The sequence below is a fragment of the Humulus lupulus genome, chromosome 1, assembly GCF_963169125.1.
Source record: "Humulus lupulus chromosome 1, drHumLupu1.1, whole genome shotgun sequence".
Taxonomy (NCBI): Eukaryota; Viridiplantae; Streptophyta; class Magnoliopsida; order Rosales; family Cannabaceae; genus Humulus; species Humulus lupulus.
The window spans coordinates 2534685-2823042 of record NC_084793.1 but is presented as its reverse complement, the minus strand read 5'-3'; positions in this window follow the sequence as shown (position 1 = coordinate 2823042).

The window sequence follows — 288358 nt, the reverse complement described above, 5'->3', positions numbered from 1 at the left end:
TTGGTGAATAGGAGATTTCACTAATTTCTCCGAAATGTATTACCCTCGTGTTCAACTCGTTCGATATTTTTCCCCAAGAGATCTCATGGGTAAATGAATATATTGGAGTCGAAACGGAAACTTAAGTCAACATTTCAAAAAAAATTCCCCTTTTTGAGGGCAATTTTCGCAAGTTTTTTCCTTATGTTCGTACATCTCTCAGAAATTTGACTGTATCGCCCTCTACACACCTCGGATGTGCACGAAATTTTATACATAGAACCCTAAGACATAGGGCTAAAAAATTTGTGCCCATGACCCTCGCATATTCTTTAGTATTCACTATCAAAATATTGCTCGAATCCATATTAGAAAAATCGAAGATTTCTGAAAGGGGTACCCCTTTGGTGAATAGGAGATTTCACTAATTTCTCCGAAATTTATTACCCTCGTGTTCAACTCGTTCGATATTTTCCCCCAAGAGATCTCATGGGTAAATGAATATATTGGAGTCGAAACGGAGCCTTAAGTCAACATTTCAAAAAAAATTCCCCTTTTTCAAGGCAATTTTCGCAAGTTTTTTCCTTATGTTCGTACATCTCTCAGTATTTTGACTGTATCGCCCTCTACACACCTGGAATGTGCACGAAATTTTATACATAGAACCCTAAGACATAGGGCTAAAAAATTTGTGCCAATTACCCTCGCATATTCTTTAGTATTCACTATCAAAACATTGCTCGAAACCATATAAGAGAAATCGAAGATCTCTGATAGGGGTACCCCTTTGGTGAATAGGAGATTTCACTAATTTCTCCGAAATGTATTACCCTCGTGTTCAACTCGTTCGATATTTTTCCCCAAGAGATCTCATGGGTAAATGAATATATTGGAGTCGAAACGGAGCCTTAAGTCAACATTTCAAAAAAAATTCCCCTTTTTCAAGGCAATTTTCGCAAGTTTTTTCCTTATGTTCGTACATCTCTCAGTATTTTGACTGTATCGCCCTCTACACACCTGGAATGTGCACGAAATTTTATACATAGAACCCTAAGACATAGGGCTAAAAAATTTGTGCCCAAAACCCTCGCATATTCTTTAGAATTCACTATCAAAACATTGCTCGAAACCATATTAGAGAAATCGAAGATCTCTGATAGGGGTACCCCTTTGGTGAATAGGAGATTTCACTAATTTCTCCGAAATTTATTACCCTCGTCTTCAACTCGTTCGATATTTTTCCCCAAGAGATCTCATGGGTAAATGAATATATTGGAGTCGAAACGGAGCCTTAAGTCAACATTTCAAAAAAAATGCCCAAAACCCTCGCATATTCTTTAGTATTCACTATCAAAACATTGCTCGAAACCATATTAGAGAAATCGAAGATTTCTGAAAGGGGTACCCCTTTGGTGAATTGGAGATTTCACTAATTTCTCCGAAATGTATTACCCTCGTGTTCAACTCGTTCGATATTTTCCCCCAAGAGATCTCATGGGTAAATGAATATATTGGAGTCGAAACGGAGCCTTAAGTCAACTTTTCAAAAAAAATTCCCCTTTTTGAGGGCAATTTTCGCAAGTTTTTTCCTTATGTTCGTTCATGTCTCAGTATTTTGACTGTATCGCCCTCTACACACCTCGGATGTGCACGAAATTTTATACATAGAACCCTAAAACATAGGGCTACAAATTTCGTGCCCATTACCCTCGCATATTCTTTAGTATTCACTATCAAAACATTGCTCGAAACCATATAAGAGAAATCGAAGATTTCTGAAAGGGGTACCCCTTTGGTGAATTGGAGATTTCACTAATTTCTCCGAAATGTATTACCCTCGTGTTCAACTAGTTCGATATTTTTCCCCAAGAGATCTCATGGGTAAATGAATATATTGGAGTCGAAACGGAGCCTTAAGTCAACATTTCAAAAAAAATTCCCCTTTTTGAGGGCAATTTTCGCAAGTATTTTCCTTATGTTCGTTCATCTCTCAGTATTTTGACTGTATCGCCCTCTACACACCTCGGATGTGCACGAAATTTTATACATAGAACCCTAAGACATAGGGCTACAAATTTTGTGCCCATGACCCTCGCATATTCTTTAGTATTCACTATCAAAACATTGCTCGAAACCATATAAGAGAAATCGAAGATTTCTGAAAGGGGTACCCCTTTGGTGAATTGGAGATTTCACTAATTTCTCCGAAATGTATTACCCTCGTGTTCAACTCGTTCGATATTTTTCCCCAAGAGATCTCATGGGTAAATGAATATATTGGAGTGGAAACAGAGCCTTAAGACAACATTTCAAAAAAAATTCCCCTTTTTGAGGGCAATTTTCGCAAGTTTTTTCCTTATGTTCGTTCATGTCTCAGTATTTTGACTGTATCGCCCTCTACACACCTCGGATGTGCACGAAATTTTATACATAGAACCGTAAGACATAGGGCTACAAATTTTGTGCCCATGACCCTCGCATATTCTTTAGTATTCACTATCAAAACATTGCTCGAAACCATATAAGAGAAATCGAAGATTTCTGATAGGGGTACCCCTTTGGTGAATTGGAGATTTCACTAATTTCTCAAAAATGTATTACCCTCGTGTTCAACTAGTTCGATATTTTTCCCCAAGAGATCTCATGGGTAAATGAATATATTGGAGTCGAAACGGAGCCTTAAGTCAACATTTCAAAAAAAATTCCCCTTTTTGAAGGCAATTTTCGCAAGTTTTTTCCTTATGTTCGTACTTCTCTCAGTATTTTGACTGTATCGCCCTCTACACACCTCGCATGTCCACGAAATTTTATACCTAGAACCCTAAGACATAGGGATACAAATTTTGTGCCCATGACCCTCCCATATTCTTTAGTATTCACTATCAAAACATTGCTCGAAACCATATTAGAGAAATCGAAGATTTCTGATAGGGGTACCCCTTTGGTGAATTGGAGATTTCACTAATTTCTCCGAAATGTATTACCCTCGTGTTCAACTAGTTCGATATTTTTCCCCAAGAGATCTCATGGGTAAATGAATATATTGGAGTCGAAACGGTGCCTTAAGTCAACATTTCAAAAAAAATTCCCCTTTTTGAGGGCAATTTTCGCAAGTTTTTTCCTTATGTTCGTTCATCTCTCAGTATTTTGACTGTATCGTCCTCTACACACCTCGCATGTGCACGAAATTTTATACATAGAACCCTAAGACATAGGGCTACAAATTTTGTGCCAATTACCCTCGCATATTCTTTAGTATTCACTATCAAAACATTGCTCGAAACCATATAAGAGAAATCGAAGATTTCTGATAGGGGTACCCCTTTGGTGAATTGGAGATTTTACTAATTTCTCCGAAATTTATTACCCTCGTGTTCAACTCGTTCGATATTTTTCCCCAAGAGATCTCATGGGTAAATTAATATATTGGAGTCGAAACGGTGCCTTAAGTCAACATTTCAAAAAAAATTCCCCTTTTTGAGGGCAATTTTCGCAAGTTTTTTCCTTATGTTCGTTCATGTCTCAGTATTTTGACTGTATCGCCCTCTACACACCTCGGATGTGCACGAAATTTTATACATAGAACCCTAAGACATAGGGCTACAAATTTTGTGCCCATTACCCTCGCATATTCTTTATTATTCACTATCAAAACATTGCTCGAAACCATATAAGAGAAATCGAAGATTTCTGAAAGGGGTACCCCTTTGGTGAATTGGAGATTTCACTAATTTCTCCGAAATGTATTACCCTCGTGTTCAACTCGTTCGATATTTTTCCCCAAGAGATCTCATGGGTAAATGAATATATTGGAGTCGAAACAGAGCCTTAAGACAACATTTCAAAAAAAATTCCCCTTTTTGAGGGCAATTTTCGCAAGTTTTTTCCTTATGTTCGTTCATGTCTCAGTATTTTGACTGTATCGCCCTCTACACACCTCGGATGTGCACGAAATTTTATACATAGAACCCTAAGACATAGGGCTACAAATTTTGTGCCCATGACCCTCGCATATTCTTTAGTATTCACTATCAAAACATTGCTCGAAACCATATAAGAGAAATCGAAGATTTCTGATAGGGGTACCCCTTTGGTGAATTGGAGATTTCACTAATTTCTCCGAAATGTATTACCCTCGTGTTCAACTAGTCCGATATTTTTCCCCAAGAGATCTCATGGGTAAATGAATATATTGGAGTCGAAACGGAGCCTTAAGTCAACATTTGAAAAAAAATTCCCCTTTTTGAAGGCAATTTTCGCAAGTTTTTTCCTTATGTTCGTACTTCTCTCAGTATTTTGACTGTATCGCCCTCTACACACCTCGCATGTCCACGAAATTTTATACCTAGAACCCTAAGACATAGGGCTACAAATTTTGTGCCCATGACCCTCGCATATTCTTTAGTATTCACTATCAAAACATTGCTCGAAACCATATTAGAGAAGTCGAAGATTTCTGATAGGGGTACCCCTTTGGTGAATTGGAGATTTCACTAATTTCTCCGAAATGTATTACCCTCGTGTTCAACTAGTTCGATATTTTTCCCCAAGAGATCTCATGGGTAAATGAATATATTGGAGTGGAAACGGAAACTTAAGTCAACATTTCAAAAAAAATTCCCCTTTTTGAGGGCAATTTTCGCAAGTTTTTTCCTTATGTTCGTTCATCTCTCAGAAATTTGACTGTATCGCCCTCTACACACCTCGGATGTGCACGAAATTTTATACATAGAACCCTAAGACATAGGGCTAAAAAATTTGTGCCCATGACCCTCGCATATTCTTTAGTATTCACTATCAAAATATTGCTCGAATCCATATTAGAAAAATCGAAGATTTCTGAAAGGGGTACCCCTTTGGTGAATAGGAGATTTCACTAATTTCTCCGAAATGTATTACCCTCGTGTTCAACTCGTTCGATATTTTTCCCCAAGAGATCTCATGGGTAAATGAATATATTGGAGTCGAAACGGAGCCTTAAGTCAACATTTCAAAAAAAATTCCCCTTTTTCAAGGCAATTTTCGCAAGTTTTTTCCTTATGTTCGTACATCTCTCAGTATTTTGACTGTATCGCCCTCTACACACCTGGAATGTGCACGAAATTTTATACATAGAACCCTAAGACATAGGGCTAAAAAATTTGTGCCCATGACCCTCGCATATTCTTTAGTATTCACTATCAAAACATTGCTCGAAACCATATTAGAGAAATCGAAGATCTCTGATAGGGGTACCCCTTTGGTGAATAGGAGATTTCACTAATTTCTCCGAAATTTATTACCCTCGTGTTCAACTCGTTCGATATTTTCCCCCAAGAGATCTCATGGGTAAATGAATATATTGGAGTCGAAACGGAGCCTTAAGTCAACATTTCAAAAAAAATTCCTTTTTTTGAGAGCAATTTTCGCAAGTTTTTTCCTTATGTTCGTTCATCTCTCAGTATTTTGACTGTATCGTCCTCTACACACCTCGCATGTGCACGAAATTTTATACATAGAACCCTAAGACATAGGGCTACAAATTTTGTGCCAATTACCCTCGCATATTCTTTAGAATTCACTATCAAAACATTGCTCGAAACCATATAAGAGAAATCGAAGATTTCTGAAAGGGGTACCCCTTTGGTGAATAGGAGATTTCACTAATTTCTCCGAAATGTATTACCCTCGTGTTCAACTCGTTCGATATTTTTCCCCAAGAGATCTCATGGGTAAATGAATATATTGGAGTCGAAACGGAGCCTTAAGTCAACATTTCAAAAAAAATTCCCCTTTTTCAAGGCAATTTTCGCAAGTTTTTTCCTTATGTTCGTACATCTCTCAGTATTTTGACTGTATCGCCCTCTACACACCTGGAATGTGCACGAAATTTTATACATAGAACCCTAAGACATAGGGCTAAAAAATTTGTGCCCAAAACCCTCGCATATTCTTTAGTATTCACTATCAAAACATTGCTCGAAACCATATTAGAGAAATCGAAGATTTCTGAAAGGGGTACCCCTTTGGTGAATAGGAGATTTCACTAATTTCTCCGAAATTTATTACCCTCGTGTTCAACTCGTTCGATATTTTCCCCCAAGAGATCTCATGGGTAAATGAATATATTGGAGTCGAAACGGAGCCTTAAGTCAACTTTTCAAAAAAAATTCCCCTTTTTGAGGGCAATTTTCGCAAGTTTTTTCCTTATGTTCGTTCATGTCTCAGTATTTTGACTGTATCGCCCTCTACACACCTCGGATGTGCACGAAATTTTATACATAGAACCCTAAGACATAGGGCTACAAATTTCGTGCCCATTACCCTCGCATATTCTTTAGTATTCACTATCAAAACATTGCTCGAAACCATATAAGAGAAATCGAAGATTTCTGAAAGGGGTACCCCTTTGGTGAATTGGAGATTTCACTAATTTCTCCGAAATGTATTACCCTCGTGTTCAACTAGTTCGATATTTTTCCCCAAGAGATCTCATGGGTAAATGAATATATTGGAGTCGAAACGGAGCCTTAAGTCAACATTTCAAAAAAAATTCCCCTTTTTGAGGGCAATTTTCGCAAGTATTTTCCTTATGTTCGTTCATCTCTCAGTATTTTGACTGTATCGCCCTCTACACACCTCGGATGTGCACGAAATTTTATACATAGAACCCTAAGACATAGGGCTACAAATTTTGTGCCCATTACCCTCGCATATTCTTTAGTATTCACTATCAAAACATTGCTCGAAACCATATAAGAGAAATCGAAGATTTCTGAAAGGGGTACCCCTTTGGTGAATTGGAGATTTCACTAATTTCTCCGAAATGTATTACCCTCGTGTTCAACTCGTTCGATATTTTTCCCCAAGAGATCTCATGGGTAAATGAATATATTGGAGTCGAAACAGAGCCTTAAGACAACATTTCAAAAAAAATTCCCCTTTTTGAGGGCAATTTTCGTAAGTTTTTTCCTTATGTTCGTTCTTGTCTCAGTATTTTGACTGTATCGCCCTCTACACACCTCGGATGTGCACGAAATATTATACATAGAACCGTAAGACATAGGGCTACAAATTTTGTGCCCATGACCCTCGCATATTCTTTAGTATTCACTATCAAAACATTGCTCGAAACCATATAAGAGAAATCGAAGATTTCTGATAGGGGTACCCCTTTGGTGAATTGGAGATTTCACTAATTTCTCCGAAATGTATTACCCTCGTGTTCAACTAGTTCGATATTTTTCCCCAAGAGATCTCATGGGTAAATGAATATATTGGAGTCGAAACGGAGCCTTAAGTCAACATTTCAAAAAAAATTCCCCTTTTTGAAGGCAATTTTCGCAAGTCTTTTCCTTATGTTCGTACTTCTCTCAGTATTTTGACTGTATCGCCCTCTACACACCTCGCATGTCCACGAAATTTTATACCTAGAACCCTAAGACATAGGGATACAAATTTTGTGCCCATGACCCTCCCATATTCTTTAGTATTCACTATCAAAACATTGCTCGAAACCATATTAGAGAAATCGAAGATTTCTGATAGGGGTACCCCTTTGGTGAATTGGAGATTTCACTAATTTCTCCGAAATGTATTACCCTCGTGTTCAACTAGTTCGATATTTTTCCCCAAGAGATCTCATGGGTAAATGAATATATTGGAGTCGAAACGGTGCCTTAAGTCAACATTTCAAAAAAAATTCCCCTTTTTGAGGGCAATTTTCGCAAGTTTTTTCCTTATGTTCGTTCATGTCTCAGTATTTTGACTGTATCACCCTCTACACACGTCGGATGTGCACGAAATTTTATACATAGAACCCTAAGACATAGGGCTACAAATTTTGTGCCCATGACCCTTGCATATTCTTTAGTATTCACTATCAAAACATTGCTCGAAACCATATAAGAGAAATCGAAGATTTCTGATAGGGGTACCCCTTTGGTGAATTGGAGATTTTACTAATTTCTCCGAAATTTATTACCCTCGTGTTCAACTCGTTCGATATTTTTCCCCAAGAGATCTCATGGGTAAATTAATATATTGGAGTCGAAACGGTGCCTTAAGTCAACATTTCAAAAAAAATTCCCCTTTTTGAGGGCAATTTTCGCAAGTTTTTTCCTTATGTTCGTTCATGTCTCAGTATTTTGACTGTATCACCCTCTACACACGTCGGATGTGCACGAAATTTTATACATAGAACCCTAAGACATAGGGCTACAAATTTTGTGCCCATGACCCTTGCATATTCTTTAGTATTCACTATCAAAACATTGCTCGAAACCATATAAGAGAAATCGAAGATTTCTGATAGGGGTACCCCTTTGGTGAATTGGAGATTTTACTAATTTCTCCGAAATTTATTACCCTCGTGTTCAACTCGTTCGATATTTTTCCCCAAGAGATCTCATGGGTAAATTAATATATTGGAGTCGAAACGGTGCCTTAAGTCAACATTTCAAAAAAAATTCCCCTTTTTGAGGGCAATTTTCGCAAGTTTTTTCCTTATGTTCGTTCATGTCTCAGTATTTTGACTGTATCGCCCTCTACACACCTCGGATGTGCACGAAATTTTATACATAGAACCCTAAGACATAGGGCTACAAATTTTGTGCCCATTACCCTCGCATATTCTTTAGTATTCACTATCAAAACATTGCTCGAAACCATATAAGAGAAATCGAAGATTTCTGAAAGGGGTACCCCTTTGGTGAATTGGAGATTTCACTAATTTCTCCGAAATGTATTACCCTCGTGTTCAACTCGTTCGATATTTTTCCCCAAGAGATCTCATGGGTAAATGAATATATTGGAGTCGAAACAGAGCCTTAAGACAACATTTCAAAAAAAATTCCCCTTTTTGAGGGCAATTTTCGCAAGTTTTTTCCTTATGTTCGTTCATGTCTCAGTATTTTGACTGTATCGCCCTCTACACACCTCGGATGTGCACGAAATTTTATACATAGAACCCTAAGACATAGGGCTACAAATTTTGTGCCCATGACCCTCGCATATTCTTTAGTATTCACTATCAAAACATTGCTCGAAACCATATAAGAGAAATCGAAGATTTCTGATAGGTGTACCCCTTTGGTGAATTGGAGATTTCACTAATTTCTCCGAAATGTATTACCCTCGTGTTAAACTAGTCCGATATTTTTCCCCAAGAGATCTCATGGGTAAATGAATATATTGGAGTCGAAACGGAGCCTTAAGTCAACATTTGAAAAAAAATTCCCCTTTTTGAAGGCAATTTTCGCAAGTTTTTTCCTTATGTTCGTACTTCTCTCAGTATTTTGACTGTATCGCCCTCTACACACCTCGCATGTCCACGAAATTTTATACCTAGAACCCTAAGACATAGGGCTACAAATTTTGTGCCCATGACCCTCGCATATTCTTTAGTATTCACTATCAAAACATTGCTCGAAACCATATTAGAGAAATCGAAGATTTCTGATAGGGGTACCCCTTTGGTGAATTGGAGATTTCACTAATTTCTCCGAAATGTATTACCCTCGTGTTCAACTAGTTCGATATTTTTCCCCAAGAGATCTCATGGGTAAATGAATATATTGGAGTGGAAACGGAAACTTAAGTCAACATTTCAAAAAAAATTCCCCTTTTTGAGGGCAATTTTCGCAAGTTTTTTCCTTATGTTCGTTCATCTCTCAGAAATTTGACTGTATCGCCCTCTACACACCTCGGATGTGCACGAAATTTTATACATAGAACCCTAAGACATAGGGCTAAAAAATTTGTGCCCATGACCCTCGCATATTCTTTAGTATTCACTATCAAAATATTGCTCGAATCCATATTAGAAAAATCGAAGATTTCTGAAAGGGGTACCCCTTTGGTGAATAGGAGATTTCACTAATTTCTCCGAAATGTATTACCCTCGTGTTCAACTCGTTCGATATTTTTCCCCAAGAGATCTCATGGGTAAATGAATATATTGGAGTCGAAACGGAGCCTTAAGTCAACATTTCAAAAAAAATTCCCCTTTTTCAAGGCAATTTTCGCAAGTTTTTTCCTTATGTTCGTACATCTCTCAGTATTTTGACTGTATCGCCCTCTACACACCTGGAATGTGCACGAAATTTTATACATAGAACCCTAAGACATAGGGCTAAAAAATTTGTGCCCATGACCCTCGCATATTCTTTAGTATTCACTATCAAAACATTGCTCGAAACCATATTAGAGAAATCGAAGATCTCTGATAGGGGTACCCCTTTGGTGAATAGGAGATTTCACTAATTTCTCCGAAATTTATTACCCTCGTGTTCAACTCGTTCGATATTTTCCCCCAAGAGATCTCATGGGTAAATGAATATATTGGAGTCGAAACGGAGCCTTAAGTCAACATTTCAAAAAAAATTCCCCTTTTTGAGAGCAATTTTCGCAAGTTTTTTCCTTATGTTCGTTCATCTCTCAGTATTTTGACTGTATCGTCCTCTACACACCTCGCATGTGTACGAAATTTTATACATAGAACCCTAAGACATAGGGCTACAAATTTTGTGCCAATTACCCTCGCATATTCTTTAGAATTCACTATCAAAACATTGCTCGAAACCATATAAGAGAAATCGAAGATTTCTGAAAGGGCTACCCCTTTGGTGAATAGGAGATTTCACTAATTTCTCCGAAATGTATTACCCTCGTGTTCAACTCGTTCGATATTTTTCCCCAAGAGATCTCATGGGTAAATGAATATATTGGAGTCGAAACGGAGCCTTAAGTCAACATTTCAAAAAAAATTCCCCTTTTTCAAGGCAATTTTCGCAAGTTTTTTCCTTATGTTCGTACATCTCTCAGTATTTTGACTGTATCGCGCTCTACACACCTGGAATGTGCACGAAATTTTATACATAGAACCCTAAGACATAGGGCTAAAAAATTTGTGCCCAAAACCCTCGCATATTCTTTAGTATTCACTATCAAAACATTGCTCGAAACCATATTAGAGAAATCGAAGATCTCTGATAGGGGTACCCCTTTGGTGAATAGGAGATTTCACTAATTTCTCCGAAATTTATTACCCTCGTGTTCAACTCGTTCGATATTTTCCCCCAAGAGATCTCATGGGTAAATGAATATATTGGAGTCGAAACGGAGCCTTAAGTCAACATTTCAAAAAAAATTCCCCTTTTTGAGAGCAATTTTCGCAAGTTTTTTCCTTATGTTCGTTCATCTCTCAGTATTTTGACTGTATCGTCCTCTACACACCTCGCATGTGCACGAAATTTTATACATAGAACCCTAAGACATAGGGCTACAAATTTTGTGCCAATTACCCTCGCATATTCTTTAGAATTCACTATCAAAACATTGCTCGAAACCATATAAGAGAAATCGAAGATTTCTGAAAGGGGTACCCCTTTGGTGAATTGGAGATTTCACTAATTTCTCCGAAATGTATTACCCTCGTGTTCAACTCGTTCGATATTTTTCCCCAAGAGATCTCATGGGTAAATGAATATATTGGAGTCGAAACAGAGCCTTAAGACAACATTTCAAAAAAAATTCCCCTTTTTGAGGGCAATTTTCGCAAGTTTTTTCCTTATGTTCGTTCATGTCTCAGTATTTTGACTGTATCGCCCTCTACACACCTCGCATGTGCACGAAATTTTATACATAGAACCCTAAGACATAGGGCTACAAATTTTGTGCCCATGACCCTCGCATATTATTTAGTATTCACTATCAAAACATTGCTCGAAACCATATAAGAGAAATCGAAGATTTCTGATAGGGGTACCCCTTTGGTGAATTGGAGATTTCACTAATTTCTCCGAAATGTATTACCCTCGTGTTCAACTAGTTCGATATTTTTCCCCAAGAGATCTCATTGGTAAATGAATATATTGGAGTCGAAACGGAGCCTTAAGTCAACATTTCAAAAAAAATTCCCCTTTTTGAAGGCAATTTTCGCAAGTTTTTTCCTTATGTTCGTACTTCTCTCAGTATTTTGACTGTATCGCCCTCTACACACCTCGCATGTCCACGAAATTTTATACCTAGAACCCTAAGACATAGGGCTACAAATTTTGTGCCCATGACCCTCGCATATTCTTTAGTATTCACTATCAAAACATTGCTCGAAACCATATTAGAGAAATCGAAGATTTCTGATAGGGGTACCCCTTTGGTGAATTGGAGATTTCACTAATTTCTCCGAAATGTATTACCCTCGTGTTCAACTAGTTCGATATTTTTCCCCAAGAGATCTCATGGGTAAATGAATATATTGGAGTGGAAACGGAAACTTAAGTCAACATTTCAAAAAAAATTCCCCTTTTTGAGGGCAATTTTCGCAAGTTTTTTCCTTATGTTCGTTCATCTCTCAGAAATTTGACTGTATCGCCCTCTACACACCTCGGATGTACACGAAATTTTATACATAGAACCCTAAGACATAGGGCTAAAAAATTTGTGCCCATGACCCTCGCATATTCTTTAGTATTCACTATCAAAATATTGCTCGAATCCATATTAGAAAAATCGAAGATTTCTGAAAGGGGTACCCCTTTGGTGAATAGGAGATTTCACTAATTTCTCCGAAATGTATTACCCTCGTGTTCAACTCGTTCGATATTGTTCCCCAAGAGATCTCATGGGTAAATGAATATATTGGAGTCGAAACGGAGCCTTAAGTCAACATTTCAAAAAAAATTCCCCTTTTTCAAGGCAATTTTCGCAAGTTTTTTCCTTATGTTCGTACAGCTCTCAGTATTTTGACTGTATCGCCCTCTACACACCTGGAATGTGCACGAAATTTTATACATAGAACCCTAAGACATAGGGCTAAAAAATTTGTGCCCATGACCCTCGCATATTCTTTAGTATTCACTATCAAAACATTGCTCGAAACCATATTAGAGAAATCGAAGATCTCTGATAGGGGTACCCCTTTGGTGAATAGGAGATTTCACTAATTTCTCCGAAATTTATTACCCTCGTGTTCAACTCGTTCGATATTTTCCCCCAAGAGATCTCATGGGTAAATGAATATATTGGAGTCGAAACGGAGCGTTAAGTCAACATTTCAAAAAAAATTCCCCTTTTTGAGAGCAATTTTCGCAAGTTTTTTCCTTATGTTCGTTCATCTCTCAGTATTTTGACTGTATCGTCCTCTACACAACTCGCATGTGCACGAAATTTTATACATAGAACCCTAAGACATAGGGCTACAAATTTTGTGCCAATTACCCTCGCATATTCTTTAGTATTCACTATCAAAACATTGCTCGAAACCATATAAGAGAAATCGAAGATTTCTGAAAGGGGTACCCCTTTGGTGAATTGGAGATTTCACTAATTTCTCCGAAATGTATTACCCTCGTGTTCAACTTGTTCGATATTTTTCCCCAAGAGATCTCATGGGTAAATGAATATATTGGAGTCGAAACAGAGCCTTAAGACAACATTTCAAAAAAAATTCCCCTTTTTGAGGGCAATTTTCGCAAGTTTTTTCCTTATGTTCGTTCATGTCTCAGTATTTTGACTGTATCGCCCTCTACACACCTCGCATGTGCACGAAATTTTATACATAGAACCCTAAGACATAGGGCTACAAATTTTGTGCCCATGACCCTCGCATATTATTTAGTATTCACTATCAAAACATTGCTCGAAACCATATAAGAGAAATCGAAGATTTCTGATAGGGGTACCCCTTTGGTGAATTGGAGATTTCACTAATTTCTCCGAAATGTATTACCCTCGTGTTCAACTAGTTCGATATTTTTCCCCAAGAGATCTCATGGGTAAATGAATATATTGGAGTGGAAACGGAAACTTAAGTCAACATTTCAAAAAAAATTCCCCTTTTTGAGGGCAATTTTCGCAAGTTTTTTCCTTATGTTCGTTCATCTCTCAGAAATTTGACTGTATCGCCCTCTACACACCTCGGATGTGCACGAAATTTTATACATAGAACCCTAAGACATAGGGCTAAAAAATTTGTGCCCATGACCCTCGCATATTCTTTAGTATTCACTATCAAAATATTGCTCGAATCCATATTAGAAAAATCGAAGATTTCTGAAAGGGGTACCCCTTTGGTGAATAGGAGATTTCACTAATTTCTCCGAAATGTATTACCCTCGTGTTCAACTCGTTCGATATTGTTCCCCAAGAGATCTCATGGGTAAATGAATATATTGGAGTCGAAACGGAGCCTTAAGTCAACATTTCAAAAAAAATTCCCCTTTTTCAAGGCAATTTTCGCAAGTTTTTTCCTTATGTTCGTACAGCTCTCAGTATTTTGACTGTATCGCCCTCTACACACCTGGAATGTGCACGAAATTTTATACATAGAACCCTAAGACATAGGGCTAAAAAATTTGTGCCCATGACCCTCGCATATTCTTTAGTATTCACTATCAAAACATTGCTCGAAACCATATTAGAGAAATCGAAGATCTCTGATAGGGGTACCCCTTTGGTGTATAGGAGATTTCACTAATTTCTCCGAAATTTATTACCCTCGTGTTCAACTCGTTCGATATTTTCCCCCAAGAGATCTCATGGGTAAATGAATATATTGGAGTCGAAACGGAGCGTTAAGTCAACATTTCAAAAAAAATTCCCCTTTTTGAGAGCAATTTTCGCAAGTTTTTTCCTTATGTTCGTTCATCTCTCAGAAATTTGACTGTATCGCTCTCTACACACCTCGGATGTGCACGAAATTTTATACATAGAACCCTAAGACATAGGGCTAAAAAATTTGTGCCCATGACCCTCGCATATTCTTTATTTTTCAATATCAAAATATTGCTCGAATCCATATTAGAAAAATCGAAGATTTCTGAAAGGGGTACCCCTTTGGTGAATAGGAGATTTCACTAATTTCTCCGAAATTTATTACCCTCGTGTTCAACTCGTTCGATATTTTCCCCCAAGAGATCTCATGGGTAAATGAATATATTGGAGTCGAAACGGAGCCTTAAGTCAACTTTTCAAAAAAAATTCCCCTTTTTGAGGGCAATTTTCGCAAGTTTTTTCCTTATGTTCGTTCATGTCTCAGTATTTTGACTGTATCGCCCTCTACACACCTCGGATGTGCACGAAATTTTATACATAGAACCCTAAGACATAGGGCTACATATTTTGTGCCCATGACCCTCGCATATTCTTTAGTATTCACTATCAAAACATTGCTCGAAACCATATAAGAGAAATCGAAGATTTCTCATAGGGGTACCCCTTTGGTGAATTGGAGATTTCACTAATTTCTCCGAAATGTATTACCCTCGTGTTCAACTAGTTCGATATTTTTCCCCAAGAGATCTCATGGGTAAATGAATATATTGGAGTCGAAACGGAGCCTTAAGTCAACATTTCAAAAAAAATTCCCCTTTTTGAAGGCAATTTTCGCAAGTTTTTTCCTTATGTTCGTACTTCTCTAAGTATTTTGACTGTATCGCCCTCTACACACCTCGCATGTCCACGAAATTTTATACCTAGAACCCTAATACATAGGGCTACAAATTTTGTGCCCATGACCCTCGCATATTCTTTAGTATTCACTATCAAAACATTGCTCGAAACCATATTAGAGAAATCGAAGATTTCTGATAGGGGTACCCCTTTGGTGAATTGGAGATTTCACTAATTTCTCCGAAATGTATTACCCTCGTGTTCAACTAGTTCGATATTTTTCCCCAAGAGATCTCATGGGTAAATGAATATATTGGAGTGGAAACGGAAACTTAAGTCAACATTTCAAAAAAAATTCCCCTTTTTGAGGGCAATTTTCGCAAGTTTTTTCCTTATGTTCGTTCATCTCTCAGAAATTTGACTGTATCGCCCTCTACACACCTTGGATGTGCACGAAATTTTATACATAGAACCCTAAGACATAGGGCTAAAAAATTTGTGCCCATGACCCTCGCATATTCTTTAGTATTCACTATCAAAATATTGCTCGAATCCATATTAGAAAAATCGAAGATTTCTGAAAGGGGTACCCCTTTGGTGAATAGGAGATTTCACTAATTTCTCCGAAATGTATTACCCTCGTGTTCAACTCGTTCGATATTGTTCCCCAAGAGATCTCATGGGTAAATGAATATATTGGAGTCGAAACGGAGCCTTAAGTCAACATTTCAAAAAAAATTCCCCTTTTTCAAGGCAATTTTCGCAAGTTTTTTCCTTATGTTCGTACAGCTCTCAGTATTTTGACTGTATCGCCCTCTACACACCTGGAATGTGCACGAAATTTTATACATAGAACCCTAAGACATAGGGCTAAAAAATTTGTGCCCATGACCCTCGCATATTCTTTAGTATTCACTATCAAAACATTGCTCGAAACCATATTAGAGAAATCGAAGATCTCTGATAGGGGTACCCCTTTGGTGAATAGGAGATTTCACTAATTTCTCCGAAATTTATTACCCTCGTGTTCAACTCGTTCGATATTTTCCCCCAAGAGATCTCATGGGTAAATGAATATATTGGAGTCGAAACGGAGCCTTAAGTCAACATTTCAAAAAAAATTCCCCTTTTTGAGAGCAATTTTCGCAAGTTTTTTCCTTATGTTCGTTCATCTCTCAGTATTTTGACTGTATCGTCCTCTACACACCTCGCATGTGCACGAAATTTTATACATAGAACCCTAAGACATAGGGCTACAAATTTTGTGCCAATTACCCTCGCATATTCTTTAGAATTCACTATCAAAACATTGCTCGAAACCATATAAGAGAAATCGAAGATTTCTGAAAGGGGTACCCCTTTGGTGAATTGGAGATTTCACTAATTTCTCCGAAATGTATTACCCTCGTGTTCAACTCGTTCGATATTTTTCCCCAAGAGATCTCATGGGTAAATGAATATATTGGAGTCGAAACAGAGCCTTAAGACAACATTTCAAAAAAAATTCCCCTTTTTGAGGGCAATTTTCGCAAGTTTTTTCCTTATGTTCGTTCATGTCTCAGTATTTTGACTGTATCGCCCTCTACACACCTCGCATGTGCACGAAATTTTATACATAGAACCCTAAGACATAGGGCTACAAATTTTGTGCCCATGACCCTCGCATATTATTTAGTATTCACTATCAAAACATTGCTCGAAACCATATAAGAGAAATCGAAGATTTCTGATAGGGGTACCCCTTTGGTGAATTGGAGATTTCACTAATTTCTCCGAAATGTATTACCCTCGTGTTCAACTAGTTCGATATTTTTCCCCAAGAGATCTCATTGGTAAATGAATATATTGGAGTCGAAACGGAGCCTTAAGTCAACATTTCAAAAAAAATTCCCCTTTTTGAGAGCAATTTTCGCAAGTTTTTTCCTTATGTTCGTTCATCTCTCAGAAATTTGACTGTATCGCTCTCTACACACCTCGGATGTGCACGAAATTTTATACATAGAACCCTAAGACATAGGGCTAAAAAATTTGTGCCCATGACCCTCGCATATTCTTTATTTTTCAATATCAAAATATTGCTCGAATCCATATTTGAAAAATCGAAGATTTCTGAAAGGGGTACCCCTTTGGTGAATAGGAGATTTCACTAATTTCTCCGAAATTTATTACCCTCGTGTTCAACTCGTTCGATATTTTCCCCCAAGAGATCTCATGGGTAAATGAATATATTGGAGTCGAAACGGAGCCTTAAGTCAACTTTTCAAAAAAAATTCCCCTTTTTGAGGGCAATTTTCGCAAGTTTTTTCCTTATGTTCGTTCATGTCTCAGTATTTTGACTGTATCGCCCTCTACACACCTGGAATGTGCACGAAATTTTATACATAGAACCCTAAGACATAGGGCTAAAAAATTTGTGCCCATGACCCTCGCATATTCTTTAGTATTCACTATCAAAACATTGCTCGAAACCATATTAGAGAAATCGAAGATCTCTGATAGGGGTACCCCTTTGGTGAATAGGAGATTTCACTAATTTCTCCGAAATTTATTACCCTCGTGTTCAACTCGTTCGATATTTTCCCCCAAGAGATCTCATGGGTAAATGAATATATTGGAGTCGAAACGGAGCCTTAAGTCAACATTTCAAAAAAAATTCCCCTTTTTGAGAGCAATTTTCGCAAGTTTTTTCCTTATGTTCGTTCATCTCTCAGTATTTTGACTGTATCGTCCTCTACACACCTCGCATGTGCACGAAATTTTATACATAGAACCCTAAGACATAGGGCTACAAATTTTGTGCCAATTACCCTCGCATATTCTTTAGAATTCACTATCAAAACATTGCTCGAAACCATATAAGAGAAATCGAAGATTTCTGAAAGGGGTACCCCTTTGGTGAATTGGAGATTTCACTAATTTCTCCGAAATGTATTACCCTCGTGTTCAACTCGTTAGATATTTTTCCCCAAGAGATCTCATGGGTAAATGAATATATTGGAGTCGAAACAGAGCCTTAAGACAACATTTCAAAAAAAATTCCCCTTTTTGAGGGCAATTTTCGCAAGTTTTTTCCTTATGTTCGTTCATGTCTCAGTATTTTGACTGTATCGCCCTCTACACACCTCGCATGTGCACGAAATTTTATACATAGAACCCTAAGACATAGGGCTACAAATTTTGTGCCCATGACCCTCGCATATTATTTAGTATTCACTATCAAAACATTGCTCGAAACCATATAAGAGAAATCGAAGATTTCTGATAGGGGTACCCCTTTGGTGAATTGGAGATTTTACTAATTTCTCCGAAATTTATTACCCTCGTGTTCAACTCGTTCGATATTTTTCCCCAAGAGATCTCATGGGTAAATGAATATATTGGAGTCGAAACGGTGCCTTAAGTGAACATTTCAAAAAAAATTCCCCTTTTTGAGGGCAATTTTCGCAAGTTTTTTCCTTATGTTCGTTCATGTCTCAGTATTTTGACTGTATCGCCCTCTACACACCTCGCATGTGCACGGAATTTTATACATAGAACCCTAAGACATAGGGCTACAAATTTTGTGCCCATGACCCTCGCATATTATTTAGTATTCACTATCAAAACATTGCTCGAAACCATATAAGAGAAATCGAAGATTTCTGATAGGGGTACCCCTTTGGTGAATTGGAGATTTCACTAATTTCTCCGAAATGTATTACCCTCGTGTTCAACTAGTTCGATATTTTTCCCCAAGAGATCTCATTGGTAAATGAATATATTGGAGTCGAAACGGAGCCTTAAGTCAACATTTCAAAAAAAATTCCCCTTTTTGAGAGCAATTTTCGCAAGTTTTTTCCTTATGTTCGTTCATCTCTCAGAAATTTGACTGTATCGCTCTCTACACACCTCGGATGTGCACGAAATTTTATACATAGAACCCTAAGACATAGGGCTAAAAAATTTGTGCCCATGACCCTCGCATATTCTTTATTTTTCAATATCAAAATATTGCTCGAATCCATATTTGAAAAATCGAAGATTTCTGAAAGGGGTACCCCTTTGGTGAATAGGAGATTTCACTAATTTCTCCGAAATTTATTACCCTCGTGTTCAACTCGTTCGATATTTTCCCCCAAGAGATCTCATGGGTAAATGAATATATTGGAGTCGAAACGGAGCCTTAAGTGAACTTTTCAAAAAAAATTCCCCTTTTTGAGGGCAATTTTCGCAAGTTTTTTCCTTATGTTCGTTCATGTCTCAGTATTTTGACTGTATCGCCCTCTACACACCTCGGATGTGCACGAAATTTTATACATAGAACCCTAAGACATAGGGCTACATATTTTGTGCCCATGACCCTCGCATATTCTTTAGTATTCACTATCAAAACATTGCTCGAAACCATATAAGAGAAATCGAAGATTTCTGATAGGGGTACCCCTTTGGTGAATTGGAGATTTCACTAATTTCTCCGAAATGTATTACCCTCGTGTTCAACTAGTTCGATATTTTTCCCCAAGAGATCTCATGGGTAAATGAATATATTGGAGTCGAAACGGAGCCTTAAGTCAACATTTCAAAAAAAATTCCCCTTTTTGAAGGCAATTTTCGCAAGTTTTTTCCTTATGTTCGTACTTCTCTCAGTATTTTGACTGTATCGCCCTCTACACACCTCGCATGTCCACGAAATTTTATACCTAGAACCCTAAGACATAGGGATACAAATTTTGTGCCCATGACCCTCTCATATTCTATAGTATTCACTATCAAAACATTGCTCGAAACCATATTAGAGAAATCGAAGATTTCTGATAGGGGTACCCCTTTGGTGAATTGGAGATTTCACTAATTTCTCCGAAATGTATTACCCTCGTGTTCAACTAGTTCGATATTTTACCCCAAGAGATCTCATGGGTAAATGAATATATTGGAGTCGAAACAGAGCCTTAAGACAACATTTCAAAAAAAATTCCCCTTTTTGAGGGCAATTTTCGCAAGTTTTTTCCTTATGTTCGTTCATGTCTCAGTATTTTGACTGTATCGCCCTCTACACACCTCGGATGTGCACGAAATTTTATACATAGAACCCTAAGACATAGGGCTACATATTTTGTGCCCATGACCCTCGCATATTCTTTAGTATTCACTATCAAAACATTGCTCGAAACCATATAAGAGAAATCGAAGATTTCTGATAGGGGTACCCCTTTGGTGAATTGGAGATTTCACTAATTTCTCCGAAATGTATTACCCTCGTGTTCAACTAGTTCGATATTTTTCCCCAAGAGATCTCATGGGTAAATGAATATATTGGAGTCGAAACGGAGCCTTAAGTCAACATTTCAAAAAAAATTCCCCTTTTTGAAGGCAATTTTCGCAAGTTTTTTCCTTATGTTCGTACTTCTCTCAGTATTTTGACTGTATCGCCCTCTACACACCTCGCATGTCCACGAAATTTTATACCTAGAACCCTAAGACATAGGGATACAAATTTTGTGCCCATGACCCTCGCATATTCTTTAGTATTCACTATCAAAACATTGCTCGAAACCATATTAGAGAAATCGAAGATTTCTGATAGGGGTACCCCTTTGGTGAATTGGAGATTTCACTAATTTCTCCGAAATGTATTACCCTCGTGTTCAACTAGTTCGATATTTTTCCCCAAGAGATCTCATGGGTAAATGAATATATTGGAGTCGAAACGGTGCCTTAAGTCAACATTTCAAAAAAAATTCCCCTTTTTGAGGGCAATTTTCGCAAGTTTTTTCCTTATGTTCGTTCATGTCTCAGTATTTTGACTGTATCACCCTCTACACACGTCGGATGTGCACGAAATTTTATACATAGAACCCTAAGACATAGGGCTACAAATTTTGTGCCCATGACCCTTGCATATTCTTTAGTATTCACTATCAAAACATTGCTCGAAACCATATAAGAGAAATCGAAGATTTCTGATAGGGGTACCCCTTTGGTGAATTGGAGATTTTACTAATTTCTCCGAAATTTATTACCCTCGTGTTCAACTCGTTCGATATTTTTCCCCAAGAGATCTCATGGGTAAATGAATATATTGGAGTCGAAACGGTGCCTTAAGTCAACATTTCAAAAAAAATTCCCCTTTTTGAGGGCAAGTTTCGCAAGTTTTTTCCTTATGTTCGTTCATGTCTCAGTATTTTGACTGTATCGCCCTCTACACACCTCGGATGTGCACGAAATTTTATACATAGAACCCTAAGACATAGGGCTACATATTTTGTGCCCATGACCCTCGCATATTCTTTAGTATTCACTATCAAAACATTGCTCAAAACCATATAAGAGAAATCGAAGATTTCTGATAGGGGTACCCCTTTGGTGAATTGGAGATTTCACTAATTTCTCCGAAATGTATTACCCTCGTGTTCAACTAGTTCGATATTTTTCCCCAAGAGATCTCATGGGTAAATGAATATATTGGAGTCGAAACGGAGCCTTAAGTCAAAATTTCAAAAAAAATTCCCCTTTTTGAAGGCAATTTTCGCAAGTTTTTTCCTTATGTTCGTACTTCTCTCAGTATTTTGACTGTATCGCCCTCTACACACCTCGCATGTCCACGAAATTTTATACCTAGAACCCTAAGACATAGGGATACAAATTTTGTGCCCATGACCCTCGCATATTCTTTAGTATTCACTATCAAAACATTGCTCGAAACCATATTAGAGAAATCGAAGATTTCTGATAGGGGTACCCCTTTGGTGAATTGGAGATTTCACTAATTTCTCTGAAATGTATTACCCTCGTGTTCAACTAGTTCGATATTTTTCCCCAAGAGATCTCATGGGTAAATGAATATATTGGAGTCGAAACGGTGCCTTAAGTCAACATTTCAAAAAAAATTCCCCTTTTTGAGGGCAATTTTCGCAAGTTTTTTCCTTATGTTCGTTCATGTCTCAGTATTTTGACTGTATCACCCTCTACACACGTCGGATGTGCACGAAATTTTATACATAGAACCCTAAGACATAGGGTTACAAATTTTGTGCCCATGACCCTTGCATATTCTTTAGTATTCACTATCAAAACATTGCTCGAAACCATATAAGAGAAATCGAAGATTTCTGATAGGGGTACCCCTTTGGTGAATTGGAGATTTTACTAATTTCTCCGAAATTTATTACCCTCGTGTTCAACTCGTTCGATATTTTTCCCCAAGAGATCTCATGGGTAAATGAATATATTGGAGTCGAAACGGTGCCTTAAGTCAACATTTCAAAAAAAATTCCCCTTTTTGAGGGCAATTTTCGCAAGTTTTTTCCTTATGTTCGTTCATCTCTCAGTATTTTGACTGTATCGCCCTCTTCACACCTCGGATGTGCACGAAATTTTATACATAGAACCCTAAGACATAGGGCTACAAATTTTGTGCCCATTACCCTCGCATATTCTTCAGTATTCACTATCAAAACATTGCTCGAAACCATATAAGAGAAATCGAAGATTTCTGAAAGGGGTACCCCTTTGGTGAATTGGAGATTTCACTAATTTCTCCGAAATGTATTACCCTCGTGTTCAACTCGTTCGATATTTTTCCCCAAGAGATCTCATGGGTAAATGAATATATTGGAGTCGAAACAGAGCCTTAAGACAACATTTCAAAAAAAATTCCCATTTTAGAGGGCAATTTTCGCAAGTTTTTTCCTTATGTTCGTTCATGTCTCAGTATTTTGACTGTATCGCCCTCTACACACCTCGGATGTGCACGAAATTTTATACATAGAACCCTAAGACATAGGGCTACAAATTTTGTGCCCATGACCCTCGCATATTCTTTAGTATTCACTATCAAAACATTGCTCGAAACCATATAAGAGAAATCGAAGATTTCTGATAGGGGTACCCCTTTGGTGAATTGGAGATTTCACTAATTTCTCCGAAATGTATTACCCTCGTGTTCAACTAGTTCGATATTTTTCCCCAAGAGATCTCATGGGTAAATGAATATATTGGAGTCGAAACGGAGCCTTAAGTCAACATTTCAAAAAAAATTCCCCTTTTTGAAGGCAATTTTCGCAAGTTTTTTCCTTATGTTCGTACTTCTCTCAGTATTTTGACTGTATCGCCCCCTACACACCTCGCATGTCCACGAAATTTTATACCTAGAACCCTAAGACATAGGGATACAAATTTTGTGCCCATGACCCTCGCATATTCTTTAGTATTCACTATCAAAACATTGCTCGAAACCATATTAGAGAAATCGAAGATTTCTGATAGGGGTACCCCTTTGGTGAATTGGAGATTTCACTAATTTCTCTGAAATGTATTACCCTCGTGTTCAACTAGTTCGATATTTTTCCCCAAGAGATCTCATGGGTAAATGAATATATTGGAGTCGAAACGGTGCCTTAAGTCAACATTTCAAAAAAAATTCCCCTTTTTGAGGGCAATTTTCGCAAGTTTTTTCCTTATGTTCGTTCATGTCTCAGTATTTTGACTGTATCGCCCTCTACACACCTCGCATGTGCACGGAATTTTATACATAGAACCCTAAGACATAGGGCTACAAATTTTGTGCCCATGACCCTCGCATATTATTTAGTATTCACTATCAAAACATTGCTCGAAACCATATAAGAGAAATCGAAGATTTCTGATAGGGGTACCCCTTTGGTGAATTGGAGATTTCACTAATTTCTCCGAAATGTATTACCCTCGTGTTCAACTAGTTCGATATTTTTCCCCAAGAGATCTCATTGGTAAATGAATATATTGGAGTCGAAACGGAGCCTTAAGTCAACATTTCAAAAAAAATTCCCCTTTTTGAGAGCAATTTTCGCAAGTTTTTTCCTTATGTTCGTTCATCTCTCAGAAATTTGACTGTATCGCTCTCTACACACCTCGGATGTGCACGAAATTTTATACATAGAACCCTAAGACATAGGGCTAAAAAATTTGTGCCCATGACCCTCGCATATTCTTTATTTTTCAATATCAAAATATTGCTCGAATCCATATTTGAAAAATCGAAGATTTCTGAAAGGGGTACCCCTTTGGTGAATAGGAGATTTCACTAATTTCTCCGAAATTTATTACCCTCGTGTTCAACTCGTTCGATATTTTCCCCCAAGAGATCTCATGGGTAAATGAATATATTGGAGTCGAAACGGAGCCTTAAGTGAACTTTTCAAAAAAAATTCCCCTTTTTGAGGGCAATTTTCGCAAGTTTTTTCCTTATGTTCGTTCATGTCTCAGTATTTTGACTGTATCGCCCTCTACACACCTCGGATGTGCACGAAATTTTATACATAGAACCCTAAGACATAGGGCTACATATTTTGTGCCCATGACCCTCGCATATTCTTTAGTATTCACTATCAAAACATTGCTCGAAACCATATAAGAGAAATCGAAGATTTCTGATAGGGGTACCCCTTTGGTGAATTGGAGATTTCACTAATTTCTCCGAAATGTATTACCCTCGTGTTCAACTAGTTCGATATTTTTCCCCAAGAGATCTCATGGGTAAATGAATATATTGGAGTCGAAACGGAGCCTTAAGTCAACATTTCAAAAAAAATTCCCCTTTTTGAAGGCAATTTTCGCAAGTTTTTTCCTTATGTTCGTACTTCTCTCAGTATTTTGACTGTATCGCCCTCTACACACCTCGCATGTCCACGAAATTTTATACCTAGAACCCTAAGACATAGGGATACAAATTTTGTGCCCATGACCCTCTCATATTCTATAGTATTCACTATCAAAACATTGCTCGAAACCATATTAGAGAAATCGAAGATTTCTGATAGGGGTACCCCTTTGGTGAATTGGAGATTTCACTAATTTCTCCGAAATGTATTACCCTCGTGTTCAACTAGTTCGATATTTTACCCCAAGAGATCTCATGGGTAAATGAATATATTGGAGTCGAAACAGAGCCTTAAGACAACATTTCAAAAAAAATTCCCCTTTTTGAGGGCAATTTTCGCAAGTTTTTTCCTTATGTTCGTTCATGTCTCAGTATTTTGACTGTATCGCCCTCTACACACCTCGGATGTGCACGAAATTTTATACATAGAACCCTAAGACATAGGGCTACATATTTTGTGCCCATGACCCTCGCATATTCTTTAGTATTCACTATCAAAACATTGCTCGAAACCATATAAGAGAAATCGAAGATTTCTGATAGGGGTACCCCTTTGGTGAATTGGAGATTTCACTAATTTCTCCGAAATGTATTACCCTCGTGTTCAACTAGTTCGATATTTTTCCCCAAGAGATCTCATGGGTAAATGAATATATTGGAGTCGAAACGGAGCCTTAAGTCAACATTTCAAAAAAAATTCCCCTTTTTGAAGGCAATTTTCGCAAGTTTTTTCCTTATGTTCGTACTTCTCTCAGTATTTTGACTGTATCGCCCTCTACACACCTCGCATGTCCACGAAATTTTATACCTAGAACCCTAAGACATAGGGATACAAATTTTGTGCCCATGACCCTCGCATATTCTTTAGTATTCACTATAAAAACATTGCTCGAAACCATATTAGAGAAATCGAAGATTTCTGATAGGGGTACCCCTTTGGTGAATTGGAGATTTCACTAATTTCTCCGAAATGTATTACCCTCGTGTTCAACTAGTTCGATATTTTTCCCCAAGAGATCTCATGGGTAAATGAATATATTGGAGTCGAAACGGTGCCTTAAGTCAACATTTCAAAAAAAATTCCCCTTTTTGAGGGCAATTTTCGCAAGTTTTTTCCTTATGTTCGTTCATGTCTCAGTATTTTGACTGTATCACCCTCTACACACGTCGGATGTGCACGAAATTTTATACATAGAACCCTAAGACATAGGGCTACAAATTTTGTGCCCATGACCCTTGCATATTCTTTAGTATTCACTATCAAAAGATTGCTCGAAACCATATAAGAGAAATCGAAGATTTCTGATAGGGGTACCCCTTTGGTGAATTGGAGATTTTACTAATTTCTCCGAAATTTATTACCCTCGTGTTCAACTCGTTCGATATTTTTCCCCAAGAGATCTCATGGGTAAATGAATATATTGGAGTCGAAACGGTGCCTTAAGTCAACATTTCAAAAAAAATTCCCCTTTTTGAGGGCAATTTTCGCAAGTTTTTTCCTTATGTTCGTTCATGTCTCAGTATTTTGACTGTATCGCCCTCTACACACCTCGGATGTGCACGAAATTTTATACATAGAACCCTAAGACATAGGGCTACATATTTTGTGCCCATGACCCTCGCATATTCTTTAGTATTCACTATCAAAACATTGCTCGAAACCATATAAGAGAAATCGAAGATTTCTGATAGGGGTACCCCTTTGGTGAATTGGAGATTTCACTAATTTCTCCGAAATGTATTACCCTCGTGTTCAACTAGTTCGATATTTTTCCCCAAGAGATCTCATGGGTAAATGAATATATTGGAGTCGAAACGGAGCCTTAAGTCAAAATTTCAAAAAAAATTCCCCTTTTTGAAGGCAATTTTCGCAAGTTTTTTCCTTATGTTCGTACTTCTCTCAGTATTTTGACTGTATCGCCCTCTACACACCTCGCATGTCCACGAAATTTTATACCTAGAACCCTAAGACATAGGGATACAAATTTTGTGCCCATGACCCTCGCATATTCTTTAGTATTCACTATCAAAACATTGCTCGAAACCATATTAGAGAAATCGAAGATTTCTGATAGGGGTACCCCTTTGGTGAATTGGAGATTTCACTAATTTCTCTGAAATGTATTACCCTCGTGTTCAACTAGTTCGATATTTTTCCCCAAGAGATCTCATGGGTAAATGAATATATTGGAGTCGAAACGGTGCCTTAAGTCAACATTTCAAAAAAAATTCCCCTTTTTGAGGGCAATTTTCGCAAGTTTTTTCCTTATGTTCGTTCATGTCTCAGTATTTTGACTGTATCACCCTCTACACACGTCGGATGTGCACGAAATTTTATACATAGAACCCTAAGACATAGGGTTACAAATTTTGTGCCCATGACCCTTGCATATTCTTTAGTATTCACTATCAAAACATTGCTCGAAACCATATAAGAGAAATCGAAGATTTCTGATAGGGGTACCCCTTTGGTGAATTGGAGATTTTACTAATTTCTCCGAAATTTATTACCCTCGTGTTCAACTCGTTCGATATTTTTCCCCAAGAGATCTCATGGGTAAATGAATATATTGGAGTCGAAACGGTGCCTTAAGTCAACATTTCAAAAAAAATTCCCCTTTTTTAGGGCAATTTTCGCAAGTTTTTTCCTTATGTTCGTTCATCTCTCAGTATTTTGACTGTATCGCCCTCTTCACACCTCGGATGTGCACGAAATTTTATACATAGAACCCTAAGACATAGGGCTACAAATTTTGTGCCCATTACCCTCGCATATTCTTTAGTATTCACTATCAAAACATTGCTCGAAACCATATAAGAGAAATCGAAGATTTCTGAAAGGGGTACCCCTTTGGTGAATTGGAGATTTCACTAATTTCTCCGAAATGTATTACCCTCGTGTTCAACTCGTTCGATATTTTTCCCCAAGAGATCTCATGGGTAAATGAATATATTGGAGTCGAAACAGAGCCTTAAGACAACATTTCAAAAAAAATTCCCATTTTAGAGGGCAATTTTCGCAAGTTTTTTCCTTATGTTCGTTCATGTCTCAGTATTTTGACTGTATCGCCCTCTACACACCTCGGATGTGCACGAAATTTTATACATAGAACCCTAAGACATAGGGCTACAAATTTTGTGCCCATGACCCTCGCATATTCTTTAGTATTCACTATCAAAACATTGCTCGAAACCATATAAGAGAAATCGAAGATTTCTGATAGGGGTACCCCTTTGGTGAATTGGAGATTTCACTAATTTCTCCGAAATGTATTACCCTCGTGTTCAACTAGTTCGATATTTTTCCCCAAGAGATCTCATGGGTAAATGAATATATTGGAGTCGAAACGGAGCCTTAAGTCAACATTTCAAAAAAAATTCCCCTTTTTGAAGGCAATTTTCGCAAGTTTTTTCCTTATGTTCGTACTTCTCTCAGTATTTTGACTGTATCGCCCCCTACACACCTCGCATGTCCACGAAATTTTATACCTAGAACCCTAAGACATAGGGATACAAATTTTGTGCCCATGACCCTCGCATATTCTTTAGTATTCACTATCAAAACATTGCTCGAAACCATATTAGAGAAATCGAAGATTTCTGATAGGGGTACCCCTTTGGTGAATTGGAGATTTCACTAATTTCTCTGAAATGTATTACCCTCGTGTTCAACTAGTTCGATATTTTTCCCCAAGAGATCTCATGGGTAAATGAATATATTGGAGTCGAAACGGTGCCTTAAGTCAACATTTCAAAAAAAATTCCCCTTTTTGAGGGCAATTTTCGCAAGTTTTTTCCTTATGTTCGTTCATGTCTCAGTATTTTGACTGTATCACCCTCTACACACGTCGGATGTGCACGAAATTTTATACATAGAACCCTAAGACATAGGGCTACAAATTTTGTGCCCATGACCCTTGCATATTCTTTAGTATTCACTATCAAAACATTGCTCGAAACCATATAAGAGAAATCGAAGATTTCTGATAGGGGTACCCCTTTGGTGAATTGGAGATTTTACTAATTTCTCCGAAATTTATTACCCTCGTGTTCAACTCGTTCGATATTTTTCCCCAAGAGATCTCATGGGTAAATGAATATATTGGAGTCGAAACGGTGCCTTAAGTCAACATTTCAAAAAAAATTCCCCTTTTTGAGGGCAATTTTCGCAAGTTTTTTCCTTATGTTCGTTCATGTCTCAGTATTTTGACTGTATCGCCCTCTACACACCTCGGATGTGCACGAAATTTTATACATAGAACCCTAAGACATAGGGCTACATATTTTGTGCCCATGACCCTCGCATATTCTTTAGTATTCACTATCAAAACATTGCTCGAAACCATATAAGAGAAATCGAAGATTTCTGATAGGGGTACCCCTTTGGTGAATTGGAGATTTCACTAATTTCTCCGAAATGTATTACCCTCGTGTTCAACTAGTTCGATATTTTTCCCCAAGAGATCTCATGGGTAAATGAATATATTGGAGTCGAAACGGAGCCTTAAGTCAAAATTTCAAAAAAAATTCCCCTTTTTGAAGGCAATTTTCGCAAGTTTTTTCCTTATGTTCGTACTTCTCTCAGTATTTTGACTGTATCGCCCTCTACACACCTCGCATGTCCACGAAATTTTATACCTAGAACCCTAAGACATAGGGATACAAATTTTGTGCCCATGACCCTCGCATATTCTTTAGTATTCACTATCAAAACATTGCTCGAAACCATATTAGAGAAATCGAAGATTTCTGATAGGGGTACCCCTTTGGTGAATTGGAGATTTCACTAATTTCTCTGAAATGTATTACCCTCGTGTTCAACTAGTTCGATATTTTTCCCCAAGAGATCTCATGGGTAAATGAATATATTGGAGTCGAAACGGTGCCTTAAGTCAACATTTCAAAAAAAATTCCCCTTTTTGAGGGCAATTTTCGCAAGTTTTTTCCTTATGTTCGTTCATGTCTCAGTATTTTGACTGTATCACCCTCTACACACGTCGGATGTGCACGAAATTTTATACATAGAACCCTAAGACATAGGGTTACAAATTTTGTGCCCATGACCCTTGCATATTCTTTAGTATTCACTATCAAAACATTGCTCGAAACCATATAAGAGAAATCGAAGATTTCTGATAGGGGTACCCCTTTGGTGAATTGGAGATTTTACTAATTTCTCCGAAATTTATTACCCTCGTGTTCAACTCGTTCGATATTTTTCCCCAAGAGATCTCATGGGTAAATGAATATATTGGAGTCGAAACGGTGCCTTAAGTCAACATTTCAAAAAAAATTCCCCTTTTTGAGGGCAATTTTCGCAAGTTTTTTCCTTATGTTCGTTCATCTCTCAGTATTTTGACTGTATCGCCCTCTTCACACCTCGGATGTGCACGAAATTTTATACATAGAACCCTAAGACATAGGGCTACAAATTTTGTGCCCATTACCCTCGCATATTCTTTAGTATTCACTATCAAAACATTGCTCGAAACCATATAAGAGAAATCGAAGATTTCTGAAAGGGGTACCCCTTTGGTGAATTGGAGATTTCACTAATTTCTCCGAAATGTATTACCCTCGTGTTCAACTCGTTCGATATTTTTCCCCAAGAGATCTCATGGGTAAATGAATATATTGGAGTCGAAACAGAGCCTTAAGACAACATTTCAAAAAAAATTCCCATTTTAGAGGGCAATTTTCGCAAGTTTTTTCCTTATGTTCGTTCATGTCTCAGTATTTTGACTGTATCGCCCTCTACACACCTCGGATGTGCACGAAATTTTATACATAGAACCCTAAGACATAGGGCTACAAATTTTGTGCCCATGACCCTCGCATATTCTTTAGTATTCACTATCAAAACATTGCTCGAAACCATATAAGAGAAATCGAAGATTTCTGATAGGGGTACCCCTTTGGTGAATTGGAGATTTCACTAATTTCTCCGAAATGTATTACCCTCGTGTTCAACTAGTTCGATATTTTTCCCCAAGAGATCTCATGGGTAAATGAATATATTGGAGTCGAAACGGAGCCTTAAGTCAACATTTCAAAAAAAATTCCCCTTTTTGAAGGCAATTTTCGCAAGTTTTTTCCTTATGTTCGTACTTCTCTCAGTATTTTGACTGTATCGCCCCCTACACACCTCGCATGTCCACGAAATTTTATACCTAGAACCCTAAGACATAGGGATACAAATTTTGTGCCCATGACCCTCGCATATTCTTTAGTATTCACTATCAAAACATTGCTCGAAACCATATTAGAGAAATCGAAGATTTCTGATAGGGGTACCCCTTTGGTGAATTGGAGATTTCACTAATTTCTCTGAAATGTATTACCCTCGTGTTCAACTAGTTCGATATTTTTCCCCAAGAGATCTCATGGGTAAATGAATATATTGGAGTCGAAACGGTGCCTTAAGTCAACATTTCAAAAAAAATTCCCCTTTTTGAGGGCAATTTTCGCAAGTTTTTTCCTTATGTTCGTTCATGTCTCAGTATTTTGACTGTATCACCCTCTACACACGTCGGATGTGCACGAAATTTTATACATAGAACCCTAAGACATAGGGTTACAAATTTTGTGCCCATGACCCTTGCATATTCTTTAGTATTCACTATCAAAACATTGCTCGAAACCATATAAGAGAAATCGAAGATTTCTGATAGGGGTACCCCTTTGGTGAATTGGAGATTTTACTAATTTCTCCGAAATTTATTACCCTCGTGTTCAACTCGTTCGATATTTTTCCCCAAGAGATCTCATGGGTAAATGAATATATTGGAGTCGAAACGGTGCCTTAAGTCAACATTTCAAAAAAAATTCCCCTTTTTGAGGGCAATTTTCGCAAGTTTTTTCCTTATGTTCGTTCATCTCTCAGTATTTTGACTGTATCGCCCTCTTCACACCTCGGATGTGCACGAAATTTTATACATAGAACCCTAAGACATAGGGCTACAAATTTTGTGCCCATTACCCTCGCATATTCTTTAGTATTCACTATCAAAACATTGCTCGAAACCATATAAGAGAAATCGAAGATTTCTGAAAGGGGTACCCCTTTGGTGAATTGGAGATTTCACTAATTTCTCCGAAATGTATTACCCTCGTGTTCAACTCGTTCGATATTTTTCCCCAAGAGATCTCATGGGTAAATGAATATATTGGAGTCGAAACAGAGCCTTAAGACAACATTTCAAAAAAAATTCCCATTTTAGAGGGCAATTTTCGCAAGTTTTTTCCTTATGTTCGTTCATGTCTCAGTATTTTGACTGTATCGCCCTCTACACACCTCGGATGTGCACGAAATTTTATACATAGAACCCTAAGACATAGGGCTACAAATTTTGTGCCCATGACCCTCGCATATTCTTTAGTATTCACTATCAAAACATTGCTCGAAACCATATAAGAGAAATCGAAGATTTCTGATAGGGGTACCCCTTTGGTGAATTGGAGATTTTACTAATTTCTCCGAAATTTATTACCCTCGTGTTCAACTCGTTCGATATTTTTCCCCAAGAGATCTCATGGGTAAATTAATATATTGGAGTCGAAACGATGCCTTAAGTCAACATTTCAAAAAAAATTCCCCTTTTTGAGGGCAATTTTCGCAAGTTTTTTCCTTATGTTCGTTCATCTCTCAGTATTTTGACTGTATCGCCCTCTACACACCTCGGATGTGCACGAAATTTTATACATAGAACCCTAAGACATAGGGCTACAAATTTTGTGCCCATTACCCTCGCATATTCTTTAGTATTCACTATCAAAACATTGCTCGAAACCATATAAGAGAAATCGAAGATTTCTGAAAGGGGTACCCCTTTGGTGAATTGGAGATTTCACTAATTTCTCCGAAATGTATTACCCTCGTGTTCAACTCGTTCGATATTTTTCCCCAAGAGATCTCATGGGTAAATGAATATATTGGAGTCGAAACAGAGCCTTAAGACAACATTTCAAAAAAAATTCCCCTTTTTGAGGGCAATTTTCGCAAGTTTTTTCCTTATGTTCGTTCATGTCTCAGTATTTTAACTGTATCGCCCTCTACACACCTCGGATGTGCACGAAATTTTATACATAGAACCGTAAGACATAGGGCTACAAATTTTGTGCCCATGACCCTCGCATATTCTTTAGTATTCGCTATCAAAACATTGCTCGAAACCATATAAGAGAAATCGAAGATTTCTGATAGGGGTACCCCTTTGGTGAATTGGAGATTTCACTAATTTCTCCGAAATGTATTACCCTCGTGTTCAACTAGTTCGATATTTTTCCCCAAGAGATCTCATGGGTAAATGAATATATTGGAGTCGAAACGGAGCCTTAAGTCAAAATTTCAAAAAAAATTCCCCTTTTTGAAGGCAATTTTCGCAAGTTTTTTCCTTATGTTCGTACTTCTCTCAGTATTTTGACTGTATCGCCCTCTACACACCTCGCATGTCCACGAAATTTTATACCTAGAACCCTAAGACATAGGGATACAAATTTTGTGCCCATGACCCTCGCATATTCTTTAGTATTCACTATCAAAACATTGCTCGAAACCATATTAGAGAAATCGAAGATTTCTGATAGGGGTACCCCTTTGGTGAATTGGAGATTTCACTAATTTCTCTGAAATGTATTACCCTCGTGTTCAACTAGTTCGATATTTTTCCCCAAGAGATCTCATGGGTAAATGAATATATTGGAGTCGAAACGGTGCCTTAAGTCAACATTTCAAAAAAAATTCCCCTTTTTGAGGGCAATTTTCGCAAGTTTTTTCCTTATGTTCGTTCATGTCTCAGTATTTTGACTGTATCACCCTCTACACACGTCGGATGTGCACGAAATTTTATACATAGAACCCTAAGACATAGGGTTACAAATTTTGTGCCCATGACCCTTGCATATTCTTTAGTATTCACTATCAAAACATTGCTCGAAACCATATAAGAGAAATCGAAGATTTCTGATAGGGGTACCCCTTTGGTGAATTGGAGATTTTACTAATTTCTCCGAAATTTATTACCCTCATGTTCAACTCGTTCGATATTTTTCCCCAAGAGATCTCATGGGTAAATGAATATATTGGAGTCGAAACGGTGCCTTAAGTCAACATTTCAAAAAAAATTCCCCTTTTTGAGGGCAATTTTCGCAAGTTTTTTCCTTATGTTCGTTCATCTCTCAGTATTTTGACTGTATCGCACTCTTCACACCTCGGATGTGCACGAAATTTTATACATAGAACCCTAAGACATAGGGCTACAAATTTTGTGCCCATTACCCTCGCATATTCTTTAGTATTCACTATCAAAACATTGCTCGAAACCATATAAGAGAAATCGAAGATTTCTGAAAGGGGTACCCCTTTGGTGAATTGGAGATTTCACTAATTTCTCCGAAATGTATTACCCTCGTGTTCAACTCGTTCGATATTTTTCCCCAAGAGATCTCATGGGTAAATGAATATATTGGAGTCGAAACAGAGCCTTAAGACAACATTTCAAAAAAAATTCCCATTTTAGAGGGCAATTTTCGCAAGTTTTTTCCTTATGTTCGTTCATGTCTCAGTATTTTGACTGTATCGCCCTCTACACACCTCGGATGTGCACGAAATTTTATACATAGAACCCTAAGACATAGGGCTACAAATTTTGTGCCCATGACCCTCGCATATTCTTTAGTATTCACTATCAAAACATTGCTCGAAACCATATAAGAGAAATCGAAGATTTCTGATAGGGGTACCCCTTTGGTGAATTGGAGATTTCACTAATTTCTCCGAAATGTATTACCCTCGTGTTCAACTAGTTCGATATTTTTCCCCAAGAGATCTCATGGGTAAATGAATATATTGGAGTCGAAACGGAGCCTTAAGTCAACATTTCAAAAAAAATTCCCCTTTTTGAAGGCAATTTTCGCAAGTTTTTTCCTTATGTTCGTACTTCTCTCAGTATTTTGACTGTATCGCCCTCTACACACCTCGCATGTCCACGAAATTTTATACCTAGAACCCTAAGACATAGGGATACAAATTTTGTGCCCATGACCCTCGCATATTCTTTAGTATTCACTATCAAAACATTGCTCGAAACCATATTAGAGAAATCGAAGATTTCTGATAGGGGTACCCCTTTGGTGAATTGGAGATTTCACTAATTTCTCCGAAATGTATTACCCTCGTGTTCAACTAGTTCGATATTTTTCCCCAAGAGATCTCATGGGTAAATGAATATATTGGAGTCGAAACGGTGCCTTAAGTCAACATTTCAAAAAAAATTCCCCTTTTTGAGGGCAATTTTCGCAAGTTTTTTCCTTATGTTCGTTCATGTCTCAGTATTTTGACTGTATCACCCTCTCCACACGTCGGATGTGCACGAAATTTTATACATAGAACCCTAAGACATAGGGCTACAAATTTTGTGCCCATGACCCTTGCATATTCTTTAGTATTCACTATCAAAACATTGCTCGAAACCATATAAGAGAAATCGAAGATTTCTGATAGGGGTACCCCTTTGGTGAATTGGAGATTTTACTAATTTCTCCGAAATTTATTACCCTCGTGTTCAACTCGTTCGATATTTTTCCCCAAGAGATCTCATGGGTAAATTAATATATTGGAGTCGAAACGATGCCTTAAGTCAACATTTCAAAAAAAATTCCCCTTTTTGAGGGCAATTTTCGCAAGTTTTTTCCTTATGTTCGTTCATGTCTCAGTATTTTAACTGTATCGCCCTCTACACACCTCGGATGTGCACGAAATTTTATACATAGAACCCTAAGACATAGGGCTACAAATTTTGTGCCCATGACCCTCGCATATTCTTTAGTATTCACTATCAAAACATTGCTCGAAACCATATAAGAGAAATCGAAGATTTCTGATAGGGGTACCCCTTTGGTGAATTGGAGATTTCACTAATTTCTCCGAAATGTATTACCCTCGTGTTCAACTAGTTCGATATTTTTCCCCAAGAGATCTCATGGGTAAATGAATATATTGGTGTCGAAACGGAGCCTTAAGTCAACATTTCAAAAAAAATTCCCCTTTTTGAAGGCAATTTTCGCAAGTTTTTTCCTTATGTTCGTACTTCTCTCAGTATTTTGACTGTATCGCCCTCTACACACCTCGCATGTCCACGAAATTTTATACCTAGAACCCTAAGACATAGGGATACAAATTTTGTGCCCATGACCCTCGCATATTCTTTAGTATTCACTATCAAAACATTGCTCGAAACCATATTAGAGAAATCGAAGATTTCTGATAGGGGTACCCCTTTGGTGAATTGGAGATTTCACTAATTTCTCCGAAATGTATTACCCTCGTGTTCAACTAGTTCGATATTTTTCCCCAAGAGATCTCATGGGTAAATGAATATATTGGAGTCGAAACGGTGCCTTAAGTCAACATTTCAAAAAAAATTCCCCTTTTTGAGGGCAATTTTCGCAAGTTTTTTCCTTATGTTCGTTCATGTCTCAGTATTTTGACTGTATCACCCTCTACACACGTCGGATGTGCACGAAATTTTATACATAGAACCCTAAGACATAGGGCTACAAATTTTGTGCCCATGACCCTTGCATATTCTTTAGTATTCACTATCAAAACATTGCTCGAAACCATATAAGAGAAATCGAAGATTTCTGATAGGGGTACCCCTTTGGTGAATTGGAGATTTTACTAATTTCTCCGAAATTTATTACCCTCGTGTTCAACTCGTTCGATATTTTTCCCCAAGAGATCTCATGGGTAAATTAATATATTGGAGTCGAAACGGTGCCTTAAGTCAACATTTCAAAAAAAATTCCCCTTTTTGAGGGCAATTTTCGCAAGTTTTTTCCTTATGTTCGTTCATGTCTCAGTATTTTGACTGTATCGCGCTCTACACACCTCGGATGTGCACGAAATTTTATACATAGAACCCTAAGACATAGGGCTACAAATTTTGTGCCCATTACCCTCGCATATTCTTTAGTATTCACTATCAAAACATTGCTCGAAACCATATAAGAGAAATCGAAGATTTCTGAAAGGGGTACCCCTTTGGTGAATTGGAGATTTCACTAATTTCTCCGAAATGTATTACCCTCGTGTTCAACTCGTTCGATATTTTTCCCCAAGAGATCTCATGGGTAAATGAATATATTGGAGTCGAAACAGAGCCTTAAGACAACATTTCAAAAAAAATTCCCCTTTTTGAGGGCAATTTTCGCAAGCTTTTTCCTTATGTTCGTTCATGTCTCAGTATTTTGACTGTATCACCCTCTACACACGTCGGATGTGCACGAAATTTTATACATAGAACCCTAAGACATAGGGCTACAAATTTTGTGCCCATGACCCTTGCATATTCTTTAGTATTCACTATCAAAACATTGCTCGAAACCATATAAGAGAAATCGAAGATTTCTGATAGGGGTACCCCTTTGGTGAATTGGAGATTTTACTAATTTCTCCGAAATTTATTACCCTCGTGTTCAACTCGTTCGATATTTTTCCCCAAGAGATCTCATGGGTAAATTAATATATTGGAGTCGAAACGGTGCCTTAAGTCAACATTTCAAAAAAAATTCCCCTTTTTGAGGGCAATTTTCGCAAGTTTTTTCCTTATGTTCGTTCATGTCTCAGTATTTTGACTGTATCGCCCTCTACACACCTCGGATGTGCACGAAATTTTATACATAGAACCCTAAGACATAGGGCTACAAATTTTGTGCCCATTACCCTCGCATATTCTTTAGTATTCACTATCAAAACATTGCTCGAAACCATATAAGAGAAATCGAAGATTTCTGAAAGGGGTACCCCTTTGGTGAATTGGAGATTTCACTAATTTCTCCGAAATGTATTACCCTCGTGTTCAACTCGTTCGATATTTTTCCCCAAGAGATCTCATGGGTAAATGAATATATTGGAGTCGAAACAGAGCCTTAAGACAACATTTCAAAAAAAATTCCCCTTTTTGAGGGCAATTTTCGCAAGCTTTTTCCTTATGTTCGTTCATGTCTCAGTATTTTGACTGTATCGCCCTCTACACACCTCGGATGTGCACGAAATTTTATACATAGAACCCTAAGACATAGGGCTACAAATTTTGTGCCCATGACCCTCGCATATTCTTTAGTATTCACTATCAAAACATTGCTCGAAACCATATAAGAGAAATCGAAGATTTCTGATAGGGGTACCCCTTTGGTGAATTGGAGATTTCACTAATTTCTCCGAAATGTATTACCCTCGTGTTCAACTAGTCCGATATTTTTCCCCAAGAGATCTCATGGGTAAATGAATATATTGGAGTCGAAACGGAGCCTTAAGTCAACATTTGAAAAAAAATTCCCCTTTTTGAAGGCAATTTTCGCAAGTTTTTTCCTTATGTTCGTACTTCTCTCAGTATTTTGACTGTATCGCCCTCTACACACCTCGCATGTCCACGAAATTTTATACCTAGAACCCTAAGACATAGGGCTACAAATTTTGTGCCCATGACCCTCGCATATTCTTTAGTATTCACTATCAAAACATTGCTCGAAACCATATTAGAGAAATCGAAGATTTCTGATAGGGGTACCCCTTTGGTGAATTGGAGATTTCACTAATTTCTCCGAAATGTATTACCCTCGTGTTCAACTAGTTCGATATTTTTCCCCAAGAGATCTCATGGGTAAATGAATATATTGGAGTGGAAACGGAAACTTAAGTCAACATTTCAAAAAAAATTCCTCTTTTTGAGGGCAATTTTCGCAAGTTTTTTCCTTATGTTCGTTCATCTCTCAGAAATTTGACTGTATCGCCCTCTACACACCTCGGATGTGCACGAAATTTTATACATAGAACCCTAAGACATAGGGCTAAAAAATTTGTGCCCATGACCCTCGCATATTCTTTAGTATTCACTATCAAAATATTGCTCGAATCCATATTAGAAAAATCGAAGATTTCTGAAAGGGGTACCCCTTTGGTGAATAGGAGATTTCACTAATTTCTCCGAAATGTATTACCCTCGTGTTCAACTCGTTCGATATTTTTCCCCAAGAGATCTCATGGGTAAATGAATATATTGGAGTCGAAACGGAGCCTTAAGTCAACATTTCAAAAAAAATTCCCCTTTTTCAAGGCAATTTTCGCAAGTTTTTTCCTTATGTTCGTACATCTCTCAGTATTTTGACTGTATCGCCCTCTACACACCTGGTATGTGCACGAAATTTTATACATAGAACCCTAAGACATAGGGCTAAAAAATTTGTGCCCATGACCCTCGCATATTCTTTAGTATTCACTATCAAAACATTGCTCGAAACCATATTAGAGAAATCGAAGATCTCTGATAGGGGTACCCCTTTGGTGAATAGGAGATTTCACTAATTTCTCCGAAATTTATTACCCTCGTGTTCAACTCGTTCGATATTTTCCCCCAAGAGATCTCATGGGTAAATGAATATATTGGAGTCGAAACGGAGCCTTAAGTCAACATTTCAAAAAAAATTCCCCTTTTTGAGAGCAATTTTCGCAAGTTTTTTCCTTATGTTCGTTCATCTCTCAGTATTTTGACTGTATCGTCCTCTACACACCTCGCATGTGCACGAAATTTTATACATAGAACCCTAAGACATAGGGCTACAAATTTTGTGCCAATTACCCTCGCATATTCTTCAGAATTCACTATCAAAACATTGCTCGAAACCATATAAGAGAAATCGAAGATTTCTGAAAGGGGTACCCCTTTGGTGAATAGGAGATTTCACTAATTTCTCCGAAATGTATTACCCTCGTGTTCAACTCGTTCGATATTTTTCCCCAAGAGATCTCATGGGTAAATGAATATATTGGAGTCGAAACGGAGCCTTAAGTCAACATTTCAAAAAAAATTCCCCTTTTTCAAGGCAATTTTCGCAAGTTTTTTCCTTATGTTCGTACATCTCTCAGTATTTTGACTGTATCGCCCTCTACACACCTGGAATGTGCACGAAATTTTATACATAGAACCCTAAGACATAGGGCTAAAAAATTTGTGCCCATGACCCTCGCATATTCTTTAGTATTCACTATCAAAACATTGCTCGAAACCATATTAGAGAAATCGAAGATCTCTGATAGGGGTACCCCTTTGGTGAATAGGAGATTTCACTAATTTCTCCGAAATTTATTACCCTCGTGTTCAACTCGTTCGATATTTTCCCCCAAGAGATCTCATGGGTAAATGAATATATTGGAGTCGAAACGGAGCCTTAAGTCAACATTTCAAAAAAAATTCCCCTTTTTGAGAGCAATTTTCGCAAGTTTTTTCCTTATGTTCGTTCATCTCTCAGTATTTTGACTGTATCGTCCTCTACACACCTCGCATGTGCACGAAATTTTATACATAGAACCCTAAGACATAGGGCTACAAATTTTGTGCCAATTACCCTCGCATATTCTTCAGAATTCACTATCAAAACATTGCTCGAAACCATATAAGAGAAATCGAAGATTTCTGAAAGGGGTACCCCTTTGGTGAATAGGAGATTTCACTAATTTCTCCGAAATGTATTACCCTCGTGTTCAACTCGTTCGATATTTTTCCCCAAGAGATCTCATGGGTAAATGAATATATTGGAGTCGAAACGGAGCCTTAAGTCAACATTTCAAAAAAAATTCCCCTTTTTCAAGGCAATTTTCGCAAGTTTTTTCCTTATGTTCGTACATCTCTCAGTATTTTGACTGTATCGCCCTCTACACACCTGGAATGTGCACGAAATTTTATACATAGAACCCTAAGACATAGGGCTAAAAAATTTGTGCCCATGACCCTCGCATATTCTTTAGTATTCACTATCAAAACATTGCTCGAAACCATATTAGAGAAATCGAAGATCTCTGATAGGGGTACCCCTTTGGTGAATAGGAGATTTCACTAATTTCTCCGAAATTTATTACCCTCGTGTTCAACTCGTTCGATATTTTCCCCCAAGAGATCTCATGGGTAAATGAATATATTGGAGTCGAAACGGAGCCTTAAGTCAACATTTCAAAAAAAATTCCCCTTTTTGAGAGCAATTTTCGCAAGTTTTTTCCTTATGTTCGTTCATCTCTCAGTATTTTGACTGTATCGTCCTCTACACACCTCGCATGTGCACGAAATTTTATACATAGAACCCTAAGACATAGGGCTACAAATTTTGTGCCAATTACCCTCGCATATTCTTTAGAATTCACTATCAAAACATTGCTCGAAACCATATAAGAGAAATCGAAGATTTCTGAAAGGGGTACCCCTTTGGTGAATTGGAGATTTCACTAATTTCTCCGAAATGTATTACCCTCGTGTTCAACTCGTTCGATATTTTTCCCCAAGAGATCTCATGGGTAAATGAATATATTGGAGTCGAAACAGAGCCTTAAGACAACATTTCAAAAAAAATTCCCCTTTTTGAGGGCAATTTTCGCAAGTTTTTTCCTTTTGTTCGTTCATGTCTCAGTATTTTGACTGTATCGCCCTCTACACACCTCGCATGTGCACGAAATTTTATACATAGTACCCTAAGACATAGGGCTACAAATTTTGTGCCCATGACCCTCGCATATTATTTAGTATTCACTATCAAAACATTGCTCGAAACCATATAAGAGAAATCGAAGATTTCTGATAGGGGTACCCCTTTGGTGAATTGGAGATTTCACTAATTTCTCCGAAATTTATTACCCTCGTGTTCAACTCGTTCGATATTTTCCCCCAAGAGATCTCATGGGTAAATGAATATATTGGAGTCGAAACGGAGCCTTAAGTCAACATTTCAAAAAAAATTCCCCTTTTTGAGAGCAATTTTCGCAAGTTTTTTCCTTATGTTCGTTCATCTCTCAGTATTTTGACTGTATCGTCCTCTACACACCTCGCATGTGCACGAAATTTTATACATAGAACCCTAAGACATAGGGCTACAAATTTTGTGCCAATTACCCTCGCATATTCTTCAGAATTCACTATCAAAACATTGCTCGAAACCATATAAGAGAAATCGAAGATTTCTGAAAGGGGTACCCCTTTGGTGAATAGGAGATTTCACTAATTTCTCCGAAATGTATTACCCTCGTGTTCAACTCGTTCGATATTTTTCCCCAAGAGATCTCATGGGTAAATGAATATATTGGAGTCGAAACGGAGCCTTAAGTCAACATTTCAAAAAAAATTCCCCTTTTTCAAGGCAATTTTCGCAAGTTTTTTCCTTATGTTCGTACATCTCTCAGTATTTTGACTGTATCGCCCTCTACACACCTGGAATGTGCACGAAATTTTATACATAGAACCCTAAGACATAGGGCTAAAAAATTTGTGCCCATGACCCTCGCATATTCTTTAGTATTCACTATCAAAACATTGCTCGAAACCATATTAGAGAAATCGAAGATCTCTGATAGGGGTACCCCTTTGGTGAATAGGAGATTTCACTAATTTCTCCGAAATTTATTACCCTCGTGTTCAACTCGTTCGATATTTTCCCCCAAGAGATCTCATGGGTAAATGAATATATTGGAGTCGAAACGGAGCCTTAAGTCAACATTTCAAAAAAAATTCCCCTTTTTGAGAGCAATTTTTGCAAGTTTTTTCCTTATGTTCGTTCATCTCTCAGTATTTTGACTGTATCGTCCTCTACACACCTCGCATGTGCACGAAATTTTATACATAGAACCCTAAGACATAGGGCTACAAATTTTGTGCCAATTACCCTCGCATATTCTTTAGAATTCACTATCAAAACATTGCTCGAAACCATATAAGAGAAATCGAAGATTTCTGAAAGGGGTACCCCTTTGGTGAATTGGAGATTTCACTAATTTCTCCGAAATGTATTACCCTCGTGTTCAACTCGTTCGATATTTTTCCCCAAGAGATCTCATGGGTAAATGAATATATTGGAGTCGAAACAGAGCCTTAAGACAACATTTCAAAAAAAATTCCCCTTTTTGAGGGCAATTTTCGCAAGTTTTTTCCTTATGTTCGTTCATGTCTCAGTATTTTGACTGTATCGCCCTCTACACACCTCGCATGTGCACGAAATTTTATACATAGAACCCTAAGACATAGGGCTACAAATTTTGTGCCCATGACCCTCGCATATTATTTAGTATTCACTATCAAAACATTGCTCGAAACCATATAAGAGAAATCGAAGATTTCTGATAGGGGTACCCCTTTGGTGAATTGGAGATTTCACTAATTTCTCCGAAATGTATTACCCTCGTGTTCAACTAGTTCGATATTTTTCCCCAAGAGATCTCATTGGTAAATGAATATATTGGAGTCGAAACGGAGCCTTAAGTCAACATTTCAAAAAAAATTCCCCTTTTTGAAGGCAATTTTCGCAAGTTTTTTCCTTATGTTCGTACTTCTCTCAGTATTTTGACTGTATCGCCCTCTACACACCTCGCATGTCCACGAAATTTTATACCTAGAACCCTAAGACATAGGGCTACAAATTTTGTGCCCATGACCCTCGCATATTCTTTAGTATTCACTATCAAAACATTGCTCGAAACCATATTAGAGAAATCGAAGATTTCTGATAGGGGTACCCCTTTGGTGAATTGGAGATTTCACTAATTTCTCCGAAATGTATTACCCTCGTGTTCAACTAGTTCGATATTTTCCCCCAAGAGATCTCATGGGTAAATGAATATATTGGAGTCGAAACGGAGCCTTAAGTCAACATTTCAAAAAAAATTCCCCTTTTTGAGAGCAATTTTCGCAAGTTTTTTCCTTATGTTCGTTCATCTCTCAGTATTTTGACTGTATCGTCCTCTACACACCTCGCATGTGCACGAAATTTTATACATAGAACCCTAAGACATTGGGCTACAAATTTTGTGCCAATTACCCTCGCATATTCTTTAGAATTCACTATCAAAACAATGCTCGAAACCATATAAGAGAAATCGAAGATTTCTGAAAGGGGTATCCCTTTGGTGAATAGGAGATTTCACTAATTTCTCCGAAATGTATTACCCTCGTGTTCAACTCGTTCGATATTTTTCCCCAAGAGATCTCATGGGTAAATGAATATATTGGAGTCGAAAAGGAGCCTTAAGTCAACATTTCAAAAAAAATTCCCCTTTTTCAAGGCAATTTTCGCAAGTTTTTTCCTTATGTTCGTACATCTCTCAGTATTTTGACTGTATCGCCCTCTACACACCTGGAATGTGCACGAAATTTTATACATAGAACCCTAAGACATAGGGCTAAAAAATTTGTGCCCATGACCCTCACATATTCTTTAGTATTCACTATCAAAACATTGCTCGAAACCATATTAGAGAAATCGAAGATCTCTGATAGGGGTACCCCTTTGGTGAATAGGAGATTTCACTAATTTCTCCGAAATTTATTACCCTCGTGTTCAACTCGTTCGATATTTTCCCCCAAGAGATCTCATGGGTAAATGAATATATTGGAGTCGAAACGGAGCCTTAAGTCAACATTTCAAAAAAAATTCCCCTTTTTGAGAGCAATTTTCGCAAGTTTTTTCCTTATGTTCGTTCATCTCTCAGTATTTTGACTGTATCGTCCTCTACACACCTCGCATGTGCACGAAATTTTATACATAGAACCCTAAGACATAGGGCTACAAATTTTGTGCCAATTACCCTCGCATATTCTTTAGAATTCACTATCAAAACATTGCTCGAAACCATATAAGAGAAATCGAAGATTTCTGAAAGGAGTACCCCTTTGGTGAATTGGAGATTTCACTAATTTCTCCGAAATGTATTACCCTTGTGTTCAACTCGTTCGATATTTTTCCCCAAGAGATCTCATGGGTAAATGAATATATTGGAGTCGAAACAGAGCCTTAAGACAACATTTCAAAAAAAATTCCCCTTTTTGAGGGCAATTTTCGCAAGTTTTTTCCTTATGTTCGTTCATCTCTCAGTATTTTGATTGTATCGCCCTCTACACACCTCGCATGTGCACGAAATTTTATACATAGAACCCTAAGACATAGGGCTACAAATTTTGTGCCCATGACCCTCGCATATTATTTAGTATTCACTATCAAAACATTGCTCGAAACCATATAAGAGAAATCGAAGATTTCTGATAGGGGTACCCCTTTGGTGAATTGGAGATTTCACTAATTTCTCCGAAATGTATTACCCTCGTGTTCAACTAGTTCGATATTTTTCCCCAAGAGATCTCATTGGTAAATGAATATATTGGAGTCGAAACGGAGCCTTAAGTCAACATTTCAAAAAAAATTCCCCTTTTTGAAGGCAATTTTCGCAAGTTTTTTCCTTATGTTCGTACTTCTCTCAGTATTTTGACTGTATCGCCCTCTACACACCTCGCATGTCCACGAAATTTTATACCTAGAACCCTAAGACATAGGGCTACAAATTTTGTGCCCATGACCCTCGCATATTCTTTAGTATTCACTATCAAATCATTGCTCGAAACCATATTAGAGAAATCGAAGATTTCTGATAGGGGTACCCCTTTGGTGAATTGGAGATTTCACTAATTTCTCCGAAATGTATTACCCTCGTGTTCAACTAGTTCGATATTTTTCCCCAAGAGATCTCATGGGTAAATGAATATATTGGAGTGGAAACGGAAACTTAAGTCAACATTTCAAAAAAAATTCCCCTTTTTGAGGGCAATTTTCGCAAGTTTTTTCCTTATGTTCGTTCATCTCTCAGAAATTTGACTGTATCGCCCTCTACACACCTCGGATGTGCACGAAATTTTATACATAGAACCCTAAGACATAGGGCTAAAAAATTTGTGCCCATGACCCTCGCATATTCTTTAGTATTCACTATCAAAATATTGCTCGAATCCATATTAGAAAAATCGAAGATTTCTGAAAGGGGTACCCCTTTGGTGAATAGGAGATTTCACTAATTTCTCCGAAATGTATTACCCTCGTGTTCAACTCGTTCGATATTGTTCCCCAAGAGATCTCATGGGTAAATGAATATATTGGAGTCGAAACGGAGCCTTAAGTCAACATTTCAAAAAAAATTCCCCTTTTTCAAGGCAATTTTCGCAAGTTTTTTCCTTATGTTCGTACAGCTCTCAGTATTTTGACTGTATCGCCCTCTACACACCTGGAATGTGCACGAAATTTTATACATAGAACCCTAAGACATAGGGCTAAAAAATTTGTGCCCATGACCCTCGCATATTCTTTAGTATTCACTATCAAAACATTGCTCGAAACCATATTAGAGAAATCGAAGATCTCTGATAGGGGTACCCCTTTGGTGAATAGGAGATTTCACTAATTTCTCCGAAATTTATTACCCTCGTGTTCAACTCGTTCGATATTTTCCCCCAAGAGATCTCATGGGTAAATGAATATATTGGAGTCGAAACGGAGCCTTAAGTCAACATTTCAAAAAAAATTCCCCTTTTTGAGAGCAATTTTCGCAAGTTTTTTCCTTATGTTCGTTCGTCTCTCAGTATTTTGACTGTATCGTCCTCTACACACCTCGCATGTGCACGAAATTTTATACATAGAACCCTAAGACATAGGGCTACAAATTTTGTGCCAATTACCCTCGCATATTCTTTAGAATTCACTATCAAAACATTGCTCGAAACCATATAAGAGAAATCGAAGATTTCTGAAAGGGGTACCCCTTTGGTGAATTGGAGATTTCACTAATTTCTCCGAAATGTATTACCCTCGTGTTCAACTCGTTCGATATTTTTCCCCAAGAGATCTCATGGGTAAATGAATATATTGGAGTCGAAACAGAGCCTTAAGACAACATTTCAAAAAAAATTCCCCTTTTTGAGGGCAATTTTCGCAAGTTTTTTCCTTATGTTCGTTCATGTCTCAGTATTTTGACTGTATCGCCCTCTACACACCTCGCATGTGCACGAAATTTTATACATAGAACCCTAAGACATAGGGCTACAAATTTTGTGCCCATGACCCTCGCATATTATTTAGTATTCACTATCAAAACATTGCTCGAAACCATATAAGAGAAATCGAAGATTTCTGATAGGGGTACCCCTTTGGTGAATTGGAGATTTCACTAATTTCTCCGAAATGTATTACCCTCGTGTTCAACTAGTTCGATATTTTTCCCCAAGAGATCTCATTGGTAAATGAATATATTGGAGTCGAAACGGAGCCTTAAGTCAACATTTCAAAAAAAATTCCCCTTTTTGAAGGCAATTTTCGCAAGTTTTTTCCTTATGTTCGTACTTCTCTCAGTATTTTGACTGTATCGCCCTCTACACACCTCGCATGTCCACGAAATTTTATACTTAGAACCCTAAGACATAGGGCTACAAATTTTGTGCCCATGACCCTCGCATATTCTTTAGAATTCACTATCAAAACATTGCTCGAAACCATATAAGAGAAATCGAAGATTTCTGAAAGGGGTACCCCTTTGGTGAATTGGAGATTTCACTAATTTCTCCGAAATGTATTACCCTCGTGTTCAACTAGTACGATATTTTTCCCCAAGAGATCTCATGGGTAAATGAATATATTGGAGTCGAAACGGAGCCTTAAGTCAACATTTCAAAAAAAATTCCCTTTTTTGAAGGCAATTTTCGCAAGTTTTTTCCTTATGTTCGTACATCTCTCAGTATTTTAACTGTATCGCCCTCTACACACCTGGAATGTGCACGAAATTTTATACATAGAACCCTAAGACATAGGGCTACAAATTTTGTGCCCATGACCCTCGCATATTCTTTAGTATTCACTATCAAAACATTGCTCGAAACCATATAAGAGAAATCGAAGATTTCTGATAGGGGTACCCCTTTGGTGAATTGGAGATTTCACTAATTTCTCCGAAATTTATTACCCTCGTGTTCAACTCGTTCGATATTTTCCCCCAAGAGATCTCATGGGTAAATGAATATATTGGAGTCGAAACGGAGCCTTAAGTCAACATTTCAAAAAAAATTCCCCTTTTTGAGAGCAATTTTCGCAAGTTTTTTCCTTATGTTCGTTCATGTCTCAGTATTTTGACTGTATCGCCCTCTACACACCTCGGATGTGCCCGAGATTTTATACATAGAACCCTAAGACATAGGGATACAAATTTTGTGCCCATGACCCTCGCATATTCTTTAGTATTAACTATCAAAACATTGCTCGAAACCATATAAGAGAAATCGAAGATTTCTGATTGGGGTACCCCTTTGGTGAATTGGAGATTTCACTAATTTCTCCGAAATGTATTACCCTCGTGTTCAACTAGTTCGATATTTTTCCCCAAGAGATCTCATGGGTAAATGAATATATTGGAGTCGAAACGGAGCCTTAAGTCAACATTTCAAAATAAATTCCCCTTTTTGAGGGCAATTTTCGCAAGTTTTTTCCTTATGTTCGTACTTCTCTCAGTATTTTGACTGTATCGCCCTCTACACACCTCGCATGTCCCCGAAATTTTATACATAGAACCCTAAGACATAGGGCTACAAATTTTGTGCTCATGACCCTCGCATATTCTTTAGAATTCACTATCAAAACATTGCTCGAAACCATATAAGAGAAATCAAAGATTTCTGAAAGGGGTACCCCTTTGGTGAATTGGAGATTTCACTAATTTCTCCGAAATGTATTACCCTCGTGTTCAACTAGTTCGATATTTTTCCCCAAGAGATCTCATGGGTAAATGAATATATTGGAGTCGAAACGGTGCCTTAAGTCAACATTTCAAAAAAAATTCCCCTTTTTGAGGGCAATTTTCGCAAGTTTTTTCCTTATGTTCGTTCATGTCTCAGTATTTTGACTGTATCGCCCTCTACACACCTCGGATGTGCACGAAATTTTATACATAGAACCCTAAGACATAGGGCTACAAATTTTGTGCCCATTACCCTCGCATATTTTTTAGTATTCACTATCAAAACATTGCTCGAAACCATATAAGAGAAATCAAAGATTTCTGATAGGGGTACCCCTTTGGTGAATTGGAGATTTCACTAATTTCTCCGAAATTTATTACCCTCGTGTTCAACTCGTTCGATAATTTTCCCCAAGAGATCTCATGGGTAAATGAATATATTGGAGTCGAAACGGAGCCTTAAGTCAACATTTCAAAAAAAATTCCCCTTTTTGAGAGCAATTTTCGCAAGTTTTTCCTTATGTTCGTTCATCTCTCATTATTTTGACTGTATCGCCCTCTACACACCTCGCATGTGCACGAAATTTTATACATAGAACCCTAAGACATAGGGCTACAAATTTTCTTTAGTATTAACTATATAGGGCTACAAAACATTGCTCGAAACCATATAAGAGAAATCGAAGATTTCTGAAAGGGGTACCCCTTTGGTGAATTGGAGATTTCACTAATTTCTCCGAAATTTATTACCCTCGTGTTCAACTCGTTCGATATTTTTCCCCAAGAGATCTCATGGGTAAATGAATATATTGGAGTCGAAACGGAGCCTTAAGTCAACATTTCAAAAAAAATTCCCCTTTTTGAGAGCAATTTTCGCAAGTTTTTTCCTTATGTTCGTTCATGTCTCAGTATTTTGACTGTATCGCCCTCTACACACCTCAGATGTGCACGAAATTTTATACATAGAACCCTAAGACATAGGGCTACAAATTTTGTGCCCATGACCCTCGCATATTCTTTAGTATTCACTATCAAAACATTGCTCGAAACCATATAAGAGAAATCGAAGATTTCTGATAGGGGTACCCCTTTGGTGAATTGGAGATTTCACTAATTTCTCCGAAATTTATTAACCTCGTGTTCAACTCGTTCGATATTTTTCCCCAAGAGATCTCATGGGTAAATGAATATATTGGAGTCGAAACGGTGCCTTAAGTCAACATTTCAAAAAAAATTCCCCTTTTTGAGGGCAATTTTCGCAAGTTTTTTCCTTATGTTCGTTCATCTCTCAGTATTTTGACTGTATCGCCCTCTACACACCTCGGATGTGCACGAAATTTTATACATAGAACCCTAAGACATAGGGCTACAAATTTTGTGCCCATTACCCTCGCATATTCTTTAGTATTCACTATCAAAACATTGCTCGAAACCATATAAGAGAAATCGAAGATTTCTGATTGGGGTACCCCTTTGGTGAATTGGAGATTTCACTAATTTCTCCGAAATTTATTACACTCGTGTTCAACTCGTTCGATATTTTTCCCCAAGAGATCTCATGGGTAAATGAATATATTGGAGTCGAAACGGAGCCTTAAGTCAACATTTCAAAAAAAATTCCCCTTTTTGAGGGCAATTTTCGCAAGTTTTTTCCTTATGTTCGATCATCTCTCAGTATTTTGACTGTATCGCCCTCTACACACCTCGGATGTGCACGAAATTTTATACATAGAACCCTAAGACATAGGGCTAAAAATTTTGTGCCCATTACCCTCGCATATTATTTAGTATTCACTATCAAAACATTGCTCGAAACCATATAAGAGATATCGAAGATTTCTGATAGGGGTACCCCTTTGGTGAATTGGAGATTTCACTAATTTCTCCGAAATTTATTACCCTCGTGTTCAACTCGTTCGATATTTTTCCCCAAGAGATCTCATGGGTAAATGAATATATTGGAGTCGAAACGGAGCCTTAAGTCAACATTTCAAAAAAAATTCCCCTTTTTGAGAGCAATTTTCGCAAGTTTTTCCTTATGTTCGTTCATCTCTCATTATTTTGACTGTATCGCCCTCTACACACCTCGCATGTGCACGAAATTTTATACATAGAACCCTAAGACATAGGGCTACAAATTTTGTGCCCATGACCCTCGCATATTCTTTAGAATTCACTATCAAAACATTGCTCGAAACCATATAAGAGAAATCGAAGATTTCTGACAGGGGTACCCCTTTGGTGAATTGGAGATTTCACTAATTTCTCCGAAATGTATTACCCTCGTGTTCAACTCGTTCGATATTTTTCCCCAAGAGATCTCATGGGTAAATGAATATATTGGAGTCGAAACAGAGCCTTAAGACAACATTTCAAAAAATATTCCCCTTTTTTAGGGCAATTTTCGCAAGTTTTTTCCTTATGTTCGTTCATGTCTCAGTATTTTGACTATATCGCCCTCTACACACCTCGCATGTGCACGAAATTTTATACATAGAACCCTAAGACATAGGGCTACAAATTTTGTGCCCATGACCCTCGCATATTCTTTAGTATTCACTATCAAAACATTGCTCGAAACCATATTAGAGAAATCGAAGATTTCTGATAGGGGTACCGCTTTGGTGAATTGGAGATTTCACTAATTTCTCCGAAATGTATTACCCTCGTGTTCAACTAGTTCGATATTTTTCCCCAAGAGATCTCATGGGTAAATGAATATATTGGAGTGGAAACGGAGACTTAAGTCAACATTTCAAAAATAATTCCCCTTTTTGAGGGCAATTTTCGCAAGTTTTTTCCTTATGTTCGTTCATCTCTCAGAAATTTGACTGTATCGCCCTCTACACACCTCGGATGTGCACGAAATTTTATACATAGAACCCTAAGACATAGGGCTAAAAAATTTGTGCCCATGACCCTCGCATATTCTTTAGTATTCAATATCAAAATATTGCTCGAATCCATATTAGAAAAATCGAAGATTTCTGAAAGGGGTACCCCTTTGGTGAATAGGAGATTTCACTAATTTCTCCGAAATGTATTACCCTCGTGTTCAACTCGTTCGATATTTTTCCCCAAGAGATCTCATGGGTAAATGAATATATTGGAGTCGAAACGGAGCCTTAAGTCAACATTTCAAAAAAAATTCCCCTTTTTGAGGGCAATTTTCGCAAGTTTTTTCCTTATGTTCGTTCATCTCTCAGTATTTTGACTGTATCGCCCTCTACACACCTCGGATGTGCACGAAATTTTATACATAGAACCCTAAGACATAGGGCTACAAATTTTGTGCCCATTACCCTCGCATATTATTTAGTATTCACTATCAAAACATTGCTCGAAACCATATAAGAGATATCGAAGATTTCTGATAGGGGTACCCCTTTGGTGAATTGGAGATTTCACTAATTTCTCCGAAATTTATTACCCTCGTGTTCAACTCGTTCGATATTTTTCCCCAAGAGATCTCATGGGTAAATGGATATATTGGAGTCGAAACGGAGCCTTAAGTCAACGTTTCAAAAAAAATTCCCCTTTTTGAGGGCAATTTTCGCAAGTATTTTCCTTATGTTCGTTCATCTCTCAGTATTTTGACTGTATCGCCCTCTACACACCTCGGATGTGCACGAAATTTTATACATAGAACCCTAAGACATAGGGCTACAAATTTTGTGCCCATTACCCTCTCATATTCTTTAGTATTCACTATCAAAACATTGCTCGAAACCATATAAGAGAAATCGAAGATTTCTGAAAGGGGTACCCCTTTGGTGAATTGGAGATTTCACTAATTTCTCCGAAATGTATTACCCTCGTGTTCAACTCGTTCGATATTTTTCCCCAAGAGATCTCATGGGTAAATGAATATATTGGAGTCGAAACAGAGCCTTAAGACAACATTTCAAAAAAAATTCCCCTTTTTGAGTGCAATTTTCGCAAGTTTTTTCCTTATGTTCGTTCATGTCTCAGTATTTTGACTGTATCGCCCTCTACACACCTCGCATGTGCACGAAATTTTATACATAGAACCCTAAGACATAGGGCTACAAATTTTGTGCCCATGACCCTCGCATATTCTTTAGTATTCACTATCAAAACATTGCTCGAAACCATATTAGAGAAATCGAAGATTTCTGATAGGGGTACCCCTTTGGTGAATTGGAGATTTCACTAATTTCTCCGAAATGTATTACCCTCGTGTTCAACTAGTTCGATATTTTTCCCCAAGAGATCTCATGGGTAAATGAATATATTGGAGTGGAAACGGAGACTTAAGTCAACATTTCAAAAATAATTCCCCTTTTTGAGGGCAATTTTCGCAAGTTTTTTCCTTATGTTCGTTCATCTCTCAGAAATTTGACTGTATCGCCCTCTACACACCTCGGATGTGCACGAAATTTTATACATAGAACCCTAAGACATAGGGCTAAAAAATTTGTGCCCATGACCCTCGCATATTCTTTAGTATTCAATATCAAAATATTGCTCGAATCCATATTAGAAAAATCGAAGATTTCTGAAAGGGGTACCACTTTGGTGAATAGGAGATTTCACTAATTTCTCCGAAATGTATTACCCTCGTGTTCAACTCGTTCGATATTTTTCCCCAAGAGATCTCATGGGTAAATGAATATATTGGAGTCGAAACGGAGAATTAAGTCAACATTTCAAAAAAAATTCCCCTTTTTGAGGGCAATTTTCGCAAGTATTTTCCTTATGTTCGTTCATCTCTCAGTATTTTGACTGTATCGCCCTCTACACACCTCGGATGTGCACGAAATTTTATACATAGAACCCTAAGACATAGGGCTACAAATTTTGTGCCCATTACCCTCTCATATTCTTTAGTATTCACTATCAAAACATTGCTCGATACCATATAAGAGAAATCGAAGATTTCTGAAAGGGGTACCCCTTTGGTGAATTGGAGATTTCACTAATTTCTCCGAAATGTATTACCCTCGTGTTCAACTCGTTCGATATTTTTCCCCAAGAGATCTCATGGGTAAATGAATATATGGAGTCGAAACAGAGCCTTAAGACAACATTTCAAAAAAAATTCCCCTTTTTGAGGGCAATTTTCGCAAGTTTTTTCCTTATGTTCGTTCATGTCTCAGTATTTTGACTGTATCGCCCTCTACACACCTCGCATGTGCACGAAATTTTATACATAGAACCCTAAGACATAGGGCTACAAATTTTGTGCCCATGACCCTCGCATATTCTTTATTATTCACTATCAAAACATTGCTCGAAACCATATTAGAGAAATCGAAGATTTCTGATAGGGGTACCCCTTTGGTGAATTGGAGATTTCACTAATTTCTCCGAAATGTATTACCCTCGTGTTCAACTAGTTCGATATTTTTCCCCAAGAGATCTCATGGGTAAATGAATATATTGGAGTGGAAACGGAGACTTAAGTCAACATTTCAAAAATAATTCCCCTTTTTGAGGGCAATTTTCGCAAGTTTTTTCCTTATGTTCGTTCATCTCTCAGTATTTTGACTGTATCGCCCTCTACACACCTCGTATGTGCACGAAATTTTATACATAGAACCCTAAGACATAGGGCTACAAATTTTGTGCTCATTACCCTCGCATATTCTTTAGTATTCACTATCAAAACATTGCTCGAAACCATATAAGAGAAATCGAAGATTTCTGATTGGGGTACCCCTTTGGTGAATTGGAGATTTCACTAATTTCTCCGAAATTTATTACACTCGTGTTCAACTCGTTCGATATTTTTCCCCAAGAGATCTCATGGGTAAATGAATATATTGGAGTCGAAACGGAGCCTTAAGTCAACATTTCAAAAAAAATTCCCCTTTTTGAGGGCAATTTTCGCAAGTTTTTTCCTTATGTTCGATCATCTCTCAGTATTTTGACTGTATCGCCCTCTACACACCTCGGATGTGCACGAAATTTTATACATAGAACCCTAAGACATAGGGCTACAAATTTTGTGCCCATTACCCTCGCATATTATTTAGTATTCACTATCAAAACATTGCTCGAAACCATATAAGAGATATCGAAGATTTCTGATAGGGGTACCCCTTTGGTGAATTGGAGATTTCACTAATTTCTCCGAAATTTATTACCCTCGTGTTCAACTCGTTCGATATTTTTCCCCAAGAGATCTCATGGGTAAATGAATATATTGGAGTCAAAACGGAGCCTTAAGTCAACATTTCAAAAAAAATTCCCCTTTTTGAGAGCAATTTTCGCAAGTTTTTCCTTATGTTCGTTCATCTCTCATTATTTTGACTGTATCGCCCTCTACACACCTCGCATGTGCACGAAATTTTATACATAGAACCCTAAGACATAGGGCTACAAATTTTGTGCCCATGACCCTCGCATATTCTTTAGAATTCACTATCAAAACATTGCTCGAAACCATATAAGAGAAATCGAAGATTTCTGACAAGGGTACCCCTTTGGTGAATTGGAGATTTCACTAATTTCTCCGAAATGTATTACCCTCGTGTTCAACTCGTTCGATATTTTTCCCCAAGAGATCTCATGGGTAAATGAATATATTGGAGTCGAAACAGAGCCTTAAGACAACATTTCAAAAAATATTCCCCTTTTTGAGGGCAATTTTCGCAAGTTTTTTCCTTATGTTCGTTCATGTCTCAGTATTTTGACTGTATCGCCCTCTACACACCTCGCATGTGCACGAAATTTTATACATAGAACCCTAAGACATAGGGCTACAAATTTTGTGCCCATGACCCTCGCATATTCTTTAGTATTCACTATCAAAACATTGCTCGAAACCATATTAGAGAAATCGAAGATTTCTGATAGGGGTACCCCTTTGGTGAATTGGAGATTTCACTAATTTCTCCGAAATGTATTACCCTCGTGTTCAACTAGTTCGATATTTTTCCCCAAGAGATCTCATGGGTAAATGAATATATTGGAGTGGAAACGGAGACTTAAGTCAACATTTCAAAAATAATTCCCCTTTTTGAGGGCAATTTTCGCAAGTTTTTTCCTTATGTTCGTTCATCTCTCAGAAATTTGACTGTATCGCCCTCTACACACCTCGGATGTGCACGAAATTTTATACATAGAACCCTAAGACATAGGGCTAAAAAATTTGTGCCCATGACCCTCGCATATTCTTTAGTATTCAATATCAAAATATTGCTCGAATCCATATTAGAAAAATCGAAGATTTCTGAAAGGGGTACCCCTTTGTTGAATAGGAGATTTCACTAATTTCTCCGAAATGTATTACCCTCGTGTTCAACTCGTTCGATATTTTTCCCCAAGAGATCTCATGGGTAAATGAATATATTGGAGTCGAAACGGAGCCTTAAGTCAACATTTCAAAAAAAATTCCCCTTTTTGAGAGCAATTTTCGCAAGTTTTTCCTTATGTTCGTTCATCTCTCATTATTTTGACTGTATCGCCCTCTACACACCTCGCATGTGCACGAAATTTTATACATAGAACCCTAAGACATAGGGCTACAAATTTTGTGCCCATTACCCTCGCATATTATTTAGTATTCACTATCAAAACATTGCTCGAAACCATATAAGAGATATCGAAGATTTCTGATAGGGGTACCCCTTTGGTGAATTGGAGATTTCACTAATTTCTCCGAAATTTATTACCCTCGTGTTCAACTCGTTCGATATTTTTCCCCAAGAGATCTCATGGGTAAATGAATATATTGGAGTCGAAACGGAGCCTTAAGTCAACATTTCAAAAAAAATTCCCCTTTTTGAGAGCAATTTTCGCAAGTTTTTCCTTATGTTCGTTCATCTCTCATTATTTTGACTGTATCGCCCTCTACACACCTCGCATGTGCACGAAATTTTATACATAGAACCCTAAGACATAGGGCTACAAATTTTGTGCCCATGACCCTCGCATATTCTTTAGAATTCACTATCAAAACATTGCTCGAAACCATATAAGAGAAATCGAAGATTTCTGACAAGGGTACCCCTTTGGTGAATTGGAGATTTCACTAATTTCTCCGAAATGTATTACCCTCGTGTTCAACTCGTTCGATATTTTTCCCCAAGAGATCTCATGGGTAAATGAATATATTGGAGTCGAAACAGAGCCTTAAGACAACATTTCAAAAAATATTCCCCTTTTTGAGGGCAATTTTCGCAAGTTTTTTCCTTATGTTCGTTCATGTCTCAGTATTTTGACTGTATCGCCCTCTACACACCTCGCATGTGCACGAAATTTTATACATAGAACCCTAAGACATAGGGCTACAAATTTTGTGCCCATGACCCTCGCATATTCTTTAGAATTCACTATCAAAACATTGCTCGAAACCATATAAGAGAAATCGAAGATTTCTGACAAGGGTACCCCTTTGGTGAATTGGAGATTTCACTAATTTCTCCGAAATGTATTACCCTCGTGTTCAACTCGTTCGATATTTTTCCCCAAGAGATCTCATGGGTAAATGAATATATTGGAGTCGAAACAGAGCCTTAAGACAACATTTCAAAAAATATTCCCCTTTTTGAGGGCAATTTTCGCAAGTTTTTTCCTTATGTTCGTTCATGTCTCAGTATTTTGACTGTATCGCCCTCTACACACCTCGCATGTGCACGAAATTTTATACATAGAACCCTAAGACATAGGGCTACAAATTTTGTGCCCATGACCCTCGCATATTCTTTAGTATTCACTATCAAAACATTGCTCGAAACCATATTAGAGAAATCGAAGATTTCTGATAGGGGTACCCCTTTGGTGAATTGGAGATTTCACTAATTTCTCCGAAATGTATTACCCTCGTGTTCAACTAGTTCGATATTTTTCCCCAAGAGATCTCATGGGTAAATGAATATATTGGAGTGGAAACGGAGACTTAAGTCAACATTTCAAAAATAATTCCCCTTTTTGAGGGCAATTTTCGCAAGTTTTTTCCTTATGTTCGTTCATCTCTCAGAAATTTGACTGTATCGCCCTCTACACACCTCGGATGTGCACGAAATTTTATACATAGAACCCTAAGACATAGGGCTAAAAAATTTGTGCCCATGACCCTCGCATATTCTTTAGTATTCAATATCAAAATATTGCTCGAATCCATATTAGAAAAATCGAAGATTTCTGAAAGGGGTACCCCTTTGTTGAATAGGAGATTTCACTAATTTCTCCGAAATGTATTACCCTCGTGTTCAACTCGTTCGATATTTTTCCCCAAGAGATCTCATGGGTAAATGAATATATTGGAGTCGAAACGGAGCCTTAAGTCAACATTTCAAAAAAAATTCCCCTTTTTGAGGGCAATTTTCGCAAGTTTTTTCCTTATGTTCGTTCATCTCTCAGTATTTTGACTGTATCGCCCTCTACACACCTCGGATGTGCACGAAATTTTATACATAGAACCCTAAGACATAGGGCTACAAATTTTGTGCCCATTACCCTCGCATATTATTTAGTATTCACTATCAAAACATTGCTCGAAACCATATAAGAGATATCGAAGATTTCTGATAGGGGTACCCCTTTGGTGAATTGGAGATTTCACTAATTTCTCCGAAATTTATTACCCTCGTGTTCAACTCGTTCGATATTTTTCCCCAAGAGATCTCATGGGTAAATGGATATATTGGAGTCGAAACGGAGCCTTAAGTCAACATTTCAAAAAAAATTCCCCTTTTTGAGGGCAATTTTCGCATGTATTTTCCTTATGTTCGTTCATCTCTCAGTATTTTGACTGTATCGCCCTCTACACACCTCGGATGTGCACGAAATTTTATACATAGAACCCTAAGACATAGGGCTACAAATTTTGTGCCCATTACCCTCTCATATTCTTTAGTATTCACTATCAAAACATTGCTCGAAACCATATAAGAGAAATCGAAGATTTCTGAAAGGGGTACCCCTTTGGTGAATTGGAGATTTCACTAATTTCTCCGAAATGTATTACCCTCGTGTTCAACTCGTTCGATATTTTTCCCCAAGAGATCTCATGGGTAAATGAATATATTGGAGTCGAAACAGAGCCTTAAGACAACATTTCAAAAAAAATTCCCCTTTTTGAGTGCAATTTTCGCAAGTTTTTTCCTTATGTTCGTTCATGTCTCAGTATTTTGACTGTATCGCCCTCTACACACCTCGCATGTGCACGGAATTTTATACATAGAACCCTAAGACATAGGGCTACAAATTTTGTGCCCATGACCCTCGCATATTCTTTAGTATTCACTATCAAAACATTGCTCGAAACCATATTAGAGAAATCGAAGATTTCTGAAAGGGGTACCCCTTTGGTGAATAGGAGATTTCACTAATTTCTCCGAAATGTATTACCCTCGTGTTCAACTCGTTCGATATTTTTCCCCAAGAGATCTCATGGGTAAATGAATATATTGGAGTCGAAACAGAGCCTTAAGACAACATTTCAAAAAATATTCCCCTTTTTGAGGGCAATTTTCGCAAGTTTTTTCCTTATGTTCGTTCATGTCTCAGTATTTTGACTGTATCGCCCTCTACACACCTCGCATGTGCACGAAATTTTATACATAGAACCCTAAGACATAGGGCTACAAATTTTGTGCCCATGACCCTCGCATATTCTTTAGTATTCACTATCAAAACATTGCTCGAAACCATATTAGAGAAATCGAAGATTTCTGATAGGGGTACCCCTTTGGTGAATTGGAGATTTCACTAATTTCTCCGAAATGTATTACCCTCGTGTTCAACTAGTTCGATATTTTTCCCCAAGAGATCTCATGGGTAAATGAATATATTGGAGTGGAAACGGAGACTTAAGTCAACATTTCAAAAATAATTCCCCTTTTTGAGGGCAATTTTCGCAAGTTTTTTCCTTATGTTCGTTCATCTCTCAGAAATTTGACTGTATCGCCCTCTACACACCTCGGATGTGCACGAAATTTTATACATAGAACCCTAAGACATAGGGCTAAAAAATTTGTGCCCATGACCCTCGCATATTCTTTAGTATTCAATATCAAAATATTGCTCGAATCCATATTAGAAAAATCGAAGATTTCTGAAAGGGGTACCCCTTTGTTGAATAGGAGATTTCACTAATTTCTCCGAAATGTATTACCCTCGTGTTCAACTCGTTCGATATTTTTCCCCAAGAGATCTCATGGGTAAATGAATATATTGGAGTCGAAACGGAGCCTTAAGTCAACATTTCAAAAAAAATTCCCCTTTTTGAGGGCAATTTTCGCAAGTTTTTTCCTTATGTTCGTTCATCTCTCAGTATTTTGACTGTATCGCCCTCTACACACCTCGGATGTGCACGAAATTTTATACATAGAACCCTAAGACAAAGGGCTACAAATTTTGTGCCCATTACCCTCGCATATTATTTAGTATTCACTATCAAAACATTGCTCGAAACCATATAAGAGATATCGAAGATTTCTGATAGGGGTACCCCTTTGGTGAATTGGAGATTTCACTAATTTCTCCGAAATTTATTACCCTCGTGTTCAACTCGTTCGATATTTTTCCCCAAGAGATCTCATGGGTAAATGGATATATTGGAGTCGAAACGGAGCCTTAAGTCAACATTTCAAAAAAAATTCCCCTTTTTGAGGGCAATTTTCGCATGTATTTTCCTTATGTTCGTTCATCTCTCAGTATTTTGACTGTATCGCCCTCTACACACCTCGGATGTGCACGAAATTTTATACATAGAACCCTAAGACATAGGGCTACAAATTTTGTGCCCATTACCCTCTCATATTCTTTAGTATTCACTATCAAAACATTGCTCGAAACCATATAAGAGAAATCGAAGATTTCTGAAAGGGGTACCCCTTTGGTGAATTGGAGATTTCACTAATTTCTCCGAAATGTATTACCCTCGTGTTCAACTCGTTCGATATTTTTCCCCAAGAGATCTCATGGGTAAATGAATATATTGGAGTCGAAACAGAGCCTTAAGACAACATTTCAAAAAAAATTCCCCTTTTTGAGTGCAATTTTCGCAAGTTTTTTCCTTATGTTCGTTCATGTCTCAGTATTTTGACTGTATCGCCCTCTACACACCTCGCATGTGCACGGAATTTTATACATAGAACCCTAAGACATAGGGCTACAAATTTTGTGCCCATGACCCTCGCATATTCTTTAGTATTCACTATCAAAACATTGCTCGAAACCATATTAGAGAAATCGAAGATTTCTGAAAGGGGTACCCCTTTGGTGAATAGGAGATTTCACTAATTTCTCCGAAATGTATTACCCTCGTGTTCAACTCGTTCGATATTTTTCCCCAAGAGATCTCATGGGTAAATGAATATATTGGAGTCGAAACGGAGCCTTAAGTCAACATTTCAAAAAAAATTCCCCTTTTTGAGGGCAATTTTCGCAAGTTTTTTCCTTATGTTCGTTCATCTCTCAGTATTTTGACTGTATCGCCCTCTACACACCTCGGATGTGCACGAAATTTTATACATAGAACCCTAAGACATAGGGCTACAAATTTTGTGCCCATTACCCTCGCATATTATTTAGTATTCACTATCAAAACATTGCTCGAAACCATATAAGAGATATCGAAGATTTCTGATAGGGGTACCCCTTTGGTGAATTGGAGATTTCACTAATTTCTCCGAAATTTATTACCCTCGTGTTCAACTCGTTCGATATTTTTCCCCAAGAGATCTCATGGGTAAATGAATATATTGGAGTCGAAACGGAGCCTTAAGTCAACATTTCAAAAAAAATTCCCCTTTTTGAGGGCAATTTTCGCAAGTATTTTCCTTATGTTCGTTCATCTCTCAGTATTTTGACTGTATCGCCCTCTACACACCTCGGATGTGCACGAAATTTTATACATAGAACCCTAAGACATAGGGCTACAAATTTTGTGCCCATTACCCTCTCATATTCTTTAGTATTCACTATCAAAACATTGCTCGAAACCATATAAGAGAAATCGAAGATTTCTGAAAGGGGTACCCCTTTGGTGAATTGGAGATTTCACTAATTTCTCCGAAATGTATTACCCTCGTGTTCAACTCGTTCGATATTTTTCCCCAAGAGATCTCATGGGTAAATGAATATATTGGAGTCGAAACAGAGCCTTAAGACAACATTTCAAAAAAAATTCCCCTTTTTGAGTGCAATTTTCGCAAGTTTTTTCCTTATGTTCGTTCATGTCTCAGTATTTTGACTGTATCGCCCTCTACACACCTCGCATGTGCACGAAATTTTATACATAGAACCCTAAGACATAGGGCTACAAATTTTGTGCCCATGACCCTCGCATATTCTTTAGTATTCACTATCAAAACATTGCTCGAAACCATATTAGAGAAATCGAAGATTTCTGAAAGGGGTACCCCTTTGGTGAATAGGAGATTTCACTAATTTCTCCGAAATGTATTACCCTCGTGTTCAACTCGTTCGATATTTTTCCCCAAGAGATCTCATGGGTAAATGAATATATTGGAGTCGAAACGGAGCCTTAAGTCAACATTTCAAAAAAAATTCCCCTTTTTGAGGGCAATTTTCGCAAGTTTTTTCCTTATGTTCGTTCATCTCTCAGTATTTTGACTGTATCGCCCTCTACACACCTCGGATGTGCACGAAATTTTATACATAGAACCCTAAGACATAGGGCTACAAATTTTGTGCCCATTACCCTCGCATATTATTTAGTATTCACTATCAAAACATTGCTCGAAACCATATAAGAGATATCGAAGATTTCTGATAGGGGTACCCCTTTGGTGAATTGGAGATTTCACTAATTTCTCCGAAATTTATTACCCTCGTGTTCAACTCGTTCGATATTTTTCCCCAAGAGATCTCATGGGTAAATGAATATATTGGAGTCGAAACGGAGCCTTAAGTCAACATTTCAAAAAAAATTCCCCTTTTTGAGGGCAATTTTCGCAAGTATTTTCCTTATGTTCGTTCATCTCTCAGTATTTTGACTGTATCGCCCTCTACACACCTCGGATGTGCACGAAATTTTATACATAGAACCCTAAGACATAGGGCTACAAATTTTGTGCCCATTACCCTCGCATATTCTTTAGTATTCACTATCAAAACATTGCTCGAAACCATATAAGAGAAATCGAAGATTTCTGATTGGGGTACCCCTTTGGTGAATTGGAGATTTCACTAATTTCTCCGAAATTTATTACACTCGTGTTCAACTCGTTCGATATTTTTCCCCAAGAGATCTCATGGGTAAATGAATATATTGGAGTCGAAACGGAGCCTTAAGTCAACATTTCAAAAAAAATTCCCCTTTTTGAGGGCAATTTTCGCAAGTTTTTTCCTTATGTTCGATCATCTCTCAGTATTTTGACTGTATCGCCCTCTACACACCTCGGATGTGCACGAAATTTTATACATAGAACCCTAAGACATAGGGCTACAAATTTTGTGCCCATTACCCTCGCATATTCTTTAGTATTCACTATCAAAACATTGCTCGAAACCATATAAGAGAAATCGAAGATTTCTGATTGGGGTACCCCTTTGGTGAATTGGAGATTTCACTAATTTCTCCGAAATTTATTACACTCGTGTTCAACTCGTTCGATATTTTTCCCCAAGAGATCTCATGGGTAAATGAATATATTGGAGTCGAAACGGAGCCTTAAGTCAACATTTCAAAAAAAATTCCCCTTTTTGAGGGCAATTTTCGCAAGTTTTTTCCTTATGTTCGATCATCTCTCAGTATTTTGACTGTATCGCCCTCTACACACCTCGGATGTGCACGAAATTTTATACATAGAACCCTAAGACATAGGGCTACAAATTTTGTGCCCATTACCCTCGCATATTATTTAGTATTCACTATCAAAACATTGCTCGAAACCATATAAGAGATATCGAAGATTTCTGATAGGGGTACCCCTTTGGTGAATTGGAGATTTCACTAATTTCTCCGAAATTTATTACCCTCGTGTTCAACTCGTTCGATATTTTTCCCCAAGAGATCTCATGGGTAAATGAATATATTGGAGTCGAAACAGAGCCTTAAGACAACATTTCAAAAAATATTCCCCTTTTTGAGGGCAATTTTCGCAAGTTTTTTCCTTATGTTCGTTCATGTCTCAGTATTTTGACTGTATCGCCCTCTACACACCTCGCATGTGCACGAAATTTTATACATAGAACCCTAAGACATAGGGCTACAAATTTTGTGCCCATGACCCTCGCATATTCTTTAGTATTCACTATCAAAACATTGCTCGAAACCATATTAGAGAAATCGAAGATTTCTGATAGGGGTACCCCTTTGGTGAATTGGAGATTTCACTAATTTCTCCGAAATGTATTACCCTCGTGTTCAACTAGTTCGATATTTTTCCCCAAGAGATCTCATGGGTAAATGAATATATTGGAGTGGAAACGGAGACTTAAGTCAACATTTCAAAAATAATTCCCCTTTTTGAGGGCAATTTTCGCAAGTTTTTTCCTTATGTTCGTTCATCTCTCAGAAATTTGACTGTATCGCCCTCTACACACCTCGGATGTGCACGAAATTTTATACATAGAACCCTAAGACATAGGGCTAAAAAATTTGTGCCCATGACCCTCGCATATTCTTTAGTATTCAATATCAAAATATTGCTCGAATCCATATTAGAAAAATCGAAGATTTCTGAAAGGGGTACCCCTTTGGTGAATAGGAGATTTCACTAATTTCTCCGAAATGTATTACCCTCGTGTTCAACTCGTTCGATATTTTTCCCCAAGAGATCTCATGGGTAAATGAATATATTGGAGTCGAAACGGAGCCTTAAGTCAACATTTCAAAAAAAATTCCCCTTTTTGAGGGCAATTTTCGCAAGTTTTTTCCTTATGTTCGTTCATCTCTCAGTATTTTGACTGTATCGCCCTCTACACACCTCGGATGTGCACGAAATTTTATACATAGAACCCTAAGACATAGGGCTACAAATTTTGTGCCCATTACCCTCGCATATTATTTAGTATTCACTATCAAAACATTGCTCGAAACCATATAAGAGATATCGAAGATTTCTGATAGGGGTACCCCTTTGGTGAATTGGAGATTTCACTAATTTCTCCGAAATGTATTACCCTCGTGTTCAACTCGTTCGATATTTTTCCCCAAGAGATCTCATGGGTAAATGAATATATTGGAGTCGAAACGGAGCCTTAAGTCAACATTTCAAAAAAAATTCCCCTTTTTGAGGGCAATTTTCGCAAGTTTTTTCCTTATGTTCGTTCATCTCTCAGTATTTTGACTGTATCGCCCTCTACACACCTCGGATGTGCACGAAATTTTATACATAGAACCCTAAGACATAGGGCTACAAATTTTGTGCCCATTACCCTCGCATATTATTTAGTATTCACTATCAAAACATTGCTCGAAACCATATAAGAGATATCGAAGATTTCTGATAGGGGTACCCCTTTGGTGAATTGGAGATTTCACTAATTTCTCCGAAATTTATTACCCTCGTGTTCAACTCGTTCGATATTTTTCCCCAAGAGATCTCATGGGTAAATGAATATATTGGAGTCGAAACGGAGCCTTAAGTCAACATTTCAAAAAAAATTCCCCTTTTTGAGGGCAATTTTCGCAAGTATTTTCCTTATGTTCGTTCATCTCTCAGTATTTTGACTGTATCGCCCTCTACACACCTCGGATGTGCACGAAATTTTATACATAGAACCCTAAGACATAGGGCTACAAATTTTGTGCCCATTACCCTCTCATATTCTTTAGTATTCACTATCAAAACATTGCTCGAAACCATATAAGAGATATCGAAGATTTCTGATAGGGGTACCCCTTTGGTGAATTGGAGATTTCACTAATTTCTCCGAAATGTATTACCCTCGTGTTCAACTCGTTCGATATTTTTCCCCAAGAGATCTCATGGGTAAATGGATATATTGGAGTCGAAACGGAGCCTTAAGTCAACATTTCAAAAAAAATTCCCCTTTTTGAGGGCAATTTTCGCAAGTATTTTCCTTATGTTCGTTCATCTCTCAGTATTTTGACTGTATCGCCCTCTACACACCTCGGATGTGCACGAAATTTTATACATAGAACCCTAAGACATAGGGCTACAAATTTTGTGCCCTTTACCCTCTCATATTCTTTAGTATTCACTATCAAAACATTGCTCGAAACCATATAAGAGAAATCGAAGATTTCTGAAAGGGGTACCCCTTTGGTGAATTGGAGATTTCACTAATTTCTCCGAAATGTATTACCCTCGTGTTCAACTCGTTCGATATTTTTCCCCAAGAGATCTCATGGGTAAATGAATATATTGGAGTCGAAACAGAGCCTTAAGACAACATTTCAAAAAAAATTCCCCTTTTTGAGGGCAATTTTCGCAAGTTTTTTCCTTATGTTCGTTCATGTCTCAGTATTTTGACTGTATCGCCCTCTACACACCTCGCATGTGCACGAAATTTTATACATAGAACCCTAAGACATAGGGCTACAAATTTTGTGCCCATGACCCTCGCATATTCTTTAGTATTCACTATCAAAACATTGCTCGAAACCATATTAGAGAAATCGAAAATTTCTGATAGGGGTACCCCTTTGGTGAATTGGAGATTTCACTAATTTCTCCGAAATGTATTACCCTCGTGTTCAACTAGTTCGATATTTTTCCCCAAGAGATCTCATGGGTAAATGAATATATTGGAGTGGAAACGGAGACTTAAGTCAACATTTCAAAAATAATTCCCCTTTTTGAGGGCAATTTTCGCAAGTTTTTTCCTTATGTTCGTTCATCTCTCAGAAATTTGACTGTATCGCCCTCTACACACCTCGGATGTGCACGAAATTTTATACATAGAACCCTAAGACATAGGGCTAAAAAATTTGTGCCCATGACCCTCGCATATTCTTTAGTATTCAATATCAAAATATTGCTCGAATCCATATTAGAAAAATCGAAGATTTCTGAAAGGGGTACCCCTTTGGTGAATAGGAGATTTCACTAATTTCTCCGAAATGTATTACCCTCGTGTTCAACTCGTTCGATATTTTTCCCCAAGAGATCTCATGGGTAAATGAATATATTGGAGTCGAAACGGAGCCTTAAGTCAACATTTCAAAAAAAATTCCCCTTTTTGAGGGCAATTTTCGCAAGTTTTTTCCTTATGTTCGTTCATCTCTCAGTATTTTGACTGTATCGCCCTCTACACACCTCGGATGTGCACGAAATTTTATACATAGAACCCTAAGACATAGGGCTACAAATTTTGTGCCCATTACCCTCGCATATTATTTAGTATTTACTATCAAAACATTGCTCGAAACCATATAAGAGATATCGAAGATTTCTGATAGGGGTACCCCTTTGGTGAATTGGAGATTTCACTAATTTCTCCGAAATTTATTACCCTCGTGTTCAACTCGTTCGATATTTTTCCCCAAGAGATCTCATGGGTAAATGGATATATTGGAGTCGAAACGGAGCCTTAAGTCAACATTTCAAAAAAAATTCCCCTTTTTGAGGGCAATTTTCGCAAGTATTTTCCTTATGTTCGTTCATCTCTCAGTATTTTGACTGTATCGCCCTCTACACACCTCGGATGTGCACGAAATTTTATACATAGAACCCTAAGACATAGGGCTACAAATTTTGTGCCCATTACCCTCTCATATTCTTTAGTATTCTCTATCAAAACATTGCTCGAAACCATATAAGAGAAATCGAAGATTTCTGAAAGGGGTACCCCTTTGGTGAATTGGAGATTTCACTAATTTCTCCGAAATGTATTACCCTCGTGTTCAACTCGTTCGATATTTTTCCCCAAGAGATCTCATGGGTAAATGAATATATTGGAGTCGAAACAGAGCCTTAAGACAACATTTCAAAAAAAATTCCCCTTTTTGAGGGCAATTTTCGCAAGTTTTTTCCTTATGTTCGTTCATGTCTCAGTATTTTGACTGTATCGCCCTCTACACACCTCGCATGTGCACGAAATTTTATACATAGAACCCTAAGACATAGGGCTACAAATTTTGTGCCCATGACCCTCGCATATTCTTTAGTATTCACTATCAAAACATTGCTCGAAACCATATTAGAGAAATCGAAGATTTCTGATAGGGGTACCCCTTTGGTGAATTGGAGATTTCACTAATTTCTCCGAAATGTATTACCCTCGTGTTCAACTAGTTCGATATTTTTCCCCAAGAGATCTCATGGGTAAATGAAAATATTGGAGTGGAAACGGAGACTTAAGTCAACATTTCAAAAATAATTCCCCTTTTTGAGGGCAATTTTCGCAAGTTTTTTCCTTATGTTCGTTCATCTCTCAGAAATTTGACTGTATCGCCCTCTACACACCTCGGATGTGCACGAAATTTTATACATAGAACCCTAAGACATAGGGCTAAAAAATTTGTGCCCATGACCCTCGCATATTCTTTAGTATTCAATATCAAAATATTGCTCGAATCCATATTAGAAAAATCGAAGATTTCTGAAAGGGGTACCCCTTTGGTGAATAGGAGATTTCACTAATTTCTCCGAAATGTATTACCCTCGTGTTCAACTCGTTCGATATTTTTCCCCAAGAGATCTCATGGGTAAATGAATATATTGGAGTCGAAACGGAGCCTTAAGTCAACATTTCAAAAAAAATTCCCCTTTTTGAGGGCAATTTTCGCAAGTTTTTTCCTTATGTTCGTTCATCTCTCAGTATTTTGACTGTATCGCCCTCTACACACCTCGGATGTGCACGAAATTTTATACATAGAACCCTAAGACATAGGGCTACAAATTTTGTGCCCATTACCCTCGCATATTATTTAGTATTCACTATCAAAACATTGCTCGAAACCATATAAGAGATATCGAAGATTTCTGATAGGGGTACCCCTTTGGTGAATTGGAGATTTCACTAATTTCTCCGAAATTTATTACCCTCGTGTTCAACTCGTTCGATATTTTTCCCCAAGAGATCTCATGGGTAAATGAATATATTGGAGTCGAAACGGAGCCTTAAGTCAACATTTCAAAAAAAATTCCCCTTTTTGAGGGCAATTTTCGCAAGTATTTTCCTTATGTTCGTTCATCTCTCAGTATTTTGACTGTATCGCCCTCTACACACCTCGGATGTGCACGAAATTTTATACATAGAACCCTAAGACATAGGGCTACAAATTTTGTGCCCATTACCCTCTCATATTCTTTAGTATTCACTATCAAAACATTGCTCGAAACCATATAAGAGAAATCGAAGATTTCTGAAAGGGGTACCCCTTTGGTGAATTGGAGATTTCACTAATTTCTCCGAAATGTATTACCCTCGTGTTCAACTCGTTCGATATTTTTCCCCAAGAGATCTCATGGGTAAATGGATATATTGGAGTCGAAACGGAGCCTTAAGTCAACATTTCAAAAAAAATTCCCCTTTTTGAGGGCAATTTTCGCAAGTATTTTCCTTATGTTCGTTCATCTCTCAGTATTTTGACTGTATCGCCCTCTACACACCTCGGATGTGCACGAAATTTTATACATAGAACCCTAAGACATAGGGCTACAAATTTTGTGCCCATTACCCTCTCATATTCTTTAGTATTCACTATCAAAACATTGCTCGAAACCATATAAGAGAAATCGAAGATTTCTGAAAGGGGTACCCCTTTGGTGAATTGGAGATTTCACTAATTTCTCCGAAATGTATTACCCTCGTGTTCAACTCGTTCGATATTTTTCCCCAAGAGATCTCATGGGTAAATGAATATATTGGAGTCGAAACAGAGCCTTAAGACAACATTTCAAAAAAAATTCCCCTTTTTGAGGGCAATTTTCGCAAGTTTTTTCCTTATGTTCGTTCATGTCTCAGTATTTTGACTGTATCGCCCTCTACACACCTCGCATGTGCACGAAATTTTATACATAGAACCCTAAGACATAGGGCTACAAATTTTGTGCCCATGACCCTCGCATATTCTTTAGTATTCACTATCAAAACATTGCTCGAAACCATATTAGAGAAATCGAAGATTTCTGATAGGGGTACCCCTTTGGTGAATTGGAGATTTCACTAATTTCTCCGAAATGTATTACCCTCGTGTTCAACTAGTTCGATATTTTTCCCCAAGAGATCTCATGGGTAAATGAATATATTGGAGTGGAAACGGAGACTTAAGTCAACATTTCAAAAATAATTCCCCTTTTTGAGGGCAATTTTCGCAAGTTTTTTCCTTATGTTCGTTCATCTCTCAGAAATTTGACTGTATCGCCCTCTACACACCTCGGATGTGCACGAAATTTTATACATAGAACCCTAAGACATAGGGCTAAAAAATTTGTGCCCATGACCCTTGCATATTCTTTAGTATTCAATATCAAAATATTGCTCGAATCCATATTAGAAAAATCGAAGATTTCTGAAAGGGGTACCCCTTTGGTGAATAGGAGATTTCACTAATTTCTCCGAAATGTATTACCCTCGTGTTCAACTCGTTCGATATTTTTCCCCAAGAGATCTCATGGGTAAATGAATATATTGGAGTCGAAACGGAGCCTTAAGTCAACATTTCAAAAAAAATTCCCCTTTTTGAGGGCAATTTTCGCAAGTTTTTTCCTTATGTTCGTTCATCTCTCAGTATTTTGACTGTATCGCCCTCTACACACCTCGGATGTGCACGAAATTTTATACATAGAACCCTAAGACATAGGGCTACAAATTTTGTGCCCATTACCCTCGCATATTATTTAGTATTCACTATCAAAACATTGCTCGAAACCATATAAGAGATATCGAAGATTTCTGATAGGGGTACCCCTTTGGTGAATTGGAGATTTCACTAATTTCTCCGAAATTTATTACCCTCGTGTTCAACTCGTTCGATATTTTTCCCCAAGAGATCTCATGGGTAAATGAATATATTGGAGTCGAAACGGAGCCTTAAGTCAACATTTCAAAAAAAATTCCCCTTTTTGAGGGCAATTTTCGCAAGTATTTTCCTTATGTTCGTTCATCTCTCAGTATTTTGACTGTATCGCCCTCTACACACCTCGGATGTGCACGAAATTTTATACATAGAACCCTAAGACATAGGGCTACAAATTTTGTGCCCATTACCCTCTCATATTCTTTAGTATTCACTATCAAAACATTGCTCGAAACCATATAAGAGAAATCGAAGATTTCTGAAAGGGGTACCCCTTTGGTGAATTGGAGATTTCACTAATTTCTCCGAAATGTATTACCCTCGTGTTCAACTCGTTCGATATTTTTCCCCAAGAGATCTCATGGGTAAATGAATATATTGGAGTCGAAACAGAGCCTTAAGACAACATTTCAAAAAAAATTCCCCTTTTTGAGGGCAATTTTCGCAAGTTTTTTCCTTATGTTCGTTCATGTCTCAGTATTTTGACTGTATCGCCCTCTACACACCTCGCATGTGCACGAAATTTTATACATAGAACCCTAAGACATAGGGCTACAAATTTTGTGCCCATGACCCTCTCATATTCTTTAGTATTCTCTATCAAAACATTGCTCGAAACCATATTAGAGAAATCGAAGATTTCTGAAAGGGGTACCCCTTTGGTGAATTGGAGATTTCACTAATTTCTCCGAAATGTATTACCCTCGTGTTCAAATCGTTCGATATTTTTCCCCAAGAGATCTCATGGGTAAATGAATATATTGGAGTCGAAACAGAGCCTTAAGACAACATTTCAAAAATAATTCCCCTTTTTGAGTGCAATTTTCGCAAGTTTTTTCCTTATGTTCGTTCATGTCTCAGAAATTTGACTGTATCGCCCTCTACACACCTCGGATGTGCACGAAATTTTATACATAGAACCCTAAGACATAGGGCTACAAATTTTGTGCCCATGACCCTCGCATATTCTTTAGTATTCACTATCAAAACATTGCTCGAATCCATATTCGAAAAATCAAAGATTTCTGAAAGGGGTACCCCTTTGGTGAATAGGAGATTTCACTAATTTCTCCGAAATGTATTACCCTCGTGTTCAACTCGTTCGATATTTTTCCCCAAGAGATCTCATGGGTAAATGGATATATTGGAGTCGAAACGGAGCCTTAAGTCAACATTTCAAAAAAAATTCCCCTTTTTGAGGGCAATTTTCGCAAGTATTTTCCTTATGTTCGTTCATCTCTCAGTATTTTGACTGTATCGCCCTCTACACACCTCGGATGTGCACGAAATTTTATACATAGAACCCTAAGACATAGGGCTACAAATTTTGTGCCCATTACCCTCTCATATTCTTTAGTATTCACTATCAAAACATTGCTCGAAACCATATAAGAGAAATCGAAGATTTCTGAAAGGGGTACCCCTTTGGTGAATTGGAGATTTCACTAATTTCTCCGAAATGTATTACCCTCGTGTTCAACTCGTTCGATATTTTTCCCCAAGAGATCTCATGGGTAAATGAATATATTGGAGTCGAAACAGAGCCTTAAGACAACATTTCAAAAAAAATTCCCCTTTTTGAGGGCAATTTTCGCAAGTTTTTTCCTTATGTTCGTTCATGTCTCAGTATTTTGACTGTATCGCCCTCTACACACCTCGCATGTGCACGAAATTTTATACATAGAACCCTAAGACATAGGGCTACAAATTTTGTGCCCATGACCCTCGCATATTCTTTAGTATTCACTATCAAAACATTGCTCGAAACCATATTAGAGAAATCGAAGATTTCTGATAGGGGTACCCCTTTGGTGAATTGGAGATTTCACTAATTTCTCCGAAATGTATTACCCTCGTGTTCAACTAGTTCGATATTTTTCCCCAAGAGATCTCATGGGTAAATGAATATATTGGAGTGGAAACGGAGACTTAAGTCAACATTTCAAAAATAATTCCCCTTTTTGAGGGCAATTTTCGCAAGTTTTTTCCTTATGTTCGTTCATCTCTCAGAAATTTGACTGTATCGCCCTCTACACACCTCGGATGTGCACGAAATTTTATACATAGAACCCTAAGACATAGGGCTAAAAAATTTGTGCCCATGACCCTTGCATATTCTTTAGTATTCAATATCAAAATATTGCTCGAATCCATATTAGAAAAATCGAAGATTTCTGAAAGGGGTACCCCTTTGGTGAATAGGAGATTTCACTAATTTCTCCGAAATGTATTACCCTCGTGTTCAACTCGTTCGATATTTTTCCCCAAGAGATCTCATGGGTAAATGAATATATTGGAGTCGAAACGGAGCCTTAAGTCAACATTTCAAAAAAAATTCCCCTTTTTGAGGGCAATTTTCGCAAGTTTTTTCCTTATGTTCGTTCATCTCTCAGTATTTTGACTGTATCGCCCTCTACACACCTCGGATGTGCACGAAATTTTATACATAGAACCCTAAGACATAGGGCTACAAATTTTGTGCCCATTACCCTCGCATATTATTTAGTATTCACTATCAAAACATTGCTCGAAACCATATAAGAGATATCGAAGATTTCTGATAGGGGTACCCCTTTGGTGAATTGGAGATTTCACTAATTTCTCCGAAATTTATTACCCTCGTGTTCAACTCGTTCGATATTTTTCCCCAAGAGATCTCATGGGTAAATGAATATATTGGAGTCGAAACGGAGCCTTAAGTCAACATTTCAAAAAAAATTCCCCTTTTTGAGGGCAATTTTCGCAAGTATTTTCCTTATGTTCGTTCATCTCTCAGTATTTTGACTGTATCGCCCTCTACACACCTCGGATGTGCACGAAATTTTATACATAGAACCCTAAGACATAGGGCTACAAATTTTGTGCCCATTACCCTCTCATATTCTTTAGTATTCACTATCAAAACATTGCTCGAAACCATATAAGAGAAATCGAAGATTTCTGAAAGGGGTACCCCTTTGGTGAATTGGAGATTTCACTAATTTCTCCGAAATGTATTACCCTCGTGTTCAACTCGTTCGATATTTTTCCCCAAGAGATCTCATGGGTAAATGAATATATTGGAGTCGAAACAGAGCCTTAAGACAACATTTCAAAAAAAATTCCCCTTTTTGAGGGCAATTTTCGCAAGTTTTTTCCTTATGTTCGTTCATGTCTCAGTATTTTGACTGTATCGCCCTCTACACACCTCGCATGTGCACGAAATTTTATACATAGAACCCTAAGACATAGGGCTACAAATTTTGTGCCCATGACCCTCTCATATTCTTTAGTATTCTCTATCAAAACATTGCTCGAAACCATATTAGAGAAATCGAAGATTTCTGAAAGGGGTACCCCTTTGGTGAATTGGAGATTTCACTAATTTCTCCGAAATGTATTACCCTCGTGTTCAAATCGTTCGATATTTTTCCCCAAGAGATCTCATGGGTAAATGAATATATTGGAGTCGAAACAGAGCCTTAAGACAACATTTCAAAAATAATTCCCCTTTTTGAGTGCAATTTTCGCAAGTTTTTTCCTTATGTTCGTTCATGTCTCAGAAATTTGACTGTATCGCCCTCTACACACCTCGGATGTGCACGAAATTTTATACATAGAACCCTAAGACATAGGGCTACAAATTTTGTGCCCATGACCCTCGCATATTCTTTAGTATTCACTATCAAAACATTGCTCGAATCCATATTCGAAAAATCAAAGATTTCTGAAAGGGGTACCCCTTTGGTGAATAGGAGATTTCACTAATTTCTCCGAAATGTATTACCCTCGTGTTCAACTCGTTCGATATTTTTCCCCAAGAGATCTCATGGGTAAATGAATATATTGGAGTGGAAACGGAGCCTTAAGTCAACATTTCAAAAAAAATTCCCCTTTTTGAGGGCAATTTTCGCAAGTTTTTTCCTTATGTTCGTTCATCTCTCAGTATTTTGACTGTCTCGCCCTCTACACACCTCGGATGTGCACGAAATTTTATACATAGAACCCTAAGACATAGGGCTAAAAAATTTGTTCCCATGACCCTCGCATATTCTTTAGTATTCACTATCAAAATATTGCTCGAATCCATATTAGAGATATCGAAGATTTCTGAAAGGGGTACCCCTTTGGTGAATAGGAGATTTCACTAATTTCTCCGAAATGTATTACCCTCGTGTTCAACTCGTTCGATATTTTTCCCCAAGAGATCTCATGGGTAAATGAATATATTGGAGTCGAAACGGAGCCTTAAGTCAACATTTCAAAAAAAATTCCCCTTTTTGAGGGCAATTTTCGCAAGTTTTTTCCTTATGTTCGTTCATCTCTCAGTATTTTGACTGTATCGCCCTCTACACACCTCGGATGTGCACGAAATTTTATACATAGAACCCTAAGACATAGGGCTACAAATTTTGTGCCCATTACCCTCGCATATTATTTAGTATTCACTATCAAAACATTGCTCGAAACCATATAAGAGATATCGAAGATTTCTGATAGGGGTACCCCTTTGGTGAATTGGAGATTTCACTAATTTCTCCGAAATTTATTACCCTCGTGTTCAACTCGTTCGATATTTTTCCCCAAGAGATCTCATGGGTAAATGAATATATTGGAGTCGAAACGGAGCCTTAAGTCAACATTTCAAAAAAAATTCCCCTTTTTGAGGGCAATTTTCGCAAGTATTTTCCTTATGTTCGTTCATCTCTCAGTATTTTGACTGTATCGCCCTCTACACACCTCGGATGTGCACGAAATTTTATACATAGAACCCTAAGACATAGGGCTACAAATTTTGTGCCCATTACCCTCTCATATTCTTTAGTATTCACTATCAAAACATTGCTCGAAACCATATAAGAGAAATCGAAGATTTCTGAAAGGGGTACCCCTTTGGTGAATTGGAGATTTCACTAATTTCTCCGAAATGTATTACCCTCGTGTTCAACTCGTTCGATATTTTTCCCCAAGAGATCTCATGGGTAAATGAATATATTGGAGTCGAAACAGAGCCTTAAGACAACATTTCAAAAATAATTCCCCTTTTTGAGTGCAATTTTCGCAAGTTTTTTCCTTATGTTCGTTCATGTCTCAGAAATTTGACTGTATCGCCCTCTACACACCTCGGATGTGCACGAAATTTTATACATAGAACCCTAAGACATAGGGCTACAAATTTTGTGCCCATGACCCTCGCATATTCTTTAGTATTCACTATCAAAACATTGCTCGAATCCATATTCGAAAAATCGAAGATTTCTGAAAGGGGTACCCCTTTGGTGAATAGGAGATTTCACTAATTTCTCCGAAATGTATTACCCTCGTGTTCAACTCGTTCGATATTTTTCCCCAAGAGATCTCATGGGTAAATGAATATATTGGAGTGGAAACGGAGCCTTAAGTCAACATTTCAAAAAAAATTCCCCTTTTTGAGGGCAATTTTCGCAAGTTTTTTCCTTATGTTCGTTCATCTCTCAGTATTTTGACTGTATCGCCCTCTACACACCTCGGATGTGCACGAAATTTTATACATAGAACCCTAAGACATAGGGCTAAAAAATTTGTTCCCATGACCCTCGCATATTCTTTAGTATTCACTATCAAAATATTGCTCGAATCCATATTAGAGATATCGAAGATTTCTGAAAGGGGTACCCCTTTGGTGAATAGGAGATTTCACTAATTTCTCCGAAATGTATTACCCTCGTGTTCAACTCGTTCGATATTTTTCCCCAAGAGATCTCATGGGTAAATGAATATATTGGAGTCGAAACGGAGCCTTAAGTCAACATTTCAAAAAAAATTCCCCTTTTTGAGGGCAATTTTCGCAAGTTTTTTCCTTATGTTCGTTCATCTCTCAGTATTTTGACTGTATCGCCCTCTACACACCTCGGATGTGCACGAAATTTTATACATAGAACCCTAAGACATAGGGCTACAAATTTTGTGCCCATTACCCTCGCATATTATTTAGTATTCACTATCAAAACATTGCTCGAAACCATATAAGAGATATCGAAGATTTCTGATAGGGGTACCCCTTTGGTGAATTGGAGATTTCACTAATTTCTCCGAAATTTATTACCCTCGTGTTCAACTCGTTCGATATTTTTCCCCAAGAGATCTCATGGGTAAATGAATATATTGGAGTCGAAACGGAGCCTTAAGTCAACATTTCAAAAAAAATTCCCCTTTTTGAGGGCAATTTTCGCAAGTATTTTCCTTATGTTCGTTCATCTCTCAGTATTTTGACTGTATCGCCCTCTACACACCTCGGATGTGCACGAAATTTTATACATAGAACCCTAAGACATAGGGCTACAAATTTTGTGCCCATTACCCTCTCATATTCTTTAGTATTCACTATCAAAACATTGCTCGAAACCATATAAGAGAAATCGAAGATTTCTGAAAGGGGTACCCCTTTGGTGAATTGGAGATTTCACTAATTTCTCCGAAATGTATTACCCTCGTGTTCAACTCGTTCGATATTTTTCCCCAAGAGATCTCATGGGTAAATGAATATATTGGAGTCGAAACAGAGCCTTAAGACAACATTTCAAAAAAAATTCCCCTTTTTGAGGGCAATTTTCGCAAGTTTTTTCCTTATGTTCGTTCATGTCTCAGTATTTTGACTGTATCGCCCTCTACACACCTCGCATGTGCACGAAATTTTATACATAGAACCCTAAGACATAGGGCTACAAATTTTGTGCCCATGACCCTCTCATATTCTTTAGTATTCTCTATCAAAACATTGCTCGAAACCATATTAGAGAAATCGAAGATTTCTGAAAGGGGTACCCCTTTGGTGAATTGGAGATTTCACTAATTTCTCCGAAATGTATTACCCTCGTGTTCAAATCGTTCGATATTTTTCCCCAAGAGATCTCATGGGTAAATGAATATATTGGAGTCGAAACAGAGCCTTAAGACAACATTTCAAAAATAATTCCCCTTTTTGAGTGCAATTTTCGCAAGTTTTTTCCTTATGTTCGTTCATGTCTCAGAAATTTGACTGTATCGCCCTCTACACACCTCGGATGTGCACGAAATTTTATACATAGAACCCTAAGACATAGGGCTACAAATTTTGTGCCCATGACCCTCGCATATTCTTTAGTATTCACTATCAAAACATTGCTCGAATCCATATTCGAAAAATCAAAGATTTCTGAAAGGGGTACCCCTTTGGTGAATAGGAGATTTCACTAATTTCTCCGAAATGTATTACCCTCGTGTTCAACTCGTTCGATATTTTTCCCCAAGAGATCTCATGGGTAAATGAATATATTGGAGTGGAAACGGAGCCTTAAGTCAACATTTCAAAAAAAATTCCCCTTTTTGAGGGCAATTTTCGCAAGTTTTTTCCTTATGTTCGTTCATCTCTCAGTATTTTGACTGTCTCGCCCTCTACACACCTCGGATGTGCACGAAATTTTATACATAGAACCCTAAGACATAGGGCTAAAAAATTTGTTCCCATGACCCTCGCATATTCTTTAGTATTCACTATCAAAATATTGCTCGAATCCATATTAGAGATATCGAAGATTTCTGAAAGGGGTACCCCTTTGGTGAATAGGAGATTTCACTAATTTCTCCGAAATGTATTACCCTCGTGTTCAACTCGTTCGATATTTTTCCCCAAGAGATCTCATGGGTAAATGAATATATTGGAGTCGAAACGGAGCCTTAAGTCAACATTTCAAAAAAAATTCCCCTTTTTGAGGGCAATTTTCGCAAGTTTTTTCCTTATGTTCGTTCATCTCTCAGTATTTTGACTGTATCGCCCTCTACACACCTCGGATGTGCACGAAATTTTATACATAGAACCCTAAGACATAGGGCTACAAATTTTGTGCCCATTACCCTCGCATATTATTTAGTATTCACTATCAAAACATTGCTCGAAACCATATAAGAGATATCGAAGATTTCTGATAGGGGTACCCCTTTGGTGAATTGGAGATTTCACTAATTTCTCCGAAATTTATTACCCTCGTGTTCAACTCGTTCGATATTTTTCCCCAAGAGATCTCATGGGTAAATGAATATATTGGAGTCGAAACGGAGCCTTAAGTCAACATTTCAAAAAAAATTCCCCTTTTTGAGGGCAATTTTCGCAAGTATTTTCCTTATGTTCGTTCATCTCTCAGTATTTTGACTGTATCGCCCTCTACACACCTCGGATGTGCACGAAATTTTATACATAGAACCCTAAGACATAGGGCTACAAATTTTGTGCCCATTACCCTCTCATATTCTTTAGTATTCACTATCAAAACATTGCTCGAAACCATATAAGAGAAATCGAAGATTTCTGAAAGGGGTACCCCTTTGGTGAATTGGAGATTTCACTAATTTCTCCGAAATGTATTACCCTCGTGTTCAACTCGTTCGATATTTTTCCCCAAGAGATCTCATGGGTAAATGAATATATTGGAGTCGAAACAGAGCCTTAAGACAACATTTCAAAAATAATTCCCCTTTTTGAGTGCAATTTTCGCAAGTTTTTTCCTTATGTTCGTTCATGTCTCAGAAATTTGACTGTATCGCCCTCTACACACCTCGGATGTGCACGAAATTTTATACATAGAACCCTAAGACATAGGGCTACAAATTTTGTGCCCATGACCCTCGCATATTCTTTAGTATTCACTATCAAAACATTGCTCGAATCCATATTCGAAAAATCGAAGATTTCTGAAAGGGGTACCCCTTTGGTGAATAGGAGATTTCACTAATTTCTCCGAAATGTATTACCCTCGTGTTCAACTCGTTCGATATTTTTCCCCAAGAGATCTCATGGGTAAATGAATATATTGGAGTGGAAACGGAGCCTTAAGTCAACATTTCAAAAAAAATTCCCCTTTTTGAGGGCAATTTTCGCAAGTTTTTTCCTTATGTTCGTTCATCTCTCAGTATTTTGACTGTATCGCCCTCTACACACCTCGGATGTGCACGAAATTTTATACATAGAACCCTAAGACATAGGGCTAAAAAATTTGTTCCCATGACCCTCGCATATTCTTTAGTATTCACTATCAAAATATTGCTCGAATCCATATTAGAGATATCGAAGATTTCTGAAAGGGGTACCCCTTTGGTGAATAGGAGATTTCACTAATTTCTCCGAAATGTATTACCCTCGTGTTCAACTCGTTCGATATTTTTCCCCAAGAGATCTCATGGGTAAATGAATATATTGGAGTCGAAACGGAGCCTTAAGTCAACATTTCAAAAAAAATTCCCCTTTTTGAGGGCAATTTTCGCAAGTTTTTTCCTTATGTTCGTTCATCTCTCAGTATTTTGACTGTATCGCCCTCTACACACCTCGGATGTGCACGAAATTTTATACATAGAACCCTAAGACATAGGGCTACAAATTTTGTGCCCATTACCCTCGCATATTATTTAGTATTCACTATCAAAACATTGCTCGAAACCATATAAGAGATATCGAAGATTTCTGATAGGGGTACCCCTTTGGTGAATTGGAGATTTCACTAATTTCTCCGAAATTTATTACCCTCGTGTTCAACTCGTTCGATATTTTTCCCCAAGAGATCTCATGGGTAAATGAATATATTGGAGTCGAAACGGAGCCTTAAGTCAACATTTCAAAAAAAATTCCCCTTTTTGAGGGCAATTTTCGCAAGTATTTTCCTTATGTTCGTTCATCTCTCAGTATTTTGACTGTATCGCCCTCTACACACCTCGGATGTGCACGAAATTTTATACATAGAACCCTAAGACATAGGGCTACAAATTTTGTGCCCATTACCCTCTCATATTCTTTAGTATTCACTATCAAAACATTGCTCGAAACCATATAAGAGAAATCGAAGATTTCTGAAAGGGGTACCCCTTTGGTGAATTGGAGATTTCACTAATTTCTCCGAAATGTATTACCCTCGTGTTCAACTCGTTCGATATTTTTCCCCAAGAGATCTCATGGGTAAATGAATATATTGGAGTCGAAACAGAGCCTTAAGACAACATTTCAAAAAAAATTCCCCTTTTTGAGGGCAATTTTCGCAAGTTTTTTCCTTATGTTCGTTCATGTCTCAGTATTTTGACTGTATCGCCCTCTACACACCTCGCATGTGCACGAAATTTTATACATAGAACCCTAAGACATAGGGCTAAAAAATTTGTTCCCATGACCCTCGCATATTCTTTAGTATTCACTATCAAAATATTGCTCGAATCCATATTAGAGATATCGAAGATTTCTGAAAGGGGTACCCCTTTGGTGAATAGGAGATTTCACTAATTTCTCCGAAATGTATTACCCTCGTGTTCAACTCGTTCGATATTTTTCCCCAAGAGATCTCATGGGTAAATGAATATATTGGAGTCGAAACGGAGCCTTAAGTCAACATTTCAAAAAAAATTCCCCTTTTTGAGGGCAATTTTCGCAAGTTTTTTCCTTATGTTCGTTCATCTCTCAGTATTTTGACTGTATCGCCCTCTACACACCTCGGATGTGCACGAAATTTTATACATAGAACCCTAAGACATAGGGCTACAAATTTTGTGCCCATTACCCTCGCATATTATTTAGTATTCACTATCAAAACATTGCTCGAAACCATATAAGAGATATCGAAGATTTCTGATAGGGGTACCCCTTTGGTGAATTGGAGATTTCACTAATTTCTCCGAAATTTATTACCCTCGTGTTCAACTCGTTCGATATTTTTCCCCAAGAGATCTCATGGGTAAATGAATATATTGGAGTCGAAACGGAGCCTTAAGTCAACATTTCAAAAAAAATTCCCCTTTTTGAGGGCAATTTTCGCAAGTATTTTCCTTATGTTCGTTCATCTCTCAGTATTTTGACTGTATCGCCCTCTACACACCTCGGATGTGCACGAAATTTTATACATAGAACCCTAAGACATAGGGCTACAAATTTTGTGCCCATTACCCTCTCATATTCTTTAGTATTCACTATCAAAACATTGCTCGAAACCATATAAGAGAAATCGAAGATTTCTGAAAGGGGTACCCCTTTGGTGAATTGGAGATTTCACTAATTTCTCCGAAATGTATTACCCTCGTGTTCAACTCGTTCGATATTTTTCCCCAAGAGATCTCATGGGTAAATGAATATATTGGAGTCGAAACAGAGCCTTAAGACAACATTTCAAAAAAAATTCCCCTTTTTGAGGGCAATTTTCGCAAGTTTTTTCCTTATGTTCGTTCATGTCTCAGTATTTTGACTGTATCGCCCTCTACACACCTCGCATGTGCACGAAATTTTATACATAGAACCCTAAGACATAGGGCTACAAATTTTGTGCCCATGACCCTCTCATATTCTTTAGTATTCTCTATCAAAACATTGCTCGAAACCATATTAGAGAAATCGAAGATTTCTGAAAGGGGTACCCCTTTGGTGAATTGGAGATTTCACTAATTTCTCCGAAATGTATTACCCTCGTGTTCAACTCGTTCGATATTTTTCCCCAAGAGATCTCATGGGTAAATGAATATATTGGAGTCGAAACAGAGCCTTAAGACAACATTTCAAAAATAATTCCCCTTTTTGAGTGCAATTTTCGCAAGTTTTTTCCTTATGTTCGTTCATGTCTCAGAAATTTGACTGTATCGCCCTCTACACACCTCGGATGTGCACGAAATTTTATACATAGAACCCTAAGACATAGGGCTACAAATTTTGTGCCCATGACCCTCGCATATTCTTTAGTATTCACTATCAAAACATTGCTCGAATCCATATTAGAAAAATCGAAGATTTCTGAAAGGGGTACCCCTTTGGTGAATAGGAGATTTCACTAATTTCTCCGAAATGTATTACCCTCGTGTTCAACTCGTTCGATATTTTTCCCCAAGAGATCTCATGGGTAAATGAATATATTGGAGTGGAAACGGAGCCTTAAGTCAACATTTCAAAAAAAATTCCCCTTTTTGAGGGCAATTTTCGCAAGTTTTTTCCTTATGTTCGTTCATCTCTCAGTATTTTGACTGTATCACCCTCTACACACCTCGGATGTGCACGAAATTTTATACATAGAACCCTAAGACATAGGGCTACAAATTTTGTGCCCATTACCCTCGCATATTATTTAGTATTCACTATCAAAACATTGCTCGAAACCATATAAGAGATATCGAAGATTTCTGATAGGGGTACCCCTTTGGTGAATAGGAGATTTCACTAATTTCTCCGAAATGTATTACCCTCGTGTTCAACTCGTTCGATATTTTTCCCCAAGAGATCTCATGGGTAAATGAATATATTGGAGTCGAAACGGAGCCTTAAGTCAACATTTCAAAAAAAATTCCCCTTTTTGAGGGCAATTTTCGCAAGTTTTTTCCTTATGTTCGTTCATCTCTCAGTATTTTGACTGTATCGCCCTCTACACACCTCGGATGTGCACGAAATTTTATACATAGAACCCTAAGACATAGGGCTAAAAAATTTGTGCCCATGACCCTCGCATATTCTTTAGTATTCACTATCAAAATATTGCTCGAATCCATATTAGAGATATCGAAGATTTCTGAAAGGGGTACCCCTTTGGTGAATAGGAGATTTCACTAATTTCTCCGAAATGTATTACCCTCGTGTTCAACTCGTTCGATATTTTTCCCCAAGAGATCTCATGGGTAAATGAATATATTGGAGTCGAAACGGAGCCTTAAGTCAACATTTCAAAAAAAATTCCCCTTTTTGAGGGCAATTTTCGCAAGTTTTTTCCTTATGTTCGTTCATCTCTCAGTATTTTGACTGTATCACCCTCTACACACCTCGGATGTGCACGAAATTTTATACATAGAACCCTAAGACATAGGGCTACAAATTTTGTGCCCATTACCCTCGCATATTATTTAGTATTCACTATCAAAACATTGCTCGAAACCATATAAGAGATATCGAAGATTTCTGATAGGGGTACCCCTTTGGTGAATAGGAGATTTCACTAATTTCTCCGAAATGTATTACCCTCGTGTTCAACTCGTTCGATATTTTTCCCCAAGAGATCTCATGGGTAAATGAATATATTGGAGTCGAAACGGAGCCTTAAGTCAACATTTCAAAAAAAATTCCCCTTTTTGAGGGCAATTTTCGCAAGTTTTTTCCTTATGTTCGTTCATCTCTCAGTATTTTGACTGTATCGCCCTCTACACACCTCGGATGTGCACGAAATTTTATACATAGAACCCTAAGACATAGGGCTAAAAAATTTGTGCCCATGACCCTCGCATATTCTTTAGTATTCACTATCAAAATATTGCTCGAATCCATATTAGAGATATCGAAGATTTCTGAAAGGGGTACCCCTTTGGTGAATAGGAGATTTCACTAATTTCTCCGAAATGTATTACCCTCGTGTTCAACTCGTTCGATATTTTTCCCCAAGAGATCTCATGGGTAAATGAATATATTGGAGTCGAAACGGAGCCTTAAGTCAACATTTCAAAAAAAATTCCCCTTTTTGAGGGCAATTTTCGCAAGTTTTTTCCTTATGTTCGTTCATCTCTCAGTATTTTGACTGTATCGCCCTCTACACACCTCGGATGTGCACGAAATTTTATACATAGAACCCTAAGACATAGGGCTACAAATTTTGTGCCCATTACCCTCGCATATTATTTAGGATTCACTATCAAAACATTGCTCGAAACCATATAAGAGATATCGAAGATTTCTGATAGGGGTACCCCTTTGGTGAATTGGAGATTTCACTAATTTCTCCGAAATTTATTACCCTCGTGTTCAACTCGTTCGATATTTTTCCCCAAGAGATCTCATGGGTAAATGAATATATTGGATTCGAAACGGAGCCTTAAGTCAACATTTCAAAAAAAATTCCCCTTTTTGAGGGCAATTTTCGCAAGTATTTTCCTTATGTTCGTTCATCTCTCAGTATTTTGACTGTATCGCCCTCTACACACCTCGGATGTGCACGAAATTTTATACATAGAACCCTAAGACATAGGGCTACAAATTTTGTGCCCATTACCCTCGCATATTATTTAGTATTCACTATCAAAACATTGCTCGAAACCATATAAGAGATATCGAAGATTTCTGATAGGGGTACCCCTTTGGTGAATTGGAGATTTCACTAATTTCTCCGAAATTTATTACCCTCGTGTTCAACTCGTTCGATATTTTTCCCCAAGAGATCTCATGGGTAAATGAATATATTGGAGTCGAAACGGAGCCTTAAGTCAACATTTCAAAAAAAATTCCCCTTTTTGAGGGCAATTTTCGCAAGTATTTTCCTTATGTTCGTTCATCTCTCAGTATTTTGACTGTATCGCCCTCTACACACCTCGGATGTGCACGAAATTTTATACATAGAACCCTAAGACATAGGGCTACAAATTTTGTGCCCATTACCCTCTCATATTCTTTAGTATTCACTATCAAAACATTGCTCGAAACCATATAAGAGAAATCGAAGATTTCTGAAAGGGGTACCCCTTTGGTGAATTGGAGATTTCACTAATTTCTCCGAAATGTATTACCCTCGTGTTCAACTCGTTCGATATTTTTCCCCAAGAGATCTCATGGGTAAATGAATATATTGGAGTCGAAACAGAGCCTTAAGACAACATTTCAAAAAAAATTCCCCTTTTTGAGGGCAATTTTCGCAAGTTTTTTCCTTATGTTCGTTCATGTCTCAGTATTTTGACTGTATCGCCCTCTACACACCTCGCATGTGCACGAAATTTTATACATAGAACCCTAAGACATAGGGCTACAAATTTTGTGCCCATGACCCTCTCATATTCTTTAGTATTCTCTATCAAAACATTGCTCGAAACCATATTAGAGAAATCGAAGATTTCTGAAAGGGGTACCCCTTTGGTGAATTGGAGATTTCACTAATTTCTCCGAAATGTATTACCCTCGTGTTCAACTCGTTCGATATTTTTCCCCAAGAGATCTCATGGGTAAATGAATATATTGGAGTCGAAACAGAGCCTTAAGACAACATTTCAAAAATAATTCCCCTTTTTGAGTGCAATTTTCGCAAGTTTTTTCCTTATGTTCGTTCATGTCTCAGAAATTTGACTGTATCGCCCTCTACACACCTCGGATGTGCACGAAATTTTATACATAGAACCCTAAGACATAGGGCTACAAATTTTGTGCCCATGACCCTCGCATATTCTTTAGTATTCACTATCAAAACATTGCTCGAATCCATATTAGAAAAATCGAAGATTTCCGAAAGGGGTACCCCTTTGGTGAATAGGAGATTTCACTAATTTCTCCGAAATGTATTACCCTCGTGTTCAACTCGTTCGATATTTTTCCCCAAGAGATCTCATGGGTAAATGAATATATTGGAGTGGAAACGGAGCCTTAAGTCAACATTTCAAAAAAAATTCCCCTTTTTGAGGGCAATTTTCGCAAGTTTTTTCCTTATGTTCGTTCATCTCTCAGTATTTTGACTGTATCGCCCTCTACACACCTCGGATGTGCACGAAATTTTATACATAGAACCCTAAGACATAGGGCTAAAAAATTTGTGCCCATGACCCTCGCATATTCTTTAGTATTCACTATCAAAATATTGCTCGAATCCATATTAGAGATATCGAAGATTTCTGAAAGGGGTACCCCTTTGGTGAATAGGAGATTTCACTAATTTCTCCGAAATGTATTACCCTCGTGTTCAACTCGTTCGATATTTTTCCCCAAGAGATCTCATGGGTAAATGAATATATTGGAGTCGAAACGGAGCCTTAAGTCAACATTTCAAAAAAAATTCCCCTTTTTGAGGGCAATTTTCGCAAGTTTTTTCCTTATGTTCGTTCATCTCTCAGTATTTTGACTGTATCGCCCTCTACACACCTCGGATGTGCACGAAATTTTATACATAGAACCCTAAGACATAGGGCTACAAATTTTGTGCCCATTACCCTCGCATATTATTTAGGATTCACTATCAAAACATTGCTCGAAACCATATAAGAGATATCGAAGATTTCTGATAGGGGTACCCCTTTGGTGAATTGGAGATTTCACTAATTTCTCCGAAATTTATTACCCTCGTGTTCAACTCGTTCGATATTTTTCCCCAAGAGATCTCATGGGTAAATGAATATATTGGAGTCGAAACGGAGCCTTAAGTCAACATTTCAAAAAAAATTCCCCTTTTTGAGGGCAATTTTCGCAAGTATTTTCCTTATGTTCGTTCATCTCTCAGTATTTTGACTGTATCGCCCTCTACACACCTCGGATGTGCACGAAATTTTATACATAGAACCCTAAGACATAGGGCTACAAATTTTGTGCCCATTACCCTCTCATATTCTTTAGTATTCACTATCAAAACATTGCTCGAAACCATATAAGAGAAATCGAAGATTTCTGAAAGGGGTACCCCTTTGGTGAATTGGAGATTTCACTAATTTCTCCGAAATGTATTACCCTCGTGTTCAACTCGTTCGATATTTTTCCCCAAGAGATCTCATGGGTAAATGAATATATTGGAGTCGAAACAGAGCCTTAAGACAACATTTCAAAAAAAATTCCCCTTTTTGAGGGCAATTTTCGCAAGTTTTTTCCTTATGTTCGTTCATGTCTCAGTATTTTGACTGTATCGCCCTCTACACACCTCGCATGTGCACGAAATTTTATACATAGAACCCTAAGACATAGGGCTACAAATTTTGTGCCCATGACCCTCTCATATTCTTTAGTATTCTCTATCAAAACATTGCTCGAAACCATATTAGAGAAATCGAAGATTTCTGAAAGGGGTACCCCTTTGGTGAATTGGAGATTTCACTAATTTCTCCGAAATGTATTACCCTCGTGTTCAACTCGTTCGATATTTTTCCCCAAGAGATCTCATGGGTAAATGAATATATTGGAGTCGAAACAGAGCCTTAAGACAACATTTCAAAAATAATTCCCCTTTTTGAGTGCAATTTTCGCAAGTTTTTTCCTTATGTTCGTTCATGTCTCAGAAATTTGACTGTATCGCCCTCTACACACCTCGGATGTGCACGAAATTTTATACATAGAACCCTAAGACATAGGGCTACAAATTTTGTGCCCATGACCCTCGCATATTCTTTAGTATTCACTATCAAAACATTGCTCGAATCCATATTAGAAAAATCGAAGATTTCTGAAAGGGGTACCCCTTTGGTGAATAGGAGATTTCACTAATTTCTCCGAAATGTATTACCCTCGTGTTCAACTCGTTCGATATTTTTCCCCAAGAGATCTCATGGGTAAATGAATATATTGGAGTGGAAACGGAGCCTTAAGTCAACATTTCAAAAAAAATTCCCCTTTTTGAGGGCAATTTTCGCAAGTTTTTTCCTTATGTTCGTTCATCTCTCAGTATTTTGACTGTATCGCCCTCTACACACCTCGGATGTGCACGAAATTTTATACATAGAACCCTAAGACATAGGGCTAAAAAATTTGTGCCCATGACCCTCGCATATTCTTTAGTATTCACTATCAAAATATTGCTCGAATCCATATTAGAGATATCGAAGATTTCTGAAAGGGGTACCCCTTTGGTGAATAGGAGATTTCACTAATTTCTCCGAAATGTATTACCCTCGTGTTCAACTCGTTCGATATTTTTCCCCAAGAGATCTCATGGGTAAATGAATATATTGGAGTCGAAACGGAGCCTTAAGTCAACATTTCAAAAAAAATTCCCCTTTTTGAGGGCAATTTTCGCAAGTTTTTTCCTTATGTTCGTTCATCTCTCAGTATTTTGACTGTATCGCCCTCTACACACCTCGGATGTGCACGAAATTTTATACATAGAACCCTAAGACATAGGGCTACAAATTTTGTGCCCATTACCCTCGCATATTATTTAGGATTCACTATCAAAACATTGCTCGAAACCATATAAGAGATATCGAAGATTTCTGATAGGGGTACCCCTTTGGTGAATTGGAGATTTCACTAATTTCTCCGAAATTTATTACCCTCGTGTTCAACTCGTTCGATATTTTTCCCCAAGAGATCTCATGGGTAAATGAATATATTGGATTCGAAACGGAGCCTTAAGTCAACATTTCAAAAAAAATTCCCCTTTTTGAGGGCAATTTTCGCAAGTATTTTCCTTATGTTCGTTCATCTCTCAGTATTTTGACTGTATCGCCCTCTACACACCTCGGATGTGCACGAAATTTTATACATAGAACCCTAAGACATAGGGCTACAAATTTTGTGCCCATTACCCTCGCATATTATTTAGTATTCACTATCAAAACATTGCTCGAAACCATATAAGAGATATCGAAGATTTCTGATAGGGGTACCCCTTTGGTGAATTGGAGATTTCACTAATTTCTCCGAAATTTATTACCCTCGTGTTCAACTCGTTCGATATTTTTCCCCAAGAGATCTCATGGGTAAATGAATATATTGGAGTCGAAACGGAGCCTTAAGTCAACATTTCAAAAAAAATTCCCCTTTTTGAGGGCAATTTTCGCAAGTATTTTCCTTATGTTCGTTCATCTCTCAGTATTTTGACTGTATCGCCCTCTACACACCTCGGATGTGCACGAAATTTTATACATAGAACCCTAAGACATAGGGCTAAAAATTTTGTGCCCATTACCCTCTCATATTCTTTAGTATTCACTATCAAAACATTGCTCGAAACCATATAAGAGAAATCGAAGATTTCTGAAAGGGGTACCCCTTTGGTGAATTGGAGATTTCACTAATTTCTCCGAAATGTATTACCCTCGTGTTCAACTCGTTCGATATTTTTCCCCAAGAGATCTCATGGGTAAATGAATATATTGGAGTCGAAACAGAGCCTTAAGACAACATTTCAAAAAAAATTCCCCTTTTTGAGGGCAATTTTCGCAAGTTTTTTCCTTATGTTCGTTCATGTCTCAGTATTTTGACTGTATCGCCCTCTACACACCTCGCATGTGCACGAAATTTTATACATAGAACCCTAAGACATAGGGCTACAAATTTTGTGCCCATGACCCTCTCATATTCTTTAGTATTCTCTATCAAAACATTGCTCGAAACCATATTAGAGAAATCGAAGATTTCTGAAAGGGGTACCCCTTTGGTGAATTGGAGATTTCACTAATTTCTCCGAAATGTATTACCCTCGTGTTCAACTCGTTCGATATTTTTCCCCAAGAGATCTCATGGGTAAATGAATATATTGGAGTCGAAACAGAGCCTTAAGACAACATTTCAAAAATAATTCCCCTTTTTGAGTGCAATTTTCGCAAGTTTTTTCCTTATGTTCGTTCATGTCTCAGAAATTTGACTGTATCGCCCTCTACACACCTCGGATGTGCACGAAATTTTATACATAGAACCCTAAGACATAGGGCTACAAATTTTGTGCCCATGACCCTCGCATATTCTTTAGTATTCACTATCAAAACATTGCTCGAATCCATATTAGAAAAATCGAAGATTTCTGAAAGGGGTACCCCTTTGGTGAATAGGAGATTTCACTAATTTCTCCGAAATGTATTACCCTCGTGTTCAACTCGTTCGATATTTTTCCCCAAGAGATCTCATGGGTAAATGAATATATTGGAGTGGAAACGGAGCCTTAAGTCAACATTTCAAAAAAAATTCCCCTTTTTGAGGGCAATTTTCGCAAGTTTTTTCCTTATGTTCGTTCATCTCTCAGTATTTTGACTGTATCGCCCTCTACACACCTCGGATGTGCACGAAATTTTATACATAGAACCCTAAGACATAGGGCTAAAAAATTTGTGCCCATGACCCTCGCATATTCTTTAGTATTCACTATCAAAATATTGCTCGAATCCATATTAGAGATATCGAAGATTTCTGAAAGGGGTACCCCTTTGGTGAATAGGAGATTTCACTAATTTCTCCGAAATGTATTACCCTCGTGTTCAACTCGTTCGATATTTTTCCCCAAGAGATCTCATGGGTAAATGAATATATTGGAGTCGAAACGGAGCCTTAAGTCAACATTTCAAAAAAAATTCCCCTTTTTGAGGGCAATTTTCGCAAGTTTTTTCCTTATGTTCGTTCATCTCTCAGTATTTTGACTGTATCGCCCTCTACACACCTCGGATGTGCACGAAATTTTATACATAGAACCCTAAGACATAGGGCTACAAATTTTGTGCCCATTACCCTCGCATATTATTTAGGATTCACTATCAAAACATTGCTCGAAACCATATAAGAGATATCGAAGATTTCTGATAGGGGTACCCCTTTGGTGAATTGGAGATTTCACTAATTTCTCCGAAATTTATTACCCTCGTGTTCAACTAGTTCGATATTTTTCCCCAAGAGATCTCATGGGTAAATGAATATATTGGAGTCGAAACGGAGCCTTAAGTCAACATTTCAAAAAAAATTCCCCTTTTTGAGGGCAATTTTCGCAAGTTTTTTCCTTATGTTCGTTCATCTCTCAGTATTTTGACTGTATCACCCTCTACACACCTCGGATGTGCACGAAATTTTATACATAGAACCCTAAGACATAGGGCTACAAATTTTGTGCCCATTACCCTCGCATATTATTTAGTATTCACTATCAAAACATTGCTCGAAACCATATAAGAGATATCGAAGATTTCTGATAGGGGTACCCCTTTGGTGAATAGGAGATTTCACTAATTTCTCCGAAATGTATTACCCTCGTGTTCAAATCGTTCGATATTTTTCCCCAAGAGATCTCATGGGTAAATGAATATATTGGAGTCGAAACGGAGCCTTAAGTCAACATTTCAAAAAAAATTCCCCTTTTTGAGGGCAATTTTCGCAAGTTTTTTCCTTATGTTCGTTCATCTCTCAGTATTTTGACTGTATCGCCCTCTACACACCTCGGATGTGCACGAAATTTTATACATAGAACCCTAAGACATAGGGCTAAAAAATTTGTGCCCATGACCCTCGCATATTCTTTAGTATTCACTATCAAAATATTGCTCGAATCCATATTAGAGATATCGAAGATTTCTGAAAGGGGTACCCCTTTGGTGAATAGGAGATTTCACTAATTTCTCCGAAATGTATTACCCTCGTGTTCAACTCGTTCGATATTTTTCCCCAAGAGATCTCATGGGTAAATGAATATATTGGAGTCGAAACGGAGCCTTAAGTCAACATTTCAAAAAAAATTCCCCTTTTTGAGGGCAATTTTCGCAAGTTTTTTCCTTATGTTCGTTCATCTCTCAGTATTTTGACTGTATCGCCCTCTACACACCTCGGATGTGCACGAAATTTTATACATAGAACCCTAAGACATAGGGCTACAAATTTTGTGCCCATTACCCTCGCATATTATTTAGGATTCACTATCAAAACATTGCTCGAAACCATATAAGAGATATCGAAGATTTCTGATAGGGGTACCCCTTTGGTGAATTGGAGATTTCACTAATTTCTCCGAAATTTATTACCCTCGTGTTCAACTCGTTCGATATTTTTCCCCAAGAGATCTCATGGGTAAATGAATATATTGGAGTCGAAACGGAGCCTTAAGTCAACATTTCAAAAATAATTCCCCTTTTTGAGGGCAATTTTCGCAAGTTTTTTCCTTATGTTCGTTCATCTCTCAGAAATTTAACTGTATCGCCCTCTACACACCTCGGATGTGCACGAAATTTTATACATAGAACCCTAAGACATAGGGCTAAAAAATTTGTGCCCATGACCCTCGCATATTCTTTAGTATTCAATATCAAAATATTGCTCGAATCCATATTAGAAAAATCAAAGATTTCTGAAAGGGGTACCCCTTTGGTGAATAGGAGATTTCACTAATTTCTCCGAAATTTATTACCCTCGTGTTCAACTCGTTCGATATTTTTCCCCAAGAGATCTCATGGGTAAATGAATATATTGGAGTCGAAACGGAGCCTTAAGTCAACATTTCAAAAAAAATTCCCCTTTTTGAGGGCAATTTTCGCAAGTTTTTTCCTTATGTTCGTTCATCTCTCAGTATTTTGACTGTATCTCCCTCTACACACCTCGGATGTGCACGAAATTTTATACATAGAACCCTAAGACATAGGGCTACAAATTTTGTGCCCATTACCCTCGCATATTATTTAGTATTCACTATCAAAACATTGCTCGAAACCATATAAGAGATATCGAAGATTTCTGATAGGGGTACCCCTTTGGTGAATTGGAGATTTCACTAATTTCTCCGAAATTTATTACCCTCGTGTTCAACTCGTTCGATATTTTTCCCCAAGAGATCTCATGGGTAAATGAATATATTGGATTCGAAACGGAGCCTTAAGTCAACATTTCAAAAAAAATTCCCCTTTTTGAGGGCAATTTTCGCAAGTATTTTCCTTATGTTCGTTCATCTCTCAGTATTTTGACTGTATCGCCCTCTACACACCTCGGATGTGCACGAAATTTTATACATAGAACCCTAAGACATAGGGCTACAAATTTTGTGCCCATTACCCTCTCATATTCTTTAGTATTCACTATCAAAACATTGCTCGAAACCATATAAGAGAAATCGAAGATTTCTGAAAGGGGTACCCCTTTGGTGAATTGGAGATTTCACTAATTTCTCCGAAATGTATTACCCTCGTGTTCAACTCGTTCGATATTTTTCCCCAAGAGATCTCATGGGTAAATGAATATATTGGAGTCGAAACAGAGCCTTAAGACAACATTTCAAAAAAAATTCCCCTTTTTGAGGTCAATTTTCGCAAGTTTTTTCCTTATGTTCGTTCATGTCTCAGTATTTCGACTGTATCGCCCTTTACACACCTCGCATGTGCACGAAATTTTATACATAGAACCCTAAGACATAGGGCTACAAATTTTGTGCCCATGACCCTCGCATATTCTTTAGTATTCACTATCAAAACATTGCTCGAAACCATATTAGAGAAATCGAAGATTTCTGATAGGGGTACCCCTTTGGTGAATTGGAGATTTCACTAATTTCTCCGAAATGTATTACCCTCGTGTTCAACTAGTTCGATATTTTTCCCCAAGAGATCTCATGGGTAAATGAATATATTGGAGTGGAAACGGAGACTTAAGTCAACATTTCAAAAATAATTCCCCTTTTTGAGGGCAATTTTCGCAAGTTTTTTCCTTATGTTCGTTCATCTCTCAGAAATTTGACTGTATCGCCCTCTACACACCTCGGATGTGCACGAAATTTTATACATAGAACCCTAAGACATAGGGCTAAAAAATTTGTGCCCATGACCCTCGCATATTCTTTAGTATTCAATATCAAAATATTGCTCGAATCCATTTTAGAAAAATCGAAGATTTCTGAAAGGGGTACCCCTTTGGTGAATAGGAGATTTCACTAATTTCTCCGAAATGTATTACCCTCGTGTTCAACTCGTTCGATATTTTTCCACAAGAGATCTCATGGGTAAATGAATATATTGGAGTCGAAACGGAGCCTTAAGTCAACATTTCAAAAAAAATTCCCCTTTTTGAGGGCAATTTTCGCAAGTTTTTTCCTTATGTTCGTTCATCTCTCAGAAATTTGACTGTATCGCCCTCTACACACCTCGGATGTGCACGAAATTTTATACATAGAACCCTAAGACATAGGGCTAAAAAATTTGTGCCCATGACCCTCGCATATTCTTTAGTATTCAATATCAAAATATTGCTCGAATCCATATTAGAAAAATCGAAGATTTCTGAAAGGGGTACCCCTTTGGTGAATAGGAGATTTCACTAATTTCTCCGAAATTTATAACCCTCGTGTTCAACTCGTTCCATATTTTTCCCCAAGAGATCTCATGGGTAAATGAATATATTGGAGTCGAAACGGAGCCTTAAGTCAACATTTCAAAAAAAATTCCCCTTTTTGAGGGCAATTTTCGCAAGTTTTTTCCTTATGTTCGTTCATCTCTCAGTATTTTGACTGTATCGCCCTCTACACACCTCGGATGTGCACGAAATTTTATACATAGAACCCTAAGACATAGGGCTACAAATTTTGTGCCCATTACCCTCGCATATTCTTTAGTATTCACTATCAAAACATTGCTCGAAACCATATAAGAGATATCGAAGATTTCTGATAGGGGTACCCCTTTGGTGAATTGGAGATTTCACTAATTTCTCCGAAATTTATTACCCTCGTGTTCAACTCGTTCGATATTTTTCCCCAAGAGATCTCATGGGTAAATGAATATATTGGAGTCGAAACAGAGCCTTAAGACAACATTTCAAAAAAAATTCCCCTTTTTGAGGTCAATTTTCGCAAGTTTTTTCCTTATGTTCGTTCATGTCTCAGTATTTCGACTGTATCGCCCTCTACACACCTCGCATGTGCACAAAATTTTATACATAGAACCCTAAGACATAGGGCTACAAATTTTGTGCCCATGACCCTCGCATATTCTTTAGTATTCACTATCAAAACATTGCTCGAAACCATATTAGAGAAATCGAAGATTTCTGATAGGGGTACCCCTTTGGTGAATTGGAGATTTCACTAATTTCTCCGAAATGTATTACCCTCGTGTTCAACTAGTTCGATATTTTTCCCCAAGAGATCTCATGGGTAAATGAATATATTGGAGTGGAAACGGAGACTTAAGTCAACATTTCAAAAATAATTCCCCTTTTTGAGGGCAATTTTCGCAAGTTTTTTCCTTATGTTCGTTCATCTCTCAGAAATTTGACTGTATCGCCCTCTACACACCTCGGATGTGCACGAAATTTTATACATAGAACCCTAAGACATAGGGCTAAAAAATTTGTGCCCATGACCCTCGCATATTCTTTAGTATTCAATATCAAAATATTGCTCGAATCCATTTTAGAAAAATCGAAGATTTCTGAAAGGGGTACCCCTTTGGTGAATAGGAGATTTCACTAATTTCTCCGAAATGTATTACCCTCGTGTTCAACTCGTTCGATATTTTTCCACAAGAGATCTCATGGGTAAATGAATATATTGGAGTCGAAACGGAGCCTTAAGTCAACATTTCAAAAAAAATTCCCCTTTTTGAGGGCAATTTTCGCAAGTTTTTTCCTTATATTCGTTCATCTCTCAGTATTTTGACTGTATCGCCCTCTACACACCTCGGATGTGCACGAAATTTTATACATAGAACCCTAAGACATAGGGCTAAAAAATTTGTGCCCATGACCCTCGCATATTCTTTAGTATTCACTATCAAAATATTGCTCGAATCCATATTAGAGATATCGAAGATTTCTGAAAGGGGTACCCCTTTGGTGAATAGGAGATTTCACTAATTTCTCCGAAATTTATTACCCTTGTGTTCAACTCGTTCGATATTTTTCCCCAAGAGATCTCATGGGTAAATGAATATATTGGAGTCGAAACGGAGCCTTAAGTCAACATTTCAAAAAAAATTCCCCTTTTTGAGGGCAATTTTCGCAAGTTTTTTCCTTATGTTCGTTCATCTCTCAGTATTTTGACTGTATCGCCCTCTACACACCTCGGATGTGCACGAAATTTTATACATAGAACCCTAAGACATAGGGCTACAAATTTTGTGCCCATTACCCTCGCATATTATTTAGCATTCACTATCAAAACATTGCTCGAAACCATATAAGAGATATCGAAGATTTCTGATAGGGGTACCCCTTTGGTGAATTGGAGATTTCACTAATTTCTCCGAAATTTATTACCCTCGTGTTCAACTCGTTCGATATTTTTCCCCAAGAGATCTCATGGGTAAATGAATATATTGGAGTCGAAACGGAGCCTTAAGTCAACATTTCAAAAATAATTCCCCTTTTTGAGGGCAATTTTCGCAAGTTTTTTCCTTATGTTCGTTCATCTCTCAGAAATTTGACTGTATCGCCCTCTACACACCTCGGATGTGCACGAAATTTTATACATAGAACCCTAAGACATAGGGCTAAAAAATTTGTGCCCATGACCCTCGCATATTCTTTAGTATTCAATATCAAAATATTGCTCGAATCCATATTAGAAAAATCGAAGATTTCTGAAAGGGGTACCCCTTTGGTGAATAGGAGATTTCACTAATTTCTCCGAAATTTATTACCCTCGTGTTCAACTCGTTCGATATTTTTCCCCAAGAGATCTCATGGGTAAATGAATATATTGGAGTCGAAACGGAGCCTTAAGTCAACATTTCAAAAAAAATTCCCCTTTTTGAGGGCAATTTTCGCAAGTTTTTTCCTTATGTTCGTTCATCTCTCAGTATTTTGACTGTATCGCCCTCTACACACCTCGGATGTGCACGAAATTTTATACATAGAACCCTAAGACATAGGGCTACAAATTTTGTGCCCATTACCCTCGCATATTATTTAGTATTCACTATCAAAACATTGCTCGAAACCATATAAGAGATATCGAAGATTTCTGATAGGGGTACCCCTTTGGTGAATTGGAGATTTCACTAATTTCTCCGAAATTTATTACCCTCGTGTTCAACTCGTTCGATATTTTTCCCCAAGAGATCTCATGGGTAAATGAATATATTGGATTCGAAACGGAGCCTTAAGTCAACATTTCAAAAAAAATTCCCCTTTTTGAGGGCAATTTTCGCAAGTATTTTCCTTATGTTCGTTCATCTCTCAGTATTTTGACTGTATCGCCCTCTACACACCTCGGATGTGCACGAAATTTTATACATAGAACCCTAAGACATAGGGCTACAAATTTTGTGCCCATTACCCTCTCATATTCTTTAGTATTCACTATCAAAACATTGCTCGAAACCATATAAGAGAAATCGAAGATTTCTGAAAGGGGTACCCCTTTGGTGAATTGGAGATTTCACTAATTTCTCCGAAATGTATTACCCTCGTGTTCAACTCGTTCGATATTTTTCCCCAAGAGATCTCATGGGTAAATGAATATATTGGAGTCGAAACAGAGCCTTAAGACAACATTTCAAAAAAAATTCCCCTTTTTGAGGTCAATTTTCGCAAGTTTTTTCCTTATGTTCGTTCATGTCTCAGTATTTCGACTGTATCGCCCTCTACACACCTCGCATGTGCACGAAATTTTATACATAGAACCCTAAGACATAGGGCTACAAATTTTGTGCCCATGACCCTCGCATATTCTTTAGTATTCACTATCAAAACATTGCTCGAAACCATATTAGAGAAATCGAAGATTTCTGATAGGGGTACCCCTTTGGTGAATTGGAGATTTCACTAATTTCTCCGAAATGTATTACCCTCGTGTTCAACTAGTTCGATATTTTTCCCCAAGAGATCTCATGGGTAAATGAATATATTGGAGTGGAAACGGAGACTTAAGTCAACATTTCAAAAAAAATTCCCCTTTTTGAGGGCAATTTTCGCAAGTTTTTTCCTTATGTTCGTTCATCTCTCAGAAATTTGACGGTATCGCCCTCTACACACCTCGGATGTGCACGAAATTTTATACATAGAACCCTAAGACATAGGGCTAAAAAATTTGTGCCCATGACCCTCGCATATTCTTTAGTATTCAATATCAAAATATTGCTCGAATCCATTTTAGAAAAATCGAAGATTTCTGAAAGGGGTACCCCTTTGGTGAATAGGAGATTTCACTAATTTCTCCGAAATGTATTACCCTCGTGTTCAACTCGTTCGATATTTTTCCACAAGAGATCTCATGGGTAAATGAATATATTGGAGTCGAAACGGAGCCTTAAGTCAACATTTCAAAAAAAATTCCCCTTTTTGAGGGCAATTTTCGCAAGTTTTTTCCTTATATTCGTTCATCTCTCAGTATTTTGACTGTATCGCCCTCTACACACCTCGGATGTGCACGAAATTTTATACATAGAACCCTAAGACATAGGGCTAAAAAATTTGTGCCCATGACCCTCGCATATTCTTTAGTATTCACTATCAAAATATTGCTCGAATCCATATTAGAGATATCGAAGATTTCTGAAAGGGGTACCCCTTTGGTGAATAGGAGATTTCACTAATTTCTCCGAAATTTATTACCCTTGTGTTCAACTCGTTCGATATTTTTCCCCAAGAGATCTCATGGGTAAATGAATATATTGGAGTCGAAACGGAGCCTTAAGTCAACATTTCAAAAAAAATTCCCCTTTTTGAGGGCAATTTTCGCAAGTTTTTTCCTTATGTTCGTTCATCTCTCAGTATTTTGACTGTATCGCCCTCTACACACCTCGGATGTGCACGAAATTTTATACATAGAACCCTAAGACATAGGGCTACAAATTTTGTGCCCATTACCCTCGCATATAATTTAGCATTCACTATCAAAACATTGCTCGAAACCATATAAGAGATATCGAAGATTTCTGATAGGGGTACCCCTTTGGTGAATTGGAGATTTCACTAATTTCTCCGAAATTTATTACCCTCGTGTTCAACTCGTTCGATATTTTTCCCCAAGAGATCTCATGGGTAAATGAATATATTGGAGTCGAAACGGAGCCTTAAGTCAACATTTCAAAAATAATTCCCCTTTTTGAGGGCAATTTTCGCAAGTTTTTTCCTTATGTTCGTTCATCTCTCAGAAATTTGACTGTATCGCCCTCTACACACCTCGGATGTGCACGAAATTTTATACATAGAACCCTAAGACATAGGGCTAAAAAATTTGTGCCCATGACCCTCGCATATTCTTTAGTATTCAATATCAAAATATTGCTCGAATCCATATTAGAAAAATCGAAGATTTCTGAAAGGGGTACCCCTTTGGTGAATAGGAGATTTCACTAATTTCTCCGAAATTTATTACCCTCGTGTTCAACTCGTTCGATATTTTTCCCCAAGAGATCTCATGGGTAAATGAATATATTGGAGTCGAAACGGAGCCTTAAGTCAACATTTCAAAAAAAATTCCCCTTTTTGAGGGCAATTTTCGCAAGTTTTTTCCTTATGTTCGTTCATCTCTCAGTATTTTGACTGTATCGCCCTCTACACACCTCGGATGTGCACGAAATTTTATACATAGAACCCTAAGACATAGGGCTACAAATTTTGTGCCCATTACCCTCGCATATTATTTAGTATTCACTATCAAAACATTGCTCGAAACCATATAAGAGATATCGAAGATTTCTGATAGGGGTACCCCTTTGGTGAATTGGAGATTTCACTAATTTCTCCGAAATGTATTACCCTCGTGTTCAACTAGTTCGATATTTTTCCCCAAGAGATCTCATGGGTAAATGAATATATTGGATTCGAAACGGAGCCTTAAGACAACATTTCAAAAAAAATTCCCCTTTTTGAGGGCAATTTTCGCAAGTTTTTTCCTTATGTTCGTTCATCTCTCAGTATTTTCACTGTATCGCCCTCTACACACCTCGCATGTCCACGAAATTTTATACTTAGAACCCTAAGACATAGGGCTACAAATTTTGTGCCCATGACCTTCGCATATTCTTTAGAATTCACTATCATAACATTGCTCGAAACCATATAAGAGAAATCAAAGATTTCTGAAAGGGGTACCCCTTTGGTGAATTGGAGATTTCACTAATTTCTCCGAAATGTATTACCCTCGTGTTCAACTAGTTCGATATTTTTCCCCAAGAGATCTCATGGGTAAATGAATATATTGGAGTCGAAACGGAGCCTTAAGACAACATTTCGAAAAAAATTCCCCTTTTTGAGGTCAATTTTCGCAAGTTTTTTCCTTATGTTCGTTCATGTCTCAGTATTTCGACTGTATCGCCCTCTACACACCTCGCATGTGCACGAAATTTTATACATAGAACCCTAAGACATAGGGCTACAAATTTTGTGCCCATGACCCTCGCATATTCTTTAGTATTCACTATCAAAACATTGCTCGAAACCATATTAGAGAAATCGAAGATTTCTGATAGGGGTACCCCTTTGGTGAATTGGAGATTTCACTAATTTCTCCGAAATGTATTACCCTCGTGTTCAACTAGTTCGATATTTTTCCCCAAGAGATCTCATGGGTAAATGAATATATTGGAGTGGAAACGGAGACTTAAGTCAACATTTCAAAAAAAATTCCCCTTTTTGAGGGCAATTTTCGCAAGTTTTTTCCTTATGTTCGTTCATCTCTCAGAAATTTGACGGTATCGCCCTCTACACACCTCGGATGTGCACGAAATTTTATACATAGAACCCTAAGACATAGGGCTAAAAAATTTGTGCCCATGACCCTCGCATATTCTTTAGTATTCAATATCAAAATATTGCTCGAATCCATTTTAGAAAAATCGAAGATTTCTGAAAGGGGTACCCCTTTGGTGAATAGTTGATTTCACTAATTTCTCTGAAATGTATTACCCTCGTGTTCAACTCGTTCGATATTTTTCCACAAGAGATCTCATGGGTAAATGAATATATTGGAGTCGAAACGGAGCCTTAAGTCAACATTTCAAAAAAAATTCCCCTTTTTGAGGGCAATTTTCGCAAGTTTTTTCCTTATGTTCGTTCATCTCTCAGTATTTTGACTGTATCGCCCTCTACACACCTCGGATGTGCACGAAATTTTATACATAGAACCCTAAGACATAGGGCTAAAAAATTTGTGCCCATGACCCTCGCATATTCTTTAGTATTCACTATCAAAATATTGCTCGAATCCATATTAGAGATATCGAAGATTTCTGAAAGGGGTACCCCTTTGGTGAATAGGAGATTTCACTAATTTCTCCGAAATTTATTACCCTCGTGTTCAACTCGTTCGATATTTTTCCCCAAGAGATCTCATGGGTAAATGAATATATTGGAGTCGAAACGGAGCCTTAAGTCAACATTTCAAAAAAAATTCCCCTTTTTGAGGGCAATTTTCGCAAGTTTTTTCCTTATGTTCGTTCATCTCTCAGTATTTTGACTGTATCGCCCTCTACACACCTCGGATGTGCACGAAATTTTATACATAGAACCCTAAGACATAGGGCTACAAATTTTGTGCCCATTACCCTCGCATATTATTTAGCATTCACTATCAAAACATTGCTCGAAACCATATAAGAGATATCGAAGATTTCTGATAGGGGTACCCCTTTGGTGAATTGGAGATTTCACTAATTTCTCCGAAATTTATTACCCTCGTGTTCAACTCGTTCGATATTTTTCCCCATGAGATCTCATGGGTAAATGAATATATTGGAGTCGAAACGGATCCTTAAGTCAACATTTCAAAAATAATTCCCCTTTTTGAGAGCAATTTTCGCAAGTTTTTTCCTTATGTTCGTTCATCTCTCATTATTTTGACTGTATCGCCCTCTACACACGTCGGATGTGCACAAAATTTTATACATAGAACCCTAAGACATAGGGCTACAAATTTTGTGCCCATGACCCTCGCATATTCTTTAGAATTCACTATCAAAACATTGCTCGAAACCATATAAGAGAAATCGAAGATTTCTGACAGGGGTACCCCTTTGGTGAATTGGAGATTTCACTAATTTCTCCGAAATGTATTACCCTCGTGTTCAACTCGTTCGACATTTTTCCCCAAGAGATCTCATAGGTAAATGAATATATTGGAGTCGAAACAGAGCCTTAAGACAACATTTCAAAAAAAATTCCCCTTTTTGAGGGCAATTTTCGCAAGTTTTTTCCTTATGTTCGTTCATGTCTCAGTATTTTGACTGTATCGCCCTCTACACACCTCGCATGTGCGCGAAATTTTATACATAGAACCCTAAGACATAGGGCTACAAATTTTGTGCCCATGACCCTCGCATATTCTTTAGTATTCACTATCAAAACATTGCTCGAAACCATATAAGAGAAATCGAAGATTTCTGATAGGGGTACCCCTTTGGTGAATTGGAGATTTCACTAATTTCTCCGAAATTTATTACCCTCGTGTTCAACTCGTTCGATATTTTTCCCCAAGAGATCTCATGGGTAAATGAATATATTGGAGTCGAAACGGAGCCTTAAGTCAACATTTCAAAAAAAATTCCCCTTTTTGAGAGCAATTTTCGCAAGTTTTTTCCTTATGTTCGTTCATCTCTCATTATTTTGACTGTATCGCCCTCTACACACGTCGGATGTGCACAAAATTTTATACATAGAACCCTAAGACATAGGGCTACAAATTTTGTGCCCATGACCCTCGCATATTCTTTAGAATTCACTATCAAAACATTGCTCGAAACCATATAAGAGAAATCGAAGATTTCTGACAGGGGTACCCCTTTGGTGAATTGGAGATTTCACTAATTTCTCCGAAATGTATTACCCTCGTGTTCAACTCGTTCGATATTTTTCCCCAAGAGATCTCATGGGTAAATGAATATATTGGAGTCGAAACAGAGCCTTAAGACAACATTTAAAAAAAAATTCCCCTTTTTGAGGGCAATTTTCGCAAGTTTTTTCCTTATGTTCGTTCATGTCTCAGTATTTTGACTGTATCGCCCTCTACACACCTCGCATGTGCGCGAAATTTTATACATAGAACCCTAAGACATAGGGCTACAAATTTTGTGCCCATGACCCTCGCATATTCTTTAGTATTCACTATCAAAACATTGCTCGAAACCATATAAGAGAAATCGAAGATTTCTGATAGGGGTACCCCTTTGGTGAATTGGAGATTTCACTAATTTCTCCGAAATGTATTACCCTCGTGTTCAACTCGTTCGATATTTTTCCCCAAGAGATCTCATGGGTAAATGAATATATTGGAGTCGAAACAGAGCCTTAAGACAACATTTCAAAAAAAATTCCCCTTTTTGAGGGCAATTTTCGCAAGTTTTTTCCTTATGTTCGTTCATGTCTCAGTATTTTGACTGTATCGCCCTCTACACCCCTCGCATGTGCGCGAAATTTTATACATAGAACCCTAAGACATAGGGCTACAAATTTTGTGCCCATGACCCTCGCATATTCTTTAGTATTCACTATCAAAACATTGCTCGAAACCATATAAGAGAAATCGAAGATTTCTGATAGGGGTACCCCTTTGGTGAATTGGAGATTTCACTAATTTCTCCGAAATTTATTACCCTCGTGTTCAACTCGTTCGATATTTTTCCCCAAGAGATCTCATGGGTAAATGAATATATTGGAGTCGAAACGGTGCCTTAAGTCAACATTTCAAAAAAAATTCCCCTTTTTGAGGGCAATTTTTGCAAGTTTTTTCCTTATGTTCGTTCATCTCTCAGTATTTTGACTGTATCGCCCTCTACACACCTCGCATGTGCACAAAATTTTATACATAGAACCCTAAGACATAGGGCTACAAATTTTGTGCCCATTACCCTCGCATATTCTTTAGTATTCACTATCAAAACATTGCTCGAAACCATATAAGAGAAATCGAAGATTTCTGACAGGGGTACCCCTTTGGTGAATTGGAGATTTCACTAATTTCTCCGAAATGTAATACCCTCGTGTTCAACTCGTTCGATATTTTTCCCCAAGAGATCTCATGGGTAAATGAATATATTGGAGTCGAAACGGAGCCTTAAGTCAACATTTCAAAAAAAATTCCCCTTTTTGAGAGCAATTTTCCCAAGTTTTTTCCTTATGTTCGTTCATCTCTCATTATTTTGACTGTATCGCCCTCTACACACCTTGCATGTGCACGAAATTTTATACATAGAACCCTAAGACATAGGGCTACAAATTTTGTGCCCATGACCCTCGCATATTCTTTAGAATTCACTATCAAAACATTGCTCGAAACCATATAAGAGAAATCGAAGATTTCTGACAGGGGTACCCCTTTGGTGAATTGGAGATTTCACTAATTTCTCCGAAATGTATTACCCTCGTGTTCAACTAGTTCGATATTTTTCCCCAAGAGATCTCATGGGTAAATGAATATATTGGAGTCGAAACGGAGCCTTAAGTCAACATTTCAAAAAAAATTCCCCTTTTTGAGGGCAATTTTCGCAAGTTTTTTCCTTATGTTCGTTCATGTCTCAGTATTTTGACTGTATCGCCCTCTACACACCTCGCATGTCCACGAAATTTTATACTTAGAACCCTAAGACATAGGGCTACAAATTTTGTGCCCATGACCCTCGCATATTCTTTAGTATTCACTATCAAAACATTGCTCGAAACCATATAAGAGAAATCGAAGATTTCTGATAGGGGTACCCCTTTGGTGAATTGGAGATTTCACTAATTTCTCCGAAATGTATTACCCTCGTGTTCAACTAGTTCGATATTTTTCCCCAAGAGATCTCATGGGTAAATGAATATATTGGAGTCGAAACGGTGCCTTAAGTCAACATTTCAAAAAAAATTCCCCTTTTTGAGAGCAATTTTCGCAAGTTTTTTCCTTATGTTCGTTCAAGTCTCAGTATTTTGACTGTATCGCCCTCTACACACGTCGTATGTGCACAAAATTTTATACATAGAACCCTAAGACATAGGGCTACAAATTTTGTGCCCATGACCCTCGCATATTCTTTAGTATTCACTATCAAAACATTGCTCGAAACCATATAAGAGAAATCGAAGATTTCTGATAGGGGTACCCCTTTGGTGAATTGGAGATTTCACTAATTTCTCCGAAATTTATTACCCTCGTGTTCAACTCGTTCGATATTTTTCCCCAAGAGATCTCATGGGTAAATGAATATATTGGAGTCGAAACGGAGCCTTAAGTCAACATTTCAAAAAAAATTCCCCTTTTTGAGGGCAATTTTTGCAAGTTTTTTCCTTATGTTCGTTCATCTCTCAGTATTTTGACTGTATCGCCCTCTACACACCTCGCATGTGCACAAAATTTTATACATAGAACCCTAAGACATAGGGCTACAAATTTTGTGCCCATTACCCTCGCATATTCTTTAGTATTCACTATCAAAACATTGCTCGAAACCATATAAGAGAAATCGAAGATTTCTGACAGGGGTACCCCTTTGGTGAATTGGAGATTTCACTAATTTCTCCGAAATGTAATACCCTCGTGTTCAACTCGTTCGATATTTTTCCCCAAGAGATCTCATGGGTAAATGAATATATTGGAGTCGAAACGGAGCCTTAAGTCAACATTTCAAAAAAAATTCCCCTTTTTGAGAGCAATTTTCCCAAGTTTTTTCCTTATGTTCGTTCATCTCTCATTATTTTGACTGTATCGCCCTCTACACACCTTGCATGTGCACGAAATTTTATACATAGAACCCTAAGACATAGGGCTACAAATTTTGTGCCCATGACCCTCGCATATTCTTTAGAATTCACTATCAAAACATTGCTCGAAACCATATAAGAGAAATCGAAGATTTCTGACAGGGGTACCCCTTTGGTGAATTGGAGATTTCACTAATTTCTCCGAAATGTATTACCCTCGTGTTCAACTAGTTCGATATTTTTCCCCAAGAGATCTCATGGGTAAATGAATATATTGGAGTCGAAACGGAGCCTTAAGTCAACATTTCAAAAAAAATTCCCCTTTTTGAGGGCAATTTTCGCAAGTTTTTTCCTTATGTTCGTTCATGTCTCAGTATTTTGACTGTATCGCCCTCTACACACCTCGCATGTCCACGAAATTTTATACTTAGAACCCTAAGACATAGGGCTACAAATTTTGTGCCCATGACCCTCGCATATTCTTTAGTATTCACTATCAAAACATTGCTCGAAACCATATAAGAGAAATCGAAGATTTCTGATAGGGGTACCCCTTTGGTGAATTGGAGATTTCACTAATTTCTCCGAAATGTATTACCCTCGTGTTCAACTAGTTCGATATTTTTCCCCAAGAGATCTCATGGGTAAATGAATATATTGGAGTCGAAACGGTGCCTTAAGTCAACATTTCAAAAAAAATTCCCCTTTTTGAGAGCAATTTTCGCAAGTTTTTTCCTTATGTTCGTTCAAGTCTCAGTATTTTGACTGTATCGCCCTCTACACACGTCGTATGTGCACAAAATTTTATACATAGAACCCTAAGACATAGGGCTACAAATTTTGTGCCCATGACCCTCGCATATTCTTTAGTATTCACTATCAAAACATTGCTCGAAACCATATAAGAGAAATCGAAGATTTCTGATAGGGGTACCCCTTTGGTGAATTGGAGATTTCACTAATTTCTCCGAAATTTATTACCCTCGTGTTCAACTCGTTCGATATTTTTCCCCAAGAGATCTCATGGGTAAATGAATATATTGGAGTCGAAACGGAGCCTTAAGTCAACATTTCAAAAAAAATTCCCCTTTTTGAGGGCAATTTTCGCAAGTTTTTTCCTTATGTTCGTTCATCTCTCATTATTTTGACTGTATCGCCCTCTACACACGTCGGATGTGCACAAAATTTTATACATAGAACCCTAAGACATAGGGCTACAAATTTTGTGCCCATGACCCTCGCATATTCTTTAGAATTCACTATCAAAACATTGCTCGAAACCATATAAGAGAAATCGAAGATTTCTGACAGGGGTACCCCTTTGGTGAATTGGAGATTTCACTAATTTCTCCGAAATGTATTACCCTCGTGTTCAACTCGTTCGATATTTTTCCCCAAGAGATCTCATGGGTAAATGAATATATTGGAGTCGAAACAGAGCCTTAAGACAACATTTAAAAAAAAATTCCCCTTTTTGAGGGCAATTTTCGCAAGTTTTTTCCTTATGTTCGTTCATGTCTCAGTATTTTGACTGTATCGCCCTCTACACACCTCGCATGTGCGCGAAATTTTATACATAGAACCCTAAGACATAGGGCTACAAATTTTGTGCCCATGACCCTCGCATATTCTTTAGTATTCACTATCAAAACATTGCTCGAAACCATATAAGAGAAATCGAAGATTTCTGATAGGGGTACCCCTTTGGTGAATTGGAGATTTCACTAATTTCTCCGAAATGTATTACCCTCGTGTTCAACTCGTTCGATATTTTTCCCCAAGAGATCTCATGGGTAAATGAATATATTGGAGTCGAAACAGAGCCTTAAGACAACATTTCAAAAAAAATTCCCCTTTTTGAGGGCAATTTTCGCAAGTTTTTTCCTTATGTTCGTTCATGTCTCAGTATTTTGACTGTATCGCCCTCTACACCCCTCGCATGTGCGCGAAATTTTATACATAGAACCCTAAGACATAGGGCTACAAATTTTGTGCCCATGACCCTCGCATATTCTTTAGTATTCACTATCAAAACATTGCTCGAAACCATATAAGAGAAATCGAAGATTTCTGATAGGGGTACCCCTTTGGTGAATTGGAGATTTCACTAATTTCTCCGAAATGTATTACCCTCGTGTTCAACTCGTTCGATATTTTTCCCCAAGAGATCTCATGGGTAAATGAATATATTGGAGTCGAAACAGAGCCTTAAGACAACATTTCAAAAAAAATTCCCCTTTTTGAGGGCAATTTTCGCAAGTTTTTTCCTTATGTTCGTTCATGTCTCAGTATTTTGACTGTATCGCCCTCTACACACCTCGCATGTGCGCGAAATTTTATACATAGAACCCTAAGACATAGGGCTACAAATTTTGTGCCCATGACCCTCGCATATTCTTTAGTATTCACTATCAAAACATTGCTCGAAACCATATAAGAGAAATCGAAGATTTCTGATAGGGGTACCCCTTTGGTGAATTGGAGATTTCACTAATTTCTCCGAAATGTATTACCCTCGTGTTCAACTCGTTCGATATTTTTCCCCAAGAGATCTCATGGGTAAATGAATATATTGGAGTCGAAACAGAGCCTTAAGACAACATTTCAAAAAAAATTCCCCTTTTTGAGGGCAATTTTCGCAAGTTTTTTCCTTATGTTCGTTCATGTCTCAGTATTTTGACTGTATCGCCCTCTACACCCCTCGCATGTGCGCGAAATTTTATACATAGAACCCTAAGACATAGGGCTACAAATTTTGTGCCCATGACCCTCGCATATTCTTTAGTATTCACTATCAAAACATTGCTCGAAACCATATAAGAGAAATCGAAGATTTCTGATAGGGGTACCCCTTTGGTGAATTGGAGATTTCACTAATTTCTCCGAAATTTATTACCCTCGTGTTCAACTCGTTCGATATTTTTCCCCAAGAGATCTCATGGGTAAATGAATATATTGGAGTCGAAACAGAGCCTTAAGACAACATTTAAAAAAAAATTCCCCTTTTTGAGGGCAATTTTCGCAAGTTTTTTCCTTATGTTCGTTCATGTCTCAGTATTTTGACTGTATCGCCCTCTACACACCTCGCATGTCCACGAAATTTTATACTTAGAACCCTAAGACATAGGGCTACAAATTTTGTGCCCATGACCCTCGCATATTCTTTAGTATTCACTATCAAAACATTGCTCGAAACCATATAAGAGAAATCGATGATTTCTGATAGGGGTACCCCTTTGGTGAATTGGAGATTTCACTAATTTCTCCGAAATGTATTACCCTCGTGTTCAACTAGTTCGATATTTTTCCCCAAGAGATCTCATGGGTAAATGAATATATTGGAGTCGAAACGGTGCCTTAAGTCAACATTTCAAAAAAAATTCCCCTTTTTGAGAGCAATTTTCGCAAGTTTTTTCCTTATGTTCGTTCAAGTCTCAGTATTTTGACTGTATCGCCCTCTACACACGTCGTATGTGCACAAAATTTTATACATAGAACCCTAAGACATAGGGCTACAAATTTTGTGCCCATGACCCTCGCATATTCTTTAGTATTCACTATCAAAACATTGCTCGAAACCATATAAGAGAAATCGAAGATTTCTGATAGGGGTACCCCTTTGGTGAATTGGAGATTTCACTAATTTCTCCGAAATTTATTACCCTCGTGTTCAACTCGTTCGATATTTTTCCCCAAGAGATCTCATGGGTAAATGAATATATTGGAGTCGAAACGGAGCCTTAAGTCAACATTTCAAAAAAAATTCCCCTTTTTGAGGGCAATTTTCGCAAGTTTTTTCCTTATGTTCGTTCATCTCTCATTATTTTGACTGTATCGCCCTCTACACACGTCGGATGTGCACAAAATTTTATACATAGAACCCTAAGACATAGGGCTACAAATTTTGTGCCCATGACCCTCGCATATTCTTTAGAATTCACTATCAAAACATTGCTCGAAACCATATAAGAGAAATCGAAGATTTCTGACAGGGGTACCCCTTTGGTGAATTGGAGATTTCACTAATTTCTCCGAAATGTATTACCCTCGTGTTCAACTCGTTCGATATTTTTCCCCAAGAGATCTCATGGGTAAATGAATATATTGGAGTCGAAACAGAGCCTTAAGACAACATTTAAAAAAAAATTCCCCTTTTTGAGGGCAATTTTCGCAAGTTTTTTCCTTATGTTCGTTCATGTCTCAGTATTTTGACTGTATCGCCCTCTACACACCTCGCATGTGCGCGAAATTTTATACATAGAACCCTAAGACATAGGGCTACAAATTTTGTGCCCATGACCCTCGCATATTCTTTAGTATTCACTATCAAAACATTGCTCGAAACCATATAAGAGAAATCGAAGATTTCTGATAGGGGTACCCCTTTGGTGAATTGGAGATTTCACTAATTTCTCCGAAATGTATTACCCTCGTGTTCAACTCGTTCGATATTTTTCCCCAAGAGATCTCATGGGTAAATGAATATATTGGAGTCGAAACAGAGCCTTAAGACAACATTTCAAAAAAAATTCCCCTTTTTGAGGGCAATTTTCGCAAGTTTTTTCCTTATGTTCGTTCATGTCTCAGTATTTTGACTGTATCGCCCTCTACACCCCTCGCATGTGCGCGAAATTTTATACATAGAACCCTAAGACATAGGGCTACAAATTTTGTGCCCATGACCCTCGCATATTCTTTAGTATTCACTATCAAAACATTGCTCGAAACCATATAAGAGAAATCGAAGATTTCTGATAGGGGTACCCCTTTGGTGAATTGGAGATTTCACTAATTTCTCCGAAATGTATTACCCTCGTGTTCAACTCGTTCGATATTTTTCCCCAAGAGATCTCATGGGTAAATGAATATATTGGAGTCGAAACAGAGCCTTAAGACAACATTTCAAAAAAAATTCCCCTTTTTGAGGGCAATTTTCGCAAGTTTTTTCCTTATGTTCGTTCATGTCTCAGTATTTTGACTGTATCGCCCTCTACACACCTCGCATGTGCGCGAAATTTTATACATAGAACCCTAAGACATAGGGCTACAAATTTTGTGCCCATGACCCTCGCATATTCTTTAGTATTCACTATCAAAACATTGCTCGAAACCATATAAGAGAAATCGAAGATTTCTGATAGGGGTACCCCTTTGGTGAATTGGAGATTTCACTAATTTCTCCGAAATGTATTACCCTCGTGTTCAACTCGTTCGATATTTTTCCCCAAGAGATCTCATGGGTAAATGAATATATTGGAGTCGAAACAGAGCCTTAAGACAACATTTCAAAAAAAATTCCCCTTTTTGAGGGCAATTTTCGCAAGTTTTTTCCTTATGTTCGTTCATGTCTCAGTATTTTGACTGTATCGCCCTCTACACCCCTCGCATGTGCGCGAAATTTTATACATAGAACCCTAAGACATAGGGCTACAAATTTTGTGCCCATGACCCTCGCATATTCTTTAGTATTCACTATCAAAACATTGCTCGAAACCATATAAGAGAAATCGAAGATTTCTGATAGGGGTACCCCTTTGGTGAATTGGAGATTTCACTAATTTCTCCGAAATTTATTACCCTCGTGTTCAACTCGTTCGATATTTTTCCCCAAGAGATCTCATGGGTAAATGAATATATTGGAGTCGAAACAGAGCCTTAAGACAACATTTAAAAAAAAATTCCCCTTTTTGAGGGCAATTTTCGCAAGTTTTTTCCTTATGTTCGTTCATGTCTCAGTATTTTGACTGTATCGCCCTCTACACACCTCGCATGTCCACGAAATTTTATACTTAGAACCCTAAGACATAGGGCTACAAATTTTGTGCCCATGACCCTCGCATATTCTTTAGTATTCACTATCAAAACATTGCTCGAAACCATATAAGAGAAATCGATGATTTCTGATAGGGGTACCCCTTTGGTGAATTGGAGATTTCACTAATTTCTCCGAAATGTATTACCCTCGTGTTCAACTAGTTCGATATTTTTCCCCAAGAGATCTCATGGGTAAATGAATATATTGGAGTCGAAACGGTGCCTTAAGTCAACATTTCAAAAAAAATTCCCCTTTTTGAGAGCAATTTTCGCAAGTTTTTTCCTTATGTTCGTTCAAGTCTCAGTATTTTGACTGTATCGCCCTCTACACACGTCGTATGTGCACAAAATTTTATACATAGAACCCTAAGACATAGGGCTACAAATTTTGTGCCCATGACCCTCGCATATTCTTTAGTATTCACTATCAAAACATTGCTCGAAACCATATAAGAGAAATCGAAGATTTCTGATAGGGGTACCCCTTTGGTGAATTGGAGATTTCACTAATTTCTCCGAAATTTATTACCCTCGTGTTCAACTCGTTCGATATTTTTCCCCAAGAGATCTCATGGGTAAATGAATATATTGGAGTCGAAACGGAGCCTTAAGTCAACATTTCAAAAAAAATTCCCCTTTTTGAGGGCAATTTTCGCAAGTTTTTTCCTTATGTTCGTTCATCTCTCATTATTTTGACTGTATCGCCCTCTACACACGTCGGATGTGCACAAAATTTTATACATAGAACCCTAAGACATAGGGCTACAAATTTTGTGCCCATGACCCTCGCATATTCTTTAGAATTCACTATCAAAACATTGCTCGAAACCATATAAGAGAAATCGAAGATTTCTGACAGGGGTACCCCTTTGGTGAATTGGAGATTTCACTAATTTCTCCGAAATGTATTACCCTCGTGTTCAACTCGTTCGATATTTTTCCCCAAGAGATCTCATGGGTAAATGAATATATTGGAGTCGAAACAGAGCCTTAAGACAACATTTAAAAAAAAATTCCCCTTTTTGAGGGCAATTTTCGCAAGTTTTTTCCTTATGTTCGTTCATGTCTCAGTATTTTGACTGTATCGCCCTCTACACACCTCGCATGTGCGCGAAATTTTATACATAGAACCCTAAGACATAGGGCTACAAATTTTGTGCCCATGACCCTCGCATATTCTTTAGTATTCACTATCAAAACATTGCTCGAAACCATATAAGAGAAATCGAAGATTTCTGATAGGGGTACCCCTTTGGTGAATTGGAGATTTCACTAATTTCTCCGAAATGTATTACCCTCGTGTTCAACTCGTTCGATATTTTTCCCCAAGAGATCTCATGGGTAAATGAATATATTGGAGTCGAAACAGAGCCTTAAGACAACATTTCAAAAAAAATTCCCCTTTTTGAGGGCAATTTTCGCAAGTTTTTTCCTTATGTTCGTTCATGTCTCAGTATTTTGACTGTATCGCCCTCTACACCCCTCGCATGTGCGCGAAATTTTATACATAGAACCCTAAGACATAGGGCTACAAATTTTGTGCCCATGACCCTCGCATATTCTTTAGTATTCACTATCAAAACATTGCTCGAAACCATATAAGAGAAATCGAAGATTTCTGATAGGGGTACCCCTTTGGTGAATTGGAGATTTCACTAATTTCTCCGAAATTTATTACCCTCGTGTTCAACTCGTTCGATATTTTTCCCCAAGAGATCTCATGGGTAAATGAATATATTGGAGTCGAAACGGTGCCTTAAGTCAACATTTCAAAAAAAATTCCCCTTTTTGAGGGCAATTTTTGCAAGTTTTTTCCTTATGTTCGTTCATCTCTCAGTATTTTGACTGTATCGCCCTCTACACACCTCGGATGTGCACAAAATTTTATACATAGAAACCTAAGACATAGGGCTACAAATTTTGTGCCCATTACCCTCGCATATTCTTTAGTATTCACTATCAAAACATTGCTCGAAACCATATAAGAGAAATCGAAGATTTCTGATAGGGGTACCCCTTTGGTGAATTGGAGATTTCACTAATTTCTCCGAAATGTATTACCCTCGTGTTCAACTCGTTCGATATTTTTCCCCAAGAGATCTCATGGGTAAATGAATATATTGGAGTCGAAACGGAGCCTTAAGTCAACATTTCAAAAAAAATTCCCCTTTTTGAGAGCAATTTTCGCAAGTTTTTTCCTTATGTTCGTTCATCTCTCATTATTTTGACTGTATCGCCCTCTACACACCTCGCATGTGCACGAAATTTTATACATAGAACCCTAAGACATAGGGCTACAAATTTTGTGCCCATGACCCTCGCATATTCTTTAGAATTCACTATCAAAACATTGCTCGAAACCATATAAGAGAAATCGAAGATTTCTGACAGGGGTACCCCTTTGGTGAATTGGAGATTTCACTAATTTCTCCGAAATTTATTACCCTCGTGTTCAACTCGTTCGATATTTTTCCCCAAGAGATCTCATGGGTAAATGAATATATTGGAGTCGAAACGGTGCCTTAAGTCAACATTTCAAAAAAAATTCCCCTTTTTGAGGGCAATTTTTGCAAGTTTTTTCCTTATGTTCGTTCATCTCTCAGTATTTTGACTGTATCGCCCTCTACACACCTCGGATGTGCACAAAATTTTATACATAGAAACCTAAGACATAGGGCTACAAATTTTGTGCCCATTACCCTCGCATATTCTTTAGTATTCACTATCAAAACATTGCTCGAAACCATATAAGAGAAATCGAAGATTTCTGATAGGGGTACCCCTTTGGTGAATTGGAGATTTCACTAATTTCTCCGAAATGTATTACCCTCGTGTTCAACTCGTTCGATATTTTTCCCCAAGAGATCTCATGGGTAAATGAATATATTGGAGTCGAAACGGAGCCTTAAGTCAACATTTCAAAAAAAATTCCCCTTTTTGAGAGCAATTTTCGCAAGTTTTTTCCTTATGTTCGTTCATCTCTCATTATTTTGACTGTATCGCCCTCTACACACCTCGCATGTGCACGAAATTTTATACATAGAACCCTAAGACATAGGGCTACAAATTTTGTGCCCATGACCCTCGCATATTCTTTAGAATTCACTATCAAAACATTGCTCGAAACCATATAAGAGAAATCGAAGATTTCTGACAGGGGTACCCCTTTGGTGAATTGGAGATTTCACTAATTTCTCCGAAATGTATTACCCTCGTGTTCAACTAGTTCGATATTTTTCCCCAAGAGATCTCATGGGTAAATGAATATATTGGAGTCGAAACGGAGCCTTAAGTCAACATTTCAAAAAAAATTCCCCTTTTTGAGGGCAATTTTCGCAAGTTTTTTCCTTATGTTCGTTCATGTCTCAGTATTTTGACTGTATCGCCCTCTACACACCTCGCATGTCCACGAAATTTTATACTTAGAACCCTAAGACATAGGGCTACAAATTTTGTGCCCATGACCCTCGCATATTCTTTAGTATTCACTATCAAAACATTGCTCGAAACCATATAAGAGAAATCGAAGATTTCTGATAGGGGTACCCCTTTGGTGAATTGGAGATTTCACTAATTTCTCCGAAATGTATTACCCTCGTGTTCAACTAGTTCGATATTTTTCCCCAAGAGATCTCATGGGTAAATGAATATATTGGAGTCGAAACGGTGCCTTAAGTCAACATTTCAAAAAAAATTCCCCTTTTTGAGAGCAATTTTCGCAAGTTTTTTCCTTATGTTCGTTCAAGTCTCAGTATTTTGACTGTATCGCCCTCTACACACGTCGTATGTGCACAAAATTTTATACATAGAACCCTAAGACATAGGGCTACAAATTTTGTGCCCATGACCCTCGCATATTCTTTAGTATTCACTATCAAAACATTGCTCGAAACCATATAAGAGAAATCGAAGATTTCTGATAGGGGTACCCCTTTGGTGAATTGGAGATTTCACTAATTTCTCCGAAATTTATTACCCTCGTGTTCAACTCGTTCGATATTTTTCCCCAAGAGATCTCATGGGTAAATGAATATATTGGAGTCGAAACGGTGCCTTAAGTCAACATTTCAAAAAAAATTCCCCTTTTTGAGGGCAATTTTTGCAAGTTTTTTCCTTATGTTCGTTCATCTCTCAGTATTTTGACTGTATCGCCCTCTACACACCTCGGATGTGCACAAAATTTTATACATAGAAACCTAAGACATAGGGCTACAAATTTTGTGCCCATTACCCTCGCATATTCTTTAGTATTCACTATCAAAACATTGCTCGAAACCATATAAGAGAAATCGAAGATTTCTGATAGGGGTACCCCTTTGGTGAATTGGAGATTTCACTAATTTCTCCGAAATTTATTACCCTCGTGTTCAACTCGTTCGATATTTTTCCCCAAGAGATCTCATGGGTAAATGAATATATTGGAGTCGAAACGGAGCCTTAAGTCAACATTTCAAAAAAAATTCCCCTTTTTGAGAGCAATTTTCGCAAGTTTTTTCCTTATGTTCGTTCATCTCTCATTATTTTGACTGTATCGCCCTCTACACACCTCGCATGTGCACGAAATTTTATACATAGAACCCTAAGACATAGGGCTACAAATTTTGTGCCCATGACCCTCGCATATTCTTTAGAATTCACTATCAAAACATTGCTCGAAACCATATAAGAGAAATCGAAGATTTCTGACAGGGGTACCCCTTTGGTGAATTGGAGATTTCACTAATTTCTCCGAAATGTATTACCCTCGTGTTCAACTCGTTCGATATTTTTCCCCAAGAGATCTCATGGGTAAATGAATATATTGGAGTCGAAACAGAGCCTTAAGACAACATTTCAAAAAAAATTCCCCTTTTTGAGGGCAATTTTCGCAAGTTTTTTCCTTATGTTCGTTCATGTCTCAGTATTTTGACTGTATCGCCCTCTACACACCTCGGATGTGGACGAAATTTTATACATAGAACCCTAAGACATAGGGCTACAAATTTTGTGCCCATGACCCTCGCATATTCTTTAGTATTCACTATCAAAACATTGCTCGAAACCATATAAGAGAAATCGAAGATTTCTGATAGGGGTACCCCTTTGGTGAATTGGAGATTTCACTAATTTCTCCGAAATGTATTACCCTCGTGTTCAACTCGTTCGATATTTTTCCCCAAGAGATCTCATGGGTAAATGAATATATTGGAGTCGAAACAGAGCCTTAAGACAACATTTCAAAAAAAATTCCCCTTTTTGAGGGCAATTTTCGCAAGTTTTTTCCTTATGTTCGTTCATGTCTCAGTATTTTGACTGTATCGCCCTCTACACACCTCGCATGTGCGCGAAATTTTATACATAGAACCCTAAGACATAGGGCTACAAATTTTGTGCCCATGACCCTCGCATATTCTTTAGAATTCACTATCAAAACATTGCTCGAAACCATATAAGAGAAATCGAAGATTTCTGACAGGGGTACCCCTTTGGTGAATTGGAGATTTCACTAATTTCTCCGAAATGTATTACCCTCGTGTTCAACTAGTTCGATATTTTTCCCCAAGAGATCTCATGGGTAAATGAATATATTGGAGTCGAAACGGAGCCTTAAGTCAACATTTCAAAAAAAATTCCCCTTTTTGAGGGCAATTTTCGCAAGTTTTTTCCTTATGTTCGTTCATGTCTCAGTATTTTGACTGTATCGCCCTCTACACACCTCGCATGTCCACGAAATTTTATACTTAGAACCCTAAGACATAGGGCTACAAATTTTGTGCCCATGACCCTCGCATATTCTTTAGTATTCACTATCAAAACATTGCTCGAAACCATATAAGAGAAATCGAAGATTTCTGATAGGGGTACCCCTTTGGTGAATTGGAGATTTCACTAATTTCTCCGAAATGTATTACCCTCGTGTTCAACTAGTTCGATATTTTTCCCCAAGAGATCTCATGGGTAAATGAATATATTGGAGTCGAAACGGTGCCTTAAGTCAACATTTCAAAAAAAATTCCCCTTTTTGAGAGCAATTTTCGCAAGTTTTTTCCTTATGTTCGTTCAAGTCTCAGTATTTTGACTGTATCGCCCTCTACACACCTCGGATGTGCACAAAATTTTATACATAGAACCCTAAGACATAGGGCTACAAATTTTGTGCCCATGACCCTCGCATATTCTTTAGTATTCACTATCAAAACATTGCTCGAAACCATATAAGAGAAATCGAAGATTTCTGATAGGGGTACCCCTTTGGTGAATTGGAGATTTCACTAATTTCTCCGAAATTTATTACCCTCGTGTTCAACTCGTTCGATATTTTTCCCCAAGAGATCTCATGGGTAAATGAATATATTGGAGTCGAAACGGTGCCTTAAGTCAACATTTCAAAAAAAATTCCCCTTTTTGAGGGCAATTTTTGCAAGTTTTTTCCTTATGTTCGTTCATCTCTCAGTATTTTGACTGTATCGCCCTCTACACACCTCGGATGTGCACAAAATTTTATACATAGAAACCTAAGACATAGGGCTACAAATTTTGTGCCCATTACCCTCGCATATTCTTTAGTATTCACTATCAAAACATTGCTCGAAACCATATAAGAGAAATCGAAGATTTCTGATAGGGGTACCCCTTTGGTGAATTGGAGATTTCACTAATTTCTCCGAAATTTATTACCCTCGTGTTCAACTCGTTCGATATTTTTCCCCAAGAGATCTCATGGGTAAATGAATATATTGGAGTCGAAACGGAGCCTTAAGTCAACATTTCAAAAAAAATTCCCCTTTTTGAGAGCAATTTTCGCAAGTTTTTTCCTTATGTTCGTTCATCTCTCATTATTTTGACTGTATCGCCCTCTACACACCTCGCATGTGCACGAAATTTTATACATAGAACCCTAAGACATAGGGCTACAAATTTTGTGCCCATGACCCTCGCATATTCTTTAGAATTCACTATCAAAACATTGCTCGAAACCATATAAGAGAAATCGAAGATTTCTGACAGGGGTACCCCTTTGGTGAATTGGAGATTTCACTAATTTCTCCGAAATGTATTACCCTCGTGTTCAACTCGTTCGATATTTTTCCCCAAGAGATCTCATGGGTAAATGAATATATTGGAGTCGAAACAGAGCCTTAAGACAACATTTCAAAAAAAATTCCCCTTTTTGAGGGCAATTTTCGCAAGTTTTTTCCTTATGTTCGTTCATGTCTCAGTATTTTGACTGTATCGCCCTCTACACACCTCGGATGTGGACGAAATTTTATACATAGAACCCTAAGACATAGGGCTACAAATTTTGTGCCCATGACCCTCGCATATTCTTTAGTATTCACTATCAAAACATTGCTCGAAACCATATAAGAGAAATCGAAGATTTCTGATAGGGGTACCCCTTTGGTGAATTGGAGATTTCACTAATTTCTCCGAAATGTATTACCCTCGTGTTCAACTCGTTCGATATTTTTCCCCAAGAGATCTCATGGGTAAATGAATATATTGGAGTCGAAACAGAGCCTTAAGACAACATTTCAAAAAAAATTCCCCTTTTTGAGGGCAATTTTCGCAAGTTTTTTCCTTATGTTCGTTCATGTCTCAGTATTTTGACTGTATCGCCCTCTACACACCTCGCATGTGCGCGAAATTTTATACATAGAACCCTAAGACATAGGGCTACAAATTTTGTGCCCATGACCCTCGCATATTCTTTAGTATTCACTATCAAAACATTGCTCGAAACCATATAAGAGAAATCGAAGATTTCTGATAGGGGTACCCCTTTGGTGAATTGGAGATTTCACTAATTTCTCCGAAATTTATTACCCTCGTGTTCAACTCGTTCGATATTTTTCCCCAAGAGATCTCATGGGTAAATGAATATATTGGAGTCGAAACGGTGCCTTAAGTCAACATTTCAAAAAAAATTCCCCTTTTTGAGGGCAATTTTTGCAAGTTTTTTCCTTATGTTCGTTCATCTCTCAGTATTTTGACTGTATCGCCCTCTACACACCTCGGATGTGCACAAAATTTTATACATAGAAACCTAAGACATAGGGCTACAAATTTTGTGCCCATTACCCTCGCATATTCTTTAGTATTCACTATCAAAACATTGCTCGAAACCATATAAGAGAAATCGAAGATTTCTGATAGGGGTACCCCTTTGGTGAATTGGAGATTTCACTAATTTCTCCGAAATGTATTACCCTCGTGTTCAACTCGTTCGATATTTTTCCCCAAGAGATCTCATGGGTAAATGAATATATTGGAGTCGAAACGGAGCCTTAAGTCAACATTTCAAAAAAAATTCCCCTTTTTGAGAGCAATTTTCGCAAGTTTTTTCCTTATGTTCGTTCATCTCTCATTATTTTGACTGTATCGCCCTCTACACACCTCGCATGTGCACGAAATTTTATACATAGAACCCTAAGACATAGGGCTACAAATTTTGTGCCCATGACCCTCGCATATTCTTTAGAATTCACTATCAAAACATTGCTCGAAACCATATAAGAGAAATCGAAGATTTCTGACAGGGGTACCCCTTTGGTGAATTGGAGATTTCACTAATTTCTCCGAAATGTATTACCCTCGTGTTCAACTCGTTCGATATTTTTCCCCAAGAGATCTCATGGGTAAATGAATATATTGGAGTCGAAACAGAGCCTTAAGACAACATTTCAAAAAAAATTCCCCTTTTTGAGGGCAATTTTCATAAGTTTTTTCCTTATGTTCGTTCATGTCTCAGTATTTTGACTGTATCGCCCTCTACACACCTCGGATGTGGACGAAATTTTATACATAGAACCCTAAGACATAGGGCTACAAATTTTGTGCCCATGACCCTCGCATATTCTTTAGTATTCACTATCAAAACATTGCTCGAAACCATATAAGAGAAATCGAAGATTTCTGATAGGGGTACCCCTTTGGTGAATTGGAGATTTCACTAATTTCTCCGAAATGTATTACCCTCGTGTTCAACTCGTTCGATATTTTTCCCCAAGAGATCTCATGGGTAAATGAATATATTGGAGTCGAAACAGAGCCTTAAGACAACATTTCAAAAAAAATTCCCCTTTTTGAGGGCAATTTTCGCAAGTTTTTTCCTTATGTTCGTTCATGTCTCAGTATTTTGACTGTATCGCCCTCTACACACCTCGCATGTGCGCGAAATTTTATACATAGAACCCTAAGACATAGGGCTACAAATTTTGTGCCCATGACCCTCGAATATTCTTTAGTATTCACTATCAAAACATTGCTCGAAACCATATAAGAGAAATCGAAGATTTCTGATAGGGGTACCCCTTTGGTGAATTGGAGATTTCACTAATTTCTCCGAAATTTATTACCCTCGTGTTCAACTCGTTCGATATTTTTCCCCAAGAGATCTCATGGGTAAATGAATATATTGGAGTCGAAACGGTGCCTTAAGTCAACATTTCAAAAAAAATTCCCCTTTTTGAGGGCAATTTTTGCAAGTTTTTTCCTTATGTTCGTTCATCTCTCAGTATTTTGACTGTATCGCCCTCTACACACCTCGGATGTGCACAAAATTTTATACATAGAAACCTAAGACATAGGGCTACAAATTTTGTGCCCATTACCCTCGCATATTCTTTAGTATTCACTATCAAAACATTGCTCGAAACCATATAAGAGAAATCGAAGATTTCTGATAGGGGTACCCCTTTGGTGAATTGGAGATTTCACTAATTTCTCCGAAATGTATTACCCTCGTGTTCAACTCGTTCGATATTTTTCCCCAAGAGATCTCATGGGTAAATGAATATATTGGAGTCGAAACGGAGCCTTAAGTCAACATTTCAAAAAAAATTCCCCTTTTTGAGAGCAATTTTCGCAAGTTTTTTCCTTATGTTCGTTCATCTCTCATTATTTTGACTGTATCGCCCTCTACACACCTCGCATGTGCACGAAATTTTATACATAGAACCCTAAGACATAGGGCTACAAATTTTGTGCCCATGACCCTCGCATATTCTTTAGAATTCACTATCAAAACATTGCTCGAAACCATATAAGAGAAATCGAAGATTTCTGACAGGGGTACCCCTTTGGTGAATTGGAGATTTCACTAATTTCTCCGAAATGTATTACCCTCGTGTTCAACTAGTTCGATATTTTTCCCCAAGAGATCTCATGGGTAAATGAATATATTGGAGTGGAAACAGAGCCTTAAGACAACATTTCAAAAAAAATTCCCCTTTTTGAGGGCAATTTTCGCAAGTTTTTTCCTTATGTTCGTTCATGTCTCAGTATTTTGACTGTATCGCCCTCTACACACCTCGGATGTGGACGAAATTTTATACATAGAACCCTAAGACATAGGGCTACAAATTTTGTGCCCATGACCCTCGCATATTCTTTAGTATTCACTATCAAAACATTGCTCGAAACCATATAAGAGAAATCGAAGATTTCTGATAGGGGTACCCCTTTGGTGAATTGGAGATTTCACTAATTTCTCCGAAATGTATTACCCTCGTGTTCAACTCGTTCGATATTTTTCCCCAAGAGATCTCATGGGTAAATGAATATATTGGAGTCGAAACAGAGCCTTAAGACAACATTTCAAAAAAAATTCCCCTTTTTGAGGGCAATTTTCGCAAGTTTTTTCCTTATGTTCGTTCATGTCTCAGTATTTTGACTGTATCGCCCTCTACACACCTCGCATGTGCGCAAAATTTTATACATAGAACCCTAAGACATAGGGCTACAAATTTTGTGCCCATGACCCTCGCATATTCTTTAGTATTCACTATCAAAACATTGCTCGAAACCATATAAGAGAAATCGAAGATTTCTGATAGGGGTACCCCTTTGGTGAATTGGAGATTTCACTAATTTCTCCGAAATTTATTACCCTCGTGTTCAACTCGTTCGATATTTTTCCCCAAGAGATCTCATGGGTAAATGAATATATTGGAGTCGAAACGGTGCCTTAAGTCAACATTTCAAAAAAAATTCCCCTTTTTGAGGGCAATTTTTGCAAGTTTTTTCCTTATGTTCGTTCATCTCTCAGTATTTTGACTGTATCGCCCTCTACACACCTCGGATGTGCACAAAATTTTATACATAGAAACCTAAGACATAGGGCTACAAATTTTGTGCCCATTACCCTCGCATATTCTTTAGTATTCACTATCAAAACATTGCTCGAAACCATATAAGAGAAATCGAAGATTTCTGATAGGGGTACCCCTTTGGTGAATTGGAGATTTCACTAATTTCTCCGAAATGTATTACCCTCGTGTTCAACTCGTTCGATATTTTTCCCCAAGAGATCTCATGGGTAAATGAATATATTGGAGTCGAAACGGAGCCTTAAGTCAACATTTCAAAAAAAATTCCCCTTTTTGAGAGCAATTTTCGCAAGTTTTTTCCTTATGTTCGTTCATCTCTCATTATTTTGACTGTATCGCCCTCTACACACCTCGCATGTGCACGAAATTTTATACATAGAACCCTAAGACATAGGGCTACAAATTTTGTGCCCATGACCCTCGCATATTCTTTAGAATTCACTATCAAAACATTGCTCGAAACCATATAAGAGAAATCGAAGATTTCTGACAGGGGTACCCCTTTGGTGAATTGGAGATTTCACTAATTTCTCCGAAATGTATTACCCTCGTGTTCAACTAGTTCGATATTTTTCCCCAAGAGATCTCATGGGTAAATGAATATATTGGAGTCGAAACGGAGCCTTAAGTCAACATTTCAAAAAAAATTCCCCTTTTTGAGGGCAATTTTCGCAAGTTTTTTCCTTATGTTCGTTCATGTCTCAGTATTTTGACTGTATCGCCCTCTACACACCTCGGATGTGGACGAAATTTTATACATAGAACCCTAAGACATAGGGCTACAAATTTTGTGCCCATGACCCTCGCATATTCTTTAGTATTCACTATCAAAACATTGCTCGAAACCATATAAGAGAAATCGAAGATTTCTGATAGGGGTACCCCTTTGGTGAATTGGAGATTTCACTAATTTCTCCGAAATGTATTACCCTCGTGTTCAACTCGTTCGATATTTTTCCCCAAGAGATCTCATGGGTAAATGAATATATTGGAGTCGAAACAGAGCCTTAAGACAACATTTCAAAAAAAATTCCCCTTTTTGAGGGCAATTTTCGCAAGTTTTTTCCTTATGTTCGTTCATGTCTCAGTATTTTGACTGTATCGCCCTCTACACACCTCGCATGTGCGCAAAATTTTATACATAGAACCCTAAGACATAGGGCTACAAATTTTGTGCCCATGACCCTCGCATATTCTTTAGTATTCACTATCAAAACATTGCTCGAAACCATATAAGAGAAATCGAAGATTTCTGATAGGGGTACCCCTTTGGTGAATTGGAGATTTCACTAATTTCTCCGAAATTTATTACCCTCGTGTTCAACTCGTTCGATATTTTTCCCCAAGAGATCTCATGGGTAAATGAATATATTGGAGTCGAAACGGTGCCTTAAGTCAACATTTCAAAAAAAATTCCCCTTTTTGAGGGCAATTTTTGCAAGTTTTTTCCTTATGTTCGTTCATCTCTCAGTATTTTGACTGTATCGCCCTCTACACACCTCGGATGTGCACAAAATTTTATACATAGAAACCTAAGACATAGGGCTACAAATTTTGTGCCCATTACCCTCGCATATTCTTTAGTATTCACTATCAAAACATTGCTCGAAACCATATAAGAGAAATCGAAGATTTCTGATAGGGGTACCCCTTTGGTGAATTGGAGATTTCACTAATTTCTCCGAAATGTATTACCCTCGTGTTCAACTCGTTCGATATTTTTCCCCAAGAGATCTCATGGGTAAATGAATATATTGGAGTCGAAACGGAGCCTTAAGTCAACATTTCAAAAAAAATTCCCCTTTTTGAGAGCAATTTTCGCAAGTTTTTTCCTTATGTTCGTTCATCTCTCATTATTTTGACTGTATCGCCCTCTACACACCTCGCATGTGCACGAAATTTTATACATAGAACCCTAAGACATAGGGCTACAAATTTTGTGCCCATGACCCTCGCATATTCTTTAGAATTCACTATCAAAACATTGCTCGAAACCATATAAGAGAAATCGAAGATTTCTGACAGGGGTACCCCTTTGGTGAATTGGAGATTTCACTAATTTCTCCGAAATGTATTACCCTCGTGTTCAACTAGTTCGATATTTTTCCCCAAGAGATCTCATGGGTAAATGAATATATTGGAGTCGAAACGGAGCCTTAAGTCAACATTTCAAAAAAAATTCCCCTTTTTGAGGGCAATTTTCGCAAGTTTTTTCCTTATGTTCGTTCATGTCTCAGTATTTTGACTGTATCGCCCTCTACACACCTCGCATGTCCACGAAATTTTATACTTAGAACCCTAAGACATAGGGCTACAAATTTTGTGCCCATGACCCTCGCATATTCTTTAGAATTCACTATCAAAACATTGCTCGAAACCATATAAGAGAAATCGAAGATTTCTGACAGGGGTACCCCTTTGGTGAATTGGAGATTTCACTAATTTCTCCGAAATGTATTACCCTCGTGTTCAACTAGTTCGATATTTTTCCCCAAGAGATCTCATGGGTAAATGAATATATTGGAGTGGAAACGGAGCCTTAAGTCAACATTTCAAAAAAAATTCCCCTTTTTGAGGGCAATTTTCGCAAGTTTTTTCCTTATGTTCGTTCATGTCTCAGTATTTTGACTGTATCGCCCTCTACACACCTCGCATGTCCACGAAATTTTATACTTAGAACCCTAAGACATAGGGCTACAAATTTTGTGCCCATGACCCTCGCATATTCTTTAGAATTCACTATCAAAACATTGCTCGAAACCATATAAGAGAAATCGAAGATTTCTGACAGGGGTACCCCTTTGGTGAATTGGAGATTTCACTAATTTCTCCGAAATGTATTACCCTCGTGTTCAACTAGTTCGATATTTTTCCCCAAGAGATCTCATGGGTAAATGAATATATTGGAGTGGAAACGGAGCCTTAAGTCAACATTTCAAAAAAAATTCCCCTTTTTGAGGGCAATTTTCGCAAGTTTTTTCCTTATGTTCGTTCATGTCTCAGTATTTTGACTGTATCGCCCTCTACACACCTCGGATGTGGACGAAATTTTATACATAGAACCCTAAGACATAGGGCTACAAATTTTGTGCCCATGACCCTCGCATATTCTTTAGTATTCACTATCAAAACATTGCTCGAAACCATATAAGAGAAATCGAAGATTTCTGATAGGGGTACCCCTTTGGTGAATTGGAGATTTCACTAATTTCTCCGAAATGTATTACCCTCGTGTTCAACTAGTTCGATATTTTTCCCCAAGAGATCTCATGGGTAAATGAATATATTGGAGTCGAAACGGAGCCTTAAGTCAACATTTCAAAAAAAATTCCCCTTTTTGAGGGCAATTTTCGCAAGTTTTTTCCTTATGTTCGTACTTCTCTCAGTATTTTGACTGTATCGCCCTCTACACACCTCGCATGTCCACGAAATTTTATACTTAGAACCCTAATACATAGGGCTACAAATTTTGTGCCCATGACCCTCGCATATTCTTTAGAATTCACTATCAAAACATTGCTCGAAACCATATAAGAGAAATCGAAGATTTCTGAAAGGGGTACCCCTTTGGTGAATTGGAGATTTCACTAATTTCTCCGAAATGTATTACCCTCGTGTTCAACTAGTTCGATATTTTTCCCCAAGAGATCTCATGGGTAAATGAATATATTGGAGTCGAAACGGTGCCTTAAGTCAACATTTCGAAAAAAATTCCCCTTTTTGAGGGCAATTTTCGCAAGTTTTTTCCTTATGTTCGTTCATGTCTCAGTATTTTGACTGTATCGCCCTCTACACACGTCGGATGTGCACGAAATTTTATACATAGAACCCTAAGACATAGGGCTACAAATTTTGTGCCCATGACCCTCGCATATTCTTTAGTATTCACTATCAAAACATTGCTCGAAACCATATAAGAGAAATCGAAGATTTCTGATAGGGGTACCCCTTTGGTGAATTGGAGATTTCACTAATTTCTCCGAAATTTATTACCCTCGTGTTCAACTCGTTCGATATTTTTCCCCAAGAGATCTCATGGGTAAATGAATATATTGGAGTCGAAACGGTGCCTTAAGTCAATATTTCAAAAAAAATTCCCCTTTTTGAGGGCAATTTTCGCAAGTTTTTTCCTTATGTTCGTTCATCTCTCAGTATTTTGACTGTATCGCCCTCTACACACCTCGGATGTGCACGAAATTTTATACATAGAAACCTAAGACATAGGGCTACAAATTTTGTGCCCATGACCCTCGAATATTCTTTAGTATTCACTATCAAAACATTGCTCGAAACCATATAAGAGAAATCGAAGATTTCTGATAGGGGTACCCCTTTGGTGAATTGGAGATTTCACTAATTTCTCCGAAATTTATTACCCTCGTGTTCAACTCGTTCGATATTTTTCCCCAAGAGATCTCATGGGTAAATGAATATATTGGAGTCGAAACGGTGCCTTAAGTCAACATTTCAAAAAAAATTCCCCTTTTTGAGGGCAATTTTTGCAAGTTTTTTCCTTATGTTCGTTCATCTCTCAGTATTTTGACTGTATCGCCCTCTACACACCTCGGATGTGCACAAAATTTTATACATAGAAACCTAAGACATAGGGCTACAAATTTTGTGCCCATTACCCTCGCATATTCTTTAGTATTCACTATCAAAACATTGCTCGAAACCATATAAGAGAAATCGAAGATTTCTGATAGGGGTACCCCTTTGGTGAATTGGAGATTTCACTAATTTCTCCGAAATGTATTACCCTCGTGTTCAACTCGTTCGATATTTTTCCCCAAGAGATCTCATGGGTAAATGAATATATTGGAGTCGAAACGGAGCCTTAAGTCAACATTTCAAAAAAAATTCCCCTTTTTGAGAGCAATTTTCGCAAGTTTTTTCCTTATGTTCGTTCATCTCTCATTATTTTGACTGTATCGCCCTCTACACACCTCGCATGTGCACGAAATTTTATACATAGAACCCTAAGACATAGGGCTACAAATTTTGTGCCCATGACCCTCGCATATTCTTTAGAATTCACTATCAAAACATTGCTCGAAACCATATAAGAGAAATCGAAGATTTCTGACAGGGGTACCCCTTTGGTGAATTGGAGATTTCACTAATTTCTCCGAAATGTATTACCCTCGTGTTCAACTAGTTCGATATTTTTCCCCAAGAGATCTCATGGGTAAATGAATATATTGGAGTGGAAACAGAGCCTTAAGACAACATTTCAAAAAAAATTCCCCTTTTTGAGGGCAATTTTCGCAAGTTTTTTCCTTATGTTCGTTCATGTCTCAGTATTTTGACTGTATCGCCCTCTACACACCTCGGATGTGGACGAAATTTTATACATAGAACCCTAAGACATAGGGCTACAAATTTTGTGCCCATGACCCTCGCATATTCTTTAGTATTCACTATCAAAACATTGCTCGAAACCATATAAGAGAAATCGAAGATTTCTGATAGGGGTACCCCTTTGGTGAATTGGAGATTTCACTAATTTCTCCGAAATGTATTACCCTCGTGTTCAACTCGTTCGATATTTTTCCCCAAGAGATCTCATGGGTAAATGAATATATTGGAGTCGAAACAGAGCCTTAAGACAACATTTCAAAAAAAATTCCCCTTTTTGAGGGCAATTTTCGCAAGTTTTTTCCTTATGTTCGTTCATGTCTCAGTATTTTGACTGTATCGCCCTCTACACACCTCGCATGTGCGCAAAATTTTATACATAGAACCCTAAGACATAGGGCTACAAATTTTGTGCCCATGACCCTCGCATATTCTTTAGTATTCACTATCAAAACATTGCTCGAAACCATATAAGAGAAATCGAAGATTTCTGATAGGGGTACCCCTTTGGTGAATTGGAGATTTCACTAATTTCTCCGAAATTTATTACCCTCGTGTTCAACTCGTTCGATATTTTTCCCCAAGAGATCTCATGGGTAAATGAATATATTGGAGTCGAAACGGTGCCTTAAGTCAACATTTCAAAAAAAATTCCCCTTTTTGAGGGCAATTTTTGCAAGTTTTTTCCTTATGTTCGTTCATCTCTCAGTATTTTGACTGTATCGCCCTCTACACACCTCGGATGTGCACAAAATTTTATACATAGAAACCTAAGACATAGGGCTACAAATTTTGTGCCCATTACCCTCGCATATTCTTTAGTATTCACTATCAAAACATTGCTCGAAACCATATAAGAGAAATCGAAGATTTCTGATAGGGGTACCCCTTTGGTGAATTGGAGATTTCACTAATTTCTCCGAAATGTATTACCCTCGTGTTCAACTCGTTCGATATTTTTCCCCAAGAGATCTCATGGGTAAATGAATATATTGGAGTCGAAACGGAGCCTTAAGTCAACATTTCAAAAAAAATTCCCCTTTTTGAGAGCAATTTTCGCAAGTTTTTTCCTTATGTTCGTTCATCTCTCATTATTTTGACTGTATCGCCCTCTACACACCTCGCATGTGCACGAAATTTTATACATAGAACCCTAAGACATAGGGCTACAAATTTTGTGCCCATGACCCTCGCATATTCTTTAGAATTCACTATCAAAACATTGCTCGAAACCATATAAGAGAAATCGAAGATTTCTGACAGGGGTACCCCTTTGGTGAATTGGAGATTTCACTAATTTCTCCGAAATGTATTACCCTCGTGTTCAACTAGTTCGATATTTTTCCCCAAGAGATCTCATGGGTAAATGAATATATTGGAGTCGAAACGGAGCCTTAAGTCAACATTTCAAAAAAAATTCCCCTTTTTGAGGGCAATTTTCGCAAGTTTTTTCCTTATGTTCGTTCATGTCTCAGTATTTTGACTGTATCGCCCTCTACACACCTCGCATGTCCACGAAATTTTATACTTAGAACCCTAAGACATAGGGCTACAAATTTTGTGCCCATGACCCTCGCATATTCTTTAGAATTCACTATCAAAACATTGCTCGAAACCATATAAGAGAAATCGAAGATTTCTGACAGGGGTACCCCTTTGGTGAATTGGAGATTTCACTAATTTCTCCGAAATGTATTACCCTCGTGTTCAACTAGTTCGATATTTTTCCCCAAGAGATCTCATGGGTAAATGAATATATTGGAGTGGAAACGGAGCCTTAAGTCAACATTTCAAAAAAAATTCCCCTTTTTGAGGGCAATTTTCGCAAGTTTTTTCCTTATGTTCGTTCATGTCTCAGTATTTTGACTGTATCGCCCTCTACACACCTCGCATGTCCACGAAATTTTATACTTAGAACCCTAAGACATAGGGCTACAAATTTTGTGCCCATGACCCTCGCATATTCTTTAGAATTCACTATCAAAACATTGCTCGAAACCATATAAGAGAAATCGAAGATTTCTGACAGGGGTACCCCTTTGGTGAATTGGAGATTTCACTAATTTCTCCGAAATGTATTACCCTCGTGTTCAACTAGTTCGATATTTTTCCCCAAGAGATCTCATGGGTAAATGAATATATTGGAGTGGAAACGGAGCCTTAAGTCAACATTTCAAAAAAAATTCCCCTTTTTGAGGGCAATTTTCGCAAGTTTTTTCCTTATGTTCGTTCATGTCTCAGTATTTTGACTGTATCGCCCTCTACACACCTCGGATGTGGACGAAATTTTATACATAGAACCCTAAGACATAGGGCTACAAATTTTGTGCCCATGACCCTCGCATATTCTTTAGTATTCACTATCAAAACATTGCTCGAAACCATATAAGAGAAATCGAAGATTTCTGATAGGGGTACCCCTTTGGTGAATTGGAGATTTCACTAATTTCTCCGAAATGTATTACCCTCGTGTTCAACTAGTTCGATATTTTTCCCCAAGAGATCTCATGGGTAAATGAATATATTGGAGTCGAAACGGAGCCTTAAGTCAACATTTCAAAAAAAATTCCCCTTTTTGAGGGCAATTTTCGCAAGTTTTTTCCTTATGTTCGTACTTCTCTCAGTATTTTGACTGTATCGCCCTCTACACACCTCGCATGTCCACGAAATTTTATACTTAGAACCCTAATACATAGGGCTACAAATTTTGTGCCCATGACCCTCGCATATTCTTTAGAATTCACTATCAAAACATTGCTCGAAACCATATAAGAGAAATCGAAGATTTCTGAAAGGGGTACCCCTTTGGTGAATTGGAGATTTCACTAATTTCTCCGAAATGTATTACCCTCGTGTTCAACTAGTTCGATATTTTTCCCCAAGAGATCTCATGGGTAAATGAATATATTGGAGTCGAAACGGTGCCTTAAGTCAACATTTCGAAAAAAATTCCCCTTTTTGAGGGCAATTTTCGCAAGTTTTTTCCTTATGTTCGTTCATGTCTCAGTATTTTGACTGTATCGCCCTCTACACACGTCGGATGTGCACGAAATTTTATACATAGAACCCTAAGACATAGGGCTACAAATTTTGTGCCCATGACCCTCGCATATTCTTTAGTATTCACTATCAAAACATTGCTCGAAACCATATAAGAGAAATCGAAGATTTCTGATAGGGGTACCCCTTTGGTGAATTGGAGATTTCACTAATTTCTCCGAAATTTATTACCCTCGTGTTCAACTCGTTCGATATTTTTCCCCAAGAGATCTCATGGGTAAATGAATATATTGGAGTCGAAACGGTGCCTTAAGTCAATATTTCAAAAAAAATTCCCCTTTTTGAGGGCAATTTTCGCAAGTTTTTTCCTTATGTTCGTTCATCTCTCAGTATTTTGACTGTATCGCCCTCTACACACCTCGGATGTGCACGAAATTTTATACATAGAAACCTAAGACATAGGGCTACAAATTTTGTGCCCATTACCCTCGCATATTCTTTAGTATTCACTATCAAAACATTGCTCGAAACCATATAAGAGAAATCGAACATTTCTGATAGGGGTACCCCTTTGGTGAATTGGAGATTTCACTAATTTCTCCGAAATTTATTACCCTCGTGTTCAACTCGGTCGATATTTTTCCCCAAGAGATCTCATGGGTAAATGAATATATTGGAGTCGAAACGGAGCCTTAAGTCAACATTTCAAAAAAAATTCCCCTTTTTGAGAGCAATTTTCGCAAGTTTTTTCCTTATGTTCGTTCATCTCTCATTATTTTGACTGTATCGCCCTCTACACACCTGGCATGTGCACGAAATTTTATACATAGAACCCTAAGACATAGGGCTACAAATTTTGTGCCCATGACCCTCGCATATTCTTTAGAATTCACTATCAAAACATTGCTCGAAACCATATAAGAGAAATCGAAGATTTCTGACAGGGGTACCCCTTTGGTGAATTGGAGATTTCACTAATTTCTCCGAAATGTATTACCCTCGTGTTCAACTAGTTCGATATTTTTCCCCAAGAGATCTCATGGGTAAATGAATATATTGGAGTCGAAACGGTGCCTTAAGTCAACATTTCGAAAAAAATTCCCCTTTTTGAGGGCAATTTTCGCAAGTTTTTTCCTTATGTTCGTTCATGTCTCAGTATTTTGACTGTATCGCCCTCTACACACGTCGGATGTGCACGAAATTTTATACATAGAACCCTAAGACATAGGGCTACAAATTTTGTGCCCATGACCCTCGCATATTCTTTAGTATTCACTATCAAAACATTGCTCGAAACCATATAAGAGAAATCGAAGATTTCTGATAGGGGTACCCCTTTGGTGAATTGGAGATTTCACTAATTTCTCCGAAATTTATTACCCTCGTGTTCAACTCGTTCGATATTTTTCCCCAAGAGATCTCATGGGTAAATGAATATATTGGAGTCGAAACGGTGCCTTAAGTCAATATTTCAAAAAAAATTCCCCTTTTTGAGGGCAATTTTCGCAAGTTTTTTCCTTATGTTCGTTCATCTCTCAGTATTTTGACTGTATCGCCCTCTACACACCTCGGATGTGCACGAAATTTTATACATAGAAACCTAAGACATAGGGCTACAAATTTTGTGCCCATTACCCTCGCATATTCTTTAGTATTCACTATCAAAACATTGCTCGAAACCATATAAGAGAAATCGAACATTTCTGATAGGGGTACCCCTTTGGTGAATTGGAGATTTCACTAATTTCTCCGAAATTTATTACCCTCGTGTTCAACTCGGTCGATATTTTTCCCCAAGAGATCTCATGGGTAAATGAATATATTGGAGTCGAAACGGAGCCTTAAGTCAACATTTCAAAAAAAATTCCCCTTTTTGAGAGCAATTTTCGCAAGTTTTTTCCTTATGTTCGTTCATCTCTCATTATTTTGACTGTATCGCCCTCTACACACCTGGCATGTGCACGAAATTTTATACATAGAACCCTAAGACATAGGGCTACAAATTTTGTGCCCATGACCCTCGCATATTCTTTAGAATTCACTATCAAAACATTGCTCGAAACCATATAAGAGAAATCGAAGATTTCTGACAGGGGTACCCCTTTGGTGAATTGGAGATTTCACTAATTTCTCCGAAATGTATTACCCTCGTGTTCAACTCGTTCGATATTTTTCCCCAAGAGATCTCATGGGTAAATGAATATATTGGAGTCGAAACAGAGCCTTAAGACAACATTTCAAAAAAAATTCCCCTTTTTGAGGGCAATTTTCGCAAGTTTTTTCCTTATGTTCGTTCATGTCTCAGTATTTTGACTGTATCGCCCTCTACACACCTCGCATGTGCGCGAAATTTTATACATAGAACCCTAAGACATAGGGCTACAAATTTTGTGCCCATGACCCTCGCATATTCTTTAGTATTCACTATCAAAACATTGCTCGAAACCATATAAGAGAAATCGAAGATTTCTGATAGGGGTACCCCTTTGGTGAATTGGAGATTTCACTAATTTCTCCGAAATTTATTACCCTCGTGTTCAACTCGTTCGATATTTTTCCCCAAGAGATCTCATGGGTAAATGAATATATTGGAGTCGAAACGGTGCCTTAAGTCAACATTTCAAAAAAAATTCCCCTTTTTGAGGGCAATTTTCGCAAGTTTTTTCCTTATGTTCGTTCATCTCTCAGTATTTTGACTGTATCGCCCTCTACACACCTCGGATGTGCACGAAATTTTATACATAGAAACCTAAGACATAGGGCTACAAATTTTGTGCCCATTACCCTCGCATATTCTTTAGTATTCACTATCAAAACATTGCTCGAAACCATATAAGAGAAATCGAAGATTTCTGATAGGGGTACCCCTTTGGTGAATTGGAGATTTCACTAATTTCTCCGAAATTTATTACCCTCGTGTTCAACTCGTTCGATATTTTTCCCCAAGAGATCTCATGGGTAAATGAATATATTGGAGTCGAAACGGAGCCTTAAGTCAACATTTCAAAAAAAATTCCCCTTTTTGAGAGCAATTTTCGCAAGTTTTTTCCTTATGTTCGTTCATCTCTCATTATTTTGACTGTATCGCCCTCTACACACCTCGCATGTGCACGAAATTTTATACATAGAACCCTAAGACATAGGGCTACAAATTTTGTGCCCATGACCCTCGCATATTCTATAGAATTCACTATCAAAACATTGCTCGAAACCATATAAGAGAAATCGAAGATTTCTGACAGGGGTACCCCTTTGGTGAATTGGAGATTTCACTAATTTCTCCGAAATGTATTACCCTCGTGTTCAACTCGTTCGATATTTTTCCCCAAGAGATCTCATGGGTAAATGAATATATTGGAGTCGAAACAGAGCCTTAAGACAACATTTCAAAAAAAATTCCCCTTTTTGAGGGCAATTTTCGCAAGTTTTTTCCTTATGTTCGTTCATGTCTCAGTATTTTGACTGTATCGCCCTCTACACACCTCGCATGTGCACGAAATTTTATACATAGAACCCTAAGACATAGGGCTACAAATTTTGTGCCCATGACCCTCGCATATTCTTTAGTATTCACTATCAAAACATTGCTCGAAACCATATAAGAGAAATCGAAGATTTCTGATAGGGGTACCCCTTTGGTGAATTGGAGATTTCACTAATTTCTCCGAAATTTATTACCCTCGTGTTCAACTCGTTCGATATTTTTCCCCAAGAGATCTCATGGGTAAATGAATATATTGGAGTCGAAACGGTGCCTTAAGTCAACATTTCAAAAAAAATTCCCCTTTTTGAGGGCAATTTTCGCAAGTTTTTTCCTTATGTTCGTTCATCTCTCAGTATTTTGACTGTATCGCCCTCTACACACCTCGGATGTGCACGAAATTTTATACATAGAAACCTAAGACATAGGGCTACAAATTTTGTGCCCATTACCCTCGCATATTCTTTAGTATTCACTATCAAAACATTGCTCGAAACCATATAAGAGAAATCGAAGATTTCTGATAGGGGTACCCCTTTGGTGAATTGGAGATTTCACTAATTTCTCCGAAATTTATTACCCTCGTGTTCAACTCGTTCGATATTTTTCCCCAAGAGATCTCATGGGTAAATGAATATATTGGAGTCGAAACGGAGCCTTAAGTCAACATTTCAAAAAAAATTCCCCTTTTTGAGAGCAATTTTCGCAAGTTTTTTCCTTATGTTCGTTCATCTCTCATTATTTTGACTGTATCGCCCTCTACACACCTCGCATGTGCACGAAATTTTATACATAGAACCCTAAGACATAGGGCTACAAATTTTGTGCCCATGACCCTCGCATATTCTATAGAATTCACTATCAAAACATTGCTCGAAACCATATAAGAGAAATCGAAGATTTCTGACAGGGGTACCCCTTTGGTGAATTGGAGATTTCACTAATTTCTCTGAAATGTATTACCCTCGTGTTCAACTCGTTCGATATTTTTCCCCAAGAGATCTCATGGGTAAATGAATATATTGGAGTCGAAACAGAGCCTTAAGACAACATTTCAAAAAAAATTCCCCTCTTTGAGGGCAATTTTCGCAAGTTTTTTCCTTATGTTCGTTCATCTCTCAGTATTTTGACTGTATCGCCCTCTACACACCTCGGATGTGCACGAAATTTTATACATAGAAACCTAAGACATAGGGCTACAAATTTTGTTCCCATTACCCTCGCATATTCTTTAGTATTCACTATCAAAACATTGCTCGAAACCATATAAGAGAAAACGAAGATTTCTGATAGGGGTACCCCTTTGGTGAATTGGAGATTTCACTAATTTCTCCGAAATGTATTACCCTCGTGTTCAACTCGTTCGATATTTTTCCCCAAGAGATCTCATGGGTAAATGAATATATTGGAGTCGAAACGGAGCCATAAGTCAACATTTCAAAAAAAATTCCCCTTTTTGAGAGCAATTTTCGCAAGTTTTTTCCTTATGTTCGTTCATCTCTCATTATTTTGACTGTATCGCCCTCTACACACCTCGCATGTGCACGAAATTTTATACATAGAACCCTAAGACATAGGGCTACAAATTTTGTACCCATGACCCTCGCATATTCTTTAGAATTCACTATCAAAACATTGCTCGAAACCATATAAGAGAAATCGAAGATTTCTGACAGGGGTACCCCTTTGGTGAATTGGAGATTTCACTAATTTCTCCGAAATGTATTACCCTCGTGTTCAACTCGTTCGATATTTTTCCCCAAGAGATCTCATGGGTAAATGAATATATTGGAGTCGAAACAGAGCCTTAAGACAACATTTCAAAAAAAATTCCCCTTTTTGAGGGCAATTTTCGCAAGTTTTTTCCTTATGTTCGTTCATGTCTCAGTATTTTGACTGTATCGCCCTCTACACACCTCGCATGTGCACGAAATTTTATACATAGAACCCTAAGACATAGGGCTACAAATTTTGTGCCCATGACCCTTGCATATTCTTTAGTATTCACTATCAAAACATTGCTCGAAACCATATAAGAGAAATCGAAGATTTCTGATAGGGGTACCCCTTTGGTGAATTGGAGATTTCACTAATTTCTCCGAAATTTATTACCCTCGTGTTCAACTCGTTCGATATTTTTCCCCAAGAGATCTCATGGGTAAATGAATATATTGGAGTCGAAACGGTGCCTTAAGTCAACATTTCAAAAAAAATTCCCCTTTTTGAGGGCAATTTTCGCAAGTTTTTTCCTTATGTTCGTTCATCTCTCAGTATTTTGACTGTATCGCCCTCTACACACCTCGGATGTGCACGAAATTTTATACATAGAAACCTAAGACATAGGGCTACAAATTTTGTGCCCATTACCCTCGCATATTCTTTAGTATTCACTATCAAAACATTGCTCGAAACCATATAAGAGAAATCGAAGATTTCTGATAGGGGTACCCCTTTGGTGAATTGGAGATTTCACTAATTTCTCCGAAATTTATTACCCTCGTGTTCAACTCGTTCGATATTTTTCCCCAAGAGATCTCATGGGTAAATGAATATATTGGAGTCGAAACGGAGCCTTAAGTCAACATTTCAAAAAAAATTCCCCTTTTTGAGAGCAATTTTCGCAAGTTTTTTCCTTATGTTCGTTCATCTCTCATTATTTTGACTGTATCGCCCTCTACACACCTCGCATGTGCACGAAATTTTATACATAGAACCCTAAGACATAGGGCTACAAATTTTGTGCCCATGACCCTCGCATATTCTTTAGAATTCACTATCAAAACATTGCTCGAAACCATATAAGAGAAATCGAAGATTTCTGACAGGGGTACCCCTTTGGTGAATTGGAGATTTCACTAATATCTCCGAAATGTATTACCCTCGTGTTCAACTCGTTCGATATTTTTCCCCAAGAGATCTCATGGGTAAATGAATATATTGGAGTCGAAACAGAGCCTTAAGACAACATTTCAAAAAAAATTCCCCTTTTTGAGGGCAATTTTCGCAAGTTTTTTCCTTATGTTCGTTCATGTCTCAGTATTTTGACTGTATCGCCCTCTACACACCTCGCATGTGCACGAAATTTTATACATAGAACCCTAAGACATAGGGCTACAAATTTTGTGCCCATGACCCTCGCATATTCTTTAGTATTCACTATCAAAACATTGCTCGAAACCATATTAGAGAAATCGAAGATTTCTGATAGGGGTACCCCTTTGGTGAATTGGAGATTTCACTAATTTCTCCGAAATGTATTACCCTCGTGTTCAACTAGTTCGATATTTTTCCCCAAGAGATCTCATGGGTAAATGAATATATTGGAGTCGAAACGGAGCCTTAAGTCAACATTTCAAAAAAAATTCCCCTTTTTGAGAGCAATTTTCGCAAGTTTTTTCCTTATGTTCGTTCATCTCTCAGTATTTTGACTGTATCGCCCTCTACACACCTCGCATGTGCGCGAAATTTTATACATAGAACCCTAAGACATAGGGCTACAAATTTTGTGCCCATTACCCTCGCATATTCTTTAGTATTCACTATCAAAACATTGCTCGAAACCATATAAGAGAAATCGAAGATTTCTGATAGGGGTACCCCTTTGGTGAATTGGAGATTTCACTAATTTCTCCGAAATTTATTACCCTCGTGTTCAACTCGTTCGATATTTTTCCCCAAGAGATCTCATGGGTAAATGAATATATTGGAGTCGAAACGGTGCCTTAAGTCAATATTTCAAAAAAAATTCCCCTTTTTGAGGGCAATTTTCGCAAGTTTTTTCCTTATGTTCGTTTATCTCTCAGTATTTTGACTGTATCGCCCTCTACACACCTCGGATGTGCACGAAATTTTATACATAGAAACCTAAGACATAGGGCTACAAATTTTGTGCCCATTACCCTCGCATATTCTTTAGTATTCACTATCAAAACATTGCTCGAAACCATATAAGAGAAATCGAACATTTCTGATAGGGGTACCCCTTTGGTGAATTGGAGATTTCACTAATTTCTCCGAAATTTATTACCCTCGTGTTCAACTCGTTCGATATTTTTCCCCAAGAGATCTCATGGGTAAATGAATATATTGGAGTCGAAACGGAGCCTTAAGTAACATTTCAAAAAAAATTCCCCTTTTTGAGAGCAATTTTCGCAAGTTTTTTCCTTATGTTCGTTCATCTCTCATTATTTTGACTGTATCGCCCTCTACACACCTTGCATGTGCACGAAATTTTATACATAGAACCCTAAGACATAGGGCTACAAATTTTGTGCCCATGACCCTCGCATATTCTTTAGAATTCACTATCAAAACATTGCTCGAAACCATATAAGAGAAATCGAAGATTTCTGACAGGGGTACCCCTTTGGTGAATTGGAGATTTCACTAATTTCTCCGAAATGTATTACCCTCGTGTTCAACTCGTTCGATATTTTTCCCCAAGAGATCTCATGGGTAAATGAATATATTGGAGTCGAAACGGTGCCTTAAGTCAATATTTCAAAAAAAATTCCCCTTTTTGAGGGCAATTTTCGCAAGTTTTTTCCTTATGTTCGTTCATCTCTCAGTATTTTGACTGTATCGCCCTCTACACACCTCGGATGTGCACGAAATTTTATACATAGAAACCTAAGACATAGGGCTACAAATTTTGTGCCCATTACCCTCGCATATTCTTTAGTATTCACTATCAAAACATTGCTCGAAACCATATAAGAGAAATCGAAGATTTCTGATAGGGGTACCCCTTTGGTGAATTGGAGATTTCACTAATTTCTCCGAAATTTATTACCCTCGTGTTCAACTCGTTCGATATTTTTCCCCAAGAGATCTCATGGGTAAATGAATATATTGGAGTCGAAACGGAGCCTTAAGTCAACATTTCAAAAAAAATTCCCCTTTTTGAGAGAAATTTTCGCAAGTTTTTTCCTTATGTTCGTTCATCTCTCATTATTTTGACTGTATCGCCCTCTACACACCTCGCATGTGCACGAAATTTTATACATAGAACCCTAAGACATAGGGCTACAAATTTTGTGCCCATGACCCTCGCATATTCTATAGAATTCACTATCAAAACATTGCTCGAAACCATATAAGAGAAATCGAAGATTTCTGACAGGGGTACCCCTTTGGTGAATTGGAGATTTCACTAATTTCTCCGAAATTTATTACCCTCGTGTTCAACTCGTTCGATATTTTTCCCCAAGAGATCTCATGGGTAAATGAATATATTGGAGTCGAAACAGAGCCTTAAGACAACATTTCAAAAAAAATTCCCCTCTTTGAGGGCAATTTTCGCAAGTTTTTTCCTTATGTTCGTTCATCTCTCAGTATTTTGACTGTATCGCCCTCTACACACCTCGGATGTGCACGAAATTTTATACATAGAAACCTAAGACATAGGGCTACAAATTTTGTGCCCATTACCCTCGCATATTCTTTAGTATTCACTATCAAAACATTGCTCGAAACCATATAAGAGAAATCGAAGATTTCTGATAGGGGTACCCCTTTGGTGAATTGGAGATTTCACTAATTTCTCCGAAATGTATTACCCTCGTGTTCAACTCGTTCGATATTTTTCCCCAAGAGATCTCATGGGTAAATGAATATATTGGAGTCGAAACGGAGCCATAAGTCAACATTTCAAAAAAAATTCCCCTTTTTGAGAGCAATTTTCGCAAGTTTTTTCCTTATGTTCGTTCATCTCTCATTATTTTGACTGTATCGCCCTCTACACACCTCGCATGTGCACGAAATTTTATACATAGAACCCTAAGACATAGGGCTACAAATTTTGTACCCATGACCCTCGCATATTCTTTAGAATTCACTATCAAAACATTGCTCGAAACCATATAAGAGAAATCGAAGATTTCTGACAGGGGTACCCCTTTGGTGAATTGGAGATTTCACTAATTTCTCCGAAATGTATTACCCTCGTGTTCAACTCGTTCGATATTTTTCCCCAAGAGATCTCATGGGTAAATGAATATATTGGAGTCGAAACAGAGCCTTAAGACAACATTTCAAAAAAAATTCCCCTTTTTGAGGGCAATTTTCGCAAGTTTTTTCCTTATGTTCGTTCATGTCTCAGTATTTTGACTGTATCGCCCTCTACACACCTCGCATGTGCACGAAATTTTATACATAGAACCCTAAGACATAGGGCTACAAATTTTGTGCCCATGACCCTTGCATATTCTTTAGTATTCACTATCAAAACATTGCTCGAAACCATATAAGAGAAATCGAAGATTTCTGATAGGGGTACCCCTTTGGTGAATTGGAGATTTCACTAATTTCTCCGAAATTTATTACCCTCGTGTTCAACTCGTTCGATATTTTTCCCCAAGAGATCTCATGGGTAAATGAATATATTGGAGTCGAAACGGTGCCTTAAGTCAACATTTCAAAAAAAATTCCCCTTTTTGAGGGCAATTTTCGCAAGTTTTTTCCTTATGTTCGTTCATCTCTCAGTATTTTGACTGTATCGCCCTCTACACACCTCGGATGTGCACGAAATTTTATACATAGAAACCTAAGACATAGGGCTACAAATTTTGTGCCCATTACCCTCGCATATTCTTTAGTATTCACTATCAAAACATTGCTCGAAACCATATAAGAGAAATCGAAGATTTCTGATAGGGGTACCCCTTTGGTGAATTGGAGATTTCACTAATTTCTCCGAAATTTATTACCCTCGTGTTCAACTCGTTCGATATTTTTCCCCAAGAGATCTCATGGGTAAATGAATATATTGGAGTCGAAACGGAGCCTTAAGTCAACATTTCAAAAAAAATTCCCCTTTTTGAGAGCAATTTTCGCAAGTTTTTTCCTTATGTTCGTTCATCTCTCATTATTTTGACTGTATCGCCCTCTACACACCTCGCATGTGCACGAAATTTTATACATAGAACCCTAAGACATAGGGCTACAAATTTTGTGCCCATGACCCTCGCATATTCTTTAGAATTCACTATCAAAACATTGCTCGAAACCATATAAGAGAAATCGAAGATTTCTGACAGGGGTACCCCTTTGGTGAATTGGAGATTTCACTAATTTCTCCGAAATGTATTACCCTCGTGTTCAACTCGTTCGATATTTTTCCCCAAGAGATCTCATGGGTAAATGAATATATTGGAGTCGAAACGGTGCCTTAAGTCAACATTTCAAAAAAAATTCCCCTTTTTGAGGGCAATTTTCGCAAGTTTTTTCCTTATGTTCGTTCATCTCTCAGTATTTTGACTGTATCGCCCTCTACACACCTCGGATGTGCACGAAATTTTATACATAGAAACCTAAGACATAGGGCTACAAATTTTGTGCCCATTACCCTCGCATATTCTTTAGTATTCACTATCAAAACATTGCTCGAAACCATATAAGAGAAATCGAAGATTTCTGATAGGGGTACCCCTTTGGTGAATTGGAGATTTCACTAATTTCTCCGAAATTTATTACCCTCGTGTTCAACTCGTTCGATATTTTTCCCCAAGAGATCTCATGGGTAAATGAATATATTGGAGTCGAAACGGAGCCTTAAGTCAACATTTCAAAAAAAATTCCCCTTTTTGAGAGCAATTTTCGCAAGTTTTTTCCTTATGTTCGTTCATCTCTCATTATTTTGACTGTATCGCCCTCTACACACCTCGCATGTGCACGAAATTTTATACATAGAACCCTAAGACATAGGGCTACAAATTTTGTGCCCATGACCCTCGCATATTCTTTAGAATTCACTATCAAAACATTGCTCGAAACCATATAAGAGAAATCGAAGATTTCTGACAGGGGTACCCCTTTGGTGAATTGGAGATTTCACTAATTTCTCCGAAATGTATTACCCTCGTGTTCAACTCGTTCGATATTTTTCCCCAAGAGATCTCATGGGTAAATGAATATATTGGAGTCGAAACAGAGCCTTAAGACAACATTTCAAAAAAAATTCCCCTTTTTGAGGGCAATTTTCGCAAGTTTTTTCCTTATGTTCGTTCATGTCTCAGTATTTTGACTGTATCGCCCTCTACACACCTCGCATGTGCACGAAATTTTATACATAGAACCCTAAGACATAGGGCTACAAATTTTGTGCCCATGACCCTCGCATATTCTTTAGTATTCACTATCAAAACATTGCTCGAAACCATATTAGAGAAATCGAAGATTTCTGATAGGGGTACCCCTTTGGTGAATTGGAGATTTCACTAATTTCTCCGAAATGTATTACCCTCGTGTTCAACTAGTTCGATATTTTTCCCCAAGAGATCTCATGGGTAAATGAATATATTGGAGTCGAAACGGAGCCTTAAGTCAACATTTCAAAAAAAATTCCCCTTTTTGAGAGCAATTTTCGCAAGTTTTTTCCTTATGTTCGTTCATCTCTCAGTATTTTGACTGTATCGCCCTCTACACACCTCGCATGTGCGCGAAATTTTATACATAGAACCCTAAGACATAGGGCTACAAATTTTGTGCCCATTACCCTCGCATATTCTTTAGTATTCACTATCAAAACATTGCTCGAAACCATATAAGAGAAATCGAAGATTTCTGATAGGGGTACCCCTTTGGTGAATTGGAGATTTCACTAATTTCTCCGAAATTTATTACCCTCGTGTTCAACTCGTTCGATATTTTTCCCCAAGAGATCTCATGGGTAAATGAATATATTGGAGTCGAAACGGTGCCTTAAGTCAACATTTCAAAAAAAATTCCCCTTTTTGAGGGCAATTTTCGCAAGTTTTTTCCTTATGTTCGTTCATCTCTCAGTATTTTGACTGTATCGCCCTCTACACACCTCGGATGTGCACGAAATTTTATACATAGAAACCTAAGACATAGGGCTACAAATTTTGTGCCCATTACCCTCGCATATTCTTTAGTATTCACTATCAAAACATTGCTCGAAACCATATAAGAGAAATCGAAGATTTCTGATAGGGGTTCCCCTTTGGTGAATTGGAGATTTCACTAATTTCTCCGAAATTTATTACCCTCGTGTTCAACTCGTTAGATATTTTTCCCCAAGAGATCTCATGGGTAAATGAATATATTGGAGTCGAAACGGAGCCTTAAGTCAACATTTCAAAAAAAATTCCCCTTTTTGAGAGCAATTTTCGCAAGTTTTTTCCTTATGTTCGTTCATCTCTCATTATTTTGACTGTATCGCCCTCTACACACCTCGCATGTGCACGAAATTTTATACAAAGAACCCTAAGACATAGGGCTACAAATTTTGTGCCCATGACCCTCGCATATTCTTTAGAATTCACTATCAAAATATTGCTCGAAACCATATAAGAGAAATCGAAGATTTCTGACACGGGTACCCCTTTGGTGAATTGGAGATTTCACTAATTTCTCCGAAATGTATTACCCTCGTGTTCAACTCGTTCGATATTTTTTCCCAAGAGATCTCATGGGTAAATGAATATATTGGAGTCGAAACAGAGCCTTAAGACAACAGTTCAAAAAAAATTCCCCTTTTTGAGGGCAATTTTCGCAAGTTTTTTCCTTATGTTCGTTCATGTCTCAGTATTTTGACTGTATCGCCCTCTACACACCTCGCATGTGCGCGAAATTTTATACATAGAACCCTAAGACATAGGGCTACAAATTTTGTGCCCATGACCCTCGCATATTCTTTAGTATTCACTATCAAAACATTGCTCGAAACCATATTAGAGAAATCGAAGATTTCTGATAGGGGTACCCCTTTGGTGAATTGGAGATTTCACTAATTTCTCCGAAATGTATTACCCTCGTGTTCAACTAGTTCGATATTTTTCCCCAAGAGATCTCATGGGTAAATGAATATATTGGAGTCGAAACGGAGCCTTAAGTCAACATTTCAAAAAAAATTCCCCTTTTTGAGAGCAATTTTCGCAAGTTTTTTCCTTATGTTCGTTCATCTCTCAGTATTTTGACTGTATCGCCCTCTACACACCTCGCATGTGCGCGAAATTTTATACATAGAACCCTAAGACATAGGGCTACAAATTTTGTGCCCATTACCCTCGCATATTCTTTAGTATTCACTATCAAAACATTGCTCGAAACCATATAAGAGAAATCGAAGATTTCTGATAGGGGTACCCCTTTGGTGAATTGGAGATTTCACTAATTTCTCCGAAATTTATTACCCTCGTGTTCAACTCGTTCGATATTTTTCCCCAAGAGATCTCATGGGTAAATGAATATATTGGAGTCGAAACGGTGCCTTAAGTCAACATTTCAAAAAAAATTCCCCTTTTTGAGGGCAATTTTCGCAAGTTTTTTCCTTATGTTCGTTCATCTCTCAGTATTTTGACTGTATCGCCCTCTACACACCTCGGATGTGCACGAAATTTTATACATAGAAACCTAAGACATAGGGCTACAAATTTTGTGCCCATTACCCTCGCATATTCTTTAGTATTCACTATCAAAACATTGCTCGAAACCATATAAGAGAAATCGAAGATTTCTGATAGGGGTTCCCCTTTGGTGAATTGGAGATTTCACTAATTTCTCCGAAATTTATTACCCTCGTGTTCAACTCGTTAGATATTTTTCCCCAAGAGATCTCATGGGTAAATGAATATATTGGAGTCGAAACGGAGCCTTAAGTCAACATTTCAAAAAAAATTCCCCTTTTTGAGAGCAATTTTCGCAAGTTTTTTCCTTATGTTCGTTCATCTCTCATTATTTTGACTGTATCGCCCTCTACACACCTCGCATGTGCACGAAATTTTATACAAAGAACCCTAAGACATAGGGCTACAAATTTTGTGCCCATGACCCTCGCATATTCTTTAGAATTCACTATCAAAATATTGCTCGAAACCATATAAGAGAAATCGAAGATTTCTGACACGGGTACCCCTTTGGTGAATTGGAGATTTCACTAATTTCTCCGAAATGTATTACCCTCGTGTTCAACTCGTTCGATATTTTTTCCCAAGAGATCTCATGGGTAAATGAATATATTGGAGTCGAAACAGAGCCTTAAGACAACAGTTCAAAAAAAATTCCCCTTTTTGAGGGCAATTTTCGCAAGTTTTTTCCTTATGTTCGTTCATGTCTCAGTATTTTGACTGTATCGCCCTCTACACACCTCGCATGTGCGCGAAATTTTATACATAGAACCCTAAGACATAGGGCTACAAATTTTGTGCCCATGACCCTTGCATATTCTTTAGTATTCACTATCAAAACATTGCTCGAAACCATATAAGAGAAATCGAAGATTTCTGATAGGGGTACCCCTTTGGTGAATTGGAGATTTCACTAATTTCTCCGAAATATATTACCCTCGTGTTCAACTCGTTCGATATTTTTCCCCAAGAGATCTCATGGGTAAATGAATATATTGGAGTCGAAACGGTGCCTTAAGTCAACATTTCAAAAAAAATTCCCCTTTTTGAGGGCAATTTTCGCAAGTTTTTTCCTTATGTTCGTTCATCTCTCAGTATTTTGACTGTATCGCCCTCTACACACTTCGGATGTGCACGAAATTTTATACATAGAAACCTAAGACATAGGGCTACAAATTTTGTGCCCATTACCCTCGCATATTCTTTAGTATTCACTATCAAAACATTGCTCGAAACCATATAAGAGAAATCGAAGATTTCTGATAGGGGTACCCCTTTGGTGAATTGGAGATTTCACTAATTTCTCCGAAATTTATTACCCTCGTGTTCAACTCGTTCGATATTTTTCCCCAAGAGATCTCATGGGTAAATGAATATATTGGAGTCGAAACGGAGCCTTAAGTCAACATTTCATAAAAAATTCCCCTTTTTGAGAGCAATTTTCGCAAGTTTTTTCCTTATGTTCGTTCATCTCTCATTATTTTGACTGTATCGCCCTCTACACACCTCGCATGTGCACGAAATTTTATACATAGAACCCTAAGACATAGGGCTACAAATTTTGTGCCCATGACCCTCGCATATTCTTTAGAATTCACTATCAAAACATTGCTCGAAACCATATAAGAGAAATCGAAGATTTCTGACAGGGGTACCCCTTTGGTGAATTGGAGATTTCACTAATTTCTCTGAAATGTATTACCCTCGTGTTCAACTCGTTCGATATTTTTCCCCAAGAGATCTCATGGGTAAATGAATATATTGGAGTCGAAACAGAGCCTTAAGACAACATTTCAAAAAAAATTCCCCTCTTTGAGGGCAATTTTCGCAAGTTTTTTCCTTATGTTCGTTCATCTCTCAGTATTTTGACTGTATCGCCCTCTACACACCTCGGATGTGCACGAAATTTTATACATAGAAACCTAAGACATAGGGCTACAAATTTTGTGCCCATTACCCTCGCATATTCTTTAGTATTCACTATCAAAACATTGCTCGAAACCATATAAGAGAAATCGAAGATTTCTGATAGGGGTACCCCTTTGGTGAATTGGAGATTTCACTAATTTCTCCGAAATTTATTACCCTCGTGTTCAACTCGTTCGATATTTTTCCCCAAGAGATCTCATGGGTAAATGAATATATTGGAGTCGAAACGGTGCCTTAAGTCAACATTTCAAAAAAGATTCCCCTTTTTGAGGGCAATTTTCGCAAGTTTTTTCCTTATGTTCGTTCATCTCTCAGTATTTTGACTGTATCGCCCTCTACACACCTCGGATGTGCACGAAATTTTATACATAGAAACCTAAGACATAGGGCTACAAATTTTGTGCCCATTACCCTCGCATATTCTTTAGTATTCACTATCAAAACATTGCTCGAAACCATATAAGAGAAATCGAAGATTTCTGACAGGGGTACCCCTTTGGTGAATTGGAGATTTCACTAATTTCTCCGAAATTTATTACCCTCGTGTTCAACTCGTTCGATATTTTTCCCCAAGAGATCTCATGGGTAAATGAATATATTGGAGTCGAAACGGTGCCTTAAGTCAATATTTCAAAAAAAATTCCCCTTTTTGAGGGCAATTTTCGCAAGTTTTTTCCTTATGTTCGTTCATGTCTCAGTATTTTGACTGTATCGCCCTCTACACACCTCGCATGTGCACGAAATTTTATACATAGAACCCTAAGACATAGGGCTACAAATTTTGTGCCCATGACCCTCGCATATTCTTTAGTATTCACTATCAAAACATTGCTCGAAACCATATTAGAGAAATCGAAGATTTCTGATAGGGGTACCCCTTTGGTGAATTGGAGATTTCACTAATTTCTCCGAAATGTATTACCCTCGTGTTCAACTAGTTTGATATTTTTCCCCAAGAGATCTCATGGGTAAATGAATATATTGGAGTCGAAACGGAGCCTTAAGTCAACATTTCAAAAAAAATTCCCCTTTTTGAGAGCAATTTTCGCAAGTTTTTTCCTTATGTTCGTTCATCTCTCATTATTTTGATTGTATCGCCCTCTACACACCTCGCATGTGCACGAAATTTTATACATAGAACCCTAAGACATAGGGCTACAAATTTTGTGCCCATGACCCTCGCATATTCTATAGAATTCACTATCAAAACATTGCTCGAAACCATATAAGAGAAATCGAAGATTTCTGACAGGGGTACCCCTTTGGTGAATTGGAGATTTCACTAATTTCTCTGAAATGTATTACCCTCGTGTTCAACTCGTTCGATATTTTTCCCCAAGAGATCTCATGGGTAAATGAATATATTGGAGTCGAAACAGAGCCTTAAGACAACATTTCAAAAAAAATTCCCCTCTTTGAGGGCAATTTTCGCAAGTTTTTTCCTTATGTTCGTTCATCTCTCAGTATTTTGACTGTATCGCCCTCTACACACCTCGGATGTGCACGAAATTTTATACATAGAAACCTAAGACATAGGGCTACAAATTTTGTGCCCATTACCCTCGCAAATTCTTTAGTATTCACTATCAAAACATTGCTCGAAACCATATAAGAGAAATCGAAGATTTCTGATAGGGGTACCCCTTTGGTGAATTGGAGATTTCACTAATTTCTCCGAAATTTATTACCCTCGTGTTCAACTCGTTCGATATTTTTCCCCAAGAGATCTCATGGGTAAATGAATATATTGGAGTCGAAACGGTGCCTTAAGTCAACATTTCAAAAAAGATTCCCCTTTTTGAGGGCAATTTTCGCAAGTTTTTTCCTTATGTTCGTTCATCTCTCAGTATTTTGACTGTATCGCCCTCTACACACCTCGGATGTGCACGAAATTTTATACATAGAAACCTAAGACATAGGGCTACAAATTTTGTGCCCATTACCCTCGCATATTCTTTAGTATTCACTATCAAAACATTGCTCGAAACCATATAAGAGAAATCGAAGATTTCTGACAGGGGTACCCCTTTGGTGAATTGGAGATTTCACTAATTTCTCCGAAATTTATTACCCTCGTGTTCAACTCGTTCGATATTTTTCCCCAAGAGATCTCATGGGTAAATGAATATATTGGAGTCGAAACGGTGCCTTAAGTCAATATTTCAAAAAAAATTCCCCTTTTTGAGGGCAATTTTCGCAAGTTTTTTCCTTATGTTCGTTCATGTCTCAGTATTTTGACTGTATCGCCCTCTACACACCTCGCATGTGCACGAAATTTTATACATAGAACCCTAAGACATAGGGCTACAAATTTTGTGCCCATGACCCTCGCATATTCTTTAGTATTCACTATCAAAACATTGCTCGAAACCATATTAGAGAAATCGAAGATTTCTGATAGGGGTACCCCTTTGGTGAATTGGAGATTTCACTAATTTCTCCGAAATGTATTACCCTCGTGTTCAACTAGTTCGATATTTTTCCCCAAGAGATCTCATGGGTAAATGAATATATTGGAGTCGAAACGGAGCCTTAAGTCAACATTTCAAAAAAAATTCCCCTTTTTGAGAGCAATTTTCGCAAGTTTTTTCCTTATGTTCGTTCATCTCTCATTATTTTGACAGTATCGCCCTCTACACACCTCGCATGTGCACGAAATTTTATACATAGAACCCTAAGACATAGGGCTACAAATTTTGTGCCCATGACCCTCGCATATTCTATAGAATTCACTATCAAAACATTGCTCGAAACCATATAAGAGAAATCGAAGATTTCTGACAGGGGTACCCCTTTGGTGAATTGGAGATTTCACTAATTTCTCTGAAATGTATTACCCTCGTGTTCAACTCGTTCGATATTTTTCCCCAAGAGATCTCATGGGTAAATGAATATATTGGAGTCGAAACAGAGCCTTAAGACAACATTTCAAAAAAAATTCCCCTCTTTGAGGGCAATTTTCGCAAGTTTTTTCCATATGTTCGTTCATCTCTCAGTATTTTGACTGTATCGCCCTCTACACACCTCGGATGTGCACGAAATTTTATACATAGAAACCTAAGACATAGGGCTACAAATTTTGTGCCCATTACCCTCGAATATTCTTTAGTATTCACTATCAAAACATTGCTCGAAACCATATTAGAGAAATCGAAGATTTCTGATAGGGGTACCCCTTTGGTGAATTGGAGATTTCACTAATTTCTCCGAAATGTATTACCCTCGTGTTCAACTAGTTCGATATTTTTCCCCAAGAGATCTCATGGGTAAATGAATATATTGGAGTCGAAACGGAGCCTTAAGTCAACATTTCAAAAAAAATTCCCCTTTTTGAGAGCAATTTTCGCAAGTTTTTTCCTTATGTTCGTTCATCTCTCATTATTTTGACTGTATCGCCCTCTACACACCTCGCATGTGCACGAAATTTTATACATAGAACCCTAAGACATAGGGCTACAAATTTTGTACCCATGACCCTCGCATATTCTTTAGAATTCACTATCAAAACATTGCTCGAAACCATATAAGAGAAATCGAAGATTTCTGACAGGGGTACCCCTTTGGTGAATTGGAGATTTCACTAATTTCTCCGAAATGTATTACCCTCGTGTTCAACTCGTTCGATATTTTTCCCCAAGAGATCTCATGGGTAAATGAATATATTGGAGTCGAAACAGAGCCTTAAGACAACATTTCAAAAAAAATTCCCCTTTTTGAGGGCAATTTTCGCAAGTTTTTTCCTTATGTTCGTTCATCTCTCAGTATTTTGACTGTATCGCCCTCTACACACCTCGCATGTGCGCGAAATTTTATACATAGAACCCTAAGACATAGGGCTACAAATTTTGTGCCCATTACCCTCGCATATTCTTTAGTATTCACTATCAAAACATTGCTCGAAACCATATACGAGAAATCGAAGATTTCTGATAGGGGTACCCCTTTCGTGAATTGGAGATTTCACTAATTTCTCGAAATTTATTACCCTCGTGTTCAACTCGTTCGATATTTTTCCCCAAGAGATCTCATGGGTAAATGAATATATTGGAGTCGAAACGGTGCCTTAAGTCAACATTTCAAAAAAAATTCCCCTTTTTGAGGGCAATTTTCGCAAGTTTTTTCCTTATGTTCGTTCATCTCTCAGTATTTTGACTGTATCGCCCTCTACACACCTCGGATGTGCACGAAATTTTATACATAGAAACCTAAGACATAGGGCTACAAATTTTGTGCCCATTACCCTCGCATATTCTTTAGTATTCACTATCAAAACATTGCTCGAAACCATATAAGAGAAATCGAAGATTTCTGATAGGGGTTCCCCTTTGGTGAATTGGAGATTTCACTAATTTCTCCGAAATTTATTACCCTCGTGTTCAACTCGTTCGATATTTTTCCCCAAGAGATCTCATGGGTAAATGAATATATTGGAGTCGAAACGGAGCCTTAAGTCAACATTTCAAAAAAAATTCCCCTTTTTGAGAGCAATTTTCGCAAGTTTTTTCCTTATGTTCGTTCATCTCTCATTATTTTGACTGTATCGCCCTCTACACACCTCGCATGTGCACGAAATTTTATACAAAGAACCCTAAGACATAGGGCTACAAATTTTGTGCCCATGACCCTCGCATATTCTTTAGAATTCACTATCAAAACATTGCTCGAAACCATATAAGAGAAATCGAAGATTTCTGACACGGGTACCCCTTTGGTGAATTGGAGATTTCACTAATTTCTCCGAAATGTATTACCCTCGTGTTCAACTCGTTCGATATTTTTCCCCAAGAGATCTCATGGGTAAATGAATATATTGGAGTCGAAACAGAGCCTTAAGACAACATTTCAAAAAAAATTCCCCTTTTTGAGGGCAATTTTCGCAAGTTTTTTCCTTATGTTCGTTCATGTCTCAGTATTTTGACTGTATCGCCCTCTACACACCTCGCATGTGCACGAAATTTTATACATAGAACCCTAAGACATAGGGCTACAAATTTTGTGCCCATGACCCTCGCATATTCTTTAGAATTCACTATCAAAACATTGCTCGAAACCATATAAGAGAAATCGAAGATTTCTGACAGGGGTACCCCTTTGGTGAATTGGAGATTTCACTAATTTCTCCGAAATGTATTACCCTCGTGTTCAACTCGTTCGATATTTTTCCCCAAGAGATCTCATGGGTAAATGAATATATTGGAGTCGAAACGGAGCCTTAAGTCAACATTTCAAAAAAAATTCCCCTTTTTGAGAGCAATTTTCGCAAGTTTTTTCCTTATGTTCGTTCATCTCACATTATTTTGACTGTATCGCCCTCTACACACCTCGCATGTGCACGAAATTTTATACATAGAACCCTAAGACATAGGGCTACAAATTTTGTGCCCATGACCCTCGCATATTCTTTAGAATTCACTATCAAAACATTGCTCGAAACCATATAAGAGAAATCGAAGATTTCTGACAGGGGTACCCCTTTGGTGAATTGGAGATTTCACTAATTTCTCCGAAATGTATTACCCTCGTGTTCAACTAGTTCGATATTTTTCCCCAAGAGATCTCATGGGTAAATGAATATATTGGAGTCGAAACGGAGCCTTAAGTCAACATTTCAAAAAAAATTCCCCTTTTTGAGAGCAATTTTCGCAAGTTTTTTCCTTATGTTCGTTCATCTCTCATTATTTTGACTGTATCGCCCTCTACACACCTCGCATGTGCACGAAATTTTATACATAGAACCCTAAGACATAGGGCTACAAATTTTGTGCCCATGACCCTCGCATATTCTTTAGTATTCACTATCAAAACATTGCTCGAAACCATATTAGAGAAATCGAAGATTTCTGATAGGGGTACCCCTTTGGTGAATTGGAGATTTCACTAATTTCTCCGAAATGTATTACCCTCGTGTTCAACTAGTTCGATATTTTTCCCCAAGAGATCTCATGGGTAAATGAATATATTGGAGTCGAAACGGAGCCTTAAGTCAACATTTCAAAAAAAATTCCCCTTTTTGAGAGCAATTTTCGCAAGTTTTTTCCTTATGTTCGTTCATCTCTCATTATTTTGACTGTATCGCCCTCTACACACCTCGCATGTGCACGAAATTTTATACATAGAACCCTAAGACATAGGGCTACAAATTTTGTACCCATGACCCTCGCATATTCTTTAGAATTCACTATCAAAACATTGCTCGAAACCATATAAGAGAAATCGAAGATTTCTGACAGGGGTACCCCTTTGGTGAATTGGAGATTTCACTAATTTCTCCGAAATGTATTACCCTCGTGTTCAACTCGTTCGATATTTTTCCCCAAGAGATCTCATGGGTAAATGAATATATTGGAGTCGAAACAGAGCCTTAAGACAACATTTCAAAAAAAATTCCCCTTTTTGAGGGCAATTTTCGCAAGTTTTTTCCTTATGTTCGTTCATCTCTCAGTATTTTGACTGTATCGCCCTCTACACACCTCGCCTGTGCGCGAAATTTTATACATAGAACCCTAAGACATAGGGCTACAAATTTTGTGCCCATTACCCTCGCATATTCTTTAGTATTCACTATCAAAACATTGCTCGAAACCATATACGAGAAATCGAAGATTTCTGATAGGGGTACCCCTTTGGTGAATTGGAGATTTCACTAATTTCTCGAAATTTATTACCCTCGTGTTCAACTCGTTCGATATTTTTCCCCAAGAGATCTCATGGGTAAATGAATATATTGGAGTCGAAACGGTGCCTTAAGTCAACATTTCAAAAAAAATTCCCCTTTTTGAGGGCAATTTTCGCAAGTTTTTTCCTTATGTTCGTTCATCTCTCAGTATTTTGACTGTATCGCCCTCTACACACCTCGGATGTGCACGAAATTTTATACATAGAAACCTAAGACATAGGGCTACAAATTTTGTGCCCATTACCCTCGCATATTCTTTAGTATTCACTATCAAAACATTTCTCGAAACCATATAAGAGAAATCGAAGATTTCTGATAGGGGTTCCCCTTTGGTGAATTGGAGATTTCACTAATTTCTCCGAAATTTATTACCCTCGTGTTCAACTCGTTCGATATTTTTCCCCAAGAGATCTCATGGGTAAATGAATATATTGGAGTCGAAACGGAGCCTTAAGTCAACATTTCAAAAAAAATTCCCCTTTTTGAGAGCAATTTTCGCAAGTTTTTTCCTTATGTTCGTTCATCTCTCATTATTTTGACTGTATCGCCCTCTACACACCTCGCATGTGCACGAAATTTTATACAAAGAACCCTAAGACATAGGGCTACAAATTTTGTGCCCATGACCCTCGCATATTCTTTAGAATTCACTATCAAAACATTGCTCGAAACCATATAAGAGAAATCGAAGATTTCTGACACGGGTACCCCTTTGGTGAATTGGAGATTTCACTAATTTCTCCGAAATGTATTACCCTCGTGTTCAACTCGTTCGATATTTTTCCCCAAGAGATCTCATGGGTAAATGAATATATTGGAGTCGAAACAGAGCCTTAAGACAACATTTCAAAAAAAATTCCCCTTTTTGAGGGCAATTTTCGCAAGTTTTTTCCTTATGTTCGTTCATGTCTCAGTATTTTGACTGTATCGCCCTCTACACACCTCGCATGTGCACGAAATTTTATACATAGAACCCTAAGACATAGGGCTACAAATTTTGTGCCCATGACCCTCGCATATTCTTTAGAATTCACTATCAAAACATTGCTCGAAACCATATAAGAGAAATCGAAGATTTCTGACAGGGGTACCCCTTTGGTGAATTGGAGATTTCACTAATTTCTCCGAAATGTATTACCCTCGTGTTCAACTAGTTCGATATTTTTCCCCAAGAGATCTCATGGGTAAATGAATATATTGGAGTCGAAACGGAGCCTTAAGTCAACATTTCAAAAAAGATTCCCCTTTTTGAGGGCAATTTTCGCAAGTTTTTTCCTTATGTTCGTTCATCTCACATTATTTTGACTGTATCGCCCTCTACACACCTCGCATGTGCACGAAATTTTATACATAGAACCCTAAGACATAGGGCTACAAATTTTGTGCCCATGACCCTCGCATATTCTTTAGAATTCACTATCAAAACATTGCTCGAAACCATATAAGAGAAATCGAAGATTTCTGACAGGGGTACCCCTTTGGTGAATTGGAGATTTCACTAATTTCTCCGAAATGTATTACCCTCGTGTTCAACTAGTTCGATATTTTTCCCCAAGAGATCTCATGGGTAAATGAATATATTGGAGTCGAAACGGAGCCTTAAGTCAACATTTCAAAAAAAATTCCCCTTTTTGAGAGCAATTTTCGCAAGTTTTTTCCTTATGTTCGTTCATCTCTCATTATTTTGACTGTATCGCCCTCTACACACCTCGCATGTGCACGAAATTTTATACATAGAACCCTAAGACATAGGGCTACAAATTTTGTGCCCATGACCCTCTCATATTCTTTAGTATTCACTATCAAAACATTGCTCGAAACCATATTAGAGAAATCGAAGATTTCTGATAGGGGTACCCCTTTGGTGAATTGGAGATTTCACTAATTTCTCCGAAATGTATTACCCTCGTGTTCAACTAGTTCGATATTTTTCCCCAAGAGATCTCATGGGTAAATGAATATATTGGAGTCGAAACGGAGCCTTAAGTCAACATTTCAAAAAAAATTCCCCTTTTTGAGAGCAATTTTCGCAAGTTTTTTCCTTATGTTCGTTCATCTCTCATTATTTTGACTGTATCGCCCTCTACACACCTCGGATGTGCACGAAATTTTATACATAGAAACCTAAGACATAGGGCTACAAATTTTGTGCCCATTACCCTCGCATATTCTTTAGTATTCACTATCAAAACATTGCTCGAAACCATATAAGAGAAATCGAAGATTTCTGATAGGGGTACCCCTTTGGTGAATTGGAGATTTCACTAATTTCTCCGAAATTTATTACCCTCGTGTTCAACTCGTTCGATATTTTTCCCCAAGAGATCTCATGGGTAAATGAATATATTGGAGTCGAAACGGAGCCTTAAGTCAACATTTCAAAAAAAATTCCCCTTTTTGAGAGCAATTTTCGCAAGTTTTTTCCTTATGTTCGTTCATCTCACATTATTTTGACTGTATCGCCCTCTACACACCTCGCATGTGCACGAAATTTTATACATAGAACCCTAAGACATAGGGCTACAAATTTTGTGCCCATGACCCTCGCATATTCTTTAGAATTCACTATCAAAACATTGCTCGAAACCATATAAGAGAAATCGAAGATTTCTGACAGGGGTACCCCTTTGGTGAATTGGAGATTTCACTAATTTCTCCGAAATGTATTACCCTCGTGTTCAACTAGTTCGATATTTTTCCCCAAGAGATCTCATGGGTAAATGAATATATTGGAGTCGAAACGGAGCCTTAAGTCAACATTTCAAAAAAAATTCCCCTTTTTGAGAGCAATTTTCGCAAGTTTTTTCCTTATGTTCGTTCATCTCTCATTATTTTGACTGTATCGCCCTCTACACACCTCGCATGTGCACGAAATTTTATACATAGAACCCTAAGACATAGGGCTACAAATTTTGTGCCCATGACCCTCGCATATTCTTTAGTATTCACTATCAAAACATTGCTCGAAACCATATTAGAGAAATCGAAGATTTCTGATAGGGGTACCCCTTTGGTGAATTGGAGATTTCACTAATTTCTCCGAAATGTATTACCCTCGTGTTCAACTAGTTCGATATTTTTCCCCAAGAGATCTCATGGGTAAATGAATATATTGGAGTCGAAACGGAGCCTTAAGTCAACATTTCAAAAAAAATTCCCCTTTTTGAGAGCAATTTTCGCAAGTTTTTTCCTTATGTTCGTTCATCTCTCATTATTTTGACTGTATCGCCCTCTACACACCTCGCATGTGCACGAAATTTTATACATAGAACCCTAAGACATAGGGCTACAAATTTTGTACCCATGACCCTCGCATATTCTTTAGAATTCACTATCAAAACATTGCTCGAAACCATATAAGAGAAATCGAAGATTTCTGACAGGGGTACCCCTTTGGTGAATTGGAGATTTCACTAATTTCTCCGAAATGTATTACCCTCGTGTTCAACTCGTTCGATATTTTTCCCCAAGAGATCTCATGGGTAAATGAATATATTGGAGTCGAAACAGAGCCTTAAGACAACATTTCAAAAAAAATTCCCCTTTTTGAGGGCAATTTTCGCAAGTTTTTTCCTTATGTTCGTTCATCTCTCAGTATTTTGACTGTATCGCCCTCTACACACCTCGCATGTGCGCGAAATTTTATACATAGAACCCTAAGACATAGGGCTACAAATTTTGTGCCCATTACCCTCGCATATTCTTTAGTATTCACTATCAAAACATTGCTCGAAACCATATACGAGAAATCGAAGATTTCTGATAGGGGTACCCCTTTGGTGAATTGGAGATTTCACTAATTTCTCGAAATTTATTACCCTCGTGTTCAACTCGTTCGATATTTTTCCCCAAGAGATCTCATGGGTAAATGAATATATTGGAGTCGAAACGGTGCCTTAAGTCAACATTTCAAAAAAAATTCCCCTTTTTGAGGGCAATTTTCGCAAGTTTTTTCCTTATGTTCGTTCATCTCTCAGTATTTTGACTGTATCGCCCTCTACACACCTCGCATGTGCGCGAAATTTTATACATAGAACCCTAAGACATAGGGCTACAAATTTTGTGCCCATTACCCTCGCATATTCTTTAGTATTCACTATCAAAACATTGCTCGAAACCATATACGAGAAATCGAAGATTTCTGATAGGGGTACCCCTTTGGTGAATTGGAGATTTCACTAATTTCTCGAAATTTATTACCCTCGTGTTCAACTCGTTCGATATTTTTCCCCAAGAGATCTCATGGGTAAATGAATATATTGGAGTCGAAACGGTGCCTTAAGTCAACATGTCAAAAAAAATTCCCCTTTTTGAGGGCAATTTTCGCAAGTTTTTTCCTTATGTTCGTTCATCTCTCAGTATTTTGACTGTATCGCCCTCTACACACCTCGGATGTGCACGAAATTTTATACATAGAAACCTAAGACATAGGGCTACAAATTTTGTGCCCATTACCCTCGCATATTCTTTAGTATTCACTATCAAAACATTGCTCGAAACCATATAAGAGAAATCGAAGATTTCTGATAGGGGTTCCCCTTTGGTGAATTGGAGATTTCACTAATTTCTCCGAAATGTATTACCCTCGTGTTCAACTAGTTCGATATTTTTCCCCAAGAGATCTCATGGGTAAATGAATATATTGGAGTCGAAACGGAGCCTTAAGTCAACATTTCAAAAAAAATTCCCCTTTTTGAGAGCAATTTTCGCAAGTTTTTTCCTTATGTTCGTTCATCTCACATTATTTTGACTGTATCGCCCTCTACACACCTCGCATGTGCACGAAATTTTATACATAGAACCCTAAGACATAGGGATACAAATTTTGTGCCCATGACCCTCGCATATTCTTTAGAATTCACTATCAAAACATTGCTCGAAACCATATAAGAGAAATCGAAGATTTCTGACAGGGGTACCCCTTTGGTGAATTGGAGATTTCACTAATTTCTCCGAAATGTATTACCCTCGTGTTCAACTAGTTCGATATTTTTCCCCAAGAGTTCTCATGGGTAAATGAATATATTGGAGTCGAAACGGAGCCTTAAGTCAACATTTCAAAAAAAATTCCCCTTTTTGAGAGCAATTTTCGCAAGTTTTTTCCTTATGTTCGTTCATCTCTCATTATTTTGACTGTATCGCCCTCTACACACCTCGCATGTGCACGAAATTTTATACATAGAACCCTAAGACATAGGGCTACAAATTTTGTGCCCATGACCCTCGCATATTCTTTAGTATTCACTATCAAAACATTGCTCGAAACCATATTAGAGAAATCGAAGATTTCTGATAGGGGTACCCCTTTGGTGAATTGGAGATTTCACTAATTTCTCCGAAATGTATTACCCTCGTGTTCAACTAGTTCGATATTTTTCCCCAAGAGATCTCATGGGTAAATGAATATATTGGAGTCGAAACGGAGCCTTAAGTCAACATTTCAAAAAAAATTCCCCTTTTTGAGAGCAATTTTCGCAAGTTTTTTCCTTATGTTCGTTCATCTCTCATTATTTTGACTGTATCGCCCTCTACACACCTCGCATGTGCACGAAATTTTATACATAGAACCCTAACACATAGGGCTACAAATTTTGTGCCCATGACCCTCGCATATTCTTTATTATTCACTATCAAAACATTGCTCGAAACCATATTAGAGAAATCGAAGATTTCTGATAGGGGTACCCCTTTGGTGAATTGGAGATTTCACTAATTTCTCCGAAATGTATTACCCTCCTGTTCAACTAGTTCGATATTTTTCCCCAAGAGATCTCATGGGTAAATGAATATATTGGAGTCGAAACGGAGCCTTAAGTCAACATTTCAAAAAAAATTCCCCTTTTTGAGAGCAATTTTCGCAAGTTTTTTCCTTATGTTCGTTCATCTCTCATTATTTTGACTGTATCGCCCTCTACACACCTCGCATGTGCACGAAATTTTATACATAGAACCCTAAGACATAGGGCTACAAATTTTGTACCCATGACCCTCGCATATTCTTTAGAATTCACTATCAAAACATTGCTCGAAACCATATAAGAGAAATCGAAGATTTCTGACAGGGGTACCCCTTTGGTGAATTGGAGATTTCACTAATTTCTCCGAAATGTGTTACCCTCGTGTTCAACTCGTTCGATATTTTTCCCCAAGAGATCTCATGGGTAAATGAATATATTGGAGTCGAAACAGAGCCTTAAGACAACATTTCAAAAAAAATTCCCCTTTTTGAGGGCAATTTTCGCAAGTTTTTTCCTTATGTTCGTTCATCTCTCAGTATTTTGACTGTATCGCCCTCTACACACCTCGCATGTGCGCGAAATTTTATACATAGAACCCTAAGACATAGGGCTACAAATTTTGTGCCCATTACCCTCGCATATTCTTTAGTATTCACTATCAAAACATTGCTCGAAACCATATACGAGAAATCGAAGATTTCTGATAGGGGTACCCCTTTGGTGAATTGGAGATTTCACTAATTTCTCCGAAATTTATTACCCTCGTGTTCAACTCGTTCGATATTTTTCCCCAAGAGATCTCATGGGTAAATGAATATATTGGAGTCGAAACGGTGCCTTAAGTCAACATTTCAAAAAAAATTCCCCTTTTTGAGGGCAATTTTCGCAAGTTTTTTCCTTATGTTCGTTCATCTCTCAGTATTTTGACTGTATCGCCCTGTACACACCTCGGATGTGCACGAAATTTTATACATAGAAACCTAAGACATAGGGCTACAAATTTTGTGCCCATTACCCTCGCATATTCTTTAGTATTCACTATCAAAACATTGCTCGAAACCATATAAGAGAAATCGAAGATTTCTGATAGGGGTTCCCCTTTGGTGAATTGGAGATTTCACTAATTTCTCCGAAATTTATTACCCTCGTGTTCAACTCGTTCGATATTTTTCCCCAAGAGATCTCATGGGTAAATGAATATATTGGAGTCGAAACGGAGCCTTAAGTCAACATTTCAAAAAAAATTCCCCTTTTTGAGAGCAATTTTCGCAAGTTTTTTCCTTATGTTCGTTCATGTCTCAGTATTTTGACTGTATCGCCCTCTACACACCTCGGATGTGCCCGAGATTTTATACATAGAACCCTAAGACATAGGGATACAAATTTTGTGCCCATGACCCTCGCATATTCTTTAGTATTAACTATCAAAACATTGCTCGAAACCATATAAGAGAAATCGAAGATTTCTGATAGGGGTACCCCTTTGGTGAATTGGAGATTTCACTAATTTCTCCGAAATGTATTACCCTCGTGTTCAACTCGTTCGATATTTTTCCCCAAGAGATCTCATGGGTAAATGAATATATTGGAGTCGAAACAGAGCCTTAAGACAACATTTCAAAAAAAATTCCCCTTTTTGAGGGCAATTTTCGCAAGTTTTTTCCTTATGTTCGTTCATGTCTCAGTATTTTGACTGTATCGCCCTCTACACACCTCGCATGTGCACGAAATTTTATACATAGAACCCTAAGACATAGGGCTACAAATTTTGTGCCCATGACCCTCGCATATTCTTTAGAATTCACTATCAAAACATTGCTCGAAACCATATAAGAGAAATCGAAGATTTCTGAAAGGGGTACCCCTTTGGTGAATTGGAGATTTCACTAATTTCTCCGAAATGTATTACCCTCGTGTTCAACTCGTTCGATATTTTTCCCCAAGAGATCTCATGGGTAAATGAATATATTGGAGTCGAAACAGAGCCTTAAGACAACATTTCAAAAAAAATTCCCCTTTTTGAGGGCAATTTTCGCAAGTTTTTTCCTTATGTTCGTTCATGTCTCAGTATTTTGACTGTATCGCCCTCTACACACCTCGCATGTGCACGAAATTTTATACATAGAACCCTAAGACATAGGGCTACAAATTTTGTGCCCATGACCCTCGCATATTATTTAGTATTCACTATCAAAACATTGCTCGAAACCATATAAGAGAAATCGAAGATTTCTGATAGGGGTACCCCTTTGGTGAATTGGAGATTTCACTAATTTCTCCGAAATGTATTACCCTCGTGTTCAACTAGTTCGATATTTTTCCCCAAGAGATCTCATGGGTAAATGAATATATTGGAGTCGAAACGGAGCCTTAAGTCAACATTTCAAAAAAAATTCCCCTTTTTGAGAGCAATTTTCGCAAGTTTTTTCCTTATGTTCGTTCATCTCTCATTATTTTGACTGTATCGCCCTCTACACACCTCGCATGTGCACGAAATTTTATACATAGAACCCTAAGACATAGGGCTACAAATTTTGTACCCATGACCCTCGCATATTCTTTAGAATTCACTATCAAAACATTGCTCGAAACCATATAAGAGAAATCGAAGATTTCTGACAGGGGTACCCCTTTGGTGAATTGGAGATTTCACTAATTTCTCCGAAATGTGTTACCCTCGTGTTCAACTCGTTCGATATTTTTCCCCAAGAGATCTCATGGGTAAATGAATATATTGGAGTCGAAACAGAGCCTTAAGACAACATTTCAAAAAAAATTCCCCTTTTTGAGGGCAATTTTCGCAAGTTTTTTCCTTATGTTCGTTCATCTCTCAGTATTTTGACTGTATCGCCCTCTACACACCTCGCATGTGCGCGAAATTTTATACATAGAACCCTAAGACATAGGGCTACAAATTTTGTGCCCATTACCCTCGCATATTCTTTAGTATTCACTATCAAAACATTGCTCGAAACCATATACGAGAAATCGAAGATTTCTGATAGGGGTACCCCTTTGGTGAATTGGAGATTTCACTAATTTCTCCGAAATTTATTACCCTCGTGTTCAACTCGTTCAATATTTTTCCCCAAGAGATCTCATGGGTAAATGAATATATTGGAGTCGAAACGGTGCCTTAAGTCAACATTTCAAAAAAAATTCCCCTTTTTGAGGGCAATTTTCGCAAGTTTTTTCCTTATGTTCGTTCATCTCTCAGTATTTTGACTGTATCGCCCTCTACACACCTCGGATGTGCACGAAATTTTATACATAGAAACCTAAGACATAGGGCTACAAATTTTGTGCCCATTACCCTCGCATATTCTTTAGTATTCACTATCAAAACATTGCTCGAAACCATATAAGAGAAATCGAAGATTTCTGAGAGGGGTACCCCTTTGGTGAATTGGAGATTTCTCTAATTTCTACGAAATTTATTATCCTCGTGTTCAACTCGTTCGATATTTTTCCCCAAGAGATCTCATGGGTAAATGAATATATTGGAGTCGAAACGGTGCCTTAAGTCAACATTTCAAAAAAAATTCCCCTTTTTGAGGGCAATTTTCGCAAGTTTTTTCCTTATGTTCGTTCATCTCTCAGTATTTTGACTGTATCGCCCTCTACACACCTCGGATGTGCACGAAATTTTATACATAGAAACCTAAGACATAGGGCTACAAATTTTGTGCCCATTACCCTCGCATATTCTTTAGTATTCACTATCAAAACATTGCTCGAAACCATATAAGAGAAATCGAAGATTTCTGATAGGGGTACCCCTTTGGTGAATTGGAGATTTCACTAATTTCTCCGAAATTTATTACCCTCGTGTTCAACTCGTTCGATATTTTTCCCCAAGAGATCTCATGGGTAAATGAATATATTGGAGTCGAAACGGAGCCTTAAGTCAACATTTCAAAAAAAATTCCCCTTTTTGAGAGCAATTTTCGCAAGTTTTTTCCTTATGTTCTTTCATCTCTCATTATTTTGACTGTATCGCCCTCTACACACCTCGCATGTGCACGAAATCTTATACATAGAACCCTAAGACATAGGGCTACAAATTTTGTGCCCATGACCCTCGCATATTCTTTAGAATTAACTATCAAAACATTGCTCGAAACCATATAAGAGAAATCGAAGATTTCTGACAGGGGTACCCCTTTGGTGAATTGGAGATTTCACTAATTTCTCCGAAATTTATTACCCTCGTGTTCAACTCGTTCGATATTTTTCCCCAAGAGATCTCATGGGTAAATGAATATATTGGAGTCGAAACGGAGCCTTAAGTCAACATTTCAAAAAAAATTCCCCTTTTTGAGAGCAATTTTCGCAAGTTTTTTCCTTATGTTCGTTCATCTCTCATTATTTTGACTGTATCGCCCTCTACACACCTCGCATGTGCACGAAATTTTATACAAAGAACCCTAAGACATAGGGCTACAAATTTTGTGCCCATGACCCTCGCATATTCTTTAGAATTCACTATCAAAACATTGCTCGAAACCATATAAGAGAAATCGAAGATTTCTGACACGGGTACCCCTTTGGTGAATTGGAGATTTCACTAATTTCTCCGAAATGTATTACCCTCGTGTTCAACTCGTTCGATATTTTTCCCCAAGAGATCTCATGGGTAAATGAATATATTGGAGTCGAAACAGAGCCTTAAGACAACATTTCAAAAAAAATTCCCCTTTTTGAGGGCAATTTTCGCAAGTTTTTTCCTTATGTTCGTTCATGTCTCAGTATTTTGACTGTATCGCCCTCTACACACCTCGCATGTGCGCGAAATTTTATACATAGAACCCTAAGACATAGGGCTACAAATTTTGTGCCCATGACCCTTGCATATTCTTTAGTATTCACTATCAAAACATTGCTCGAAACCATATAAGAGAAATCGAAGATTTCTGATAGGGGTACCCCTTTGGTGAATTGGAGATTTCACTAATTTCTCCGAAATTTATTACCCTCGTGTTCAACTCGTTCGATATTTTTCCCCAAGAGATCTCATGGGTAAATGAATATATTGGAGTCGAAACGGTGCCTTAAGTCAACATTTCAAAAAAAATTCCCCTTTTTGAGGGCAATTTTCGCAAGTTTTTTCCTTATGTTCGTTCATCTCTCATTATTTTGACTGTATCGCCCTCTACACACCTCGCATGTGCACGAAATTTTATACATAGAACCCTAAGACATAGGGCTACAAATTTTGTGCCCATGACCCTCGCATATTCTTTAGAATTCACTATCAAAACATTGCTCGAAACCATATAAGAGAAATCGAAGATTTCTGACAGGGGTACCCCTTTGGTGAATTGGAGATTTCACTAATTTCTCCGAAATTTATTACCCTCGTGTTCAACTCGTTCGATATTTTTCCCCAAGAGATCTCATGGGTAAATGAATATATTGGAGTCGAAACGGAGCCTTAAGTCAACATTTCAAAAAAAATTCCCCTTTTTGAGAGCAATTTTCGCAAGTTTTTTCCTTATGTTCGTTCATCTCTCATTATTTTGACTGTATCGCCCTCTACACACCTCGCATGTGCACGAAATTTTATACATAGAACCCTAAGACATAGGGCTACAAATTTTGTACCCATGACCCTCGCATATTCTTTAGAATTCACTATCAAAACATTGCTCGAAACCATATAAGAGAAATCGAAGATTTCTGACAGGGGTACCCCTTTGGTGAATTGGAGATTTCACTAATTTCTCCGAAATTTATTACCCTCGTGTTCAACTCGTTCGATATTTTTCCCCAAGAGATCTCATGGGTAAATGAATATATTGGAGTCGAAACAGAGCCTTAAGACAACATTTCAAAAAAAATTCCCCTTTTTGAGGGCAATTTTCGCAAGTTTTTTCCTTATGTTCGTTCATCTCTCAGTATTTTGACTGTATCGCCCTCTACACACCTCGCATGTGCGCGAAATTTTATACATAGAACCCTAAGACATAGGGCTAAAAATTTTGGCCCATCACCCTCGCATATTCTTTAGTATTCACTATCAAAACATTGCTCGAAACCATATAAGAGAAATCGAACATTTCTGATAGGGGTACCCCTTTGGTGAATTGGAGATTTCACTAATTTCTCCGAAATTTATTACCCTCGTGTTCAACTCGTTCGATATTTTTCCCCAAGAGATCTCATGGGTAAATGAATATATTGGAGTCGAAACGGAGCCTTAAGTCAACATTTCAAAAAAAATTCCCCTTTTTGAGAGCAATTTTCGCAAGTTTTTTCCTTATGTTCGTTCATCTCTCATTATTTTGACTGTATCGCCCTCTACACACCTCGCATGTGCACGAAATTTTATACATAGAACCCTAAGACATAGGGCTACAAATTTTGTGCCCATGACCCTCGCATATTCTTTAGAATTCACTATCAAAACATTGCTCGAAACCATATAAGAGAAATCGAAGATTTCTGACCGGGGTACCCCTTTGGTGAATTGGAGATTTCACTAATTTCTCCGAAATTTATTACCCTCGTGTTCAACTCGTTCGATATTTTTCCCCCAGAGATCTCATGGGTAAATGAATATATTGGAGTCGAAACGGAGCCTTAAGTCAACATTTCAAAAAAAATTCCCCTTTTTGAGAGCAATTTTCGCAAGTTTTTTCCTTATGTTCGTTCATCTCTCATTATTTTGACTGTATCGCCCTCTACACACCTCGCATGTGCACGAAATTTTATACATAGAACCCTAAGACATAGGGCTACAAATTTTGTACCCATGACCCTCGCATATTCTTTAGAATTCACTATCAAAACATTGCTCGAAACCATATAAGAGAAATCGAAGATTTCTGACAGGGGTACCCCTTTGGTGAATTGGAGATTTCAGTAATTTCTCCGAAATGTATTACCCTCGTGTTCAACTCGTTCGATATTTTTCCCCAAGAGATCTCATGGGTAAATGAATATATTGGAGTCGAAACAGAGCCTTCAGACAACATTTCAAAAAAAATTCCCCTTTTTGAGGGCAATTTTCGCAAGTTTTTTCCTTATGTTCGTTCATGTCTCAGTATTTTGACTGTATCGCCCTCTACACACCTCGCATGTGCGCGAAATTTTATACATAGAACCCTAAGACATAGGGCTACAAATTTTGTGCCCATGACCCTTGCATATTCTTTAGTATTCACTATCAAAACATTGCTCGAAACCATATAAGAGAAATCGAAGATTTCTGATAGGGGTACCCCTTTGGTGAATTGGAGATTTCACTAATTTCTCCGAAATTTATTACCCTCGTGTTCAACTCGTTCGATATTTTTCCCCAAGAGATCTCATGGGTAAATGAATATATTGGAGTCAAAACGGAGCCTTAAGTCAACATTTCAAAAAAAATTCCCCTTTTTGAGAGCAATTTTCGCAAGTTTTTTCCTTATGTTCGTTCATCTCTCATTATTTTGACTGTATCGCCCTCTACACACCTCGCATGTGCACGAAATTTTATACATAGAACCCTAAGACATAGGGCTACAAATTTTGTGCCCATGACCCTCGCATATTCTTTAGAATTCACTATCAAAACATTGCTCGAAACCATATAAGAGAAATCGAAGATTTCTGACAGGGGTACCCCTTTGGTGAATTGGAGATTTCACTAATTTCTCCGAAATTTATTACCCTCGTGTTCAACTCGTTCGATATTTTTCCCCAAGAGATCTCATGGGTAAATGAATATATTGGAGTCGAAACGGAGCCTTAAGTCAACATTTCAAAAAAAATTCCCCTTTTTGAGAGCAATTTTCGCAAGTTTTTTCCTTATGTTCGTTCATCTCTCATTATTTTGACTGTATCGCCCTCTACACACCTCGCATGTGCACGAAATTTTATACATAGAACCCTAAGACATAGGGCTACAAATTTTGTACCCATGACCCTCGCATATTCTTTAGAATTCACTATCAAAACATTGTTCGAAACCATATAAGAGAAATCGAAGATTTCTGACAGGGGTACCCCTTTGGTGAATTGGAGATTTCACTAATTTCTCCGAAATGTATTACCCTCGTGTTCAACTCGTTCGATATTTTTCCCCAAGAGATCTCATGGGTAAATGAATATATTGGAGTCGAAACAGAGCCTTAAGACAACATTTCAAAAAAAATTCCCCTTTTTGAGGGCAATTTTCGCAAGTTTTTTCCTTATGTTCGTTCATGTCTCAGTATTTTGACTGTATCGCCCTCTACACACCTCGCATGTGCGCGAAATTTTATACATAGAACCCTAAGACATAGGGCTACAAATTTTGTGCCCATGACCCTTGCATATTCTTTAGTATTCACTATCAAAAGATTGCTCGAAACCATATAAGAGAAATCGAAGATTTCTGATAGGGGTACCCCTTTGGTGAATTGGAGATTTCACTAATTTCTCCGAAATTTATTACCCTCGTGTTCAACTCGTTCGATATTTTTCCCCAAGAGATCTCATGGGTAAATGAATATATTGGAGTCGAAACGGAGCCTTAAGTCAACATTTCAAAAAAAATTCCCCTTTTTGAGAGCAATTTTCGCAAGTTTTTTCCTTATGTTCGTTCATCTCTCATTATTTTGACTGTATCGCCCTCTACACACCTCGCATGTGCACGAAATTTTATACATAGAACCCTAAGACATAGGGCTACAAATTTTGTGCCCATGACCCTCGCATATTCTTTAGAATTCACTATCAAAACATTGCTCGAAACCATATAAGAGAAATCGAAGATTTCTGACAGGGGTACCCCTTTGGTGAATTGGAGATTTCACTAATTTCTCCGAAATGTATTACCCTCGTGTTCAACTCGTTCGATATTTTTCCCCAAGAGATCTCATGGGTAAATGAATATATTGGAGTCGAAACAGAGCCTTAAGACAACATTTCAAAAAAAATTCCCCTCTTTGAGGGCAATTTTCGCAAGTTTTTTCCTTATGTTCGTTCATCTCTCAGTATTTTGACTGTATCGCCCTCTACACACCTCGGATGTGCACGAAATTTTATACATAGAAACCTAAGACATAGGGCTACAAATTTTGTGCCCATTACCCTCGCATATTCTTTAGTATTCACTATCAAAACATTGCTCGAAACCATATAAGAGAAATCGAAGATTTCTGATAGGGGTACCCCTTTGGTGAATTGGAGATTTCACTAATTTCTCCGAAATTTATTACCCTCGTGTTCAACTCGTTCGATATTTTTCCCCAAGAGATCTCATGGGTAAATGAATATATTGGAGTCGAAACGGAGCCTTAAGTCAACATTTCAAAAAAAATTCCCCTTTTTGAGAGCAATTTTCGCAAGTTTTTTCCTTATGTTCGTTCATCTCTCATTATTTTGACTGTATCGCCCTCTACACACCTCGCATGTGCACGAAATTTTATACATAGAACCCTAAGACATAGGGCTACAAATTTTGTGCCCATGACCCTCGCATATTCTTTAGAATTCACTATCAAAACATTGCTCGAAACCATATAAGAGAAATCGAAGATTTCTGACAGGGGTACCCCTTTGGTGAATTGGAGATTTCACTAATTTCTCCGAAATTTATTACCCTCGTGTTCAACTCGTTCGATATTTTTCCCCAAGAGATCTCATGGGTAAATGAATATATTGGAGTCGAAACGGAGCCTTAAGTCAACATTTCAAAAAAAATTCCCCTTTTTGAGAGCAATTTTCGCAAGTTTTTTCCTTATGTTCGTTCATCTCTCATTATTTTGACTGTATCGCCCTCTACACACCTCGCATGTGCACGAAATTTTATACATAGAACCCTAAGACATAGGGCTACAAATTTTGTACCCATGACCCTCGCATATTCTTTAGAATTCACTATCAAAACATTGCTCGAAACCATATAAGAGAAATCGAAGATTTCTGACAGGGGTACCCCTTTGGTGAATTGGAGATTTCACTAATTTCTCCGAAATTTATTACCCTCGTGTTCAACTCGTTCGATATTTTTCCCCAAGAGATCTCATGGGTAAATGAATATATTGGAGTCGAAACAGAGCCTTAAGACAACATTTCAAAAAAAATTCCCCTTTTTGAGGGCAATTTTCGCAAGTTTTTTCCTTATGTTCGTTCATCTCTCAGTATTTTGACTGTATCGCCCTCTACACACCTCGCATGTGCGCGAAATTTTATACATAGAACCCTAAGACATAGGGCTAAAAATTTTGGCCCATCACCCTCGCATATTCTTTAGTATTCACTATCAAAACATTGCTCGAAACCATATAAGAGAAATCGAAGATTTCTGACCGGGGTACCCCTTTGGTGAATTGGAGATTTCACTAATTTCTCCGAAATTTATTACCCTCGTGTTCAACTCGTTCGATATTTTTCCCCCAGAGATCTCATGGGTAAATGAATATATTGGAGTCGAAACGGAGCCTTAAGTCAACATTTCAAAAAAAATTCCCCTTTTTGAGAGCAATTTTCGCAAGTTTTTTCCTTATGTTCGTTCATCTCTCATTATTTTGACTGTATCGCCCTCTACACACCTCGCATGTGCACGAAATTTTATACATAGAACCCTAAGACATAGGGCTACAAATTTTGTACCCATGACCCTCGCATATTCTTTAGAATTCACTATCAAAACATTGCTCGAAACCATATAAGAGAAATCGAAGATTTCTGACAGGGGTACCCCTTTGGTGAATTGGAGATTTCAGTAATTTCTCCGAAATGTATTACCCTCGTGTTCAACTCGTTCGATATTTTTCCCCAAGAGATCTCATGGGTAAATGAATATATTGGAGTCGAAACAGAGCCTTCAGACAACATTTCAAAAAAAATTCCCCTTTTTGAGGGCAATTTTCGCAAGTTTTTTCCTTATGTTCGTTCATGTCTCAGTATTTTGACTGTATCGCCCTCTACACACCTCGCATGTGCGCGAAATTTTATACATAGAACCCTAAGACATAGGGCTACAAATTTTGTGCCCATGACCCTTGCATATTCTTTAGTATTCACTATCAAAACATTGCTCGAAACCATATAAGAGAAATCGAAGATTTCTGATAGGGGTACCCCTTTGGTGAATTGGAGATTTCACTAATTTCTCCGAAATTTATTACCCTCGTGTTCAACTCGTTCGATATTTTTCCCCAAGAGATCTCATGGGTAAATGAATATATTGGAGTCAAAACGGAGCCTTAAGTCAACATTTCAAAAAAAATTCCCCTTTTTGAGAGCAATTTTCGCAAGTTTTTTCCTTATGTTCGTTCATCTCTCATTATTTTGACTGTATCGCCCTCTACACACCTCGCATGTGCACGAAATTTTATACATAGAACCCTAAGACATAGGGCTACAAATTTTGTGCCCATGACCCTCGCATATTCTTTAGAATTCACTATCAAAACATTGCTCGAAACCATATAAGAGAAATCGAAGATTTCTGACAGGGGTACCCCTTTGGTGAATTGGAGATTTCACTAATTTCTCCGAAATTTATTACCCTCGTGTTCAACTCGTTCGATATTTTTCCCCAAGAGATCTCATGGGTAAATGAATATATTGGAGTCGAAACGGAGCCTTAAGTCAACATTTCAAAAAAAATTCCCCTTTTTGAGAGCAATTTTCGCAAGTTTTTTCCTTATGTTCGTTCATCTCTCATTATTTTGACTGTATCGCCCTCTACACACCTCGCATGTGCACGAAATTTTATACATAGAACCCTAAGACATAGGGCTACAAATTTTGTACCCATGACCCTCGCATATTCTTTAGAATTCACTATCAAAACATTGTTCGAAACCATATAAGAGAAATCGAAGATTTCTGACAGGGGTACCCCTTTGGTGAATTGGAGATTTCACTAATTTCTCCGAAATGTATTACCCTCGTGTTCAACTCGTTCGATATTTTTCCCCAAGAGATCTCATGGGTAAATGAATATATTGGAGTCGAAACAGAGCCTTAAGACAACATTTCAAAAAAAATTCCCCTTTTTGAGGGCAATTTTCGCAAGTTTTTTCCTTATGTTCGTTCATGTCTCAGTATTTTGACTGTATCGCCCTCTACACACCTCGCATGTGCGCGAAATTTTATACATAGAACCCTAAGACATAGGGCTACAAATTTTGTGCCCATGACCCTTGCATATTCTTTAGTATTCACTATCAAAAGATTGCTCGAAACCATATAAGAGAAATCGAAGATTTCTGATAGGGGTACCCCTTTGGTGAATTGGAGATTTCACTAATTTCTCCGAAATTTATTACCCTCGTGTTCAACTCGTTCGATATTTTTCCCCAAGAGATCTCATGGGTAAATGAATATATTGGAGTCGAAACGGAGCCTTAAGTCAACATTTCAAAAAAAATTCCCCTTTTTGAGAGCAATTTTCGCAAGTTTTTTCCTTATGTTCGTTCATCTCTCATTATTTTGACTGTATCGCCCTCTACACACCTCGCATGTGCACGAAATTTTATACATAGAACCCTAAGACATAGGGCTACAAATTTTGTGCCCATGACCCTCGCATATTCTTTAGAATTCACTATCAAAACATTGCTCGAAACCATATAAGAGAAATCGAAGATTTCTGACAGGGGTACCCCTTTGGTGAATTGGAGATTTCACTAATTTCTCCGAAATGTATTACCCTCGTGTTCAACTCGTTCGATATTTTTCCCCAAGAGATCTCATGGGTAAATGAATATATTGGAGTCGAAACAGAGCCTTAAGACAACATTTCAAAAAAAATTCCCCTCTTTGAGGGCAATTTTCGCAAGTTTTTTCCTTATGTTCGTTCATCTCTCAGTATTTTGACTGTATCGCCCTCTACACACCTCGGATGTGCACGAAATTTTATACATAGAAACCTAAGACATAGGGCTACAAATTTTGTGCCCATTACCCTCGCATATTCTTTAGTATTCACTATCAAAACATTGCTCGAAACCATATAAGAGAAATCGAAGATTTCTGATAGGGGTACCCCTTTGGTGAATTGGAGATTTCACTAATTTCTCCGAAATTTATTACCCTCGTGTTCAACTCGTTCGATATTTTTCCCCAAGAGATCTCATGGGTAAATGAATATATTGGAGTCGAAACGGAGCCTTAAGTCAACATTTCAAAAAAAATTCCCCTTTTTGAGAGCAATTTTCGCAAGTTTTTTCCTTATGTTCGTTCATCTCTCATTATTTTGACTGTATCGCCCTCTACACACCTCGCATGTGCACGAAATTTTATACATAGAACCCTAAGACATAGGGCTACAAATTTTGTGCCCATGACCCTCGCATATTCTTTAGAATTCACTATCAAAACATTGCTCGAAACCATATAAGAGAAATCGAAGATTTCTGACAGGGGTACCCCTTTGGTGAATTGGAGATTTCACTAATTTCTCCGAAATTTATTACCCTCGTGTTCAACTCGTTCGATATTTTTCCCCAAGAGATCTCATGGGTAAATGAATATATTGGAGTCGAAACGGAGCCTTAAGTCAACATTTCAAAAAAAATTCCCCTTTTTGAGAGCAATTTTCGCAAGTTTTTTCCTTATGTTCGTTCATCTCTCATTATTTTGACTGTATCGCCCTCTACACACCTCGCATGTGCACGAAATTTTATACATAGAACCCTAAGACATAGGGCTACAAATTTTGTACCCATGACCCTCGCATATTCTTTAGAATTCACTATCAAAACATTGCTCGAAACCATATAAGAGAAATCGAAGATTTCTGACAGGGGTACCCCTTTGGTGAATTGGAGATTTCACTAATTTCTCCGAAATTTATTACCCTCGTGTTCAACTCGTTCGATATTTTTCCCCAAGAGATCTCATGGGTAAATGAATATATTGGAGTCGAAACAGAGCCTTAAGACAACATTTCAAAAAAAATTCCCCTTTTTGAGGGCAATTTTCGCAAGTTTTTTCCTTATGTTCGTTCATCTCTCAGTATTTTGACTGTATCGCCCTCTACACACCTCGCATGTGCGCGAAATTTTATACATAGAACCCTAAGACATAGGGCTAAAAATTTTGGCCCATCACCCTCGCATATTCTTTAGTATTCACTATCAAAACATTGCTCGAAACCATATAAGAGAAATCGAAGATTTCTGACAGGGGTACCCCTTTGGTGAATTGGAGATTTCAGTAATTTCTCCGAAATGTATTACCCTCGTGTTCAACTCGTTCGATATTTTTCCCCAAGAGATCTCATGGGTAAATGAATATATTGGAGTCGAAACAGAGCCTTCAGACAACATTTCAAAAAAAATTCCCCTTTTTGAGGGCAATTTTCGCAAGTTTTTTCCTTATGTTCGTTCATGTCTCAGTATTTTGACTGTATCGCCCTCTACACACCTCGCATGTGCGCGAAATTTTATACATAGAACCCTAAGACATTGGGCTACAAATTTTGTGCCCATGACCCTTGCATATTCTTTAGTATTCACTATCAAAACATTGCTCGAAACCATATAAGAGAAATCGAAGATTTCTGATAGGGGTACCCCTTTGGTGAATTGGAGATTTCACTAATTTCTCCGAAATTTATTACCCTCGTGTTCAACTCGTTCGATATTTTTCCCCAAGAGATCTCATGGGTAAATGAATATATTGGAGTCAAAACGGAGCCTTAAGTCAACATTTCAAAAAAAATTCCCCTTTTTGAGAGCAATTTTCGCAAGTTTTTTCCTTATGTTCGTTCATCTCTCATTATTTTGACTGTATCGCCCTCTACACACCTCGCATGTGCACGAAATTTTATACATAGAACCCTAAGACATAGGGCTACAAATTTTGTGCCCATGACCCTCGCATATTCTTTAGAATTCACTATCAAAACATTGCTCGAAACCATATAAGAGAAATCGAAGATTTCTGACAGGGGTACCCCTTTGGTGAATTGGAGATTTCACTAATTTCTCCGAAATTTATTACCCTCGTGTTCAACTCGTTCGATATTTTTCCCCAAGAGATCTCATGGGTAAATGAATATATTGGAGTCGAAACGGAGCCTTAAGTCAACATTTCAAAAAAAATTCCCCTTTTTGAGAGCAATTTTCGCAAGTTTTTTCCTTATGTTCGTTCATCTCTCATTATTTTGACTGTATCGCCCTCTACACACCTCGCATGTGCACGAAATTTTATACATAGAACCCTAAGACATAGGGCTACAAATTTTGTACCCATGACCCTCGCATATTCTTTAGAATTCACTATCAAAACATTGTTCGAAACCATATAAGAGAAATCGAAGATTTCTGACAGGGGTACCCCTTTGGTGAATTGGAGATTTCACTAATTTCTCCGAAATGTATTACCCTCGTGTTCAACTCGTTCGATATTTTTCCCCAAGAGATCTCATGGGTAAATGAATATATTGGAGTCGAAACAGAGCCTTAAGACAACATTTCAAAAAAAATTCCCCTTTTTGAGGGCAATTTTCGCAAGTTTTTTCCTTATGTTCGTTCATGTCTCAGTATTTTGACTGTATCGCCCTCTACACACCTCGCATGTGCGCGAAATTTTATACATAGAACCCTAAGACATAGGGCTACAAATTTTGTGCCCATGACCCTTGCATATTCTTTAGTATTCACTATCAAAAGATTGCTCGAAACCATATAAGAGAAATCGAAGATTTCTGATAGGGGTACCCCTTTGGTGAATTGGAGATTTCACTAATTTCTCCGAAATTTATTACCCTCGTGTTCAACTCGTTCGATATTTTTCCCCAAGAGATCTCATGGGTAAATGAATATATTGGAGTCGAAACGGAGCCTTAAGTCAACATTTCAAAAAAAATTCCCCTTTTTGAGAGCAATTTTCGCAAGTTTTTTCCTTATGTTCGTTCATCTCTCATTATTTTGACTGTATCGCCCTCTACACACCTCGCATGTGCACGAAATTTTATACATAGAACCCTAAGACATAGGGCTACAAATTTTGTGCCCATGACCCTCGCATATTCTTTAGAATTCACTATCAAAACATTGCTCGAAACCATATAAGAGAAATCGAAGATTTCTGACAGGGGTACCCCTTTGGTGAATTGGAGATTTCACTAATTTCTCCGAAATGTATTACCCTCGTGTTCAACTCGTTCGATATTTTTCCCCAAGAGATCTCATGGGTAAATGAATATATTGGAGTCGAAACAGAGCCTTAAGACAACATTTCAAAAAAAATTCCCCTCTTTGAGGGCAATTTTCGCAAGTTTTTTCCTTATGTTCGTTCATCTCTCAGTATTTTGACTGTATCGCCCTCTACACACCTCGGATGTGCACGAAATTTTATACATAGAAACCTAAGACATAGGGCTACAAATTTTGTGCCCATTACCCTCGCATATTCTTTAGTATTCACTATCAAAACATTGCTCGAAACCATATAAGAGAAATCGAAGATTTCTGATAGGGGTACCCCTTTGGTGAATTGGAGATTTCACTAATTTCTCCGAAATTTATTACCCTCGTGTTCAACTCGTTCGATATTTTTCCCCAAGAGATCTCATGGGTAAATGAATATATTGGAGTCGAAACGGAGCCTTAAGTCAACATTTCAAAAAAAATTCCCCTTTTTGAGAGCAATTTTCGCAAGTTTTTTCCTTATGTTCGTTCATCTCTCATTATTTTGACTGTATCGCCCTCTACACACCTCGCATGTGCACGAAATTTTATACATAGAACCCTAAGACATAGGGCTACAAATTTTGTGCCCATGACCCTCGCATATTCTTTAGAATTCACTATCAAAACATTGCTCGAAACCATATAAGAGAAATCGAAGATTTCTGACAGGGGTACCCCTTTGGTGAATTGGAGATTTCACTAATTTCTCCGAAATTTATTACCCTCGTGTTCAACTCGTTCGATATTTTTCCCCAAGAGATCTCATGGGTAAATGAATATATTGGAGTCGAAACGGAGCCTTAAGTCAACATTTCAAAAAAAATTCCCCTTTTTGAGAGCAATTTTCGCAAGTTTTTTCCTTATGTTCGTTCATCTCTCATTATTTTGACTGTATCGCCCTCTACACACCTCGCATGTGCACGAAATTTTATACATAGAACCCTAAGACATAGGGCTACAAATTTTGTACCCATGACCCTCGCATATTCTTTAGAATTCACTATCAAAACATTGCTCGAAACCATATAAGAGAAATCGAAGATTTCTGACAGGGGTACCCCTTTGGTGAATTGGAGATTTCACTAATTTCTCCGAAATTTATTACCCTCGTGTTCAACTCGTTCGATATTTTTCCCCAAGAGATCTCATGGGTAAATGAATATATTGGAGTCGAAACAGAGCCTTAAGACAACATTTCAAAAAAAATTCCCCTTTTTGAGGGCAATTTTCGCAAGTTTTTTCCTTATGTTCGTTCATCTCTCAGTATTTTGACTGTATCGCCCTCTACACACCTCGCATGTGCGCGAAATTTTATACATAGAACCCTAAGACATAGGGCTAAAAATTTTGGCCCATCACCCTCGCATATTCTTTAGTATTCACTATCAAAACATTGCTCGAAACCATATAAGAGAAATCGAACATTTCTGATAGGGGTACCCCTTTGGTGAATTGGAGATTTCACTAATTTCTCCGAAATTTATTACCCTCGTGTTCAACTCGTTCGATATTTTTCCCCAAGAGATCTCATGGGTAAATGAATATATTGGAGTCGAAACGGAGCCTTAAGTCAACATTTCAAAAAAAATTCCCCTTTTTGAGAGCAATTTTCGCAAGTTTTTTCCTTATGTTCGTTCATCTCTCATTATTTTGACTGTATCGCCCTCTACACACCTCGCATGTGCACGAAATTTTATACATAGAACCCTAAGACATAGGGCTACAAATTTTGTGCCCATGACCCTCGCATATTCTTTAGAATTCACTATCAAAACATTGCTCGAAACCATATAAGAGAAATCGAAGATTTCTGACCGGGGTACCCCTTTGGTGAATTGGAGATTTCACTAATTTCTCCGAAATTTATTACCCTCGTGTTCAACTCGTTCGATATTTTTCCCCCAGAGATCTCATGGGTAAATGAATATATTGGAGTCGAAACGGAGCCTTAAGTCAACATTTCAAAAAAAATTCCCCTTTTTGAGAGCAATTTTCGCAAGTTTTTTCCTTATGTTCGTTCATCTCTCATTATTTTGACTGTATCGCCCTCTACACACCTCGCATGTGCACGAAATTTTATACATAGAACCCTAAGACATAGGGCTACAAATTTTGTACCCATGACCCTCGCATATTCTTTAGAATTCACTATCAAAACATTGCTCGAAACCATATAAGAGAAATCGAAGATTTCTGACAGGGGTACCCCTTTGGTGAATTGGAGATTTCAGTAATTTCTCCGAAATGTATTACCCTCGTGTTCAACTCGTTCGATATTTTTCCCCAAGAGATCTCATGGGTAAATGAATATATTGGAGTCGAAACAGAGCCTTAAGACAACATTTCAAAAAAAATTCCCCTTTTTGAGGGCAATTTTCGCAAGTTTTTTCCTTATGTTCGTTCATGTCTCAGTATTTTGACTGTATCGCCCTCTACACACCTCGCATGTGCGCGAAATTTTATACATAGAACCCTAAGACATAGGGCTACAAATTTTGTGCCCATGACCCTTGCATATTCTTTAGTATTCACTATCAAAACATTGCTCGAAACCATATAAGAGAAATCGAAGATTTCTGATAGGGGTACCCCTTTGGTGAATTGGAGATTTCACTAATTTCTCCGAAATTTATTACCCTCGTGTTCAACTCGTTCGATATTTTTCCCCAAGAGATCTCATGGGTAAATGAATATATTGGAGTCAAAACGGAGCCTTAAGTCAACATTTCAAAAAAAATTCCCCTTTTTGAGTGCAATTTTCGCAAGTTTTTTCCTTATGTTCGTTCATCTCTCATTATTTTGACTGTATCGCCCTCTACACACCTCGCATGTGCACGAAATTTTATACATAGAACCCTAAGACATAGGGCTACAAATTTTGTGCCCATGACCCTCGCATATTCTTTAGAATTCACTATCAAAACATTGCTCGAAACCATATAAGAGAAATCGAAGATTTCTGACAGGGGTACCCCTTTGGTGAATTGGAGATTTCACTAATTTCTCCGAAATTTATTACCCTCGTGTTCAACTCGTTCGATATTTTTCCCCAAGAGATCTCATGGGTAAATGAATATATTGGAGTCGAAACGGAGCCTTAAGTCAACATTTCAAAAAAAATTCCCCTTTTTGAGAGCAATTTTCGCAAGTTTTTTCCTTATGTTCGTTCATCTCTCATTATTTTGACTGTATCGCCCTCTACACACCTCGCATGTGCACGAAATTTTATACATAGAACCCTAAGACATAGGGCTACAAATTTTGTACCCATGACCCTCGCATATTCTTTAGAATTCACTATCAAAACATTGTTCGAAACCATATAAGAGAAATCGAAGATTTCTGACAGGGGTACCCCTTTGGTGAATTGGAGATTTCACTAATTTCTCCGAAATGTATTACCCTCGTGTTCAACTCGTTCGATATTTTTCCCCAAGAGATCTCATGGGTAAATGAATATATTGGAGTCGAAACAGAGCCTTAAGACAACATTTCAAAAAAAATTCCCCTTTTTGAGGGCAATTTTCGCAAGTTTTTTCCTTATGTTCGTTCATGTCTCAGTATTTTGACTGTATCGCCCTCTACACACCTCGCATGTGCGCGAAATTTTATACATAGAACCCTAAGACATAGGGCTACAAATTTTGTGCCCATGACCCTTGCATATTCTTTAGTATTCACTATCAAAAGATTGCTCGAAACCATATAAGAGAAATCGAAGATTTCTGATAGGGGTACCCCTTTGGTGAATTGGAGATTTCACTAATTTCTCCGAAATTTATTACCCTCGTGTTCAACTCGTTCGATATTTTTCCCCAAGAGATCTCATGGGTAAATGAATATATTGGAGTCGAAACGGAGCCTTAAGTCAACATTTCAAAAAAAATTCCCCTTTTTGAGGGCAATTTTCGCAAGTTTTTTCCTTATGTTCGTTCATGTCTCAGTATTTTGACTGTATCGCCCTCTACACACCTCGCATGTGCGCGAAATTTTATACATAGAACCCTAAGACATAGGGCTACAAATTTTGTGCCCATGACCCTTGCATATTCTTTAGTATTCACTATCAAAAGATTGCTCGAAACCATATAAGAGAAATCGAAGATTTCTGATAGGGGTACCCCTTTGGTGAATTGGAGATTTCACTAATTTCTCCGAAATTTATTACCCTCGTGTTCAACTCGTTCGATATTTTTCCCCAAGAGATCTCATGGGTAAATGAATATATTGGAGTCGAAACGGAGCCTTAAGTCAACATTTCAAAAAAAATTCCCCTTTTTGAGAGCAATTTTCGCAAGTTTTTTCCTTATGTTCGTTCATCTCTCATTATTTTGACTGTATCGCCCTCTACACACCTCGCATGTGCGCAAAATTTTATACATAGAACCCTAAGACATAGGGCTACAAATTTTGTGCCCATGACCCTTGCATATTCTTTAGTATTCACTATCAAAAGATTGCTCGAAACCATATAAGAGAAATCGAAGATTTCTGATAGGGGTACCCCTTTGGTGAATTGGAGATTTCACTAATTTCTCCGAAATTTATTACCCTCGTGTTCAACTCGTTCGATATTTTTCCCCAAGAGATCTCATGGGTAAATGAATATATTGGAGTCGAAACGGAGCCTTAAGTCAACATTTCAAAAAAAATTCCCCTTTTTGAGAGCAATTTTCGCAAGTTTTTTCCTTATGTTCGTTCATCTCTCATTATTTTGACTGTATCGCCCTCTACACACCTCGCATGTGCACGAAATTTTATACATAGAACCCTAAGACATAGGGCTACAAATTTTGTGCCCATGACCCTCGCATATTCTTTAGAATTCACTATCAAAACATTGCTCGAAACCATATAAGAGAAATCGAAGATTTCTGACAGGGGTACCCCTTTGGTGAATTGGAGATTTCACTAATTTCTCCGAAATGTATTACCCTCGTGTTCAACTCGTTCGATATTTTTCCCCAAGAGATCTCATGGGTAAATGAATATATTGGAGTCGAAACAGAGCCTTAAGACAACATTTCAAAAAAAATTCCCCTCTTTGAGGGCAATTTTCGCAAGTTTTTTCCTTATGTTCGTTCATCTCTCAGTATTTTGACTGTATCGCCCTCTACACACCTCGGATGTGCACGAAATTTTATACATAGAAACCTAAGACATAGGGCTACAAATTTTGTGCCCATTTCCCTCGCATATTCTTTAGTATTCACTATCAAAACATTGCTCGAAACCATATAAGAGAAATCGAAGATTTCTGATAGGGGTACCCCTTTGGTGAATTGGAGATTTCACTAATTTCTCCGAAATTTATTACCCTCGTGTTCAACTCGTTCGATATTTTTCCCCAAGAGATCTCATGGGTAAATGAATATATTGGAGTCGAAACGGAGCCTTAAGTCAACATTTCAAAAAAAATTCCCCTTTTTGAGAGCAATTTTCGCAAGTTTTTTCCTTATGTTCGTTCATCTCTCATTATTTTGACTGTATCGCCCTCTACACACCTCGCATGTGCACGAAATTTTATACATAGAACCCTAAGACATAGGGCTACAAATTTTGTGCCCATGACCCTCGCATATTCTTTAGAATTCACTATCAAAACATTGCTCGAAACCATATAAGAGAAATCGAAGATTTCTGACAGGGGTACCCCTTTGGTGAATTGGAGATTTCACTAATTTCTCCGAAATTTATTACCCTCGTGTTCAACTCGTTCGATATTTTTCCCCAAGAGATCTCATGGGTAAATGAATATATTGGAGTCGAAACGGAGCCTTAAGTCAACATTTCAAAAAAAATTCCCCTTTTTGAGAGCAATTTTCGCAAGTTTTTTCCTTATGTTCGTTCATCTCTCATTATTTTGACTGTATCGCCCTCTACACACCTCGCATGTGCACGAAATTTTATACATAGAACCCTAAGACATAGGGCTACAAATTTTGTGCCCATGACCCTCGCATATTCTTTAGAATTCACTATCAAAACATTGCTCGAAACCATATAAGAGAAATCGAAGATTTCTGACCGGGGTACCCCTTTGGTGAATTGGAGATTTCACTAATTTCTCCGAAATTTATTACCCTCGTGTTCAACTCGTTCGATATTTTTCCCCCAGAGATCTCATGGGTAAATGAATATATTGGAGTCGAAACGGAGCCTTAAGTCAACATTTCAAAAAAAATTCCCCTTTTTGAGAGCAATTTTCGCAAGTTTTTTCCTTATGTTCGTTCATCTCTCATTATTTTGACTGTATCGCCCTCTACACACCTCGCATGTGCACGAAATTTTATACATAGAACCCTAAGACATAGGGCTACAAATTTTGTACCCATGACCCTCGCATATTCTTTAGAATTCACTATCAAAACATTGCTCGAAACCATATAAGAGAAATCGAAGATTTCTGACAGGGGTACCCCTTTGGTGAATTGGAGATTTCAGTAATTTCTCCGAAATGTATTACCCTCGTGTTCAACTCGTTCGATATTTTTCCCCAAGAGATCTCATGGGTAAATGAATATATTGGAGTCGAAACAGAGCCTTAAGACAACATTTCAAAAAAAATTCCCCTTTTTGAGGGCAATTTTCGCAAGTTTTTTCCTTATGTTCGTTCATGTCTCAGTATTTTGACTGTATCGCCCTCTACACACCTCGCATGTGCGCGAAATTTTATACATAGAACCCTAAGACATAGGGCTACAAATTTTGTGCCCATGACCCTTGCATATTCTTTAGTATTCACTATCAAAACATTGCTCGAAACCATATAAGAGAAATCGAAGATTTCTGATAGGGGTACCCCTTTGGTGAATTGGAGATTTCACTAATTTCTCCGAAATTTATTACCCTCGTGTTCAACTCGTTCGATATTTTTCCCCAAGAGATCTCATGGGTAAATGAATATATTGGAGTCAAAACGGAGCCTTAAGTCAACATTTCAAAAAAAATTCCCCTTTTTGAGTGCAATTTTCGCAAGTTTTTTCCTTATGTTCGTTCATCTCTCATTATTTTGACTGTATCGCCCTCTACACACCTCGCATGTGCACGAAATTTTATACATAGAACCCTAAGACATAGGGCTACAAATTTTGTGCCCATTTCCCTCGCATATTCTTTAGTATTCACTATCAAAACATTGCTCGAAACCATATAAGAGAAATCGAAGATTTCTGATAGGGGTACCCCTTTGGTGAATTGGAGATTTCACTAATTTCTCCGAAATTTATTACCCTCGTGTTCAACTCGTTCGATATTTTTCCCCAAGAGATCTCATGGGTAAATGAATATATTGGAGTCGAAACGGAGCCTTAAGTCAACATTTCAAAAAAAATTCCCCTTTTTGAGAGCAATTTTCGCAAGTTTTTTCCTTATGTTCGTTCATCTCTCATTATTTTGACTGTATCGCCCTCTACACACCTCGCATGTGCACGAAATTTTATACATAGAACCCTAAGACATAGGGCTACAAATTTTGTGCCCATGACCCTCGCATATTCTTTAGAATTCACTATCAAAACATTGCTCGAAACCATATAAGAGAAATCGAAGATTTCTGACAGGGGTACCCCTTTGGTGAATTGGAGATTTCACTAATTTCTCCGAAATTTATTACCCTCGTGTTCAACTCGTTCGATATTTTTCCCCAAGAGATCTCATGGGTAAATGAATATATTGGAGTCGAAACGGAGCCTTAAGTCAACATTTCAAAAAAAATTCCCCTTTTTGAGAGCAATTTTCGCAAGTTTTTTCCTTATGTTCGTTCATCTCTCATTATTTTGACTGTATCGCCCTCTACACACCTCGCATGTGCACGAAATTTTATACATAGAACCCTAAGACATAGGGCTACAAATTTTGTGCCCATGACCCTCGCATATTCTTTAGAATTCACTATCAAAACATTGCTCGAAACCATATAAGAGAAATCGAAGATTTCTGACCGGGGTACCCCTTTGGTGAATTGGAGATTTCACTAATTTCTCCGAAATTTATTACCCTCGTGTTCAACTCGTTCGATATTTTTCCCCCAGAGATCTCATGGGTAAATGAATATATTGGAGTCGAAACGGAGCCTTAAGTCAACATTTCAAAAAAAATTCCCCTTTTTGAGAGCAATTTTCGCAAGTTTTTTCCTTATGTTCGTTCATCTCTCATTATTTTGACTGTATCGCCCTCTACACACCTCGCATGTGCACGAAATTTTATACATAGAACCCTAAGACATAGGGCTACAAATTTTGTACCCATGACCCTCGCATATTCTTTAGAATTCACTATCAAAACATTGCTCGAAACCATATAAGAGAAATCGAAGATTTCTGACAGGGGTACCCCTTTGGTGAATTGGAGATTTCAGTAATTTCTCCGAAATGTATTACCCTCGTGTTCAACTCGTTCGATATTTTTCCCCAAGAGATCTCATGGGTAAATGAATATATTGGAGTCGAAACAGAGCCTTAAGACAACATTTCAAAAAAAATTCCCCTTTTTGAGGGCAATTTTCGCAAGTTTTTTCCTTATGTTCGTTCATGTCTCAGTATTTTGACTGTATCGCCCTCTACACACCTCGCATGTGCGCGAAATTTTATACATAGAACCCTAAGACATAGGGCTACAAATTTTGTGCCCATGACCCTTGCATATTCTTTAGTATTCACTATCAAAACATTGCTCGAAACCATATAAGAGAAATCGAAGATTTCTGATAGGGGTACCCCTTTGGTGAATTGGAGATTTCACTAATTTCTCCGAAATTTATTACCCTCGTGTTCAACTCGTTCGATATTTTTCCCCAAGAGATCTCATGGGTAAATGAATATATTGGAGTCAAAACGGAGCCTTAAGTCAACATTTCAAAAAAAATTCCCCTTTTTGAGTGCAATTTTCGCAAGTTTTTTCCTTATGTTCGTTCATCTCTCATTATTTTGACTGTATCGCCCTCTACACACCTCGCATGTGCACGAAATTTTATACATAGAACCCTAAGACATAGGGCTACAAATTTTGTGCCCATGACCCTCGCATATTCTTTAGAATTCACTATCAAAACATTGCTCGAAACCATATAAGAGAAATCGAAGATTTCTGACAGGGGTACCCCTTTGGTGAATTGGAGATTTCACTAATTTCTCCGAAATTTATTACCCTCGTGTTCAACTCGTTCGATATTTTTCCCCAAGAGATCTCATGGGTAAATGAATATATTGGAGTCGAAACGGAGCCTTAAGTCAACATTTCAAAAAAAATTCCCCTTTTTGAGAGCAATTTTCGCAAGTTTTTTCCTTATGTTCGTTCATCTCTCATTATTTTGACTGTATCGCCCTCTACACACCTCGCATGTGCACGAAATTTTATACATAGAACCCTAAGACATAGGGCTACAAATTTTGTACCCATGACCCTCGCATATTCTTTAGAATTCACTATCAAAACATTGTTCGAAACCATATAAGAGAAATCGAAGATTTCTGACAGGGGTACCCCTTTGGTGAATTGGAGATTTCACTAATTTCTCCGAAATGTATTACCCTCGTGTTCAACTCGTTCGATATTTTTCCCCAAGAGATCTCATGGGTAAATGAATATATTGGAGTCGAAACAGAGCCTTAAGACAACATTTCAAAAAAAATTCCCCTTTTTGAGGGCAATTTTCGCAAGTTTTTTCCTTATGTTCGTTCATGTCTCAGTATTTTGACTGTATCGCCCTCTACACACCTCGCATGTGCGCGAAATTTTATACATAGAACCCTAAGACATAGGGCTACAAATTTTGTGCCCATGACCCTTGCATATTCTTTAGTATTCACTATCAAAAGATTGCTCGAAACCATATAAGAGAAATCGAAGATTTCTGATAGGGGTACCCCTTTGGTGAATTGGAGATTTCACTAATTTCTCCGAAATTTATTACCCTCGTGTTCAACTCGTTCGATATTTTTCCCCAAGAGATCTCATGGGTAAATGAATATATTGGAGTCGAAACGGAGCCTTAAGTCAACATTTCAAAAAAAATTCCCCTTTTTGAGAGCAATTTTCGCAAGTTTTTTCCTTATGTTCGTTCATCTCTCATTATTTTGACTGTATCGCCCTCTACACACCTCGCATGTGCACGAAATTTTATACATAGAACCCTAAGACATAGGGCTACAAATTTTGTGCCCATGACCCTCGCATATTCTTTAGAATTCACTATCAAAACATTGCTCGAAACCATATAAGAGAAATCGAAGATTTCTGACAGGGGTACCCCTTTGGTGAATTGGAGATTTCACTAATTTCTCCGAAATGTATTACCCTCGTGTTCAACTCGTTCGATATTTTTCCCCAAGAGATCTCATGGGTAAATGAATATATTGGAGTCGAAACAGAGCCTTAAGACAACATTTCAAAAAAAATTCCCCTCTTTGAGGGCAATTTTCGCAAGTTTTTTCCTTATGTTCGTTCATCTCTCAGTATTTTGACTGTATCGCCCTCTACACACCTCGGATGTGCACGAAATTTTATACATAGAAACCTAAGACATAGGGCTACAAATTTTGTGCCCATTTCCCTCGCATATTCTTTAGTATTCACTATCAAAACATTGCTCGAAACCATATAAGAGAAATCGAAGATTTCTGATAGGGGTACCCCTTTGGTGAATTGGAGATTTCACTAATTTCTCCGAAATTTATTACCCTCGTGTTCAACTCGTTCGATATTTTTCCCCAAGAGATCTCATGGGTAAATGAATATATTGGAGTCGAAACGGAGCCTTAAGTCAACATTTCAAAAAAAATTCCCCTTTTTGAGAGCAATTTTCGCAAGTTTTTTCCTTATGTTCGTTCATCTCTCATTATTTTGACTGTATCGCCCTCTACACACCTCGCATGTGCACGAAATTTTATACATAGAACCCTAAGACATAGGGCTACAAATTTTGTGCCCATGACCCTCGCATATTCTTTAGAATTCACTATCAAAACATTGCTCGAAACCATATAAGAGAAATCGAAGATTTCTGACAGGGGTACCCCTTTGGTGAATTGGAGATTTCACTAATTTCTCCGAAATGTATTACCCTCGTGTTCAACTCGTTCGATATTTTTCCCCAAGAGATCTCATGGGTAAATGAATATATTGGAGTCGAAACAGAGCCTTAAGACAACATTTCAAAAAAAATTCCCCTTTTTGAGGGCAATTTTCGCAAGTTTTTTCCTTATGTTCGTTCATGTCTCAGTATTTTGACTGTATCGCCCTCTACACACCTCGCATGTGCGCGAAATTTTATACATAGAACCCTAAGACATAGGGCTACAAATTTTGTGCCCATGACCCTTGCATATTCTTTAGTATTCACTATCAAAACATAGCTCGAAACCATATAAGAGAAATCGAAGATTTCTGATAGGGGTACCCCTTTGGTGAATTGCAGATTTCACTAATTTCTCCGAAATTTATTACCCTCGTGTTCAACTCGTTCGATATTTTTCCCCAAGAGATCTCATGGGTAAATGAATATATTGGAGTCGAAACGGTGCCTTAAGTCAACATTTCAAAAAAAATTCCCCTTTTTGAGGGCAATTTTCGCAAGTTTTTTCCTTATGTTCGTTCATCTCTCAGTATTTTGACTGTATCGCCCTCTACACACCTCAGATGTGCACGAAATTTTATACATAGAAACCTAAGACATAGGGCTACAAATTTTGTGCCCATTACCCTCGCATATTCTTTAGTATTCACTATCAAAACATTGCTCGAAACCATATAAGAGAAATCGAAGATTTCTGATAGGGGTACCCCTTTGGTGAATTGGAGATTTCACTAATTTCTCCGAAATTTATTACCCTCGTGTTCAACTCGTTCGATATTTTTCCCCAAGAGATCTCATGGGTAAATGAATATATTGGAGTCGAAACGGTGCCTTAAGTCAACATTTCAAAAAAAATTCCCCTTTTTGAGGGCAATTTTCGCAAGTTTTTTCCTTATGTTCGTTCATGTCTCAGTATTTTGACTGTATCGCCCTCTACACACCTCGCATGTGCACGAAATTTTATACATAGAACCCTAAGACATAGGGCTACAAATTTTGTGCCCATGACCCTCGCATATTCTTTAGTATTCACTATCAAAACATTGCTCGAAACCATATTAGAGAAATCGAAGATTTCTGATAGGGGTACCCCTTTGGTGAATTGGAGATTTCACTAATTTCTCCGAAATGTATTACCCTCGTGTTCAACTAGTTCGATATTTTTCCCCAAGAGATCTCATGGGTAAATGAATATATTGGAGTCGAAACGGTGCCTTAAGTCAACATTTCAAAAAAAATTCCCCTTTTTGAGGGCAATTTTCGCAAGTTTTTTCCTTATGTTCGTTCATGTCTCAGTATTTTGACTGTATCGCCCTCTACACACCTCGGATGTGCACGAAATTTTATACATAGAACCCTAAGACATAGGGCTACAAATTTTGTGCCCATGACCCTCGCATATTCTTTAGTATTCACTATCAAAACATTGCTCGAAACCATATAAGAGAAATCGAAGATTTCTGATTGGGGTACCCCTTTGGTGAATTGGAGATTTCACTAATTTCTCCGAAATTTATTACCCTCGTGTTCAACTCGTTCGATATTTTTCCCCAAGAGATCTCACGGGTAAATGAATATATTGGAGTCGAAACGGAGCCTTAAGTCAACATTTCAAAAAAAATTCCCCTTTTTGAGAGCAATTTTCGCAAGTTTTTTCCTTATGTTCGTTCATCTCTCAGTATTTTGACTGTATCGCCCTCTACACACCTCGCATGTGCACGAAATTTTATACATAGAACCCTAAGACATAGGGCTACAAATTTTGTGCCCATTACCCTCGCATATTCTTTAGAATTCACTATCAAAACATTGCTCGAAACCATATAAGAGAAATTGAAGATTTCTGAAAGGGGTACCCCTTTGGTGAATTGGAGATTTCACTAATTTCTCCGAAATGTATTACCCTCGTGTTCATCTCGTTCGATATTTTTCCCCAAGAGATCTCATGGGTAAATGAATATATTGGAGTCGAAACAGAGCCTTAAGACAACATTTCAAAAAAAATTCCCCTTTTTGAGGGCAATTTTCGCAAGTTTTTTCCTTATGTTCGTTCATGTCTCAGTATTTTGACTGTATCGCCCTCTACACACCTCGTATAGGCACAAAATTTTATACATAGAACCCTAAGACATAGGGCTACAAATTTTGTGCCCATGACCCTCGCATATTTTTTAGTATTCACTATCAAAACATTGCTCGAAACCATATTAGAGAACTCGAAGATTTCTGAAAGGGGTACCCCTTTGGTGAATTGGAGATTTCACTAATTTCTCCGAAATTTATTACCCTCGTGTTCAACTAGTTCGATATTTTTCCCCAAGAGATCTCATGGGTAAATGAATATATTGGAGTGGAAACGGAGACTTAAGTCAACATTTCAAAAGAAATTCCCCTTTTTGAGGGCAATTTTCGCAAGTTTTTTCCTTATGTTCGTTCATCTCTCAGAAATTTGACTGTATCGCCCTCTACACACCTCGGATGTGCACGAAATTTTATACATACAACCCTAAGACATAGGGCTAAAAAATTTGTGCCCATGACCCTCGCATATTCTTTAGTATTCACTATCAAAACATTGCTCGAAACCATATAAGAGAAATCGAAGATTTCTGATAGGGGTACCCCTTTGGTGAATTGGAGATTTCACTAATTTCTCCGAAATTTATTACCCTCGTGTTCAACTCATTCGATATTTTTCCCCAAGAGATCTCATGGGTAAATGAATATATTGGAGTCGAAACGGAGCCTTAAGTCAACATTTCAAAAAAAATTCCCCTTTTTGAGAGCAATTTTCGCAAGTTTTGTTCCTTATGTTCGTTCATCTCTCAGTATTTTAACTGTATCGCCCTCTACACACCTCGCATGTGCACGAAATTTTATACATAGAACCCTAAGACATAGGGCTACAAATTTTGTGCCCATGACCCTCGCATATTCTTTAGAATTCACTATCAAAACATTACTCGAAACCATATAAGAGAAATCGAAGATTTCTGAAAGGGGTACCCCTTTGGTGAATTGGAGATTTCACTAATTTCTCCGAAATTTATTACCCTCGTGTTCAACTCGTTCGATATTTTTCCCCAAGAGATCTCATGGGTAAATGAATATATTGGAGTCGAAACGGAGCCTTAAGTCAACATTTCAAAAAAAATTCCCCTTTTTGAGAGCAATTTTCGCAAGTTTTGTTCCTTATGTTCGTTCATCTCTCAGTATTTTGACTGTATCGCCCTCTACACAGCTCGCATGTGCACGAAATTTTATACATAGAACCCTAAGACATAGGGCTACAAATTTTGTGCCCATGACCCTCGCATATTCTTTAGAATTCACTATCAAAACATTGCTCGAAACCATATAAGAGAAATCGAAGATTTCTGAAAGGGGTACCCCTTTGGTGAATTGGAGATTTCACTAATTTCTCCGAAATGTATTACCCTCGTGTTCAACTAGTTCGATATTTTTCCCCAAGAGATCTCATGGGTAAATGAATATATTGGAGTCGAAACAGAGCCTTAAGACAACATTTCAAAAAAAATTCCCCTTTTTGAGGGCAATTTTCGCAAGTTTTTTCCTTATGTTCGTTCATGTCTCAGTATTTTGACTGTATCGCCCTCTACACACCTCGCATGTGCACGAAATTTTATACATAGAACCCTAAGACATAGGGCTACAAATTTTGTGCCCATGACCCTCGCATATTCTTTAGAATTCACTATCAAAACATTGCTCGAAACCATATAAGAGAAATCGAAGATTTCTGACAGGGTACCCCTTTGGTGAATTGGAGATTTCACTAATTTCTCCGAAATGTATTACCCTCGTGTTCAACTCGTTCGATATTTTTCCCCAAGAGATCTCATGGGTAAATGAATATATTGGAGTCGAAACAGAGCCTTAAGACAACATTTCAAAAAAAATTCCCCTTTTTGAGGGCAATTTTCGCAAGTTTTTTCCTTATGTTCGTTCATCTCTCAGTATTTTGACTGTATCGCCCTCTACACACCTCGGATGTGCACGAAATTTTATACATAGAACCCTAAGACATAGGGCTAAAAAATTTGTGCCCATGACCCTTGCATATTCTTTAGTATTCACTATCAAAACATTGCTCGAACCATATTAGAGAAATCGAAGATTTCTGATAGGGGTACCCCTTTGGAGAATTGGAGATTTCACTAATTTCTCCGAAATGTATTACCCTCGTGTTCAACTAGTTCGATATTTTTCCCCAAGAGATCTCATGGGTAAATGAATATATTGGAGTGGAAACGGAGCCTTAAGTCAACATTTCAAAAAAAATTCCCCTTTTTGAGGGCAATTTTCGCAAGTTTTTTCCTTATGTTCGTTCATCTCTCAGAAATTTGACTGTATCGCCCTCTACACACCTTGAATGTGCACGAAATTTTATACATAGAACCCTAAGACATAGGGCTAAAAAATTTGTGCCCATGACCCTCGCATATTCTTTATTATTCAATATCAAAATATTGCTCGAATCCATATAAGAAAAATCGAAGATTTATGAAAGGGGTACCCCTTTGGTGAATAGGAGATTTCACTAATTTCTCCGAAATGTATTACCCTCGTGTTCAACTCGTTCGATATTTTTCCCCAAGAGATCTCATGGGTAAATGAATATATTGGAGTCGAAACGGAGCCTTAAGTCAACATTTCAAAAAAAATTCCCCTTTTTGAGGGCAATTTTCGCAAGTTTTTTCCTTATGTTCGTTCATCTCTCAGTATTTTGACTGTATCGCCCTCTACACACCTCGCATGCGCACGAAATTTTATACATAGAACCCTAAGACATAGGGCTACAAATTTTGTGCCCATTACCCTCGCATATTCTTTAGAATTCACTATCAAAACATTGCTCGAAACCATATAAGAGAAATCAAAGATTTCTGAAAGGGGTACCCCTTTGGTGAATTGGAGATTTCACTAATTTCTCCGAAATGTATTACCCTCGTGTTCAACTAGTTCGATATTTTTCCCCAAGAGATCTCATGGGTAAATGAATATATTGGAGTGGAAACGGAGACTTAAGTCAACATTTCAAAAGAAATTCCCCTTTTTGAGGGCAATTTTCGCAACTTTTTTCCTTATGTTCGTTCATCTCTCAGTATTTTTACTGTATCGCCCTCTACACACCTCGGATGTGCACGAGATTTTATACATAGAACCCTAAGACATAGGGCTACAAATTTTGTGCCCATGACCCTCGCATATTCTTTAGAATTCACTATCAAAACATTGCTCGAAACCATATAAGAGAAATCGAAGATTTCTGAAAGGGGTACCCCTTTGGTGAATTGGAGATTTCACTAATTTCTCCGAAATGTATTACCCTCGTGTTCAACTAGTTCGATATTTTTCCCCAAGAGATCTCATGGGTAAATGAATATATTGGAGTCGAAACAGAGCCTTAAGACAACATTTCAAAAAAAATTCCCCTTTTTGAGGGCAATTTTCGCAAGTTTTTTCCTTATGTTCGTTCATGTCTCAGTATTTTGACTGTATCGCCCTCTACACACCTCGCATGTGCACGAAATTTTATACATAGAACCCTAAGACATAGGGCTACAAATTTTGTGCCCATGACCCTCGCATATTCTTTAGAATTCACTATCGAAACATTGCTCGAAACCATATAAGAGAAATCGAAGATTTCTGACAGGGGTACCCCTTTGGTGAATTGGAGATTTCACTAATTTCTCCGAAATGTATTACCCTCGTGTTCAACTCGTTCGATATTTTTCCCCAAGAGATCTCATGGGTAAATGAATATATTGGAGTCGAAACAGAGCCTTAAGACAACATTTCAAAAAAAATTCCCCTTTTTGAGGGCAATTTTCGCAAGTTTTTTCCTTATGTTCGTTCATCTCTCAGTATTTTGACTGTATCGCCCTCTACACACCTCGGATGTGCACGAAATTTTATACATAGAACCCTAAGACATAGGGCTAAAAAATTTGTGCCCATGACCCTCGTATATTCTTTAGTATTCACTATCAAAACATTGCTCGAACCATATTAGAGAAATCGAAGATTTCTGATAGGGGTACCCCTTTGGAGAATTGGAGATTTCACTAATTTCTCCGAAATGTATTACCCTCGTGTTCAACTAGTTCGATATTTTTCCCCAAGAGATCTCATGGGTAAATGAATATATTGGAGTGGAAACGGAGCCTTAAGTCAACATTTCAAAAAAAATTCCCCTTTTTGAGGGCAATTTTCGCAAGTTTTTTCCTTATGTTCGTTCATCTCTCAGAAATTTGACTGTATCGCCCTCTACACACCTTGAATGTGCACGAAATTTTATACATAGAACCCTAAGACATAGGGCTAAAAAATTTGTGCCCATGACCCTCGCATATTCTTTATTATTCAATATCAAAATATTGCTCGAATCCATATAAGAAAAATCGAAGATTTATGAAAGGGGTACCCCTTTGGTGAATAGGAGATTTCACTAATTTCTCCGAAATGTATTACCCTCGTGTTCAACTCGTTCGATATTTTTCCCCAAGAGATCTCATGGGTAAATGAATATATTGGAGTCGAAACGGAGCCTTAAGTCAACATTTCAAAAAAAATTCCCCTTTTTGAGGGCAATTTTCGCAAGTTTTTTCCTTATGTTCGTTCATCTCTCAGTATTTTGACTGTATCGCCCTCTACACACCTCGCATGCGCACGAAATTTTATACATAGAACCCTAAGACATAGGGCTACAAATTTTGTGCCCATTACCCTCGCATATTCTTTAGAATTCACTATCAAAACATTGCTCGAAACCATATAAGAGAAATCAAAGATTTCTGAAAGGGGTACCCCTTTGGTGAATTGGAGATTTCACTAATTTCTCCGAAATGTATTACCCTCGTGTTCAACTAGTTCGATATTTTTCCCCAAGAGATCTCATGGGTAAATGAATATATTGGAGTGGAAACGGAGACTTAAGTCAACATTTCAAAAGAAATTCCCCTTTTTGAGGGCAATTTTCGCAACTTTTTTCCTTATGTTCGTTCATCTCTCAGTATTTTTACTGTATCGCCCTCTACACACCTCGGATGTGCACGAGATTTTATACATAGAACCCTAAGACATAGGGCTACAAATTTTGTGCCCATGACCCTCGCCTATTCTTTAGTATTAACTATCAAAACATTGCTCGAAACCATATAAGAGAAATCGAAGATTTCTGATTGGGGTACCCCTTTGGTGAATTGGAGATTTCACTAATTTCTCCGAAATGTATTACCCTCGTGTTCAACTAGTTCGATATTTTTCCCCAAGAGATCTCATGGGTAAATGAATATATTGGAGTCGAAACGGAGCCTTAAGTCAACATTTCAAAAAAAATTCCCCTTTTTGAGGGCAATTTTCGCAAGTTTTTTCCTTATGTTCGTTCATGTCTCAGTATTTTGACTGTATCGCCCTCTACACACCTCGCATGTCCACGAAATTTTATACATAGAACCCTAAGACATAGGGCTACAAATTTTGTGCCCATGACCCTCGCATATTTCTTAGTATTCACTATCAAAACATTGCTCGAAACCATATTAGAGAAATCGAAGATTTCTGAAAGGGGTACCCCTTTGGTGAATAGGAGATTTCACTAATTTCTCCGAAATGTATTACCCTCGTGTTCAACTCGTTCGATATTTTTCCCCAAGAGATCTCATGGGTAAATGAATATATTGGAGTCGAAACAGAGCCTTAAGTCAACATTTCAAAAAAAATTCCCCTTTTTGAGGGCAATTTTCGCAAGTTTTTTCCTTATGTTCGTTCATCTCTCAGTATTTTGACTGTATCGCCCTCTACACACCTCGCATGCGCACGAAATTTTATACATAGAACCCTAAGACATAGGGTTACAAATTTTGTGCCCATTACCCTCGCATATTCTTTAGAATTCACTATCAAAACATTGCTCGAAACCATATAAGAGAAATCAAAGATTTCTGAAAGGGGTACCCCTTTGGTGAATTGGAGATTTCACTAATTTCTCCGAAATGTATTACCCTCGTGTTCAACTAGTTCGATATTTTTCCCCAAGAGATCTCATGGGTAAATGAATATATTGGAGTGGAAACGGAGATTTAAGTCAACATTTCAAAAGAAATTCCCCTTTTTGAGGGCAATTTTCGCAAGTTTTTTCCTTATGTTCGTTCATCTCTCAGTATTTTGACTGTATCGCCCTCTACACACCTCGGATGTGCACGAGATTTTATACATAGAACCCTAAGACATAGGGCTACAAATTTTGTGCCCATGACCCTCGCATATTCTTTAGTATTAACTATCAAAACATTGCTCGAAACCATATAAGAGAAATCGAAGATTTCTGATTGGGGTACCCCTTTGGTGAATTGGAGATTTCACTAATTTCTCCGAAATGTATTACCCTCGTGTTCAACTAGTTCGATATTTTTCCCCAAGAGATCTCATGGGTAAATGAATATATTGGAGTCGAAACGGAGCCTTAAGTCAACATTTCAAAAAAAATTCCCCTTTTTGAGGGCAATTTTCGCAAGTTTTTTCCTTATGTTCGTACTTCTCTCAGTATTTTGACTGTATCGCCCTCTACACACCTCGCATGTCCACGAAATTTTATACATAGAACCCTAAGACATAGGGCTACAAATTTTGTGCCCATGACCCTCGCATATTCTTTAGTATTCACTATCAAAACATTGCTCGAAACCATATTAGAGAAATCGAAGATTTCTGAAAGGGGTACCCCTTTGGTGAATTGGAGATTTCACTAATTTCTCCGAAATGTATTACCCTCGTGTTCAACTAGTTCGATATTTTTCCCCAAGAGATCTCATGGGTAAATGAATATATTGGAGTCGAAACGGTGCCTTAAGTCAACATTTCAAAAAAAATTCCCCTTTTTGAGGGCAATTTTCGCAAGTTTTTTCCTTATGTTCGTTCATGTCTCAGTATTTTGACTGTATCGCCCTCTACACACCTCGGATGTGCACGAAATTTTATACATAGAACCCTAAGACATAGGGCTACAAATTTTGTGCCCATGACCCTTGCATATTCTTTAGTATTCACTATCAAAACATTGCTCGAAACCATATAAGAGAAATCGAAGATTTCTGATAGGGGTACCCCTTTGGTGAATTGGAGATTTCACTAATTTCTCCGAAATGTATTACCCTCGTGTTCAACTAGTTCGATATTTTTCCCCAAGAGATCTCACGGGTAAATGAATATATTGGAGTCGAAACGGAGCCTTAAGTCAACATTTCAAAAAAAATTCCCCTTTTTGAGAGAAATTTTCGCAAGTTTTTTCCTTATGTTCGTTCATCTCTCAGTATTTTAACTGTATCGCCCTCTACACACCTCGCATGTGCACGAAATTTTATACATAGAACCCTAAGACATAGGGCTACAAATTTTGTGCCCATGACCCTCGCATATTCTTTAGAATTCACTATCAAAACATTGCTCGAAACCATATAAGAGAAATCGAAGATTTCTGAAAGGGGTACCACTTTGGTGAATTGGAGATTTCACTAATTTCTCCGAAATGTATTACCCTCGTGTTCAACTCGTTCGATATTTTTCCCCAAGAGATCTCATGGGTAAATGAATATATTGGAGTCGAAACAGAGCCTTAAGACAACATTTCAAAAAAAATTCCCCTTTTTGAGGGCAATTTTCGCAAGTTTTTTCCTTATGTTCGTTCATCTCTCAGTATTTTGACTGTATCGCCCTCTACACACCTCGGATGGGCACGAAATTTTATACATAGAACCCTAAGACATAGGGCTACAAATTTTGTGCCCATGACCCTCGCATATTCTTTAGTATTCACTATCAAAACATTGCTCGAAACCATATTAGAGAAATCGATGATTTCTGATAGGCGTACCCCTTTGGTGAATTCGAGATTTCACTAATTTCTCCGAAATGTATTACCCTCATGTTCAACTAGTTCGATATTTTTCCCCAAGAGATCTCACGGGTAAATGAATATATTGGAGTCGAAACGGAGCCTTAAGTCAACATTTCAAAAAAAATTCCCCTTTTTGAGAGCAATTTTCGCAAGTTTTTTCCTTATGTTCGTTCATCTCTCAGTATTTTAACTGTATCGCCCTCTACACACCTCGGATGTGCACGAAATTTTATACATAGAACCCTAACACATAGGGCTACAAATTTTGTGCCCATGACCCTCGCATATTCTTTAGTATTCACTATCAAAACATTGCTCGAAACCATATTAGAGAAATCGAAGATTTCTGAAAGGGGTACCCCTTTGGTGAATTGGAGATTTCACTAATTTCTCCGAAATGTATTACCCTCGTGTTCAACTAGTTCGATATTTTTCCCCAAGAGATCTCATGGGTAAATGAATATATTGGAGTCGAAACGGTGCCTTAAGTCAACATTTCAAAAAAAATTCCCCTTTTTGAGAGCAATTTTCGCAAGTTTTTTCCTTATGTTCGTTCATCTCTCAGTATTTTAACTGTATCGCCCTCTACACACCTCGGATGTGCACGAAATTTTATACATAGAACCCTAACACATAGGGCTACAAATTTTGTGCCCATGACCCTCGCATATTCTTTAGTATTCACTATCAAAACATTGCTCGAAACCATATTAGAGAAATCGAAGATTTCTGATAGGGGTACCCCTTTGGTGAATTGGAGATTTCACTAATTTCTCCGAAATGTATTACCCTCGTGTTCAACTAGTTCGATATTTTTCCCCAAGAGATCTCATGGGTAAATGAATATATTGGAGTCGAAACAGAGCCTTAAGACAACATTTCAAAAAAAATTCCCCTTTTTGAAGGCAATTTTCGCAAGTTTTTTCCTTATGTTCGTTCATGTCTCAGTATTTTGACTGTATCGCCCTCTACACACCTCGGATGTGCACGAAATTTTATACATAGATCCCTAAGACATAGGGCTACAAATTTTGTGCCCATGACCCTCGCATATTCTTTAGTATTCACTATCAAAACATTGCTCGAAACCATATAAGAGAAATCGAAGATTTCTGATAGGGGTACCCCTTTGGTGAATTGGAGATTTCACTAATTTCTCCGAAATTTATTACCCTCGTGTTCAACTCGTTCGATATTTTTCCCCAAGAGATCTCATGGGTAAATGAATATATTGGAGTCGAAACGGAGCCTTAAGTCAACATTTCAAAAAAAATTCCCCTTTTTGAGAGCAATTTTCGCAAGTTTTTTCCTTATGTTCGTTCATCTCTCAGTATTTTAACTGTATCGCCCTCTACACACCTAGGATGTGCACGAAATTTTATACATAGAACCCTAACACATAGGGCTACAAATTTTGTGCCCATGACCCTCGCATATTCTTTAGTATTCACTATCAAAACATTGCTCGAAACCATATTAGAGAAATCGAAGATTTCTGATAGGGGTACCCCTTTGGTGAATTGGAGATTTCACTAATTTCTCCGAAATGTATTACCCTCGTGTTCAACTAGTTCGATATTTTTCCCCAAGAGATCTCACGGGTAAATGAATATATTGGAGTCGAAACGGAGCCTTAAGTCAACATTTCAAAAAAAATTCCCCTTTTTGAGGGCAATTTTCGCAAGTTTTTTCCTTATGTTCGTTCATCTCTCAGAAATTTGACTGTATCGCCCTCTACACACCTCGGATGTGCACGAAATTTTATACATAGAACCCTAAGACATAGGGCTAAAAAATTTGTGCCCATGACCCTCGCATATTCTTTAGTATTCACTATCAAAATATTGCTCGAAACCATATTAGAAAAATCGAAGATTTCTGAAAGGGGTACCCCTTTGGTGAATAGGAGATTTCACTAATTTCACCGAAATGTATTACCCTCGTGTTCAACTCGTTCGATATTTTTCCCCAAGAGATCTCATGGGTAAATGAATATATTGGAGTCGAAACGGAGCCTTAAGTCAACATTTCAAAAAAAATTCCCCTTTTTGAAGGCAATTTTCGCAAGTTTTTTCCTTATGTTCGTACATCTCTCAGTATTTTGACTGTATCGGCCTCTACACACCTCGCATGTCCACGAAATTTTATACATAGAACCCTAAGACATAGGGCTACAAATTTTGTGCCCATGACCCTCGCATATTCTTTAGAATTCACTATCAAAACATTGCTCGAAACCATATAAGAGAAATCGAAGATTTCTGAAAGGGGTACCCCTTTGGTGAATTGGAGATTTCACTAATTTCTCCGAAATGTATTACCCTCGTGTTCAACTAGTTCGATATTTTTCCCCAAGAGATCTCATGGGTAAATGAATATATTGGAGTGGAAACGGAGACTTAAGTCAACATTTCAAAAGAAATTCCCCTTTTTGAGGGCAATTTTCGCAAGTTTTTTCCTTATGTTCGTTCATCTCTCAGTATTTTGACTGTATCGCCCTCTACACACCTCGGATGTGCACGAAATTTTATACATAGAACCCTAACACATAGGGCTACAAATTTTGTGCCCATGACCCTCGCATATTCTTTAGAATTCACTATCAAAACATTGCTCGAAACCATATAAGAGAAATCGAAGATTTCTGAAAGGGGTACCCCTTTGGTGAATTGGAGATTTCACTAATTTCTCCGAAATGTATTTCCCTCGTGTTCAACTCGTTCGATATTTTTCCCCAAGAGATCTCATGGGTAAATGAATATATTGGAGTCGAAACAGAGCCTTAAGACAACATTTCAAAAAAAATTCCCCTTTTTGAGGGCAATTTTCGCAAGTTTTTTCCTTATGTTCGTTCATGTCTCAGTATTTTGACTGTATCGCCCTCTACACACCTCGCATGTGCACGAAATTTTATACATAGAACCCTAAGACATAGGGCTACAAATTTTGTGCCCATGACCCTCGCATATTCTTTAGTATTCACTATCAAAACATTGCTCGAAACCATATTAGAGAACTCGAAGATTTCTGAAAGGGGTACCCCTTTGGTGAATTGGAGATTTCACTAATTTCTCCGAAATGTATTACCCTCGTGTTCAACTAGTTCGATATTTTTCCCCAAGAGATCTCATGGGTAAATGAATATATTGGAGTGGAAACGGAGACTTAAGTCAACATTTCAAAAGAAATTCCCCTTTTTGAGGGCAATTTTCGCAAGTTTTTTCCTTATGTTCGTTCATCTCTCAGAAATTTGACTGTATCGCCCTCTACACACCTCGGATGTGCACGAAATTTTATACATAGAACCCTAAGACATAGGGCTAAAAAATTTGTGCCCATGACCCTCGCATATTCTTTAGTATTCACTATCAAAATATTGCTCGAAACCATATTAGAAAAATCGAAGATTTCTGAAAGGGGTACCCCTTTGGTGAATAGGAGATTTCACTAATTTCACCGAAATGTATTACCCTCGTGTTCAACTCGTTCGATATTTTTCCCCAAGAGATCTCATGGGTAAATGAATATATTGGAGTCGAAACGGAGCCTTAAGTCAACATTTCAAAAAAAATTCCCCTTTTTGAAGGCAATTTTCGCAAGTTTTTTCCTTATGTTCGTACATCTCTCAGTATTTTGACTGTATCGGCCTCTACACACCTCGCATGTCCACGAAATTTTATACATAGAACCCTAAGACATAGGGCTACAAATTTTGTGCCCATGACCCTCGCATATTCTTTAGAATTCACTATCAAAACATTGCTCGAAACCATATAAGAGAAATCGAAGATTTCTGAAAGGGGTACCCCTTTGGTGAATTGGAGATTTCACTAATTTCTCCGAAATGTATTACCCTCGTGTTCAACTAGTTCGATATTTTTCCCCAAGAGATCTCATGGGTAAATGAATATATTGGAGTGGAAACGGAGACTTAAGTCAACATTTCAAAAGAAATTCCCCTTTTTGAGGGCAATTTTCGCAAGTTTTTTCCTTATGTTCGTTCATCTCTCAGTATTTTGACTGTATCGCCCTCTACACACCTCGGATGTGCACGAAATTTTATACATAGAACCCTAACACATAGGGCTACAAATTTTGTGCCCATGACCCTCGCATATTCTTTAGAATTCACTATCAAAACATTGCTCGAAACCATATAAGAGAAATCGAAGATTTCTGAAAGGGGTACCCCTTTGGTGAATTGGAGATTTCACTAATTTCTCCGAAATGTATTTCCCTCGTGTTCAACTCGTTCGATATTTTTCCCCAAGAGATCTCATGGGTAAATGAATATATTGGAGTCGAAACAGAGCCTTAAGACAACATTTCAAAAAAAATTCCCCTTTTTGAGGGCAATTTTCGCAAGTTTTTTCCTTATGTTCGTTCATGTCTCAGTATTTTGACTGTATCGCCCTCTACACACCTCGCATGTGCACGAAATTTTATACATAGAACCCTAAGACATAGGGCTACAAATTTTGTGCCCATGACCCTCGCATATTCTTTAGTATTCACTATCAAAACATTGCTCGAAACCATATTAGAGAACTCGAAGATTTCTGAAAGGGGTACCCCTTTGGTGAATTGGAGATTTCACTAATTTCTCCGAAATGTATTACCCTCGTGTTCAACTAGTTCGATATTTTTCCCCAAGAGATCTCATGGGTAAATGAATATATTGGAGTGGAAACGGAGACTTAAGTCAACATTTCAAAAGAAATTCCCCTTTTTGAGGGCAATTTTCGCAAGTTTTTTCCTTATGTTCGTTCATCTCTCAGAAATTTGACTGTATCGCCCTCTACACACCTCGGATGTGCACGAAATTTTATACATAGAACCCTAAGACATAGGGCTAAAAAATTTGTGCCCATGACCCTCGCATATTCTTTAGTATTCACTATCAAAATATTGCTCGAAACCATATTAGAAAAATCGAAGATTTCTGAAAGGGGTACCCCTTTGGTGAATAGGAGATTTCACTAATTTCACCGAAATGTATTACCCTCGTGTTCAACTCGTTCGATATTTTTCCCCAAGAGATCTCATGGGTAAATGAATATATTGGAGTCGAAACGGAGCCTTAAGTCAACATTTCAAAAAAAATTCCCCTTTTTGAAGGCAATTTTCGCAAGTTTTTTCCTTATGTTCGTACATCTCTCAGTATTTTGACTGTATCGTCCTCTACACACCTCGCATGTCCACGAAATTTTATACATAGAACCCTAAGACATAGGGCTACAAATTTTGTGCCCATGACCCTCGCATATTCTTTAGTATTCACTATCAAAACATTGCTCGAAACCATATTAGAGAAATCGAAGATTTCTGATAGGGGTACCCCTTTGGTGAATTGGAGATTTCACTAATTTCTCCGAAATGTATTACCCTCGTGTTCAACTAGTTCGATATTTTTCCCCAAGAGATCTCATGGGTAAATGAATATATTGGAGTCGAAACGGTGCCTTAAGTCAACATTTCAAAAAATATTCCCCTTTTTGAGGGCAATTTTCGCAAGTTTTTTCCTTATGTTCGTTCATGTCTCAGTATTTTGACTGTATCGCCCTCTACACACCTCGGATGTGCACGAAATTTTATACATAGAACCCTAAGACATAGGGCTACAAATTTTGTGCCCATGACCCTCGCATATTCTTTAGTATTCACTATCAAAACATTGCTCGAAACCATATAAGAGAAATCGAAGATTTCTGATTGGGGTACCCCTTTGGTGAATTGGAGATTTCACTAATTTCTCCGAAATTTATTACCCCCGTGTTCAACTCGTTCGATATTTTTCCCCAAGAGATCTCATGGGTAAATGAATATATTGGAGTCGAAACGGTGCCTTAAGTCAACATTTCAAAAAAAATTCCCCTTTTTGAGGGCAATTTTCGCAAGTTTTTTCCTTATGTTCGTTCATCTCTCAGTATTTTGACTGTATCGCCCTCTACACACCTCGCATGTGCACGAAATTTTATACATAGAACCCTAAGACATAGGGCTACAAATTTTGTGCCCATGACCCTCGCATATTCTTTAGTATTCACTATCAAAACATTGCTCGAAACCATATTAGAGAAATCGAAGATTTCTGATAGGGGTACCCCTTTGGTGAATTGGAGATTTCACTAATTTCTCCGAAATGTATTACCCTCGTGTTCAACTAGTTCGATATTTTTCCCCAAGAGATCTCATGGGTAAATGAATATATTGGAGTCAAAACGGTGCCTTAAGTCAACATTTCAAAAAAAATTCCCCTTTTTGAGGGCAATTTTCGCAAGTTTTTTCCTTATGTTCGTTCATGTCTCAGTATTTTGACTGTATCGCCCTCTACACACCTCGGATGTGCACGAAATTTTATACATAGAACCCTAAGACATAGGGCTACAAATTTTGTGCCCATGACCCTCGCATATTCTTTAGTATTCACTATCAAAACATTTCTCGAAACCATATTAGAGAAATCGAAGATTTCTGATAGGGGTACCCCTTTGGTGAATTGGAGATTTCACTAATTTCTCCGAAATGTATTACCCTCGTGTTCAACTAGTTCGATATTTTTCCCCAAGAGATCTCACGGGTAAATGAATATATTGGAGTCGAAACGGAGCCTTAAGTCAACATTTCAAAAAAAATTCCCCTTTTTGAGGGCAATTTTCGCAAGTTTTTTCCTTATGTTCGTTCATCTCTAAGAAATTTGACTGTATCGCCCTCTACACACCTCGGATGTGCACGAAATTTTATACATAGAACCCTAAGACATAGGGCTACAAATTTTGTGCCCATGACCCTCGCATATTCTTTAGTATTCACTATCAAAACATTGCTCAAAACCATATTAGAGAAATCGAAGATTTCTGATAGGGGTACCCCTTTGGTGAATTGGAGATTTCACTAATTTCTCCGAAATGTATTACCCTCGTGTTCAACTAGTTTGATATTTTTCCCCAAGAGATCTCATGGGTAAATGAATATATTGGAGTCGAAACGGTGCCTTAAGTCAACATTTCAAAAAAAATTCCCCTTTTTGAGGGCAATTTTCGCAAGTTTTTTCCTTATGTTCGTTCATGTCTCAGTATTTTGACTGTATCGCCCTCTACACACCTCGGATGTGCACGAAATTTTATACATAGAACCCTAAGACATAGGGCTACAAATTTTGTGCCCATGACCCTCGCATATTCTTTAGTATTCACTATCAAAACATTGCTCGAAACCATATAAGAGAAATCGAAGATTTCTGATTGGGGTACCCCTTCGGTGAATTGGAGATTTCACTAATTTCTCCGAAATTTATTACCCTCGTGTTCAACTCGTTCGATATTTTTCCCCAAGAGATCTCATGGGTAAATGAATATATTGGAGTCGAAACGGTGCCTTAAGTCAACATTTCAAAAAAAATTCCCCTTTTTGAAGGCAATTTTCGCAAGTTTTTTCCTTATGTTCGTACATCTCTCAGTATTTTGACTGTATCGTCCTCTACACACCTCGCATGTCCACGAAATTTTATACATAGAACCCTAAGACATAGGGCTACAAATTTTGTGCCCATGACCCTCGCATATTCTTTAGTATTCACTATCAAAACATTGCTCGAAACCATATAAGAGAAATCGAAGATTTCTGATTGGGGTACCCCTTTGGTGAATTGGAGATTTCACTAATTTCTCCGAAATTTATTACCCTCGTGTTCAACTCGTTCGATATTTTTCCCCAAGAGATCTCATGGGTAAATGAATATATTGGAGTCGAAACGGTGCCTTAAGTCAACATTTCAAAAAAAATTCCCCTTTTTGAGGGCAATTTTCGCAAGTTTTTTCCTTATGTTCGTTCATCTCTCAGTATTTTGACTGTATCGCCCTCTACACACCTCGCATGTGCACGAAATTTTATACATAGAACCCTAAGACATAGGGCTACAAATTTTGTGCCCATGACCCTCGCATATTCTTTAGTATTCACTATCAAAACATTGCTCAAAACCATATTAGAGAAATCGAAGATTTCTGATAGGGGTACCCCTTTGGTGAATTGGAGATTTCACTAATTTCTCCGAAATGTATTACCCTCGTGTTCAACTAGTTTGATATTTTTCCCCAAGAGATCTCATGGGTAAATGAATATATTGGAGTCGAAACGGTGCCTTAAGTCAACATTTCAAAAAAAATTCCCCTTTTTGAGGGCAATTTTCGCAAGTTTTTTCCTTATGTTCGTTCATGTCTCAGTATTTTGACTGTATCGCCCTCTACACACCTCGGATGTGCACGAAATTTTATACATAGAACCCTAAGACATAGGGCTACAAATTTTGTGCCCATGACCCTCGCATATTCTTTAGTATTCACTATCAAAACATTGCTCGAAACCATATAAGAGAAATCGAAGATTTCTGATTGGGGTACCCCTTCGGTGAATTGGAGATTTCACTAATTTCTCCGAAATTTATTACCCTCGTGTTCAACTCGTTCGATATTTTTCCCCAAGAGATCTCATGGGTAAATGAATATATTGGAGTCGAAACGGTGCCTTAAGTCAACATTTCAAAAAAAATTCCCCTTTTTGAGGGCAATTTTCGCAAGTTTTTTCCTTATGTTCGTTCATCTCTCAGAAATTTGACTGTATCGCCCTCTACACACCTCGGATGTGCACGAAATTTTATACATAGAACCCTAAGACATAGGGCTACAAATTTTGTGCCCATGACCCTCGCATATTCTTTAGTATTCACTATCAAAACATTGCTCGAAACCATATAAGAGAAATCGAAGATTTCTGATTGGGGTACCCCTTTGGTGAATTGGAGATTTCACTAATTTCTCCGAAATTTATTACCCTCGTGTTCAACTCGTTCGATATTTTCCCCCAAGAGATCTCATGGGTAAATGAATATATTGGAGTCGAAACGGTGCCTTAAGTCAACATTTCAAAAAAAATTCCCCTTTTTGAGGGCAATTTTCGCAAGTTTTTTCCTTATGTTCGTTCATGTCTCAGTATTTTGACTGTATCGCCCTCTACACACCTCGGATGTGCACGAAATTTTATACATAGAACCCTAAGACATAGGGCTACAAATTTTGTGCCCATGACCCTCGCATATTCTTTAGTATTCACTATCAAAACATTGCTCGAAACCATATAAGAGAAATCGAAGATTTCTGATTGGGGTACCCCTTCGGTGAATTGGAGATTTCACTAATTTCTCCGAAATTTATTACCCTCGTGTTCAACTCGTTCGATATTTTTCCCCAAGAGATCTCATGGGTAAATGAATATATTGGAGTCGAAACGGTGCCTTAAGTCAACATTTCAAAAAAAATTCCCCTTTTTGAGGGCAATTTTCGCAAGTTTTTTCCTTATGTTCGTTCATCTCTCAGAAATTTGACTGTATCGCCCTCTACACACCTCGGATGTGCACGAAATTTTATACATAGAACCCTAAGACATAGGGCTACAAATTTTGTGCCCATGACCCTCGCATATTCTTTAGTATTCACTATCAAAACATTGCTCGAAACCATATAAGAGAAATCGAAGATTTCTGATTGGGGTACCCCTTTGGTGAATTGGAGATTTCACTAATTTCTCCGAAATTTATTACCCTCGTGTTCAACTCGTTCGATATTTTCCCCCAAGAGATCTCATGGGTAAATGAATATATTGGAGTCGAAACGGTGCCTTAAGTCAACATTTCAAAAAAAATTCCCCTTTTTGAGGGCAATATTCGCAAGTTTTTTCCTTATGTTCGTTCATCTCTCAGTATTTTGACTGTATCGCCCTCTACACACCTCGGATGTGCACGAAATTTTATACATAGAACCCTAAGACATAGGGCTACAAATTTTGTGCCCATGACCCTCGCATATTCTTTAGTATTCACTATCAAAACATTTCTCGAAACCATATTAGAGAAATCGAAGATTTCTGATAGGGGTACCCCTTTGGTGAATTGGAGATTTCACTAATTTCTCCGAAATGTATTACCCTCGTGTTCAACTAGTTCGATATTTTTCCCCAAGAGATCTCACGGGTAAATGAATATATTGGAGTCGAAACGGAGCCTTAAGTCAACATTTCAAAAAAAATTCCCCTTTTTGAAGGCAATTTTCGCAAGTTTTTTCCTTATGTTCGTACATCTCTCAGTATTTTGACTGTATCGTCCTCTACACACCTCGCATGTCCACGAAATTTTATACATAGAACCCTAAGACATAGGGCTACAAATTTTGTGCCCATGACCCTCGCATATTCTTTAGTATTCACTATCAAAACATTGCTCGAAACAATATTAGAGAAATCGAAGATTTCTGATAGGGGTACCCCTTTGGTGAATTGGAGATTTCACTAATTTCTCCGAAATGTATTACCCTCGTGTTCAACTAGTTCGATATTTTTCCCCAAGAGATCTCATGGGTAAATGAATATATTGGAGTCGAAACGGTGCCTTAAGTCAACATTTCAAAAAAAATTCCCCTTTTTGAGGGCAATTTTCGCAAGTTTTTTCCTTATGTTCGTTCATGTCTCAGTATTTTGACTGTATCGCCCTCTACACACCTCGCATGTGCACGAAATTTTATACATAGAACCCTAAGACATAGGGCTACAAATTTTGTGCCCATGACCCTCGCATATTCTTTAGTATTCACTATCAAAACATTGCTCGAAACCATATAAGAGAAATCGAAGATTTCTGATTGGGGTACCCCTTTGGTGAATTGGAGATTTCACTAATTTCTCCGAAATTTATTACCCTCGTGTTCAACTCGTTCGATATTTTTCCCCAAGAGATCTCATTGGTAAATGAATATATTGGAGTCGAAACGGTGCCTTAAGTCAACATTTCAAAAAAAATTCCCCTTTTTGAGGGCAATTTTCGCAGGTTTTTTCCTTATGTTCGTTCATCTCTCAGTATTTTGACTGTATCGCCCTCTACACACCTCGCATGTGCACGAAATTTTATACATAGAACCCTAAGACATAGGGCTACAAATTTTGTGCCCATGACCCTCGCATATTCTTTAGTATTCACTATCAAAACATTGCTCGAAACCATATTAGAGAAATCGAAGATTTCTGATAGGGGTACCCCTTTGGTGAATTGGAGATTTCACTAATTTCTCCGAAATGTATTACCCTCGTGTTCAACTAGTTCGATATTTTTCCCCAAGAGATCTCACGGGTAAATGAATATATTGGAGTCGAAACGGAGCCTTAAGTCAACATTTCAAAAAAAATTCCCCTTTTTGAGGGCAATTTTCGCAAGTTTTTTCCTTATGTTCGTTCATCTCTCAGAAATTTGACTGTATCGCCCTCTACACACCTCGGATGTGCACGAAATTTTATACATAGAACCCTAAGACATAGGGCTAAAAAATTTGTGCCCATGACCCTCGCATATTCTTTAGTATTCACTATCAAAATATTGCTCGAAACCATATTAGAAAAATCGAAGATTTCTGAAAGGGGTACCCCTTTGGTGAATAGGAGATTTCACTAATTTCACCGAAATGTATTACCCTCGTGTTCAACTCGTTCGATATTTTTCCCCAAGAGATCTCATGGGTAAATGAATATATTGGAGTCGAAACGGAGCCTTAAGTCAACATTTCAAAAAAAATTCCCCTTTTTGAAGGCAATTTTCGCAAGTTTTTTCCTTATGTTCGTACATCTCTCAGTATTTTGACTGTATCGTCCTCTACACACCTCGCATGTCCACGAAATTTTATACATAGAACCCTAAGACATAGGGCTACAAATTTTGTGCCCATGACCCTCGCATATTCTTTAGTATTCACTATCAAAACATTGCTCGAAACCATATTAGAGAAATCGAAGATTTCTGATAGGGGTACCCCTTTGGTGAATTGGAGATTTCACTAATTTCTCCGAAATGTATTACCCTCGTGTTCAACTAGTTCGATATTTTTCCCCAAGAGATCTCACGGGTAAATGAATATATTGGAGTCGAAACGGAGCCTTAAGTCAACATTTCAAAAAAAATTCCCCTTTTTGAGGGCAATTTTCGCAAGTTTTTTCCTTATGTTCGTTCATCTCTCAGAAATTTGACTGTATCGCCCTCTACACACCTCGGATGTGCACGAAATTTTATACATAGAACCCTAAGACATAGGGCTAAAAAATTTGTGCCCATGACCCTCGCATATTCTTTAGTATTCACTATCAAAATATTGCTCGAAACCATATTAGAAAAATCGAAGATTTCTGAAAGGGGTACCCCTTTGGTGAATAGGAGATTTCACTAATTTCACCGAAATGTATTACCCTCGTGTTCAACTCGTTCGATATTTTTCCCCAAGAGATCTCATGGGTAAATGAATATATTGGAGTCGAAACGGAGCCTTAAGTCAACATTTCAAAAAAAATTCCCCTTTTTGAAGGCAATTTTCGCAAGTTTTTTCCTTATGTTCGTACATCTCTCAGTATTTTGACTGTATCGTCCTCTACACACCTCGCATGTCCACGAAATTTTATACATAGAACCCTAAGACATAGGGCTACAAATTTTGTGCCCATGACCCTCGCATATTCTTTAGTATTCACTATCAAAACATTGCTCGAAACCATATTAGAGAAATCGAAGATTTCTGATAGGGGTACCCCTTTGGTGAATTGGAGATTTCACTAATTTCTCCGAAATGTATTACCCTCGTGTTCAACTAGTTCGATATTTTTCCCCAAGAGATCTCATGGGTAAATGAATATATTGGAGTCGAAACGGTGCCTTAAGTCAACATTTCAAAAAAAATTCCCCTTTTTGAGGGCAATTTTCGCAAGTTTTTTCCTTATGTTCGTTCATGTCTCAGTATTTTGACTGTATCGCCCTCTACACACCTCGGATGTGCACGAAATTTTATACATAGAACCCTAAGACATAGGGCTACAAATTTTGTGCCCATGACCCTCGCATATTCTTTAGTATTCACTATCAAAACATTGCTCGAAACCATATAAGAGAAATCGAAGATTTCTGATTGGGGTACCCCTTTGGTGAATTGGAGATTTCACTAATTTCTCCGAAATTTATTACCCTCGTGTTCAACTCGTTCGATATTTTTCCCCAAGAGATCTCATGGGTAAATGAATATATTGGAGTCGAAACGGTGCCTTAAGTCAACATTTCAAAAAAAATTCCCCTTTTTGAGGGCAATTTTCGCAAGTTTTTTCCTTATGTTCGTTCATGTCTCAGTATTTTGACTGTATCGCCCTCTACACACCTCGGATGTGCACGAAATTTTATACATAGAACCCTAAGACATAGGGCTACAAATTTTGTGCCCATGACCCTCGCATATTCTTTAGTATTCACTATCAAAACATTGCTCGAAACCATATAAGAGAAATCGAAGATTTCTGATTGGGGTACCCCTTTGGTGAATTGGAGATTTCCCTAATTTCTCCGAAATTTATTACCCTCGTGTTCAACTAGTTCGATATTTTTCCCCAAGAGATCTCATGGGTAAATGAATATATTGGAGTCGAAACGGTGCCTTAAGTCAACATTTCAAAAAAAATTCCCCTTTTTGAGGGCAATTTTCGCAAGTTTTTTCCTTATGTTCGTTCATGTCTCAGTATTTTGACTGTATCGCCCTCTACACACCTCGGATGTGCACGAAATTTTATACATAGAACCCTAAGACATAGGGCTACAAATTTTGTGCCCATGACCCTCGCATATTCTTTAGTATTCACTATCAAAACATTGCTCGAAACCATATAAGAGAAATCGAAGATTTCTGATTGGGGTACCCCTTCGGTGAATTGGAGATTTCACTAATTTCTCCGAAATTTATTACCCTCGTGTTCAACTCGTTCGATATTTTTCCCCAAGAGATCTCATGGGTAAATGAATATATTGGAGTCGAAACGGTGCCTTAAGTCAACATTTCAAAAAAAATTCCCCTTTTTGAGGGCAATTTTCGCAAGTTTTTTCCTTATGTTCGTTCATCTCTCAGTATTTTGACTGTATCGCCCTCTACACACCTCGGATGTGCACGAAATTTTATACATAGAACCCTAAGACATAGGGCTACAAATTTTGTGCCCATGACCCTCGCATATTCTTTAGTATTCACTATCAAAACATTTCTCGAAACCATATTAGAGAAATCGAAGATTTCTGATAGGGGTACCCCTTTGGTGAATTGGAGATTTCACTAATTTCTCCGAAATGTATTACCCTCGTGTTCAACTAGTTCGATATTTTTCCCCAAGAGATCTCACGGGTAAATGAATATATTGGAGTCGAAACGGAGCCTTAAGTCAACATTTCAAAAAAAATTCCCCTTTTTGAGGGCAATTTTCGCAAGTTTTTTCCTTATGTTCGTTCATCTCTCAGTATTTTGACTGTATCGCCCTCTACACACCTCGGATGTGCACGAAATTTTATACATAGAACCCTAAGACATAGGGCTACAAATTTTGTGCCCATGACCCTCGCATATTCTTTAGTATTCACTATCAAAACATTTCTCGAAACCATATTAGAGAAATCGAAGATTTCTGATAGGGGTACCCCTTTGGTGAATTGGAGATTTCACTAATTTCTCCGAAATGTATTACCCTCGTGTTCAACTAGTTCGATATTTTTCCCCAAGAGATCTCACGGGTAAATGAATATATTGGAGTCGAAACGGAGCCTTAAGTCAACATTTCAAAAAAAATTCCCCTTTTTGAGGGCAATTTTCGCAAGTTTTTTCCTTATGTTCGTTCATCTCTCAGAAATTTGACTGTATCGCCCTCTACACACCTCGGATGTGCACGAAATTTTATACATAGAACCCTAAGACACAGGGCTAAAAAATTTGTGCCCATGACCCTCGCATATTCTTTAGTATTCACTATCAAAACATTTCTCGAAACCATATTAGAGAAATCGAAGATTTCTGATAGGGGTACCCCTTTGGTGAATTGGAGATTTCACTAATTTCTCCGAAATGTATTACCCTCGTGTTCAACTAGTTCGATATTTTTCCCCAAGAGATCTCACGGGTAAATGAATATATTGGAGTCGAAACGGAGCCTTAAGTCAACATTTCAAAAAAAATTCCCCTTTTTGAGGGCAATTTTCGCAAGTTTTTTCCTTATGTTCGTTCATCTCTCAGAAATTTGACTGTATCGCCCTCTACACACCTCGGATGTGCACGAAATTTTATACATAGAACCCTAAGACATAGGGCTAAAAAATTTGTGCCCATGACCCTCGCATATTCTTTAGTATTCACTATCAAAATATTGCTCGAAACCATATTAGAAAAATCGAAGATTTCTGAAAGGGGTACCCCTTTGGTGAATAGGAGATTTCACTAATTTCACCGAAATGTATTACCCTCGTGTTCAACTCGTTCGATATTTTTCCCCAAGAGATCTCACGGGTAAATGAATATATTGGAGTCGAAACGGAGCCTTAAGTCAACATTTCAAAAAAAATTCCCCTTTTTGAAGGCAATTTTCGCAAGTTTTTTCCTTATGTTCGTACATCTCTCAGTATTTTGACTGTATCGTCCTCTACACACCTCGGATGTGCACGAAATTTTATACATAGAACCCTAAGACATAGGGCTACAAATTTTGTGCCCATGACCCTCGCATATTCTTTAGTATTCACTATCAAAACATTGCTCGAAACCATATTAGAGAAATCGAAGATTTCTGATAGGGGTACCCCTTTGGTGAATTGGAGATTTCACTAATTTCTCCGAAATGTATTACCCTCGTGTTCAACTAGTTCGATATTTTTCCCCAAGAGATCTCATGGGTAAATGAATATATTGGAGTCGAAACGGTGCCTTAAGTCAACATTTCAAAAAAAATTCCCCTTTTTGAGGGCAATTTTCGCAAGTTTTTTCCTTATGTTCGTTCATGTCTCAGTATTTTGACTGTATCGCCCTCTACACACCTCGCATGTGCACGAAATTTTATACATAGAACCCTAAGACATAGGGCTACAAATTTTGTGCCCATGACCCTCGCATATTCTTTAGTATTCACTATCAAAACATTGCTCGAAACCATATAAGAGAAATCGAAGATTTCTGATTGGGGTACCCCTTTGGTGAATTGGAGATTTCACTAATTTCTCCGAAATTTATTACCCTCGTGTTCAACTCGTTCGATATTTTTCCCCAAGAGATCTCATGGGTAAATGAATATATTGGAGTCGAAACGGTGCCTTAAGTCAACATTTCAAAAAAAATTCCCCTTTTTGAGGGCAATTTTCGCAGGTTTTTTCCTTATGTTCGTTCATCTCTCAGTATTTTGACTGTATCGCCCTCTACACACCTCGCATGTGCACGAAATTTTATACATAGAACCCTAAGACATAGGGCTACAAATTTTGTGCCCATGACCCTCGCATATTCTTTAGTATTCACTATCAAAACATTGCTCGAAACCATATTAGAGAAATCGAAGATTTCTGATAGGGGTACCCCTTTGGTGAATTGGAGATTTCACTAATTTCTCCGAAATGTATTACCCTCGTGTTCAACTAGTTCGATATTTTTCCCCAAGAGATCTCACGGGTAAATGAATATATTGGAGTCGAAACGGAGCCTTAAGTCAACATTTCAAAAAAAATTCCCCTTTTTGAGGGCAATTTTCGCAAGTTTTTTCCTTATGTTCGTTCATCTCTCAGAAATTTGACTGTATCGCCCTCTACACACCTCGGATGTGCACGAAATTTTATACATAGAACCCTAAGACATAGGGCTAAAAAATTTGTGCCCATGACCCTCGCATATTCTTTAGTATTCACTATCAAAATATTGCTCGAAACCATATTAGAAAAATCGAAGATTTCTGAAAGGGGTACCCCTTTGGTGAATAGGAGATTTCACTAATTTCACCGAAATGTATTACCCTCGTGTTCAACTCGTTCGATATTTTTCCCCAAGAGATCTCATGGGTAAATGAATATATTGGAGTCGAAACGGAGCCTTAAGTCAACATTTCAAAAAAAATTCCCCTTTTTGAAGGCAATTTTCGCAAGTTTTTTCCTTATGTTCGTACATCTCTCAGTATTTTGACTGTATCGTCCTCTACACACCTCGCATGTCCACGAAATTTTATACATAGAACCCTAAGACATAGGGCTACAAATTTTGTGCCCATGACCCTCGCATATTCTTTAGTATTCACTATCAAAACATTGCTCGAAACCATATTAGAGAAATCGAAGATTTCTGATAGGGGTACCCCTTTGGTGAATTGGAGATTTCACTAATTTCTCCGAAATGTATTACCCTCGTGTTCAACTAGTTCGATATTTTTCCCCAAGAGATCTCATGGGTAAATGAATATATTGGAGTCGAAACGGTGCCTTAAGTCAACATTTCAAAAAAAATTCCCCTTTTTGAGGGCAATTTTCGCAAGTTTTTTCCTTATGTTCGTTCATGTCTCAGTATTTTGACTGTATCGCCCTCTACACACCTCGGATGTGCACGAAATTTTATACATAGAACCCTAAGACATAGGGCTACAAATTTTGTGCCCATGACCCTCGCATATTCTTTAGTATTCACTATCAAAACATTGCTCGAAACCATATAAGAGAAATCGAAGATTTCTGATTGGGGTACCCCTTTGGTGAATTGGAGATTTCACTAATTTCTCCGAAATTTATTACCCTCGTGTTCAACTCGTTCGATATTTTTCCCCAAGAGATCTCATGGGTAAATGAATATATTGGAGTCGAAACGGTGCCTTAAGTCAACATTTCAAAAAAAATTCCCCTTTTTGAGGGCAATTTTCGCAAGTTTTTTCCTTATGTTCGTTCATCTCTCAGTATTTTGACTGTATCGCCCTCTACACACCTCGCATGTGCACGAAATTTTATACATAGAACCCTAAGACATAGGGCTACAAATTTTGTGCCCATGACCCTCGCATATTCTTTAGTATTCACTATCAAAACATTGCTCGAAACCATATTAGAGAAATCGAAGATTTCTGATAGGGGTACCCCTTTGGTGAATTGGAGATTTCACTAATTTCTCCGAAATGTATTACCCTCGTGTTCAACTAGTTCGATATTTTTCCCCAAGAGATCTCATGGGTAAATGAATATATTGGAGTCGAAACGGTGCCTTAAGTCAACATTTCAAAAAAAATTCCCCTTTTTGAGGGCAATTTTCGCAAGTTTTTTCCTTATGTTCGTTCATGTCTCAGTATTTTGACTGTATCGCCCTCTACACACCTCGGATGTGCACGAAATTTTATACATAGAACCCTAAGACATAGGGCTACAAATTTTGTGCCCATGACCCTCGCATATTCTTTAGTATTCACTATCAAAACATTGCTCGAAACCATATAAGAGAAATCGAAGATTTCTGATTGGGGTACCCCTTCGGTGAATTGGAGATTTCACTAATTTCTCCGAAATTTATTACCCTCGTGTTCAACTCGTTCGATATTTTTCCCCAAGAGATCTCATGGGTAAATGAATATATTGGAGTCGAAACGGTGCCTTAAGTCAACATTTCAAAAAAAATTCCCCTTTTTGAGGGCAATTTTCGCAAGTTTTTTCCTTATGTTCGTTCATCTCTCAGTATTTTGACTGTATCGCCCTCTACACACCTCGGATGTGCACGAAATTTTATACATAGAACCCTAAGACATAGGGCTACAAATTTTGTGCCCATGACCCTCGCATATTCTTTAGTATTCACTATCAAAACATTTCTCGAAACCATATTAGAGAAATCGAAGATTTCTGATAGGGGTACCCCTTTGGTGAATTGGAGATTTCACTAATTTCTCCGAAATGTATTACCCTCGTGTTCAACTAGTTCGATATTTTTCCCCAAGAGATCTCACGGGTAAATGAATATATTGGAGTCGAAACGGAGCCTTAAGTCAACATTTCAAAAAAAATTCCCCTTTTTGAGGGCAATTTTCGCAAGTTTTTTCCTTATGTTCGTTCATCTCTCAGTATTTTGACTGTATCGCCCTCTACACACCTCGGATGTGCACGAAATTTTATACATAGAACCCTAAGACATAGGGCTACAAATTTTGTGCCCATGACCCTCGCATATTCTTTAGTATTCACTATCAAAACATTTCTCGAAACCATATTAGAGAAATCGAAGATTTCTGATAGGGGTACCCCTTTGGTGAATTGGAGATTTCACTAATTTCTCCGAAATGTATTACCCTCGTGTTCAACTAGTTCGATATTTTTCCCCAAGAGATCTCACGGGTAAATGAATATATTGGAGTCGAAACGGAGCCTTAAGTCAACATTTCAAAAAAAATTCCCCTTTTTGAGGGCAATTTTCGCAAGTTTTTTCCTTATGTTCGTTCATCTCTCAGAAATTTGACTGTATCGCCCTCTACACACCTCGGATGTGCACGAAATTTTATACATAGAACCCTAAGACACAGGGCTAAAAAATTTGTGCCCATGACCCTCGCATATTCTTTAGTATTCACTATCAAAACATTTCTCGAAACCATATTAGAGAAATCGAAGATTTCTGATAGGGGTACCCCTTTGGTGAATTGGAGATTTCACTAATTTCTCCGAAATGTATTACCCTCGTGTTCAACTAGTTCGATATTTTTCCCCAAGAGATCTCACGGGTAAATGAATATATTGGAGTCGAAACGGAGCCTTAAGTCAACATTTCAAAAAAAATTCCCCTTTTTGAGGGCAATTTTCGCAAGTTTTTTCCTTATGTTCGTTCATCTCTCAGAAATTTGACTGTATCGCCCTCTACACACCTCGGATGTGCACGAAATTTTATACATAGAACCCTAAGACATAGGGCTAAAAAATTTGTGCCCATGACCCTCGCATATTCTTTAGTATTCACTATCAAAATATTGCTCGAAACCATATTAGAAAAATCGAAGATTTCTGAAAGGGGTACCCCTTTGGTGAATAGGAGATTTCACTAATTTCACCGAAATGTATTACCCTCGTGTTCAACTCGTTCGATATTTTTCCCCAAGAGATCTCACGGGTAAATGAATATATTGGAGTCGAAACGGAGCCTTAAGTCAACATTTCAAAAAAAATTCCCCTTTTTGAAGGCAATTTTCGCAAGTTTTTTCCTTATGTTCGTACATCTCTCAGTATTTTGACTGTATCGTCCTCTACACACCTCGGATGTGCACGAAATTTTATACATAGAACCCTAAGACATAGGGCTACAAATTTTGTGCCCATGACCCTCGCATATTCTTTAGTATTCACTATCAAAACATTGCTCGAAACCATATTAGAGAAATCGAAGATTTCTGATAGGGGTACCCCTTTGGTGAATTGGAGATTTCACTAATTTCTCCGAAATGTATTACCCTCGTGTTCAACTAGTTCGATATTTTTCCCCAAGAGATCTCATGGGTAAATGAATATATTGGAGTCGAAACGGTGCCTTAAGTCAACATTTCAAAAAAAATTCCCCTTTTTGAGGGCAATTTTCGCAAGTTTTTTCCTTATGTTCGTTCATGTCTCAGTATTTTGACTGTATCGCCCTCTACACACCTCGCATGTGCACGAAATTTTATACATAGAACCCTAAGACATAGGGCTACAAATTTTGTGCCCATGACCCTCGCATATTCTTTAGTATTCACTATCAAAACATTGCTCGAAACCATATAAGAGAAATCGAAGATTTCTGATTGGGGTACCCCTTTGGTGAATTGGAGATTTCACTAATTTCTCCGAAATTTATTACCCTCGTGTTCAACTCGTTCGATATTTTTCCCCAAGAGATCTCATGGGTAAATGAATATATTGGAGTCGAAACGGTGCCTTAAGTCAACATTTCAAAAAAAATTCCCCTTTTTGAGGGCAATTTTCGCAGGTTTTTTCCTTATGTTCGTTCATCTCTCAGTATTTTGACTGTATCGCCCTCTACACACCTCGCATGTGCACGAAATTTTATACATAGAACCCTAAGACATAGGGCTACAAATTTTGTGCCCATGACCCTCGCATATTCTTTAGTATTCACTATCAAAACATTGCTCGAAACCATATTAGAGAAATCGAAGATTTCTGATAGGGGTACCCCTTTGGTGAATTGGAGATTTCACTAATTTCTCCGAAATGTATTACCCTCGTGTTCAACTAGTTCGATATTTTTCCCCAAGAGATCTCACGGGTAAATGAATATATTGGAGTCGAAACGGAGCCTTAAGTCAACATTTCAAAAAAAATTCCCCTTTTTGAGGGCAATTTTCGCAAGTTTTTTCCTTATGTTCGTTCATCTCTCAGAAATTTGACTGTATCGCCCTCTACACACCTCGGATGTGCACGAAATTTTATACATAGAACCCTAAGACATAGGGCTAAAAAATTTGTGCCCATGACCCTCGCATATTCTTTAGTATTCACTATCAAAATATTGCTCGAAACCATATTAGAAAAATCGAAGATTTCTGAAAGGGGTACCCCTTTGGTGAATAGGAGATTTCACTAATTTCACCGAAATGTATTACCCTCGTGTTCAACTCGTTCGATATTTTTCCCCAAGAGATCTCATGGGTAAATGAATATATTGGAGTCGAAACGGAGCCTTAAGTCAACATTTCAAAAAAAATTCCCCTTTTTGAAGGCAATTTTCGCAAGTTTTTTCCTTATGTTCGTACATCTCTCAGTATTTTGACTGTATCGTCCTCTACACACCTCGCATGTCCACGAAATTTTATACATAGAACCCTAAGACATAGGGCTACAAATTTTGTGCCCATGACCCTCGCATATTCTTTAGTATTCACTATCAAAACATTGCTCGAAACCATATTAGAGAAATCGAAGATTTCTGATAGGGGTACCCCTTTGGTGAATTGGAGATTTCACTAATTTCTCCGAAATGTATTACCCTCGTGTTCAACTAGTTCGATATTTTTCCCCAAGAGATCTCATGGGTAAATGAATATATTGGAGTCGAAACGGTGCCTTAAGTCAACATTTCAAAAAAAATTCCCCTTTTTGAGGGCAATTTTCGCAAGTTTTTTCCTTATGTTCGTTCATGTCTCAGTATTTTGACTGTATCGCCCTCTACACACCTCGGATGTGCACGAAATTTTATACATAGAACCCTAAGACATAGGGCTACAAATTTTGTGCCCATGACCCTCGCATATTCTTTAGTATTCACTATCAAAACATTGCTCGAAACCATATAAGAGAAATCGAAGATTTCTGATTGGGGTACCCCTTTGGTGAATTGGAGATTTCACTAATTTCTCCGAAATTTATTACCCTCGTGTTCAACTCGTTCGATATTTTTCCCCAAGAGATCTCATGGGTAAATGAATATATTGGAGTCGAAACGGTGCCTTAAGTCAACATTTCAAAAAAAATTCCCCTTTTTGAGGGCAATTTTCGCAAGTTTTTTCCTTATGTTCGTTCATCTCTCAGTATTTTGACTGTATCGCCCTCTACACACCTCGCATGTGCACGAAATTTTATACATAGAACCCTAAGACATAGGGCTACAAATTTTGTGCCCATGACCCTCGCATATTCTTTAGTATTCACTATCAAAACATTGCTCGAAACCATATTAGAGAAATCGAAGATTTCTGATAGGGGTACCCCTTTGGTGAATTGGAGATTTCACTAATTTCTCCGAAATGTATTACCCTCGTGTTCAACTAGTTCGATATTTTTCCCCAAGAGATCTCATGGGTAAATGAATATATTGGAGTCGAAACGGTGCCTTAAGTCAACATTTCAAAAAAAATTCCCCTTTTTGAGGGCAATTTTCGCAAGTTTTTTCCTTATGTTCGTTCATGTCTCAGTATTTTGACTGTATCGCCCTCTACACACCTCGGATGTGCACGAAATTTTATACATAGAACCCTAAGACATAGGGCTACAAATTTTGTGCCCATGACCCTCGCATATTCTTTAGTATTCACTATCAAAACATTGCTCGAAACCATATAAGAGAAATCGAAGATTTCTGATTGGGGTACCCCTTCGGTGAATTGGAGATTTCACTAATTTCTCCGAAATTTATTACCCTCGTGTTCAACTCGTTCGATATTTTTCCCCAAGAGATCTCATGGGTAAATGAATATATTGGAGTCGAAACGGTGCCTTAAGTCAACATTTCAAAAAAAATTCCCCTTTTTGAGGGCAATTTTCGCAAGTTTTTTCCTTATGTTCGTTCATCTCTCAGTATTTTGACTGTATCGCCCTCTACACACCTCGGATGTGCACGAAATTTTATACATAGAACCCTAAGACATAGGGCTACAAATTTTGTGCCCATGACCCTCGCATATTCTTTAGTATTCACTATCAAAACATTTCTCGAAACCATATTAGAGAAATCGAAGATTTCTGATAGGGGTACCCCTTTGGTGAATTGGAGATTTCACTAATTTCTCCGAAATGTATTACCCTCGTGTTCAACTAGTTCGATATTTTTCCCCAAGAGATCTCACGGGTAAATGAATATATTGGAGTCGAAACGGAGCCTTAAGTCAACATTTCAAAAAAAATTCCCCTTTTTGAGGGCAATTTTCGCAAGTTTTTTCCTTATGTTCGTTCATCTCTCAGTATTTTGACTGTATCGCCCTCTACACACCTCGGATGTGCACGAAATTTTATACATAGAACCCTAAGACATAGGGCTACAAATTTTGTGCCCATGACCCTCGCATATTCTTTAGTATTCACTATCAAAACATTTCTCGAAACCATATTAGAGAAATCGAAGATTTCTGATAGGGGTACCCCTTTGGTGAATTGGAGATTTCACTAATTTCTCCGAAATGTATTACCCTCGTGTTCAACTAGTTCGATATTTTTCCCCAAGAGATCTCACGGGTAAATGAATATATTGGAGTCGAAACGGAGCCTTAAGTCAACATTTCAAAAAAAATTCCCCTTTTTGAGGGCAATTTTCGCAAGTTTTTTCCTTATGTTCGTTCATCTCTCAGAAATTTGACTGTATCGCCCTCTACACACCTCGGATGTGCACGAAATTTTATACATAGAACCCTAAGACACAGGGCTAAAAAATTTGTGCCCATGACCCTCGCATATTCTTTAGTATTCACTATCAAAACATTTCTCGAAACCATATTAGAGAAATCGAAGATTTCTGATAGGGGTACCCCTTTGGTGAATTGGAGATTTCACTAATTTCTCCGAAATGTATTACCCTCGTGTTCAACTAGTTCGATATTTTTCCCCAAGAGATCTCACGGGTAAATGAATATATTGGAGTCGAAACGGAGCCTTAAGTCAACATTTCAAAAAAAATTCCCCTTTTTGAGGGCAATTTTCGCAAGTTTTTTCCTTATGTTCGTTCATCTCTCAGAAATTTGACTGTATCGCCCTCTACACACCTCGGATGTGCACGAAATTTTATACATAGAACCCTAAGACATAGGGCTAAAAAATTTGTGCCCATGACCCTCGCATATTCTTTAGTATTCACTATCAAAATATTGCTCGAAACCATATTAGAAAAATCGAAGATTTCTGAAAGGGGTACCCCTTTGGTGAATAGGAGATTTCACTAATTTCACCGAAATGTATTACCCTCGTGTTCAACTCGTTCGATATTTTTCCCCAAGAGATCTCATGGGTAAATGAATATATTGGAGTCGAAACGGAGCCTTAAGTCAACATTTCAAAAAAAATTCCCCTTTTTGAAGGCAATTTTCGCAAGTTTTTACCTTATGTTCGTACATCTCTCAGTATTTTGACTGTATCGTCCTCTACACACCTCGCATGTCCACGAAATTTTATACATAGAACCCTAAGACATAGGGCTACAAATTTTGTGCCCATGACCCTCGCATATTCTTTAGTATTCACTATCAAAACATTGCTCGAAACCATATTAGAGAAATCGAAGATTTCTGATAGGGGTACCCCTTTGGTGAATTGGAGATTTCACTAATTTCTCCGAAATGTATTACCCTCGTGTTCAACTAGTTCGATATTTTTCCCCAAGAGATCTCATGGGTAAATGAATATATTGGAGTCGAAACGGTGCCTTAAGTCAACATTTCAAAAAAAATTCCCCTTTTTGAGGGCAATTTTCGCAAGTTTTTTCCTTATGTTCGTTCATCTCTCAGTATTTTGACTGTATCGCCCTCTACACACCTCGCATGTGCACGAAATTTTATACATAGAACCCTAAGACATAGGGCTACAAATTTTGTGCCCATGACCCTCGCATATTCTTTAGTATTCACTATCAAAACATTGCTCGAAACCATATTAGAGAAATCGAAGATTTCTGATAGGGGTACCCCTTTGGTGAATTGGAGATTTCACTAATTTCTCCGAAATGTATTACCCTCGTGTTCAACTAGTTCGATATTTTTCCCCAAGAGATCTCATGGGTAAATGAATATATTGGAGTCGAAACGGGGCCTTAAGTCAACATTTCAAAAAAAATTCCCCTTTTTGAGGGCAATTTTCGAAAGTTTTTTCCTTATGTTCGTTCATCTCTCAGAAATTTGACTGTATCGCCCTCTACACACCTCGGATGTGCACGAAATTTTATACATAGAACCCTAAGACATAGGGCTACAAATTTTGTGCCCATGACCCTCGCATATTCTTTAGTATTCACTATCAAAATATTGCTCGAAACCATATTAGAAAAATCGAAGATTTCTGAAAGGGGTACCCCTTTGGTGAATAGGAGATTTCACTAATTTCACCGAAATGTATTACCCTCGTGTTCAACTCGTTCGATATTTTTCCCCAAGAGATCTCACGGGTAAATGAATATATTGGAGTCGAAACGGAGCCTTAAGTCAACATTTCAAAAAAAATTCCCCTTTTTGAAGGCAATTTTCGCAAGTTTTTTCCTTATGTTCGTACATCTCTCAGTATTTTGACTGTATCGTCCTCTACACACCTCGGATGTGCACGAAATTTTATACATAGAACCCTAAGACATAGGGCTACAAATTTTGTGCCCATGACCCTCGCATATTCTTTAGTATTCACTATCAAAACATTGCTCGAAACCATATTAGAGAAATCGAAGATTTCTGATAGGGGTACCCCTTTGGTGAATTGGAGATTTCACTAATTTCTCCGAAATGTATTACCCTCGTGTTCAACTAGTTCGATATTTTTCCCCAAGAGATCTCATGGGTAAATGAATATATTGGAGTCGAAACGGTGCCTTAAGTCAACATTTCAAAAAAAATTCCCCTTTTTGAGGGCAATTTTCGCAAGTTTTTTCCTTATGTTCGTTCATGTCTCAGTATTTTGACTGTATCGCCCTCTACACACCTCGGATGTGCACGAAATTTTATACATAGAACCCTAAGACATAGGGCTACAAATTTTGTGCCCATGACCCTCGCATATTCTTTAGTATTCACTATCAAAACATTGCTCGAAACCATATAAGAGAAATCGAAGATTTCTGATTGGGGTACCCCTTTGGTGAATTGGAGATTTCACTAATTTCTCCGAAATTTATTACCCTCGTGTTCAACTCGTTCGATATTTTCCCCCAAGAGATCTCATGGGTAAATGAATATATTGGAGTCGAAACGGAGCCTTAAGTCAACATTTCAAAAAAAATTCCCCTTTTTGAGGGCAATTTTCGCAAGTTTTTTCCTTATGTTCGTTCATGTCTCAGTATTTTGACTGTATCGCCCTCTACACACCTCGGATGTGCACGAAATTTTATACATAGAACCCTAAGACATAGGGCTACAAATTTTGTGCCCATGACCCTCGCATATTCTTTAGTATTCACTATCAAAACATTGCTCGAAACCATATAAGAGAAATCGAAGATTTCTGATTGGGGTACCCCTTTGGTGAATTGGAGATTTCACTAATTTCTCCGAAATTTATTACCCTCGTGTTCAACTAGTTCGATATTTTTCCCCAAGAGATCTCATGGGTAAATGAATATATTGGAGTCGAAACGGTGCCTTAAGTCAACATTTCAAAAAAAATTCCCCTTTTTGAGGGCAATTTTCGCAAGTTTTTTCCTTATGTTCGTTCATGTCTCAGTATTTTGACTGTATCGCCCTCTACACACCTCGGATGTGCACGAAATTTTATACATAGAACCCTAAGACATAGGGCTACAAATTTTGTGCCCATGACCCTCGCATATTCTTTAGTATTCACTATCAAAACATTGCTCGAAACCATATAAGAGAAATCGAAGATTTCTGATTGGGGTACCCCTTTGGTGAATTGGAGATTTCACTAATTTCTCCGAAATTTATTACCCTCGTGTTCAACTCGTTCGATATTTTCCCCCAAGAGATCTCATGGGTAAATGAATATATTGGAGTCGAAACGGAGCCTTAAGTCAACATTTCAAAAAAAATTCCCCTATTTGAGGGCAATTTTCGCAAGTTTTTTCCTTATGTTCGTTCATGTCTTAGTATTTTGACTGTATCTCCCTCTACACACCTCGGATGTGCACGAAATTTTATACATAGAACCCTAAGACATAGGGCTACAAATTTTGTGCCCATGACCCTCGCATATTCTTTAGTATTCACTATCAAAACATTGCTCGAAACCATATAAGAGAAATCGAAGATTTCTGATTGGGGTACCCCTTTGGTGAATTGGAGATTTCACTAATTTCTCCGAAATTTATTACCCTCGTGTTCAACTCGTTCGATATTTTCCCCCAAGAGATCTCATGGGTAAATGAATATATTGGAGTCGAAACGGAGCCTTAAGTCAACATTTCAAAAAAAATTCCCCTTTTTGAGGGCAATTTTCGCAAGTTTTTTCCTTATGTTCGTTCATGTCTCAGTATTTTGACTGTATCGCCCTCTACACACCTCGGATGTGCACGAAATTTTATACATAGAACCCTAAGACATAGGGCTACAAATTTTGTGCCCATGACCCTCGCATATTCTTTAGTATTCACTATCAAAACATTGCTCGAAACCATATAAGAGAAATCGAAGATTTCTGATTGGGGTACCCCTTTGGTGAATTGGAGATTTCACTAATTTCTCCGAAATTTATTACCCTCGTGTTCAACTCGTTCGATATTTTCCCCCAAGAGATCTCATGGGTAAATGAATATATTGGAGTCGAAACGGAGCCTTAAGTCAACATTTCAAAAAAAATTCCCCTTTTTGAGGGCAATTTTCGCAAGTTTTTTCCTTATGTTCGTTCATGTCTCAGTATTTTGACTGTATCTCCCTCTACACACCTCGGATGTGCACGAAATTTTATACATAGAACCCTAAGACATAGGGCTACAAATTTTGTGCCCATGACCCTCGCATATTCTTTAGTATTCACTATCAAAACATTGCTCGAAACCATATAAGAGAAATCGAAGATTTCTGATTGGGGTACCCCTTTGGTGAATTGGAGATTTCACTAATTTCTCCGAAATTTATTACCCTCGTGTTCAACTAGTTCGATATTTTTCCCCAAGAGATCTCATGGGTAAATGAATATATTGGAGTCGAAACGGTGCCTTAAGTCAACATTTCAAAAAAAATTCCCCTTTTTGAGGGCAATTTTCGCAAGTTTTTTCCTTATGTTCGTTCATGTCTCAGTATTTTGACTGTATCGCCCTCTACACACCTCGGATGTGCACGAAATTTTATACATAGAACCCTAAGACATAGGGCTACAAATTTTGTGCCCATGACCCTCGCATATTCTTTAGTATTCACTATCAAAACATTGCTCGAAACCATATAAGAGAAATCGAAGATTTCTGATTGGGGTACCCCTTTGGTGAATTGGAGATTTCACTAATTTCTCCGAAATTTATTACCCTCGTGTTCAACTCGTTCGATATTTTCCCCCAAGAGATCTCATGGGTAAATGAATATATTGGAGTCGAAACGGAGCCTTAAGTCAACATTTCAAAAAAAATTCCCCTTTTTGAGGGCAATTTTCGCAAGTTTTTTCCTTATGTTCGTTCATGTCTTAGTATTTTGACTGTATCTCCCTCTACACACCTCGGATGTGCACGAAATTTTATACATAGAACCCTAAGACATAGGGCTACAAATTTTGTGCCCATGACCCTCGCATATTCTTTAGTATTCACTATCAAAACATTGCTCGAAACCATATAAGAGAAATCGAAGATTTCTGATTGGGGTACCCCTTTGGTGAATTGGAGATTTCACTAATTTCTCCGAAATTTATTACCCTCGTGTTCAACTCGTTCGATATTTTCCCCCAAGAGATCTCATGGGTAAATGAATATATTGGAGTCGAAACGGAGCCTTAAGTCAACATTTCAAAAAAAATTCCCCTTTTTGAGGGCAATTTTCGCAAGTTTTTTCCTTATGTTCGTTCATGTCTCAGTATTTTGACTGTATCGCCCTCTACACACCTCGGATGTGCACGAAATTTTATACATAGAACCCTAAGACATAGGGCTAGAAATTTTGTGCCCATGACCCTCGCATATTCTTTAGTATTCACTATCAAAACATTGCTCGAAACCATATTAGAGAAATCGAAGATTTCTGATAGGGGTACCCCTTTGGTGAATTGGAGATTTCACTAATTTCTCCGAAATGTATTACCCTCGTGTTCAACTAGTTCGATATTTTTCCCCAAGAGATCTCATGGGTAAATGAATATATTGGAGTCGAAACGGTGCCTTAAGTCAACATTTCAAAAAAAATTCCCCTTTTTGAGGGCAATTTTCGCAAGTTTTTTCCTTATGTTCGTTCATGTCTCAGTATTTTGACTGTATCGCCCTCTACACACCTCGGATGTGCACGAAATTTTATACATAGAACCCTAAGACATAGGGCTACAAATTTTGTGCCCATGACCCTCGCATATTCTTTAGTATTCACTATCAAAACATTGCTCGAAACCATATAAGAGAAATCGAAGATTTCTGATTGGGGTACCCCTTTGGTGAATTGGAGATTTCACTAATTTCTCCGAAATTTATTACCCTCGTGTTCAACTCGTTCGATATTTTCCCCCAAGAGATCTCATGGGTAAATGAATATATTGGAGTCGAAACGGAGCCTTAAGTCAACATTTCAAAAAAAATTCCCCTTTTTGAGGGCAATTTTCGCAAGTTTTTTCCTTATGTTCGTTCATGTCTCAGTATTTTGACTGTATCGCCCTCTACACACCTCGGATGTGCACGAAATTTTATACATAGAACCCTAAGACATAGGGCTACAAATTTTGTGCCCATGACCCTCGCATATTCTTTAGTATTCACTATCAAAACATTGCTCGAAACCATATAAGAGAAATCGAAGATTTCTGATTGGGGTACCCCTTTGGTGAATTGGAGATTTCACTAATTTCTCCGAAATTTATTACCCTCGTGTTCAACTCGTTCGATATTTTCCCCCAAGAGATCTCATGGGTAAATGAATATATTGGAGTCGAAACGGAGCCTTAAGTCAACATTTCAAAAAAAATTCCCCTTTTTGAGGGCAATTTTCGCAAGTTTTTTCCTTATGTTCGTTCATGTCTCAGTATTTTGACTGTATCGCCCTCTACACACCTCGGATGTGCACGAAATTTTATACATAGAACCCTAAGACATAGGGCTACAAATTTTGTGCCCATGACCCTCGCATATTCTTTAGTATTCACTATCAAAACATTGCTCGAAACCATATAAGAGAAATCGAAGATTTCTGATTGGGGTACCCCTTTGGTGAATTGGAGATTTCACTAATTTCTCCGAAATTTATTACCCTCGTGTTCAACTAGTTCGATATTTTTCCCCAAGAGATCTCATGGGTAAATGAATATATTGGAGTCGAAACGGTGCCTTAAGTCAACATTTCAAAAAAAATTCCCCTTTTTGAGGGCAATTTTCGCAAGTTTTTTCCTTATGTTCGTTCATGTCTCAGTATTTTGACTGTATCGCCCTCTACACACCTCGGATGTGCATGAAATTTTATACATAGAACCCTAAGACATAGGGCTACAAATTTTGTGCCCATGACCCTCGCATATTCTTTAGTATTCACTATCAAAACATTGCTCGAAACCATATAAGAGAAATCGAAGATTTCTGATTGGGGTACCCCTTTGGTGAATTGGAGATTTCACTAATTTCTCCGAAATTTATTACCCTCGTGTTCAACTCGTTCGATATTTTCCCCCAAGAGATCTCATGGGTAAATGAATATATTGGAGTCGAAACGGAGCCTTAAGTCAACATTTCAAAAAAAATTCCCCTTTTTGAGGGCAATTTTCGCAAGTTTTTTCCTTATGTTCGTTCATGTCTTAGTATTTTGACTGTATCTCCCTCTACACACCTCGGATGTGCACGAAATTTTATACATAGAACCCTAAGACATAGGGCTACAAATTTTGTGCCCATGACCCTCGCATATTCTTTAGTATTCACTATCAAAACATTGCTCGAAACCATATAAGAGAAATCGAAGATTTCTGATTGGGGTACCCCTTTGGTGAATTGGAGATTTCACTAATTTCTCCGAAATTTATTACCCTCGTGTTCAACTCGTTCGATATTTTCCCCCAAGAGATCTCATGGGTAAATGAATATATTGGAGTCGAAACGGTGCCTTAAGTCAACATTTCAAAAAAAATTCCCCTTTTTGAGGGCAATTTTCGCAAGTTTTTTCCTTATGTTCGTTCATGTCTCAGTATTTTGACTGTATCGCCCTCTACACACCTCGGATGTGCATGAAATTTTATACATAGAACCCTAAGACATAGGGCTACAAATTTTGTGCCCATGACCCTCGCATATTCTTTAGTATTCACTATCAAAACATTGCTCGAAACCATATAAGAGAAATCGAAGATTTCTGATTGGGGTACCCCTTTGGTGAATTGGAGATTTCACTAATTTCTCCGAAATTTATTACCCTCGTGTTCAACTAGTTCGATATTTTTCCCCAAGAGATCTCATGGGTAAATGAATATATTGGAGTCGAAACGGTGCCTTAAGTCAACATTTCAAAAAAAATTCCCCTTTTTGAGGGCAATTTTCGCAAGTTTTTTCCTTATGTTCGTTCATGTCTCAGTATTTTGACTGTATCGCCCTCTACACACCTCGGATGTGCACGAAATTTTATACATAGAACCCTAAGACATAGGGCTACAAATTTTGTGCCCATGACCCTCGCATATTCTTTAGTATTCACTATCAAAACATTGCTCGAAACCATATAAGAGAAATCGAAGATTTCTGATTGGGGTACCCCTTTGGTGAATTGGAGATTTCACTAATTTCTCCGAAATTTATTACCCTCGTGTTCAACTAGTTCGATATTTTTCCCCAAGAGATCTCATGGGTAAATGAATATATTGGAGTCGAAACGGTGCCTTAAGTCAACATTTCAAAAAAAATTCCCCTTTTTGAGGGCAATTTTCGCAAGTTTTTTCCTTATGTTCGTTCATGTCTCAGTATTTTGACTGTATCGCCCTCTACACACCTCGGATGTGCACGAAATTTTATACATAGAACCCTAAGACATAGGGCTACAAATTTTGTGCCCATGACCCTCGCATATTCTTTAGTATTCACTATCAAAACATTGCTCGAAACCATATAAGAGAAATCGAAGATTTCTGATTGGGGTACCCCTTTGGTGAATTGGAGATTTCACTAATTTCTCCGAAATTTATTACCCTCGTGTTCAACTCGTTCGATATTTTCCCCCAAGAGATCTCATGGGTAAATGAATATATTGGAGTCGAAACGGAGCCTTAAGTCAACATTTCAAAAAAAATTCCCCTTTTTGAGGGCAATTTTCGCAAGTTTTTTCCTTATGTTCGTTCATGTCTTAGTATTTTGACTGTATCTCCCTCTACACACCTCGGATGTGCACGAAATTTTATACATAGAACCCTAAGACATAGGGCTACAAATTTTGTGCCCATGACCCTCGCATATTCTTTAGTATTCACTATCAAAACATTGCTCGAAACCATATAAGAGAAATCGAAGATTTCTGATTGGGGTACCCCTTTGGTGAATTGGAGATTTCACTAATTTCTCCGAAATTTATTACCCTCGTGTTCAACTCGTTCGATATTTTCCCCCAAGAGATCTCATGGGTAAATGAATATATTGGAGTCGAAACGGAGCCTTAAGTCAACATTTCAAAAAAAATTCCCCTTTTTGAGGGCAATTTTCGCAAGTTTTTTCCTTATGTTCGTTCATGTCTCAGTATTTTGACTGTATCGCCCTCTACACACCTCGGATGTGCACGAAATTTTATACATAGAACCCTAAGACATAGGGCTAGAAATTTTGTGCCCATGACCCTCGCATATTCTTTAGTATTCACTATCAAAACATTGCTCGAAACCATATTAGAGAAATCGAAGATTTCTGATAGGGGTACCCCTTTGGTGAATTGGAGATTTCACTAATTTCTCCGAAATGTATTACCCTCGTGTTCAACTAGTTCGATATTTTTCCCCAAGAGATCTCATGGGTAAATGAATATATTGGAGTCGAAACGGTGCCTTAAGTCAACATTTCAAAAAAAATTCCCCTTTTTGAGGGCAATTTTCGCAAGTTTTTTCCTTATGTTCGTTCATGTCTCAGTATTTTGACTGTATCGCCCTCTACACACCTCGGATGTGCACGAAATTTTATACATAGAACCCTAAGACATAGGGCTACAAATTTTGTGCCCATGACCCTCGCATATTCTTTAGTATTCACTATCAAAACATTGCTCGAAACCATATAAGAGAAATCGAAGATTTCTGATTGGGGTACCCCTTTGGTGAATTGGAGATTTCACTAATTTCTCCGAAATTTATTACCCTCGTGTTCAACTCGTTCGATATTTTCCCCCAAGAGATCTCATGGGTAAATGAATATATTGGAGTCGAAACGGAGCCTTAAGTCAACATTTCAAAAAAAATTCCCCTTTTTGAGGGCAATTTTCGCAAGTTTTTTCCTTATGTTCGTTCATGTCTCAGTATTTTGACTGTATCGCCCTCTACACACCTCGGATGTGCACGAAATTTTATACATAGAACCCTAAGACATAGGGCTACAAATTTTGTGCCCATGACCCTCGCATATTCTTTAGTATTCACTATCAAAACATTGCTCGAAACCATATAAGAGAAATCGAAGATTTCTGATTGGGGTACCCCTTTGGTGAATTGGAGATTTCACTAATTTCTCCGAAATTTATTACCCTCGTGTTCAACTAGTTCGATATTTTTCCCCAAGAGATCTCATGGGTAAATGAATATATTGGAGTCGAAACGGTGCCTTAAGTCAACATTTCAAAAAAAATTCCCCTTTTTGAGGGCAATTTTCGCAAGTTTTTTCCTTATGTTCGTTCATGTCTCAGTATTTTGACTGTATCGCCCTCTACACACCTCGGATGTGCATGAAATTTTATACATAGAACCCTAAGACATAGGGCTACAAATTTTGTGCCCATGACCCTCGCATATTCTTTAGTATTCACTATCAAAACATTGCTCGAAACCATATAAGAGAAATCGAAGATTTCTGATTGGGGTACCCCTTTGGTGAATTGGAGATTTCACTAATTTCTCCGAAATTTATTACCCTCGTGTTCAACTCGTTCGATATTTTCCCCCAAGAGATCTCATGGGTAAATGAATATATTGGAGTCGAAACGGAGCCTTAAGTCAACATTTCAAAAAAAATTCCCCTTTTTGAGGGCAATTTTCGCAAGTTTTTTCCTTATGTTCGTTCATGTCTTAGTATTTTGACTGTATCTCCCTCTACACACCTCGGATGTGCACGAAATTTTATACATAGAACCCTAAGACATAGGGCTACAAATTTTGTGCCCATGACCCTCGCATATTCTTTAGTATTCACTATCAAAACATTGCTCGAAACCATATAAGAGAAATCGAAGATTTCTGATTGGGGTACCCCTTTGGTGAATTGGAGATTTCACTAATTTCTCCGAAATTTATTACCCTCGTGTTCAACTCGTTCGATATTTTCCCCCAAGAGATCTCATGGGTAAATGAATATATTGGAGTCGAAACGGAGCCTTAAGTCAACATTTCAAAAAAAATTCCCCTTTTTGAGGGCAATTTTCGCAAGTTTTTTCCTTATGTTCGTTCATGTCTCAGTATTTTGACTGTATCGCCCTCTACACACCTCGGATGTGCACGAAATTTTATACATAGAACCCTAAGACATAGGGCTACAAATTTTTTGCCCATGACCCTCGCATATTCTTTAGTATTCACTATCAAAACATTGCTCGAAACCATATAAGAGAAATCGAAGATTTCTGATTGGGGTACCCCTTTGGTGAATTGGAGATTTCACTAATTTCTCCGAAATTTATTACCCTCGTGTTCAACTCGTTCGATATTTTCCCCCAAGAGATCTCATGGGTAAATGAATATATTGGAGTCGAAACGGAGCCTTAAGTCAACATTTCAAAAAAAATTCCCCTTTTTGAGGGCAATTTTCGCAAGTTTTTTCCTTATGTTCGTTCATGTCTCAGTATTTTGACTGTATCTCCCTCTACACACCTCGGATGTGCACGAAATTTTATACATAGAACCCTAAGACATAGGGCTACAAATTTTGTGCCCATGACCCTCGCATATTCTTTAGTATTCACTATCAAAACATTGCTCGAAACCATATAAGAGAAATCGAAGATTTCTGATTGGGGTACCCCTTTGGTGAATTGGAGATTTCACTAATTTCTCCGAAATTTATTACCCTCGTGTTCAACTAGTTCGATATTTTTCCCCAAGAGATCTCATGGGTAAATGAATATATTGGAGTCGAAACGGTGCCTTAAGTCAACATTTCAAAAAAAATTCCCCTTTTTGAGGGCAATTTTCGCAAGTTTTTTCCTTATGTTCGTTCATGTCTCAGTATTTTGACTGTATCGCCCTCTACACACCTCGGATGTGCACGAAATTTTATACATAGAACCCTAAGACATAGGGCTACAAATTTTGTGCCCATGACCCTCGCATATTCTTTAGTATTCACTATCAAAACATTGCTCGAAACCATATAAGAGAAATCGAAGATTTCTGATTGGGGTACCCCTTTGGTGAATTGGAGATTTCACTAATTTCTCCGAAATTTATTACCCTCGTGTTCAACTCGTTCGATATTTTCCCCCAAGAGATCTCATGGGTAAATGAATATATTGGAGTCGAAACGGAGCCTTAAGTCAACATTTCAAAAAAAATTCCCCTTTTTGAGGGCAATTTTCGCAAGTTTTTTCCTTATGTTCGTTCATGTCTTAGTATTTTGACTGTATCGCCCTCTACACACCTCGGATGTGCACGAAATTTTATACATAGAACCCTAAGACATAGGGCTACAAATTTTGTGCCCATGACCCTCGCATATTCTTTAGTATTCACTATCAAAACATTGCTCGAAACCATATAAGAGAAATCGAAGATTTCTGATTGGGGTACCCCTTTGGTGAATTGGAGATTTCACTAATTTCTCCGAAATTTATTACCCTCGTGTTCAACTCGTTCGATATTTTCCCCCAAGAGATCTCATGGGTAAATGAATATATTGGAGTCGAAACGGAGCCTTAAGTCAACATTTCAAAAAAAATTCCCCTTTTTGAGGGCAATTTTCGCAAGTTTTTTCCTTATGTTCGTTCATGTCTCAGTATTTTGACTGTATCGCCCTCTACACACCTCGGATGTGCACGAAATTTTATACATAGAACCCTAAGACATAGGGCTAGAAATTTTGTGCCCATGACCCTCGCATATTCTTTAGTATTCACTATCAAAACATTGCTCGAAACCATATAAGAGAAATCGAAGATTTCTGATTGGGGTACCCCTTTGGTGAATTGGAGATTTCACTAATTTCTCCGAAATTTATTACCCTCGTGTTCAACTCGTTCGATATTTTCCCCCAAGAGATCTCATGGGTAAATGAATATATTGGAGTCGAAACGGAGCCTTAAGTCAACATTTCAAAAAAAATTCCCCTTTTTGAGGGCAATTTTCGCAAGTTTTTTCCTTATGTTCGTTCATGTCTCAGTATTTTGACTGTATCTCCCTCTACACACCTCGGATGTGCACGAAATTTTATACATAGAACCCTAAGACATAGGGCTACAAATTTTGTGCCCATGACCCTCGCATATTCTTTAGTATTCACTATCAAAACATTGCTCGAAACCATATAAGAGAAATCGAAGATTTCTGATTGGGGTACCCCTTTGGTGAATTGGAGATTTCACTAATTTCTCCGAAATTTATTACCCTCGTGTTCAACTAGTTCGATATTTTTCCCCAAGAGATCTCATGGGTAAATGAATATATTGGAGTCGAAACGGTGCCTTAAGTCAACATTTCAAAAAAAATTCCCCTTTTTGAGGGCAATTTTCGCAAGTTTTTTCCTTATGTTCGTTCATGTCTCAGTATTTTGACTGTATCGCCCTCTACACACCTCGGATGTGCACGAAATTTTATACATAGAACCCTAAGACATAGGGCTACAAATTTTGTGCCCATGACCCTCGCATATTCTTTAGTATTCACTATCAAAACATTGCTCGAAACCATATAAGAGAAATCGAAGATTTCTGATTGGGGTACCCCTTTGGTGAATTGGAGATTTCACTAATTTCTCCGAAATTTATTACCCTCGTGTTCAACTCGTTCGATATTTTCCCCCAAGAGATCTCATGGGTAAATGAATATATTGGAGTCGAAACGGAGCCTTAAGTCAACATTTCAAAAAAAATTCCCCTTTTTGAGGGCAATTTTCGCAAGTTTTTTCCTTATGTTCGTTCATGTCTTAGTATTTTGACTGTATCTCCCTCTACACACCTCGGATGTGCACGAAATTTTATACATAGAACCCTAAGACATAGGGCTACAAATTTTGTGCCCATGACCCTCGCATATTCTTTAGTATTCACTATCAAAACATTGCTCGAAACCATATAAGAGAAATCGAAGATTTCTGATTGGGGTACCCCTTTGGTGAATTGGAGATTTCACTAATTTCTCCGAAATTTATTACCTCGTGTTCAACTCGTTCGATATTTTCCCCCAAGAGATCTCATGGGTAAATGAATATATTGGAGTCGAAACGGAGCCTTAAGTCAACATTTCAAAAAAAATTCCCCTTTTTGAGGGCAATTTTCGCAAGTTTTTTCCTTATGTTCGTTCATGTCTCAGTATTTTGACTGTATCGCCCTCTACACACCTCGGATGTGCACGAAATTTTATACATAGAACCCTAAGACATAGGGCTACAAATTTTGTGCCCATGACCCTCGCATATTCTTTAGTATTCACTATCAAAACATTGCTCGAAACCATATAAGAGAAATCGAAGATTTCTGATTGGGGTACCCCTTTGGTGAATTGGAGATTTCACTAATTTCTCCGAAATTTATTACCCTCGTGTTCAACTCGTTCGATATTTTCCCCCAAGAGATCTCATGGGTAAATGAATATATTGGAGTCGAAACGGAGCCTTAAGTCAACATTTCAAAAAAAATTCCCCTTTTTGAGGGCAATTTTCGCAAGTTTTTTCCTTATGTTCGTTCATGTCTCAGTATTTTGACTGTATCTCCCTCTACACACCTCGGATGTGCACGAAATTTTATACATAGAACCCTAAGACATAGGGCTACAAATTTTGTGCCCATGACCCTCGCATATTCTTTAGTATTCACTATCAAAACATTGCTCGAAACCATATAAGAGAAATCGAAGATTTCTGATTGGGGTACCCCTTTGGTGAATTGGAGATTTCACTAATTTCTCCGAAATTTATTACCCTGGTGTTCAACTCGTTCGATATTTTCCCCCAAGAGATCTCATGGGTAAATGAATATATTGGAGTCGAAACGGAGCCTTAAGTCAACATTTCAAAAAAAATTCCCCTTTTTGAGGGCAATTTTCGCAAGTTTTTTCCTTATGTTCGTTCATGTCTCAGTATTTTGACTGTATCGCCCTCTACACACCTCGGATGTGCACGAAATTTTATACATAGAACCCTAAGACATAGGGCTACAAATTTTGTGCCCATGACCCTCGCATATTCTTTAGTATTCACTATCAAAACATTGCTCGAAACCATATAAGAGAAATCGAAGATTTCTGATTGGGGTACCCCTTTGGTGAATTGGAGATTTCACTAATTTCTCCGAAATTTATTACCCTCGTGTTCAACTAGTTCGATATTTTTCCCCAAGAGATCTCATGGGTAAATGAATATATTGGAGTCGAAACGGTGCCTTAAGTCAACATTTCAAAAAAAATTCCCCTTTTTGAGGGCAATTTTCGCAAGTTTTTTCCTTATGTTCGTTCATGTCTCAGTATTTTGACTGTATCGCCCTCTACACACCTCGGATGTGCACGAAATTTTATACATAGAACCCTAAGACATAGGGCTACAAATTTTGTGCCCATGACCCTCGCATATTCTTTAGTATTCACTATCAAAACATTGCTCGAAACCATATAAGAGAAATCGAAGATTTCTGATTGGGGTACCCCTTTGGTGAATTGGAGATTTCACTAATTTCTCCGAAATTTATTACCCTCGTGTTCAACTCGTTCGATATTTTCCCCCAAGAGATCTCATGGGTAAATGAATATATTGGAGTCGAAACGGAGCCTTAAGTCAACATTTCAAAAAAAATTCCCCTTTTTGAGGGCAATTTTCGCAAGTTTTTTCCTTATGTTCGTTCATGTCTCAGTATTTTGACTGTATCGCCCTCTACACACCTCGGATGTGCACGAAATTTTATACATAGAACCCTAAGACATAGGGCTACAAATTTTGTGCCCATGACCCTCGCATATTCTTTAGTATTCACTATCAAAACATTGCTCGAAACCATATTAGAGAAATCGAAGATTTCTGATAGGGGTACCCCTTTGGTGAATTGGAGATTTCACTAATTTCTCCGAAATGTATTACCCTCGTGTTCAACTAGTTCGATATTTTTCCCCAAGAGATCTCATGGGTAAATGAATATATTGGAGTCGAAACGGTGCCTTAAGTCAACATTTCAAAAAAAATTCCCCTTTTTGAGGGCAATTTTCGCAAGTTTTTTCCTTATGTTCGTTCATGTCTCAGTATTTTGACTGTATCGCCCTCTACACACCTCGGATGTGCACGAAATTTTATACATAGAACCCTAAGACATAGGGCTACAAATTTTGTGCCCATGACCCTCGCATATTCTTTAGTATTCACTATCAAAACATTGCTCGAAACCATATAAGAGAAATCGAAGATTTCTGATTGGGGTACCCCTTTGGTGAATTGGAGATTTCACTAATTTCTCCGAAATTTATTACCCTCGTGTTCAACTCGTTCGATATTTTCCCCCAAGAGATCTCATGGGTAAATGAATATATTGGAGTCGAAACGGAGCCTTAAGTCAACATTTCAAAAAAAATTCCCCTTTTTGAGGGCAATTTTCGCAAGTTTTTTCCTTATGTTCGTTCATGTCTCAGTATTTTGACTGTATCGCCCTCTACACACCTCGGATGTGCACGAAATTTTATACATAGAACCCTAAGACATAGGGCTACAAATTTTGTGCCCATGACCCTCGCATATTCTTTAGTATTCACTATCAAAACATTGCTCGAAACCATATAAGAGAAATCGAAGATTTCTGATTGGGGTACCCCTTTGGTGAATTGGAGATTTCACTAATTTCTCCGAAATTTATTACCCTCGTGTTCAACTAGTTCGATATTTTTCCCCAAGAGATCTCATGGGTAAATGAATATATTGGAGTCGAAACGGTGCCTAAAGTCAACATTTCAAAAAAAATTCCCCTTTTTGAGGGCAATTTTCGCAAGTTTTTTCCTTATGTTCGTTCATGTCTCAGTATTTTGACTGTATCGCCCTCTACACACCTCGGATGTGCACGAAATTTTATACATAGAACCCTAAGACATAGGGCTACAAATTTTGTGCCCATGACCCTCGCATATTCTTTAGTATTCACTATCAAAACATTGCTCGAAACCATATAAGAGAAATCGAAGATTTCTGATTGGGGTACCCCTTTGGTGAATTGGAGATTTCACTAATTTCTCCGAAATTTATTACCCTCGTGTTCAACTCGTTCGATATTTTCCCCCAAGAGATCTCATGGGTAAATGAATATATTGGAGTCGAAACGGAGCCTTAAGTCAACATTTCAAAAAAAATTCCCCTTTTTGAGGGCAATTTTCGCAAGTTTTTTCCTTATGTTCGTTCATGTCTCAGTATTTTGACTGTATCGCCCTCTACACACCTCGGATGTGCACGAAATTTTATACATAGAACCCTAAGACATAGGGCTACAAATTTTGTGCCCATGACCCTCGCATATTCTTTAGTATTCACTATCAAAACATTGCTCGAAACCATATAAGAGAAATCGAAGATTTCTGATTGGGGTACCCCTTTGGTGAATTGGAGATTTCCCTAATTTCTCCGAAATTTATTACCCTCGTGTTCAACTAGTTCGATATTTTTCCCCAAGAGATCTCATGGGTAAATGAATATATTGGAGTCGAAACGGTGCCTTAAGTCAACATTTCAAAAAAAATTCCCCTTTTTGAGGGCAATTTTCGCAAGTTTTTTCCTTATGTTCGTTCATGTCTCAGTATTTTGACTGTATCGCCCTCTACACACCTCGGATGTGCACGAAATTTTATACATAGAACCCTAAGACATAGGGCTACAAATTTTGTGCCCATGACCCTCGCATATTCTTTAGTATTCACTATCAAAACATTGCTCGAAACCATATAAGAGAAATCGAAGATTTCTGATTGGGGTACCCCTTTGGTGAATTGGAGATTTCACTAATTTCTCCGAAATTTATTACCCTCGTGTTCAACTAGTTCGATATTTTTCCCCAAGAGATCTCATGGGTAAATGAATATATTGGAGTCGAAACGGTGCCTAAAGTCAACATTTCAAAAAAAATTCCCCTTTTTGAGGGCAATTTTCGCAAGTTTTTTCCTTATGTTCGTTCATGTCTCAGTATTTTGACTGTATCGCCCTCTACACACCTCGGATGTGCACGAAATTTTATACATAGAACCCTAAGACATAGGGCTACAAATTTTGTGCCCATGACCCTCGCATATTCTTTAGTATTCACTATCAAAACATTGCTCGAAACCATATAAGAGAAATCGAAGATTTCTGATTGGGGTACCCCTTTGGTGAATTGGAGATTTCACTAATTTCTCCGAAATTTATTACCCTCGTGTTCAACTCGTTCGATATTTTCCCCCAAGAGATCTCATGGGTAAATGAATATATTGGAGTCGAAACGGAGCCTTAAGTCAACATTTCAAAAAAAATTCCCCTTTTTGAGGGCAATTTTCGCAAGTTTTTTCCTTATGTTCGTTCATGTCTCAGTATTTTGACTGTATCGCCCTCTACACACCTCGGATGTGCACGAAATTTTATACATAGAACCCTAAGACATAGGGCTACAAATTTTGTGCCCATGACCCTCGCATATTCTTTAGTATTCACTATCAAAACATTGCTCGAAACCATATAAGAGAAATCGAAGATTTCTGATTGGGGTACCCCTTTGGTGAATTGGAGATTTCCCTAATTTCTCCGAAATTTATTACCCTCGTGTTCAACTAGTTCGATATTTTTCCCCAAGAGATCTCATGGGTAAATGAATATATTGGAGTCGAAACGGTGCCTTAAGTCAACATTTCAAAAAAAATTCCCCTTTTTGAGGGCAATTTTCGCAAGTTTTTTCCTTATGTTCGTTCATGTCTCAGTATTTTGACTGTATCGCCCTCTACACACCTCGGATGTGCACGAAATTTTATACATAGAACCCTAAGACATAGGGCTACAAATTTTGTGCCCATGACCCTCGCATATTCTTTAGTATTCACTATCAAAACATTGCTCGAAACCATATAAGAGAAATCGAAGATTTCTGATTGGGGTACCCCTTTGGTGAATTGGAGATTTCACTAATTTCTCCGAAATTTATTACCCTCGTGTTCAACTCGTTCGATATTTTCCCCCAAGAGATCTCATGGGTAAATGAATATATTGGAGTCGAAACGGAGCCTTAAGTCAACATTTCAAAAAAAATTCCCCTTTTTGAGGGCAATTTTCGCAAGTTTTTTCCTTATGTTCGTTCATGTCTCAGTATTTTGACTGTATCGCCCTCTACACACCTCGGATGTGCACGAAATTTTATACATAGAACCCTAAGACATAGGGCTACAAATTTTGTGCCCATGACCCTCGCATATTCTTTAGTATTCACTATCAAAACATTGCTCGAAACCATATAAGAGAAATCGAAGATTTCTGATTGGGGTACCCCTTTGGTGAATTGGAGATTTCACTAATTTCTCCGAAATTTATTACCCTCGTGTTCAACTCGTTCGATATTTTTCCCCAAGAGATCTCATGGGTAAATGAATATATTGGAGTCGAAACGGTGCCTTAAGTCTACATTTCAAAAAAAATTCCCCTTTTTGAGGGCAATTTTCGCAAGTTTTTTCCTTATGTTCGTTCATCTCTCAGTATTTTGACTGTATCGCCCTCTACACACCTCGGATGTGCACGAAATTTTATACATAGAACCCTAAGACATAGGGCTACAAATTTTGTGCCCATGACCCTCGCATATTCTTTAGTATTCACTATCAAAACATTGCTCGAAACCATATTAGAGAAATCGAAGATTTCTGATAGGGGTACCCATTTGGTGAATTGGAGATTTCACTAATTTCTCCGAAATGTATTACCCTCGTGTTCAACTAGTTCGATATTTTTCCCCAAGAGATCTCACGGGTAAATGAATATATTGGAGTCGAAACGGAGCCTTAAGTCAACATTTCAAAATAAATTCCCCTTTTTGAGGGCAATTTTCGCAAGTTTTTTCCTTATGTTCGTTCATCTCTCAGAAATTTGACTGTATCGCCCTCTACACACCTCGGATGTGCACGAAATTTTATACATAGAACCCTAAGACATAGGGCTAAAAAATTTGTGCCCATGACCCTCGCATATTCTTTAGTATTCACTATCAAAATATTGCTCGAAACCATATTAGAAAAATCGAAGATTTCTGAAAGGGGTACCCCTTTGGTGAATAGGAGATTTCACTAATTTCACCGAAATGTATTACCCTCGTGTTCAACTAGTTCGATATTTTTCCCCAAGAGATCTCATGGGTAAATGAATATATTGGAGTCGAAACGGAGCCTTAAGTCAACATTTCAAAAAAAATTCCCCTTTTTGAAGGCAATTTTCGCAAGTTTTTTCCTTATGTTCGTACATCTCTCAGTATTTTGACTGTATCGTCCTCTACACACCTCGGATGTGCACGAAATTTTATACATAGAACCCTAAGACATAGGGCTAAAAAATTTGTGCCCATGACCCTCGCATATTCTTTAGTATTCACTATCAAAACATTGCTCGAAACCATATAAGAGAAATCGAAGATTTCTGATTGGGGTACCCCTTTGGTGAATTGGAGATTTCACTAATTTCTCCGAAATGTATTACCCTCGTGTTCAACTAGTTCGATATTTTTCCCCAAGAGATCTCATGGGTAAATGAATATATTGGAGTCGAAACGGTGCCTTAAGTCAACATTTCAAAAAAAATTCCCCTTTTTGAGGGCAATTTTCGCAAGTTTTTTCCTTATGTTCGTTCATGTCTCAGTATTTTGACTGTATCGCCCTCTACACACCTCGCATGTCCACGAAATTTTATACATAGAACCCTAAGACATAGGGCTACAAATTTTGTGCCCATGACCCTCGCATATTCTTTAGTATTCACTATCAAAACATTGCTCGAAACCATATTAGAGAAATCGAAGATTTCTGATTGGGGTACCCCTTTGGTGAATTGGAGATTTCACTAATTTCTCCGAAATGTATTACCCTCGTGTTCAACTCGTTCGATATTTTCCCCCAAGAGATCTCATGGGTAAATGAATATATTGGAGTCGAAACGGTGCCTTAAGTCAACATTTCAAAAAAAATTCCCCTTTTTGAGGGCAATTTTCGCAAGTTTTTTCCTTATGTTCGTTCATGTCTCAGTATTTTGACTGTATCGCCCTCTACACACCTCGCATGTGCACGAAATTTTATACATAGAACCCTAAGACATAGGGCTACAAATTTTGTGCCCATGACCCTCGCATATTCTTTAGTATTCACTATCAAAACATTGCTCGAAACCATATAAGAGAAATCGAAGATTTCTGATTGGGGTACCCCTTTGGTGAATTGGAGATTTCACTAATTTCTCCGAAATTTATTACCCTCGTGTTCAACTCGTTCGATATTTTTCCCCAAGAGATCTCATGGGTAAATGAATATATTGGAGTCGAAACGGAGCCTTAAGTCAACATTTCAAAAAAAATTCCCCTTTTTGAGGGCAATTTTCGCAAGTTTTTTCCTTATGTTCGTTCATGTCTCAGTATTTTGACTGTATCGCCCTCTACACACCTCGGATGTGCACGAAATTTTATACATAGAACCCTAAGACATAGGGCTACAAATTTTGTGCCCATGACCCTCGCATATTCTTTAGTATTCACTATCAAAACATTGCTCGAAACCATATAAGAGAAATCGAAGATTTCTGATTGGGGTACCCCTTTGGTGAATTGGAGATTTCACTAATTTCTCCGAAATTTATTACCCTCGTGTTCAACTCGTTCGATATTTTCCCCCAAGAGATCTCATGGGTAAATGAATATATTGGAGTCGAAACGGAGCCTTAAGTCAACATTTCAAAAAAAATTCCCCTTTTTGAGGGCAATTTTCGCAAGTTTTTTCCTTATGTTCGTTCATGTCTCAGTATTTTGACTGTATCGCCCTCTACACACCTCGGATGTGCACGAAATTTTATACATAGAACCCTAAGACATAGGGCTACAAATTTTGTGCCCATGACCCTCGCATATTCTTTAGTATTCACTATCAAAACATTGCTCGAAACCATATAAGAGAAATCGAAGATTTCTGATTGGGGTACCCCTTTGGTGAATTGGAGATTTCACTAATTTCTCCGAAATTTATTACCCTCGTGTTCAACTAGTTCGATATTTTTCCCCAAGAGATCTCATGGGTAAATGAATATATTGGAGTCGAAACGGTGCCTTAAGTCAACATTTCAAAAAAAATTCCCCTTTTTGAGGGCAATTTTCGCAAGTTTTTTCCTTATGTTCGTTCATGTCTCAGTATTTTGACTGTATCGCCCTCTACACACCTCGGATGTGCACGAAATTTTATACATAGAACCCTAAGACATAGGGCTACAAATTTTGTGCCCATGACCCTCGCATATTCTTTAGTATTCACTATCAAAACATTGCTCGAAACCATATAAGAGAAATCGAAGATTTCTGATTGGGGTACCCCTTTGGTGAATTGGAGATTTCACTAATTTCTCCGAAATTTATTACCCTCGTGTTCAACTCGTTCGATATTTTTCCCCAAGAGATCTCATGGGTAAATGAATATATTGGAGTCGAAACGGAGCCTTAAGTCAACATTTCAAAAAAAATTCCCCTTTTTGAGGGCAATTTTCGCAAGTTTTTTCCTTATGTTCGTTCATGTCTCAGTATTTTGACTGTATCGCCCTCTACACACCTCGGATGTGCACGAAATTTTATACATAGAACCCTAAGACATAGGGCTACAAATTTTGTGCCCATGACCCTCGCATATTCTTTAGTATTCACTATCAAAACATTGCTCGAAACCATATAAGAGAAATCGAAGATTTCTGATTGGGGTACCCCTTTGGTGAATTGGAGATTTCACTAATTTCTCCGAAATTTATTACCCTCGTGTTCAACTCGTTCGATATTTTCCCCCAAGAGATCTCATGGGTAAATGAATATATTGGAGTCGAAACGGAGCCTTAAGTCAACATTTCAAAAAAAATTCCCCTTTTTGAGGGCAATTTTCGCAAGTTTTTTCCTTATGTTCGTTCATGTCTCAGTATTTTGACTGTATCGCCCTCTACACACCTCGGATGTGCACGAAATTTTATACATAGAACCCTAAGACATAGGGCTACAAATTTTGTGCCCATGACCCTCGCATATTCTTTAGTATTCACTATCAAAACATTGCTCGAAACCATATAAGAGAAATCGAAGATTTCTGATTGGGGTACCCCTTTGGTGAATTGGAGATTTCACTAATTTCTCCGAAATTTATTACCCTCGTGTTCAACTAGTTCGATATTTTTCCCCAAGAGATCTCATGGGTAAATGAATATATTGGAGTCGAAACGGTGCCTTAAGTCAACATTTCAAAAAAAATTCCCCTTTTTGAGGGCAATTTTCGCAAGTTTTTTCCTTATGTTCGTTCATGTCTCAGTATTTTGACTGTATCGCCCTCTACACACCTCGGATGTGCACGAAATTTTATACATAGAACCCTAAGACATAGGGCTACAAATTTTGTGCCCATGACCCTCGCATATTCTTTAGTATTCACTATCAAAACATTGCTCGAAACCATATAAGAGAAATCGAAGATTTCTGATTGGGGTACCCCTTTGGTGAATTGGAGATTTCACTAATTTCTCCGAAATTTATTACCCTCGTGTTCAACTCGTTCGATATTTTCCCCCAAGAGATCTCATGGGTAAATGAATATATTGGAGTCGAAACGGAGCCTTAAGTCAACATTTCAAAAAAAATTCCCCTTTTTGAGGGCAATTTTCGCAAGTTTTTTCCTTATGTTCGTTCATGTCTCAGTATTTTGACTGTATCGCCCTCTACACACCTCGGATGTGCACGAAATTTTATACATAGAACCCTAAGACATAGGGCTACAAATTTTGTGCCCATGACCCTCGCATATTCTTTAGTATTCACTATCAAAACATTGCTCGAAACCATATAAGAGAAATCGAAGATTTCTGATTGGGGTACCCCTTTGGTGAATTGGAGATTTCACTAATTTCTCCGAAATTTATTACCCTCGTGTTCAACTCGTTCGATATTTTTCCCCAAGAGATCTCATGGGTAAATGAATATATTGGAGTCGAAACGGTGCCTTAAGTCAACATTTCAAAAAAAATTCCCCTTTTTGAGGGCAATTTTCGCAAGTTTTTTCCTTATGTTCGTTCATCTCTCAGTATTTTGACTGTATCGCCCTCTACACACCTCGGATGTGCACGAAATTTTATACATAGAACCCTAAGACATAGGGCTACAAATTTTGTGCCCATGACCCTCGCATATTCTTTAGTATTCACTATCAAAACATTGCTCGAAACCATATTAGAGAAATCGAAGATTTCTGATAGGGGTACCCCTTTGGTGAATTGGAGATTTCACTAATTTCTCCGAAATGTATTACCCTCGTGTTCAACTAGTTCGATATTTTTCCCCAAGAGATCTCACGGGTAAATGAATATATTGGAGTCGAAACGGAGCCTTAAGTCAACATTTCAAAATAAATTCCCCTTTTTGAGGGCAATTTTCGCAAGTTTTTTCCTTATGTTCGTTCATCTCTCAGAAATTTGACTGTATCGCCCTCTACACACCTCGGATGTGCACGAAATTTTATACATAGAACCCTAAGACATAGGGCTAAAAAATTGGTGCCCATGACCCTCGCATATTCTTTAGTATTCACTATCAAAATATTGCTCGAAACCATATTAGAAAAATCGAAGATTTCTGAAAGGGGTACCCCTTTGGTGAATAGGAGATTTCACTAATTTCACCGAAATGTATTACCCTCGTGTTCAACTCGTTCGATATTTTTCCCCAAGAGATCTCATGGGTAAATGAATATATTGGAGTCGAAACGGAGCCTTAAGTCAACATTTCAAAAAAAATTCCCCTTTTTGAAGGCAATTTTCGCAAGTTTTTTCCTTATGTTCGTACATCTCTCAGTATTTTGACTGTATCGTCCTCTACACACCTCGCATGTCCACGAAATTTTATACATAGAACCCTAAGACATAGGGCTACAAATTTTGTGCCCATGACCCTCGCATATTCTTTAGTATTCACTATCAAAACATTGCTCGAAACCATATTAGAGAAATCGAAGATTTCTGATAGGGGTACCCCTTTGGTGAATTGGAGATTTCACTAATTTCTCCGAAATGTATTACCCTCGTGTTCAACTAGTTAGATATTTTTCCCCAAGAGATCTCATGGGTAAATGAATATATTGGAGTCGAAACGGTGCCTTAAGTCAACATTTCAAAAAAAATTCCCCTTTTTCAGGGCAATTTTCGCAAGTTTTTTCCTTATGTTCGTTCATGTCTCAGTATTTTGACTGTATCGCCCTCTACACACCTCGGATGTGCACGAAATTTTATACATAGAACCCTAAGACATAGGGCTACAAATTTTGTGCCCATGACCCTCGCATATTCTTTAGTATTCACTATCAAAACATTGCTCGAAACCATATTAGAGAACTCGAAGATTTCTGATAGGGGTACCCCTTTGGTGAATTGGAGATTTCACTAATTTCTCCGAAATGTATTACCCTCGTGTTCAACTAGTTCGATATTTTTCCCCAAGAGATCTCACGGGTAAATGAATATATTGGAGTCGAAACGGAGCCTTAAGTCAACATTTCAAAAGAAATTCCCCTTTTTGAGGGCAATTTTCGCAAGTTTTTTCCTTATGTTCGTTCATCTCTCAGAAATTTGACTGTATCGCCCTCTACACACCTCGGATGTGCACGAAATTTTATACATAGAACCCTAAGACATAGGGCTAAAAAATTTGTGCACATGACCCTCGCATATTCTTTAGTATTCACTATCAAAACATTGCTCGAAACCATATAAGAGAAATCGAAGATTTCTGATTGGGGTACCCCTTTGGTGAATTGGAGATTTCACTAATTTCTCCGAAATGTATTACCCTCGTGTTCAACTAGTTCGATATTTTTCCCCAAGAGATCTCATGGGTAAATGAATATATTGGAGTCGAAACGGTGCCTTAAGTCAACATTTCAAAAAAAATTCCCCTTTTTGAGGGCAATTTTCGCAAGTTTTTTCCTTATGTTCGTTCATGTCTCAGTATTTTGACTATATCGCCCTCTACACACCTCGGATGTGCACGAAATTTTATACATAGAACCCTAAGACATAGGGCTACAAATTTTGTGCACATGACCCTCGCATATTCTTTAGTATTCACTATCAAAACATTGCTCGAAACCATATAAGAGAAATCGAAGATTTCTCATTGGGGTACCCCTTTGGTGAATTGGAGAATTCACTAATTTCTCCGAAATTTATTACCCTCGTGTTCAACTCGTTCGATATTTTTCCCCAAGAGATCTCATGGGTAAATGAATATATTGGAGTCGAAACGGTGCCTTAAGTCAACATTTCAAAAAAAATTCCCCTTTTTGAGGGCAATTTTCGCAAGTTTTTTCCTTATGTTCGTTCATCTCTCAGTATTTTGACTGTATCGCCCTCTACACACCTCGGATGAGCACGAAATTTTATACATAGAACCCTAAGACATAGGGCTACAAATTTTGTGCCCATGACCCTCGCATATTCTTTAGTATTCACTATCAAAACATTGCTCGAAACCATATTAGAGAAATCGAAGATTTCTGATAGGGGTACCCCTTTGGTGAATTGGAGATTTCACTAATTTCTCCGAAATGTATTACCCTCGTGTTCAACTAGTTAGATATTTTTCCCCAAGAGATCTCATGGGTAAATGAATATATTGGAGTCGAAACGGTGCCTTAAGTCAACATTTCAAAAAAAATTCCCCTTTTTCAGGGCAATTTTCGCAAGTTTTTTCCTTATGTTCGTTCATGTCTCAGTATTTTGACTGTATCGCCCTCTACACACCTCGGATGTGCACGAAATTTTATACATAGAACCCTAAGACATAGGGCTACAAATTTTGTGCCCATGACCCTCGCATATTCTTTAGTATTCACTATCAAAACATTGCTCGAAACCATATAAGAGAAATCGAAGATTTCTGATAGGGGTACCCCTTTGGTGAATTGGAGATTTCACTAATTTCTCCGAAATGTATTACCCTCTTGTTCAACTCGTTCGATATTTTTCCCCAAGAGATCTCAGGGGTAAATGAATATATTGGAGTCGAAACAGAGCCTTAAGACAACATTTCAAAAAAAATTCCCCTTTTTGAAGGCAATTTTCGCAAGTTTTTTCCTTATGTTCGTACATCTCTCAGTATTTTGACTGTATCGTCCTCTACACACCTCGCATGTCCACGAAATTTTATACATAGAACCCTAAGACATAGGGCTACAAATTTTGTGCCCATGACCCTCGCATATTCTTTAGTATTCACTATCAAAACATTGCTCGAAACCATATTAGAGAAATCGAAGATTTCTGATAGGGGTACCCCTTTGGTGAATTGGAGATTTCACTAATTTCTCCGAAATGTATTACCCTCGTGTTCAACTAGTTAGATATTTTTCCCCAAGAGATCTCATGGGTAAATGAATATATTGGAGTCGAAACGGTGCCTTAAGTCAACATTTCAAAAAAAATTCCCCTTTTTCAGGGCAATTTTCGCAAGTTTTTTCCTTATGTTCGTTCATGTCTCAGTATTTTGACTGTATCGCCCTCTACACACCTCGGATGTGCACGAAATTTTATACATAGAACCCTAAGACATAGGGCTACAAATTTTGTGCCCATGACCCTCGCATATTCTTTAGTATTCACTATCAAAACATTGCTCGAAACCATATTAGAGAACTCGAAGATTTCTGATAGGGGTACCCCTTTGGTGAATTGGAGATTTCACTAATTTCTCCGAAATGTATTACCCTCGTGTTCAACTAGTTCGATATTTTTCCCCAAGAGATCTCACGGGTAAATGAATATATTGGAGTCGAAACGGAGCCTTAAGTCAACATTTCAAAAGAAATTCCCCTTTTTGAGGGCAATTTTCGCAAGTTTTTTCCTTATGTTCGTTCATCTCTCAGAAATTTGACTGTATCGCCCTCTACACACCTCGGATGTGCACGAAATTTTATACATAGAACCCTAAGACATAGGGCTAAAAAATTTGTGCACATGACCCTCGCATATTCTTTAGTATTCACTATCAAAACATTGCTCGAAACCATATAAGAGAAATCGAAGATTTCTGATTGGGGTACCCCTTTGGTGAATTGGAGATTTCACTAATTTCTCCGAAATGTATTACCCTCGTGTTCAACTAGTTCGATATTTTTCCCCAAGAGATCTCATGGGTAAATGAATATATTGGAGTCGAAACGGTGCCTTAAGTCAACATTTCAAAAAAAATTCCCCTTTTTGAGGGCAATTTTCGCAAGTTTTTTCCTTATGTTCGTTCATGTCTCAGTATTTTGACTATATCGCCCTCTACACACCTCGGATGTGCACGAAATTTTATACATAGAACCCTAAGACATAGGGCTACAAATTTTGTGCACATGACCCTCGCATATTCTTTAGTATTCACTATCAAAACATTGCTCGAAACCATATAAGAGAAATCGAAGATTTCTCATTGGGGTACCCCTTTGGTGAATTGGAGAATTCACTAATTTCTCCGAAATTTATTACCCTCGTGTTCAACTCGTTCGATATTTTTCCCCAAGAGATCTCATGGGTAAATGAATATATTGGAGTCGAAACGGTGCCTTAAGTCAACATTTCAAAAAAAATTCCCCTTTTTGAGGGCAATTTTCGCAAGTTTTTTCCTTATGTTCGTTCATCTCTCAGTATTTTGACTGTATCGCCCTCTACACACCTCGGATGAGCACGAAATTTTATACATAGAACCCTAAGACATAGGGCTACAAATTTTGTGCCCATGACCCTCGCATATTCTTTAGTATTCACTATCAAAACATTGCTCGAAACCATATTAGAGAAATCGAAGATTTCTGATAGGGGTACCCCTTTGGTGAATTGGAGATTTCACTAATTTCTCCGAAATGTATTACCCTCGTGTTCAACTAGTTAGATATTTTTCCCCAAGAGATCTCATGGGTAAATGAATATATTGGAGTCGAAACGGTGCCTTAAGTCAACATTTCAAAAAAAATTCCCCTTTTTCAGGGCAATTTTCGCAAGTTTTTTCCTTATGTTCGTTCATGTCTCAGTATTTTGACTGTATCGCCCTCTACACACCTCGGATGTGCACGAAATTTTATACATAGAACCCTAAGACATAGGGCTACAAATTTTGTGCCCATGACCCTCGCATATTCTTTAGTATTCACTATCAAAACATTGCTCGAAACCATATAAGAGAAATCGAAGATTTCTGATAGGGGTACCCCTTTGGTGAATTGGAGATTTCACTAATTTCTCCGAAATGTATTACCCTCTTGTTCAACTCGTTCGATATTTTTCCCCAAGAGATCTCAGGGGTAAATGAATATATTGGAGTCGAAACAGAGCCTTAAGACAACATTTCAAAAAAAATTCCCCTTTTTGAAGGCAATTTTCGCAAGTTTTTTCCTTATGTTCGTACATCTCTCAGTATTTTGACTGTATCGTCCTCTACACACCTCGCATGTCCACGAAATTTTATACATAGAACCCTAAGACATAGGGCTACAAATTTTGTGCCCATGACCCTCGCATATTCTTTAGTATTCACTATCAAAACATTGCTCGAAACCATATTAGAGAAATCGAAGATTTCTGATAGGGGTACCCCTTTGGTGAATTGGAGATTTCACTAATTTCTCCGAAATGTATTACCCTCGTGTTCAACTAGTTAGATATTTTTCCCCAAGAGATCTCATGGGTAAATGAATATATTGGAGTCGAAACGGTGCCTTAAGTCAACATTTCAAAAAAAATTCCCCTTTTTCAGGGCAATTTTCGCAAGTTTTTTCCTTATGTTCGTTCATGTCTCAGTATTTTGACTGTATCGCCCTCTACACACCTCGGATGTGCACGAAATTTTATACATAGAACCCTAAGACATAGGGCTACAAATTTTGTGCCCATGACCCTCGCATATTCTTTAGTATTCACTATCAAAACATTGCTCGAAACCATATTAGAGAACTCGAAGATTTCTGATAGGGGTACCCCTTTGGTGAATTGGAGATTTCACTAATTTCTCCGAAATGTATTACCCTCGTGTTCAACTAGTTCGATATTTTTCCCCAAGAGATCTCACGGGTAAATGAATATATTGGAGTCGAAACGGAGCCTTAAGTCAACATTTCAAAAGAAATTCCCCTTTTTGAGGGCAATTTTCGCAAGTTTTTTCCTTATGTTCGTTCATCTCTCAGAAATTTGACTGTATCGCCCTCTACACACCTCGGATGTGCACGAAATTTTATACATAGAACCCTAAGACATAGGGCTAAAAAATTTGTGCACATGACCCTCGCATATTCTTTAGTATTCACTATCAAAACATTGCTCGAAACCATATAAGAGAAATCGAAGATTTCTGATTGGGGTACCCCTTTGGTGAATTGGAGATTTCACTAATTTCTCCGAAATGTATTACCCTCGTGTTCAACTAGTTCGATATTTTTCCCCAAGAGATCTCATGGGTAAATGAATATATTGGAGTCGAAACGGTGCCTTAAGTCAACATTTCAAAAAAAATTCCCCTTTTTGAGGGCAATTTTCGCAAGTTTTTTCCTTATGTTCGTTCATGTCTCAGTATTTTGACTATATCGCCCTCTACACACCTCGGATGTGCACGAAATTTTATACATAGAACCCTAAGACATAGGGCTACAAATTTTGTGCACATGACCCTCGCATATTCTTTAGTATTCACTATCAAAACATTGCTCGAAACCATATAAGAGAAATCGAAGATTTCTCATTGGGGTACCCCTTTGGTGAATTGGAGAATTCACTAATTTCTCCGAAATTTATTACCCTCGTGTTCAACTCGTTCGATATTTTTCCCCAAGAGATCTCATGGGTAAATGAATATATTGGAGTCGAAACGGTGCCTTAAGTCAACATTTCAAAAAAAATTCCCCTTTTTGAGGGCAATTTTCGCAAGTTTTTTCCTTATGTTCGTTCATCTCTCAGTATTTTGACTGTATCGCCCTCTACACACCTCGGATGAGCACGAAATTTTATACATAGAACCCTAAGACATAGGGCTACAAATTTTGTGCCCATGACCCTCGCATATTCTTTAGTATTCACTATCAAAACATTGCTCGAAACCATATTAGAGAAATCGAAGATTTCTGATAGGGGTACCCCTTTGGTGAATTGGAGATTTCACTAATTTCTCCGAAATGTATTACCCTCGTGTTCAACTAGTTAGATATTTTTCCCCAAGAGATCTCATGGGTAAATGAATATATTGGAGTCGAAACGGTGCCTTAAGTCAACATTTCAAAAAAAATTCCCCTTTTTCAGGGCAATTTTCGCAAGTTTTTTCCTTATGTTCGTTCATGTCTCAGTATTTTGACTGTATCGCCCTCTACACACCTCGGATGTGCACGAAATTTTATACATAGAACCCTAAGACATAGGGCTACAAATTTTGTGCCCATGACCCTCGCATATTCTTTAGTATTCACTATCAAAACATTGCTCGAAACCATATAAGAGAAATCGAAGATTTCTGATAGGGGTACCCCTTTGGTGAATTGGAGATTTCACTAATTTCTCCGAAATGTATTACCCTCTTGTTCAACTCGTTCGATATTTTTCCCCAAGAGATCTCAGGGGTAAATGAATATATTGGAGTCGAAACAGAGCCTTAAGACAACATTTCAAAAAAAATTCCCCTTTTTGAGGGCAATTTTCGCAAGTTTTTTCCCTATGTTCGTTCATGTCTCAGTATTTTGACTGTATCGCCCTCTACACACCTCGGATGTGCACGAAATTTTATACATAGAACCCTAAGACATAGGGCTACAAATTTTGTGCACATGACCCTCGCATATTCTTTAGTATTCACTATCAAAACATTGCTCGAAACCATATAAGAGAAATCGAAGATTTCTGATTGGGGTACCCCTTTGGTGAATTGGAGATTTCACTAATTTCTCCGAAATTTATTACCCTCGTGTTCAACTCGTTCGATATTTTTCCCCAAGAGATCTCATGGGTAAATGAATATATTGGAGTCGAAACGGTGCCTTAAGTCAACATTTCAAAAAAAATTCCCCTTTTTGAGGGCAATTTTCGCAAGTTTTTTCCTTATGTTCGTTCATGTCTCAGTATTTTGACTGTATCGCCCTCTACACACCTCGGATGTGCACGAAATTTTATACATAGAACCCTAAGACATAGGGCTACAAATTTTGTGCCCATGACCCTCGCATATTCTTTAGTATTCACTATCAAAACATTGCTCGAAACCATATTAGAGAAATCGAAGATTTCTGATAGGGGTACCCCTTTGGTGAATTGGAGATTTCACTAATTTCTCCGAAATGTATTACCCTCGTGTTCAACTAGTTCGATATTTTTCCCCAAGAGATCTCATGGGTAAATGAATATATTGGAGTCGAAACGGTGCCTTAAGTCAACATTTCAAAAAAAATTCCCCTTTTTGAGGGCAATTTTCGCAAGTTTTTTCCTTATGTTCGTTCATGTCTCAGTATTTTGACTGTATCGCCCTCTACACACCTCGGATGTGCACGAAATTTTATACATAGAACCCTAAGACATAGGGCTACAAATTTTGTGCCCATGACCCTCGCATATTCTTTAGTATTCACTATCAAAACATTGCTCGAAACCATATAAGAGAAATCGAAGATTTCTGATTGGGGTACCCCTTTGGTGAATTGGAGATTTCACTAATTTCTCCGAAATTTATTACCCTCGTGTTCAACTCGTTCGATATTTTCCCCCAAGAGATCTCATGGGTAAATGAATATATTGGAGTCGAAACGGAGCCTTAAGTCAACATTTCAAAAAAAATTCCCCTTTTTGAGGGCAATTTTCGCAAGTTTTTTCCTTATGTTCGTTCATGTCTCAGTATTTTGACTGTATCGCCCTCTACACACCTCGGATGTGCACGAAATTTTATACATAGAACCCTAAGACATAGGGCTACAAATTTTGTGCCCATGACCCTCGCATATTCTTTAGTATTCACTATCAAAACATTGCTCGAAACCATATTAGAGAAATCGAAGATTTCTGATAGGGGTACCCCTTTGGTGAATTGGAGATTTCACTAATTTCTCCGAAATGTATTACCCTCGTGTTCAACTAGTTCGATATTTTTCCCCAAGAGATCTCATGGGTAAATGAATATATTGGAGTCGAAACGGTGCCTTAAGTCAACATTTCAAAAAAAATTCCCCTTTTTGAGGGCAATTTTCGCAAGTTTTTTCCTTATGTTCGTTCATGTCTCAGTATTTTGACTGTATCGCCCTCTACACACCTCGGATGTGCACGAAATTTTATACATAGAACCCTAAGACATAGGGCTACAAATTTTGTGCCCATGACCCTCGCATATTCTTTAGTATTCACTATCAAAACATTGCTCGAAACCATATAAGAGAAATCGAAGATTTCTGATTGGGGTACCCCTTTGGTGAATTGGAGATTTCACTAATTTCTCCGAAATTTATTACCCTCGTGTTCAACTCGTTCGATATTTTCCCCCAAGAGATCTCATGGGTAAATGAATATATTGGAGTCGAAACGGAGCCTTAAGTCAACATTTCAAAAAAAATTCCCCTTTTTGAGGGCAATTTTCGCAAGTTTTTTCCTTATGTTCGTTCATGTCTCAGTATTTTGACTGTATCGCCCTCTACACACCTCGGATGTGCACGAAATTTTATACATAGAACCCTAAGACATAGGGCTACAAATTTTGTGCCCATGACCCTCGCATATTCTTTAGTATTCACTATCAAAACATTGCTCGAAACCATATTAGAGAAATCGAAGATTTCTGATAGGGGTACCCCTTTGGTGAATTGGAGATTTCACTAATTTCTCCGAAATGTATTACCCTCGTGTTCAACTAGTTCGATATTTTTCCCCAAGAGATCTCATGGGTAAATGAATATATTGGAGTCGAAACGGTGCCTTAAGTCAACATTTCAAAAAAAATTCCCCTTTTTGAGGGCAATTTTCGCAAGTTTTTTCCTTATGTTCGTTCATGTCTCAGTATTTTGACTGTATCGCCCTCTACACACCTCGGATGTGCACGAAATTTTATACATAGAACCCTAAGACATAGGGCTACAAATTTTGTGCCCATGACCCTCGCATATTCTTTAGTATTCACTATCAAAACATTGCTCGAAACCATATAAGAGAAATCGAAGATTTCTGATAGGGGTACCCCTTTGGTGAATTGGAGATTTCACTAATTTCTCCGAAATTTATTACCCTCTTGTTCAACTCGTTCGATATTTTTCCCCAAGAGATCTCAGGGGTAAATGAATATATTGGAGTCGAAACAGAGCCTTAAGACAACATTTCAAAAAAAATTCCCCTTTTTGAGGGCAATTTTCGCAAGTTTTTTCCTTATGTTCGTTCATGTCTCAGTATTTTGACTGTATCGCCCTCTACACACCTCGCATGTGCACGAAATTTTATACATAGAACCCTAAGACATAGGGCTACAAATTTTGTGCCCATGACCCTCGCATATTCTTTAGTATTCACTATCAAAACATTGCTCGAAACCATATTAGAGAACTCGAAGATTTCTGAAAGGGGTACCCCTTTGGTGAATTGGAGATTTCACTAATTTCTCCGAAATGTATTACCCTCGTGTTCAACTAGTTCGATATTTTTCCCCAAGAGATCTCATGGGTAAATGAATATATTGGAGTGGAAACGGAGACTTAAGTCAACATTTCAAAAGAAATTCCCCTTTTTGAGGGCAATTTTCGCAAGTTTTTTCCTTATGTTCGTTCATCTCTCAGAAATTTGACTGTATCGCCCTTTACACACCTCGGATGTGCACGAAATTTTATACATAGAACCCTAAGACATAGGGCTAAAAAATTTGTGCCCATGACCCTCGCATATTCTTTAGTATTCACTATCAAAATATTGCTCGAAACCATATTAGAAAAATCGAAGATTTCTGAAAGGGGTACCCCTTTGGTGAATTGGAGATTTCACTAATTTCTCCGAAATTTATTACCCTCGTGTTCAACTCGTTCGATATTTTCCCCCAAGAGATCTCATGGGTAAATGAATATATTGGAGTCGAAACGGAGCCTTAAGTCAACATTTCAAAAAAAATTCCCCTTTTTGAGGGCAATTTTCGCAAGTTTTTTCCTTATGTTCGTTCATGTCTCAGTATTTTGACTGTATCGCCCTCTACACACCTCGGATGTGCACGAAATTTTATACATAGAACCCTAAGACATAGGGCTACAAATTTTGTGCCCATGACCCTCGCATATTCTTTAGTATTCACTATCAAAACATTGCTCGAAACCATATTAGAGAAATCGAAGATTTCTGATAGGGGTACCCCTTTGGTGAATTGGAGATTTCACTAATTTCTCCGAAATGTATTACCCTCGTGTTCAACTAGTTCGATATTTTTCCCCAAGAGATCTCATGGGTAAATGAATATATTGGAGTCGAAACGGTGCCTTAAGTCAACATTTCAAAAAAAATTCCCCTTTTTGAGGGCAATTTTCGCAAGTTTTTTCCTTATGTTCGTTCATGTCTCAGTATTTTGACTGTATCGCCCTCTACACACCTCGGATGTGCACGAAATTTTATACATAGAACCCTAAGACATAGGGCTACAAATTTTGTGCCCATGACCCTCGCATATTCTTTAGTATTCACTATCAAAACATTGCTCGAAACCATATAAGAGAAATCGAAGATTTCTGATAGGGGTACCCCTTTGGTGAATTGGAGATTTCACTAATTTCTCCGAAATTTATTACCCTCTTGTTCAACTCGTTCGATATTTTTCCCCAAGAGATCTCAGGGGTAAATGAATATATTGGAGTCGAAACAGAGCCTTAAGACAACATTTCAAAAAAAATTCCCCTTTTTGAGGGCAATTTTCGCAAGTTTTTTCCTTATGTTCGTTCATGTCTCAGTATTTTGACTGTATCGCCCTCTACACACCTCGCATGTGCACGAAATTTTATACATAGAACCCTAAGACATAGGGCTACAAATTTTGGTGCCCATGACCCTCGCATATTCTTTAGTATTCACTATCAAAACATTGCTCGAAACCATATTAGAGAACTCGAAGATTTCTGAAAGGGGTACCCCTTTGGTGAATTGGAGATTTCACTAATTTCTCCGAAATGTATTACCCTCGTGTTCAACTAGTTCGATATTTTTCCCCAAGAGATCTCATGGGTAAATGAATATATTGGAGTGGAAACGGAGACTTAAGTCAACATTTCAAAAGAAATTCCCCTTTTTGAGGGCAATTTTCGCAAGTTTTTTCCTTATGTTCGTTCATCTCTCAGAAATTTGACTGTATCGCCCTCTACACACCTCGGATGTGCACGAAATTTTATACATAGAACCCTAAGACATAGGGCTAAAAAATTTGTGCCCATGACCCTCGCATATTCTTTAGTATTCACTATCAAAATATTGCTCGAAACCATATTAGAAAAATCGAAGATTTCTGAAAGGGGTACCCCTTTGGTGAATAGGAGATTTCACTAATTTCACCGAAATGTATTACCCTCGTGTTCAACTCGTTCGATATTTTTCCCCAAGAGATCTCATGGGTAAATGAATATATTGGAGTCGAAATGGAGCCTTAAGTCAACATTTCAAAAAAAATTCCCCTTTTTGAAGGCAATTTTCGCAAGTTTTTTCCTTATGTTCGTACATCTCTCAGTATTTTGACTGTATCGTCCTCTACACACCTCGCATGTCCACGAAATTTTATACATAGAACCCTAAGACATAGGGCTACAAATTTTGTGCCCATGACCCTCGCATATTCTTTAGTATTCACTATCAAAACCTTGCTCGAAACCATATTAGAGAAATCGAAGATTTCTGATAGGGGTACCCCTTTGGTGAATTGGAGATTTCACTAATTTCTCCGAAATGTATTACCCTCGTGTTCAACTAGTTCGATATTTTTCCCCAAGAGATCTCATGGGTAAATGAATATATTGGAGTCGAAACGGTGCCTTAAGTCAACATTTCAAAAAAAATTCCCCTTTTTGAGGGCAATTTTCGCAAGTTTTTTCCTTATGTTCGTTCATGTCTCAGTATTTTGACTGTATCGCCCTCTACACACCTCGGATGTGCACGAAATTTTATACATAGAACCCTAAGACATAGGGCTACAAATTTTGTGCCCATGACCCTCGCATATTCTTTAGTATTCACTATCAAAACATTGCTCGAAACCATATAAGAGAAATCGAAGATTTCTGATAGGGGTACCCCTTTGGTGAATTGGAGATTTCACTAATTTCTCCGAAATTTATTACCCTCTTGTTCAACTCGTTCGATATTTTTCCCCAAGAGATCTCAGGGGTAAATGAATATATTGGAGTCGAAACAGAGCCTTAAGACAACATTTCAAAAAAAATTCCCCTTTTTGAGGGCAATTTTCGCAAGTTTTTTCCTTATGTTCGTTCATGTCTCAGTATTTTGACTGTATCGCCCTCTACACACCTCGCATGTGCACGAAATTTTATACATAGAACCCTAAGACATAGGGCTACAAATTTTGTGCCCATGACCCTCGCATATTCTTTAGTATTCACTATCAAAACATTGCTCGAAACCATATTAGAGAACTCGAAGATTTCTGAAAGGGGTACCCCTTTGGTGAATTGGAGATTTCACTAATTTCTCCGAAATGTATTACCCTCGTGTTCAACTAGTTCGATATTTTTCCCCAAGAGATCTCATGGGTAAATGAATATATTGGAGTGGAAACGGAGACTTAAGTCAACATTTCAAAAGAAATTCCCCTTTTTGAGGGCAATTTTCGCAAGTTTTTTCCTTATGTTCGTTCATCTCTCAGAAATTTGACTGTATCGCCCTCTACACACCTCGGATGTGCACGAAATTTTATACATAGAACCCTAAGACATAGGGCTAAAAAATTTGTGCCCATGACCCTCGCATATTCTTTAGTATTCACTATCAAAATATTGCTCGAAACCATATTAGAAAAATCGAAGATTTCTGAAAGGGGTACCCCTTTGGTGAATTGGAGATTTCACTAATTTCTCCGAAATTTATTACCCTCGTGTTCAACTCGTTCGATATTTTCCCCCAAGAGATCTCATGGGTAAATGAATATATTGGAGTCGAAACGGAGCCTTAAGTCAACATTTCAAAAAAAATTCCCCTTTTTGAGGGCAATTTTCGCAAGTTTTTTCCTTATGTTCGTTCATGTCTCAGTATTTTGACTGTATCGCCCTCTACACACCTCGGATGTGCACGAAATTTTATACATAGAACCCTAAGACATAGGGCTACAAATTTTGTGCCCATGACCCTCGCATATTCTTTAGTATTCACTATCAAAACATTGCTCGAAACCATATTAGAGAAATCGAAGATTTCTGATAGGGGTACCCCTTTGGTGAATTGGAGATTTCACTAATTTCTCCGAAATGTATTACCCTCGTGTTCAACTAGTTCGATATTTTTCCCCAAGAGATCTCATGGGTAAATGAATATATTGGAGTCGAAACGGTGCCTTAAGTCAACATTTCAAAAAAAATTCCCCTTTTTGAGGGCAATTTTCGCAAGTTTTTTCCTTATGTTCGTTCATGTCTCAGTATTTTGACTGTATCGCCCTCTACACACCTCGCATGTGCACGAAATTTTATACATAGAACCCTAAGACATAGGGCTACAAATTTTGGTGCCCATGACCCTCGCATATTCTTTAGTATTCACTATCAAAACATTGCTCGAAACCATATTAGAGAACTCGAAGATTTCTGAAAGGGGTACCCCTTTGGTGAATTGGAGATTTCACTAATTTCTCCGAAATGTATTACCCTCGTGTTCAACTAGTTCGATATTTTTCCCCAAGAGATCTCATGGGTAAATGAATATATTGGAGTGGAAACGGAGACTTAAGTCAACATTTCAAAAGAAATTCCCCTTTTTGAGGGCAATTTTCGCAAGTTTTTTCCTTATGTTCGTTCATCTCTCAGAAATTTGACTGTATCGCCCTCTACACACCTCGGATGTGCACGAAATTTTATACATAGAACCCTAAGACATAGGGCTAAAAAATTTGTGCCCATGACCCTCGCATATTCTTTAGTATTCACTATCAAAATATTGCTCGAAACCATATTAGAAAAATCGAAGATTTCTGAAAGGGGTACCCCTTTGGTGAATAGGAGATTTCACTAATTTCACCGAAATGTATTACCCTCGTGTTCAACTCGTTCGATATTTTTCCCCAAGAGATCTCATGGGTAAATGAATATATTGGAGTCGAAATGGAGCCTTAAGTCAACATTTCAAAAAAAATTCCCCTTTTTGAAGGCAATTTTCGCAAGTTTTTTCCTTATGTTCGTACATCTCTCAGTATTTTGACTGTATCGTCCTCTACACACCTCGCATGTCCACGAAATTTTATACATAGAACCCTAAGACATAGGGCTACAAATTTTGTGCCCATGACCCTCGCATATTCTTTAGTATTCACTATCAAAACCTTGCTCGAAACCATATTAGAGAAATCGAAGATTTCTGATAGGGGTACCCCTTTGGTGAATTGGAGATTTCACTAATTTCTCCGAAATGTATTACCCTCGTGTTCAACTAGTTCGATATTTTTCCCCAAGAGATCTCATGGGTAAATGAATATATTGGAGTCGAAACGGTGCCTTAAGTCAACATTTCAAAAAAAATTCCCCTTTTTGAGGGCAATTTTCGCAAGTTTTTTCCTTATGTTCGTTCATGTCTCAGTATTTTGACTGTATCGCCCTCTACACACCTCGGATGTGCACGAAATTTTATACATAGAACCCTAAGACATAGGGCTACAAATTTTGTGCCCATGACCCTCGCATATTCTTTAGTATTCACTATCAAAACATTGCTCGAAACCATATAAGAGAAATCGAAGATTTCTGATAGGGGTACCCCTTTGGTGAATTGGAGATTTCACTAATTTCTCCGAAATTTATTACCCTCTTGTTCAACTCGTTCGATATTTTTCCCCAAGAGATCTCAGGGGTAAATGAATATATTGGAGTCGAAACAGAGCCTTAAGACAACATTTCAAAAAAAATTCCCCTTTTTGAGGGCAATTTTCGCAAGTTTTTTCCTTATGTTCGTTCATGTCTCAGTATTTTGACTGTATCGCCCTCTACACACCTCGCATGTGCACGAAATTTTATACATAGAACCCTAAGACATAGGGCTACAAATTTTGTGCCCATGACCCTCGCATATTCTTTAGTATTCACTATCAAAACATTGCTCGAAACCATATTAGAGAACTCGAAGATTTCTGAAAGGGGTACCCCTTTGGTGAATTGGAGATTTCACTAATTTCTCCGAAATGTATTACCCTCGTGTTCAACTAGTTCGATATTTTTCCCCAAGAGATCTCATGGGTAAATGAATATATTGGAGTGGAAACGGAGACTTAAGTCAACATTTCAAAAGAAATTCCCCTTTTTGAGGGCAATTTTCGCAAGATTTTTCCTTATGTTCGTTCATCTCTCAGAAATTTGACTGTATCGCCCTCTACACACCTCGGATGTGCACGAAATTTTATACATAGAACCCTAAGACATAGGGCTAAAAAATTTGTGCCCATGACCCTCGCATATTCTTTAGTATTCACTATCAAAATATTGCTCGAAACCATATTAGAAAAATCGAAGATTTCTGAAAGGGGTACCCCTTTGGTGAATAGGAGATTTCACTAATTTCACCGAAATGTATTACCCTCGTGTTCAACTCGTTCGATATTTTTCCCCAAGAGATCTCATGGGTAAATGAATATATTGGAGTCGAAATGGAGCCTTAAGTCAACATTTCAAAAAAAATTCCCCTTTTTGAAGGCAATTTTCGCAAGTTTTTTCCTTATGTTCGTACATCTCTCAGTATTTTGACTGTATCGTCCTCTACACACCTCGCATGTCCACGAAATTTTATACATAGAACCCTAAGACATAGGGCTAAAAAATTTGTGCCCATGACCCTCGCATATTCTTTAGTATTCACTATCAAAATATTGCTCGAAACCATATTAGAAAAATCGAAGATTTCTGAAAGGGGTACCCCTTTGGTGAATTGGAGATTTCACTAATTTCTCCGAAATTTATTACCCTCGTGTTCAACTCGTTCGATATTTTCCCCCAAGAGATCTCATGGGTAAATGAATATATTGGAGTCGAAACGGAGCCTTAAGTCAACATTTCAAAAAAAATTCCCCTTTTTGAGGGCAATTTTCGCAAGTTTTTTCCTTATGTTCGTTCATGTCTCAGTATTTTGACTGTATCGCCCTCTACACACCTCGGATGTGCACGAAATTTTATACATAGAACCCTAAGACATAGGGCTACAAATTTTGTGCCCATGACCCTCGCATATTCTTTAGTATTCACTATCAAAACATTGCTCGAAACCATATTAGAGAAATCGAAGATTTCTGATAGGGGTACCCCTTTGGTGAATTGGAGATTTCACTAATTTCTCCGAAATGTATTACCCTCGTGTTCAACTAGTTCGATATTTTTCCCCAAGAGATCTCATGGGTAAATGAATATATTGGAGTCGAAACGGTGCCTTAAGTCAACATTTCAAAAAAAATTCCCCTTTTTGAGGGCAATTTTCGCAAGTTTTTTCCTTATGTTCGTTCATGTCTCAGTATTTTGACTGTATCGCCCTCTACACACCTCGCATGTGCACGAAATTTTATACATAGAACCCTAAGACATAGGGCTACAAATTTTGGTGCCCATGACCCTCGCATATTCTTTAGTATTCACTATCAAAACATTGCTCGAAACCATATTAGAGAACTCGAAGATTTCTGAAAGGGGTACCCCTTTGGTGAATTGGAGATTTCACTAATTTCTCCGAAATGTATTACCCTCGTGTTCAACTAGTTCGATATTTTTCCCCAAGAGATCTCATGGGTAAATGAATATATTGGAGTGGAAACGGAGACTTAAGTCAACATTTCAAAAGAAATTCCCCTTTTTGAGGGCAATTTTCGCAAGTTTTTTCCTTATGTTCGTTCATCTCTCAGAAATTTGACTGTATCGCCCTCTACACACCTCGGATGTGCACGAAATTTTATACATAGAACCCTAAGACATAGGGCTAAAAAATTTGTGCCCATGACCCTCGCATATTCTTTAGTATTCACTATCAAAATATTGCTCGAAACCATATTAGAAAAATCGAAGATTTCTGAAAGGGGTACCCCTTTGGTGAATAGGAGATTTCACTAATTTCACCGAAATGTATTACCCTCGTGTTCAACTCGTTCGATATTTTTCCCCAAGAGATCTCATGGGTAAATGAATATATTGGAGTCGAAATGGAGCCTTAAGTCAACATTTCAAAAAAAATTCCCCTTTTTGAAGGCAATTTTCGCAAGTTTTTTCCTTATGTTCGTACATCTCTCAGTATTTTGACTGTATCGTCCTCTACACACCTCGCATGTCCACGAAATTTTATACATAGAACCCTAAGACATAGGGCTACAAATTTTGTGCCCATGACCCTCGCATATTCTTTAGTATTCACTATCAAAACCTTGCTCGAAACCATATTAGAGAAATCGAAGATTTCTGATAGGGGTACCCCTTTGGTGAATTGGAGATTTCACTAATTTCTCCGAAATGTATTACCCTCGTGTTCAACTAGTTCGATATTTTTCCCCAAGAGATCTCATGGGTAAATGAATATATTGGAGTCGAAACGGTGCCTTAAGTCAACATTTCAAAAAAAATTCCCCTTTTTGAGGGCAATTTTCGCAAGTTTTTTCCTTATGTTCGTTCATGTCTCAGTATTTTGACTGTATCGCCCTCTACACACCTCGGATGTGCACGAAATTTTATACATAGAACCCTAAGACATAGGGCTACAAATTTTGTGCCCATGACCCTCGCATATTCTTTAGTATTCACTATCAAAACATTGCTCGAAACCATATAAGAGAAATCGAAGATTTCTGATAGGGGTACCCCTTTGGTGAATTGGAGATTTCACTAATTTCTCCGAAATGTATTACCCTCGTGTTCAACTAGTTCGATATTTTTCCCCAAGAGATCTCATGGGTAAATGAATATATTGGAGTGGAAACGGAGACTTAAGTCAACATTTCAAAAGAAATTCCCCTTTTTGAGGGCAATTTTCGCAAGTTTTTTCCTTATGTTCGTTCATCTCTCAGAAATTTGACTGTATCGCCCTCTACACACCTCGGATGTGCACGAAATTTTATACATAGAACCCTAAGACATAGGGCTAAAAAATTTGTGCCCATGACCCTCGCATATTCTTTAGTATTCACTATCAAAATATTGCTCGAAACCATATTAGAAAAATCGAAGATTTCTGAAAGGGGTACCCCTTTGGTGAATAGGAGATTTCACTAATTTCACCGAAATGTATTACCCTCGTGTTCAACTCGTTCGATATTTTTCCCCAAGAGATCTCATGGGTAAATGAATATATTGGAGTCGAAATGGAGCCTTAAGTCAACATTTCAAAAAAAATTCCCCTTTTTGAAGGCAATTTTCGCAAGTTTTTTCCTTATGTTCGTACATCTCTCAGTATTTTGACTGTATCGTCCTCTACACACCTCGCATGTCCACGAAATTTTATACATAGAACCCTAAGACATAGGGCTAAAAAATTTGTGCCCATGACCCTCGCATATTCTTTAGTATTCACTATCAAAATATTGCTCGAAACCATATTAGAAAAATCGAAGATTTCTGAAAGGGGTACCCCTTTGGTGAATTGGAGATTTCACTAATTTCTCCGAAATTTATTACCCTCGTGTTCAACTCGTTCGATATTTTCCCCCAAGAGATCTCATGGGTAAATGAATATATTGGAGTCGAAACGGAGCCTTAAGTCAACATTTCAAAAAAAATTCCCCTTTTTGAGGGCAATTTTCGCAAGTTTTTTCCTTATGTTCGTTCATGTCTCAGTATTTTGACTGTATCGCCCTCTACACACCTCGGATGTGCACGAAATTTTATACATAGAACCCTAAGACATAGGGCTACAAATTTTGTGCCCATGACCCTCGCATATTCTTTAGTATTCACTATCAAAACATTGCTCGAAACCATATTAGAGAAATCGAAGATTTCTGATAGGGGTACCCCTTTGGTGAATTGGAGATTTCACTAATTTCTCCGAAATGTATTACCCTCGTGTTCAACTAGTTCGATATTTTTCCCCAAGAGATCTCATGGGTAAATGAATATATTGGAGTCGAAACGGTGCCTTAAGTCAACATTTCAAAAAAAATTCCCCTTTTTGAGGGCAATTTTCGCAAGTTTTTTCCTTATGTTCGTTCATGTCTCAGTATTTTGACTGTATCGCCCTCTACACACCTCGCATGTGCACGAAATTTTATACATAGAACCCTAAGACATAGGGCTACAAATTTTGGTGCCCATGACCCTCGCATATTCTTTAGTATTCACTATCAAAACATTGCTCGAAACCATATTAGAGAACTCGAAGATTTCTGAAAGGGGTACCCCTTTGGTGAATTGGAGATTTCACTAATTTCTCCGAAATGTATTACCCTCGTGTTCAACTAGTTCGATATTTTTCCCCAAGAGATCTCATGGGTAAATGAATATATTGGAGTGGAAACGGAGACTTAAGTCAACATTTCAAAAGAAATTCCCCTTTTTGAGGGCAATTTTCGCAAGTTTTTTCCTTATGTTCGTTCATCTCTCAGAAATTTGACTGTATCGCCCTCTACACACCTCGGATGTGCACGAAATTTTATACATAGAACCCTAAGACATAGGGCTAAAAAATTTGTGCCCATGACCCTCGCATATTCTTTAGTATTCACTATCAAAATATTGCTCGAAACCATATTAGAAAAATCGAAGATTTCTGAAAGGGGTACCCCTTTGGTGAATAGGAGATTTCACTAATTTCACCGAAATGTATTACCCTCGTGTTCAACTCGTTCGATATTTTTCCCCAAGAGATCTCATGGGTAAATGAATATATTGGAGTCGAAATGGAGCCTTAAGTCAACATTTCAAAAAAAATTCCCCTTTTTGAAGGCAATTTTCGCAAGTTTTTTCCTTATGTTCGTACATCTCTCAGTATTTTGACTGTATCGTCCTCTACACACCTCGCATGTCCACGAAATTTTATACATAGAACCCTAAGACATAGGGCTACAAATTTTGTGCCCATGACCCTCGCATATTCTTTAGTATTCACTATCAAAACCTTGCTCGAAACCATATTAGAGAAATCGAAGATTTCTGATAGGGGTACCCCTTTGGTGAATTGGAGATTTCACTAATTTCTCCGAAATGTATTACCCTCGTGTTCAACTAGTTCGATATTTTTCCCCAAGAGATCTCATGGGTAAATGAATATATTGGAGTCGAAACGGTGCCTTAAGTCAACATTTCAAAAAAAATTCCCCTTTTTGAGGGCAATTTTCGCAAGTTTTTTCCTTATGTTCGTTCATGTCTCAGTATTTTGACTGTATCGCCCTCTACACACCTCGGATGTGCACGAAATTTTATACATAGAACCCTAAGACATAGGGCTACAAATTTTGTGCCCATGACCCTCGCATATTCTTTAGTATTCACTATCAAAACATTGCTCGAAACCATATAAGAGAAATCGAAGATTTCTGATAGGGGTACCCCTTTGGTGAATTGGAGATTTCACTAATTTCTCCGAAATTTATTACCCTCTTGTTCAACTCGTTCGATATTTTTCCCCAAGAGATCTCAGGGGTAAATGAATATATTGGAGTCGAAACAGAGCCTTAAGACAACATTTCAAAAAAAATTCCCCTTTTTGAGGGCAATTTTCGCAAGTTTTTTCCTTATGTTCGTTCATGTCTCAGTATTTTGACTGTATCGCCCTCTACACACCTCGCATGTGCACGAAATTTTATACATAGAACCCTAAGACATAGGGCTACAAATTTTGTGCCCATGACCCTCGCATATTCTTTAGTATTCACTATCAAAACATTGCTCGAAACCATATTAGAGAACTCGAAGATTTCTGAAAGGGGTACCCCTTTGGTGAATTGGAGATTTCACTAATTTCTCCGAAATGTATTACCCTCGTGTTCAACTAGTTCGATATTTTTCCCCAAGAGATCTCATGGGTAAATGAATATATTGGAGTGGAAACGGAGACTTAAGTCAACATTTCAAAAGAAATTCCCCTTTTTGAGGGCAATTTTCGCAAGATTTTTCCTTATGTTCGTTCATCTCTCAGAAATTTGACTGTATCGCCCTCTACACACCTCGGATGTGCACGAAATTTTATACATAGAACCCTAAGACATAGGGCTAAAAAATTTGTGCCCATGACCCTCGCATATTCTTTAGTATTCACTATCAAAATATTGCTCGAAACCATATTAGAAAAATCGAAGATTTCTGAAAGGGGTACCCCTTTGGTGAATAGGAGATTTCACTAATTTCACCGAAATGTATTACCCTCGTGTTCAACTCGTTCGATATTTTTCCCCAAGAGATCTCATGGGTAAATGAATATATTGGAGTCGAAATGGAGCCTTAAGTCAACATTTCAAAAAAAATTCCCCTTTTTGAAGGCAATTTTCGCAAGTTTTTTCCTTATGTTCGTACATCTCTCAGTATTTTGACTGTATCGTCCTCTACACACCTCGCATGTCCACGAAATTTTATACATAGAACCCTAAGACATAGGGCTACAAATTTTGTGCCCATGACCCTCGCATATTCTTTAGTATTCACTATCAAAACCTTGCTCGAAACCATATTAGAGAAATCGAAGATTTCTGATAGGGGTACCCCTTTGGTGAATTGGAGATTTCACTAATTTCTCCGAAATGTATTACCCTCGTGTTCAACTAGTTCGATATTTTTCCCCAAGAGATCTCATGGGTAAATGAATATATTGGAGTCGAAACGGTGCCTTAAGTCAACATTTCAAAAAAAATTCCCCTTTTTGAGGGCAATTTTCGCAAGTTTTTTCCTTATGTTCGTTCATGTCTCAGTATTTTGACTGTATCGCCCTCTACACACCTCGGATGTGCACGAAATTTTATACATAGAACCCTAAGACATAGGGCTACAAATTTTGTGCACATGACCCTCGCATATTCTTTAGTATTCACTATCAAAACATTGCTCGAAACCATATAAGAGAAATCGAAGATTTCTGATTGGGGTACCCCTTTGGTGAATTGGAGATTTCACTAATTTCTCCGAAATTTATTACCCTCGTGTTCAACTCGTTCGATATTTTTCCCCAAGAGATCTCATGGGTAAATGAATATATTGGAGTCGAAACGGTGCCTTAAGTCAACATTTCAAAAAAAATTCCCCTTTTTGAGGGCAATTTTCGCAAGTTTTTTCCTTATGTTCGTTCGTCTCTCAGTATTTTGACTGTATCGCCCTCTACACACCTCGGATGTGCACGAAATTTTATACATAGAACCCTAAGACATAGGGCTACAAATTTTGTGCCCATGACCCTCGCATATTCTTTAGTATTCACTATCAAAACATTGCTCGAAACCATATTAGAGAACTCGAAGATTTCTGAAAGGGGTACCCCTTTGGTGAATTGGAGATTTCACTAATTTCTCCGAAATGTATTACCCTCGTGTTCAACTAGTTCGATATTTTTCCCCAAGAGATCTCATGGGTAAATGAATATATTGGAGTGGAAACGGAGACTTAAGTCAACATTTCAAAAGAAATTCCCCTTTTTGAGGGCAATTTTCGCAAGTTTTTTCCTTATGTTCGTTCATCTCTCAGAAATTTGACTGTATCGCCCTCTACACACCTCGGATGTGCACGAAATTTTATACATAGAACCCTAAGACATAGGGCTAAAAAATTTGTGCCCATGACCCTCGCATATTCTTTAGTATTCACTATCAAAATATTGCTCGAAACCCTATTAGAAAAATCGAAGATTTCTGAAAGGGGTACCCCTTTGGTGAATAGGAGATTTCACTAATTTCACCGAAATGTATTACCCTCGTGTTCAACTCGTTCGATATTTTTCCCCAAGAGATCTCATGGGTAAATGAATATATTGGAGTCGAAATGGAGCCTTAAGTCAACATTTCAAACAAAATTCCCCTTTTTGAAGGCAATTTTCGCAAGTTTTTTCCTTATGTTCGTACATCTCTCAGTATTTTGACTGTATCGTCCTCTACACACCTCGCATGTCCACGAAATTTTATACATAGAACCCTAAGACATAGGGCTACAAATTTTGTGCCCATGACCCTCGCATATTCTTTAGTATTCACTATCAAAACCTTGCTCGAAACCATATTAGAGAAATCGAAGATTTCTGATAGGGGTACCCCTTTGGTGAATTGGAGATTTCACTAATTTCTCCGAAATGTATTACCCTCGTGTTCAACTAGTTCGATATTTTTCCCCAAGAGATCTCATGGGTAAATGAATATATTGGAGTCGAAACGGTGCCTTAAGTCAACATTTCAAAAAAAATTCCCCTTTTTGAGGGCAATTTTCGCAAGTTTTTTCCTTATGTTCGTTCATGTCTCAGTATTTTGACTGTATCGCCCTCTACACACCTCGCATGTGCACGAAATTTTATACATAGAACCCTAAGACATAGGGCTACAAATTTTGTGCACATGACCCTCGCATATTCTTTAGTATTCACTATCAAAATATTGCTCGAAACCATATAAGAGAAATCGAAGATTTCTGATTGGGGTGCCCCTTTGGTGAATTGGAGATTTCACTAATTTCTCCGAAATTTATTACCCTCGTGTTCAACTCGTTCGATATTTTTCCCCAAGAGATCTCATGGGTAAATGAATATATTGGAGTCGAAACGGTGCCTTAAGTCAACATTTCAAAAAAAATTCCCCTTTTTGAGGGCAATTTTCGCAAGTTTTTTCCTTATGTTCGTTCATCTCTCAGTATTTTGACTGTATCGCCCTCTACACACCTCGGATGTGCACGAAATTTTATACATAGAACCCTAAGACATAGGGCTACAAATTTTGTGCCCATGACCCTCGCATATTCTTTAGTATTCACTATCAAAACATTGCTCGAAACCATATTAGAGAACTCGAAGATTTCTGAAAGGGGTACCCCTTTGGTGAATTGGAGATTTCACTAATTTCTCCGAAATGTATTACCCTCGTGTTCAACTAGTTCGATATTTTTCCCCAAGAGATCTCATGGGTAAATGAATATATTGGAGTGGAAACGGAGACTTAAGTCAACATTTCAAAAGAAATTCCCCTTTTTGAGGGCAATTTTCGCAAGTTTTTTCCTTATGTTCGTTCATCTCTCAGAAATTTGACTGTATCGCCCTCTACACACCTCGGATGTGCACGAAATTTTATACATAGAACCCTAAGACATAGGGCTAAAAAATTTGTGCCCATGACCCTCGCATATTCTTTAGTATTCACTATCAAAATATTGCTCGAAACCATATTAGAAAAATCGAAGATTTCTGAAAGGGGTACCCCTTTGGTGAATAGGAGATTTCACTAATTTCACCGAAATGTATTACCCTCGTGTTCAACTCGTTCGATATTTTTCCCCAAGAGATCTCACGGGTAAATGAATATATTGGAGTCGAAACGGTGCCTTAAGTCAACATTTCAAAAAAAATTCCCCTTTTTGAGGGCAATTTTCGCAAGTTTTTTCCTTATGTTCGTTCATGTCTCAGTATTTTGACTGTATCGCCCTCTACACACCTCGGATGTGCACGAAATTTTATACATAGAACCCTAAGACATAGGGCTACAAATTTTGTGCCCATGACCCTCGCATATTCTTTAGTATTCACTATCAAAACATTGCTCGAAACCATATAAGAGAAATCGAAGATTTCTGATAGGGGTACCCCTTTGGTGAATTGGAGATTTCACTAATTTCTCCGAAATTTATTACCCTCGTGTTCAACTCGTTCCATATTTTTCCCCAAGAGATCTCATGGGTAAATGAATATATTGGAGTCGAAACGGTGCCTTAAGTCAACATTTCAAAAAAAATTCCCCTTTTTGAGGGCAATTTTCGCAAGTTTTTTCCTTATGTTCGTTCATCTCTCAGTATTTTGACTGTATCGCCCTCTACACACCTCGCATGTGCACGAAATTTTATACATAGAACCCTAAGACATAGGGCTACAAATTTTGTGCCCATGACCCTCGCATATTCTTTAGTATTCACTATCAAAACATTGCTCGAAACCATATTAGAGAAATCGAAGATTTCTGATAGGGGTACCCCTTTGGTGAATTGGAGATTTCACTAATTTCTCCGAAATGTATTACCCTCGTGTTCAACTAGTTCGATATTTTTCCCCAAGAGATCTCATGGGTAAATGAATATATTGGAGTCGAAACGGTGCCTTAAGTCAACATTTCAAAAAAAATTCCCCTTTTTGAGGGCAATTTTCGCAAGTTTTTTCCTTATGTTCGTTCATCTCTCAGTATTTTGACTGTATCGCCCTCTACACACCTCGGATGTGCAAGAAAATTTATACATAGAACCCTAAGACATAGGGCTACAAATTTTGTGCCCATGACCATCGCATATTCTTTAGTATTCACTATCAAAACATTGCTCGAAACCATATAAGAGAAATCGAAGATTTCTGATAGGGGTACCCCTTTGGTGAATTGGAGATTTCACTAATTTCTCCGAAATTTATTACCCTCGTGTTCAACTCGTTCGATATTTTTCCCCAAGAGATCTCATGGGTAAATGAATATATTGGAGTCGAAACGGTGCCTTAAGTCAACATTTCAAAAAAAATTCCCCTTTTTGAGGGCAATTTTCGCAAGTTTTTTCCTTATGTTCGTTCATCTCTCAGTATTTTGACTGTATCGCCCTCTACACACCTCGCATGTGCACGAAATTTTATACATAGAACCCTAAGACATAGGGCTACAAATTTTGTGCCCATGACCCTCGCATATTCTTTAGTATTCACTATCAAAACATTGCTCGAAACCATATTAGAGAAATCGAAGATTTCTGATAGGGGTACCCCTTTGGTGAATTGGAGATTTCACTAATTTCTCCGAAATGTATTACCCTCGTGTTCAACTAGTTCGATATTTTTCCCCAAGAGATCTCATGGGTAAATGAATATATTGGAGTCGAAACGGTGCCTTAAGCCAACATTTCAAAAAAAATTCCCCTTTTTGAGGGCAATTTTCGCAAGTTTTTTCCTTATGTTCGTTCATGTCTCAGTATTTTGACTGTATCGCCCTCTACACACCTCGGATGTCCACGAAATTTTATACATAGAACCCTAAGACATAGGGCTACAAATTTTGTGCCCATGACCCTCGCATATTCTTTAGTATTCACTATCAAAACATTGCTCGAAACCATATAAGAGAAATCGAAGATTTCTGATTGGGGTACCCCTTTGGTGAATTGGAGATTTCACTAATTTCTCCGAAATTTATTACCCTCGTGTTCAACTCGTTCGATATTTTTCCCCAAGAGATCTCACGGGTAAATGAATATATTGGAGTCGAAACGGAGCCTTAAGTCAACATTTCAAAAAAAATTCCCCTTTTTGAGAGCAATTTTCGCAAGTTTTTTCCTTATGTTCGTTCATCTCTCAGTATTTTGACTGTATCGCCCTCTACACACCTCGCATGTGCACGAAATTTTATACATAGAACCCTAAGACATAGGGCTACAAATTTTGTGCCCATGACCCTCGCATATTCTTTAGTATTCACTATCAAAACATTGCTCGAAACCATATAAGAGAAATCAAAGATTTCTGATTGGGGTACCCCTTTGGTGAATTGGAGATTTCACTAATTTCTCCGAAATTTATTACCCTCGTGTTCAACTCGTTCGATATTTTTCCCCAAGAGATCTCACGGGTAAATGAATATATTGGAGTCGAAACGGAGCCTTAAGTCAACATTTCAAAAAAAATTCCCCTTTTTGAGAGCAATTTTCGCAAGTTTTTTCCTTATGTTCGTTCATCTCTCAGTATTTTGACTGTATCGCCCTCTACACACCTCGGATGTGCACGAAATTTTTTACATAGAACCCTAAGACATAGGGCTACAAATTTTGTGCCCATGACCCTCGCATATTCTTTAGTATTCACTATCAAAACATTGCTCGAAACCATATAAGAGAAATCGAAGATTTCTGATAGGGGTACCCCTTTGGTGAATTGGAGATTTCACTAATTTCTCCGAAATTTATTACCCTCGTGTTCAACTCGTTCGATATTTTTCCCCAAGAGATCTCATGGGTAAATGAATATATTGGAGTCGAAACGGTGCCTTAAGTCAACATTTCAAAAAAAATTCCCCTTTTTGAGGGCAATTTTCGCAAGTTTTTTCCTTATGTTCGTTCATCTCTCAGTATTTTGACTGTATCGCCCTCTACACACCTCGCATGTGCACGAAATTTTATACATAGAACCCTAAGACATAGGGCTACAAATTTTGTGCCCATGACCCTCGCATATTCTTTAGTATTCACTATCAAAACATTGCTCGAAACCATATTAGAGAAATCGAAGATTTCTGATAGGGGTACCCCTTTGGTGAATTGGAGATTTCACTAATTTCTCCGAAATGTATTGCCCTCGTGTTCAACTAGTTCGATATTTTTCCCCAAGAGATCTCATGGGTAAATGAATATATTGGAGTCGAAACGGTGCCATAAGTCAACATTTCAAAAAAAATTCCCCTTTTTGAGGGCAATTTTCGCAAGTTTTTTCCTTATGTTCGTTCATCTCTCAGTATTTTGACTGTATCGCCCTCTACACACCTCGGATGTGCAAGAAAATTTATACATAGAACCCTAAGACATAGGGCTACAAATTTTGTGCCCATGACCATCGCATATTCTTTAGTATTCACTATCAAAACATTGCTCGAAACCATATAAGAGAAATCGAAGATTTCTGATAGGGGTACCCCTTTGGTGAATTGGAGATTTCACTAATTTCTCCGAAATTTATTACCCTCGTGTTCAACTCGTTCGATATTTTTCCCCAAGAGATCTCATGGGTAAATGAATATATTGGAGTCGAAACGGTGCCTTAAGTCAACATTTCAAAAAAAATTCCCCTTTTTGAGGGCAATTTTCGCAAGTTTTTTCCTTATGTTCGTTCATCTCTCAGTATTTTGACTGTATCGCCCTCTACACACCTCGCATGTGCACGAAATTTTATACATAGAACCCTAAGACATAGGGCTACAAATTTTGTGCCCATGACCCTCGCATATTCTTTAGTATTCACTATCAAAACATTGCTCGAAACCATATTAGAGAAATCGAAGATTTCTGATAGGGGTACCCCTTTGGTGAATTGGAGATTTCACTAATTTCTCCGAAATGTATTACCCTCGTGTTCAACTAGTTCGATATTTTTCCCCAAGAGATCTCATGGGTAAATGAATATATTGGAGTCGAAACGGTGCCTTAAGTCAACATTTCAAAAAAAATTCCCCTTTTTGAGGGCAATTTTCGCAAGTTTTTTCCTTATGTTCGTTCATGTCTCAGTATTTTGACTGTATCGCCCTCTACACACCGCGGATGTCCACGAAATTTTATACATAGAACCCTAAGACATAGGGCTACAAATTTTGTGCCCATGACCCTCGCATATTCTTTAGTATTCACTATCAAAACATTGCTCGAAACCATATAAGAGAAATCGAAGATTTCTGATTGGGGTACCCCTTTGGTGAATTGGAGATTTCACTAATTTCTCCGAAATTTATTACCCTCGTGTTCAACTCGTTCGATATTTTTCCCCAAGAGATCTCACGGGTAAATGAATATATTGGAGTCGAAACGGAGCCTTAAGTCAACATTTCAAAAAAAATTCCCCTTTTTGAGAGCAATTTTCGCAAGTTTTTTCCTTATGTTCGTTCATCTCTCAGTATTTTGATTGTATCGCCCTCTACACACCTCGCATGTGCACGAAATTTTATACATAGAACCCTAAGACATAGGGCTACAAATTTTGTGCCCATGACCCTCGCATATTCTTTAGTATTCACTATCAAAACATTGCTCGAAACCATATAAGAGAAATCAAAGATTTCTGATTGGGGTACCCCTTTGGTGAATTGGAGATTTCACTAATTTCACCGAAATTTATTACCCTCGTGTTCAACTCGTTCGATATTTTTCCCCAAGAGATCTCACGGGTAAATGAATATATTGGAGTCGAAACGGAGCCTTAAGTCAACATTTCAAAAAAAATTCCCCTTTTTGAGAGCAATTTTCGCAAGTTTTTTCCTTATGTTCGTTCATCTCTCAGTATTTTGACTGTATCGCCCTCTACACACCTCGGATGTGCACGAAATTTTATACATAGAACCCTAAGACATAGGGCTACAAATTTTGTGCCCATGACCCTCGCATATTCTTTAGTATTCACTATCAAAACATTGCTCGAAACCATATAAGAGAAATCGAAGATTTCTGATAGGGGTACCCCTTTGGTGAATTGGAGATTTCACTAATTTCTCCGAAATTTATTACCCTCGTGTTCAACTCGTTCGATATTTTTCCCCAAGAGATCTCATGGGTAAATGAATATATTGGAGTCGAAACGGTGCCTTAAGTCAACATTTCAAAAAAAATTCCCCTTTTTTAGGGCAATTTTCGCAAGTTTTTTCCTTATGTTCGTTCATCTCTCAGTATTTTGACTGTATCGCCCTCTACACACCTCGCATGTGCACGAAATTTTATACATAGAACCCTAAGACATAGGGCTACAAATTTTGTGCCCATGACCCTCGCATATTCTTTAGTATTCACTATCAAAACATTGCTCGAAACCATATTAGAGAAATCGAAGATTTCTGATAGGGGTACCCCTTTGGTGAATTGGAGATTTCACTAATTTCTCCGAAATGTATTACCCTCGTGTTCAACTAGTTCGATATTTTTCCCCAAGAGATCTCATGGGTAAATGAATATATTGGAGTCGAAACGGTGCCTTAAGTCAACATTTCAAAAAAAATTCCCCTTTTTGAGGGCAATTTTCGCAAGTTTTTTCCTTATGTTCGTTCATCTCTCAGTATTTTGACTGTATCGCCCTCTACACACCTCGCATGTGCACGAAATTTTATACATAGAACCCTAAGACATAGGGCTACAAATTTTGTGCCCATGACCCTCGCATATTCTTTAGTATTCACTATCAAAACATTGCTCGAAACCATATTAGAGAAATCGAAGATTTCTGATAGGGGTACCCCTTTGGTGAATTGGAGATTTCACTAATTTCTCCGAAATGTATTACCCTCGTGTTCAACTCGTTCGATATTTTTCCCCAAGAGATCTCATGGGTAAATGAATATATTGGAGTCGAAACGGTGCCTTAAGTCAACATTTCAAAAAAAATTCCCCTTTTTGAGGGCAATTTTCGCAAGTTTTTTCCTTATGTTCGTTCATCTCTCAGTATTTTGACTGTATCGCCCTCTACACACCTCGCATGTGCACGAAATTTTATACATAGAACCCTAAGACATAGGGCTACAAATTTTGTGCCCATGACCCTCGCATATTCTTTAGTATTCACTATCAAAACATTGCTCGAAACCATATTAGAGAAATCGAAGATTTCTGATAGGGGTACCCCTTTGGTGAATTGGAGATTTCACTAATTTCTCCGAAATGTATTACCCTCGTGTTCAACTAGTTCGATATTTTTCCCCAAGAGATCTCATGGGTAAATGAATATATTGGAGTCGAAACGGTGCCTTAAGTCAACATTTCAAAAAAAATTCCCCTTTTTGAGGGCAATTTTCGCAAGTTTTTTCCTTATGTTCGTTCATCTCTCAGTATTTTGACTGTATCGCCCTCTACACACCTCGGATGTGCAAGAAAATTTATACATAGAACCCTAAGACATAGGGCTACAAATTTTGTGCCCATGACCATCGCATATTCTTTAGTATTCACTATCAAAACATTGCTCGAAACCATATAAGAGAAATCGAAGATTTCTGATAGGGGTACCCCTTTGGTGAATTGGAGATTTCACTAATTTCTCCGAAATTTATTACCCTCGTGTTCAACTCGTTCGATATTTTTCCCCAAGAGATCTCATGGGTAAATGAATATATTGGAGTCGAAACGGTGCCTTAAGTCAACATTTCAAAAAAAATTCCCCTTTTTGAGGGCAATTTTCGCAAGTTTTTTCCTTATGTTCGTTCATCTCTCAGTATTTTGACTGTATCGCCCTCTACACACCTCGCATGTGCACGAAATTTTATACATAGAACCCTAAGACATAGGGCTACAAATTTTGTGCCCATGACCCTCGCATATTCTTTAGTATTCACTATCAAAACATTGCTCGAAACCATATTAGAGAAATCGAAGATTTCTGATAGGGGTACCCCTTTGGTGAATTGGAGATTTCACTAATTTCTCCGAAATGTATTACCCTCGTGTTCAACTAGTTCGATATTTTTCCCCAAGAGATCTCATGGGTAAATGAATATATTGGAGTCGAAACGGTGCCTTAAGTCAACATTTCAAAAAAAATTCCCCTTTTTGAGGGCAATTTTCGCAAGTTTTTTCCTTATGTTCGTTCATCTCTCAGTATTTTGACTGTATCGCCCTCTACACACCTCGGATGTGCAAGAAAATTTATACATAGAACCCTAAGACATAGGGCTACAAATTTTGTGCCCATGACCATCGCATATTCTTTAGTATTCACTATCAAAACATTGCTCGAAACCATATAAGAGAAATCGAAGATTTCTGATAGGGGTACCCCTTTGGTGAATTGGAGATTTCACTAATTTCTCCGAAATTTATTACCCTCGTGTTCAACTCGTTCGATATTTTTCCCCAAGAGATCTCATGGGTAAATGAATATATTGGAGTCGAAACGGTGCCTTAAGTCAACATTTCAAAAAAAATTCCCCTTTTTGAGGGCAATTTTCGCAAGTTTTTTCCTTATGTTCGTTCATCTCTCAGTATTTTGACTGTATCGCCCTCTACACACCTCGCATGTGCACGAAATTTTATACATAGAACCCTAAGACATAGGGCTACAAATTTTGTGCCCATGACCCTCGCATATTCTTTAGTATTCACTATCAAAACATTGCTCGAAACCATATTAGAGAAATCGAAGATTTCTGATAGGGGTACCCCTTTGGTGAATTGGAGATTTCACTAATTTCTCCGAAATGTATTACCCTCGTGTTCAACTAGTTCGATATTTTTCCCCAAGAGATCTCATGGGTAAATGAATATATTGGAGTCGAAACGGTGCCTTAAGTCAACATTTCAAAAAAAATTCCCCTTTTTGAGGGCAATTTTCGCAAGTTTTTTCCTTATGTTCGTTCATGTCTCAGTATTTTGACTGTATCGCCCTCTACACACCTCGGATGTCCACGAAATTTTATACATAGAACCCTAAGACATAGGGCTACAAATTTTGTGCCCATGACCCTCGCATATTCTTTAGTATTCACTATCAAAACATTGCTCGAAACCATATAAGAGAAATCGAAGATTTCTGATTGGGGTACCCCTTTGGTGAATTGGAGATTTCACTAATTTCTCCGAAATTTATTACCCTCGTGTTCAACTCGTTCGATATTTTTCCCCAAGAGATCTCACGGGTAAATGAATATATTGGAGTCGAAACGGAGCCTTAAGTCAACATTTCAAAAAAAATTCCCCTTTTTGAGAGCAATTTTCGCAAGTTTTTTCCTTATGTTCGTTCATCTCTCAGTATTTTGACTGTATCGCCCTCTACACACCTCGGATGTGCACGAAATTTTATACATAGAACCCTAAGACATAGGGCTAAATATTTTGTGCCCATGACCCTCGCATATTCTTTAGTATTCACTATCAAAACATTGCTCGAAACCATATAAGAGAAATCAAAGATTTCTGATTGGGGTACCCCTTTGGTGAATTGGAGATTTCACTAATTTCACCGAAATTTATTACCCTCGTGTTCAACTCGTTCGATATTTTTCCCCAAGAGATCTCACGGGTAAATGAATATATTGGAGTCGAAACGGAGCCTTAAGTCAACATTTCAAAAAAAATTCCCCTTTTTGAGAGCAATTTTCGCAAGTTTTTTCCTTATGTTCGTTCATCTCTCAGTATTTTGACTGTATCGCCCTCTACACACCTCGGATGTGCACGAAATTTTATACATAGAACCCTAAGACATAGGGCTACAAATTTTGTGCCCATGACCCTCGCATATTCTTTAGTATTCACTATCAAAACATTGCTCGAAACCATATAAGAGAAATCGAAGATTTCTGATAGGGGTACCCCTTTGGTGAATTGGAGATTTCACTAATTTCTCCGAAATTTATTACCCTCGTGTTCAACTCGTTCGATATTTTTCCCCAAGAGATCTCATGGGTAAATGAATATATTGGAGTCGAAACGGTGCCTTAAGTCAACATTTCAAAAAAAATTCCCCTTTTTTAGGGCAATTTTCGCAAGTTTTTTCCTTATGTTCGTTCATCTCTCAGTATTTTGACTGTATCGCCCTCTACACACCTCGCATGTGCACGAAATTTTATACATAGAACCCTAAGACATAGGGCTACAAATTTTGTGCCCATGACCCTCGCATATTCTTTAGTATTCACTATCAAAACATTGCTCGAAACCATATTAGAGAAATCGAAGATTTCTGATAGGGGTACCCCTTTGGTGAATTGGAGATTTCACTAATTTCTCCGAAATGTATTACCCTCGTGTTCAACTAGTTCGATATTTTTCCCCAAGAGATCTCATGGGTAAATGAATATATTGGAGTCGAAACGGTGCCTTAAGTCAACATTTCAAAAAAAATTCCCCTTTTTGAGGGCAATTTTCGCAAGTTTTTTCCTTATGTTCGTTCATCTCTCAGTATTTTGACTGTATCGCCCTCTACACACCTCGCATGTGCACGAAATTTTATACATAGAACCCTAAGACATAGGGCTACAAATTTTGTGCCCATGACCCTCGCATATTCTTTAGTATTCACTATCAAAACATTGCTCGAAACCATATTAGAGAAATCGAAGATTTCTGATAGGGGTACCCCTTTGGTGAATTGGAGATTTCACTAATTTCTCCGAAATGTATTACCCTCGTGTTCAACTCGTTCGATATTTTTCCCCAAGAGATCTCATGGGTAAATGAATATATTGGAGTCGAAACGGTGCCTTAAGTCAACATTTCAAAAAAAATTCCCCTTTTTGAGGGCAATTTTCGCAAGTTTTTTCCTTATGTTCGTTCATCTCTCAGTATTTTGACTGTATCGCCCTCTACACACCTCGCATGTGCACGAAATTTTATACATAGAACCCTAAGACATAGGGCTACAAATTTTGTGCCCATGACCCTCGCATATTCTTTAGTATTCACTATCAAAACATTGCTCGAAACCATATTAGAGAAATCGAAGATTTCTGATAGGGGTACCCCTTTGGTGAATTGGAGATTTCACTAATTTCTCCGAAATGTATTACCCTCGTGTTCAACTAGTTCGATATTTTTCCCCAAGAGATCTCATGGGTAAATGAATATATTGGAGTCGAAACGGTGCCTTAAGTCAACATTTCAAAAAAAATTCCCCTTTTTGAGGGCAATTTTCGCAAGTTTTTTCCTTATGTTCGTTCATCTCTCAGTATTTTGACTGTATCGCCCTCTACACACCTCGGATGTGCAAGAAAATTTATACATAGAACCCTAAGACATAGGGCTACAAATTTTGTGCCCATGACCATCGCATATTCTTTAGTATTCACTATCAAAACATTGCTCGAAACCATATAAGAGAAATCGAAGATTTCTGATAGGGGTACCCCTTTGGTGAATTGGAGATTTCACTAATTTCTCCGAAATTTATTACCCTCGTGTTCAACTCGTTCGATATTTTTCCCCAAGAGATCTCATGGGTAAATGAATATATTGGAGTCGAAACGGTGCCTTAAGTCAACATTTCAAAAAAAATTCCCCTTTTTGAGGGCAATTTTCGCAAGTTTTTTCCTTATGTTCGTTCATCTCTCAGTATTTTGACTGTATCGCCCTCTACACACCTCGCATGTGCACGAAATTTTATACATAGAACCCTAAGACATAGGGCTACAAATTTTGTGCCCATGACCCTCGCATATTCTTTAGTATTCACTATCAAAACATTGCTCGAAACCATATTAGAGAAATCGAAGATTTCTGATAGGGGTACCCCTTTGGTGAATTGGAGATTTCACTAATTTCTCCGAAATGTATTACCCTCGTGTTCAACTAGTTCGATATTTTTCCCCAAGAGATCTCATGGGTAAATGAATATATTGGAGTCGAAACGGTGCCTTAAGTCAACATTTCAAAAAAAATTCCCCTTTTTGAGGGCAATTTTCGCAAGTTTTTTCCTTATGTTCGTTCATGTCTCAGTATTTTGACTGTATCGCCCTCTACACACCTCGGATGTCCACGAAATTTTATACATAGAACCCTAAGACATAGGGCTACAAATTTTGTGCCCATGACCCTCGCATATTCTTTAGTATTCACTATCAAAACATTGCTCGAAACCATATAAGAGAAATCGAAGATTTCTGATTGGGGTACCCCTTTGGTGAATTGGAGATTTCACTAATTTCTCCGAAATTTATTACCCTCGTGTTCAACTCGTTCGATATTTTTCCCCAAGAGATCTCACGGGTAAATGAATATATTGGAGTCGAAACGGAGCCTTAAGTCAACATTTCAAAAAAAATTCCCCTTTTTGAGAGCAATTTTCGCAAGTTTTTTCCTTATGTTCGTTCATCTCTCAGTATTTTGACTGTATCGCCCTCTACACACCTCGCATGTGCACGAAATTTTATACATAGAACCCTAAGACATAGGGCTACAAATTTTGTGCCCATGACCCTCGCATATTCTTTAGTATTCACTATCAAAACATTGCTCGAAACCATATAAGAGAAATCAAAGATTTCTGATTGGGGTACCCCTTTGGTGAATTGGAGATTTCACTAATTTCTCCGAAATTTATTACCCTCGTGTTCAACTCGTTCGATATTTTTCCCCAAGAGATCTCACGGGTAAATGAATATATTGGAGTCGAAACGGAGCCTTAAGTCAACATTTCAAAAAAAATTCCCCTTTTTGAGAGCAATTTTCGCAAGTTTTTTCCTTATGTTCGTTCATCTCTCAGTATTTTGACTGTATCGCCCTCTACACACCTCGGATGTGCACGAAATTTTATACATAGAACCCTAAGACATAGGGCTACAAATTTTGTGCCCATGACCCTCGCATATTCTTTAGTATTCACTATCAAAACATTGCTCGAAACCATATTAGAGAAATCGAAGATTTCTGATAGGGGTACCCCTTTGGTGAATTGGAGATTTCACTAATTTCTCCGAAATGTATTACCCTCGTGTTCAACTAGTTCGATATTTTTCCCCAAGAGATCTCATGGGTAAATGAATATATTGGAGTCGAAACGGTGCCTTAAGTCAACATTTCAAAAAAAATTCCCCTTTTTGAGGGCAATTTTCGCAAGTTTTTTCCTTATGTTCGTTCATCTCTCAGTATTTTGACTGTATCGCCCTCTACACACCTCGGATGTGCAAGAAAATTTATACATAGAACCCTAAGACATAGGGCTACAAATTTTGTGCCCATGACCATCGCATATTCTTTAGTATTCACTATCAAAACATTGCTCGAAACCATATAAGAGAAATCGAAGATTTCTGATAGGGGTACCCCTTTGGTGAATTGGAGATTTCACTAATTTCTCCGAAATTTATTACCCTCGTGTTCAACTCGTTCGATATTTTTCCCCAAGAGATCTCATGGGTAAATGAATATATTGGAGTCGAAACGGTGCCTTAAGTCAACATTTCAAAAAAAATTCCCCTTTTTGAGGGCAATTTTCGCAAGTTTTTTCCTTATGTTCGTTCATCTCTCAGTATTTTGACTGTATCGCCCTCTACACACCTCGCATGTGCACGAAATTTTATACATAGAACCCTAAGACATAGGGCTACAAATTTTGTGCCCATGACCCTCGCATATTCTTTAGTATTCACTATCAAAACATTGCTCGAAACCATATTAGAGAAATCGAAGATTTCTGATAGGGGTACCCCTTTGGTGAATTGGAGATTTCACTAATTTCTCCGAAATGTATTACCCTCGTGTTCAACTAGTTCGATATTTTTCCCCAAGAGATCTCATGGGTAAATGAATATATTGGAGTCGAAACGGTGCCTTAAGTCAACATTTCAAAAAAAATTCCCCTTTTTGAGGGCAATTTTCGCAAGTTTTTTCCTTATGTTCGTTCATGTCTCAGTATTTTGACTGTATCGCCCTCTACACACCGCGGATGTCCACGAAATTTTATACATAGAACCCTAAGACATAGGGCTACAAATTTTGTGCCCATGACCCTCGCATATTCTTTAGTATTCACTATCAAAACATTGCTCGAAACCATATAAGAGAAATCGAAGATTTCTGATTGGGGTACCCCTTTGGTGAATTGGAGATTTCACTAATTTCTCCGAAATTTATTACCCTCGTGTTCAACTCGTTCGATATTTTTCCCCAAGAGATCTCACGGGTAAATGAATATATTGGAGTCGAAACGGAGCCTTAAGTCAACATTTCAAAAAAAATTCCCCTTTTTGAGAGCAATTTTCGCAAGTTTTTTCCTTATGTTCGTTCATCTCTCAGTATTTTGACTGTATCGCCCTCTACACACCTCGCATGTGCACGAAATTTTATACATAGAACCCTAAGACATAGGGCTACAAATTTTGTGCCCATGACCCTCGCATATTCTTTAGTATTCACTATCAAAACATTGCTCGAAACCATATAAGAGAAATCAAAGATTTCTGATTGGGGTACCCCTTTGGTGAATTGGAGATTTCACTAATTTCTCCGAAATTTATTACCCTCGTGTTCAACTCGTTCGATATTTTTCCCCAAGAGATCTCACGGGTAAATGAATATATTGGAGTCGAAACGGAGCCTTAAGTCAACATTTCAAAAAAAATTCCCCTTTTTGAGAGCAATTTTCGCAAGTTTTTTCCTTATGTTCGTTCATCTCTCAGTATTTTGACTGTATCGCCCTCTACACACCTCGGATGTGCACGAAATTTTATACATAGAACCCTAAGACATAGGGCTACAAATTTTGTGCCCATGACCCTCGCATATTCTTTAGTATTCACTATCAAAACATTGCTCGAAACCATATTAGAGAAATCGAAGATTTCTGATAGGGGTACCCCTTTGGTGAATTGGAGATTTCACTAATTTCTCCGAAATGTATTACCCTCGTGTTCAACTAGTTCGATATTTTTCCCCAAGAGATCTCATGGGTAAATGAATATATTGGAGTCGAAACGGTGCCTTAAGTCAACATTTCAAAAAAAATTCCCCTTTTTGAGGGCAATTTTCGCAAGTTTTTTCCTTATGTTCGTTCATCTCTCAGTATTTTGACTGTATCGCCCTCTACACACCTCGGATGTGCAAGAAAATTTATACATAGAACCCTAAGACATAGGGCTACAAATTTTGTGCCCATGACCATCGCATATTCTTTAGTATTCACTATCAAAACATTGCTCGAAACCATATAAGAGAAATCGAAGATTTCTGATAGGGGTACCCCTTTGGTGAATTGGAGATTTCACTAATTTCTCCGAAATTTATTACCCTCGTGTTCAACTCGTTCGATATTTTTCCCCAAGAGATCTCATGGGTAAATGAATATATTGGAGTCGAAACGGTGCCTTAAGTCAACATTTCAAAAAAAATTCCCCTTTTTGAGGGCAATTTTCGCAAGTTTTTTCCTTATGTTCGTTCATCTCTCAGTATTTTGACTGTATCGCCCTCTACACACCTCGCATGTGCACGAAATTTTATACATAGAACCCTAAGACATAGGGCTACAAATTTTGTGCCCATGACCCTCGCATATTCTTTAGTATTCACTATCAAAACATTGCTCGAAACCATATTAGAGAAATCGAAGATTTCTGATAGGGGTACCCCTTTGGTGAATTGGAGATTTCACTAATTTCTCCGAAATGTATTACCCTCGTGTTCAACTAGTTCGATATTTTTCCCCAAGAGATCTCATGGGTAAATGAATATATTGGAGTCGAAACGGTGCCTTAAGTCAACATTTCAAAAAAAATTCCCCTTTTTGAGGGCAATTTTCGCAAGTTTTTTCCTTATGTTCGTTCATGTCTCAGTATTTTGACTGTATCGCCCTCTACACACCGCGGATGTCCACGAAATTTTATACATAGAACCCTAAGACATAGGGCTACAAATTTTGTGCCCATGACCCTCGCATATTCTTTAGTATTCACTATCAAAACATTGCTCGAAACCATATAAGAGAAATCGAAGATTTCTGATTGGGGTACCCCTTTGGTGAATTGGAGATTTCACTAATTTCTCCGAAATTTATTACCCTCGTGTTCAACTCGTTCGATATTTTTCCCCAAGAGATCTCACGGGTAAATGAATATATTGGAGTCGAAACGGAGCCTTAAGTCAACATTTCAAAAAAAATTCCCCTTTTTGAGAGCAATTTTCGCAAGTTTTTTCCTTATGTTCGTTCATCTCTCAGTATTTTGACTGTATCGCCCTCTACACACCTCGCATGTGCACGAAATTTTATACATAGAACCCTAAGACATAGGGCTACAAATTTTGTGCCCATGACCCTCGCATATTCTTTAGTATTCACTATCAAAACATTGCTCGAAACCATATAAGAGAAATCAAAGATTTCTGATTGGGGTACCCCTTTGGTGAATTGGAGATTTCACTAATTTCTCCGAAATTTATTACCCTCGTGTTCAACTCGTTCGATATTTTTCCCCAAGAGATCTCACGGGTAAATGAATATATTGGAGTCGAAACGGAGCCTTAAGTCAACATTTCAAAAAAAATTCCCCTTTTTGAGAGCAATTTTCGCAAGTTTTTTCCTTATGTTCGTTCATCTCTCAGTATTTTGACTGTATCGCCCTCTACACACCTCGGATGTGCACGAAATTTTATACATAGAACCCTAAGACATAGGGCTACAAATTTTGTGCCCATGACCCTCGCATATTCTTTAGTATTCACTATCAAAACATTGCTCGAAACCATATAAGAGAAATCGAAGATTTCTGATAGGGGTACCCCTTTGGTGAATTGGAGATTTCACTAATTTCTCCGAAATTTATTACCCTCGTGTTCAACTCGTTCGATATTTTTCCCCAAGAGATCTCATGGGTAAATGAATATATTGGAGTCGAAACGGTGCCTTAAGTCAACATTTCAAAAAAAATTCCCCTTTTTTAGGGCAATTTTCGCAAGTTTTTTCCTTATGTTCGTTCATCTCTCAGTATTTTGACTGTATCGCCCTCTACACACCTCGCATGTGCACGAAATTTTATACATAGAACCCTAAGACATAGGGCTACAAATTTTGTGCCCATGACCCTCGCATATTCTTTAGTATTCACTATCAAAACATTGCTCGAAACCATATTAGAGAAATCGAAGATTTCTGATAGGGGTACCCCTTTGGTGAATTGGAGATTTCACTAATTTCTCCGAAATGTATTACCCTCGTGTTCAACTAGTTCGATATTTTTCCCCAAGAGATCTCATGGGTAAATGAATATATTGGAGTCGAAACGGTGCCTTAAGTCAACATTTCAAAAAAAATTCCCCTTTTTGAGGGCAATTTTCGCAAGTTTTTTCCTTATGTTCGTTCATCTCTCAGTATTTTGACTGTATCGCCCTCTACACACCTCGCATGTGCACGAAATTTTATACATAGAACCCTAAGACATAGGGCTACAAATTTTGTGCCCATGACCCTCGCATATTCTTTAGTATTCACTATCAAAACATTGCTCGAAACCATATTAGAGAAATCGAAGATTTCTGATAGGGGTACCCCTTTGGTGAATTGGAGATTTCACTAATTTCTCCGAAATGTATTACCCTCGTGTTCAACTAGTTCGATATTTTTCCCCAAGAGATCTCATGGGTAAATGAATATATTGGAGTCGAAACGGTGCCTTAAGTCAACATTTCAAAAAAAATTCCCCTTTTTGAGGGCAATTTTCGCAAGTTTTTTCCTTATGTTCGTTCATCTCTCAGTATTTTGACTGTATCGCCCTCTACACACCTCGGATGTGCAAGAAAATTTATACATAGAACCCTAAGACATAGGGCTACAAATTTTGTGCCCATGACCATCGCATATTCTTTAGTATTCACTATCAAAACATTGCTCGAAACCATATAAGAGAAATCGAAGATTTCTGATAGGGGTACCCCTTTGGTGAATTGGAGATTTCACTAATTTCTCCGAAATTTATTACCCTCGTGTTCAACTCGTTCGATATTTTTCCCCAAGAGATCTCATGGGTAAATGAATATATTGGAGTCGAAACGGTGCCTTAAGTCAACATTTCAAAAAAAATTCCCCTTTTTGAGGGCAATTTTCGCAAGTTTTTTCCTTATGTTCGTTCATCTCTCAGTATTTTGACTGTATCGCCCTCTACACACCTCGCATGTGCACGAAATTTTATACATAGAACCCTAAGACATAGGGCTACAAATTTTGTGCCCATGACCCTCGCATATTCTTTAGTATTCACTATCAAAACATTGCTCGAAACCATATTAGAGAAATCGAAGATTTCTGATAGGGGTACCCCTTTGGTGAATTGGAGATTTCACTAATTTCTCCGAAATGTATTACCCTCGTGTTCAACTAGTTCGATATTTTTCCCCAAGAGATCTCATGGGTAAATGAATATATTGGAGTCGAAACGGTGCCTTAAGTCAACATTTCAAAAAAAATTCCCCTTTTTGAGGGCAATTTTCGCAAGTTTTTTCCTTATGTTCGTTCATGTCTCAGTATTTTGACTGTATCGCCCTCTACACACCGCGGATGTCCACGAAATTTTATACATAGAACCCTAAGACATAGGGCTACAAATTTTGTGCCCATGACCCTCGCATATTCTTTAGTATTCACTATCAAAACATTGCTCGAAACCATATAAGAGAAATCGAAGATTTCTGATTGGGGTACCCCTTTGGTGAATTGGAGATTTCACTAATTTCTCCGAAATTTATTACCCTCGTGTTCAACTCGTTCGATATTTTTCCCCAAGAGATCTCACGGGTAAATGAATATATTGGAGTCGAAACGGAGCCTTAAGTCAACATTTCAAAAAAAATTCCCCTTTTTGAGAGCAATTTTCGCAAGTTTTTTCCTTATGTTCGTTCATCTCTCAGTATTTTGACTGTATCGCCCTCTACACACCTCGCATGTGCACGAAATTTTATACATAGAACCCTAAGACATAGGGCTACAAATTTTGTGCCCATGACCCTCGCATATTCTTTAGTATTCACTATCAAAACATTGCTCGAAACCATATAAGAGAAATCAAAGATTTCTGATTGGGGTACCCCTTTGGTGAATTGGAGATTTCACTAATTTCTCCGAAATTTATTACCCTCGTGTTCAACTCGTTCGATATTTTTCCCCAAGAGATCTCACGGGTAAATGAATATATTGGAGTCGAAACGGAGCCTTAAGTCAACATTTCAAAAAAAATTCCCCTTTTTGAGAGCAATTTTCGCAAGTTTTTTCCTTATGTTCGTTCATCTCTCAGTATTTTGACTGTATCGCCCTCTACACACCTCGGATGTGCACGAAATTTTATACATAGAACCCTAAGACATAGGGCTACAAATTTTGTGCCCATGACCCTCGCATATTCTTTAGTATTCACTATCAAAACATTGCTCGAAACCATATAAGAGAAATCGAAGATTTCTGATAGGGGTACCCCTTTGGTGAATTGGAGATTTCACTAATTTCTCCGAAATTTATTACCCTCGTGTTCAACTCGTTCGATATTTTTCCCCAAGAGATCTCATGGGTAAATGAATATATTGGAGTCGAAACGGTGCCTTAAGTCAACATTTCAAAAAAAATTCCCCTTTTTTAGGGCAATTTTCGCAAGTTTTTTCCTTATGTTCGTTCATCTCTCAGTATTTTGACTGTATCGCCCTCTACACACCTCGCATGTGCACGAAATTTTATACATAGAACCCTAAGACATAGGGCTACAAATTTTGTGCCCATGACCCTCGCATATTCTTTAGTATTCACTATCAAAACATTGCTCGAAACCATATTAGAGAAATCGAAGATTTCTGATAGGGGTACCCCTTTGGTGAATTGGAGATTTCACTAATTTCTCCGAAATGTATTACCCTCGTGTTCAACTAGTTCGATATTTTTCCCCAAGAGATCTCATGGGTAAATGAATATATTGGAGTCGAAACGGTGCCTTAAGTCA